General features: G+C 41.9%; 18 protein-coding genes, 1 long non-coding RNA gene and 10 other non-coding genes across 41 annotated transcripts; 11 read left to right on the forward strand and 18 right to left on the reverse strand.

Moving 5' to 3' along the window:
* Nucleotides 1-1,047: 1,047 nt before the first annotated feature.
* Nucleotides 1,048-18,488, forward strand: rad18 (RAD18 E3 ubiquitin protein ligase). Of its 6 annotated transcripts, none has more exons than XM_061292129.1 (15): nt 1,048-1,201; nt 1,544-1,622; nt 1,824-1,885; nt 2,363-2,433; nt 5,736-6,082; nt 7,011-7,110; nt 7,321-7,508; nt 7,674-7,744; nt 7,854-7,914; nt 9,286-9,411; nt 9,740-9,866; nt 10,464-10,505; nt 16,912-16,941; nt 17,353-17,457; nt 17,526-18,488. In XM_061292129.1, the coding sequence occupies exons 1-14, from the start codon at nt 1,151-1,153 to the stop codon at nt 17,432-17,434; spliced, it is 1,437 nt and encodes a 478-aa protein (XP_061148113.1). In that variant the 5' UTR covers nt 1,048-1,150; the 3' UTR covers nt 17,435-17,457; nt 17,526-18,488. The 6 variants fall into 6 exon arrangements, with proteins under 6 accessions (XP_061148113.1, XP_061148116.1, XP_061148112.1 ...); XM_061292132.1 differs by having other exon boundaries at nt 17,385-17,457; XM_061292128.1 differs by having other exon boundaries at nt 16,912-16,936; nt 17,385-17,457.
* Nucleotides 18,489-25,532: 7,044 nt separating this feature from the next.
* Nucleotides 25,533-32,466, forward strand: oxtra (oxytocin receptor a). Its single transcript, XM_061291544.1, has 2 exons — nt 25,533-26,816; nt 31,304-32,466. The coding sequence occupies exons 1-2, from the start codon at nt 25,910-25,912 to the stop codon at nt 31,555-31,557; spliced, it is 1,161 nt and encodes a 386-aa protein (XP_061147528.1). The 5' UTR covers nt 25,533-25,909; the 3' UTR covers nt 31,558-32,466.
* A 1,085-nt stretch (nt 32,467-33,551) lies between these two features.
* On the reverse strand, nt 33,552-36,228 carry cav3 (caveolin 3). The gene is made up of 2 exons (XM_061291545.1): nt 35,981-36,228; nt 33,552-34,945 (listed from the first exon to the last, which is right to left on the reverse strand). Exons 1-2 carry the CDS (start codon nt 36,095-36,097, stop codon nt 34,604-34,606), a joined length of 459 nt encoding a protein of 152 aa, XP_061147529.1. The 5' UTR covers nt 36,098-36,228; the 3' UTR covers nt 33,552-34,603.
* A 5,212-nt stretch (nt 36,229-41,440) lies between these two features.
* gpr61l (G protein-coupled receptor 61-like) lies at nt 41,441-43,037 on the reverse strand. Its single transcript, XM_061291976.1, has one exon. The coding sequence runs from the start codon at nt 43,035-43,037 to the stop codon at nt 41,760-41,762; it is 1,278 nt and encodes a 425-aa protein (XP_061147960.1). The 3' UTR covers nt 41,441-41,759.
* Nucleotides 43,038-44,384: 1,347 nt separating this feature from the next.
* Nucleotides 44,385-48,589, reverse strand: parp3 (poly (ADP-ribose) polymerase family, member 3). Its single transcript, XM_061291730.1, has 10 exons — nt 48,350-48,589; nt 47,936-48,128; nt 47,730-47,855; nt 47,144-47,323; nt 46,917-47,055; nt 46,540-46,763; nt 46,216-46,455; nt 45,966-46,143; nt 45,741-45,884; nt 44,385-45,581 (listed from the first exon to the last, which is right to left on the reverse strand). Exons 2-10 carry the CDS (start codon nt 48,119-48,121, stop codon nt 45,412-45,414), a joined length of 1,587 nt encoding a protein of 528 aa, XP_061147714.1. The 5' UTR covers nt 48,122-48,128; nt 48,350-48,589; the 3' UTR covers nt 44,385-45,411.
* A 780-nt stretch (nt 48,590-49,369) lies between these two features.
* On the reverse strand, nt 49,370-62,280 carry grm2a (glutamate receptor, metabotropic 2a). The gene is made up of 5 exons (XM_061291547.1): nt 61,559-62,280; nt 53,656-54,493; nt 52,204-53,261; nt 49,754-49,931; nt 49,370-49,650 (listed from the first exon to the last, which is right to left on the reverse strand). Exons 1-5 carry the CDS (start codon nt 62,084-62,086, stop codon nt 49,577-49,579), a joined length of 2,676 nt encoding a protein of 891 aa, XP_061147531.1. The 5' UTR covers nt 62,087-62,280; the 3' UTR covers nt 49,370-49,576.
* On the reverse strand, nt 54,685-54,767 carry trnal-uaa (transfer RNA leucine (anticodon UAA)). The gene has a single exon. It is a non-coding gene; the product is annotated as a tRNA-Leu (tRNA).
* Nucleotides 62,281-70,839: 8,559 nt separating the features above from the next.
* Nucleotides 70,840-98,383, reverse strand: tex264a (testis expressed 264, ER-phagy receptor a). Its single transcript, XM_061291803.1, has 4 exons — nt 97,879-98,383; nt 88,622-88,843; nt 74,023-74,194; nt 70,840-72,118 (listed from the first exon to the last, which is right to left on the reverse strand). Exons 1-4 carry the CDS (start codon nt 98,134-98,136, stop codon nt 71,724-71,726), a joined length of 1,047 nt encoding a protein of 348 aa, XP_061147787.1. The 5' UTR covers nt 98,137-98,383; the 3' UTR covers nt 70,840-71,723.
* Nucleotides 98,384-98,987: 604 nt separating this feature from the next.
* Nucleotides 98,988-109,012, reverse strand: fancd2 (FA complementation group D2). Of its 3 annotated transcripts, none has more exons than XM_061290719.1 (43): nt 108,656-109,012; nt 107,927-108,061; nt 107,771-107,838; nt 107,530-107,636; nt 107,381-107,441; nt 107,251-107,303; nt 107,080-107,158; nt 106,837-106,961; nt 106,686-106,773; nt 106,430-106,534; nt 106,208-106,308; nt 106,028-106,139; nt 105,914-105,949; nt 105,688-105,774; nt 105,423-105,557; nt 105,211-105,342; nt 105,027-105,131; nt 104,810-104,919; nt 104,665-104,719; nt 104,443-104,562; nt 104,266-104,339; nt 104,049-104,192; nt 103,880-103,977; nt 103,692-103,807; nt 103,387-103,495; nt 103,214-103,312; nt 103,016-103,101; nt 102,624-102,782; nt 102,429-102,545; nt 102,219-102,347; nt 102,041-102,159; nt 101,859-101,969; nt 101,437-101,567; nt 101,253-101,352; nt 101,025-101,147; nt 100,862-100,955; nt 100,619-100,690; nt 100,469-100,507; nt 100,322-100,396; nt 100,121-100,195; nt 99,904-100,050; nt 99,743-99,829; nt 98,988-99,365 (listed from the first exon to the last, which is right to left on the reverse strand). In XM_061290719.1, the coding sequence occupies exons 1-43, from the start codon at nt 108,720-108,722 to the stop codon at nt 99,276-99,278; spliced, it is 4,275 nt and encodes a 1,424-aa protein (XP_061146703.1). In that variant the 5' UTR covers nt 108,723-109,012; the 3' UTR covers nt 98,988-99,275. The 3 variants fall into 3 exon arrangements, with proteins under 3 accessions (XP_061146703.1, XP_061146702.1, XP_061146705.1); XM_061290718.1 differs by having other exon boundaries at nt 103,880-103,989; XM_061290721.1 differs by having other exon boundaries at nt 98,989-99,365; nt 103,880-103,974.
* A 544-nt stretch (nt 109,013-109,556) lies between these two features.
* Nucleotides 109,557-111,225, forward strand: gpx1b (glutathione peroxidase 1b). Its single transcript, XM_061290724.1, has 2 exons — nt 109,557-109,855; nt 110,661-111,225. The coding sequence occupies exons 1-2, from the start codon at nt 109,640-109,642 to the stop codon at nt 111,009-111,011; spliced, it is 567 nt and encodes a 188-aa protein (XP_061146708.1). The 5' UTR covers nt 109,557-109,639; the 3' UTR covers nt 111,012-111,225.
* Nucleotides 111,226-111,823: 598 nt separating this feature from the next.
* On the reverse strand, nt 111,824-120,177 carry usp4 (ubiquitin specific peptidase 4 (proto-oncogene)). Of its 2 annotated transcripts, none has more exons than XM_061290723.1 (22): nt 119,997-120,177; nt 118,674-118,801; nt 118,469-118,599; nt 118,210-118,336; nt 117,982-118,127; nt 117,443-117,486; nt 117,198-117,344; nt 116,852-116,969; nt 116,594-116,767; nt 116,368-116,526; nt 116,036-116,260; nt 115,873-115,956; nt 115,706-115,800; nt 115,445-115,627; nt 115,142-115,365; nt 114,778-114,999; nt 114,636-114,706; nt 114,450-114,565; nt 114,201-114,350; nt 113,720-113,823; nt 113,226-113,314; nt 111,824-113,083 (listed from the first exon to the last, which is right to left on the reverse strand). In XM_061290723.1, the coding sequence occupies exons 1-22, from the start codon at nt 120,128-120,130 to the stop codon at nt 112,973-112,975; spliced, it is 2,982 nt and encodes a 993-aa protein (XP_061146707.1). In that variant the 5' UTR covers nt 120,131-120,177; the 3' UTR covers nt 111,824-112,972. The 2 variants fall into 2 exon arrangements, with proteins under 2 accessions (XP_061146707.1, XP_061146706.1); XM_061290722.1 differs by having other exon boundaries at nt 117,425-117,486.
* Nucleotides 120,178-120,863: 686 nt separating this feature from the next.
* Nucleotides 120,864-123,658, reverse strand: emc3 (ER membrane protein complex subunit 3). Of its 2 annotated transcripts, none has more exons than XM_061291030.1 (9): nt 123,459-123,658; nt 123,118-123,277; nt 122,973-123,030; nt 122,778-122,871; nt 122,308-122,412; nt 122,115-122,196; nt 121,955-122,034; nt 121,804-121,886; nt 120,864-121,620 (listed from the first exon to the last, which is right to left on the reverse strand). In XM_061291030.1, the coding sequence occupies exons 2-9, from the start codon at nt 123,270-123,272 to the stop codon at nt 121,492-121,494; spliced, it is 786 nt and encodes a 261-aa protein (XP_061147014.1). In that variant the 5' UTR covers nt 123,273-123,277; nt 123,459-123,658; the 3' UTR covers nt 120,864-121,491. The 2 variants fall into 2 exon arrangements, with proteins under 2 accessions (XP_061147014.1, XP_061147013.1); XM_061291029.1 differs by having other exon boundaries at nt 123,118-123,280.
* Nucleotides 123,655-130,655, forward strand: LOC133162089 (RNA-binding protein 5-like). Of its 3 annotated transcripts, none has more exons than XM_061291027.1 (25): nt 123,655-123,783; nt 124,124-124,174; nt 124,287-124,449; nt 124,528-124,671; nt 124,775-124,844; nt 125,302-125,375; nt 126,244-126,327; nt 126,410-126,470; nt 126,630-126,689; nt 126,764-126,924; nt 127,022-127,119; nt 127,231-127,318; nt 127,444-127,494; nt 127,604-127,676; nt 127,751-127,839; nt 127,913-128,012; nt 128,087-128,178; nt 128,306-128,485; nt 128,555-128,698; nt 128,778-128,852; nt 128,934-129,113; nt 129,328-129,402; nt 129,639-129,730; nt 129,879-130,008; nt 130,133-130,655. In XM_061291027.1, the coding sequence occupies exons 2-25, from the start codon at nt 124,158-124,160 to the stop codon at nt 130,256-130,258; spliced, it is 2,427 nt and encodes an 808-aa protein (XP_061147011.1). In that variant the 5' UTR covers nt 123,655-123,783; nt 124,124-124,157; the 3' UTR covers nt 130,259-130,655. The 3 variants fall into 3 exon arrangements, with proteins under 3 accessions (XP_061147011.1, XP_061147012.1, XP_061147010.1); XM_061291028.1 differs by having other exon boundaries at nt 123,660-123,783; nt 124,525-124,671; nt 128,781-128,852; XM_061291026.1 differs by having other exon boundaries at nt 123,661-123,783; nt 124,525-124,671.
* Nucleotides 130,656-133,186: 2,531 nt separating this feature from the next.
* LOC133162817 (sodium-coupled neutral amino acid transporter 3-like) lies at nt 133,187-150,763 on the forward strand. Its single transcript, XM_061292267.1, has 16 exons — nt 133,187-133,419; nt 139,162-139,375; nt 140,109-140,202; nt 140,287-140,402; nt 141,774-141,847; nt 141,961-142,053; nt 142,161-142,242; nt 143,557-143,639; nt 145,537-145,595; nt 145,911-146,054; nt 146,454-146,533; nt 146,773-146,873; nt 147,493-147,617; nt 147,792-147,936; nt 148,000-148,103; nt 148,316-150,763. The coding sequence occupies exons 2-16, from the start codon at nt 139,239-139,241 to the stop codon at nt 148,418-148,420; spliced, it is 1,542 nt and encodes a 513-aa protein (XP_061148251.1). The 5' UTR covers nt 133,187-133,419; nt 139,162-139,238; the 3' UTR covers nt 148,421-150,763.
* Nucleotides 141,195-141,266, reverse strand: trnae-uuc (transfer RNA glutamic acid (anticodon UUC)). The gene has a single exon. It is a non-coding gene; the product is annotated as a tRNA-Glu (tRNA).
* On the reverse strand, nt 143,739-143,810 carry trnae-uuc (transfer RNA glutamic acid (anticodon UUC)). The gene has a single exon. It is a non-coding gene; the product is annotated as a tRNA-Glu (tRNA).
* Nucleotides 144,054-144,125, reverse strand: trnae-uuc (transfer RNA glutamic acid (anticodon UUC)). Its single transcript has one exon. It is a non-coding gene; the product is annotated as a tRNA-Glu (tRNA).
* On the reverse strand, nt 144,209-144,280 carry trnae-uuc (transfer RNA glutamic acid (anticodon UUC)). The gene has a single exon. It is a non-coding gene; the product is annotated as a tRNA-Glu (tRNA).
* On the reverse strand, nt 144,364-144,435 carry trnae-uuc (transfer RNA glutamic acid (anticodon UUC)). Its single transcript has one exon. It is a non-coding gene; the product is annotated as a tRNA-Glu (tRNA).
* Nucleotides 144,519-144,590, reverse strand: trnae-uuc (transfer RNA glutamic acid (anticodon UUC)). Its single transcript has one exon. It is a non-coding gene; the product is annotated as a tRNA-Glu (tRNA).
* trnae-uuc (transfer RNA glutamic acid (anticodon UUC)) lies at nt 144,674-144,745 on the reverse strand. Its single transcript has one exon. It is a non-coding gene; the product is annotated as a tRNA-Glu (tRNA).
* Nucleotides 144,829-144,900, reverse strand: trnae-uuc (transfer RNA glutamic acid (anticodon UUC)). Its single transcript has one exon. It is a non-coding gene; the product is annotated as a tRNA-Glu (tRNA).
* Nucleotides 150,764-151,576: 813 nt separating the features above from the next.
* On the forward strand, nt 151,577-179,200 carry LOC133162252 (guanine nucleotide-binding protein G(i) subunit alpha-2-like). Its single transcript, XM_061291328.1, has 9 exons — nt 151,577-152,275; nt 172,725-172,767; nt 174,851-174,992; nt 176,270-176,430; nt 177,190-177,318; nt 177,935-178,064; nt 178,186-178,339; nt 178,411-178,607; nt 178,685-179,200. Exons 1-8 carry the CDS (start codon nt 152,158-152,160, stop codon nt 178,599-178,601), a joined length of 1,068 nt encoding a protein of 355 aa, XP_061147312.1. The 5' UTR covers nt 151,577-152,157; the 3' UTR covers nt 178,602-178,607; nt 178,685-179,200.
* Nucleotides 179,201-181,865: 2,665 nt separating this feature from the next.
* Nucleotides 181,866-183,938, forward strand: LOC133162727 (PAK4-inhibitor inka2-like). The gene is made up of 2 exons (XM_061292124.1): nt 181,866-182,054; nt 182,752-183,938. Exons 1-2 carry the CDS (start codon nt 182,052-182,054, stop codon nt 183,730-183,732), a joined length of 984 nt encoding a protein of 327 aa, XP_061148108.1. The 5' UTR covers nt 181,866-182,051; the 3' UTR covers nt 183,733-183,938.
* A 7,205-nt stretch (nt 183,939-191,143) lies between these two features.
* Nucleotides 191,144-194,725, reverse strand: LOC133162279 (uncharacterized). The gene is made up of 2 exons (XR_009716199.1): nt 193,025-194,725; nt 191,144-192,628 (listed from the first exon to the last, which is right to left on the reverse strand). It is a non-coding gene; the product is annotated as an uncharacterized LOC133162279 (long non-coding RNA).
* Nucleotides 194,726-202,757: 8,032 nt separating this feature from the next.
* Nucleotides 202,758-237,776, forward strand: col7a1 (collagen, type VII, alpha 1). The gene is made up of 114 exons (XM_061291534.1): nt 202,758-203,078; nt 205,511-205,583; nt 205,675-205,855; nt 205,940-206,096; nt 206,162-206,255; nt 206,331-206,489; nt 206,595-206,752; nt 206,961-207,090; nt 207,202-207,321; nt 208,108-208,263; nt 208,336-208,455; nt 208,539-208,688; nt 209,304-209,420; nt 209,527-209,673; nt 209,742-209,867; nt 209,940-210,086; nt 210,185-210,307; nt 210,395-210,664; nt 210,747-210,890; nt 211,004-211,135; nt 211,209-211,355; nt 211,429-211,554; nt 211,638-211,787; nt 211,907-212,043; nt 212,145-212,271; nt 212,369-212,512; nt 212,616-212,788; nt 212,855-212,896; nt 213,080-213,106; nt 213,188-213,232; nt 213,399-213,518; nt 213,585-213,656; nt 213,731-213,766; nt 213,836-213,889; nt 213,969-214,040; nt 214,131-214,244; nt 214,800-214,826; nt 214,927-214,980; nt 215,071-215,142; nt 215,341-215,400; nt 215,564-215,599; nt 215,680-215,724; nt 216,120-216,155; nt 216,653-216,697; nt 216,800-216,835; nt 216,970-217,005; nt 217,080-217,112; nt 217,194-217,265; nt 217,332-217,388; nt 217,569-217,604; nt 217,688-217,768; nt 217,884-217,919; nt 218,091-218,135; nt 218,228-218,299; nt 218,407-218,451; nt 218,531-218,566; nt 218,699-218,740; nt 219,423-219,503; nt 219,666-219,701; nt 219,810-219,845; nt 219,992-220,072; nt 220,169-220,204; nt 220,585-220,656; nt 220,737-220,781; nt 221,085-221,120; nt 221,278-221,313; nt 221,506-221,610; nt 221,921-221,986; nt 222,945-222,980; nt 223,053-223,088; nt 223,168-223,215; nt 223,303-223,338; nt 223,922-224,038; nt 224,112-224,321; nt 224,403-224,438; nt 224,534-224,578; nt 224,653-224,769; nt 224,865-224,936; nt 225,011-225,055; nt 225,235-225,270; nt 226,357-226,392; nt 226,572-226,616; nt 226,751-226,783; nt 226,885-226,947; nt 227,072-227,107; nt 227,834-227,914; nt 228,078-228,146; nt 231,269-231,304; nt 231,421-231,480; nt 231,566-231,610; nt 231,673-231,708; nt 231,907-231,942; nt 232,014-232,073; nt 232,154-232,279; nt 232,353-232,424; nt 232,506-232,541; nt 232,627-232,686; nt 232,757-232,801; nt 233,492-233,527; nt 233,675-233,710; nt 233,954-234,010; nt 234,082-234,153; nt 234,246-234,317; nt 234,444-234,479; nt 234,576-234,656; nt 235,705-235,758; nt 236,015-236,068; nt 236,136-236,198; nt 236,261-236,323; nt 236,405-236,521; nt 237,051-237,128; nt 237,498-237,551; nt 237,644-237,692; nt 237,757-237,776. Exons 1-114 carry the CDS (start codon nt 202,992-202,994, stop codon nt 237,774-237,776), a joined length of 8,760 nt encoding a protein of 2,919 aa, XP_061147518.1. The 5' UTR covers nt 202,758-202,991.
* A 115-nt stretch (nt 237,777-237,891) lies between these two features.
* Nucleotides 237,892-240,571, forward strand: LOC133161966 (WAP, Kazal, immunoglobulin, Kunitz and NTR domain-containing protein 1-like). The gene is made up of 6 exons (XM_061290728.1): nt 237,892-237,900; nt 238,853-238,930; nt 239,139-239,264; nt 239,682-239,834; nt 240,011-240,193; nt 240,271-240,571. Exons 2-6 carry the CDS (start codon nt 238,891-238,893, stop codon nt 240,297-240,299), a joined length of 531 nt encoding a protein of 176 aa, XP_061146712.1. The 5' UTR covers nt 237,892-237,900; nt 238,853-238,890; the 3' UTR covers nt 240,300-240,571.
* Nucleotides 240,572-250,023: 9,452 nt separating this feature from the next.
* LOC133162798 (G-protein coupled receptor 22) lies at nt 250,024-263,941 on the forward strand. 2 transcript variants are annotated; one of them, XM_061292236.1, is made up of 2 exons: nt 250,024-250,402; nt 261,781-263,941. In XM_061292236.1, the coding sequence occupies exon 2, from the start codon at nt 261,870-261,872 to the stop codon at nt 263,550-263,552; it is 1,683 nt and encodes a 560-aa protein (XP_061148220.1). In that variant the 5' UTR covers nt 250,024-250,402; nt 261,781-261,869; the 3' UTR covers nt 263,553-263,941. The 2 variants fall into 2 exon arrangements, with proteins under 2 accessions (XP_061148220.1, XP_061148221.1); XM_061292237.1 differs by lacking the exon at nt 250,024-250,402 and adding an exon at nt 258,992-259,446.
* A 2,992-nt stretch (nt 263,942-266,933) lies between these two features.
* On the forward strand, nt 266,934-267,006 carry trnaf-gaa (transfer RNA phenylalanine (anticodon GAA)). The gene has a single exon. It is a non-coding gene; the product is annotated as a tRNA-Phe (tRNA).
* The last annotated feature ends 15,024 nt before the right edge of the window (nt 267,007-282,030 follow it).

A 282,030-nucleotide genomic window follows, 5' to 3' on the forward strand; every position in this document is an offset into this window, starting at 1 on the left:
CAAAGGGGAAATTGGCTGATTCTTCAGATGAATTGAAAACTAATGTTTCCCTTCATGATTTGACAAAATATTTGAAACTGATTTGACTGTGCATATTTCACATTATTTCAATTTTGATTGAAGTTCAATGCAATATCCCAACTCATTTTCCATTGATCTAATCCAATGTCTTTGCAAGGCTGGCAATTCATTTGGGACCTCATTGCAACTTGCCTCGACATCCTTTTATGTCTTCTGTACAAAATCAATTTTATTTTTGGAGCTGAAGTTGTCCAAGGGGATCTTTTTTGCCTTTTATTTCCCACAATTATGGTAAAATAGCTTTCACTTGTCCGCCGCCTTTTCTAAACTTTGAGCTACTCAAAACAACACTCGTCAATTTATTTACTGACGACACAGCATCAGGAGCCACCGGGGGTTTAGTACAGATTCAGTAAATTGCTCCAGGAGACTTCAACAATGACACAGTAGTTAACAAGAAAGAGTGTGTTTGTTTTGTTTCTTTGGTGCAGCTGTAAAGACTCAAGAACCACTTCTATTTATCCAATGGCTGCAGAAACGTGATCAATACCACAAGAAATAACCCACAGACAACATAAAAACACTTTCAAGCACAAATTACTTTAATAATAATAATAATAATAATAATAATAATAATAATTAATAATAATAATATTTTTCCAGGTGTTGACTCAATCACAGCTGGACTGTTCTGTTTGTCTCATTTATTAATTGTTAATTGTAACTTAAGAATTGTTGAATTTAAAAGTCACGTGTCCACCGAGCTCAAATGTTTACCCAACCCTGACTTTATAAATATAGTTTTTACGCAAATAATTAAGTGCTGTTTTGATTCACAATTTGATTTGATCTAACACAGTCGTTACAATTTGCAACGCACTGCATGCTCATACCTTGATCTATTGATTCAAAAAATTATTATAAAAAGCTATCTTTGTGAATCGAACTCGTTCCACACCACTGCATAGAATCACAATAATATTTCGACACAGAGTCCCGGTTCAGACACGTTGACCGAGCGGAAGTGGTCAAATGACGTAGTCGGATTTTCGATTTCGAGCGGGTCAAGTTGTTGCAAAACCGATCAAAAGTCCGAGATACGGTGCAGCGGTAGTTTGATTGATGCGATATGGCCTTTCAAACGGAAAATAATCTCCCACCGTGTGTGGTGGCTTTAAAAGTAAGTTTGAGCTGCTGTCAGTACTTTGCGCGCGCGTGTGTGTTTGTTTTGCTAGCTTGTTGGCTAAATTGTGAGTTGATCACAGGAGCTAACGAGGTACCCAAAGATTATTTGACATAAGGTGCACAAGATATGTGCTGCCAAGCTTTTCTGGCGTTGCGTTCGTCATCTCCAATTAAGTAACAAACACAACAATTGCGATCCAGTCTGTTTATCCCTCCATACAACTAATTATAATTATGATCCGAACCATGTTTTCGTGCCAAGTCATATTTTTACATGTTATAACAGACGAGTAACTAATATCTGACATGTTTTTGTTATGTTTCCCCCTTTTGACAGAACGTTGACGCCCTATTGCGATGTCCTATTTGTTTTGATTTTCTCAGCACTTCAATGATGACCAAATGCTCTCACAATTGTAAGTACGGCAGTTGTATTTTGTAAATGAATTGTTTTGGTCACCTTAAGAATTTAAGCGGTGAACTTTTTTTCAATGCGAGTTTGAAACATTCATAACTTTCTGAGTCTTTAACAAAACTGCAATCCTTAGATGGCTTGCTAGACAGAAACAGACAGTGTATGAGAAGGATTATAATGATCATTGTGTTTCATTTCACAGTTTGCTCCTTGTGCATCCGTAAATTCTTTTCTTATAAGCTTCACTGTCCAGTTTGCAATACGGTAAGTTTGAAGCATTTTTCAGGAATCTCATTAACCAATATGAACTGTAATTCCTCCTTTAGAAAAGAAAAAATAACCAAGTCAAGAAAACGTGATCCAATGTTGAAAAATTTTCCAATTATTATCTATTATCTGTTCTGTGTTGTCCAACCCCCCAATTTTGAAAGTACAGTAGAACCTTCAAAGTGTTTCAGCACCAATTTTTAATATCTCCATGAAAAATATGCCTTAAAAAATATTTTCAAACCACTTCACATAATCTTTGAGCTCAATGAAATTATTTGTTTACCTTAGACTTTTTTGTGCCACAATTATAACGTGGCCTTGGCTGATATAAACTTTCTTAGGCTGATTCAGATATAGGACAGAATAAAATTGTAACATTGCATAAGTTCAATTCGTTCCTTGACTGGGCTTGTAACACAATTTATTCGTATCTGTCTTCTGTTATTTAACGTTTACTTCCTCTTCTACTAGCAAGCAACGGAACAAGATCTACGAAACAACCGTTTACTGGATGAATTGGTTGTAAACTTTCAAGCTGCAAGGTAAGCAAACTTGAGATCCAACAAAATTTGCTGGCGTTATGCCGATGTGATGACGCTTAAACTAGAAGTCAGTCTGCCTCTACAGCAAAAAAAAAAAAAAAAAGTGATGATGCAGTGGAGGGCAATTCATTTTACAAATGGATGGTGTAAGAAACTGGAAAGGTTGTTAAGGTCCTCTGAGGTCTGCTGTGTGAAGTTCAACATCTGAAACCTCTTATTTGTGATGCCATTTATGGCCACACTCTATCCTTTGCTAAATTAAATTTAGTCTTCTCATTAAGTAACAATATATTTGCAGCTCTTGTCATGTGCTATTTGTGTTAGAGGACTGAACAGACCTCATAATTTACCCCAATTACCGTCGCAATCAATGTACGAAATCGGATGACAAAGTTTTGCTGTTAGTTTGTAATTCATTAAAAAAAAAAAAAAACAGGCACATAATATTGTGCCACTAATTTGTCCGTATTAAAACATTAACCAGCCACATGTTGTGTCGCCAGAATGATCGATTGTCTCTGTGGTGACAATATTATTAACGTCATAATTTAATGAGGTTGTTATTGCCAGTCGCATTTGCTGTTCTTCTTTTCTAAAGTGGCATCTTTTTCTTCAACTGAATCTTTATTTGCAACATTAATCCAGTTGTGACATAAACTACCCTATCTCCTGACTCCTGGCTTCCACATCATTAGTAATTTGCATTTGAGAAGGTGTAAGAAAAACAAACAGGCATTCCAGTCCTGGAATTCATTTCAAAAGAAAGGATTTAAGGTATATTCACTGGGGATTTTGTTTTCATTAGCTGAGGTTACGTAAGATTGTATGTTGTTGTTGTATATGCTGTGTAGCTTTGCGGCTCATGTTTGCTTTAAGGCCCCAATGTCAGCAGCCTGCTGCTCTCAAGGAAATTGACGAGTATTTTTAAAGGAAGCGTTGACCCTGACCACATGGTTTGCTTCACTTTCTCCGTCTGCCTGACCTATCTTTCTTTTGAATACTCAAGCTTGAATGCCCAAATTTAAAGTTTGATTTCAATATTCTGTGGTGAAAAGCAAAAACTTACTTTGATTTAGGAAGCAGTTTGGTCTGTTGTCACAGATATGTTTTAAAGAAGCTGTCTGAACGATTATTCGATTATCAAAAATAATCATCATTAATTTTAGGATGAATCACTTAATGGCGTTGTACCTCTAAAGTCAATTAATAAAAACGTTTCCTACGGTTGAGGCTGAGGGATTAAAATTAAAAATAATTAATTGAAATTAGAATTATTTTTTTCTTAAACAAATGCTCTTTTGACTACCTGAATTTTGAATTTTTTTAGGCGTGTGAGTAGGACTGATTGGTACCCCTCGTACTATGAGCTCATTGTGTATCCAGCCAAAAAAACACTTTTATGACATCCACATTGTCAGCATCTGTTCTGACAATGAATCTCTTTCATTAGTGGGCATCATTCTGAGCAAACAAGTTAATAAACAAAACAAACTGCCTGAGCTTGCTTCGCGACGTTGCATTTTTAATTTTATTTTGTTACCGCAAAACCATTGTTCTCCCATCAATCACCTCGGAGTTATCAAGACCGCAACAAAGGTCTCACTTCAGAATGTTGACACCGAATGAGCTCGTGACGCAAGTGGTCTTTTAATTTCCTGTCAGCTTTAGTGCCTGAAAATGTGTTTCTGTCAAGAGCGAAAGGTGACCATCTCTATATGAGGTGATTCTCTCCACATGAAATTACTTTCAAATACACATGTGGTATTTATGCATCGTATTCTGGCAGCACGGTGGAATGCGGTCTTGCCATTTTTTGCATGTTCTTCTCGTGCTTGTGTAGGTTTTCGTAAACATGCGTATCAGATAAACGGAAGCCTCAAGTTAATATGTTTTGCACTTTAGGGCTACCAAGTAGTTGAAATCTTATTTACTACAGTGTCAGTATTGCACTGAAGTGTTTCTTTACTTTGTCCCAAATTGATGAATGATCCCCATCTACTTCCTGCCACTGACTAATGAACTGTTGATAGAATCTGCTGCAAATCTGGTTATCTTCATACGACTGGATATTTAAAGTGAGTCGAGACCGATTGCACTTTTGCAGAACTCCCCCATCTCTCAGATAAATGTGACACGTAGATAGGTCTCACTCCATTGAAGACAATGCAGCGGAACCAAAAAAAGATGTGCTCATTTCCAAATTGAAACTCATATGATGTTATACAAACATTTGTTTGACTTTTAAGAAAACTTCTGAATATCTGTGTCCATTGTACTTTGTTCCACATGAAGAATTACCGTATTTTCCGCCCTATAAGGCGCACCTAAAAACCTACATTTATATCAAAAGTTGACAGTGCGCCTTATAGTCCGGTGCGCCTTATATATGGATCAAGTGATGAATTTGTTGATCCATACTGGTTGTACACAGTGCTCTGCCAAAATGTTTTAGTACGTTTTAGTACGACTAGTAAATTACAAGGTCGCATCGCTTCCCAACATTACGGTAACTGTAGTCAGGGGGCGTCACCGAAGAGCTGTTGTACCCGCGAGGCTATTTCATTTCAAAATAGGCTGCTCCTTTAATCTTTCGAGTAAATCTACGGATCGATATGAAAGGGAAACATAGGTAAGTAGTACCAATGCGTTAGATCGAACTTCGTTTGAGAAACGCGATTGTTTACAGAGGGCTCGTTGGTTATTGGCTAGTGGGTGCATACCGCAACCCTAGTCAACCTCAGTTTGTTGCAGTAAAGCTTCTATTTTATGCGCCTTATAGTCCGGTGCGCCTTACATATGGACAAAGTTTTAAAATGGGCCGTTCATTGAAGGTGCGCCTTATACCCCGGTACGCCTAATAGGGCGCAAAATACGGTACATAATGTCCACTTAGTGAGTTTCTCCAATGTCTTGTTTGGAGTTTGGAGGTGCGTACGTACATGTATACGTCCGATGCGTGTCAGTCAAGACTAATGGGCACAATGAGTTCAAATATAAAGTTTTAAATATAGCAAACGGAGCGTTGCACACCTCATTGGTTCCATTTTATTGCCATGTAATGGCCCTGCTGCCATGTGTTTTTCTCTCAAGTGTCGCCTTTTTCATGGTCCGTTGAAAAGGAACATTAAAGTTGGCCTCGACTCGTTGACTTGAAAGGTTGAGCAGGATATTTGATGTTTATGTAATCCTATATTGTTGTGCTTTAGTCAGAAGATCAGAGCTTTCACAAAACTATCTTTTTATTTTCTCCTGTCTCTTTTCCTTGTTGTAATTCCATACACGCGCTTTCTTCCTTTTTCCAGACAGCAATTGTCACAAAGTTATTTTGACTCTGCACCAATATCCCGGAAGTACCCCGCATCAGTCAAATGCAAATCACCCACGGACAAAGGCCAGAAGTCCAACAGTTCTGTTGTGAGTCACTTTTTCCAGAAGAGACCCAGAAAGACTCCTGTCAAAGTTGTCCAGACTGGACGGACGGGCTGTGCGGACGACGCCGACCTTTGCTCAACCAATGTAAAGGAAGAACCCGTTGATGTGAAGGAAGGCGCACAGCAGGAGGACACAAAATTGTACGACAACAACACAAAGGAAGAGATAGCGCATTCATCCTCATCACCACCAACAGATGTGAAGCCCGTAATGAAAGGTAAAGCTTATCTCCGGCACACAAGGTTGCCCATTCTGATATTGTTAGTTATGTAACGCCGGTAATGTGGTTATTATGCGCAAGACATTAGTAGTGTAGCGGTTCACATAGCTGCCATGAGTTCAAGCCTTGAAACCGCCACTGCTGTGAACCTGAACAGGGCAGATAATAGGAACTCTTGGCACACTTCGAGATTTTTTTTGGGCCCGAAGAAGTGGACAATATGCAAAGTCACCTTCCAAATTTGGCAATGCAAGATGTGCACTTAGAAAGGGAAATTGGCTTTGATGGTATTATCATCATCAAAGCCACTTTCCCTTTCAATGTTATTAAACTACTGTATTCAAAATTTTGTTTTTATAGTAAATTGTATCATCCATTCATCCATCCATCCATTTTCTGAACCGCTTAGTCCCCACGGGGGTCGCGGGCGTGCTGGAGCCTATCCCAGCCGTCATCGGGCAGTAGGCGGGGGACACCCTGAACCGCTTGCCAGCCAATCGCAGGGCACACAGAGACAAACAACCATTTGCACTCACACTCCTACCTAGGGACAATTTGGAGTCTTCAATCGGCCTACCAAACATGTTTTGGGGATGTGGGAGGAAACCGGAGTGCCCGGAGAAAACCCACGCGGGCCCGGGGAGAACATGCAAACTCCACACAGGGGTGGAATCGAACCCGCACCCTTCTAACTGTGAGGCGGGCGTGCTACCCAGTGCCCCACCGAGCTGCCCTAAATTGTATCATATTTATTTTATTCATATTATATATTTTTTGTGTATAGAGAAGTTATTATTTGTGAAATTGAAAACATGGAGTATTTACTTTTCAGATACTGTGCAAATGACAAATGTTCTACTTCACTTTTAATTTTCTTTTTTGGCTGGAATTTATGTCGAGTCCAATTAATGTTTTCTTCTTTTAGTGGAGTGCCCTGTGTGCTCTGTAAGTGTGTCCCAGCCGTTCATCAACAAACATCTGGACATGTGTCTCGGAAGCGGAGAGAAGAAGGAAAGCTTAAGGAAGTAATTCAAACTATAAAACATCATCAAAGTATTTGCTTCCAATACTTTATAAATACCAAAAACATGATTTCATTGGTATTATTTCTATCAGACTATATCTGTCAAATTAAATAGCTCACAGTGAGGAATGATGATATCGTAAATATAATTATATTGTGACACGCATGCAGCCGATTATGCTAAAAAATTTCCAATGTTTGTCTGTCTCAGCTCGCTTGGCAAGACGAAGCGCCCGATGGCAAAGCTGGTGTACAACCTGCTTAGCATGCAAGAGTTGAAGCGGAGGCTCAAGGAATGCCACCAATCCGTCAAAGGCTCCCGAGATCAGCTGATCAAAAGGCACAAGGAGTTTGTGCAGATTTACAATGCGCAGTGTGACTCGCTCAACCCTAAATCAGGTGAAGCACAGAACGCCTTCAAAGTTTAGGAACGCCAATCTCACGTGTGACTCCGGTTCTATTCTGGAAAAGATTAAGGGATTCTGAGAAGCGTAGCTGGATTTGCTTTAAAGTACGCTTGACGTGAGCATCATTAAGTATATTAAACATATCATTTCTCAACAGTTGAAGAAATAGTTAAAGAGGTGGAAGCCACGGAGAGAATCAAAGAGCAGCTACGTGATAAGGCCAAACCTGTGAGTTCATTGGTTAAAATGTCTTTCCTGTGAAATCTGTTTTGGACTCATTTCATTTTTGTCATGATGTAATGCTTTGAAATTTTAACTGATGATTTCGAATGTACAGATTATGGTTATCTCAAAGAAACACTCTGAGGAGGAAATTGAGGAAGTTCACTCAACATATAGTAAGTGATTTTCTTGTTTTTCAGTCATTGTTGTCAGTTCTGATGTCTGATAAATTGCATCTATTTCAACTGCATGTGTGATTACTACAGCACGCAAAACAGCTTTTGCACTGCACAAGGAATCAAAACAAAATTCAAAGCCCGCTAAATTGCCCGACGCCAAAGTTCAACAGACTGCTCATTACTGTAATTAATGGGATACAAAATTGCAAGGTGTGTATGGCCAAATAAAACATCATAAATACTAGTATTTGTGATGAAAGAAATGATCAAATAAATTGGGTTTCTGTTAAATCAAATGAATCAAGTACATTTTGGCTCTGTTTCAAATAAATAAATAAAAATACAAGAAATGGATGGATGTATAAAACATTGACCTTTGCAAAACTGAACATTAGGATTGCTGTCTGATTTAAAAAAAATAAAATAAAAAAATCCACACAGAAAGAAATGATTGGGAAAGATATATACCGTACTGGGCCATATAAAGCCTTTCCAATATATTTTACAGCATTAAAGGCTTACTACAAAAAAAAAAACTGATACAAAAAATACTTTGATGGGCGGCACTTTACATGGAAATCAATACGAGTCGTAGGCCATGAAACGGGTCAGGAAGATGTCTTCGATTGCAATAAAATGCAAAATTAGCAGTAGATCTTCATGCCTCTTGTGAGCTGAGGAACAGCTTCTCCTTTGAAGCTCTCTGCAAAGAACGCTCATTTTGCCGTCAGACGAGGAGGAAAAAAATTGCAGGCGTTATCTCAATAGCTAAAGAAAAAAAAATCTTTGATGATACACCTCGCACCCAATCCTGCCTTGTAACTTCACACTACCAGCCCAAAGTCAATCAAACTCAAATAAAACCTGACCTGGGTCCATTTTTTTTACCTTTGTCAAACACGGATCGCACCATCGGAGAATGTTTTCCGGCTAACCGTCATGTTGACAAGAACCTTGAACGAAAAAATCCTTTGAAAATAATTGAAAAATGAACATGACTCACACAAGGATGCTTCTAATAATAGCTACACTGGCGTGATAACCCCTTGATTCATCACAGGAGGATGTGGGTGAGTCACAGCCAGCATAACAGATAGGAAACTCTGCAAAGCGCTCGTGCGAGCTTGCAGCCTTTTGTCAAAACATGCCACTTATCATTTACAGAATCAACAGCTGCTTATTCAACAATATCATCGGCTCTGGAAAGTGCAGCGAGTGACAAAACAATCTGTGATGCATTGCCGTTGTAAACCACAGCCATAATAATCAATATTTTGCTACCAATGACATGATTGACCCCCGCGGCTTAGCAAGTGAACCCGACCACGCAAGTCCAAATGGCTTTCTCGTGCTTCATTATCTTCACAGGGAAGCAGCACAGCAGAGACTTCTCTCAGCTCGTTGCTCAGGTTCGTGGTCGCCTGGATACAACCAGGCAGACTCGGATAAAGGAGGCGGCGGGAGGCGAGGATGGGGAGCAATCCCCTTCGGCAGGTATGAGGAGCCTTAAGGTATTCTTACATTACAAAGGTTTTAAAGCTCCAGATAAAGGTCTCCATGAGTATTTGAAGGGGTTGGAACTTTCCCTTCAGTGACACATTGGCCATGTAATTGAGTTGGAAAGTGTGAGAAATGCCACTATGTTCACTTTTATAATTTGACCAAAGTTAGTCACGATTTCTTTTTCTCATGCTAATTTACAGTGGTGAAAACTTTTTCTTTAGATTTTATAACACGCCTAATACTATCTCAAGAAATTGATGACAAACATTATATATGAAGTCAGATACTGTGATTAAAAAAAATCATTTGTATTCTTCAGCTGAAGCTGCAAAATCAAGGGATTCCTTGGATATCAAAAATGAGGAGAAAGAGGAAGAAATGGAGCTTTTTCCCAGAGACATTTTTCTTTCAAACAGCTCCACATACAGTGATGTGTCAGTGAGCAGGTGAGCCTTCCATGAGGTTACATTTGACCCCAACAAAAAAAAAACTCCCCTTAAAGCCTGAATTTTAAACTTGTGATCCACCTGAGGACATCGCTGGCTGTCCGCTCTATGAGAGATGTGTGGGATGGCTGGCAGAATGCTTGGCAGATTTTTCTACACCCAAGTGCGAAACCACAAATTGACTACAAAATGTGTCTGCTCTCCTTTGCGGGTGCGGATGTGTGCTGTAAGTCATAAGAGCTGGCGGGGGATTTGATAGAAGTCTTTCAAATGCAAGTCATGGTCGGAAAATAATATTTGCGCACAACTTGCATTTCCTCATCTTCTCTTGATGTTTCTTGAAATGCAGGGAGCAGAAAATGCGCCAAATCACTTCATCACAGCAGCGGAGAAGCGTTTCACGCCGTGTGTAGATAGTATGACGTTTACATTTTTTATAAGTTTGAGTGTGAAAGTCTGACACCGATTTAGATTCAGTGCAGTACAATCCAGAAACTTTATGAAAGCCTTGTGTTGCCACAGTAACTCCACATTATCAGTAAAATTAACTGTTTTTCTCATTCTTCCATTCTCCCCCCCCCCCCCCCCTACCTTCAGTTCACTTTCAGACATCTGTGCACCAGAACCTTCCATAAACGAGTAAGTCTTTTCCACTCTAAAAGAAATAAATCAAATCTAGTTGTCATTGTTTTGGTTTTTCTTCATGATACTTAAATTTATTCTGAGTTATGACATCAAGCATCCATCAAACATTTGCTAAAAAAAAAAAAAAACACATTGCACACTGCTACTAAATACACCACAAACTAATCCAAAATATTTAGGTATGATTTCAGTATTTTACATTTTCCTTGAAAACAAATGTTTTCCAATGATATCCGTTGACATGCATGCATATGTCCAGGCTAAACTCAGCTACCCCATAATATGCAAAAATCATTATGAATAACTAAAATTGAGATTTTCTTTTAACAATTGTGTTGTATTTACTGAATGTAAGATTGTACCAAAGTTGGATTTTAATTTAGTTCCTGAGGAAATGTGCATGTAAAATTCACACGTTCTCACAGTTGGTTAGGCTTCAAGCTTCTGTTTTTGAGCTAAACATTCAGAATAATAAATCCAGACAAAGTGGAGACTTGCAAATTGGGTGTGGAGGAGGCATGTCAACTCCACAGAAGGAAGCCGGAAAGAAAAGGACTTAATCTCCGCATTTCAGATTGTCGTGGTTGGCGCTCAAGCATTGCATATCGGCCCGTTGCCCGTCCGCTAACCCACTCCGTCATCTTTCCAGCTTCCACTCGCCACGTGGACTTGTGACCCAAATTCCAGTGCTGGAATGCTATTTTTCCTGTCAATAAAGTCAGGGTAGAGACATGGGACACCTTGTCATAGGCTGTGAGCTGATCTCAATCTTTACCCCTCCATTGTGAGCTTTAAGAGGTTCCACATGTGGCCTTTGCAACTCATTGGCGGTTGTCTCACAGACGTGTTACCTGGGCGACTTGCTCCCGATGTGTTGTCAGGCGGTCCGCTAATGCTGCTGGAAACTTTGACCATGAAAATTGTTTTACCTTATATCGGCAAATACTTTAGTGGCATCCACTGTGTCTCAATTAATTGCATTATCCGCAAACAATTAGACTCCTCCCCCTTTTTTGTGGCACGGTTCAGTACACCATACCATGATTTTGTTGATTGTTTTTCCCCCACCGTTGGATATTTTCCCGTAAGCACAAACGTCTTGAAATCCTTATTGAGAGGTTTAGAAAGGTGTTTTGAATTTCTCCAATACTCCAGTATGTCCTATTTTTGATCAGCACGATGACATGAGTCCAATTGAGTTGAATTGACCTCATTTAAGAAAAAAAAAATAATCAAGATGACATTTCACCACATGCGTGAAAAAAAATAATCGAGAAATTATTTCTGTAGGTCAAATTTGTAATTTTCCCTCCCTGTCGCCGAAAGGATGGGAATTATTGGAAGACATATGTGTGTGAAGGAATCAGTAATCGTCATTCACTTAGCTGGCATACATTTCTTATCTCTGCAGGGCGGTTTTAAACCACACGAGGAACCAGTTCAATTGTAATGAATTTGCTGTTGACGAAATTGGATGGCTGTTAGTAGAGATAGATGGCAATAATTTTCGGTCGCCCCAACAGCATTTTAATCAAGCACAGATTCACTTGGATTGAATAGGTGCAGAGTTTCTGCTTAATTTAAGCCGTTTCATGTCAGTGGGTTTGTAAAGTCTCGGTTAATTAATAGTCGACTACATTTATCGCTAATCTTATTTAATCTTTCTATTCAAAGAAATATAAGCTTATAGATTTGAACCATAGAAATGATAAAGAATGGGTGATCACTTTGCTGTCATTGGAGTTTCATCTCATATCTTGTCAGCGTTATCAAGCGGCAGAACAGAAGTTTTGTTGAAAGTTTTTTTTTTCCCATTGTCACAATTACTGCTGTAATAAACATTTTTAAATAGTACTGCATAAAAACAGCAATAAGAATTAAATAGGCTGTAGAGAATTAAACAGATTGTGCATCATGATTAATTCATTGCGGGTCTTTCTATTGTGAGCAACTTAGCCACTGGGCGTCAGCATATTATAGTTCTAAACTTACTTTGCATAACTATTGTGAGTGACTTGGTGAGCTCGCTCTATTTTTTTTCATGCAGAGAACAAATATGTTATATTGTTTGTTTGCATGTGTTGCTCCACCTTTTGTGTTAAAATAGCTGTTGCTATTTGGTAGCTTTTCCCTTCATGTGTTGCCGTTAGACTTTAAGTCAGTGTTTTAAATTATGTTTAGTTGGACCGTAAACATCCACTGTAATGCTTATTATATACACCGGCCTGTTATATTGCACATAACGTAGTGAATGCCAACGTTTAAATGTTTATTGCAGAGTTGTGTAATTAAAGGCTCTTTTTTGTTTACCTCAAAACAGTTAAGCTGCTCGGGGTAGCTTATGGTCCAATAAAACTGTCGTCTTCAGGATATGTCTTTTAGAAGAGATGTTGCATATTTCCCAATACCCTATTTGAAATTGACCAAATGTTCTTCTGAACAGTGTCACAAAGTTGACGTCTGTCAAAAAGCGGACGTCTCGCTCCCGGGAAAACATGGATGCTTCATCGACCGCTTTGGAGAAACGGCGCCGTAAAACGTGACCAGGGATTTATCCAAGATAGGGAAGTAAAGGGTGAACAGACCAAACTTGATGCATTATCAAGAGCATGTTTGGTTGACGCTTTTTTAACTTTGGGATTTGTGTGGTTACATTTGTTACCTTGCAATCCACTGTACATATGTCTAAGTGGCCCTCTGTTACTGTCTCTACGATGGATTTTAGTCCAAATGTAAATAAAATGTAAATAAAGGAACTGTTATTGATCCAATTTCACTTTAGTGAGCAATTTTATTTTGAAACTGTAGTAGAAATAAATACATAGATGGAGTCTTATGAGCGTTCACTCGCTCAATTTTGATTTTATCCTCTGATGGAAAAAATGACCGAGGTCACTGTAATTCAATCAATCCAATACTGATGGGAAGCCGGGGTCAAAGCAAGTGTGTCCCCACTTGCGGAGGGGATGTGGTGTTTATGTAGATGTGAATGAGGGACGGGACGAGAGAACCTAATCTTGATTGAAACCAGAGTTTGCCTGGAGCCTGGACAAAAAAGCATCGCTCCAGACTCTTATCGCTCCCATCGGGCCGAGCACAGACAAGCCGACGGACAAAAGCCCGACTCGTATCTACGCTGCTCATTACACCTCCTCTGATCTTGTCTCCTTTGACTTCTCCTGAGCCGAATGGCTGTTTACCTTACTTAGCACGGGTTGTACTCCCGCTTGGAACAGCACTCGGGGTCTTGAAGAGCTCCCGATTGTGATGTTTCAAAGAGACGCGGCATCAAGACCTAACAAGAATTTCATCCACGTAATGGTCTCAACCTGCAGCCGTGGATAGAAGCCAGCGTGGCCATTGTGTGGCCCGGCTGAAGGATCATAAACCTCATAACTATGTGAGAATTATATGTCGCGTCTCTCTCAAATACCCTGCACAGTTGTGATGGCCATTTTTTTTTTAACTCCTCACCCTGCCCTCCTTTAGATGCCTCATAACAAAGAAGTAAATTCATAATCACGGTCCAGCCTCATTGTCTTTAGCGACGCTGAATCCACCTTGCCGACAGCGATCATCACGTCAGGTCAAGTGGTATTAACTTAATCCTGTCACAAGACAAGAAAATGTCTTCTTGCGTAAAAGTAATTAAAGCGCAGAACGTGATGAAGATTAATTGTTTGATGACCAAAACGCGTACAATCGAGTATGTGGTATTACCGGATGCTTGACAAGATATTCAAGATCTTATTAAATTCTGATTAAAAGTCTTGTTTTACTTGACTATATAATCCCGCTACCCTTTGACATGAAAAGTAATGATTGCCTACGACGTCGAATAAGAAAAGCTTGACTTGTGTGTTGATATGTAATTTAAAGATCAAGTGACACAAATGCACTAGCTATCATGCAAAATATGAATAGGCTAAAAGGAAGTACATTTTATTTCTTTTGATGTGCCAAACACTGATTGCCTGACTTCAGCAGACAGTGTTGACAATAATAATAATCATCAGAGGATGGGTTATATAAATCCAAATGATCTGCTTACATTCCTGCCTCCTGACACATTTTGTTTGACATTATTTTGGAAGGAGCCACTTGAGCTCAATTTTAGCATGCTGACTTTGGCCTGGTCATTGTTGACCAGTTTGACTTCTCTCAGCGGTTTTGAGGAGTTTGCAAAAAAAAAAAAAAAGCTTGTTTTTATTACAACAAAATGATATTAATATGCACTTATTCAACACTACAGCCATGCTTGAGTGACATGTGGTTTGGGTCCTGAGTTTACAGAAAATTGATTATATTCAAGATTTTTCTGCATTTAGAACCTCACCTACTCTGAATACATTTTGCACACTTTTTATTTATTCTGTATATTTAAGTTAACCATCTCAAAGTGATGACATCAATTTGTAATGTTGATCTGAACGAGGCTAACTTTTCTTCAATGTATCGGTTTCTTTGTGTGTCTGGACATATGAAGGGATTGACAATAAAGTGACTTTGAACTTTGAACTTCATAAACCTTAAGATCTTTTGTAGGGGGATCTTACTATTGAGTATTGAAAAATGTAATTACAGTATAGCCTTGGGAGAAGAAGGAATTCTTTGAATTGAACTGCAAGTCATGTTTCTTAATGGCTTCTTTTACTTTGTGCTTTAACATTCCCGTGAGGACTAGACGGAGCACACAAATCTCTGCGATCAATAGAGAGTGTACACACGTAACATAATAGCCGTGGGGACGCTTTTTTTTTTGTAGACAGCCATGCTGTTTCTTTTAGGTCAACAAAATACATAGCAAAAACTTCCACATAAGCCTGTGGTGTATCACCAGCAGGATTATCAGTGCTTGTTATCGAGGTTCTTTACTTATGGCCCCCATGGAGAGTAGAATGACATTCTCATGAGATGAAGTGAAATGTAAACCTTGTTAAGAGTTATTTTTTTATCACTGGAACAAGATTGTTTCTTAATATAATCGTTTGTCATTTTGAACTGAGGACTGCAATAGAAGCTCATTTAAACCAACCCATAAAAAAAAAAATCCTCCTTCTAAACTGTAAATTCAAATTAACTCGCAATTCAAATGGTCAAAATGGACGACCAGTGGGGTCGCACAAGATATATATATTATTTCTTTAACTGACAACACTGCAAATGACCAAAAATCCAGAGAATCTGCTTCGTATTTCATTCACAGGCTTGCATATTCCATGCTGCAATTTCTCCCACATTTTGCATCGCCCCGCTTTAAATAATGCTTATTCTGATTACTACAATAAAAATCAATTCCCTTCTTGAGATTGCGGCCCAACAAAGGGCAACGCAAATTCAATCAAATATTCTCTGGGCTAGCATTGTCTGATTCCTCCCGTTGTCGACCGCTTCTGGCCCAATCATTTATCATCATTTTAATTAGGAGAAGTAAATGCTACCAGCTTATTTTCCTAACTATTCAAAGAGAAGGCCCATTTGTGTCCAATTAGTTGGTTATTAAAGGTAACACTGCTTGGTCCAGTTCCCGCAGAACCATAGAAGGTAGCAAAGTGGCTCTGCCTTTGTCTTACATTTGTTAAATGGAACGTTGTCCTCATGGAAAAAACGCTGGAGGGTGAACTGCTTTTGTGAAACTTTTTTTTTTGTTTTTACGGTAAATTGTCACGTTTGCCTTATAGGGAATGAAAATGTTTGTTTGATCTGTTAAAGTTGCTGTAGAACAGCATCATTGCTGCTCTAACATCTTTGCAAACTTTTCTCATCCCTTCCTCTTGGGACTCCAAGCAAGTGGAAAGATTTGAAAAAGAATTTGGAATTGGATAGTTGCACTTTTTATTAGTGTAGCATCGAGCTTCCGGAACATTTTCTGGCATTTCTTCAATTGTGCAGCAAGCAACTCTTACATTCTATTTGAGTGTTGCGCCTGCGGGTGGATTGATTCAGAATTCAAGGGAAAGCACTTTTTTTTTTTTTTTTTTTATTGCAAGTGAGAACATTTTCCTAGGACCCCCTTCCTAAGCCTCAAGATGTCACTTTAAGGGGTCAGAGGAATTATTGTCAATATTTTACTTTCATGCAAATGAACATACCAATTAAGTCATAATGCGTACTTGTTAATCAAATCTTGCATTTATTTCTCAACATTTTCATGTAATACAAAGAGCAAAACGATCCTATTGTGAAGCCGGATCATTGTAAGTTGAATTATTATGACGTATTTTGTTTTGTTTGTCTGCTTTTCAACATCTCAGTGAATGGCCCCGCAAAAAAATAATATGATATCATCTATTAATGTTGTAGAAAAGAAACAAATGATGTCTTATTTATAAGCCGAGAGTATTTATTCTGATGCAGACTTGTCCTAATTTATTATTTGTCATTTCTTGTGTTTCACAAGGTTGAATGAAGAGGCAGATGAAAGAGTAAGGTAACAATTTTCCACGATGGTTTATATGCCAGAATATTATTTTTAACAAGAGTGGATGAAGAGATTCAATGTTGCAGTTTCACTTTCAGAGCTGCACTTATCTTTAATCGCTGTTTTTGGGGGGAACTGTAGTAGCTCAGTCTGTGAGGACTTGGCTCGAAGAACTTGGCTTGGAAATTGAATGATTGCATGTTAAATGGGGGTTTGGGATTTTTTTTTAAAAAAAAGGAAACTGACTTTTTTGTCATATTTGTTTAAATTGTCATTGAGGTTTGACATGATAAATGTGATCGGTGGAAAAAAATTAGTCGTCTAATGGCGGAAGAGCTCAGAATTTTTGATTGTGTTCATCAAAGGAGGTGGAGGCCTTCATTCTAACGTATGTTGTCTTTTTTGTCTTCCAAAATCCAGCCCCATGATTGCTGTCTCTGATTGGGTTACAGAAAATCCAGACACGGAGGCCGATGAGTCCCGAGCAGCTCGTTGGCCTTAGAAGGAAATACAGCCATCCTTGCAGTGAGTGTAATTAAATTTGCTGTCTTCTTACCTGCCAATGTGTCAATAAATGAACATTTCCTTGTCAGTCTTTCATGACTCTGCAGGGTGCGGAATGGATCCATCACTTTGTTGCCAAGCAACCATCTTGCAGAACATTAACTTTAATTCTGCACGATGGACTGAAAAATGCTCATAATGGCTGTGAGCTGTTTTTCCCGTCTTACACAATCTAAGTGAATGGCAGCATGGATATTTCTGCATCACCGGGTTTGTTATTATTTTTTTTTATACTGATTTGATTTTATAACTCTTACATCGACGCCTCAGTCGTGTATTTTGAATGATGGGTCTCGAGCATGAAGGATCGCGTAGGGCAGCGTTTTCTGCGACAAACGAACGATTACGTAACCCGCAAAATGATTGGAATGGAAAAAACATCAACAGTGCCGTAATGCAATCCAAAACATTTTTATGGGGCCACAGAGATTTCTTGAATTGAAAGTGCTCTTTGGAGATGGCACTCAGCATCTTGTCAAATATATTCTCGTCTCCGAGCCCCTTACTGGGTCCTGCCACTTAATCCTCTTCAAGAACATCACGTGCTTTCAGTGTCCTTTATTATTTACTGTTTATTTACTCAACGGACTGAAGAGCAACAATTAGGTTTGAGCATTGAAAATATGTAAGGATAATTCATTTCTTAAAAAAAAAAAAAAAAAAAAAAAGCTTCTCTCAAAGCACCATTGAGGCCATCAGTAAAATAACCACGAGTGTGCGCAGAAAATAGTGGGCCATGAAGATGAACCAAACCTTGACTTCCTGTTCTGTGACATGATTCAATTTTTCAGGCGTTGAGTCTGGATACTGAGAAACGTGGTCTGAATAGGAAGCGGCCTGCTTACCCTCTCCTGTCCAAGTAACTATTGTGTAAAACCAATATTGTGGGTTGAAAATTTAGTGAATTTATATTGTACTTCTTTCTTTTTGTTTGTAATTCCAGAGAAATTGTCAAATTATAAGATGAACAAATTATAAAGAATATAAAAGCCCTTTGCAGTTTATTTGTAACATAACATAGCTTAAAAAAATATATCACGGAGGGGTGCGAAACAAAAACAAAAAAAATTAAAAATCCAGGAAGTTCTTTATAAAATGCTGATAATTCCTTTGGTGGAAATGTGAAAAAGAATTCCTGAAAAAAAAAAAACAGAAAATCCCCTAAAGTCTATTATCTGCTATACTACCTGGGGGGGTCCAATGCCACTTTCCAAATATAGAAACCACTCTGGTATATGTTTAGTGATACAAAGTGCTGCGGCATAAAATGTGCATTGTATCACATCGATCGTCTTAGCCCCTCCTGCAGGGAAAAAGTGTCGCCATGATTTCGGAAGGAGGTATGAGTATGATGCAATGCAATTGTTTGCCAATGTACACTGGTCATTCATTATTTTTCCATTTCATTTTTTTAGAGTGCAGTGTTAGCCCTTTCCTTCTCGATGCTAAGCCTTTTTGAGCTTCAGTAATGGAAATGCTCAAAAATCAGTCTTGTTCATCCATCAATGACAAGTCAGCAGGAGCATCTTGACCTTACTGTCTTGGGGAAAAGAAATGAATGACAAATTTCTTTGGCTTGATCAGGATGAGGGAATTAATGTGGTTTTTCGGCATTTTACCTTTTTTGTTTTAATAATCAGACAGTATTGTTTTTATTTTGATTTACGTATATTTAACAAAACAAGTTCCAGTACTGTTTTCTGTTTTCCTCCAAAACATTTGAAAATTACTCTGGGCAAATGCATTAGCATGAAATTAAACGTATAGTAAACGCAAAGGAGAAATGAACCTTATGCATTATCTTTAAGATAAGGAGGTTTTATATTAATTGAGAATAAATTTGTGGGTGCCCACTGAGCATTTTTACTATCTGCTCAGTTGCATACTACCAAGACAGTTATCTTCTTTTGAGTGCCCATTCTTCCGAAACTTTGTCAAAAACAAAATAGAAGTGACTCATCATTGCAGCACATTCAATCCATGATGCAATTTTCGGACCGGGCCTACAAAGACTAATGAAATGCAGTAAATGGACACGTTTGCTTCTTGGCAGAAGTAATTATTTCCCGTCACTTTACCCCGAGACCATCGATCAATCATTTATTTATTCCGAGGGTATAATACTAAGGATGATTTGAACTATAGTAAAAGTCTTCAAGTACTTTGAAATGTTTTTCACAATAACTGTGACCCCAGTTCACTCCATATTACTCCACTGGTGGAATATGCGTGCCAGACTTACCTCCTAGATAAAGTCTACACACCCCTGTTCAAATACTCGTACATTATTGTGGTATCTTACTCTATGGAACTCACAGGAGAGCTGCAGGTAGGCCTTCAATGTCACAGTGAGGGTTGGAATACATTTGCATGTAATAGCTGGTTGTGAAATTGTCCCCCCGGCTGTAACTCAGCCAGCTGTTGGAGGGAAGTCGTAAGTTTGCGTGATGGCTGCCTTCCGTTTGGCTCGCCTGTGCTTTCGCAGCTTCTGTGCTTTGTGTAGCTGCAGAAAGATAGCAATGCGTGGCGATTATTACAAATTATTCACTTTTATAGAATCTGCGCTTTGCAATTTTGTCCCAAATATTCTGTCAATGCGCAATTCCTTATCAGTGTTGAAGGGGAAGAATGTTTATGTGACGTATTACTCGACTTGTATTTCATTTCTAAGAAAACAGTCAGCAAATCCTTATCTGTAAAATGTAGAGAAAATATGTGTACCAGCATTTTAGTATGTTATCAGGCAGTGTACAGTATTTCACTTTCACAAAGGACCATGTGGGAAAAAATCCGCAAACGCACTTCTTGGCCTTTATTCATTCTATTGAAAGATTTAGAAAAATGTAATTATGTCAAGTTGTTATTGACAACTTCTGTCCAAATGTTTTTATTAATTTCCTCATGACTCTGCTGCTTTACAATTTACGTCATCAAATGAATTTATTATTTTAACACAATACTTGCAAGTGATGCAGTAGAATAAAATGTTGGTGTTGTTTGGACTTTGTTAGAAAGTTTCCATTGATCCAGAATCTGAATAATCCTCAATCGTTCCTTTTAATAGGCTGACAGAACTCACTAATTAACTTAGTTTCACTTTTTAAGAGGATTATGTTTAAATTGGACCGAGGATTTTTGGCCACTCATTCGATTCTCTTTTGTGAGTGGTCTGGTGGGCGCGTCGAAGTTTACACTTGGCTGTGTCATCACAAAGGGGCTGAAAGTACTTAGGAATCAATTTACAATCTCGTTGATTGCACAGTTTCGGTACTCCATGCCACAATCTCGAGCTCATGCCGCATGACATAATCACCTGTTGAGGATCCTTTCAAAAAGCAAATCTAACCAGCCAAATGTGTTGGCACATTCCCCAGACGTGACCTGAGATGTCTGCTTTGCACTTAGTCTGTTGGACTTCTCCGTGGCGCATACTCCTTATTATCCTGGAACACTTGATTTAATTGTTCTGATGTCGTTATGATTGAAATGGACTGAGCCAGGCAGGCTTGCAAGAAGGTTGAGTGTTCTCTCGAGTTTATTTCAGGTTTCTAGTCGCAAATGTTTCTAATGATATTTGTGTGCACGAGAGGGACATTATCAGCGCCATAAAGGTAACACAAAACGGTGCTGAGTTCCGCAGCACGCTCACAGGTACAAAAGGTGCAATGACCAGCGGTTAACTGGACTATAGGAAGTTAATGGAGCGAGAGCGGCACACTAGCCGGCTCTGAGAGGGTGCTGATTATCCTCAAGTGCAGGACTCAACCCTCGGTACCGCTTTCACTTACCTTCTTTCTCTCTGCCTTCCTGGTCCTTTTATTCGACCTATCATAGCAACACAGTTTACCTTTTTGTACAAATTCGAATCTGCTATGCATTTAATGTTAGTTTTGCGCCATGGGCGTTGTGGGTTTTTTAAAAAACAGCATATCATATTTGTATTAACTGCATATATTAAAAATTGCTTTTGTTCAGATCCTGAATCTAACCGAATCACATAATAATATTAGATAGACCTCTCATTATGTCAAAGTGACATTTTACAACCACAATAATAATCCAAATTGTCAAATAGCTCTCTGAAAGGGTCAGTCAAAGTGAACATTACTTGAAAAGAATAATTTTATCGCCAAGGTGTCGCTTGAGCATATTTCATGTTTAGTTTCATGCTGTTGCTAGGCAGTAAAGTTTATTAGCGTCACATCCATGACCGCTGTTTGCTTAGTGTTAAGTGCATGTCAAATGCAACAACAGCGTGTGTGTCAGTGCACAGCACGCTACTTTAAATGCCACCGAGCGCTGAAATGTAAGTAAACTTGATTTGTGAGCTGAGCTGGTTTTACTATCGAGGGACACTCGGAAAGTCAACTCCAAGGTGACTTCTTGCTTTTCGGAACGCGCTCTGAATAATGGCAAATGGGGACGCTTGATGTATTGTTCCTGGGCTCCGATGTCCTTGATAAAAAAAGCAAATTTGAAATGTCAATAGTGGAGGGCTCAGCCACGTCACTGCATCATCTTCAGTTGCAAGGGTCATGGCTTGAGCGGCACGATGCCAAAGTGGGAAGTACATCCGCTTCACACTTGTGAAGTTGAGAGTTTGAATCTGGCTTGTGCATGGGTTTCATATCAGGATAAGCAGTATATACAATACATTAACTAATACATGGGCCAATTTTGACAAAACTTGGCTGTGACTGCAGTGTTTTAGCACAGCCCAAGGGCAAAACCATCCCATTTTATGGTGGATATATTTAAAATGCCAAGCTTGAACTTTTCTGTACGTAAACAACAGATGAGTCACTGACAAGAGTATTTATCAATTTAGCTTTTTACTCATTTTAATTATCGTTTATATGGCATACTTTTTACTCCTGGCTACTTTTTTCAATTAAGCATAGTTACCATGGGAAGCAAAAGCATGATTGAAAACATAAATTAATGAAAGTCGTACAATACAAATGTAGACAATTATGAGACTGTTGCAATACAAAGAAAACAATGAACTTCACATATTTTATTTTTTATTTAAATATATTTAAATACCAACATTGCAAGCCTTTTTTTTTTTTTAACATAGCCAACACTTTATGCTAATGTTCATACATTTGTATTAATTTTCATGGTAGCTTCATGTATCATAGCAATAATGCAAACAGAAAGTGGATTGTAGTTTACTGGTCATAAATGTTGATAAGCACAATATTGTCTTCTTGTCACCCAGATGAGATTGTGGAAAATTCCAGTTTGTGCGTCACTTCAAATTGTAATACGGGGACTCACCACCACTGTGAACCAAAAGTGTGACCACACCGTTTCCCATTTCTGATATCTCCTTGGAGATAATTATGCTCCATTTTGAATTAATCAATACATTCAACAATATGTAATAAGCTAAGTTTATGTTTAGAAAGTTACACGGGCCCTTGAGCATTTATTGAATATCTATATCAACTCTATGGGGATGTTACGCTTCTGTGATTAAAGACCATATAAATTAATTTGACTCGACATGTGACGCTACATTCAAATATTGCTAACAGCTTCAGAACACATACTCTGGCTGTCCTCACTTGTAAGATAATTCTTCTAGTCGCCCTGCTAGTGTGCTGAATAATTTTAATATTGAGTGCTAAGAGCAGCCTTGGAACTTAAGATGATATCGAGGATATCAACTGAATGCTCAAGCGTCTTCCCCGTAAGGCACGGAATCGAAAATGCAGTATGTCACATTGATTTTTTTTCTCTCTAAATGTGGTCAAAGCCACAAATAGTAAAATACCTTGAAGCACTACTGAGAGTCTTTTCCTGTTATCCCGTCGGAATCTGATGCTTCAGATCCTGAACAGAAAACCGAAATAGTTCTCCCAGAAATGAGGCCTACAGAAGATTTCAGTGGAAAATGAGATATTGCCCAAGTGCTGCCTCGTACCTCAAAGAGTGGGTGAGGTATGTCTCGAGCCGGTGCGATGTGCGCCTTCAATTCTTGTTTACACTCTTGGGAACTTCTTAAAGTGCGTTGCTACGATGTGGAAAATGCCCCCTCCCCAACTGAGTGATGTTTGCATGTATAATGCGTCACCCACTGAGATGCAATTGACAGCAGTGCCTTGCATCCTGCTGCGTATTGATTTACTTTGTTCGTGCAGCTCATGACGTTGGATCACAGAGGAAAATGGCGAGCTGAGAACTTGGTGTACTCTGTAATTATATATAATAATAATAATTAAAACTGTCAACTCAAAGCCTTCCAAAATAAGTGGGAACTCCTGAGCCACCAGAATCGGGACAGGGGAGGATGGATTTATCTCGAGTTTTTTTTTTTTTTTTTTAAATGAACAAAAAAATAAAAAGTGCAGCGATAGTGCAATCAGTTTTGTGTGGCTATAATGAGTTTTGTGAAGATGGTCAAAATCTAATTCCGTTTATTTATATTTGGAATAATTTGCTCCATAGTTTAAACCATCATAAAAACTTTATTTATTGTGTAGGCAATGTTTCAATGGACATTTCAGCATTTGTGTTTGGCAGAGAAAACCAGAGATAACCTTTGTCTCTGATTGATTGTTTTTCCTCAGGAGCGCCGGTTACTTAAAATCAAATTACATGTACAAGATGGGACCGGAGAGGGATGATTTTATTTTTTCATGTCTGTTGGTGAAAGTGGACCTGTCAACATTTCAATCTTTGTCACAATATCTATTTCTAGGACATTCTCATGACACATCATAAATATCGGTGAGCATCTTCTTCCTCAACCCTTTGGCTGTAATTTGTCTTGCATTTCCCTCTTTTTCTCTGATGGTTCATTCTTGCCCCAAAGAAGATGGACATCCATCATGTCACCTTTATTTTCTCCACGGCAAGCAAAAACCTTTTGTAAGCCCCTCTACTCAAGAGTTCTCGTCTCATGCCTTCTCACACTTTGCATAAACTGCTGCTTTTTCTGAACTCAACTTGAATAACTGCAGTGTTAGATGCATTGTTAAAAAGATTGAGACTTTGGCATTCAAATGATTTAAATAATGTGCATTCTTAGCCACATTAGTATGAATTATTGAAATTTATAACACCCACAATGTAATATTCCGTCATAGTGTCATTAAGAAAGGTGCACGACGGCGAGAGTGGGTCCTTGAGATGGGCTTCAGGCTACGCTCATCTAGCATCTCTCCAAATGAGACCTTGATCCCCACAGAGCCCACCACTATTTATTTCCGCATCACCTTAAAATATTGAAAATTTTATTTTATCCCCAAGATATTTTGACCTCCAACCATGTTGCCAAAAAATACAAGTTGGCAAAAAATTGGGTAGACTGACAGCTCCGATCTAGAAAAAGCGAAAAGATTTAATCATTTATCAAGATACCCCTGTATTTGCATTCAATCTGAAAATATGTTAATTACCTTTCGACTACACTTCATCCTTCACAGACACTGACTTGTTGGCTTTTTCCATGTGGCTGACCAGAAGAATGTACTTCAAGAAGTCAGTATATATTTTCCTCACAAATTCCTAATTTTTTTTCCCTTGCCCTTTTGCTTTGCTGGTATAGCACTAAATCATAATCACTCTTCAATTTACCGCTCTCAATTTGCAGTTAGTCCACAGTTTTCCAGACTCAAAGCCACAATGAGGAGGCGAGCTGTTGGGGTCTGAAAATGCATGTTGCTGGAAAAGATGCGTACAAGTTACACTTTGGTGATTTCTCTAGCAAATTGGGCTGTTTTATAGCAAAACAATTTCAACAAATTAACCTCATTTCCAGGGCGTGTTCAATTTATATACCCAGCAGTTTAGAAAATTATCTTAATTGGAAAATGCAATTTGGGGGAAAAAAAAAAACAGCCCTGTTGTTACTGTAGTGCTCTTAATAGATATCCTCAGGTAACTCCTCAGAAAGTTGCATTTGATAACAGCACGAATTATATATTCTTTTTTTTTTTTTCCTTGAGTGGGCGTAACTTTGAAAGAACGTGCAACTGGTGCGCGGCGTCCCCTAGTGGCTGTGATGTAGCAGCCTGTTGGTGGGACGGGTAGTTGGCTCAAACACAAGAGCCAGCACACATATGCTGTGGTGCTGTTCTTGTGCGGCTCATTGCCAGTCTTAGCGGCGATGATGCCGCAGCTCTTTTGTTTTGCACTACTTTTATCCACTTTTCTCCTCACTCTCTCCGTTATTTTTGCCTGAGAATGACGCTGAGAATTTGCTTGTGATGTTTTCACTCTAAATAACGAGTGACTTGTTCTTTTTTTTTTTTTTTTTAAATATTATTTTGGTATATGGTTTGGCTTAGGGTTATTTGGAAGCGGATTTGAACGCCGATTTTGGGACCGATGGGTCTAAATTGCAGTAACGAACGCAGTATGTTTGGAGGATCCTAATTGTGGTGACGCACGGACTGCGCCAATGGAGAGCTTTTTGAACCAAAGTGACTTGTGGCCGGTGAACAACTCATGGTCCTCCGAGCCGAACCAGACGAACCCCTTGAAAAGGAACGAGGAGGTGGCCAAGGTGGAAGTGACCGTCCTCGCCCTGATTCTCTTCCTGGCGCTCACCGGCAACCTGTGCGTCCTGGCGGCCATTCGCAGCGCCAAGCACAGCCAGTCGCGCATGTACTACTTCATGAAGCACTTGAGCATCGCCGATCTAGTGGTGGCCGTATTCCAGGTCCTGCCCCAACTCATCTGGAAAATCACCTTCCGCTTCTACGCCCCGGATCTGCTGTGCAGGCTGGTCAAGTACCTGCAGGTGGTGGGCATGTTCGCCTCCACCTACATGCTGGTGCTCATGTCCGTGGACAGATGCCTGGCTATCTGCCAGCCTCTGCGCTCCCTGCACAGGAGGAAGGACCGCTTTTACGTGGTGTTCTCCTGGAGCCTCAGCATGCTCCTCAGCCTGCCGCAAATGTTCATCTTCTCCCTCAGGGAGGTGGGAGCGACCGGTTCCGGGGTCTATGACTGCTGGGGCGACTTCATCATCCCGTGGGGGGCCAAGGCGTACATCACGTGGATCAGCTTGACCATCTACATCATCCCGGTGGGAATCCTGAGCGTGTGCTATGGTCTGATCAGTTTCAAAATATGGCAGAACTTTAAGATGAAGACCAGGCGGGAGCAATGCATCAGCCTGACACCCAAGAGCCGCAATGGTACCAACGCGTTGGCGCGCGTGAGCAGCGTCAAACTCATTTCCAAGGCCAAGATGACCACCGTCAAGATGACGTTTGTCATCGTGCTGGCGTACATCGTGTGCTGGACTCCCTTCTTCTCCGTGCAGATGTGGTCTGCGTGGGATCCTGCAGCCCCACGTGAGGGTGAGCGCAAAGCCTTTCATTATCTTTCGCTCCAATCTGCGCGTAAAAGCAACCGCAGTGTTGCCTAACCTTTGATGAACCCAAGGCGCATATTTTACATTCGGGACACTATCAAACAAAATGTCACATGGCAATTAAATTTGATATAATTTAATATCTCGGTCTGGGTGGTGACAGAAATCTCATGCGCGCGCACGTCACCAAACAAAACAGGACGAGGGCTGGCTGCTGAAATAATAAGGCGGTCTCATTTGACTCACAAATTGATATGACTCACAAATGTACTTCTACGTGGACCCTCTGCCCCCAAAAAGATGAGCACGAAGCTATTATGCTGTGTGAAAAGCTACAGGTGGCAGGTTAAATGAAACTTCTGCTATGGCGTGAAAGCACATTCGTGTGATTGGTCTGCATGTCTTCTTCATATGTCGCAGAAATTGCTTGATGAACAAAGACACATTATTCATAATTACATTACGTTTCCAGACCAGTTTAGTGAAATTGGATCTTTCTCTTCTCCTAAATACTTTTAACACATCTCATTTCTTTCTATTCAACGTTTGGCACTAAAGACACTTTAAACAAGAAAAATAGCACAACATTGACTAAGATTTATACAGGCTCATTGTAATTCGACTGCATGTCATGAGTGTGGTGATTGACTATCATTTATTCTCACATGCATTTCATTTGAATATCACCGAATGAATATCAATGAAGGTAAGGAACAACAAAAACTTGCTACTTCGCTAGGAACACTTGCCTGATTTGATCAGATCCAACTCTCGGTCACAAGGTACACAAAGGCAAGCTTGGAAGACTTTTATCTTTCTATCTGTCTGGCTGTCACGGCACACATTTGAATACATTTGTTTTATTTTCCAATATGTCTTCCTCTTAGAATGCACAAGGCACCCGACCGACTCCCATGAGTCCTGCGTCGCCTATTCGTGCTGCACAGTGTCAGACGGCTAATCATTAATCAAATTAGTGTGGGCGACCGCACGCACGCCCACAAGCTTCATCTCTGCCCTCTGGCGCCACATCGGAGCGCCTCGTTGACATTTAACAGCAATAAACTGCAAAGCATGATCATCACTGTACAAGTCATGGCTGGGATGGACGAGGTCGGGCCACACCCGACGAACCAGCCACATCATTTTCTTCATCCCTTGTATTTTATCTACAAGTGAGCAGACATTCATGAATTGGCAACTTTGAGGCTGTTAGCAATAGGCACTTAGGTTAAAAATAACCACCTAATGAGATCCAGTATAGTTGAATCGGAAAATCGGACCTTTGCATTGTAATTGAAGTGACTTCAGTATACACTTTACTTTTACGCTTCTGAAACCTCTTGCCGGGCAACAATTTTGTGACGCCGTTCCAATGTCAACGGATGATGCTCCAAAGAAATAATTGCATAGCTTAAACTGTCAAATGTTACTCATGTGTGTGCAAATAATGCCTGGAATGAAACAGTACAAATGAAGCTTGTGGGGACATGTAGGACCCCCCCTGCATGTTTGATATTGTGGCTTTCAGTTATGGTGTGGAAGTGAAAGGTGTCAAAGTGAGAGCTTTTCAAAAATCATTTAGGCATCCCGTGTGGCTGAGCAACACAACATGTTCAATTGTATTTTTTGGCCTGGGTGTTTTGTTTTCATCTAACCACCAAGAGGGGATATTTTTCTTCCTGGTAATGCTATTTCCTAAAGCCACATAAGAAAAACAGTCAAAAAAGGAGCTTGAATAATCGAGTTTGACCGAAACAAAAGGGTCAGGAAGTATCATGGCGAGGGGGAAGTAAACAAACTTTGATGGAGAAAACATTTCTTTTCTTTTGTATATGTCTCGCTTCTGGGTGAAAGCTTCCAAGTGACAGAGTGAGTGCCACCCTTTGACTCTCTCTTTGCTTCAGACCAAAATAGCCACTTTAGTAAAATGTGCTGCTTTTTTTTTTACTTCTGTCTGCATGCTTGCAGGAAGGAGGTTGATGTCCACGTGAATAACCCTCAGTAAGACCACAATTGTCTGATCCACGTGCCGGTGTTTGCGTACCATAGATAGGCCCGAGTGCCTGCTGCTTGTGTGCAGATCACGATCCATTTAGACTGACATTAATGTCAACTCAGACAGACAGTAGACGGCAACGAACAAACCCTATTCATTGAATCAATGCCATTCCGATATGACATTTTTATTATTTCTTATGTAACATCCACATTTCTTGAGATGGTACATTTTAGATTTTCTTACGATAGAAATGTTCAAAATCAAAATGATTAATTTTAATATTTCATAAAATCCACAATTCATTTGAATGCACTACTGCACATAAAAGTTAAATAAAAAAAATTTAGACCCCGTCCAAAAAAAAAAAAAACAGTTTAAAATTAAATGTAAATTAATTGAAGTTAAAAGTTAAATACAACTGAATTGTACAAGCAGTGACTCTTACCGTTCATGGTTTTGTTACCACACTTTGGAAATCATTGCAGTAATGATACAAATGAATATTTAAATTCGTGAGACGCTCATATTAATCAATCCTATTTTCTCTTCACAATGTTTTTTATCAACTCTGAAATTGCATCCGATAGCAAATAACACGGTGCACTTCATGATCCTTTTCGGTAATATTTCGAGAAGTGACATTTGAGTCACATTGTGCAATATCCCCCTTTCACCGATCCAATCGTTAAGTGCTAAAATGGAAGGGGAAAATGGCCTCTCACCGTCATGCAGAGACTGGTACATAGCTTCATTTATTCTTTGGCTCGGCTTCAACCCGAGAATGCATCAGCATTACGAATTTGCCAAAATGATCAGTGGGCAATAATTGTCACTACGAAACCTTCCCATTAGCTGACACCTGTGATTTCACATTTAGCCTACGTGGTTGGCTTTGATTGCGACAGAAGAGCGTTGGAAGGTGAACGCCGGCCGACTCAGACTGACAATCTGCAACATATTGGTGCTGAAAAACAGAAATCTCCCCCGCTGAGCCTGCTGACTCACGCTAGCTTTGCTATTGATTTGCATTCAACACTTGGTGCCTAGAAAGCCCAAGGAGTTTTAGACGCGCTAAAGGTCGACTATTTTTAATACACTTTCTTTCTTTGAAATGTATCGAGGATGTCACCCCAGAAAACAGCAAATATTTCAGAGAAGCCACTTTTGCGTGGAGGGATATTGCTATCAGCCTGACTTTCTCAAAGATTCACTTCGATACATTCTCATTCCTGGCAATTAATCACACCCCGTGAAATCAGTTAACAAGAGTGTAATAAAATATATATATTCTCTCACCCTTCAGAGGTGAAATCAACACTCTGTATTAAGAATGAGGTTGAAAGAAGTAATATTAATCAATTTTTACTATAGATGGAATAGATTAATGTCGTCATTTTTATATACTCTGTCTGCATGTGTTGCTGCACCATTTGTGCCCAAATGTCTATTGTTGAAACAGTGAGTGGCAAAAAGCTACTACCAGTATTGTACTTCACTTTATTAAGTTGGCCGCTGCCATCTAGCTGTGTGGAGTGGCTGTCACAATAAAAGTGCCCAAGTGTGGCAACTTTCGAGACCTCACAGCAAGTATAATTTATGCATCTGTAGGTCGGTCAGTCAGTCTAGATTTTTTCTCCTACCAATTCCAACCTAATCTAGTTCTTACTTTCCATGACCTTATACTTTTTTTTTTCTCGGTGGAGGAGGGCTGTAGACAAGTTCCTCAACACATGATCAGTCGCGCAGGTGACAAGACAATTACAGAGATCTTGAATACATTTGTAAAATGTCACATGTGAGAGAACAGAATTGAGGTTTATATGTCATCCATCATGGCGCCACGTACAAACTGTGATGTATGCTATGTTGTCAAAGATTTGGTATGGTTTTTAGGAATCCTCCCCACTTTTTGTTCTGTCTTTGTCTAATTCAAGGCCATAGCTATTATTGGAGGTGTATGGACATTCACAATTGATTGCCTGTGAGTGAACACGGGGGATTTAATCCCGCTTGACACTGCACTACAGGATAATCTCTCAGGGTCACCTTTCTAACCTTCAGATAATTAGACAAATGAGTCCTATAATGTTCAGGGATCATTATGTCATTTTTAGTCGACGAGTGGCGGTACATGGCTAAATGGCCGCCCACTGATATCAGAAAAAAATAGATGGCTTATTCCGGGTAATTCATTTTCTACAATTGTAATTGTTTTAATCATCATACAGGTTTGGATTTATATGTTTTTGGGAAGACATTTTTTTTTATTTTTGCCCATGAAGGAAACTCCAATGTGAGCTTGCGGGAAATGTTTGTCTTAGTAGTTTGCACTAGAGAACGCTTAGTAGTCTAGACAGCTTGGCTATTGATGTGATGACTTACTTGACCTCACAGTATGTAGAATATATGTGCCTGTCAGTTGGTGGATGTTTTTCCTTCTATCTGACGGTTCTCGTGACCTTTGCTTACAGTGATGCCCTTCATCATCTCCATGCTGCTGGCCAGCCTCAACAGTTGCTGCAACCCGTGGATCTACATGTGTTTCGCGGGGCACCTCTTCCATGACCTGCGGCAGAACTTTCTCTGCTGCCCGGCGCGCTACCTCAAGTCGTCGCGGTGTCGTTGCGAGCGCGACTTGGACTGCAGTCACAAGAGCATCTCGTCCACCTTGGTCATTAAGAGTACGGGCAGCCAGAAGAGCATCACGCAGACATCCAGCACGTGAGCACTCAGCCGGGCAAGTAAACAAAAGATTATTTTCGCTCATGAAAGAGAAATGTGAATTATTTTAATCACAGTACAGCCATTTATGCTGTGAATAGAAAATAAATATAATGTTTGAGTGCAATGAATATCTTCAGGATATAGGCCAAGCAATCAACATTTGTTTGCTTATTGTTATGTTTTGTACAGTGTACACATATACCAGCCATAATATTAGGTACACCTGCACAATCTACGCAATAGTATTTGAGTTGTTTTACAAATTTTGAAACGCTATCTTTTGATTGACACTGTCAGAGAACAAGTGGCGGAGCTACAGGGAGATCACAAGGGGCACTGACTCCCCCCTCCAAAATATGCTTCGACACCACTGGTACCAGACCAGATAATTTACTTGTAGGTGTTTTTTATTTTTGCTTTCGTTTCCCACATTTTCACCCACCCCTTGAAGCAAATATAAAATAAATCTTTATCAGCATTTTCCGAAGAATCACTCAAAATGATCCAACCCCCCTCCAGATTCATAAAATCAAAATTGACAAATTACTGCTTGCAATGGTGTGTAATTTTAATAGTTGTTTTGTTGTCAGTTGATAAATGTTTGAAGGCATTTCAAAAAGATATTGCAACAGCGGTGCACACCGTGGAATTCTTTAATAATTATTGAAGTTTTGTATGAATCTAATATTGTGCACATGTGTAAACTACATACTTGGCGGGCAGACAATGTAAAAGAAAGTGCAGCTGAGAGCATGAAACGTGTGTTTATGTGAGTAATCATGTGCCATGTTGTTCACTTTGTTGCATCTGCAGTTGATTGCATAAGTGTCAAATATTTATACACTGTAATGTGAGGTGTGAAAACTGTCATTTAAAAATTCTTAAAAGAGAATAAAGTGCAAAAAGAGGAGACTGTAATATTATGTCTTAGGGATGTGCAACAGGACTTTATTCACTCTTGAGTAATCACTGATAAAGAAGTGCTTCTGTTAGCACTTTATTTACCAATTGCGAACATTCTTGATCAATTAACCGCATTCTTTCTGCATTCATTCACTGCTCATTGATTATTGCCACCGTTCAGTAGGAGTGACCTGAATGAAAAGAAACAAAGCACTGCCCGAGATTCCCAGGTAGGGTAGTTCTCTTACTGGTCTCATTAAATATTGACCCATTGTATATTTATTATATACTCATTATAAATCTCAGGCAATTGCCACCAAGCTTTGCCTGTAGTCTACACATTACTTCTGTCCACTCAAGTCTTGTCTACAACTAATGTTATATACAGTAATAGTGGTTATATTTAGTTTTTGAGAGGCCTTAAAAAGTCTCTGCTTTCCTTGGAAAAAAAAAACACTGTATGCTTAAAACACTTAATAAGTTGACCAAGGTAAAAAAATATATATATACATATATTGGTGCTTTTGTTGGTTGTACTACAGTACACAAACAGTATTAGTGAAGCAAAGAATGATGAAGGAAATTATTTAACATCTGCTACTTAGTTTTAGATAATCTTAACTCTGTTTCTACAAAGTGGCATTTTTTTTTGTGTTCTTGTCAACATTTGACTAAAATATGATTTACAATCTGAAATAATTCATAATTTCCCAAGCATAAACATTGGGTCATTATTGCTCACGGTCTGCCGGACTTCTATTTATCTTTGTTGTAAGGAGGGGGAAATCTCATTTATGGATTATTAATCATACTAATAGACTTTCATTTCCATAATACAATTTTATGCTGAACAAGAAGTTAACTAAAATGCATCAACTAAAATTAAGTGACTGCGGACGCATATTAAGCCTTCATATTAACACTATGATTTACAACCACTATGCCATGCAGGATGCATTCAAGATCATCAGGTGTGCAGGATATTTTTGCATTTCTTTTAATTGGTAAAAAAAAAAAAAAAAGATGTGAAAGATGCACAACAGCAGCCTCTTGTGGGGGGCTCTGATTAATTAACAAGGCAACCCACTCACATTTACATGTCGTTTGTGTTTAATCATTAAAGGGGTGGTGAGTTTGACAAATTCATTTTCAAGAAATATGACGGACTATCCATTTGATTTAATTTCCACTTAATGATGCAATCGACCAAGTTTAATCACAGTTTGCTGAAGTCAACAAAGGTTAACACATGACATCGTAAAAGACGTTTTTCCATCCAGAAAACGTGTCACGCTTGCATGCACGTAGGTCGACAGTGAGCGCAACAACCATGAGCACTTCACTCCATCTCATATGAATTATTGACGTTGTGGAAGGAGGCGGGGGGAACATGGCCCCCTTCCCGCGCCCTCCCAATCAACAATAAGGCCTTCCAGAGTGGCAGAGCTGCCACAGAAGCATGTTGCCTCCTGCAGCTGTCGCTGGGCTTCTGTGGCGAAGGCACACTGGGCATCCAGTTAAAAAGACTTGTGTGTGTGCGTGTGTGTGTGTGTCACCGGCCTGCAGAGATGCACTTTGAAATAATAACGCATTCCACAAAAAATTGCCGTCCACTTAGAAGCGTTTTACTTAAAAAGAAAGCTGACTGTCTCTGACAAAATTTTCATTGAACAACAGCCGTACTGAAAATCTTCCATGATGAAAAAGCTAAGTTTTATATTTTGGGCAAATTTTTTATCATAAGATTTTCTTTAAAGTCAATAACTCAAAAACAACATATTCCATTTCCTGCTAATAACTGTACTTTGTTGTGTGTTTTTTATAAAATCCTACAAAAGAATCTCTTTACAACACCCAGAGTACAGCAAAGGTGCCAAAGTGGTTAAATGTTTCTGATAATAACTGTCATTTTATGTGCAAAATATTTTTTTAAATCTCATGATAATAGATCTCTCCATAAAAAGGGGGCGGGGCAAATTTATACATTTTCTACTAATAATGCTACCTTTTTTTTGTACAAAATCCTACTAACAGACCTCTCTGGGATGAGAGAATGGTAGACAAAATATAGTCGCCAACGTGGTGTAGAAAAAGATAGCAGGCCTCGTCTGATCGCACTTTTCCCAGCAGCGTCGTGTGAGTTTTTAGACCTCCTTGCGCAGTGCCACGCGTACGCTGCCAAAGATCTTGCCCAGGGCTTCGAACAAAGGATCGCAGAAGGTCTGAATGCACAGCAAGTAAATGCGGCTGACGCACTGCGACTCAATCAGGCAGCTCTTGATGCAGGGCATCACAGCCCAGATGTGGCAGAAGGAGATTAAGGCAAACAGGAAGCCCCAGATGAGAGCCACGGGGATGCCGAAGATGGCGGACAGAATGCGGTAGCACCAGTACTTGGACACGGTGAAGGTGGTGTAGCTGAGCTTCCAGACGCCGTCCAGGCTGTGTGTGCCATCTGGCTCCGCGATGACGTCCTCGAACTCCACCTGATGACATTAAGGTCAGCAAATTGGTCCTGAAATGTTCATGAACTGAGATCACATGTGATTATATGTGTATGTAAAAGGTTGAATGAGTGACCTATGATGTAGCAAACAAACTTAGTGTGGCTTTGACTTGTTTCTGTAACCTCACTAGGAAGATAGTACGATATCATTGCGCTTTCTAATTGTTGCTGCTGTTTTGGTTAGCAATTCAGTTGTCAACTGTGTCCATGAACAGAGGTAATTATAATTGCCAAGTGGGTCGTGTTAGTGTGGACAGTAGTACAGTATGACATGTGCGGGCAAGGTTACGCTGCAATCTGCCAGTTGAGCTCTTGGAAAATCTGTCTGCATTCCAAGCTGAGACTCCAACAGAATGTTAATGAACTTTTCAGACAGGCAGGCGGGCAGCAGACGCCCCACACATCGATAAACATTTTGTCTTTGTCTTACAAACCAATGGCCAGGTTCCGCTCGAGCTGATTGTTCAAAGAAAACCGTCTGGGCTCATCCTCGGAACAAATTGCTGAATTGGTTTACATTTTGTCAAGGGCTGAAGGTGTTTTGAAGAAGAAGGGATTGCCTAAACCCTCCAGAACAATGTTGTTATAAAATTGTCCCATGCAGAAATGTGTGTGTGTGTGTGCGTGTGTACTTATTCATAAAATATGCATGCAATTATATTTATACTGTGCATCAACCTTGCAGACTTCCCATTCAGTTAGCAATAAAACAAAATCTAATCTCATGGTAAAAGTAAATAAGTGATCCCCGCTAACAATCAGAGAATAAACAGCTGTCGAATCTAAATAAAACATGATAGCTCGGGATATCAGTTACACGCAGACTCCACCATTCCCAAAATGAACACGACTTTCTGAACAAGCAACAGGAATAGTTCCTGATCTATTTAAGGAATTATGATCAAGTGCAGCAACCTGTATTTGCTAGCTACACATTTTTACGTCCATGCACGTTCTGCTAAATATTTTTCATCATCCTTCCACTGAAAGGGAGGGGTCGTCGCATGGCACAAACCTTCACCACGTCCTCATTGATCTGCTTCGGGTCACGGTTGATAAGATCGATCTCCTTGGTGTTGCTGTCCTTCACGATCTTTTCATCGTTGGCGTTGTACTGGTACTGGTCCGCCATATTCGGGGCTGCAGGTCCTGGATGATGAAGAGGAGTGAAAAGGCGCACTGCAGGCACGGAGTGAACCCCTGCATGGACTGTGCTGACGATCCCGTTGACATGCCAGTGGACAGCTGCTGCACGCCCTGGTAAATTTGGAGGCCTGACCTCCCACCGTACACACACACACACGCACACAATGTACCATGGTGAAGTTATGCCTTAAAGGAGAGCCCACGCTTGTGTCACATTTCACATGGGCTTGCGGGAGGCCGACTGGGCAGAGTTTGCACTGTGGCACCAACTTCCATCACACTTACATACAAGCAAACAATCCTGCATGTGGAATGTTGTGTTTTGTGGCTTAATTACATTTAACTGCAGAGAAGACAAAAAAATAATCACAGTGTCATTGAAACGTTAAAGATGTTTCAAGATGTATTCAACGGCTTGTTAAATTGATTCGGATTTGCGGTGCGGATCAGGAAGCTTGTCGTGTCTTTTTCCAGTCTAATTATTAAGAGCTACACTCAGCAGCCACTTCACTGGGTACGTGTGCATGACCTAATGAATTCCAACGCTAGCTTGAAAGAAAAGAAATTCATTACAAAGCTAAAAAAAAAATATTGTTGCTCAGTTTGCTTCATCAAGGTATTAATTGAACACAATATTTCTTACTGTGTAGAATGCAGACCCATTAGAGTGAAAATGTCAGGCTGGAGTGTTCCACATTAATGGCGGCCTCTTTGTGAGCCCCATCAGTGTGGTGCAAATAGCCAGGATGGCCATTTTAGTCTTAATTGTCCTCCTACCATCATGCAGTTGTTGCTATCAGTCAGTGCTTTCTAGAATAGAATCTTGTATTCAAACAAGCAATAGCTGTCATGTTTCCAAAAAAAGAATAGGAAACCCTCATGGGAACTTGGGAAAGAAGGCAGCTAACAGATTGTTGATTATTGGATCTTATGTTGAAGCAAATGGCATTGGGTACGCATTAGCATTTGGCGCTCTGGTTCCCAGGCGGCATCAATGGGCTAGGGAAAGGGGATCAGAGTGCGTGGATCCATCCGACTTGATTAGACGGGCACCATTCCTGCTGTGGCAAGCCAACAAGCCAGGAGGGAGATGGACACAAATAGATCAGCAGAGAGAGAAGGTGGGTCCGCCTCGCCCCCTCAGAGTCCAAGCGAGGCCACCTGATCCTAATACACGTCACGCAGCCAGCCCGCACCTAAATTTAGACCACGTTTACTGTGATGGGGCGGGGAGATGCCAGTAATGGGTCACGTGTTTAGTTATCAAATTGTCAAATCATGCAATTTAGCATGTTTGATGCTTTGTACTTGGACGTCATACATACATCAGCATGCACGGATTTATCAGTATGTTAAATCAGGTGACATCTTCTCTCGGCTAACATGTTGTTTTGAAAGACAGTGGCAGTGTATTTGATTTATAAACATATGGAAATTACAGATGGAGCGAGTTCCGTTTGGAATTTCACCGAAGGTACATCGGGGTGTGAAATGAGCAGTCGTGCCCTCACCGTGGCAACAGTAACATGCTTCCCCCTGCCAACAAGACATCATTGTCATTATTAGCTCATTATTAACAAGCACATTCAAATGACTGTAACACACAACCTAATGCAGCAGTTCACCTAATGCCATTCGCTAATTAGTCTTTGAAGAACCTTTTACGACCTTTTACTGGGAGTGGGCCATTATGGCTCACCTATGCGATAATTAGCCAGCAAATGGATGATTGAAGACAATAATCAGTGCATTTTCCCAGCTAATGATAATTCTTGATAAAGGGGCGGTTGTAACCGCAGTCATTTTTTTTTCTCTTGAAATGCAACCTTTTTGTAACACACACGCACATGCACGATCCAATGATCAAGTAGAAGAGCTGTGACCTTCGTAAAGATAATAAGGCTCACTTTTGATGGACAGAGGTATTCGCTCTTCCACAAAAGGAAGTCAGAGTCAGACGCACTTGGGAATTGTTGCAAACACAATACTGTAAGGTTAACGAGGCCTGGATGTCGATACATATCCGCTTTACCCTTGAAGCCCTGCTCCGTGTTCAATATGAATAACATACAATATTAATATTAATAAAGAGAAATTTCACCAGCTGCAGTATTTGATTTCCAATTGTGGAATCGCCAGCCATTGAGGATTCACACATGCATAATTTAGTCCACTTGGGGGCAGCAGTGTGCACTAGATCTAACAAGTGAATAGACTAGAATGGAATTTCTGGAGAAATTGTGTGTGAAGGCTAAGAAGCTAAATAAAAACTTGGGGAATGTTAGGGGAGGTCAGTAGCCATAAGCTGACTAGTTTAAAGGTGGAACAGTTTAAATCTCTCTAAATGTGGGAATTAAAGGAGGGAAACTAAAAGAGTCCAAATTCTTGTGGGTTTTGTCATGGAGAAAATTTGGAATTTTGGGTAAGGGAGAATTCTTGGAATAAGATAAACAGCCACTAGGGTTTCCAACTAGAAAAAGTAAAGATTTTTTCAAACAATAAGAGATCATAGATGAACTTTTCTTCAGTTGTTGTGCTTTTATTAAATCACTTGGTTGTCTACTAATAAGGTCTAATGGATGGATGGATGAAATCCTGTCATTTTTTTCACTGCAAATAAATGGGAGGCTTCCAACCTGCACAAAGGGCCCCTTGCGCTAAGAGCTGCTCGCAGTCTTCCCGGCAGTATGGACATCCTCTCGAAGCAGCCTGTGGTGCTCAGCTCCGTCATCAGAGCAAGACAGGAAATAGTTCGTATGTGAATGAGCAAGATTTGAGCAGCAAGCCCAAGAGCAATAATCCAGTACCTTCCCCACAATCACTTTTGCTGCAGGTGGCACAGAGGCCCTTAGCTGCGGTGTGGATTCCGATCTTTTCCAACTCAACTGCGTCTTTGCCCCTGACTGAAGCCTTGACGTCAAAATCCTTTTAACCATCTTTTGTTTTCTTCTCATCAGAGTGTTCCTGTAAAAGAGGCGAGGATGCTGCATCCTAAATGAATAGGAGGCCAGACATTGGTTGCTTGCTCAAAAGTCAGATGAGTGATGATGACGTGAGGTTAGCCTCCAAATTGGAACAATGTTGCTGTTAAATTCACAAATTCAGCATGCATTTGATTTCAGTCAATTATCCTAATTACCTAATGCAAAAAAAATTACATAAATGTGAAGCTCTTGGTTCAGAAGAATCACATTGTATTTGACATTATTTGCTGCGAACATAATTCATTCTGTCTTCCTTTTATGAAAGGCTAATACAAACACTGGTGGCCATAAAATAGCACTTTGTTGACACTCTAAGAGCATTATCAACGTCCTGTAATGATTTCCATTATATATTAACCATAGCTCGCTCACTGTACACATTGACACGCTGATTCTTTCCTGCCTATACTTAGCACATGTTGATGAAGACTTTCAGAACATATAGGCTGGATCCTGTCATGCGTGCAGACTAGTGTTGGTTTGTGAGTGAACGATTCGTTCAAAGGAACGAATTTTGTTTTTCAGTGAACAAAAGTGAACGAATCACTTCCTAAAGTAATTTGTTCTTTTTTCAGTTCATATGACTTCAACCAGTAGGTAATGCGCATTGAAGCTGGTGCCACCTCGCCGTAAAACAAAACAAAGAAGAAAATGATGTAACTTCCCGTTCACGAACGAGTCGTGAACTGCATTTCCCAAATCACAAATAAGAAAGTGTAGTGAACGATTCGGTGAACAATTCTTTTGAACAAATATTTTGAGTGAACCGATTCTAAAGATTCTATTCATGTAAAACTGGACTGCACATCACTACTACAAAAGAGTGCAGACCACTGGAGACCTATAGGTTGAAATAGCCAACTGGTTAATGGCACAGGCTGCTGCTTGGTAAAACCTGGTTCGATCCCAGGGAGAGCATATATCTTATTGAGCTTTTAGTATTGGAACCTTGCTCTGTATGCGTATGCATATGCAAACAAATGCAAGTATTTATGTGTAAATACATAAGGTGGCCCCATCGCCAAGTTAAAAAGTGCCACACCCGGCCGCACCCCCACATTCTGATTGGCTGGTTAATCTGTGACGTCACTTGGACACTCCATTAGGCACACCGCCATTTTCAAGTGTACCTAATAACAGGCCACTTTATCAGGGAAATATCACGGTCAAAGGTCACAGGTGTCAAGCTCTATTCCTCGGGGCCACGTTCCAATATGTTTTCCAAGTTACCCTCGTTAAGCGCACCTGCGTGAAAAGTTTTAGCTCCTTTCACGTTCTGCAGGAGCTAAAACTTTTCACGCAGGTGCACTTAACGAGGGAATCACACAGACACTCCATTAGGTACACTGCCATTTTCAAGTCTACCTAATAACAGGCCACTTTATCAGGGAAATATCACGGTCAAAGGTCACAGGTGTCAAGCTCTAGTCCTCGGGGCCACGTTCCAATATGTTTTCCAAGTTACCCTCGTTAAGCGCACCTGCGTGAAAAGTTTTAGCTCCTTTCACGTTCTGCAGGAGCTAAAACTTTTCACGCAGGTGCACTTAACGAGGGAATCACACAGACACTCCATTAGGTACATCGCCATTTTCAAGTCTACCTAATAACAGGCCACTTTATTAGGGAAATATCATGGTCAAAAGTCACAGGTGTCAAGCTCTATTCCTCGGGGCCACGTTCCAATATGTTTCTAATATGTCCATTGGTTTGCTCCGCCAACTTGGGGGCGGGGCCACTTTATGTATTTACACATAAAAAACTTTCATTTGTTTTCATATGCATACAAAGCAAGGTTCCAATTCTAAAAGCACATATAGGTACATGCTCCCACCTGAACTCGAACCAGGTCTTTACCGAGCAAGACCCCGGGGGGGATGATTCGTTGAACGAGTCGTTTGAACGAATCTTTTGAGTGAACTGATTCATTTCACTTAAAAGAATTGGAATGCACATCACTCGTGCAGACCCAGAAAGAGTAGAGCCCAACAAGGATCTATAGCATATATCCAACCGAAAGGTCCTTGTTGCCACGTGAGTCATCGGCTCACTCAATTGCCATGACGACCGAGGGGGATGACATTCAGCGTCTATCAGCATATCTGTTGCACACAGGAACTTGGAGGTATTGTCCCTCAGATTCACAAGAGCTGCTCACATTGCGGAGATGGCTTTGTTTGCACTGTGCGAATTTATTGAAGTTACAACATTACCTGGCAACATTAACACACAAAGGACAATATAAGCAAGTTGTTTTCCATTACGATCAATTCTTAGGACTAACCCTAAGAACAATAGTTGAACTTCACAAACATCTTGCAGTTCCATCCAGCAGATGGCGTTTGAGTGGAAATGTGAATAAATAATGTCATAAACCCTGTAGTAGTTTTTGGGGTGTAATGCAATTTTGTCTTTGGGTGCTGGTATATTTGTGCTTTCTTTTCTGTGTGGGGAAGTGTGCAGTGGAAAAGCAGGCCAAGTGGTAAATGCTCCACTAATCTTTTCGATAATAAAACAAAAAAAGTTCCATCACAATCATGAAATAGTGTTGTTATAGCAAAAGCACCCTAGCCAAATGTGAAAGACCACCCTGGATGTTGTACTGTACTCCAATTAAACAACAAAAAGAAGCCTTGAGAATAATAGAAAAAATGTTCCACTGACATCCTAAGTGTGATCTTCTGGTATTTGTCCTGGGATCTTAACACTGTTGTCCAGAGTGCTTCTGGGACTGGAGCGGGTTTCAGCTGTGCTGCTGGTTCTCTGGATGAACTGGAGGAAGTTCTCCTGCAGGGAGCCCTCGTGGCTGCTAACGGCAAAATCCACCGGCTGGGTCAGGCAGCAGCGGCGAAGCTTGACCAGCTCCTCTCTGATCTGCCTGTTGAGCAAACCGTAGAAGAACGGGTTGACTGCAAATGAAGAAAAGGCTAGCCAGTTGACTGCTTCTTCCAAGTCTCCTGGGCTGCGCATGGATCCGGTCAGAGACATTTGCAGGTGGAAGATGAAGTAAGGCAGCCAGCAGATCAAGAACTGGCCCACGATGAACACTAAGGTGATGGCCGCCTTGCCCCCGCTGAAGGCCCTTTCCGGGGAAAGTCTCTGGGGCCGAGAGCGGTTGGTGTCGATCATGGTGGTCTGGCTGCCGATGGAGTCGGACCGATTCTTATCCCGGTTTGGGCTGGCCCACGTTGAAACAGCGGGCACTTGTTGCTGGGCAGCTGAACGAGCGACCCTGTACACGGCGCAGTACACGGAGAAGATGATCACCGAAGGAACCAGGAAACAGAGAACACTGTAGAGCACGGCAAAAGTTCCTCTAAGGCGACTGTGGCTCGCATGGAGAGAGCAGTGAGCCGCAGCGATGGAGCTTTGGTTCCCGTATGCCGGCCATCCAAACAGAGTCAACAAAGCCAGGACAACCGACTTGATCCAGATAAAAAACATGACACCGATGGCTAAATTGATGGTCATCTTAACTTCATATCGCATCGGGTGCACGATGTAGAAGTAGCGTTCAACGCTGATAGCCGTGATAGTGAGAATGGATAAACAGATGAGAAATACATTGAGGAAAAGGTAAACCCGACACTCCAGAACGGTGAACACCACCGTTCCGAAAAAGGGAGAGCTGGATATGATCCCCAGGGGCATGAGGAGGATGGCGCACAGTAGGTCCACAGCGCAAAGGTGGCACACAAAAGCGAACCTCTTCAAGTGTGGGGCGCGGGCAATAGCCACCATCACGCCAATGTTGGCCAACAAAGCGATAAGGTTCAGCGTCACCATGCAGAACAAGCCAAAAAGATCTTTGAGCTGCGACTGGGAGCTCGTGACCACGCCCACGTCGGAAGGAACTGTTGGATGTTGCTCCCATGGGACAGTTGAGAAATTTGGATTGGGCTGATTTGAGACAGACGAAATCATAGGAATAAACTTCTCCGCCATTATTCTTCCATAACTTGATACGTTTCTGTCGGAGATGTCTTTACGGCTGGATGTCCTGAGATCAAGAGACAGAGTTAGTAATTAAAGCACTTAGCAGACTTCATTGGCCAAAGGAAGCTAGAACCTGCTGTGGTAAAAGTCATACATGAGACCAAATGGGTTTGAGTTATGAGTTTGGATGTATTTCTGAAATCGCCAAGTGTCGAGCCAGATTGCTAACCTCCAGTCCTGCAGGGGGTAGTAACGCATTTTACCCAGTGGATACCAACCATCACTGCTTTTTTCCCACCAAAACTGGTTATGTTAGGCCACTGTCTAAATAAAACCAAAAAGTGGAAATTTCTTTGGAAACTTAAATTGATATCTTTATCCTACCCTACAACGTAAACTGTCAAATATTGTGGTTGTGTTTTGCGGCAGTATATCCATAGATACTATTCAGCACAAGGATAACAATCCGTGTCCACGCAGTCATAATAAATAATAAAAGTAATTTAAGACAACCACTTAACAAGTAAAAATTGAACAAGTAAAGGAATATGCCCTGATCCATTCTGTCACAAAGTGCTATTGACATTTTTCAGAACAATAAATCCTCATTAGGTTCCCCCATAAACAGTTTTCTAAAGCGAGGAATCAAAAATACATTGTTTGGCATTATAAAGCTAGACCATGAAAGGTATGACATAACCTTAAAAGTTCAAGCAGAATTTATCATTTTGAAAAGTACTCACCCATCGTCTGTGTTCTTCACTTCATAAATAGCTCAATCAGACTCCTGAGTAGCTAGATTGAAACTCCACATGGCTCCAATGGAAAAATTAAGCTCTATCATTCCTTGTGATGACAAAAATGGGTCTGCACCCCAGATGAGGGTTCATCTTGTCCTAATGCAACAGGTTGAGTTCTCAAAGACAGCCTCTTGAGGTCATAAGTGCGTATCTCCAAGCATACAGCAGCAGAACACGCGACCTTATTATGACTGTCACGTCATCATCTTCTATTTGAGGTGAATCTCGTCCTTCTTCTCTGCCCTGCTCCTGTAGGGCTGCCATTCATGACTCGTGCTGTGTATGGCACCGACTGTCACACATTGTATTGTTTGTGCGTGTGTGTGTGTGTGTGTGTGTGTGTGTGTGTGTGTGTGTGTGTGTGTGTGTGCCCTCCTCCTCCTCTCAAACCTACACACACACTCCACTGTCCCTAGTCAAGTCCTTTTTTTCCAGGGTCCTACTTCCCACCAAATTAAGGCTAGACTTCCAACAGATGTTAAAAACGACTTCCTGATTTTGCAAATGCATCGAACACAATTAATATCCAGGAGTTGAGGAATACAAACTCAACAAGTTTGTTCGAGGGACATCAATTTATTGGTTCTATCATATAGTGCAAATGACATCACAGCGTGTCGGTCATTCTACGAGCACCGCGTGATGCTGCTGGAACCTCTGAAGTAGAACACAATCTGTTCGGGAACACTGGTTGACAAAACAATGTTTCCCATGGGAAATTTATAATCATGTGAATTTATTAAATCCAGCCTTGAACTGCTGCCATTATAAAACTTTAAGAACTTAACCATATAATGCTTTAATAAGCATTTTAACTTCTTTTTTTTTATTGGTCTGATACCAGTGTAGAGAAAGTGGCAAAGCATCGAAAATTAAAACAGTTTAAGTCAAAATGACGATGAAATCAGATGAGACAAATAAACGCGTAATGGGCAGCAAAAATGTTTCACAAGCTTTTCAAGTCAGTCATATTTTTGGCTACATGATAGCGTCATTAGCATCTAGCCAAAATCCCTTGGGATTATTGTACGGACATTAGCATAACATTCAGTTTGAACTCCAAATTAAATGAATTTTGGGGAATATAACTTTGTAGATTCCATAACCAAGGCAAGAAATCCACCCAAAATATTCCAACTTCCATATTGCTTTGCTTTACAGAAGCACTTAGTGGGCATTTTCTTAGCAGTGCATGGACAGTGCTTTAACATTGCAGTTTATACCATGTTTTCCTCTAAATATTGAACAATATAATGACAGAAGAATCCAAACATTCTAGTGTATAGAATTGAACGCATTTTCAAGATTCCATGACATGCATTCGCAAAGGCTTCACAACCAGATTGCACATATCAAGTGATGCATTAGAAAGCAGAAGCAAGCTTCTTCAAGGAGACTACCAAGACTCCGGCCATAACATTAGGTACACCTTCAAAATTCATTAAGGGATGCAAAAAGAGCGGCAATGCAGATTGAGATTTTTTAAATTGAGTGAACCAAAGTTCGATTTTTCCCATTCTTAACTGGATGAATGGACTGTAGAACTTGTGAGTAAAGGCGGGCATAAGGTGGTCCCGTCTTCCTTACATATTGAGCTCAAGCAAGAAGCGCAGGCGACACTGACTCTCTTTGTAGATGAGATATTCACTGTTGCTGAAGCAGCTGTCAGAGTACTGAGACTGCTTGATAGGCTTACCCTGTGGGACGGCCACTTTCTTGCCCTCAAGGGTGATGAAGGTGTCTTTAGAGGGATCTGAAAACACACATCGTTTCAGAGCAACGCTTGATTTTTTGTGTTTTTTAGTCAAAATGACTTTTCCTCAGGGATGCTCCAAGACTGTAGTAATTAGTACATTTTTGTAAAATCTTTCAAAGTATCGAGATTCATTAACTCGTGTTGTCACTCAAATACCTGGTTCCACATTGCCACGCGCAACGACAGAATCGTATCCGTTAGGAGCCTTTTTCAATGACGAGTCGTCTTGAGTGATGGTATGCTCTCTCCCGAGGGCCACTTCACTCAAAAACATCACGCCGGTGTTTTTGGACGTGCGCACTAGAAATGAGAACGAGAAGCAATTTTTGTTGTGGTTACCGTGATTTCAGATATGACGGGTAAGCATTTATACGTCCTCACCATAAGATGCCGACTTGCTGTTTTCAGATGCAAAATAGATACCACGACCAACGCGGCCCCCCGAATGCGGCATTATCCTCAGGCCGCTCTTCAGTATCGCAGCCACTACCGCGATGTTCGTGCCATGCCACAGCAGACGGCGGTTCTCCAGTGCATCATTCTCCTGAAATCGCTCCCCCTGCAAGATGCAACAATTTAATTGCAGCTTCGGGTCTTAGTATGAAGGACCAAAGTAAAGCCCAGATCCTACCTCGCTCTGTCTGTCAACTTCCCATACATTGACAATTTTGGGCTTATGATAGCCCTGTGTTTGCTTCAGGTATGTTTGGATTATCTTGAATGTTTCTGTGCTTTTATCCATCAGAGAAAGCTTGCTCTTGAGGGACTCGTAGTCCTGGTCCAGCGGGTCGGGAACCACTTCGATCATCTCTTCCTGTGCCTTCTCCGTCTCTGTTTTCAGGGTCTGGGCGAGCTCGATATCAGCCAGCACCTAGTTGAGAAGATCGTAATTTATGAGGAAAATTATCTGAAGGAGAGCCATTGAACAATTGATAAATAACGAAAGAAAAACGACCATCAGCATCTCTTTCTTCTTTTCCACAATGTCGTTGTTGTCGATGATTGGTGGTCTGTTGCGACCAAAGTTATGCGGGATCGCTGTGAAGAACTTGGAGGAAAGTTCTTCAAGCTTCGGCCTTCTGCTCTTTTGAGTCAAGGCTGCTTCAATTTCTTCCAGCACCTCGAAGCCCTTTGCGATCTGCAGCTTACTGAGCTTACCTAATGGCATCTTCTTGATATCTATTTTAACACACAAATTCATCACATTGAGATCAGGTGGGAGGTAAAGTCAGATCTTCAAGTTTGTAACAAAGGTCAGTCATAGCAGCTCAGGTATGCATGGACTTTAGAAAAGGACGAGTGGTCAAGCCTGTCCGTCCATGTCGCACCCACCTAAGTTCATACATTCCATTGCCTCTTTGAACATGTCATTGCTGAAAATGAGCTTGATGAGCGCCTGTGTTGCTTCATCCAGGGTGCAAGGTAGCACATTTTTAGTGACTTTGACAGTATTTCCATCCACACTGTCCACCTAACAAATGGGACAAACAGTTTTAAGGTTGCTAGTCATAATGTTTGCTTGTTTATAGTCAGCCTAACTTGCATGTAAATAACATTACCTTGACTTCAGCATCCTGCTCTCCATCCACCTCAATCAAGGTGTACTTCCCAGAGTGACACACAAAATTCTCACGATCATTCCAGGTGTTCTTTGTCTTGTCCTTAAACTTTTTTTCAAAGTCCTTTATGGCACCTTCAATATCTGAAAACATGTGCAGTTTGGATTGTCCCTTCTCGCCCTGAATTCGGACGAAAAGGAATCTGATGTTATCACTTTATAGATCAAAATTAATACACAGCCAAAAATATAAAGGGAAGCAAAACAACCATAAAAAAAAAGTGATTATTAAATCGTGGGAACTTCGGATCTATGAGATCTTAAGAAATTACTTGGCTACAAGTTAAACAGACAAATACCAATAATAGTGGCTGTAGTATCTTGGGAGCTAAGGAAAGTAGCTAAATAATAAAAAGTCACAACACTTCAGAAACAGGTTGCATCTCTTGCTTGTACTAAGTGAGTGCATGAAAAGCACTTTCAAAATAAAAGCACCTAATATTTGACTTATTGCTTTACACTGTGGGCGGGTCAGATGTCAACAAGCCCAATATTTTGCCCAAGTGTGATCCAGCAGCACAACTTACCACTCTGCCCCATCTGTTCCACACATGGTACTTGTTGGCTGCTTTAATGATTTGAATGACATAGAACTTATTATTGTTGTGTCCAATATTCGTCTGATTGAGCATGCAGTCAAAGTCTTGGTGCACCTGGAGGGAAACATTACAGCATTTGTTATTCCATTGTGTTTGCATCTGACAACTGACTGGGCCTTGACGTGCTTTGCTACCTCTCCACTCCCTGACAGTGAGCAGTGTTCGTCCACCTTCCTCCTGCCTTTGATTTGTGGCCCTGCGGCCAGAAGGGCTTCTTTAGCGGAGGTGAAGGCATCCTTCGGCTTCGGTGCCTCGGGTTCTGCCTTCACCTTCTTGCCACCCGCTTTGGTAGCAGCAGCTGATCGTCTCTTTGGTGCCATGGTGATGCTGTTTGGACAAACACAGCTGCTTTTTTTTTGCTAAAGTAGCCGCCATGTCTGGGTATGTTCAGACATGGCCTTCTAATACTACAACAACAACAACAACGTTTGTGTGACGTGCAACCAGTGATGCGAGTGCTCTCTTTCTTTAATCGAGTCATTAAGGTGTGCAGAATTAACAATGTTCAAGGATGAATCTGCGTCGCCATAAAGACGTCCGGAACTCACCTTTTAACTTCGAATGGAGTCGAACGGGAATGAAGATGGATTGTTACACATTAAAAAAACAAACACTTTACAGTCACTGCACAGTCTTGAAGGTCTGAAACACTTTCCAGCCACTGCACAGTCTTGAAGGTCTGACTTAAGCGTTTAAGGGAAGTTTTCCTGGTGTCAGTGTGCCGGGAGGAGGCGGAACGGGATTGTCAAGCTTCCTTCCTCCATGCTGCCGTCACAAACGCAGTCAGCTGTGAGACAGCAACTAAGCAAACATGTTGGCCTGCACCGCCACCTAGCGGGAATGTTGGGAAATGTTCTACGTTCAAAATTATTTAAACACGATGTGAAATAAAAAAAAAAAAAAATGTTTTTAGTCATATAAATCTTTATTACACGATTCGAACTCGATACAAATATGGACCTAATGTCTTGCTACTTTTTTATTTGCTCGCATATTTGTATTTTTCAGTGACTTAACTTTCCTCATCCAAAAGACATACAATGACAGCAATATTTTAATTGCGGCTTTTAATTTTTTAAATAAATAAATAAATAAATAAATAAATAAATAAATAAATAAATCTGACCAACCCCGAAGTTAGACGATGAGCATGTTAAAACAATTTGAACACAAGATGGCAGTGTTAAACTACTACTGCTCTTGTTAAACCAGAATTGAATAATGCTGCTGTTTTAAAATGCCAGTCGAGATGATATTGTGTGTTTATATTGAGAGAAAGGGGCTGTTGAGTGTGCACAAATTAAATTATGCATATTGTCATAGCATTCTTTGATGGCAATCAAATCTATTACGTTTGGCTATTACATTAAGTTCTCCTAAGAAAACACAAACAATGTTCATGATTTATCCAAATAGACTACAAGGGAAATCTCATATTAATTTTAAAAAAACACGTTTTATTTACATAAATTACAAGAAAGCACAAACTGTTCACCAAAATCTACATGAAAAACATCCTGTATATAATACATTTAACGGATTCACGATCATTGTTGCAGTAAAAACGAGGGCAATACTCTATGTAACCTTTATTGGCATTAATTCACTCAGTAATTTATTTGAATCGAAAAACAGAAGAAAAATAATTGGGACATTGTACTCACAGCACTTTGAGGACAACAAAGTCAGGACAATGGTCCTCTTTAATATCTGAGACACCTGTTTGAGGACAAGTAGTTATCTAATGGTTTACATCGCTTGGCAGAAGATGATCTTCACAAGGAAGACGTCGTGGAGTCCACCACCTCTCGCCCATTACACACCGTTGGAACAACGTTGGAAACCGATGCTGCAAAACAAAGACACAGAAGCACAGATTAATACAGACACGTATTTCCCTAATTGATTAATTCAAACTTTATTGATCCCCGGCCATCAATTGTGCCACACACCTTGAGAGAAACTGGAGCCGGGGCCAGTGGTGACGCTGAAGCGGGTGGTGGCCACCCTGAGAGTGCTGACATTCTTCTGCGGCTGGAATAGGATGATGTGGACTTTGGGGGCAAAGAGGCAGCCTAGGACAACCGACCCGCTCAGACTGACAGAGATGCACATCGTAGTGGTCTGCACCTGTAAACACACGGTCAAATTCACTTATTAGAATACCATTGACACTACCATAAAAATATACAATTGTGGTCATTATTTTGACACTCTGATTTGAGTGATTTGAATTAGGTACAATTTATGCAAAATATACTGACACCCGTGGAATATTTGGGCATTAATGTTATTTACTTATAAAGATATGTACACAAGAGACTGCAAAGGCGAAATGGTCCCTGCTTAGATCAGAATCTATTTGGAATATTCCCGCATTGGAACGACTTTTGGGTGACTAATTCACAAATGTTGCGTAGGAAGAGGACAGCAACGTTCTGTTGGAGACGCCTCCTGCTGGAGGATAAAAATATGTAAAACGCGTCTATGCCAGTTTCACACATTTGAAAGTATGATTTTTATGTCACAAAAGCAGCACTGCTGGGCTCAGTATAAATCATGTATTCGTCTCTTTTCAGTGATTTTTTTGTGATGTGGTTATTGAAAAGCTTTTGAGATGAACCAGCAAGCCAGTCTACAAAGCCGGTATGGACTTTGAATTTTATAGTTGATTTGGCTTTCTAAGTGTGAAGGTCAAAACAAATCACTATGTCCATTGTACATTGTCTCCATTTGTCATTGGTAAACTTTGATTTGTATTTTTTTTCTTTTATTCTTCTTGTGCAATTTCCTCATACTGCTTTTGGGCAAACAAGAGCTGCAGGATTTCTTCCTGCGGTTGACCCCGTTTGAAGCTCCATTTCCGAGTGCAAGATTCTGTAACGTGTTAGGAGTTATACTTCTGTCCTTCCTGTCAGCCCTCGGTGTGATCACGGAGGCGCCGTCTGTGACTGTGAGTGTTTAATCAGTTGTGTTTGCTGCCAAGATGAGATGACCAGGCCTGGCATAAGAGGGGAGACCTTTCTCCCTCGGGGGCGTGGAGAGCAGCTTCAATATTTTATATGATAATCAGATGAGCTATTCATGGCTCAGTGGATTGTATTTAATTTATGTTAACATTTCATGACAGACCACAGTCAAATGTTTCCCCTCGCTGGAGATTTGCATCAGGGTTATTTGAGAAGCGGTATTAAACTCAGGAAACACTAGTAATGTTTGAATACAGCTGACTCTATGCTTCACTTATTATTTATTGGTCAAATTGGTGTCTGATGAGCTCACTCTGGATGCAAGTACCGCACGCTGCCTGCAGGGGCGGAGCATCTCACAGTGGTCCCAGGACGGAGGGCACAGCTGGGGCGCAGCATTCTTGTCTTTCACACTCCATTCCACACAGCAATGTGCAGGGACACAGTGGGACATCCAGTTCCCTTTCTACCCTCGCAGTCCTGCCTGTCTTTCTCTTTGTTTCTGCAGAGGCTGTTGTGTCAAGGGAGTCTACATCTCCCCCCTTGCCTCCCCGATGTCGCAATGTGTTCCGATCCCAGGGGCAAATAGTCTGACAACTTTGCTCACTGATTCTTCTGACAGTCTATCAATTTGGTTTATATGGTGCGTGCTATCTTAAGTACAGTTTGGTTTGGAATATTATATGAATTCCAGGATTAGCCACTAGGGACGCTGCGATATTTCACGTAAGAGTAATTACTTAACAAGTAACATTTTGACGGAAAACTGATATAAAATGGTTTATACACCTCTGAATAAAAATAATAATAATTATGAATTAGTCCAAAACGTTTTACGCTATTAAGGTGATAAACCTTAATTTAAAAAAAATAAAACTTTAAGAAAGGGGATAGTACAATATAAACAGCTGGCAGTGTCGCTGCATAAATGTTCACACCCTCTTGTAACTGGGGAATTGCGTGTGTTAATAATCAACCACTCACATCTAAATTTAGGTTTAATGGGAGTCAGCACACAGTTGCCTCTATTTAAAGCACCTCTGATAACCCCAGGTACAATTCTAATGTGTTAGTACTAGTAGGCTTTTCCCTGCCCCTTTCCCCCCCCACTTGCTTTCAAGCAAAAGCCTAAAGGCATTGTGCAAAGATTAACTTGTATTGAAACTGTTCCCAATCCTCTCCATCTATTCTGAGGCTCTCTGCTGATCGCGACTTTAGCCTTAAGATTGGATGGGGGGAAAAAAAACGACGGAAAGCCTATTAGATCAGCGGCGTTAATCGGAGAAAATTCCAACGGTGGCAGGTATGTGTTAAGTCTCATTTCACATGAGTTCAAATCCGATTGATGAATTCCGAACATCACCAGAGCCCAGGGTGTGTACACTTTTGCAACCACATGATCTCAAGACATGGACATTATTGTCGTAACTTACCCTGAAGTCACTGGCGGTGACGTAGAAAATGGGCTGAAACGCCAGCCAGATGATGCAGGTTGTATACATGGTGAAGCCAATGAACTTGGCTTCGTTGAAGTTTTCGGGGCACTTGCGGGTCTTGAAGGCGTAAACCGTGCAGAGGATGATGAGGATGCAGTTGTAGGTGAGCGACATGAGCATGCTGGAGTCTTTGCTGTTACACTTGAGGGTGACGACGTTCCTCTTCTCCGGACTCACTTCCTTTCTTACCCCCGGAGCTTCCACGAGCAGCCAGACTATCACCACCACCAATTGGCAGGAGATCAAACCTCCGCAGATGGCCACCTGTGAGGCCGGGCTGATAAATCGCGGCCGCTGGGCCCCGCCTTTAACCCCGTTGAAGATCCGAGCGATGCGATTGGTCTTGGTCAGGAGGGCTGAGTAGCACACGGCAAAGGAGGTTCCCAAGCCCAGGCGGCGTAGCGTGCAAACCGCCGTGGAAGGTTTGGCGATGTAAATGAAAGTCATTGTATAGCACATCAGCACTCCCATCAGGAGAATGTAGGAGAGCTCACGTCCACTGGCTTTCACCACGGGTGTCTCGTTGTGTTTGAGGAAGAGGCCAATGACGAATAGCGTGCTCATCATGCCCAGACAGGAAATGCTGACGGGCCCAATGGCCCAGGCATCTTCCCAGCGGATGTACTCCTCGGGTAGGTCGTAGCAACCTGTCAGATTAGCCAGAGGCCACTGTCCGAAACTGCAGTCGGCGCACGTGAACTCATCCTGCAAGTATTGGTAAGACTGACACGGGATGCAGATCCAGCAGCACACGTCTCCGGGCTGCATACTCTTCACCTCGTTCTTCCTGCAAGGATCGCTACACTGCGAGGTGGGGGCGCCAGCCCAGGGGATGAGGCTGGTGTTGAGGATCAGGGCCTGAGCCCAGTAGCCCACCTTGCGATAGCTATAGCGTCCGCCCACCTTGTGATAGTGGAAGATGTTGTAGCGGCCGAAGCTGTCTCCGAAGGAGTCAAAGCGGACAAAATTCTCGGTATCTGGCGGACGGAATGGTGCTGTTGGAAATAAATGGAGAGAATGTTAAAATACAGATAAGACATCATAAAAAGCACTGGACAATGTCAACAACATGCGGCCTTTCCCACAATTTATTTAGTCATTGTTTGTTCATTCGTCGGTTCAGTTGTTGGTTCAGTCGTTCGTTCGTTAGTTACTTCGTTCGTTCATTTGTCTGTTTGTTGTTTAGTCGTTTCTTTTGTTCGTTCATTTGTCCGTTCGTTTATTCATTCATTGTTTCTTTTGTTCGTTCTTTCGTTCGCTTGTTCATTTGGTCATGCTTCCTTTCAGTTTTCACTCCACTGTAAATGCAGAAAATTCAATATTCTTGCATTAGAATGGATGAAGAGATGAAAACCCACATGGCTCTTGGTCAATGAAGACTTCACTCACCCTCAAACTTGGTCTTGAGGATATAGTCCCTGTAAAACTTCCTGCCATTGCCAGGCTTAAGAGCATCGCAGACCTTGGTGGAGTTCGGGCACAAGGCCTGCCTCATGTTGTGCAACGCGGTGGCCATCGCATAAACTGCATTCACCACAAACATAATTTTGGATTCGGGTTGAAATGGAGCCTCTCGCAGCGAGTGCTTCCCACAGCTTAAATCATGAAGGCTGCACTGGAATTGGTTCTCCCAGAACTCTCTGAACCAAGGATTCCTGGTGTTGTTGTACGGATGGAGAGCCGTGAAGTAGTCATTAAACTGCGGGATCTGATAGGAGGCCAGCTCGATGGTGAACGCGCCGTCCGCAACGGCTTCGCTGCCCCTCACCACACTCTCCTGTGCCCCCCATCCATCGCTGGCCACCCAGGTGAAGGTGACGTTCATGCGGTTGGCCGCCACCAGGAGCTCACGGGCGTCTTCGCTGCGCGTAAACATAATGACCACCTTGGCGTTGGACTTCTGCTGCAGGGAGCGGATCACGTTCTCGTAGCTCCAGCGGCTCATGGAACGGCTCACCTTGGCCGAAGTGGCGATGCAGATGTGGTGGGCTCGAGCCTCCTGTTGAAAGGCGTCGATACCAGTCTCGCCGTAATCGCCTTCCGAGGCCACGGTCGATACGTACGTCCAGTTAAAGTAACGGAGGATTTCGGCTATCGCCTTAGCCTGGAAGAAATCTGGGGGCACGGTACGGGCGAAGTAGTCGTAGCGAGTCTTGTCGCTGAGTTTGGCACTGGTGGAGGCATAACTGATCTGAGGGATCTGAAAGAGGCGTAGCAAGTTGGCCACCTGGGGAAAAAAAAGCATAATAACATGAATATACTGCTATAAACAGGTTTGCTAGGTGAAATTAAGACAAGATGCACACATGCTGGGATATTGAGAACAAAGTTGCACTCTGACGGAATTCTAATTTGGCATGAGACTTCATTTCCAAAGATTGGGCCCTAACAGAAGGCCTATTGTTGCTGAAAAAAACCTACCAGGAGTGGGGTTCGAACCCACGCGGACAATTGTCCATTGGATCTTAAGTCCAACGCCTTAACCACTCGGCCATCCTGGTGATGAAAGCCATGCTCCCTGTTAGTTGTCCCAAACAAATTATCGAAGGGAACAGCCAGCCGGATAACTGTGAGTCTTGTGTCCACTATTTCTTGACAGCATCTTCTAATTGTCAACCAAAGTGAGTGACGATGGAGGCCACATTGAACAGAATTTGCTGTATAACTGCAAACCCTGTCAGAAAGTTCCCGCTAGACTTTGGAAAGAAGACGTAAGTCGGCGGAGAGGATGACAGTGGAAAGGTTTGAGAGTGAAGCAGAATGAAACAATCATGAAAGTTTGATTATTCTGACTTCAAGGTTTTGTCAGGGCTGCGACAACTTGGACAGTGTGCAAAAGAAGTGACAGACTAGTTTTTGCTCCAGGCAATTCTGAACGCCCAAGGGCAGCTACGCTCATTTAAAGGAAAAGAAAATCTGGTTGGGATTCAAGTAGTGGCTCATTTTCACTCGTATAGTAAAAGCAATCAGCTCAAATACCGTAATGGCGTGTGTGAAACTCCTTGCACATAAAAAATTATTATCCATCCAAACACATTATAAAACACAATATATTTTGTGATGCACATTAAAGTTCAAACTATAACTAACAGGAACCAACAAATAGAAGTCTCCATTGCACAAGCAGACATTCTTGAGTATGTCTCAGATGCATTAGATGGCTCAAGACATTTATGCAAGAGATGAGAGATGAATATCAAATGAGTCAATCTTGCCAAAATTTCCAGGCCTCAACATTTGTTGGGAGGTTCAGCACACACACAAAAAGGAGATGAACTCCCGGAGTCCGGTTTCCATCATTATCATAAGCAATTTAGGACTATTTCGGTCTCATCCGAGACATTTCAACTGAAATGAAAATATAGATTGCCGCAACGCACGAGTGCACATTTCGCATCAGTTCAAAGGTGAGGAAGCCAGGCCAGATGAAGAATGCATATGGCTTAATAATGACGTTTCCGTGGAAAATTGTATTTTTCTTCAAACAGCCTTGCCAGCATTTCTAAACATGTGGCAAAGCAGCTGGCAGTGGTGCACCTGTTCTCTGCAAACTCTTATCTGGAGTGGCACCCCCTTACCCTACACACACACACACAAACACACACACACACGCAAGTCATGAAAAATTGCATAGGAATCCTTTTCTAATGACCGTAGTGACCAAGTTGCTTTTTAGGTTGACTTAATAGATAATTTAAAGCCTCTTCATTTTTCCTCTAGGATGTTTCACTACATGCTGACTGAACTGTAGGAGACTTTACATGAATTAATAACTCTTCAGAATTTGCTGTGATGGACTTTTTTTCCTTTTTACTTCCTGTGTAATGTGTGGATACATTCTGGCTTTTATGGTTTGTTAGCACAAAGACAGTCGAAAGAAAGGCTGGGAGGGCACCTGCAGGGAAGTTTTAGTTGGATTTAAATCCACTTTAAGATGAGATGGTTAACATAAGTGACTTTGAATTATTGGTTGCACATTTACTTTTTGCTTTGTTTTTTTTTATTGTTTTTTTTTTTCTGTCATTGTTTTAGTTTGTTTTGTCTTAGTCTGTATTTAAATGTTTGAGCCCCCACGTAGCTTGATGAATCTCCAATTGAAAAAGAGGAAGGAAGGAAGTAAGGAAGTAAGGAAGTAAGGAAGTAAGGAAGTAAGGAAGTAAGGAAGGAAGGAAGGAAGGAAGGAAGGAAGGAAGGAAGTAAGGAAGTAAGGAAGTAAGGAAGGAAGGAAGGAAGTAAGTAAGTAAGTAAGTAAGTAAGTAAGTAAGTAAGTAAGTAAGTAAGGAAGGAAGGAAGGAAGGAAGGAAGGAAGGAAGGAAGGAAGGAAGGAAGGAAGGAAGGAAGGAAGGAAGGAAGGAAGGAAGGAAGGAAGGAAGGAAGGAAGGAAGGAAGGAAGGAAGGAAGGAAGGAAGGAAGGAAGGAAGGAAGGAAGGAAGGAAGGAAGGAAGGAAGGAAGGAAGGAAGGAAGGAAGGAAGGAAGGAAGGAAGGAAGGAAGGAAGGAAGGAAGGAAGGAAGGAAGGAAGGAAGGAAGGAAGGAAGGAAGGATATAAACTATGCTATGACTTTCTTTTCGGGGCTTTGTGATATAAAAGAAGCAGAATACTGATAAAAACCAGCTCAGTGGCCTAGTGGTAGAGTGTCCGCCCTGAGACTGGAAGGTTGTGGGTTCAAACCCCGGCCGGGTCATACCAAAGACTATAAAAATGGGACCCATTGCCTCCCTGCTTGGCACTCAGCATTAAGGGTTGGAATTGGGGGGTTAGATCACCAAATGATTCCCGAGCGCGGCACCGCTGCTGCTCACTGCTCCCCTCTCCCCCAGGGGATGGATCAAATCCACACAGGGATGGGTTAAATGCAGAGGACAAGTTTCACCACACCTAGATGTGTGTGTGACGATCATTGGGGAAAAAAAAAGGACTTTACTTTAAAAATCTCCTGTAGGGATGTGATGATCTTTTCAACATGAAAAAGCCATCGGCTCCTCCCAGGAGACCCAAGCCAAAGACGTAAGTAAGACATTTATATGACCCAAGTGGTGCGTTCTGACACACAAATTCCAATGAAGGAGAACACGTCAGTCGTCATTGGTTGTTTATTTTGTTTTTTTGCAGTTGCCTGGTAACTTGTTAGCGCCACCGAATGAGGATGTTTTTGATCAACCGCAGCCCCTTCATTCTGCCAGATGAAGAGCATCTCATCTACCGCAGTCGTCTTTCACAGCCCACATTGAATGGAGCAGCCTTTCATACTTCAACATCCATTGAGCGCTACCATTCATTTACAAGGTCAGCTACTTGGATCTGACGCATGCAAAGCTCGCCGCATTGTTAAACCAAAGTCCGACGCAGGTTCTGCCTGTACCAAACCGACATCTGAAGGTTTTGATTGGCAAATGACATATCGGGAAATATTTAATGATCATATATAACGCAAGTGCACAAATAGAGACCTCTCCCAAGCCACTGAATAATCCAATCATATTTGAATTATTTATAATTTCACAAGCACATTCTTTACTTTTATCCATGAATAATTCATTTTCACTGGGCGGCTTTAGTGATACGTTTGATCACTGTTGTTCTTTCTTGGCCTGAAATTGGCATGTTTGGCTGATGAGATCGGTATTCAGGTCTATCGGCACACGGAGGCGACTCTATAAAAACGGCTGGTGCTGCATGAATGAAAAGACAATGCTAGGCTCATAAATGTAGTTGATTATCCTGCGCCTATATTTGGGCTGAAAATGTCAAGAAGTGTCTCAGTGTCAATAATCAAACAAGCTACAATGGAAATAAATAACACAATTATGAACTTAGCTGTTGTTGTGTCTGAACAACTTTTTTTTTTAACTTGAGTTTAACTGACCTTTACCAGCGGGACAAATAATGAATATATAGCTATTTGGTATTCCAGACGTGTGCTTCTAATTTGCCCTGGTGATTATAATTGTTTTTTTTCTTTTTGCCCTGAGGCACGCGTTTGCGGCCTCTACTAGTGAGTCATAGTTACCATTGCAGCTCACTATGAGGGTGAAGAAAAAAATAAATGGTGGATTTGCTCCAGCGTATGGAAATCAAAAGGCAGGCTTGAGGCTAATGTTCCTGGACTGAACTATGGAATACATCTGATTAGCTCACGCCTTCAGGACGAAAATCCCTAAATGAGGAAAATGCTGATGAAATACTGACAGTATGTCGGACATCTTGATAGATGAAAGCCTTTTTTTTTTTTTTTTTAAATGTAATATCGGTATGCAAACAACCGGCTGAATATTTTGCGCTTCACACCTGCTTTTTAAATGGAGGCGAGGTTTTCATTGGAGAGTCATTTAAGGATCCCAGATGGCTTCACAGAGTTCTTTAAAAAAATAACCATGCTTTGATTGTCAAATGGCTTGACGCCACGTGATGACGGGTGACTCTTCCTCCATCTCATTGCCTCCATGTCTGGCCATCACAAGTGTTTCTGGATTCTCACAATGTCTCAATATCTTCCACGCGCATCTCTGCCAAAGTACCAGACAGCCCGGCTGCAACCACAGATGGAGAAGACAGCAACTTCCCGGCGAGAATATCGCACAACTCAGGCTCCACACGCAACTCCGTCTGTAGCGAGGCCTCCAGCCAGCGCCGCCTCCGGAGCTGCGATTGTCACACCGGTGGCATTGTGAAAGATTTAGAAAGCACTTGCTACCTGTCAGTTCAGATTGCTCCCACCATGTGTCACCATGGTGATCAGGCTCTTTTTAAATGATAGTTAAATTGCAGTAGAGCTGCCTGATCCTTACACGCTAATTGACTCAATAAAACTGCAGCAAAATCTTCCCTCACTATCATCAAACATGTACAAATAAAATTCTGAGCGTCAAAATATGACTACAATGCGGCCCGCGACAAAAACGAGTTTGACACAGGACGGGGAATGATACAGATCCAACAATTGGTGGGCACAAATACCCCCAATATACCCCAGGCGCTGACATTACGCCACATTTGGCACTGCCTGCAGCGTACATTTGGCGCTGTACCCAGACACCTCAACAGGTAGAGTGGTATAAAAAATGGATGGATACTTTCTGGCTGCCACTTCTCAAAATATTTGTTGTTTCTCATACAGGCAGGCTACCTGTGCTCTTGCCAGTTCTATTGCATGTAAAACCAAAAAAACTTGCTTGAGGTTTTTTTACGAATCTAATGAAGTTACCCGGCCAGTGAAGAAAAAAAAATAAACTCATCGTGACTGAGTGAAAATAAAGAGGGCCATCCACGGCGAAAAGGGGAACAGTATCCCGCGGTGCTATCCTGATCATTAGGAAGATTCACCGGGAAGGTCAGGCAGACCTGAGGCTCATAATAGTACATCCATAAATTACAACAAGACAAGGGCATTCTCTAAGGACCCCCAGATACAGGGTCTCGCTAAAATTACACCTCGTTCATCAGATCCAAACTGTCGTTTACATCAGGAATCCATTTTTGGTGCTCTGGATTCTCTTCCTACATCATTTCCCAGGAGGCTTCCTATCTGTACAACGTATCATCGTGCTCCTATGTAGGTTTTCCGTATTTCTTTTGTGAGTCAAAATATTTGTTTTACAACTGTGGAAAAAAAAAAAGAAGCTTTTGTCAAAGAATAGCTCCAAGAAGTTTACGTGGCTATATGAGGAAACAATTGATGGCTGACGTACTGATGGAGCTTCACAGTGATAAATATGGCGCGGTTATATAGTGGCTCTGACATGTTCTCCTGGCCTCTGTTGTCAAAAAAAATAAAACTAACCGCAGTTTCTCAACCTTTGACCACTGAAGTTCAGTCATCCATGAGCCCAAGGGAAGAGTTCAACATTTGAATTAAAAAAAAAAAAAGCCTGGCTGGACGAGATGTTTCGTTTGAACAAATAAATGCCTCATCCTAAAAAGACGCCTTCCACATTTCCACCAAATGGATTTGGATTATTTAGTTATGATTTACTATGCCACACCCTCCATGAATTCATTAGCCTTTCCACTCTGTACTCTAGGTCAGCATATCAAATGAGCTCTCTCGTATAAAATCGTAGTAGCAGAAGCGTATGCGTCTCACCATTAAATTCTACTGAGAAAAAAAAAGAACCCCACAGCATTTTTTATTTAACATGGCTTTTGTTTTTCCTCACATATTGCAGCGCAAGAGGCTGGTTTGGCTACTATGGGGAACAATTTAAATATAGCATATTTGATCAAATCTAGCGAGCTATTGCTAGCTATAAAATGTGTTTATTTAGCTAGAATACATTTTGCAACATTGAGGAAACAAAGGGGGACGATTCAGCCTCTCATTGCAATTTTTCAAGCCAAGTGAAGCCTACATGATCAGTTGAGGCAGAAGACGTGGGCCTCCTCTGCTTGAAGTTCACGCTAGATCTGTGCATATTTACCCAAGCGAGCTTCTACGTGACATGCCGTCCCTTCTCACAATGAGCCGAGATCACAAACATATTAGAGCGCCCAAGATTGGAGACCCAATTAGCAGAGCTTTCATCGCATCAGCCCGAGAGAGCCGAGCGGGGCGCCGCCGCCGCCGCCTCCGAGAGTAAATCTGCCGTCACTAGTCATCCTGTCAGCCAAATCTGCGCACAACATCTGCAGCATGCCAGCCTCTGACAGCGCTTCAGCTCAAGTGTGAATTACCAGGAAAGAAAATGGCATGCTCCAAATCAGATCAGGTAAACAGATCCTCCCTGTGAAACGGATGGACATTACCAACCAGTGTAACATCTCGCTAGGTGTAATCACAGATGCTACTTTAGTGCAAATAGGCACTCTTAGGAACATCCATCATGGTCTCTTTTCTTACTATCGCTACAGAGCTACTCGGTACGCTTCACTGATCACAATCTGAATCATCTTTATAGGCCAAGTATGTAAAAACACAAGGAACTCGTCTCTGGTTTTGTGAGCCGCACCAACAATCATCAACAACAAAAACAAGATTTAGGACGGATACTTAAAGATGCGAAATCAGCCATCGCAATTCATCTCAGGCTTGATGAATCACGTTGCACGTGCTAAATGACTCGATTTGCATAGACTACACACAATTAACTCTGCAGTCATTTAGTGCTTTTGGCAAGGAAGATGCAATCCTGGTTGTGCCTGGGTAATCAATTTCTACATCTGTTTGGGAGTGCAAATAAGCTTGTAGTGAATCTCGCCTTGTAAAAGTATGGAGTTCAAATATTTTGACTGGCAAATGCATTCGAATGTACTTCATTCATTCCTAGAATTTCATTAACCCTAAACACACACATACCTGAATGGAAACATCGCTGTACGATCCTCCTATAACTCCGGAGATGGCCAACGGGACTTCATCATGGATGGCGTAGGATCCGTCGGGGCACGTGTACTCACTGTCGTCCACTTTGGTGAGTGAAGCCCTGACAAACTCCAGCGACTGCTCCAGAGCGTACGTGTCCTTGGAGCACGTGTCCAATATATGAGCTCCTAAATGAATCCCTGGCAAGATGCGCTCGTCCCTGTTGATTTCATCAAGAGCGAGCAGCATGGCTTCCAGTCGCTGGATTCCTCGCTGAGCGTTGATCTTCCCGCAGTCCTCGGCGGCCTCACCTTTCTGGTGCACGGGGAAGAGACCGCCGATCATCAGATCTCCTTCCAGCGTGATCTCTTTTTTGGAGTCTGTGTTGTAACCAACCACAGGCAAACCCTTAGAAGCCCGGGCCAACAGAGTCACACATATGACCAAGGGGACCATGTGGGACAGCCAGAGGGGTCGGGGCACAGGGCGCACCCCCAACACTGGGGAGCTACCCAGAGACATATCCCTGGTCAGAGCAAAGTGCTGACTCTGCTTTTCTTTTTGGGCGGGGGTCAGCGTTTGATCTGCTTTGGATGTGGCAGCCTCTGAAGAAGAACACAGCGAGGCACAACGGCACCAGATCTCACAGCAGCACCAGTGTTTTTATTCTGACTGAGGCCATTGAAAGCATCGGTGGGATCCACTTGCTCAGTCTCCTCCTCTGTGCTTTTTGAGATTACAGCCTGGAGATCAAACGGAGAGAAAGTCACTCACAGTCTCAGATGCAACACAACAATTTCTTTGTCTTATTGTGGCTGTGGGGACCCCATGAACCATTGCGTGAGCAAGGTTAGCGATAGGGTCGGAAGAGAGGAAAGATTAAGGCAGTAGATGAAAGTAAATTATTATATTGAATCTTTTTATACTAAGCACTGGCTTGTGTGCCAGGCCAGATTTTTCTGAGATTTTGTTTTCCACATTTCCCATCACCTATAGGAAACATATAGTAAATGTTTATCAGTGTTGTTGTTTTTTTTTAAAAGAAAACGATTTTGTTTAACTTTGTAAACTTCACAAGATATCAAGGGTTGCTTATCAAGCAACAAACTGTTATTGATATTGTCCGAAACGTTTTATGTCCAACATTCCATCAGAAAAAAACATACTGCCTTGGTGAAGACATTAATGAGCACTAAGAATTCTTAACAACCCATAAAGATGCCCCTCTGGTCCATTTAGGACTCCATGGTAACACTCAAACAAATTCTAATCTTTCCTTAATCCCCAATGCAAAAATAAATGTCAATGCGCAACAAGTATCTGATTAGCTTAGTCGCTTTTTAGCAACCATTACCAAAACCAGAGTAGTGAATTCTGGCTGAGTACATCTCCTCAAACTAAACATTTTTTTATGTGCTATTTCAAGCTTTCGTGCATCAGTGTTATAGAGTCCCAGAGGCTTAATCAAGTAAGAGGTTGATTGTGGGTAAAGTTTTTTATCGGAGTAAATCATTGAGCCAAAAGGATTTGTATCATATCCAGTCTCAACAAATCAACTTGACAAGACGAGCAAATAATTAACTGCATTGAAGTCATCAAGGTTGCTAAAAATGCGAATGAATCATTGCAAAACACAGAAAGCTTGTACATTAAAACAAAATAAAAACTCTCAGTAGGAGTTAAGACTGCAGACAAGATTCTTTTGGGGTTTCCTCTGTTTTTCCTGTCTTCCTCCATCCCTCTCCTCCCTCTGCTCGTTGTTTCCATGGAAACTTGCCGGTAGTTGGAGAGGGTGAAGCGCAAAGTGGAAGGCAGACCAAGACAAGTTGGTGTGTCTGGCCATGCATGGTGCTCGGTCCTCTGGGGGAACTGGTGAGCGAGCGTGCGGCGTGTCAACTGCCCCTACTCGCCCCTCGTCTCGGCTTCACGTCTGCTGTCATTAAAGGAAAAACTATCGGGATCACATATGCTGTTGTGTTTGCTTTTGTTATCTGTACATGGATTTGGAGAGATATTCTTCCTGTCACCGGGTCTCCTCCACATGGTTGGTTGGTTACGATATCATAAAACAAAAAAGCCACGCAAGGCGACAGCATGTCAATGTCAAATGCTGGTTAGGACTGCATTCGTGATTTCATACTGTCTAAACTTGGGTTGAGCGGAACAAACAAACAACACCGGCGGGGAAGCACAGACCAGAAGAATACTTTTTGCCCGGCAGCCCACATGCAACTTTTAATGAAAAATGAGAGGTGGCATGTTGCATTAGACACAAAGTGTGGATGTCAGATGTTTCATTTGCTCTCTCAGCAGCTTGTCAACAAGTGGAGCGGTTGACGGCGTAAATGGGTCAAGTCACTTCGACTTCCCTCGAATACAAAAGCACTAGCAGACGGGAGCGCCGGCGTTGTTACACAAGAAGACTTTTTCATGTTGCAGAATGCGCACTGCAGCTCGCCATAGTACAAAGCTTTGCCTCATTAGACGCACAGGCGGGCAAACTAAAACTTGGGAGATTGTTGACAAAAAACGTTTCCTTTTTTTTTTTTTTTTTACACACTGTATGTAACAAGACAACAAAGGTAATGTTGTGAGGCGCTACAAAGCCTCAAAAAACAATGGTGGCAAACAGATTTGTGGCTGTCACATTTGCAGCCTCCTTCCCAAATGTCAGCCCCAGGAGGCCTCCGAGCTCACCAGTGGATTCTCTCCCACGTCTGTGCTCTCTTAATATTTTTCTCTTTAGTGTTCTTTCAAAGAACAGAGAGAGAGAGAGAGAGATAGATAGAGAGAGAGCGAGAGAGAGAGAGAGAGAGAGAGAGAGAGAGAGAGAGAGAGAGAGAGAGAGAGAGAGAGAGAGACTATATCTATATAATGTGACTACATTTGTAATTTCACATGTAGCTGTGGCTAAAAAGCGAAGCGTGGAGAGTCTCTGTTGTCGTTGAAATGCCTGACCGTAGGCAATGATTATTAAGAGTCTCTCTCATTTCCTCTTGCCTCTTTTCTTATACACAATTCCAGTTGCCTGCCCAAAAGCAGCTACAATTTTTGATGCTAGCTGAACTACACTGTTTTCCGGCGTCACTGAATGAAATAAAACAATAGCCTTGTTACAACGCCGAAAAAAAAATCACAGGCAACTTTCGCGGGTATCATACTTTGCCTTTTTGAATGAATTTTTCCAAAATTTCGACTAAGCTCCACTCAGTTACTGACACATAGCCAATCGTTCATTGTTACTTTTACAAGCTTATGAGTTCAATAAAACATAAGATGCCGGTTGCACATATACATTTAAGACGTAATATCCAACCAAGGATTATTGCCTGCTTTTTTTTTTCCCTCCCCTTTTCTCCTCCTGTGTGACCGTCTTTACTTTCTTCAGCAGATGGCCTTTTTTAATTCAGGTGCATAAATCCCAGCAGCCTCTTCCACACTTAGAGCCAGACTGTGTGAAGGAATGGCAAAAGTGTGTGTGTGTTGGGGGGGCGGCGAAAGAAAAAGAGTAGAGAAACAAAGCAACAGAAGCAGCATGTGGGCGGAAAAAAGGAGATGAAGAATATTGAGGTATGGGTTTGAGAAAGACGTCATTCAGATTTGATTCTTATTTCGGAATAGTCATATTAACAAGGTCAGTTGTAGCATAATGTAAAGCTTTATCACATGCGGAAAGAGGAAAGAATCGGACCTCCCAAAAATCACATTGTACGCATGCAGAAAGAAAGACTTGTCTTGAGTGGGCGGGTGGGTTAGTGGAGCTTGTTAGTAGGAAAGGCAGATGAACGACTTGCCGCTGTTGCCGACATCACACTCAAATATAAAATGTCACACGGAAGACATGAAGCTGAAAGACTGTCAGAATTGAAATGTTTGCATGTGGACTCAAACTGGGTCAACCAATTCACACCCAATGATGCTCTCATTATGCAAACTGTATATATAATTTTTCCTTGACATACGATTAAACCTCTAGTTCCCATGAAAAGATACTACATGAATTCAAGTTGTTTATTATCACAGGCTGAATACAAAATAAGAGCACTTGAGGATTTGTCACCCGTAAAACGTACATATATACATATATTTATATACATAATATGTATATGTAATATGTATTACATATATATTCTATCGATTGTGATACGGCTGCTAAAACGTTTAGAAATTATTGAAAAGATGTATTATTTAAAATGTAATATATGTAATGTATTAAAACTCAAGGCCACATTATGCTTCAAGTTGTTGCAAGTACAGTGGCCCTAGTGGGTCGAAAAGTGAAAAGCTGTCAAATAAAAAGCAAAACCAACTGATTGTGACACTTTTCAAGAAATATATTAACATAAACTATTTGCCGCATAAATCACCTTGGAGGTGTCAAGTTTATTCCGTGCCGCCTGCTGCCACTGATCATCAAAACTAGAAAGCGCCTCCCGAAAAATAACACGTCTGACCTTTCGTAATAAGGCCAAAGATACAATTAGCGACGAGGACCTTCAAGTTGAAACTGTGTCATCACACATCTCCACCTGGTTGCCATGGTTGCCAAAGTATTCCAGGACAATTTAACCAATCCCTCACTGCTGCCCCTCCCCCAGCCTTACCCACCTGGAAAAAAGGGGGAATCCCTTGCATGCGCCCTTTTCCTCCTCCCACGAGCCCCACTTCACCTTCCTCATCAAACATTCATCCTCTGGCTGCGTCTCACACAAATCGTTACTGCAGAAAGTGGCACAAACTGTGTGATGGATGGACGGCACTTTTGTTTCTGAGAGACGCACACTTTTTTATTGTCTTTTGCCTTTTTGTTGTTTTGCATAATTCATCATCCCTCTGCTACCTAGAAATGATGTTCCAGGGAGTTACTGTAAAGTATTTTTATTTCTTTGTGATATCATTTGGAATTCCAGCAATAAGTTTTTTTTTTCTATTGGAGTATCAAGATTTTGTTACGCTGTCAATGTTACAGTGCTTTATGATTACGTTTTATTACCATTTTCATTGAAGACATTTTGAAATGGTTAAGCAGAGCCATAAAAGTAAAGCTTGACAGTTCAGTCTCGGTGTTGTATTGTGCAAATATGGTCACTGTAGATTTGCTAAAATAGAAAATCTAATATGTGTCTTGCAGTGAAGTTTAAAATCGACTATGAGTGATTCTCAAGGTAGGTGGTGTGTGGGCTCCCTCTATTGGTACAGCATCATGGAACTAAAAGTTCTTTCATTTAAAATGTGCAGTGCTAGTTCAGTTGTATTTAACTTTTAACTACAATACATTTTGACTCAATATTTCATCGCTGTTTTCAAGTAGCAATTTGATTTAATTTGTACGTAATACATTTTGAATTATTATCATCTTGAATTTTTGAATCATTTCAATTATTTTGCTATTTTAGTTGCGCTTCCTTCATTTTGTATTCCATCGGTATTTCAATGAGGTGGTATGCATGGTGTAAAACTTTTGATCTGCTTAATATCATAATTGTTAAATTTGACAGTTGTGAGCACAAGGGAAGGAATTAGATGAAAACTTTGCACGCACATAATGAGACGTAGTCATTCAGTGTCAGCACACGCATTACTTTGAATCCGACAGACTAGGAGGTCATTCATCGGATTATTTTGGCGCCTTTCCATCTCACTACACATCTCACCTAAATGTTTGTTCACTCTTTTCTTTTCAGGCATCATGTACTCACTGACACTAATTTCCACTTCATTTATTTTTACAGAATGCACATAAGAGCACGAACAAGCTTGGATATTAATGTGAGGATCTGTCATTGACGACGGCAGATGTTACGTGGGCATCAGGTGCACAATGGAGCAATAAACACACACGTGCACTCAAGTGGAGCTCGCTGACTACTAGAACAACACATCATTGTATGAAAAAACACACATAAATGAACAAAATCAGCCCAAATAGAAGCTGCTTTCAAGGCAACTCGGCATGTCGCAACTAAAGGGACTCCAAATAAACAGTATGAGGGATATTTCTTTCCAAGTGAGTGATCCTTCAAGCCAAACTCAAATGTAACAGGTGACAAGGAGTGAGGTGTTTTAACATTATGATAGCCGGGAGCGCACGCTCTTCTTCACATATTTAAATAATTCACCATTATCACCATCTTCATGAATCTTGTCATCACTCTACACATCCTTTGGGGTTTTATTTCTTTATGAATCAGAAAATATATATTATTTGCTTAGCAGTGGCATTTTCTTGATGTAGACTTTAAACCTGATAATCATTTTTGATATGTGTTCCGTTTTATTAAGTGGGGAGATGATGATTGATTTTATTAGTATTAACTACTCAGCTGTGAGCAGCAAGAAATATCGTTTATTAGTTTGTCTTTTCCCATTGCAACAAAATAAATGTCCTATAAGTCAACACAAAAAAAATATTTTTGTAAAGATCTTAACTAAAAGCATAATTAGATTATGCGTTTATTGTGTGTGGTTGAATGCACCCGCAAATAATCTCCGCAGTCCTAAATATGTATTGTGTGCGTCATGAGAGGGTGTGAAGAAGCTTCACCAAGAAACCGAACTTGGACTAAGCAAAGAGAAAGATAACATTGGCATGCATCCATAGAGACTTCTTACCTGTGCGGGCTTCCTCAGCTTCCAGCGGGCTGGACGTGCAGCGCAGATCCGGCGCACATCGTCCGGAGCGCTCTCGAACGTGCGGAGCGAATGAAAAGGTGGAAAGAAGGAAGGCGGGCTAAATTGAGAGAAAGAGGCGCGTCTGGCTGCGCCGCTGTCCGTGGTGCTGCACACGAGAGCCGCCCAAGCTCCTGCAGACTCCTCCGAAGTCACATTTCACCCTCGACCCGCAGCGCAATCGACGCCTACTTCATTGATCTGACAGTGACGGGAGGGGGGGAAGCCTTTTAAATAATAACGCGCGAGTTGGGAATTGACTTTTATTTTTTTTTAATATTGCGCAAATTGGAAAATTCTACCTGTTACTCCACGAGGTGCTGAAATGATCACTTAGACAAAAGCGAGCCCGATTGCAGAGTCCACCCAGCAAGGTTGATGCAGTGGAGAAGTCATCATTCTAGGAGCAAATAGGTTTTGGTGTAACATTTAAAGCTCAGAGCAACCACGATGTGTTTGCATCGAGATGTTGACTTGCAAAGCAGAAAATCTTAAGGAGTCGCACTCTATTTGTGCAGGCGAGATAGAAAAGACGGTCTCTTTGGAGACTGCACATTTTTAATTTGGTCTCCACAAACACGTTGTGACACGTCACGGGAGAGTGTGAGGTCAGTCCCAGATGGCCCAGATGGCCCCGGTGCGCGCAGGGGTCGCACGTCCTGCCAAAAAAACAAACGTCGCAAGAAGTGGCTTCACATAAGCAGTCTGAAAAGCACACGCCGGCTTCCTTCACTTTCTCCAGCAGAGATCTAATGAGATTAATATTTAACATCGCAGGGAGGCAATCATCTTCGTGCCCTGGAAGCTCGAAGACAACCCAGTGAGTTTCACTATTAATTAAATCACTTGTTGGCCCACTATGTCATCAGCGCCTCTCCCAGACTGACTTTCATGTTTAGCCTCAGGCCAGACTGGACTCAAGTGTGGAGGACATGCAGTGAGGAGGACACGCATGAGGACACTTTGTGTGGAAAATACAGAAAGGGGACATGTGATGAAGTGATTCATGAGGACATATAGTGAGGACATATTGTCTAGCGGACGGGAACACATTTAAAGAGACAATCTGGAGCTGAAGGGTATCATGAAGGGTGCAAAGCATGTGTGGATTACATATTGAAAAAGTACATTGGTGCCTTGAGATATACGTGTACTGACTTACAAGCCTTTCAAGTATTTCAGCTGATCATTTTTTATTTATTTTGACACATCAGAGTTTCGTGAAATAAAATCCTGGGACGGATTGATGACATGTCCATTCATTTCAATGAGGAAAGATGATTCAAGAGTCTTTTAACACATCTCATGGCAACAATGTAGATTGCAGCAAATGCAAAAGCGTGAACGTGTAAAGAGGTAGAAAGGACATATAGCTATACTATAGTAACATGCAAGTCGAACATACCTTGTGGAAGTAATGTGTTGTCCAAACTGTAAGAACATGTGACCACTGGCGAAGCTAGGATTTTTTCTTTTGGGGGGGGGGGGTTAAGAATATCAGAGGAATTGTCTGCAAAACAGTTTTTTATACAATATTTCTTGGGTTAATCAGACCATAACACAGTGAAAATAATATATTGTGGACATGCAGCAGATGATATTGATGGGAGTCTGTCCTCCACACCTCATTGGTCAGAAGCAACCACGGCCGCTCGGTCATATAAACATCGCAGAGTTAGTTAAAAAAGCTCTCGTAGCTAACATTTATCCGCATGAAACTACAGCAGAACCACCGGTGACATGTTTTATTTCAAGTGACTTTCTCACCTAAGCCGGAAATAATTATCACCCAGACTAGACTGCACTTGCGAGGAAGCAGCTGTAAAATATTTATTTCCCTCCAGTCTTCTTAGTTAGTTTAAAATGTTGATTTCAAAAAGAGAGAAAAAGAGAGGGAGGGTGCAAGAGAGAAGTATTTGAAGTGTAGGTCATGCTGTTCATTAAGCAGTACAAGAAGGCAGATGTCAAATAAATAAGCAGCTACACTGCGGCCGTGATGTATCGTCACCCAAATGTCAAAGCCGTCGTTCAAATTCTGACCGGGTCAATGCGGTGACTGAATTTAAAGTTTGGGATATTTGTTGGACTCCTATTACAAGAAGCATTGAAGGAGCATGGGCAAATTTACTTGCGATTGTCGTACCAGTGATGGTTATACAGGGGTGTCAAACTCTTTTTTTTTTTTGCAGGCCGGATAAATAAGAAAATAGAAATAACTCGTTTTCAAATCAGACGAGTAAAAACTGGTGAAATATTTAGAAAAAAAAGATATTAAAAGTGAAGACAATTTGCAATTCTAGTAATGACACGAATTTGTTTTCGCGGGCCACATAAAATGATGTGGCCCCGGGCCTTGGGTTTGACACCCGTGTTATACGTACAGTCACGCCCCCCTCCATCCCCGTCCATTTCCCCGTTCATCAAGTTGTTGAATTGCAGTCTTACCTAAAAAGATTAAGTGTTTTTTCGTGAGCCTAATAAATTATGAGCTCATCAGCAGCCGCCGCAGCTTCATCCGAGCCCGACCACCGCCCACAAGACAAAAAAAAGCAATTGTCTTCAACACATGTGGCTTCGTCTGATAAAGCAATACGTGTGACTTCCTATAAGGCATTTTTGATGCTTTATTATTACAGGCGCGCGCACACGCACGCGGACACGCTACTGTACATCATTTCCATGAGATCGTTTTAACAAATGAATACTGATGACCAAATGAGCTACTTTTTATCAGACTTTTCATTAAGTACACCTGCACAATTTAATGCGGTGATTTTTTTTTACATTGAGACAAATTCTACCTGTATGAGACGAATGGGGATCATTTTAGACTGAGTCAATTTACCTCAATGTTCATTTTTGTGGTTTGCTGGGATACTTCACAGTCGTGGCACGTGGTGGTAGTAGTACTCCACCACTGCCAGCTGGTGGCACTGTATCCCCCCCCCCTTTTTCAATAATGCTCGTAGGTCAAATTTAAAACGAATGTGTACAAATACACAAGTTGTCAGACATAAATGCATTGAATAAAAATGGAACTAATGGGTTTGCATTAACATAGAATTACACAGCATTATACAATCGAACCTCGGTTGACGAAAACAAATTTAAGTCATGAACTGAGGTTTGACTGTGCCTCGTCTTTTTGTAGCATACTGCTAACCAAAACCACAATAAGAAAATACTGTCAAATCGATGCTTCCCTAACGGAGCCAATCAGAAGTCAACACTGCCTTTGAAAACAAATCATTTCGAATACAATAAGTTTCCACAGGTATTTCTCCAGTGAGACCTTCAGGTATATGGCACGTGACCGCATGGTTTAAATATGAAGATGTATTGTTTTCGTGATTAAGAGTTAATAAAATGAACGAAAAATTGCCGTGAATGGGTTTAGCTCCAGCGACATGGTAACATGGTGACCAGCAACAAGAACAACAACGAGACGCTCTCTCGTGTGCCGCCGTTAAATGGCCAACATCGCTTCTCGTTACTCCTTGCCGTCATCCCCTAAAGGCTCCTTGCCGTGATCCCCTAAAGGCTCCATCTTCTCCGCCTTCTCCTCCTGTAAAGGTTCACCAGATTTTTTATCGCCACCTGCAGGGGCCTCCTCCTCTTCCACCTCCTCCTCGTCCTCCTCCTCCTTTCCCGCCTGCTCCTCCTGATCCATGTCGAGCTCCTCGAACGACGAGCCGCTGGCCAGTGATCCGTCCGAGCCTCGCTCGCTGCCGTCTCTGTGCTTGACGTCTCCTTGCACGTCCACCACGTCCCTCAGCGGGAGGGAAGAGGCCAAGGAGGCGGCGGTGGACGCGGCCAGCGACGTCTCTCGGCTGTCCCAAGGAACGCCGCCGCTTCCTGAGCTGGTGTCGCTGTGAGAGTCGGCACCTGAGGCGATGCGGGAGGAAGGCAGGAGTGACTAATTGATTAAGGAAAGTGGTGACTATGCATTAGAAGTGTGGTGGTCAAGATCCAACCATTATTTTCTTTTTTTTTTGCCCCATTTAATAAAAAGCAGTGATTCAAGGCAGTGTCCCACTATAAATTCCACTGATCAGCAAATTCTAATCAGAGATGTCTGATGGAAAAAAACAATGTTATTTTTTCTCCCCATCTAATTTAAATGGTGTGTTTCTCATCACTTGGCCTGGAAAGAATCACATCTGCCGGAGTCAACAGATCAGAAGCAGGTGGAGTTCTGAAAGCATTACTGGCTGATCATGTGACTAGGAACGTCCATCAGCACCGCAAGCGTGCTTACTTGTTCAGCATTGCATGCGGTGTTGTCATAGTGAGGCAAGCCAGGCAAGTCCAATGCCTAAATGGCAATATGCTACAGAGGATTATGACGGCCATCTTTTGACCAGCTGCTCCCCTCCGGGCACTCACCTCCACCATCCCCTGTGCACATATCGCTATATACGGGCTTGTGGAATTTTATTTTTATCAGCATCTAATACCATAGCCAATTTCAAAATGGTAACTCCTCTAATAATTAGACTAGCAAATGACAACAAACAACAGAACAATAAACATCTGGCAATTAATAAATCAAACTCCACTCACACTCCAGATGGCTGTCACGAACACGGCACATGGTCCCCCCCCAAAAAAAACAAGTCATGTCCAGACTGGGTCCCATCACAATGTAATTATCACATGGAGTGTTCTATATGAGAAGTTCATTGGTGTTATTCATCGAGGAGATGCGAAATGTTCTGTTGATTAGCTGGCATGTCCCAACAGCAGGCGATACAAGCGGATGTTCTTCGCTGAGGTGTGAATGGGATTTATGATGAATGCAGATGATCTTTACACATGGGATCACATCCACGCTCCAAGGACATTTATGGAGAAATCATGGCTCTGTTTAAAGATAATTGGCTGGACGGCCCTTCCGAGATGGTGCTTGGACATGCGGGCTGGATGACCCTCAAGCGGTTGTAAAAACACAACGACGGATGAAAGCCAAGTGGACCTCTCAAAGTCTTTTTGGTGAGATTTTCCTAATTCCGTTGCTAAATTGGCCCCATTGGGATTATAATAGCTCAGAACCAAGGTCTTGAAGATCATCTATTTTTAAAAACGGTAGTAATGTGAAAAGTATATGGCTCTCAAAATGAGATGGAAAGTTAAAGAGTAGGCGGCGGCCATTTTGCCACTTGAGGTCGACTGAAAATGACATCACAGTTGCCAACCAATCACAACTCAGCGTCAGAAAACTGGTGAATACTGCTGAAGTATATTTTAATGTGGTTATTTCCGCTATATTTACTGGGTAGCTATGCGCCTTGGAAAACTTTCAAACTTTCTAATTTCAAACTTTTTAATTTGTTCAAAAGATCTTGTGACCTAACGCATGCAGAATGTAAACCTGCCATCATCCGCGTAGTCATCCAGAAAGGCGAATTATTTCCGGAATTCACAAGGCCAGAGTGCAGCTCAGTCCATCAGTCCTTCATTTAGTCATTTGTACTTGTTGACAGTTCATCCAGGCGTGGACGCGTGATGGTCGCTAATATCACATTGCGCTCCATCACCCGTACACGGCGTGACAGAACAATTACAAGCTCTCATTTATCTCCATGTCCTCCGTGATCACGGTGTCAAAACGCTTTTTATGTGTCGCCGCAACGTGACGCCAGCTGTCGTCACCGCCGGAACACACTTGAACCGCAGTCACCAGTAATCGGATGTACGAGCTCTCAAGAAAATAAATGAACACTTCTCTCGGAATGCGCGATGACGAATATTGGACACTTGACTGTGTCTTCCATTGTGTAAAATATTACCTGTAATGTCAGTTCCTCTGTCTTCCTCAGAGTCTTCCTCTTTCACATCAGCTTTGGCCTCATCCCTCATCTCGGGAACAAAGAAATCCGTCTGCCGGGACAGTGGCATCATATAATTGGTGACGAGCGAGCAACAAATTTCAATGCACGGGAAGGCCGACAGCTTCCTCTCCTGGAAAACAAATAGAAAAGAAGGAAAAGTGAGACATTAGATGCTAAGGTGTTAAACTGCGGAAAAGATAGTGAGAAGGGCCTCACACCTCAAATACATGCCACACATCTGGCATAACATTTGACTGAATGCATTTGACAGATAAAGTGGATTTGCTGACATTTGTAACATTATGTCCTCGACACAGTCACCTGAATATATGTCCTCCTCCCATGTGAGTGCATTAAAGTTGTATGTACGAACCATATCTATGTCTCTCCATCTTTACTCTCCAATGGTACGTATGGGATGTTTAGAAATATCAGACCATATTTTATCCATACAGTACATTAGACCTGCACATTTCATCTTGGTGGTGAGAAGTCAGCGTGACATAATGTTTTGCTGCCCGGTTTGCAGAACGGCGGCGGAATGGTTTCGTAGGAAAGGTGTCCAAAATGACAAGCCTGGCAGAACTACAAACTCTATTATTCAATGCTGGCTTTTGCTCGCCAAGCTAGCAAGAGCACACTCACAGGAATTTACATGCTAAATCTAATTTTTCGCTATTTTTTGGGGGGGCCGGGGGTCACAGTTCTGAATATTAAAATTAATGTAATGTTGGCTAAAAAGGCACACAATGTAGTTTGCATACTGATTTGATTTTCATCGTTAAACTAAACGTTAAATGTGAGCATAGCAACCATGATGCTAGCAATACTATTATTGCTATTATTTATTATTAAGGATCAATATTCATTCATTTGTATCCGACCGTAACGGGCTTGAATCCCATTTACAATTCCTTTAGTAAATTTTTGTAATGCGCTATCATAGAATTGCGAAAAGCAACACAAATGCATCAACATGTGCAACATTTACTGTGCTCTCCTCAGAGCAGTTTCCAAAAGCACTCCGACTCATCTCTCTTGTGGGTTGTGCCTGCACTCTGGCCCACATGCATCACATTGATTACGCCCTTTGGATGGTGCAAAATAACACTGTTTATGTTCACACTGGCCTGCCCCTTACTGCGTGAACGTTGTCTCTTTCTACCCAAAATGTTCCGAGGTGCAGCGTTGCCATGGCTAAGCGGGAGAAAAATAGAGGCTGACCTATTCAGGGTGGGCAGCGAGAGAGGCACGGCGGATGCTTGAGCCACAGTCCCACGCCGCACTGAGGTCAGTGTGATTTGGGTTGACTGATTGGTTTTAATCTAATCCCCTCAAGAAAAGAAAACCGCAGGAGCTGGAATGAATCACCTGGCTTCCCTCCCCCCCCCCACACACACGCACACAATAGCCCTGGGGCTCACTATATGCAAATGAGATCCCATCTCCTTGAACTTGCCTCGATAATGATAAGATAAAAAAAATAAAATAAAAAAAGGAATAAATCAAGACCTGAATGAATATATGGTCCGGACACACTAACGGGAGAAACAGGGAAGCCGTGCACCAATGTTAAGGTGCATCTCAGTAACATTCATCTTCTCAAACGGGTTCATTATGATCATTTCCTCACATTGTTAAGTCGTCGACCTTATATCGGTGACAAGCTGCGGGTTCTCCTTCTTATCAGTGACAACGGCAAATCATCTCAGCAGCAGCCTACAAGCCTCTGTGACTCTTCTCCACCTCCTATTGTCTTTGGGAGGAAGTAAACGCGGCAGGTGGTTCTGCACTTCTGTGGTCTCCACAGCGGGGCCTCACATATAAAGTGGAAATGGCAACTCCTAATTTTACTCCCAGTACGCTTAGGAACTGCTCTACTTTGACATTTTATTTACATAATTATTTTGTGAAATAATTTCAGCTAAAGTGACTTCAGTCCATGTCACTAAATCCACATTGGAGCACAAATGTTTTACACTAAGATGGAGCTGCTAGAAGAAAAATCCAGCAGAAACGCAAACAGCATGAAGCCATAATTAGAATGTTGTAGAAATATTGAGTTGTGTTTTTATATAGCAACAACGCTGTGTGCTTCACAGCAAGTGGGATCCTTGCCATAGTATTTGGAGGAAAATATTGCAGGTTGACAATTTGGATATGATTGCGCTGAACTATGTAGGCAAACCTGAGTTTCAGAAAAACATCGAGGTGGAGATTTCAAAGCTCCGGTTGATTGAATTGTGTGATTGTAGATTGAGGGGGAGAAAAAAAAACACCATTATGACTATCAGTGCTGTGATTGTCGTTTAGTGGCGAGGGCTTTTTTTTTTTTAGTTAAACTAGCTTTGGAAAATATATGCAATCATTCAGTGGAATATCAATTGTCAAGTTAAAGGTGTAAATAAAAAAATAAAAAATAAAAAAAGCCCTTTGCTTTTTAAGTCTCCTTTTCTGTCCAGTGAGGTTTATAAGTTAACACAACATTCTTCTCACAATAGCAACCTTATTTTATGCAGCGGAATAACAAAGGGTGAATAGAACCATGCCTCATTTGCGTGCATCCATATTTCACTGACCAGTAATCTATATTTCTTCTCGCCGGGGAGCGATGAGATAGATTAACTGTCCGCCTGCAATCAAAGCCTACCGCGTGAATGTTTTAATTATACGACAAGCGAGATCTTCCGTTTCTAGTCTCCGCCCGCATGCGGCGGACTGTCTGATTGGGTGTCATCTACTTTCCGACAGCCTGTCATTAAGTCAACATGCATCCACTTAACCCACCCGCGTCTCCATATGGGAACTGCTGGCATTGTTAACTGTTCCTCCTGCAGGACAATGAGACATAAGAAAGTCAGTCTCAATGCAGATACACAGCAAAAAACAACAACCAAAAAAAAAAAAAAAAAACACTTATTTGGTATTCTATCAATTGTTTAATTGTTTGAAGACTTCTGAAGGAGAGTAAATCGAGATTTGCATTGAGCTGTCAGCATTGAGGTTTTTATTTTTAGAATGGATTATTCTAGCAATTATTTCATCGATTAATTGATAATCAGATAAAGTTTTATTCTCTAACTGTGCATAGTGCTGTGCGTGTTTCTACAGCATGATGGTGTGATTTGTTGCTGGTCCAAATAGTTAATTGTTGTTCCCTGTTCTACTTTAAGCACTTGACTGAGTGTTTAATGAACCAAGCAAGCCACTTGAAAGACAGGTTTACCCAGTAATTAGGGCTTTACAAATCCTATTGGCACCTCGTGCAAAAAAAAAAACAACAACATGAAGCTGACGGATAGCGGCCATCAAAAAGCTCGTATCGATGTAATGAGGAGATAAACAAATGAATGGGCGGAGAAGCGTGTGTGAGAGAATTTAATGGACGGAAAAGCGTGTAGTCTCATTTCAGTCCTGTCAAAAGTGAGCTCAACTCTGGAGCCTCTTTTGTGCAGTTGACCCAATGACCCTCATATCCCACTGAATCAATAAAAGTATTATGGCTGATGCCTCTCAGGAACTGTAACTGTTAGAATCAAATAACTGTTGGTGTTCTCAGGTGATATAGAATGCATGAAAAGTGTGTGTAGTGATGCAGTCAAAGTGCACTCTTGTCCTTAATGACTCAAGAGTAGATGTGCGTGATGGAGGATATGTAGAGCGACAAAGAAAAAAAAACACACACACTGGGGAGGTCTTAGAGGCAGTAACCCCGCCTCCAAAAAATACACCAATGAGAACAAAAAGAAAAAGAGGTGCTGCTATTATGACAACCCCGGATCGCTATGACGACAACCGAAATAGATTTTTAATCACAGACAGAATAGAAACAGCACACCTTGGCCTCAAACGGGGTGGGGGAGGTTGTCGTCTTGCGGACAACTTCCGACTAGCATGTGACGTGCAGCAAGATGGAGACGCTGTAGGCCTCTTTAATCACGAAGGTTACGTATGGAACACTCCAATCGTTTGTCCTGTAAATTGGTGAGTCAGAGGTGTAAAAGTAGAGATGAGATTTGGCCGCCTGTTCCTTTCAGACAGAACTCGATGAAGCAGGACAAATAGCTGATATAGTTCCTTGCACTGGGCTTATCAGATGTGTGGCCATTTGAGAATGACACCAACAATTGACTTCAACAGCGTGAGACTTTTGGCTTTTACTTTTCTGCACTACGCTGACACAAATTTCTAGGTTGACTTCAACCTTCAATCTCGCATTGTTATTGTATGCAAACCAGCCAAATAGGGGCTTAGATGATCACTGTGTGAAGTTGTTTTCTGCTCACACACAGCAAACACGCAAACGGCTATTTTTAGCTCTCTTCCCCGCAAAGATGAAAATTATGACTCAAGCTGGCGGTGACAATTGGTGACGGCCCCGCTGAGTCCGACCAACCCCGTAGCCCTACCTGAGTCTGTTTACTCCCAGCATGCCATGATGGCCATTGACTCCCCTCTGCTGGCAGCCCATAACCTCCTTCCTTTCCCCCCAATTTCATATATGTGCAAAGAGACAAAACACTGCTGCACACACACACCTCTGCAGAGGTGTCCAATTCCAACTCTCCCTTGTGGTCACACACTTCCACGGGACATAGTATTTTCATTCCATGTGCTATAGAGCTTTTTTTTTTTTTTTAGATCCGTTCTCTGGCAGCCTAGGCTAAGTCCATCCCCTTTGTTGAGAGAAAAAAAATGGCTTTAGGTGGGAATAACAGTTGGCTGAGAATTGCTTTGCTATAAGAGTGAACAATAGGCATTTCACAGCCTCTCCATGCACCCATGCAATCAATACATGCACACTTATTAGCTACTGTGCAAGTGTATTGTCTGTGTCAGCAATGGCCGCAGCCCTCAGAGGTCCTCTACCATCGATCCAGCAAGCTGGCAGCAGGTGAGGGTCCTGAAGAGCTTCGCATGGGAGCGTTTTGACATGCAGAAATGGAACTATTAGCATGGAAAGTGACATACATCAAATTGATATGTTGTGGTGATCCTTGACTCGCCTGCTACTCTGCCTCCGCTATATGAAGGATCATTTGCGACCACTGGGAGATGCCATCAAATGTCGGCAGGTGCCAATTGTAATGAAGAGATTTAGTGGATAACCAGCCCGTTATGGAAGATTCAAAAGCTATTAGTCACAGGTCTTCATTATTCAAAACTGATCAGCATCTTATAAATTACATACACACCAATAAATTCAATAGAGGTGCTTTGAGATATGAGTTTGTTTGTTCCAGTGCCATGCACAAATCATAATACGAGTATCGCAAATCGTGTGTCCCAATTGAAATGAATGGAAATGCCCTTAATCCGTTCCAGCCTGCCTCTCTTAGAAATGAAAAGTAGCACTCAATAATATTACATGTTATAAAAGCTGCCTACATGTGTTGTTTCACCACTTGTCTTCAAATGTAGATATATATTTTTTAACTCTAACCCCAAAAATAAATAAAAGTGGAAAACTCGCATTTTTCTTCCACATGATTTTGAAAAATGAAGGTTATTGCATTACACAGACTCTTGGGCAAATGCTCCTTTAAAACTAAAGAAAAGAGAAGCTTGACAGCAGCAGCAAAAAAAAAAAAATGTCTTGAGTGTGCGCCCGTCCCCTTCTCCCGGCCTTGCTCACCTCCGCCTCGTTATCCCGGGTAACCTCACGCCTTTAACCGCCTAACTCATGCCAGTTCATTGTACCTTGCTGCTGACTCAGCGCATCAGCCAACTGAACCACGATTTAAAGTACAAGAGTAGTAAGATTGATTGAAAAAAAGAGTTCATTTAGTATAAACGAACTAATATGGAATTAATGCATTAAATCGTTGCCTGGATTGGAAACACGGACCCTTGCATTGCAGGCCACGGCTCCTTGCCTGGTTCCCTTTTAAGGAAGAAGAAGAAAAAAAAGCATGCCTTTATTTTCCGTGTAAAGCTTCCATAAATATATACGACCATAATTCCATCCTTTGGTCTTTCAAAGTCTCTTAGGGGAAAAAAACAACAACAAAAAAACGTTTGCCCCTAGGTTGTTAAATGGATTTGTAACACAAACATAAATATCTTCGCATGATGATTCACATGCTGAGCGAATCTAAGCTGCGGAAAGAAAAAAAAAAAAAATCTCTTGAGCTTTTGAAAATAAACATGTTTTGTATTTTTACATTTGATCTATTTTTAATTTACTAAATCACTATCAGGGCAAAACCTTTCAAAATTGGATTAGGACTAATTGCCAATTTGAGCTATCCTGTAAAGTCAACTGACACTCACTGAATGACAATCACATTATTCCAAATCATTTTAGTAGCTTCATTTCACCAAAAAACACCTGGCATGACTTGTATTTGAGAACATTTACAATATACAATGCCCTCATTTGAATGCTGTCACTTCCAGATGAGCAGACAGTTCAGCAGGTCATCGGCAATGGAAAATACCCAGCCCATGCAAACATTCCATCTGAGGAAAAAAATGTTAATTTGTCCCTCATTTGCCACATGAAAACCGGCGCAACTATTTATCTTCATTTTCAGCCCAATATGACAAAGTTCCCCAGACATGAAGATATGGAGAAAAAATCAGCTGCCAACGAGTCTCGGGGGGGGAAAGAGGCTTCATACTCCTCATAGCTGATCTTTCGCTGGTGAGAAGAAGCCCGCGAATGAAAGCCAAGCAGATTGCCGCCTGTTCAAAGACGGTAAGTGTACCTCCTCACTGCCTGATTAAAAGTCAAGTTGCAGCGACGAGCCGCATCGCATGCCCGTGCATACCTGCGCATATGCGAGCCTTACAAAGTGACGGGCTCTTCTGAAAGCCAAATTTCAACTCCTCCAGTAAAGGTGCAGAGGAAAAAAAATATTTACAGTGCTTTGGCGTCAATTAGTAAACGTGTGCGTGAGTACCACAAACATTCAAAAACTAATTCAAGCAATGGTACATTCTTTTATCAGAAGCTTCATTAGATACAATGCAAGGGCTCTTTAGAAAAGAGAAGAAAAAAAAGCCTTTACAGAGATAAGATATGTAAGAGCAGAGATTTCCACTAAAGCAGATCAACATTACCTGATAATGGAACAGAAAATGGTGAAATCCTTAAGCCAAGTTTAATGGCCAATTGTTCATTTGTTCTACTGTGAATAGAGCCACAAAAATACTGTAACATTTGTACGGTTCCGCTCTAATCCTCTCCCTAATGTGCTTTACAAAGCACTAAAGGGGAATGGAATCTGTATTTTCATTACAAAATGTGTGACAGTTAAAAGAAATACAATAAATCACAACATATACTTAGACATACAAAAAAAATATGAGTGGGGCAATGTAGTTCACCTATTAGCAGCGTCCAACCAAAAGACCACTGACGGATCTAGAAGGGGGGCCGCGAGGGCGCTGGCCCCTCCACTCCCTCCCGTTATATGCATTCCCAGGTGCTAGGCGAGACTTTTGGGTATTTTCAGGTATTTTTTCCCCCCCCACACATTTTTCTACATACCCAGTAAGGAGCATATAATAAAATTTTAACAGTGTTTTCCTTAGAATTTGGGTGTTTGTAAAAACAAAACAAAAAACGTGCATCTTTTATCGTATAATAATAATAAAGCATACTGAGTCCACCTCGTTCAACAATCTACTGAAGGAACACAACTGCGCTGTTTCATCCAATGGATTGAGTCCATTACGGCAGAGCAGGAAAAAAAAACGAGTATTGGTCCACATGGCAACATGAACTTCCCGCTCCTCTTCATTGCACTCGGATGCATCCCATCACGTCCTCTCCGCCACAGCGCTCATGTTTGTGGGATTCTCACAGTGGGCCTTGCGTCCCCCTTGCTGCTCTGAGCGACGGCTTCCTGAATGGCTTTAATTTACGCAACAGCTCCGCTTGCTGTCTCTAGTCCGCTTCACAGCGCAAAGACAACCATTTGTCATTTATGAGGAGGCTGTGTCGTTTTCCTCAACAAAATTGTTGGTGTCTTTCTCATTTTCGGAGACAAATCTCCCCCCTTTTGATCCCTCTGGTCCATGTTTAGTCTGATAAACACAATGTCGCCACTGACTTGACTACTTGTCTCTCAACATTTGTAGCTCCCCCACCAAAATATTTTCCAAATACCAATGAAGACGTCATAAATAGTTTGTATGCGCGCATGCAGCAGCCGTTAGTCACGCTTGTGTGAGCCCATGTCGCTTGAGATTGTTAAGAATTAAGCAAACCTAAGAGGAGGATGGAGGGCAGTGGGGGCGTCAGAACATAAAGAACCATATCACATTATTCCTCCCACTGGTATATCATCAAATGCAGCTTCATGGCTGAGGGCCACCTTGAGAAAAAAGACTGACAATGCAAACTATAAGGCACGGAATGTTGAAGAAAACTATGACTCGAAATGAATGGAATCCCAACTATCTTGGACTCTATAAGTAGTTTGACATCATGAAAGAACGGTTTTAAAATATTTTAAATTACGGCTATGAACTCACCGTCATGGGTTGTCCCCAAGATTTGAATTGTCTCCTCAGGTAAAAGGCATTTTATTCTTACATCTTAAATTTAATGGTGCAAGATCCTGGAAGAAGTGCAAGCTGCTGCACCATCTCAAAAGGACCTATAGAAGCATCAATGTGAGGCAGCCATGGGAGTCAGTCTTAGACATGCTAATGTGACATTTGGCTTCTGGAGTGCTTGTGACGAGGCGAGGTGGAAAAGGACACAGGGCAGACCGGATGCGTTTATCATCACGGTATTCACTTTATCCTTCATTTTACTTAGCGGACATTTTCAATGTAAGTAAGTAAGAGGCTGTAGAGTTCAACTCCACAATCTATCTCATTCAACAATTCCAAAATGATGACCACGCCTTGAGTAGGTTTAGTGTGACCCGAAGGATTTTTTTTGCTCAACCTGCAATCAAGCTATAAGAATAAAAAATGGACAAGTTCACCGCGGTGGCCGGTGTTTGTGAATGGATCTGTCATTCTCTAACTTTTATTAATCACCCTTTCTAAACACAATCCCCAACTTCCTCCACCGACGGCCGCATTAATCCCAATCTGCAGTGTTTGCCGTAATGCACACGGCATTAGCGACGGCGTGATCAAATTAAGATACAGCATGTTTCAGCCACCCCTGCAATCAAAGGCACTTTGCGACGGAGACGACTATACGCTTACAATCAATTTGCCAGGCTAATCTAATGGAGTAGCTCACACGCATTTCGCTGCCTTGTTTTATCTCTTATACGGGGATAACGTGACAAATAAGATCAGTGGCAACACTGACTGGCCTACACATATCTCGGAAGCCCGTTCATGTGTGAACGTTCCTTGGCATCCAAAAATGCATTTGCAACAAGCATGAGCGGAATGTGCAAAGACATGACACTTGAGTCCCGCAATCTTTTTTCATCAACACCCATTATCTCGCCGCCGTGACTTTAGCGGCTTTGCGAGCAGGTGAGGACGTGAGACTTGCGTCACGGCGAGGCAGACGCGGAGCTCACACAGGCACCAAATTCACAATAATTTTTGACACATCCACCTCCTATCCTTCTGGATATTGAAAAAATCTTTATTTCTGGAAAAATGCAGTGAGGTCCTGATCATGGAATGGATTTGTTTGTTTGTTTTTATATTAAATTAAATTACATTTTCAATTTTAATAGTTTTTTATTATTATATTATTTTGTTGTATTTATTTTATTATTATTAATTTAATTAAATATTATTCATTTTAATCATTTTAACTATTTTAACAGTGGAGTATTTGAACAGCACAATGTATTTATCACCAAATCCACCATACACAGTACATTTAATTAATACTGGCAACATCCCATTTTAAAGCAATTATTACATTTGATAAGAAGGAGTAGAATAGTGTTTTTACTTTATATCGAGTTCCTGCTTTGATCCTTCATTTGTGCAAATATTTATCCATGTGGATCTCCGACATGGATCCCGCTGGGAGACAATAAAGAGAATCAATATTTGCGCCCATGCGCCATTTCTCCTGGCAGTACAGCTCAGCACGAGCCACTGATGGCTCATCACTTTTAATGAGGGCTGTGGCCTTAACACATAGATTGTTCCCACAGCAGCTCCCGCATGCCGCTGTCATGACAAGCACTCGGAGCACACGTCTAAAGGGGGACAAGCCCCCCCCAAAAAATATGGCATCTGTGCACAAAGCAAAGTGTTGTTTTTAAAACATCACCAACTGTATTTCAAATCATTCATTTGCTTTTGTCTGGGGACTGTCAAAGGTGCCACAATTTGGGGAAGTACACACAATCTGACACTGCTTGTATAGTTTTTTGTTTGTTTTTGGAGCTCCAAACATTCTTGCCATGCAGACGACCGCAGTTGGAGCAGAAGCTCAACAAGAAATTCTTCCATAGACATGAATTAGTTTCAGACTACAGTGTGTGTATGAATAAAATGATTATCTTTGAGTCATTGTTTGAGATACAAGCCATTACTAATTTTGAGGTACAAGCGTGGGTCACGGAACAAATTAAAGTTGCGTCTGTGTATTAGTAGCCCAGAGATGATTAAGCACAATTTTGTCATCAATATTTGACTGCAGTCTATCATTGTCAAAAATAGGAAGTAAACAGAGTTCTGATTGGACAACCTCCCAAAGTCTGCAGATGAACAGATATTTTCTGTATTATGCATCCATGAATCATCTGCTAGTTAATCATCTCTAGCTAAAGGATGCCATTTTCTCTGTGTTATTTGATGTCTTTATGACAGCAATGAACTGAAGTATTACTCCAAAATAGCAGACATATAATCATAATCAGCACTATATCACTACATTGCCCCCCACCCCCCCCACCCCCATCAGTTTAAAACTAGTGACCACGTGTAGCATGTGTAAAAAAAGATAAATGCTACATAGTGAGAGCAATAAATCTGCATAATTTACAGGGCAGCCATAAAAGTGGGAAGCATAGAGAGCATACGGCTGACAGGCGGCCATAAACAAGACCCCATCATGACGCTTACGTTGCTATGCTCAAGTATTATTAAGTTACAGGCACATCCTTCACACTCGAATTTTTTTTTTTCTTCAAAAATGATTATTTTCATTCTATGCAGGATTAGTAGTTATGCGTTATCAAGGTTTGTCAAAGAAATTCTGCATTCATCTCACTTGTGTTAAGGCCCAGTAAGGCGCACAGTGCCGCTACATTACATAATATCTCATATGCGCGTCGGATGGTAAACAAACTCGCAAAGCCAAAAGCCTCCAGCGTTACACTGGTAATCAAATCTGGGGGTGCTGCAGCTACATTCAAAATATATGACGGGAAGATTTCAGCCGGTAATGCATTTCGACACGCCTGCTTCTCATCATGGGGTCCATGGCGTGGACAACACTGGCATCAGGTTTATATTTCCTCACCAGCGCTGGCAAGAAGTGTGAACTTTTCATTTTGGGCTAGCTGGAGAAGACAAATTTGGATTGGATTGACGTGCGCTGAGAGACAACATGAGCCTTGATCTGGAGGTCAAGGTTACGTGCGAGACGGAGATCAAGGTTTTCAAATTGAAACCGATTCCACATATAATCATATGCAAAATGTAGAATGAATGACTTGATGGGTCTATAGATTTCCTATTTGCATATCAATGGGCTTGACAGGCAAGAAAAATATTAAGGCTATTATAGAGAGGGAGGACTAAATATTTTCATTTTAAAGAGAGGGAGAGCACCTAAGCAAATATCTTTAAAAGACACACGATGCAACCATCAAAAACACTTACACTTGCAATCAATCAGGGCCGACCAGTAGACTGCTCATAAAGAATCCTGAGATAAGTTGATGTTCTTCAGGAGAGTGAGAAGACGAAAACTACTTGCATCTACAAGCTGAAGGTGTCCATGTTATGACGCTAAGTGACTTCTCAGTGTGATGCAATGTGCTTCTACATTACTGCAAACCACAATAATAGCAGAGTTATTGTTGTTTTGGTTTCGGCTCTCATTAGGATGAAATCTCAATTTTTCTAAACTCCATTTTTTTTGCTGTATGCAAATGAGTGTATTTCCTCACAAATTTGTGGATTTGTGAGCCGACTGCTTAGCAAAACGCGCCATTCGCAGCAGCATCTTAACATTCTGCCCGCCGAGAGAAAAAGTCGGTGCATCAAGAGTTCTCTGTTTGCTAGCTTTTGTGCAAATGAGAATATTAAGATAGCCAATGACTGTGCAGTAGCAATAAAAATACCAAAAAAGATGACTGACGGCATGAAGAAAGATGCTGTAGAGTTCACAAAAAGACCATTTGGGATATGAATTAACACTTTATTCCTAATTTGTCGCATTATGGCCTTTGGAAATATAGTCGCAAAAATGTGGGTCCTTTTAGTGCGGAGTGAAACAGGATGGAAACATACGTGTAAATCCGGCCCACACCGTGCTATCATGTAAAACACTCAAGCCTGTGTTTTTCTCGGGCTTAGAATGCAAGAATTCATTTCCAAGCTCGGAGGAGATGATGGAAAATGTGAGAAAAAGTGTCATCTGCATCACAGCGGTCTAAATATAGACTCATCCACCCACATCCTGGTGGTTCCTCCGCAGCCAAGAAGATAAGAAGCCAACAACAAGGTATGTACTCGCTGTAAACTAATTATTTTTGAGGTCTTGAGTCGCCACTCGAGTGTGGGATTTTCATCATGGAAATGATTAGAGAAAGACCCTCAAGAATCAGGGAAGGGATGTTGGTAATAATAAGAACATAACGGTGGAAACAACATTCTGCGGAATGGAGGTATTAATAATAAAGGAGTTGGAGGTTGCTCTCACTACATGCTGTATCGCAAATTACTCACACACATGGGTGTGCTCCTCAAAAAAGACAAATACGCCTACTGACTCTCATATCACCCTGTGCGCTTATGACAGAAGCAGGGTGTGGTTTGGAAGAGATGGGGGGGCGCCCTACCTGTGAGACATTAAAGATGGAAAAGGGCTGAAGAGAATCAAAGCAGGCGCTATTTGGAACTTCGCACATTCAAACTTATTAAAACACACTTTTTCAACACATTGTACTGCCGAGATGTTTGAAATAAACGAAAAGAAACAATTCTCACTGCTATAACTATGCTAAACTTTCCCATTGTTACAACACCAAATGCTGTCAAGAGAAAAAAGCGCTTTGAATATTACTTTGGAGACCTTGCAGAGCACTCTGTACAGAACGGCAAACAAACCAAAGATGGATTAAATTCCAACCATTTGTACTTTGCCGACTTCAGAAAAGCAGAAGATCACATGAAGTGTTAAGTTGACGCACAGTGTGACAAATAGAGCCAGAGTTAGTCGACGTATACAAAACGACGTTACGGGCGTCTCCCTCCTTTTCCATTCCCTCGCATGCTGCTAACCCTACTCAATTAATCATAAATTTCCAGCGCATTCGTATAAGCCCCCGACAGACCGAGCCGGCATAAAATCTGCATCATTATGCATGAGGCTCGCTGGAGCTGCTATATGTGTAGAGCACCGACCGGCCAGTCCAAAAGTCAAGTTCTGTGAGTGACCTGTCAACAGCACTTGGGTCATATGATGGACGGTGACACGCTCTTGTGTCGAGTAGATGAATATGAAGATGTTGAAAACAGACCTCAGCTACCTTGCAAACACTATATGGGAGCTGGTTATGTAACAAGAATTATTACTTGTGGCAAAATGGCCGCCTCCTGAGACAGATAAAAACGGGTGGATTTTGCTGCTTAATTATTATTTCACAAATGCAATACTAAACAAAATGTCAGGCTTAGGCAAGTGGGGATGGGTAGACCATGAAGGTCATAAGGTCAGTGCCATATCTTTGGGAGTCCACTCCGATTGGAGAAATTTGGTGGAAGTTGACAAAAATGGTCCATGACAAGTAAAGCTGTAAAACTGATCTGGCAAAATCAATCGGAAATGTGATGGAGAGTACAGTTTTTCCACTTACCAAGTTGATGCCTCCGGGAAGGTCAACAGAAAAAAAAAAAAAAAAGCAAATGGTGGTGCAACAGTTTTTTCTGAAAATTGAGTAACGGTAAACTAAGTAGCTGGTGAATATTAATAAAATGAAATAAAATAAAATAAAGTCACGAGAATTATATTAATAGGAATATTTGTAGAACCTCTGCTTTTGAATAACAACATAGCTTAAAAAAATGTCATTTTCAGGTTTGTCTGCTACATTATCAAAATAAAAACTTGTGTGGATTATCTCTAAATTCTATAAATATCGAAGTGCCTCGGCCTTCTGACCTCTCAATTAGAGTAAAATCAGAAAATGATAGCTCAATTGCAAGATGTGAAGCTTGGCGCTCCGCCAGCCTGCAATCACGTACTCGTTGGTGTGTGCGCAGAAGTGTGGGTGTGAGTGGAATGGCCTCAAGGCAGCTGAAAGCAACCAGCTGGTAACCGCCAAAGAGACGCGTGGCAGAGGCTCGAACGCAAACACAAAGACACCGTTCCTTTTTTGGTTGAACCCCCCCCCACGCTATTTCTATTTTGATTATGTTTTAGAATTTGATAAAGTACCTCAATGTAGGCCTTGAGCCTCGGGTAGACCCTGAAAGGTGCCAGGATGTAAGAGAGCGAGGTGGTGCTGGGGAAGCTGGTGGTCACGGCATGGCTCACTTCTGGCACAGAAAACATCTTGAAGCCAAACTTCTCATAAAGCTTCTGCAGGTCTTCATCTGGCTTCTCTTCCCCTTCAGACAGAATGCTGCCTATGATGTAGCGGCACATCTCTGCCGGCCTCTGAAAGACAGAAAAGGTCAAATGTGAGGTTTAATTATGATTAAAATGAGTAGGTAAGGTTTTTCTTGCGCTGACAAATTTTGAAGATCAATTGAATTTAAATAAGCGTGAACTGATTTGACCATTGACATTCACAAAAAACGGCAAGAAGATGATTTGCCTGGTGCGGGGGCTTCAACCAACTCATGTCAGACATCCTTTATATTTTGGCTAAGTCAGACCGAAATTGTCTTGACTCTAAAACTAGATGAAATGAAGACTGGCAGTCTAATGTAGCGTCAGCAAAAAGCTGTGGAGGTAAATATAGAAAGCCTTGACATTAACTGGTGGAGATGTTGTATGTTCACATAGGACCAGATAGCTGGCAACTGTGGAGAACATCTTCCCCACAGACAACCAAGTGTACACGTCTGAAGTGATGCAAAAAAAAAAGACAAAACCATCAAAGGCACAACTTTGGACAAGACATGCTAACAAATAATGTAATCCCGGGTTCTTATAAAACGGGGACGTTGGCTTCCTTTTTCTTTTACCTTCTCTACTTCAATTGTGTCTCACTCGCAGGGTCGTCTCGACACCTCTGCATACAGATGCGACAGCGACTGAATGACAATTACAAAGCCACTTGTCAGTCACATGAAGATGTGACAGCACATCACCCACTCGCATCTGCTTCAGTTTTGCAGATTATATATCTAAATACATATGTAATAGATTTTATTATATATAATATATAGTTTTGTCAACAATGTACTCAAGGAAAAAAATAGTATAATCCAACAAAATACACAGTTTCATTACTTATGATATGGTAGAACTTCATAAGTAAATTTTCCCTGAAGCTATACGATGCATAATTTAACCCCAAAAAATGTTCTACTAAAAGGAAAATCACAAAATCAATCCAAAGGCGTAGAGCATATTCTTTGATCACTCAAAAAGCAACTCTCCAACTAACATGTTGAGGAAACTCATGAAAAAAAAAACTTAACATGTAAGCAGTAAATAAGAAGCTTTCGAGCAGCACCGAGCCGCGGTATCATGGATTTAAGATCAACATCACACTGATGGAGACGTGACTGCTATAAATTGAACCTTAAAGTTCGCAAGATCGTTTCTCCGGCAACAGAATGAAGAGATGAGAGGCGATGGCTGCTATAAACAGTGTGAATTTGAGATATCAAAACCGTTGACAATATCAAAAAGAAAATAAATTGCTCTTTCCCTGTGTCAAATTTGTGTTTATTTATTTATATCTATTTTTTTTTTAATGCTTCCTTGCAAAAAAAAAAAAAGCTCTCCAAATAAAGTCATGGATTCTCAAAATTGCTCAGCAAAATATCTATTGTAGATGTCTGAGCCTATCCTTTTGCACATATTCAAAACAGCAATGTGTTTCTTGAAGACCTGCATGCTCTTTACTTGCAGCTCAATGACAGCACCCATCTGTGGAAAGCTGACGCTGGGAGGGAAGGGGAGGGAGGTCACAGATGGGAGCCACCATCACTCATCCACAAGTGTCTCGCATCTCCACATAATTATCACATCAGAAAACGCTGCTCTTATCTATCTCTCATTTCACACCTTGCGGGATGTGCTGCACTTTGAACGCATACCAATCCAATACACTGAATTATCCTCCAGAATGCCTGTGAATGGCCGCAATGGTAACAAGAGATACTCTTGGTTTCGTCTTGGCCGTTACCTGGCAGACAGCCACGGCGATGTGTTCAACAGCTTTCTTCGGCTGCTTCCGACGGTCAATTATTCATTCGAGAAAGAGAGGCAGGACAGCGCGCCTCTGTCAATATCCGTGTCCTGCATTGTCAGACTATATTACGACAGCCATGACGCGTCTATTGTAAAAGATAAAGCGGCGCTAGTGTTGACGTCAAAAAGGATGTCAATCTAAAGTAACTTTTAAAATGACTAAAACGTTGAGGGCGAACATTTGCACACTGATCATTTAATTCAATCAAAATGAGCAATGAATATTTTACAAAAGCTAAAACAAAGAAACGATTCCATCACAAACACAGAAACTAATTAAAATTTGTTTTTGTTAATTAGTGTGTGTTAATTAGGAGCAGCTCGTACATTTTGGATTTCAAAAGAGAACAAGCTGATTCTTCTGTTAATTCCAAGCTCGTTTGTTTTCACTTTGTCGTCATTCAACATTCCCGAGCGAGTGCGACTTGGTCGTCATGAGCCTCTTTCCTTTGTCACATCAAATGGATCAGGCTATCAACAAACCTTCAGCGTTCTCTTTCAAAAGCAGACATCCGCTTCGAACAGTACATGACAATAATGGAAGCGGCCTCACGCTGAGGGCACAATAGCTGTCCTCCTACTTTTTTTTCCTTTTGGCACAATGCTGCCATTTCTCATGTGCTGTTCTGAATAAGAGCGTTTGCCAAAGCCGTAGCTTGCTAATGATATCATATTGGACTTCCCGTTGTCATTCTCGTCCTACACAATTTGCACAAACAAAGTGGCTGGCAATTTCAGAAACAAAGGGCAATTAGGAAAACGGTTCCTGAGAGCAACCCCGTTTGAACAAAATTAACTTGACTGTAATTAACACACTTGTTGGAGGAAGGTAAGAGGTCTCAGAGTTGATATGTCATCGGGATGATTTAGTTGGCATCTGATTAATGTGATGTTTGTGTTAGCATCGGCTCCACAGCCAGCAAATTTGCCGCTTGAACGGGTTGCTAATGTACATTTAAAAAATCCATTTGTTTCTAGGAGGTTGTTTGGTCGTAATTGGTTGTGATAGAGAATTCATTTTACCCTCAAGAAACGATGAAATTTGTTGGAGAATAATTAACCCATTCCAGACCTCACCAAACGCATCTTTAATGTCTTAGGCAATAGGCAATTCTTACAATTACATTCCCCACCCCGTGATGCAAAAACTAATTTAGATGACAGCATCGGCTAGCATTTATTTCCGAGAATTGCAAACAGAAGACACATACAGCTAACCTTCGTGGAACGTTTGAGCCACTTGGTTCTAAAGGTGGCTTCTCCTCACAATTGGTGCCATTCTCATCTCTACCCCGATACCTTTAAGCATTGTCTCTGAGGGTCTGTTGGGAGAAAAGGTAATTTCAAAAGCAATTCTTATCCTGAGGCTACAAGGGTTATTTTTGATGGATGAGGGCTTTCAAACAATAAAAAGCTACAGCTGAGCGAGGTAATTCTTTATTAGCAGGCACATAATGAGGATTTACGCTCTTCATCTAGCCCGCTCTTGGCCCTGTATCGCTTCCCTCCCGGCTATCAGCGCTTGGTGCGGTTTCTTTCGAATGCTGGACCCAGCTGCAATTGGTCTAGATGTTCAAACCATGTCAAAGCAAAAATATAAAAACTTTATGTAAATCTGTGTTGCCCTTCGCTCACATTGGGCTCAGAGTACCGCAGGGTTCAATACTTAGACCTCTGCTGTTTTAGAAGTGTATCTGACGCAGTGGCTGGTCAATTTAAATCGATTATGCAAAACAATCAAATAACAAAAGGTAGTCTATGTTCCTAATTAAAAAACAGAATACTGATATGACATTAATAACGGCATAGTTTATTAATCCCCTTCACCAAAACAATAAATCATTTTAGCTATCATCTGGAGCCATCATTTGACATTTGAGCAATGTGTTAATGAGTTTTTGCACTCTTATGGCCTCTCGCGAAGCTATATAGTAAAAAAAAAAAAAAAAAAAAAAGATGCAACATCTCCATCTACTATTTTATTTTTTACAGCAGCTGCCTCTTGGTCTGGTTTTGCTTTTAGTACACAGTACAAAATGTCACTTGTGACCTCCTCACTTCCCGCTTGTTAATGACAAATCTTTACAAGATCTTGCTGAGGTGACCTCACACAGTCACCTAAGCAATCTCATTCTGTTCACTTGTTCCGATCGTGACTTCACACCTATTTCTGGAATACTAAGGCAGGTAAGTGTGGGTGAGCACAATCGGAGAGGTTGACACTGAGAGCAAGGAGCACAGTAAGATTACAGGCTTATAAATGCCTCGACAACAGCCGTCTCTTGACTCGGTGTGTCGGAGAGATAACCTGTCTTCGCCGATTGGATGTCAACCCTCCCCACTCTATTCCACATAAGGATGAGATGAGGAAGAACCGGGATAGAAATGGAGACTAATAGGGCTGTGCAGCATGGGCGCAGCAGGTATGCTGGGATGGACTTTTTGCCGTCAACTTAATGGATGAGGCATAGCAGGGGAGCAAGTGAGCTCCACTCCGCATGTGAATGAAGCACCATTATTGACAATCTTTAAATGATCGTTTTTTATTAATTGATAATTTTTTCAAAGTACATATGAGAACATGTCACGGTTATTTATCGCAGGACGCAACTATAGTATGACATGTTTCACAATTAAACCTCAACACCGCTTCAAATTAAATTGCGCCCTCTAGTGGACACTCTATATACCTTCATTGCTTCAAGAGTGAACACAACTTCAATTTGATCAATTGAATTGTTATTTTATCCAATTTACATCCACAGCAATTATGAAGCATGGCCCTTATTTTTTGTCTGTTAATCCATCCATCCATAAACAAGTACAGATCGGACCGCTTTAGGTGATACTTAAACGTAGCTGGTAATTACGCGCAGCATCCAGGGATGCTCTGGCATGTATAATTACTGGCAATGGCAATGGGCCGGCTGGAGGCGGGACGCGGTTTTCCTTGGCTGCAGTTACGGAGCTGGTCGTCCAGCTGGCCGCAGCGTGGCCCTCCCCTTCAGCCAGATGTCGCAGAGCGAGGAGATGCTTTTCTCTAATAGGAGAGCTGAACAAATTCCTCCTTCATCTGCATTTGCCAAGCGCTTCGCTTACTAATGTCTAGCTTCTTTTTCGTGATTAATACCGGGCCGTTTCAACCATTTTTCTGCGCACCGACGCGAAAAAACAATCGAGCCACAGAACTGATGATGTGGAAGATTTAAAGACATTTTTCAACACCTTGTTTCTCTGAGTAATAGCAGCAAGTGCGCTAATGTGTTAGTCTACAGCAACAAAACGGATGAATGGAGCATCCGTGAGCACACACAACATGATGGAAGGAGTAGGGGGGGGGGGGGGGGGGGGAAACGGTCACCCAGCATGTTTAGGTCTGGATGCCTGTGTGCTCATTTTGCAGTGGCTCTCGTCCATAAACATGAAACGGGCAGTGTTGAATCACATTAACTCCAAAAGCCGCGGAAGCGCACCGCAGAGTGTCAACATATTTATTTCTCATTTTATGTCCGCATTTAAAAGTAGTCGCCCCTTTCGATGAACCCCTCACCTTTCATGTTGTTTCTTTCGACACAGACATACAAGCGGCGGTAAAATACTAATAAATTTGACGGGGAATGCAGCGGCGCCAGAAATTCATTCATTGATGAATTGGAGCACTGTGAAGGCTTTCAAGGTGAGTCAAACTGAATCCAATTTATACACCTCTTGCCAGCCAGCGCCGCGGCCACACCTCAAATCATCCCTCAGTGCCACTCCCACACAAGTCTACGTGCATAAAAAATCCCCCTTCCCCCCCTCTCTGCTCGCCTCAAGAAGCCTCAGCGGCAATGGAAAAAACGGACGTTACGCACAGTATGCTACAATTTGGGTGGATATAATGAGAAGAGTGTGTCAGTAAACCACATTCGGGAACGTGTCTGTCTACATGTGTTGCCGCGCAAATGGTGCGTGTCCACATATCCATTGTTAAAGGGTCATAAAATAGAAGGCAAAGTAACGTGGTTTTAAATGCACAATTGGAATTCTCTGCCCAATTGCTACCTGTTGTGAAGTGAATTGACTTGAGCCCACTACTACCATAAAGCACTTGTATTTTTCCTAGTTAGTCAAAGCACGCACACATAAAAAAGCAACCCCACTATGATAAGCAATTTTATGGAAGGCTTCAATTGCTCAAGGGTTTTTTCAACAAACAAATTGGATGTTGATCAGCACCCCAGAACGGATTAGGTTGCTTATCTATAAGTTGCTCATACTCTGCTAAATTATTGCTCGCACCAACAGCCCCTGCTCGCTATCCTTGATGAATCTCGCAGACAGCAGCCCGCCTACGGGGTGGTTGCTCTTTTATGGCCCGCTGCTAGAGAAGAGCTTGTTTACCTCGTCGGGAAATGTGTTACAGCGGCAACGGAGGGAGAAAGCTTTACCCTCAGGATACGCCATCGTAAAGATAACCTCAAATGTGGCTGATCTCTCTGTTTGTTTGGTGCACCTGCAGGCCGGCGAATGACTCCTGGGCGGCACCCGGGCTAAACTACTGAATCCCTTAGGCTTGTGTTTGCAATTACAAGCACATATGCAAATAGCCACAAGTGCGGATACGCGCCACAAATCATCCAAGTCGTCATGCTTGTCAAAATAACATTTGGAGTCTGGGAAACTACTGAAAGTCAATATGAAAGTTACTTTGCGGAATTCTGGGACCACTGCAGGTTTTTCTTCTTTTATTGACAGGGCCGACCAATTATTTTGTCCACGCACCAAGAACAACTCAAAGTAATTTTAACACCTATGGGCAATTTTAAATCGGAAATGTATGTTTTTGAAATGTTGGAGGAAGCCAGAGTTCAAGCACAAAGAAAACATGCAAACGCCACATAAGATGTCCAAAGCCAAGATCCAAACCTCAGAATTGTGAGACAGACATGCTAACCCATTACATTTTATTTCTGTTGTTGTCGATTTTTTTTAATGATCATAATGGTTATGATCAGAAATTGAGCTCAACACATTGCTGCAATTGGGGGACATAGTCCTTCTACACAACTGAAAGCCTGGAATAATACTGCCATCTAGTGGTCAGACGTATGCTTACACGGACATAGCTGGGAAAATAAAACGCTCAGTTAATTAATATTTAATTCCACTCATTTACATAATTGTAATCTAGGTTTTTCAGCCATTTGTTTTTTGTTTCAGGAACTTTTTAAATATATACACATATATCCCAAAAAATCAAATGTTTACCAAAATAAGGAAAGTTACAGAATGATGGCATTTTTTTGTGTGCTGTCTAACTTGGTGGTTTTAATCGGACTTCAGCCTTCCTGTAGAAAACCAGTCCGTCGTATACGCCCGACATCAGCTGACTGTAGGAATTTAACCCACTGTATCCACGTCTACCGTGTGGAAAATTCCCAGTTTTGAAAATCACAAGTTTTCACAAATAAATACTTAAAATACTCCATCAGGAAACCCTGAATAGTCATCTGCTGCAAGTCATGGAAATTTGTTATGGGAATAAAGCAGGGAAAGAAAAAAAACACCTATTATCATAAAGTAAACTTTGTTTTCTCTTGTGTGCAGTGAGTAAATAGACTTTGTAAAAAGGTCGACAAAGTCCCGTAGAAGAAAGCCAACATGGGAAAATAGCCATAGCGAGGTTTCTGCTGACTATGTAACATTATGACCCAAATTAGTGTCACAAGTTTAAAAAAAAAAAAGATTATTTAACACAAGACGAACACCGCAGGACTGTGCTTTGTTTGTAAAATTATGTCAGACTGCAGTTTTGGTTGTTGTTGTTTTTTTCTTAAATTAAGCAGATCACAAAATACTGTTGCTGTGGCGGCGCATATAATCACTTAAGAGCATCCTTGTGATCCCCCTCTAGTCTATCCAATAATAGTGAGCGGAGCAGAAACATTCTAAATAAGTAAAGAAGTCATCGCTTAGCTTCTGACCACAGCTTTGCTTCAAGTTTTCCTCTCATATTCAACCTTTCCACTGACACAGACGACATATTTGGCTATAATTTTAAGTACACAACTTCAATTGCAGTGAAGTTCTTGTTTTTATGATTTCAAAAATGAGTAATTCAGCTATTTTAAGATTCAGGAATAGAAATAAAGTTGAATTCCTTGCATACCCACTCACACACAAATCCACTTTTGAATGTAGTATTTGGATTAAATTAGAATATGATGTCACTGGGCGAGCATGACCACAGTTTGGATTTGGACGAGTGAAATGTGCCTTTCCTGCATGTCAGTGGAAAAACTCTTGTTTGCATCTTTGCAACTTTGGAGTCAAGTGAGGCAGCCCACAGCCAGCATGTTAGGGTGGAAAATATCAACAGTGCAACGTGGCATTTAACAGCTGACCGGTTTCATCATCCAGGCTGCTTTTCTCAAAAGACTGCCTTGATGTGTCATCCCTTAAGGGCAGCCTTTTCTTTTATAAGAGTTATCATAAAACCATCTAGCAAGTGATAAAACCATAAAACTTTAGCTAATTGCAAACAATCGCAAACTTATTGAGGTAAACAGACTATGAAATAGGCAGCAACTTTGAATATAGGGGTGCTTGTTTACGATATCTTGACATAGGGGATTTTTGTTACAAACTAGTTTGGGCAGAAGTGTAAGAATACAGAACACACGCTTAGTTAAAAGCCTGTAATTATGACATTTGGAGTTTATAAACAACATTCAATTACTTGCTTTGGGCTACAATATGTCATCATACAGCACAAGAAGGTACTTTTAATGACTGGCATACATACTGTTTTTAACTTTTAATATATATATATATATATATATATATATATATATATATATATATATCAACGTACAACTTAGAAGTGATTATCGTTCAAATATTTTCGACTCAAAGTGGCCTTGTGATTGCATTTTGCACAGTACATTTGCATGGATTCCATTCTGGACGGATGGTAATGTATCAAAAAGTTAGGTTTTCTGTTTCTAATTGTACTTTGATCTTGTATGCATACTTTAATGCATTTGACTGTCATGATTTGGACTCTGCCTTCGACCTTTCAATAATAGGTTGACATTTTCTGGTTGAATCAAAGTTTTGATTTGATGATCACATAATTCGATTATTCGATTAAACGCACAGGATTTTGAGCGAGTTGGGGGCGTGGTACAATGATCATTTTAGCCATGAAACTAGCCTGTTGACAGTGATCTTGTTCCGAAACAAAGCACTGTGGTGTTTTATCATCACATACGCACACACACCTGCTCGGGGTCATCGTAGAAGATACCGATGGTCTTCTGCTTGGGTCCGATGCTGCAGGTCTCCGTGAAGGCTGCCCCGCAGTCTTTGTATGCTCCCTCTTTGAATTTATAAGCAAAGGTGACGTTTTTAATTGGAGGTGGTCCCGTCTTCACGTCCACGTCCGCCAGGAGACCCGAGTAGATCAGGTAGGACCCCACGGTAACCAGCAAGCATAGCAGCAGGACGGCGATGAGGAGCAGCAGAAGAAACTCAGACATGTTTTGGGTAAAGCGGCACCGCCGACTGCAGATTGTTTGACTGGGGAAATCTGTCAAGCCTCAAATGTCCTCTTCCGGTTTTGACGCGGCGACTGTGACTCAACAGGCTCATATGACAGCTACAAGGGCGAGCATGGAGAATCGGTGTTACTTTTTACAGCTTGTTGGAAAACGCGTCCACGTCTAGGGACTCGGTTAGACACTTTGTTTACGGTGGTTTCCCCGAACAGTTGGATAAGCTTCCTGGATAGACCACCCACCTTAACTTAAAGGGGAACGCATCTTTTTCTTCTAAAGGACAATGTTAATATTAATCAAAAGCGAACATAGTTTTTAAGTTAATATTAAAAACAAAAAACAAGCTATGGTTAGTTTGTCTTCTGATATACTGTATTTGTTAAGTAATATGTATACATATATTTACCACAAGCTACCCCGTGATTGTGTAGTGGTTCAGTCCAACGCCGACTGACAGTAATGCTCAGGAGGAAACTGACATCTGCATCTAACTTCTCCACTCTTTTGAGTTACGTTCTTGTGCCTTTTCGATGATGAGAGTCTGTTTCAACTAATGTCAGCTCCAAACGTATAGTTTTTTTTTTTTTTAAAGATGCATTAATTTCCACAGAGGGAAACTATGGAATCTTATTGATTACGTTTCAAACGATCAAAGTTTTATTCACGTGTTGTCGCGTGACGCATCTTAAACGACATACCCCCCCCCCCCCCCCCCCTGCAGGATGTCAAAATACTGCTTTTATATGCTGGTGCCTTTTACCAGTGCCTATTGTATGCTTGGTGCAAGAAAATTTGCACTCAAAAATATATCTTCTGCACATTGAGCTTGTGCCAGCAATTTGTGGTATTTAAAAGAAACAAAGATCTCAGCGTTAACTGTACTATTATGTATTAGTATTCAGAAACATCACAAGTATAAATTTATGTGGAGATAAAGATTTATGTGTCGATAAGGTTGCAATGAATTACAAAAACAATAATTAACATTACACTTATAAAACATTTTAGAACACGACAAATTTGTGAACAGTACCATGAATAATTTTGACTATAAACTGTCACCCAAGACTCCCACATGCAGATGTGTTTTGGAAAATATGCTGAATAAATTTGTGAAGGTTTTAGTTTGTTTCAGAGTCATCTGATTGATTCTGATCGTCACTGTCTTCTCTGTTCCTCTTGTTTTGCTTCTCAGCGTCGCTGGCCTGCTCCTAAGGGGAAACACACAACTGACATTCAGAACTCCTTTGCATAACGATGTGTTTATGTAAATCGTTATAAACGTCAGATAACATGTTCTGGGGACTGACAAAACACCATACACTTACTGGAGAACTGCATAATAAATAACCAATTTATCTTATCAGGCACAGAAGGCTCTTTAACTTCAAACAGGCTGCTTTGGCAAGACTTTTGTCAGTTTTCACTCCTGCCAAAGCTACATGCCGCTTACTCAGCATCCTTGTGTTTGTGTAACGCCCTCATTTTAAAGTGCTCCAATCAACAAATTGTAAAAATGCACTTAAACACAAAATGTGTCAAGCATATGATGAATCTAGCCATTTCTCTGTCAAAAATGGCTTAATACCTCTTCCTCAGATTGGCCCTGCGGATCCACTACTTCTTCCTCTTCCTCTTCACTTTCTTCTGTCCTTTGAGAAAGAATCTCTTCACCCTGCAGCATACAGGTGCACATTATCATATGCACATATTCCATCCGTCCACCAAGTCGGATGATATTAATTAAACCTTAAGGTTGCGATTTTTCAGGTTGCCCATCCAAAAAGCCTCCTGACAGTTGTTGAGGGTGAGCATGGCCTTCACTCTGTAGACAAACACCTCGAGACTTTTCTTCAAGGCCGGGACGTGGCTGGTCAAACTTGTGTCCTGATTAATCTAAATGATCTGAATTAGGTTAGCAAATTCACATTCCTTGGGTTAGGGTAATGTTAATAGTATACGGTACCTTGGAGTGTCCGCAAATATAATGAAGCTGTCGAGTGCTGAGCTGGAAGGTCTTTAACAGATTCTGCACATCCTCCTAAAGAAGAAGACAACACCAGACTTTGTCACTGCACTGCCAACACTTCAGTTCACACTTCTTTTTTTCATGATCTACTTTATCATGGAGCTCCATTTGCCCCTGACAGAGACATCTCATACGCACCTTGTGCCTTTTGAAACTGTAGTCGAGCAGCGGCATCCCCAACTTCAGGAACGAATCCAAAAAAAGACGTCCGTACTAGAAAGAAAACAAGGTTCATTCATTCAAAGTCTTCCTTTGAATTCAACTCAGCAATAGGCTCAAACTGACCTTAAGGCACACATTCAGGACAGGCCTCAAGCCAAACACCTACGTGACACGAATAGAAGCCAAAAGGTGAATTTATAAAAGATAACGTAAAATGAAAATAATCTTCTAGAGCCAGCCAGAAGGCAAATATGATGATGACAGATGACACACCTTTACTTGGCTGACCAGGATGTGGAAGTTCCGGACTGCCAGGGTCCATGTCAGCAGCTTTTCACTCTGCGCCTGAAGAGGGCATGGATAGGTGGGTTTGATGATCTTTAAGTAAAAGTTAGTTAGTACCCATCATACAGTTACTAGCCACTTGATTAAGTACACAAAATATTAGCTGCTATAGAAAGTGGCTGGTGACTGTAGACGGGCATGTTTTGTTTAGTGCGACATCTAGTGGCAAACCTCGCTACTGTCACAGATTTTCCCAGATGGAATCTTGCGGACCGATTTTTCCAGCTCTACCATCAAAACTTTATAGAAGACCACAAATGTCTGCCTGTGGGAAGAGAGTTGAAAATGCAACCTCAGATTGATCACAGACGTATGACGACGACAATTTATTTACTTGCTGAGCGTTGGCCAGGAGTCAGAGCTCTCGTCTTTTGACGCGTTTCTCATCTGAGAAAAGCCTTCATTCGCTATTTCCTCCACCGCTTTCAGAACATCATCCACGTGATCCATGTAGATGCTGCGGATAGAACATTTTAAATTTGAACTGACTGTGATTTTAACTTGTAATAACACATAAATGCAGGTCAGCCTAATGTGAGGTGTTTCTGATAAATTGACATGCCTGAGGAGAGCGAGAAGTGCTTCATTGAACTTGGCCCCTCGTTGCTTTTCACCACTGACCGTCACCCACGACTGGCACAGGAAGCCTCGTGCAAGGGAAGCTTAAGTAGACAAAACAAAACAATCGTCATATAAGATTGATTGTAAAGAAGGAGATGTAATCGCTAGAAAGTTGTCAAACTAACCAGTCTGCTCCCTGTAAACAATGACGTTGCCTCCTTTCTCAGAAACAGTGGACAGCAGCTGAGAGAGGCACAGAGCTGAACTGAGATTCGGAATGCTGCTGCGGAACTTCAGCAGGTATTCAAAGCTGTGTCTGAGAAGAGAGAGGCAAAGTTTCAAGGTATGTATACAATGTTTGTAAATGTGTTTTGGGAAAGAGTCTTCTCAGTGCAACAGCTGAGATAAGGGTGTGTCAACAGATTTACAAATGTAGACGTTTTAATAAAAGCACTTGAATTATTTTGTTTCCGTCAAGTGTTGCTGGTGTGTCACTCTTAGAACAAATATTCTGAGGAAAATTCAAATAGTGATCTTTTTTCTTTCCCCCATAAATTGGAAGACGTGGTACCAACAACAACAGTTATTTTTCAGCCTTTTGACTCACTTAACAAGCAGCTCCAGGTTCAGCTCAGCTCCTCCATCTTTAAGTCGTCCCGCCAAAACTCCTAAAGCTTTCTTCAGCAAGTTTCGCTGACCTGGCTGGCTGAATCCAGACCTGCACCCAAACAAACGGATTGGTTTAAAGCACAAAAAAAAGACTCATGCCCAGTTTGCTCCCTTGCTCACCAGCGAAAGATAGTGTTGAACACTTGCAGGAGAAGCTGGCAGCAAGAAGATATTAACTGGTGCTCCTGAGCGTCTGTGGCGGGCCCGTCCACAAGTCCGTCGTTGTCGGAGAGCAACGTCTAAAGACACAAGTGAAATAAGGACGGCCCCCTTTGAGTCCCACTCTCTTCTTTTCTACCTGGAAATGGTTGTGACAGTTCTCCAAGTGAGAGCAGAGGGCAGGCAGCATCTGGACACAGAAGGAAGCTACATCCTTGGGGCTCATCTGTTGCAGGTGAGAGAAGCCTATGCTCTTGTCGGCCCTCACCTGTCCCAATCGAGCAAGAACAACTTTAGTTAAGTGAGTAAAAAAAATAACAAAGCTATGAATGGCTCAAAAGTTGCGCACCTTGAGGAAAGGCAGTCTTTTGGCCGGGACAGCCGTCAGACGAAACTCTACTTTTCGAAGCATATCTTCCAGCAGGAAAAACAGCTCTGCCGGACCCAAAAGAACCCCCTGGTGCTCCTAATGGAGATTCAAAACACACAGGGAGTGAGTGGTATGTGGATATTTATTTGAATTTTTGGAAAGGTTTTATCTCACCTTGTTGCCGAACTCAGAATCCAGCATTGAGCGGGTCCGCAAGCCGCACTGCAACACACTGAGAATCTCCATGTCGAGCTCCCTGAAAAATTGCCTGTACGAAGCCAGGTTGACTCCTTGTCGGGCCTCCTTCTCTTTTTCCTTCTCCTCCTCTGGCTCCTTTTAGAAAACATACAGGCTTGTTACTTACATGTCAAGTGTACAAAAGAAAATCACAAATGGTTTTACTGGTAGTGCGTCAAGTTTAAATTTGACAAGTTTTCATTTTGCTTACTGTGACCATCTAAACCAAAGTAGACATTTACTCAATTCAAATTTGGAAGATTTTTGTGATGTTACACTTTCTGAAGCTGCAACAGGACTCAAAAACACAATTTGAGTTCATTGTCCACCTGCTGCGTTTCATCTTCTTCTATCTTGTCCTCCACTGGAGAGCTACTGCCAGAAGCATTCTTCCCGGGCGCCTTCCTCTTCTTTCCTGAGGCATTTGGAAAGCATATTTCAAAAAGACATATTATCCTCTCTGTGCCTGTTCACTCCTCAGATCATTTGTTTTGTTTTTTTTATAGCTCCAGTTCTATTTTGCTTACCTTTCTTTGCCTTGTTCAAAGGAGCAGCAGTGTTGGGTACAATTATCTCTGTGCTCTCTCCATCAAAGTTAGCAACAGGTGGAACGTAGCCAGGAGTAACTATAACAAAGAGCGTCATTGTAAAGCTCACTGAGGCAGGTAATGAGAGTCGACAGTGTGCACGTGATGCCCACCGGCTAAAGCTCGCTCCAGCAGGGTGTGAAGATAAGTGATGTTCTGCAGGCGGGTCATCACTTTCATCTTCATCTCTTTATCTTTGATCTTACAGAAGGCATTTACCACCTGCAGTTACGGTGGCATTGGTTATCCATTGGTTTAAAGAAGTTCATTTAAAGTCCTTGTAAAGTTGAAAAATGAGAGAAATCTTCTAAATATATAAAACGAGGCTTCAAAATGGTGTCGTGTTTGAGTTGGGAAAATGGATCCTGTGGTGGTTGAAATCCCGTCTCCACTTTCGCAATAAGTCATGTGCAGTTACCTCTCTGAACCAGTTGATGGTGTGAAATAGCAGAGTGCAGACAAACTCCTTCTCCACTTTGGACAGGCTGTCAATTTTTTCGACAACATCCATGTCTGTTAAGATGACAGGGCAGCCTGGAATCCCACAAGCACACACACAGTTAGTTATTCACAGTTATTTTATCACTCATGCAATTATTTTCTCACCCAGTAAGGCATCGATCTCCTCCAAGTCTCCTTGGTTCTGCTTCTCCTCACAAAAGCGCAGCAGGCGGAAAAATGGGGACAAGCAGAGAGCACTCCTGCTGACAAGAGAACTAAATTAAGGCTGCCATTTAAATCTGCAATCCAGAAAGATGACGATAAAGTAACCGACTTTTTGTCCTTCTTGTCTCGACGATGCCGCTCCGCCTTTCCATGCATGTCTTTAGCCAGCAGAGGCATCAAGTTGATGGCGATGCCTCCTTGACTTTCATCCTCGTCTAGGTTGTACATGATGCGGGCTGGGAAGGGGAAGGACCTGCGACCATTACCAGATAGTATTAACCTCAGAATGGCAGATTATCAAAACCACAGATGAGCCAATCACTGACCCTGATATTTCTGGACCCAGATCCACCACAAAGTCATCCTGGAAGACGTCTAAGACTCTGTTGCAGATCTTTTCCTGCGTATGAAGAAAAAACACATAATCAATCATACTGAATAAGGAAATGCAACCTGCAAAAAAATAAATAAAAAAATCAACGCTTGTAAGAATTTCTATTTACCTGCACTTGTGGGTCCAGAGTGGATGTTTGAATCAAATTGGCCAGCTCGTCACAGTACAAAGCTGTCGCCTCAGGTGAAGTCTCACTACTGGACTGCACCAACTCAAACAGAGCTGACGACTGCAACCAGATAAGAAAGCCATACAGTTTGTCCAACAATCTTATAACTGGAATGAACCACTATCAGAACAAATATGAAATCAATCAAGTCTTTACGTGTACCTGTCTGAATCTCTCTGGCGGTAACGAGATGTTCTGACTAGCTTTGACGCTAGGTCTGTAGTTGTGCAAAGAGTATGATGAAGAAATTAAATTGACAGCGGGGATAAAAACCTGACACAATAACCTGAGAGGGAAAAGCTCTTACACGCATGCCCCCATGCTGCCTATAATCATCACGCCACCAATGATCCCGATGCGCTTGTACTTGGGCGCGGTGCTGGAGAGTTGTTTGCGGATCACAATGTGCATGTCGTCCTAAAGGGAGGGACTCGATGTTAAATGCACGTCAAGAGAACATTACAAATAGAGCTGAACAATTTGATTACAGACAACTCATTCCAAATATCCTGAATTGAACACACCTGAATGTGTGAGCTTTGCTGTGGTCCAAATGCCAGCTTGCTCAGCAGATAGAAAAGTCTGCGAATTTGCTGAGGTGTGAGATTGTCCAGGTAGTCCAGAATTCCCTGCGGAAAATATGAACGTAACAAATGTGTTAATGCTGTGTTTTTAGCGCCACGACAGATAAAACCACCTTTGCCTGACCTTGACAAAAACGGCATATGGTCCCATTTCTGTCGGGTTTTCAGTAATCAGACCGCAGAGCAGCTCCAGGGCCATGTCCACCTCGCTGCCAACACCACTGCAGACGTGGGTCACCAGCGAGCCCACAACCTCCTTCGACAGAACACGAGGCATATTTTAGATTGTGATAAAGATGACACACGTGTGTATTCAAACAAGAACGGTGTGCCAACCTGCTGACAGTACGTATCGAAAGCGGCGAAGGAATGCCGATACATGAGCCCAGCAAACTGGACCGCGCAGGGGACTGGCGAGCGCAGCAAATTCTGAGCCAGGGCAAGGATGGAGGTAAAGTATCCCCGCAGGACCTAAACCGGAATGAAACAAACGTCAAATAATGATAACTAAGTCCAGCTGAGTGTCACTGAATGCAATTGCCTGTTTGTTATCCTTAAAAGTCTTCTGCAGCAGCGACTCGGAGATCAGGCCAGTCCTCACTTTCATCCTCAGCACGTTCTCGGCGCCCCGGCGACTCTGGTTGGCGTTAGTGGAGTGCAGGATGAACAGGACCAGAAGATCTATCACCTAATGTGGATCATTTGATGATCATTTTCTGACACACAGGAAAGTTGTCTACATTCAAACTATGGCTAACTGTGTTAAACGTAATTCTTACAGTAAAAGAGTCAAGATATTTCTATCTACATGACATTTTGACATTCACCTTGTGGTCCTCAATTTCTTCCACAGACTGGATTGCCTGAAGAAAAACAAGATGTTGTGCAATGGTTGTTTTTGCAGCAATCAACCCAAAAGAAGGAACCTAACGGCCGTGCACCTTGAGCCAGGCCTCAGATATGCTCTTCTGGAAGCGCACTGCTGATTTAATGGTCTCCACGATCAGGGTAACGCTATCCTGGTTGCCGGTGGTTGCTGTAGCCGAGTTGGACCTAATCCACACAGAAGACATCAGAATTTGGCAGGATCATATATTTATGTATAATGTGTCGAGTCATACGCCGTTGCTCCTTTGCTCTTTAGGCGGCTCTGGGATGCTTGCAGTACAGAAGGGAGAACACACTGCTCCAGTTCAAGCTTCTTGCGGAGCCCACACACCACCTATCAACAAACAAATATTATGTCATAATAATTGCACAAATGTCACATGAGTACCAATCATGGGCCATTTTGACACTTTATGTAACACGCATTGGGGTTGACTTGATTCAAGTGCTCTGACCTCCAATGCATCAGACGCTTGAGCGGAATGCAAAACAAATTTGACCACCACTGGCAGGTCTTCCAGTTGCACTGCCGCGATGGTAGTCATAACAGCTTCTCGAACCTGAGGCAACATGATACGAGGACATCATAATTTTGGGGCAGTTTCATGCAAAACTGAATATTCGCTCTTTCATTTTACAAAACGGATCAAACATTAGCAAGATATCGTAAACGTTCCACAACAACATCAAAAAAGCCTGACTTGTTGGTACCTCAGTCAGTAATGAAGAGCTGATGTTCAGGCTTGAGAGCGCATCTAAGATAGCCACGGTCAACTGAGTGTTCTCCTTCAGTAAAGAACTGCAAAGAAGGTGTACATTTTTAGCAACATCATAATTCTAGCTGGTATTCCACAGCACATACTTCAGCTCCCTGGCTATGTCATTGTGCTGCGAGTCCTCCAATATCTCCGGCAGGCTGGTGATGATGTCACACTGGACGTCCACTGGTGCCACTGCCAGCAGCTCCATTAGCTTGGCTGCCAGCTCCTACATTTCCAGCCACATTGAAAAAGCTTAGGTACACAATCAGCATTCAGAATCTCCGGATGACTTATTAGAACATTCAGAGGGGAAACAATTTAGCATATCATTAAAGAATGTCTACCTTGCTTTCCACCACTTTGTCAAGCCACTTGAACTGGTTAATGATAGTGCGTGGAATACTGAGTCCGGCTTCATCAGCACTACAAGACAGAAAAAAGGTGCCGTCACAATTACAAGTAATGTACTTAAAGCAAAATAATTTACTAACATGGAAATTAACATGCGGTCTGACCTGTTGAGCATATATTCAGGTAGTTTCTCAAGCAACGTGTTAATAATAAGCGTCTATATCAAGGAGAGGAGCAGACATCAGTGATGCATTTACAAAGTACTTTTTAAGTTGTCCTTTGGGCTAGTTGTACCTGAAGCATCTCAATGCCAAGCAGCATACGCAACAGGCTTTCCTGGAAGGAGCTGACACAGCTGCAACACAGGAACGTATGTGTGTCTTACAAACATCTCCAGAGAGGCAGAACCTTGCTGCTACATGTTGAATGTGATTGAAAGTCACCTGGGATCATCATCGGGCAGTCTTGGAACACAAGGGAGGAGGCAGTTCCTAAACCTGTCTATGTCGTCAATGTGAGACTCCAGTCCACTGATGAATTCGTGTAGAATCTGCAGGACATGGCAAGTGGTCTTTATTGGAATGACAGATTTTGTAATGTTTTTCAATAAAACTGAGTTGTCAAACTATACAATGACTTTTTTTTTAAATTTATTCATTTCAGATATGTGCATCGTATACTCACACCAGGGTACCTGGGACTCTTCTGCAACTTCTGTTTTATCCTTTTTTGAAACACCACCTGGTCAACAGCTGGGAAGGGAGATAGAGGCACACACAAAGAGTCTTGGGTTCCGATTTAACAAAGTGCTTTGAAATTTTGGGCGTTTTTGATACTTACCAATCTCGTTTGAGTCGCTGCCGTGAGTCAATGTGACACCCGCTTCTCGAATAAACGTACTAAATACACTTTCATCTGTCTCTTCTGCAGCAGACACCTTAGACTGGCGACCAAGGGTGCGGCTCTTCTTTGGCTCTGTGTGCAAATAACACAAATTCGACATGGGATCTAGACATAAGATCTGGTATGTATGCCTCACAGTTCTGTGGTTGGGGTTTAAATTTGGACTCTGGCCATGCTCAAGTGTTTTTTTTTCTCGTCAAACTCATTTTTTTTGTGGGCCGCATTGGAGTCATAGTTTCTTTTGGAGGGCCATTATGACTGTCAACCCAAATAAATGTATGAGCACCTCATATTATATACAGTATAAGCTACAAAACAAACTGACAAATAATTTGTTTTCAAATCAGACTAGTAAAAACTGGTCAGATATTTAAAAGAACAGATATTTTTAAAAGTGAAGACAATTTGCAATTCTAGTAATGACACGAATTTGATGCACAATTTGTCTTCGCGGGCCACATAAAATAAAGTGGCGGGCCGTATCACCTACGTACTAGAAAAAAAAATATTTTTATTTATTTTTTTGTACCCATGTATAATGCGCACCCCAGATTTTAGGACAATAAATTAGTTAAATTTTGCGCATTATACATGGAAAAAAACGGTATACATTTTCTGACCACTTTTATTTTTCTTATACGTGCCTGGCAAAGTGTATTAACTTACTAGTTGATGAAGCGTCTTGTTTCTTTTCATTACCCACAGACGAGTTTGGTCTTTTCATCTTCTTCATCTTGTAGACAGAGACACAAATTTTGCTACATGCAATTCAGCGCTGTGCGACAAACTAGGCTAACAACACAACAACATAACACAACAGATGTCCTAGTGATAACGTTAACTTGTCGTGTCAACAGCAGTGCTGTATCATACTGCTTTCGTTTCGAACGTTCTAATAAAATTCCGATTTGGAGATTATAGAAAATATAATCTTGTCTACCACGAAGATGCCCTCCACAGATGAATTTTACAGCCCGGTAGACTACATGCAAAACATAATTCGCGCCTATTAGCAATACGTCACTGTCGCGCTCGGGGACCGTCTACAATTCCATGGAGGACGGGAGAATAGAAAAGCAGCAAAACGTTTAATTTTCTGCTAATGAGACAAATGTCGCAAATTATGGCCTCGTTTAATCCTTATCGCTCTTGTTCAGCAATACTTTTTTTCTTCCTCTGTTAAACCACATTTCATGTATATTCTTAATAGTATTAATTTATAGATAGTTTCTGGTTCAAGTAAGACGCTTGATTTACATATTGTGTGATTTTAGCTGGGCGGTGTCCTGATTTTGTAACTGTTTATTGCATACGTGCAATAAATGTGCAAACAACGCCGAAACGGGATAAAAAAATATATTAAAAAAATATACAGAAAAAATAAATATAATTTTTGTATCTATTAAAAGTATTGTGGGGGGTTAGGTTTACAGTAGACTTCAATATTGATGCAACTTACGTGTTTACACAATAAAGGGACATCTGCATTTATTTAACGTCTTGTCGTGGTTAGGTGGTGAACTATCTCGAAAGAGGATAAAAGCTCTTTGGCACAACTCAAGGTTTCCTGGAGACCTTCGGAAAGTGGGTGCGTCAGTCCGTTGTTGAACGCAGAGACTTGAGGCAGACGCGATATCCTCCAACTCCGCAATGGCAAAGCAATTTTACGAGCTGACGTCCAAGCTGCTAACGGGGGAAACTTTTAATTTCTCCTCGCTCAGGGGCAAAGTGGTCCTCATTGAGAATGTCGCGTCTCTCTGAGGGACCACCACCAGGGATTACACCCAGATGAACGAGCTCCACGAGCGATATGCCAGCAAGGGCCTCGTTATCCTGGGTGTACCCTGCAACCAATTTGGCCACCAAGTAAGCAAGAACAAACTTTTATGCAACGTTACGATCGTTTCCATTGTCCTCTTGGTATTAAGTATATTTTGCCCTGAATTGAGTTGCTATAAGAAACGCATCTAAACATGCAGAGCGCTTTTCTAGATGCTAGATTTTTGGTATTGTGCAACTTTCCGTTTGAATAACCGGGTTATGTTTGTTGTTCTTTCAACTGTAAATGTGCAGAATTTCTGGTTTGGCAATTGTGCTGAACAATAATGAAATAAGATGTTAGCACATTATCAGTGACACCCAGGTGAGATTTTTTAAATAAAACAAATTTATCTTTGCTCATTTTAATTAGCATGCATGTCTGCTCACGAGTGAACCTTTTACGTGTCAGTAAACAAAATACAGTCCAAAATAATAGTTTCTGATTTACTATATATATATATATATATTATTTATTTATTTATTTATTTATTTATTTATTAGGGTTCGGGGTCTTGAGGTTCGACTCTGAGTTTGAGTTGGAATGAGGAAATGACCCAACCGTTTACAATACGTAGTTAATGCTTAAACTGCCATGACCAGAGACTGCTGGGAGGCCATTGATAGATTGTTTGACAATCTGTTTCTAGTCAACCAGGAAGAAGCACAGCCCCCTCTTCTCAGAATGTAACCAAACTGGATTTTTGTTTGTAGTTGCAAATTTGGATTGGTGATGGTACTTGGAAGAGCATTTAGTTGTTCTGGCATGCCACTATAATCCCAGTGTCATTTTGATCTATTCCTACCATTCATGGCATTATTGCTGTCTTAACATGCTTTTTTTATTGCACAGGAGAACTGCAAGAATGTCGAAATCCTCTCATCGTTGAAGTACATCCGACCCGGAAACGGCTTCGAGCCCAAGTTCCAGCTCCTGGAGAAGGTGGATGTGAACGGGAAGGACGCCCACCCACTGTTTACGTTGCTGCGGGAGACGCTCCCGTTCCCCAGCGACGACCCCACCTCCCTGATGACCGACCCCAAGTATATCATCTGGAGCCCCGTATGCAGGAACGACGTGTCCTGGAACTTTGAGAAGTTCCTCATCGGATCGGATGGCGTGCCCTTCAAGCGCTACAGCCGTAAGTTCCTCACGATCGACATCGAGGGGGACATCAAGAAGCTCTTGAGCCAAGCAAACTAACAAAAGCTCCTCAGCCTGTCAGGACCAACTGTGCTCACTTGTTGACATGTACGCTGTTTTCTGTTTTGTTTTTTTACTCGATGAAGGTGACCTCTGAAACCAGTTGTGAGGAGCTTACCTGATGTACTGTAAAGAAACGGAACATGTCAGCTACATTCAATACATGGAAAGCACAGTTGTGGTTCAAAAGAACAAATAAATGTTTCTTCCATCACGACCATGTCTGACTCCTTTTTGTTGAGATTGAGATTAGCCTGTCCAATCATTTACACTTCCTTTACAGTCCATTTTGCTACATCTACAATTGCAGAATACGCCTTGGCGCAATATTTCACAAGCACCACCCACAATGAATAAAATCAGTATTACACAAGCTGAGTTCAAAGGTCTAATTTGCACAAAAAGTAAAAATCTTTATATGTTCTATGCACCCCTATGAGTGTAAACACAGCATTCTATATAATATTGATTAGTTTGGTAATTGAGCTGCAAAATCGACCTGTTTTTATCCATCTTAAGGAGGAGGTGGCCCTTTTGCCACTTGCTGTCAACTAAAAATGACACCACAGTTACTCGGCACAGTTAACGACCAATCGCGGCTCATCTTTTTACTGATATAGGTCATGTGACATTTGCAAGGTGAGCAGTAGGTTAACTGATCCCTGAGCTATAGTAGAGTCACCTGAGTCTTTAAACTATGCCATGACTTTTACTTGCTGGATCTGGATTGATAATCTCTGCCCGAGATAGATTAAAAAAAAAAAAAAAAAAAGTGGATGTCGCTTACGTCATACTCCACCAAACAAAGCATGTTATCGTTGAGGCATCCAGTCTTTATTGTAGTTTGACTTCAAATATTTTCCATTTAAAAACAAATCCTGTTATCAGCATGATAAATATGAGGACAATATGTTTACACCTATTTATAATAGTGTGACTATTTACATTTCATCAGTTCGATTGGATTCTTTTGAATTTAGCGACCCAAGACGAAAATCCACTGACTGGGGTTTTTTTTGCTGCTGAATTAAGATTTCATCTATGACATATCAGTGGCATATAGAATAACAGAAGTAATTTTTTGCCTGGTACAACATGACAGCCACCATTCATTTAACGGCTACTACGAAAACCTTCTAAATGCCTTCGAATCAGCAGAACATTCCCATATCCACTAACTGTGCTTAGTGGGATTTTTTTTATTATAGACTAGTAGAATATATCAGTAATCTATTCAGTCTAGGACAGCGTACTAAAATCATTGACTGGATGCTGCTCGCCCTGCCTCCATCTGATATTACAGATCGACCAGGAGGATCAATCTTTTTGAATAAAGCTCTACTTTATGTCTCCAATGCGCTTGTAACATATCAAACAATGTAGCCATTTCAATAGTGGTGCATTCATGTACATGATTTATCACAAGCAGTTTGCAAAAAAAAAAAAAAAGTGGAATTGTATGACAGATAACCCTGAATTCCCAGGGTCAACACCAGAAGCGGGTAGCTGTTGTATTCACAAAGATGTCAAAGTGCTTCTTTCTCAGTCAGCTAGCAGCAAACTAAAGGCTGCTTTTTGCAGTTTATTAGAATTAAATGAAGTTGTGTATGGGAGGAGCAAGTTGCTCTTTTTAGGGTCAGAAACAGCATACCCTAAGTAATGTCCAGGAAAAAGTGGAGTTGATGCCTCACAGCATACTCATCCAAACTTTCATACACAACTCAGAACACTTTGGTTGAAACGAGCTTTGCATTTGGCTTTTAAAAAAAAAAAAAAAATCCGTACTGCTTTGTGGAGGGCCGCAAGCATTCGGTTATCCAGAGTGAACATTTTTCGCCTCTTAACTAACTGGCTTTGTCATTCTCTCAAGACTTAAATCAAAGATTATCGCTATGGTGGGGATATTATTGATAGTCTGTCACTTCAGCAGCGTTTGCGTGTCTGTTTGGCCATCATGTGGTTCAATTTAAATCCATGTGGTCGTCTGCGGCGTCAGGGGCTCCTCCCAGCGAGGCGGAGGGCTGACCTTCCTCTTCCCTGCGCTGATAGAACAGCACGTAGGCCGCTTTAGTCTGCGGGGGGTGGGGTGGGGGGGGGGGGGGGCGACAAGTGTCAGGTTACAAAAACTGGGACATTTGACACTGAGGCTGGAGAGCGTCAGATGATTATAATGCTGCATTGTACTCTGAGGAAAACGCAGGAATTCAAGCTCACCACAATCTGGTCCTCTTCCGAGGACGACACACTGCTGTCGTCAAAGTGATACCACTTTCCGTCCACTTTATTCTTGCCGTACGCCGTGTCTGTCAGACAGAGGGGAATGTTAGCTGACGGTAAAGAAGCACTCTTTTCATTAGCAAACCACACACGGCCTTAACAAACCGCAGGAAACGCATCAGATGACTTGGCGCAGGATTGAGCTGGAGCATATCACGTCCACACAAGGAAAGCTACAAATCCATTTGACTTGAAATACACACGTTACAAAACCTCCTTTGCTTCAATTATCATTGTTGCTGTCGTGCCTTTTCTAAAAATGACTTTCTTGAACCTTCTGATTAGCTCAAATGAATTTGCTCTTGGGGACTTTATTTTTCTCAGTTGAATGGGCTATCATTTTCGCCCACTTGGTGGGGAAAACAGCATTTTAAAAATGTTTCTCAACTCGTGCAAGTTCATGTAATGTAAGATAGATTGACACGACTTACAGTGGCCTCCTCCCATTCCTCCGTAATGATTGGACACAGCGACGAGGTCATATGTGTGAGGCCCAGCCTTGGGGTCACATAAAAACTCGGACATGTTCAGATCTCTGTTTGAGAAAAAAAAAAAGACAACATATTTTTCTCAGTAACACTAAACAAACAGACACTAAATCTAACTGTATGTTAAACTTTAGAAACAGACTGAATGTTTTCTGTACAAAATTCTTCCTCTACGAGGTCACAAGAGGAAATAGAGTGCACTACAATTGTTGATCCAACTTTTTTTTTTTTTTACCATTGTGACTCATGACTTAAACGTTGCTTCAGCAGAAACCACCATTGTTCTTTCTTGTATTTCTGAAAAGTGCAACAACTACTTCCTTATTCAGATTGCAACGACCATTTTCAGAGCCACCTAGTGGCATGACAAATAACTGCAGTCCACCCTCAGCGACATCCACATTGACATAAACCAGATGCATACCTGATGGGAAAATCCACTACTGTGTCCAGTTTGTCCCTCCAGCATCTGTTGTAAGAGAAGCGCTTCAGATGAACGACAAGGATACGAGGCAATGACCAGAGGTCAAACTTTTTTGTGGCTCGTTGGTGTTTCTTGCAGGTGGGACAATACCTGGAAAAAGAAATGAGCGGAAAAGTACAATGTCAGAGGGAGGAAGCTAAGAGTATAAATAAAAATAAAAAAAACCACTATTTTACAGTGTAACTATACCATGGATCATGAGCGCCGAGTGTCTCCATGGTCGTGAAGAGCTCGATGCACTCTCTCAGAGCCACGGTGGCTTTCTTTTTGGGGGGCTGGAGCATGCTGTCATGCTTCTCATATGCCTGAGGAACAAAACCTATTGAGACAGGAGTACAATTAACAAATTCTAAAGGGAAAAAAGAAAACACAAACCTCTGCTTCCTGATCATCATAACACATCTTCCTGTATTCCGGGTCCCAGTCGATAGCCACAGTGGAATGTGCTGCGTGGATACAGTCACGTCAGGACAAGCGCAAAGTACGAGTACAATTATATATAAAAGAAAAAACTGACGATTAAGTTTGAGGACATTCCCGTCACAAGGCAGAGGGCTGATGTTGGCCGTTCCATAAGAGTTGACCACGCTGAAGGTGAAGAGCTTGGCCGGTAGCGAGCCCGTCTTGGCTTTGTCCTCTTTTGTGCCGTTTTCCAAATCGGATGCCTCCTCTTCCTCCTCCTCGGACTGGCCGTTCTGCGGCTCTGGACTCACCTGGTGGTCCATGGCCTCCTCCTCCCCTGAGAACATTTAAAAAGAAAAAAGGTTCTACCTTTTACGGGTGACATAATAACCAATTATACAATCAATCACAGATCAAAAACCCCATTTAGATTGTCGATGATAGCCAGAAACGAGACAGAAGCCAAGTTGGCCACCTACCATCATAGCCGTTGGTTTCGCTGCAAGTTCCGGAGTGGTTGGTGCCGTTACTGGAGCTGGCGCTGCAGGTGGCCCCGTCCGACAATGGGCTGCCGCAGCCACCCAAGCTGGCATTGGTACTGGATGATGTGGAACATTCAGGAACTTGACTGCAGCTGGCGGAGGCGGCTGAAGCCGAGGCTCTGCTTTCAGTCCCGCCGCTCGTTGGGAGTTTTACATAGCGCCTGCAAAAGGAGATAAAACAGATCAGCTGAGTAACAAGCACAACCGAGCCTCCTTTTCTTTTTATCAGCCGTTTCTCACCCAATCCTCTGCAGGATCTTCTCATAAAGAACGTCTGCTATGAGGTTTTGCCGGGGCACGGTGATGACTAAAGGCTGGCCAAACAGCATATTGCTGGAGGAGCTTCCGGCGTGTTTCGAATGTCGTTCCCTGAAATAGACCGGTAGGTTCATCGTCTCGCCGTCCTCCTCCTGCACCTCATACCTGGGTCACACAAACACACACGTTAACAAGTAGACAAGTACAAGCCAAAACAATTGTTTGCTCAAGAGTGATACTTACACAAAGATGTCGTCTTTGTCCATGATGTGATTGAGGCCGTCGTCCCTTCTGTAAATTTTATGGAACCTATGATTATAAACATCAGCCACCACCATCTAAAAGAAAAGACGCAACGTTAGCGGACAGAGCTTCCATTTGAGCCTGAAAATAAAAGTGTAACGTCTAACATTTTCTGGAGGAATTCCGCAAAGTCTGGACAACGCGCTGCACAACTCCGTCACCGTCCCCAGTTTGTGAACCACAACTCGATACTGTGACGAGACAAGAAAGCACGCTCAGGAAAAATGTATGGACGTGGTCCGACAATCAAAGTTCTGTTGGATAGCTCACCAGGGTGGGTCTGGACTGCGGGTCGGATCGCACAAAAACGACCTCCATGGTTCGGTCGATCTTCATGGGCAGCGGCAGGGTGAGGTAGCAGAAGGGGTCGAAGGTCACAGACACCTTGGAGCACTCCGGACACACCAGAGTGGACTTGAAAAGGCCGTGTAAGATGTCGACGATGATCGAGTCGTTGCGTAAGCGATGGTTTTTCCAGGCTTCCGTTGCAACTATCTGGGAATGTTCAAAAAATAAAAAAGGACCATTTTACATTGACACTTTTCACACTCAGTTTATTTTTATTTATTAACAAGACACACTGCCGGTTTTCTTATCTGTACCTCATCGGGACGGCCCTCGGCATCCCTTTGGGCAAGGTAAGGCTTCTTCTTCACACGGTTCAGATCTTCGTGGAGCCCGTCAAGCAAGAAGGCTAGCAGCTCTTGGGAGTCCTGCTGCTGATAGCCCGAAAACTGGGGAGCAAAGCGCCCCACTTGGGTCTGCAAATAAAAACGCAGGGGTCAGATCTTAAGTCAGGCGACATAAAGGTCATGTGAGAGGGCGTACTTTGAAGGTACGCGGGGCCACAGAGCTGCTCCGGCTGAGCCACATTTGCTTCACTAGATCAGCGTAGGCCTCTGCGATCTCACCACGCATTCCCAGCGGATTGCCTCGGTTAATCTCGGCCTCGTATTGGTCGTTGAGGAAATATTCGGTGAGCGGGGACACGTTGCTCAGGCACTGTGGGAACAAAACCAAACAATAAATACATGGGTGGATTAGGTGAACAAGACGTACAACTAACCTAATGCAGGCGAGTTTTACCTGGAGAGCAGAGTTCATGAAGCACGTGTTTCCTAGATTACTGAGACCACATAGGCCAGACTGGGACTGGGACTCTCTATAGTTGTAAGAGGAGCTGTAAGAATTATAAGACCCCAGACTGTTGGAAGAAAAGTTACAAATACCGTCAAGAACAACGCTTCAGGCAAATGCAACACATTCAAATTACAGAACAACTGTTTTTATTGCTGACACCCGCTGCCTCGATATGTCGCCATAGCAAAACTTTTTATTTATTTTTTTGCGGGGCTGTTGTTTGGACTCTTACGCTTAAGTGAGGCAGAGTGACTTTGAAAGAATGAGTGTTAAGTTAGATATAGAATCATGCCTGCTGCCGGTCGTGGCGCTGTTGTTAAGCGAGTAGCCGGCACCGCAACTGCTGTTTCCATTGATGACGGCGGGGGAGATACTGGCCGACGAGCTGGAGGAGAGTTTGGGCGAGGTGGTGAAAGTCCTCGATGGGGTTGTGCTGGATCTGGTGAAGAAGAAACAGAAAAATGCAGTCATTTTAAGGAGCGAAGAATCCGATTTATAAATATACAAGTATGATTTTACTTGGGATGAGACGCTTGCCTGGGCCACGTTCCATCTTCATTCCTGCGCTCAATGACAAGCACCTTGTAGGAGACAAAGAAGATGCATTGACAAACAAGATCGTATAAAAACAATCTACTCCTCTCAAGTGGTCTCCACCTCAAACTTTCAGCAGGTGCTTGCACAGAAACAAAAACACCAATGATTGTATTTTTTTTCCCTTTAAAAACATGGAGCTAAGAGCCATCCTTGCACTTAGAAGCCACCTCATCCATTTTTCATATCGTCTTGTCACCTTCCATTTATTTCACAATATTCCACTTTGTCTTTGTAGTGTGGCCTTTGCGCTTTGCTAACCTTCCAAAAAGACAACAAAATGAAATTATATAAAGTTGCTATTTATGACTTCCATCCAGAAGGCATTGAAGAATAAATTGAGATGAATTGCAGCGTTTGTGTCGTGCATCACTCATTGTGCTTCAACAAGTCTATTGGGCTCTTTAAGGGTGACGCAATCCTTTCACATCCATCTCCCATCCCCTGACAACCGTTTTGCCTGGATGAAGAGTTGAAATTACCTGCCCCTGGAAGAGGCCAGCGTCCTGTACAGTGCTGTCAGGCTTGCTCAGTTGCTCATAGGTGTTGCTCATATATTTGTTCCAGAGCCTGGTTTCCTTCTCCTGTGGAATATTGAACAGTGTCCTCATCTCTTTCTCTATGGTATCTGTAAAAATAAAAAATAAATGGTGAAATGGTGCCACCTTCAGGTCATTCCTAGTTAAATGAAGCGTCTGTGTCTCTCTCACCAATGGTGTCAGCTTTACTGAAGTGGCGTGTAACCACAACATCCATGTTATCATTCTCACATAAGTTCAACTCCAGCAGGTAGACCTCCACCTTGCAGTGTTTGACAAACATTCCATGTTCAACTACCTAGTGGGGGAGTAGAAACCATACTTGTGCTGAATACCACTGCAACTTCAGTTACGTAAAAGCAGAAGTAACAACTGAATTATTACGTTAGCAAGGTGGTCAAACTGAAAACAAAAGTAAAAACGGAATTACCTTCCTGACAATGGGTCGTTGGACACCCAGGCAGCTGTACCAGCTGACAAGCTTATTCCATGCCTCAGTGGGCACAAGGACATAGTCCAGTTCATCTATAAGGTGGTCTTTCAGGATCTGTTTGTCCTGGTCTTTAGGAGGGGACAAACAACAATGTGAGAGTGGCAACATCTCTAAAGGCTGTGATCAAAAATGTGTGTTTTACCTGAAAACAAGCCAGAGTTGTCAATGGGTCCTGGATAGAGGGTACGCTCTCCAACATTGTACATCTCCCAGTTGTCGAAACCCACATATTTCTTCCACTGTTTGAACCAACGGCTGTCAACAAGATACCTGTGGGGAATATACAGCTGCATTGAAGACATGCTAGCACAGATCTCATTTTGAATATCAAGTAAGGACTCGATGGAGCTGATTGATGAGAAAATATAAGGCTTGAATATTATGCAACAGCTTGTCGAGACATATCTAGAGCTGGAGAGCTTCCCTATTCTCAAGCTTTCTCTTTACGTTAGAAAATTACCTGTGGGAAATCACATGAAAAGATGTCAATAGTGATTTAAAAAAATATATATGTATATTTCTCCCTCTCTAAATTCTTTGTACTTTGTACTCAGGTTATAAGTGGCCTTTCGGACCATTTTAGCATACTGGGTTTTTGGGGAAATGTCACATTGTTACTAGTAGCTCAGTGTTACATTCTACCATGTTTAAGTCACGTTTGTGTCCTGTTTTTTTAAACATTTGATTAAAATGGAACACATTTTTACTGATAATTGCAAGACTTAGCTCCATTATCAACTATCAAGTACAGATAAAAAAAAAGTACTTGACTCATAGGCAGTTGGAGGGTATATCTTATTAAAGCCCTAACTAGTTAATGTACAACCACGTGAGCTGAAATGACTTACATAAACTAAGATAACGCAGCCAATTATTGGCTCATTTGAATCCCTGATCGGGACAACGTATAGGGTGGGGCAGTTTTCGGGTTTGCCCTACACATGACAACACGGCATGACAGTGCTGTATAGTCCTGTCAGGGAGCTCAGCTAATACGGTTCTGAGTCTTGCCGGCCGGCCAACCAGAGAACCGACTGGTGGTTGAACCCTAAATCCGGAAACCAGGGCCCGTACTAACAGCTAGTGATCCACTGCACTACTACTACTACAAAACACGTTGAATCCGAAACCGAAACATTTTGAACAGATTACCTTATCAGCCATCGTATCGTGGTGCTTAGCTATTAGCTTATAGCTGTTAAGAATCCTGTGTGGCTTAACGCGCGGCAACGATTTCAGAAATTATAAATGAGTGCCATGCAACTAAAGAGATTAAACGTCAAATGTTAATTGTGACAATCGTGGCGGTTTTTGTTTTATTTTTAATAGTAACAAGTAAGCGGTGTTAGCTTCCTTTTTGTAGCATGTTAGCATTTCCGGTTCGGATCGTAGCTAATGGCTAACATTGGCAAGATAGCGCTAGCTTATCAGAAGCGACCAGAGTCGGCCGCTCGTTTCTTCTCACCATTCGTCGCCTTTTCTGAGCGTGGTCTTTAGCAGCGAACCGATAGTTTGTTTTTGGCTTTCCGTGGATGCGATTGGCACCTCCGAATCAGAGTCCGCCGAGCCGCCCGAGTCGGGTCCGCCTCCCTCGGCCATCGTGTAGGCAGGCGAGTGAGCCGGTTGAAAGACGAGAAGAAGCTCTTCTGGGAGCGGGGCGTTCTTCCTCTACGGTGGCTGAGAGGCACACGCGGGCTTACGCTGCATTCCAGCCCGGCGTAGCTGCTGTGTCCGTTGTCTTTTCGACCGCACTGTGAAAGCATGTTGCTCCCACGTAACGCTTTTAACATCAATCATCTTTTAGGATAAAGACCGTGCCTACGCAAATGTTATTTTACAATGCCAAATCAAAGAACTTGAGAACCCCCAACAAGAATGTAATGAACTTCACAGTACTGTAAATAACATAACTCAAGTACATACTGAGTAACTGGCGAGTAACCAGAATTCAGAGCATAAATGTCCAATAGACCAAATTATAATTTAAATTATTAAATTATAAATTATTATATTATAAATTATAAATATAATTATATATTATAATTGAGCCACAAGAAAAAAATCCTGTCTTTCTTTACATTTATGAAACAGCACTGAAGGGCTACCAGGGAAAGAACACTGCAACATATTTCCCAAATTCAAAGTGGAGTTCTTGCATGCTGATCGGTTGGTGAAAGTCATGTGAAGTCTCTCCAACAAGTTTCCAAAATAGATTCCGTCCCCAATAAGTACCTGTAGATGCAGTAGCAAGCAGAATGGTGCTCAATGTTGCAAAAGGTTATTCAGTAATGCTTTGTTAACAACCACCTCTTATTGCAACAAATGAAACCAGTTATTTAGTCAAAATGGGTTTTACTGTACAAAACAAACACAGGAGGGTTAAAATAAAAGAAAAACAATTGACACCAAAACAACACACCCTAAAAAAAAATCCATCTGACACATACTGGCTCTTGCGCCAATTAGTAGTCAGTTCTTACAGTCTAAAAAAGGAGTGGTTTCATTGTTAAATTAAACACCATTCCGATATTAAAGTTCTATTTTGCACCTGATGGCGCAGATGAAAATAGTAACAAGCTACACATGAAATACAATGAAATATTACGTTTTTCACATTATTTTACCTATCAGGTTTCACTATAACATACACTACTCATCAAAAGATAGGCATGTGTTCCGAAAACCCACAATAAATTCTACAAGTGAAGTCAACTTTTCTTTCTCTCGACTTTTGAATGAACATGTCCAGAGAGCTGGATATGCCTAACCTCTGTGAGTAGTGTAATTTGCAAGCTAATTATAATACAAAAACATGACTTGTTTTCTCCCAGACATTTTCAGCCACTAGTTAGTACAACTTGAAGAAAAAGGACCCCAACAAAAAGGAATGTAAACATTGCATAACAGGGAGGGATTTGCTCAATCTCAGTATTTGTCAGTAATCCCTGCATTTCAGATCCTCAGAAAATACCAGTGGGCAGCTCCTTGCTAAACATGCCGTCAAAGTCCAGCTCCATACTCATAAGATCCTCCTCCACATTTTCCAGTGCCCACTGATGGTCTGTCAATTCCAGGGCCTCCCACTCCGCCTGGAATAAAAGACAAATATCCCATGAAAGCAACACCAAAGCCCACCTAGTGTTTGATCTGATGTCATGCGTGACACCAGTTTGCCTCACATCAGTTCTAAAGATTTATGTCGAGATCATTACCTCATATTTATTTTCAATTGGATAACACCTTGTTTTCTTGGCGCTGCAAAAGCAACTTACCTTGAAAGCTTTATTTGTGTCTGCAGGCATGGCCATGGCAGCCCCGCTCATCTGCTCCTGCATTATCCTTGACTGGTCTGCACCTGGGAGGAAAGTTCAAAAATTCATTACACACCAAGAATTTTGTTCAACACTTAAGTAGATACTTTACCATTATCCTGGCCAAGGATTAATGAGTACATGCTTCGCAGTCCAAAGACATTCAGGAAATACCACGATGCTGAGCTCACCCTAATTATCGAAAAAACACACACATGCACAATAAATGACGATGCCCAGAAAATAAACTGTGGCTATCTGATCAACCTTACCAGGAAGCATCTAGTGAGAGCAGCTCTATTCCTTGCTGCAGCATGGGCTTGAAGCGCAGCGTTAGAGGGAAGGGGACCTTAGCTGTGTGAATGAAGGACAGAGACCCCCCCACTGTAAACAACATCTCGTTGGGAAGTAAGCACACACTCATTTGTGAGAATGTCAAACAATGTCCAATTTAAAAATCCTTACTGGTTACAAATCCCGAAAAGGTCCAGTTGATCCAGCCTCCGATCAGGATCATGGGAAGCACGTTGGTAACGTTTCCTTTCATCATGTCTGTTAGCATGCTGGGATCTGCCAGATTGAATAAGAAGCAGGACAACACAATCAACTATATACGCAAATTAGTTTTACCAAGATGATTCAAGATTCAAGACTTTTTATTCGCCATGTTTGAGCATGCCAAACAAGGAATTTGACTTTGGTAAATCACAGCCTCTGTTCAACATTTAGGTGACTAACAACACTCAGGACATGTAAAAATGGCAAATATTCTCAAACATGCCGATCTTAAACTCCCAAGAGGACAAGGGAAAACTTAAAACTCCAGCTAAGGGAAATGAGAAACCTTGAGAAGAGACCACAGATGATGTTAACATAAGTAGCATGAAAGCATAATGGCTACTGACAAGCAAAGTGTTTGGTTTTTTTTGACTTACCAGTCATTGGCGAGGGCGGAACAACCTTTCTTTTTGTTTTCTTGAAGAATCCATCTTCTTGATTATTGAAGTAGAACTTTCTCATTAAGAAGGACTAAGAAAAGGGTGGGAAAAATGATATCATAGGACACTACCATTAAAATACAAATCGTACCCCCCCTCCAAATATTTGCCTAACCTAAGCAAAATACATACCTGTTTGGGAATGTATTTTCCATTTTCTCTGAGGATTCTGCTCCGAATGAGGACCTGGCTGGAATGAACATGAACATCACATACTATTTGTCTGGTATTGTATTGCAATAAACAGCAAATGTTTGCCACCCTCAAAATGTCTTACCTGTCTGACACCTGCTCCAAAGTCAACTTCTTGTCACTTTGAAGAAGAATGGACACATAATGACGGATGACCCCCACGAGGAAGGTGATGAAGACAATGGGCAAAACCACCCACAGTCGGATGTTGGAGTCCAGCAGGAGCTCTGGCTCAGCCATTCAGCCTGCTAACGGCCAGCAAAGAGAAAGTGGACGTCATTTATCCATTAAAGGGATCACACGAATCAATTGCGGTTCTCCTTAGTTATTAATCACGTGCCGGTGATGACTGGTGCATTTAGATAATAACCTGCCAAGGAAATGACATATGATGCTAACGTGTGCTAACATTAGCCAGCCGCCTACCTTTTATTCCGTTTTGGTGAGCGGACACGATTGCTTTACTGAAGCGGCGCAAAGCACGATTGACGTTTTTCCAGGAATTCAGAACCTCTGAAGCAGTCGAATTAGTGGTTTAAAAACATGTCATAGCTTTGATAGACGCTATATGCCATTGCGTTGTGTTAGAAGCTAAAATAATTCAAAGCTGCAGTGTATCCTCCTGATCTGTAGATGGCGGTAGCGAGCGCGTAGTCTGCCTTTTTGTGAAGTAGAAGAGATTTTTGCCTTCATCCCGAAAGTAAAATTGAAGAACGCTCACCGTGCAGTCAAAAAGGTTCATAAGTCGATGGTACGTGAGGGTTTCTTTTATATGTATTTATTATGTTTAATCAAGCTTATAGCGCTATTTCTTTAACGGTGTTATGTTTAAGAACGCAGGACTGTCGATGTCCGGCTAGTAACGCGCTAGCATGCTCTATCAGAAATGTTTCACAATGCTAACGCTGCGTTGCTTCAAATCTTTGGAGCGTTTCTTCTGTATTGATTAATTTTTTGAATTATAATTAAACAAAGATAATAATGTTTTAGCATAGCAGGTGGTCCTCAATGATAACCGACATTACAACGTGTTGTGGTTATGAACAGATGATGAAAACCAACATTTTTGAATGTATTTCTTCTCCGCACAGTTTATTGGTCAAACAATTTCCCGTCAAATAGAGAATGGGAGCTGATAAAAGGTAAATTACTTTATTTCCTATAATAGTACCGCAATATGCATTATACTTTATGAATAGTCTTTGCAGAATTGCAACAGTGGCAAGACTCTCCGTTGCTCTGGTTTTATTTCAGGCCCAGTCGGGGAGAACGCAGCGGAAGGTATGGCTCAGATGATCCGCGAGATGATTCAAATTACCGTGACAGGCATAGTCGTGATGCTGAAAGGGATCATAAGCGCCAGGGGGCAGATGACAGAGCCAAAGATTGTTTTGACGACTGTAGAGACAATCGTGAGGTGAGCGAAGCATAATTATAGACACTTGTGTGATTTCCTTTTCCTGCCTCTACATGATGTTTATTTTTGCCGCAGAAGGGTCGAAAACGCCACAACAGTGACAGATCAGATGATGAATACGACGGAAACTATGCAGACCAAGATTATAGAGAAGAGGAGGAAGAAGAGGAGAACAAGACGATTATGCTCAGGGGGCTCCCTCTTAATGTCACCGAGAAAGATGTATGTTCAAGTCTCACTTATGCTATTGAATGGAAACGCTGGCTTGCTACTGCAAAGCGTAACGAACAACCGTTTGTCTTGGCTATTTGCTGCCATGTTGCAGATCCGCTCAGCCCTGGAGAAGCTGCCGGGTCCGCAACCGGTGGATGTCCGCTTGATGAAGAAACGGACTGGTAGGTGATGTGTGTGCTCGTTAGAGTGTCCCACATTCTTGTCTTGCACGCTTCCTTTTGATTCTCTCTTTGAATTGTCTGTGCTGATGTAACCAAGTATGAAGTTATAGACATATACACGTGCCATGGAACCTCCAAAGTCGAATTTCTCGAAAGTGAGTTCTGACCAAACTTAAGAATTCAACCGTAATCGTGTGCAATGTCAAAATCCCACATATATGTTTTGCCAATTCTTATTGTGATACCAACACAGAAGTGTACCATTGATGGTAAAGTATAATTATTACCATGAACCTGGAAATGGAACTTAGGGTAACTGTTTCATGTAAAGAAATGACCATAGCACCCCCCAACCCCAATCTCAACCTTGAATTGGACACACCCATTGTGAGTTGACCATTGCACCATAGCCTTCTCACTAACACACCTCCCGTCTATATGTGAATGCTGTCTCTAGGTATAAGCCGAGGTTTCGCCTTCGTGGACTTTTATCACTTGCAAGATTCTACCAAGTGGATGGAGACCAATCAGGTTGCCTCAACAATCACCAAGTTTAGACTGACTCTTGGCGATTAGTGCCCCGATACCATGATGACGATACCATTTCATGACGCTCGTACCAGAAGATGTTCGCGAATATCACGCGCTTTCTCGCAACCTTTTCATCCAAAATGATTCAAATCCTCAGTTTATTGTTTTTCAATTTAGTGTACACAGTTCTTATGCTATTGGGAATTATTCACTATTATGCTCTGCACATATTTGTCAAAGAAAAGCACATATTCTGCTCCAGCTCAGTCTCGTCTGGTGAGAGAAGAGCGAGCTGGTAGCACTCCGGCCCCAAACACAAGCTGTTAAGAGAAAAAAAAAAATCGCACACACACTTTTCTCTCGCCTCTCCCGTCTCTCTCTATAGCCCCTTTTACACAGTCGTTTTTCTCGCTGCTTACTAGAACAGTGCTGACACAAAATGGGAGGGCAAAGCTGAGTGAAAAATGTTCTGCCTTGAGTGAAGGAGGTGTGAAGGTGTTAACACCTGACACTTCTCCTGCCCCTGTTGTGGTGAAAATATTGAGAGTCGCCAGCGCTGACATTTAATTATCTGATTATGGAATGCCGTGTTGCTGTATGAAAGCACCCCAAGTTAATAACCCACTTCACTGAGGGTGGAGTTTTCTGTTACGTCTCGGATATTTTGCGGGGTTTCTGTGTAAAGGAGGCTAATGTCTGCTCCCTTCCTCCCGGTGGCACTCTGCTTAAACAGCGAGCGTTAGGCCAGCCGCTCTTTCCTCTCCCCACCGCGCTCACTCGCGTGGAGAGTCGGAGGCAGGTGCCTCACCTGCTTCCACGGCGTCAACACGCGGAAATCGGAAATAACACACATCTCTTCACTCCGCAGTACAAGCTGGTGATTCACGAGAGAAACATCGCGGTGAACTACAGCAACAGGAAGCAAAGGTTTGACAACTGGCTTTGCAGCACTGTGAGTGTCTTTTAAAGCACACTTTAATTCCCGGTTGTCATTTATGGAAAATGGGTTAAATGGTGACTTTGTCTCGCCGCAGTGCGGTCTTTACAATTTCCGGAAGAGACTGAAGTGTTTCCGGTGCGGTGCAACTAAAGCTGGTAAGTTGAGAGTACACCCAAGTAAATTCATTTTCTTCTAAAGTCATAATTTGACTCGGCATCAAACCGTCTCCGCTTGAATAACCAGCAGAATTTGATTCCAGCATATTAAATTACCATGCCGTGTTTGTGATTACTGACTGTCATTCATCCACGTAGAAGATGCAGTTACTGGTTTGAACGCAGAGTCGCGGAATCCTTGGGAATACAGTGGAGACAGTGAGTGACATTTTTCCTTACATGTCATCTATTCACCTCCTGCATGATTTCCTGACTGCTTATTCTGTTCACAGCAATAATTCTGAGGAACCTCCCCCCTGCGTGCACTATTGATGAGATTTTGAAGGCTTTGGCTCCCTTCGCCAACTTGTCTTCGTCCAACATCCGCTTAATCAAAGACAAGCAGACGGGACTTAATCGAGGCTTCAGCTTTGTTCAGCTCTCCTCTCCCTTGGTGCGTTAGCTTAGTCATTATGTTACAGACCAAAACAGTCGGCACCAAGCTGAATGCTTTAGCAGGTTAGCACCATTTTTTTCCCCCCTTCACATAGGAAGCTTCGCAGCTGCTCACCATTCTCCAGAGCCTCCAACCACCTTTGAAGATAGATGGTAAAATAATTGCTGTGGATTACGCCAAGAGTGCAAAGAAGTGAGGGAACACACACACACTATTTGATGATGCGTACAAAGTGCATATTAATAAACTAGAAAATTGTAGGAAAGTTCTTTTTGTTTGACATGATCATCTTTCCTTTATCAGAGAGTCAGCGCAGGCAGATACCATCCGAAACAGCGCACTTTCAGTTGCCAGCACAGCCATAGCTGCAGCCCAATGGTCAGCCAGCCAGGTACTCCAGCTCGAAACAAACACTGATGTTTTGCCTATGACTTTAGAAATCCATGCGTCAATTCTACGTTGTCTGATCTGATTATGTTGTGCTTTTTTTCTTCTTTTTTTTTCCCCCAACTTAAGTTAAAACAAGGTTCAAGTACCACCACCGACGAGAACTATGCACAACCACAGGTATTTAGCCCACAACTAAATTGAAACCTTTTAAAGACCGACAAACAGTTTGATCAAAACAGTTTATCATTTTAAACTCATTTGACATTTCTCTCAATTGCTTATATAGGGACAGAATTTTCAAGTATGGCAGCAGCAAGCTCAAGGTTTGCCTCCTGTCACTGGTGATGGAATACTGGGAGGTAATCATAGTATATATATTTATTCTCTATAAAAAGATGTCATTGCTAAGTGCACCTTTGCCATTTGTCTTTAGCTGCTCCAGGGATAAAGAATATGCTCCCTGCAGGTGTAATCTTGCCTCAAGTTTTCCAACCCGTCATTATCAACCAGGCTGCCCTCCATGTAAGACAAGTACCAATTAGTTATTTACATTCTGCTCTCATCTGCTTAACACTCGTGCTCTCGGTCACATCAGTTGGCAGGGCAGCTCGATGCAACCCAACTGGCTTCGGGTTTTGGTGCCCCGTCATTGGTCCCGGCAGCAGCCAACATTGCCGTCCGCAACCCTGGAACCGGTAAGATAAAAAGGAAAAAGTCGTCAGTTTGGGTTTCGCTTGCATAAATACGTCTTTTTATGTCTCGCTTGCAGCCGCCCCAGACACGTCCACATACCAGTATGACGAGTCGTCTGGTTACTACTACGATCCAATCACTGGCCTCTACTACGACCCCAACAGTCAGGTGTGCACACAGTGTCATCTAGGACGATAGATCTTAATACATTCAAGCTTCTAAGACTACATAACTATATTTTCGGATTGGCGCAGGGAGGAAAATAAATTAGTCATATTATGCTTCTGTGCATTAGTACTACTACAACCCTGAAACGCAGCAATACGTCTACTGGGACAACGAGAAACAGGCCTACGTTCCTGCGCCGCCTGCGTCGGACGCAACGAGCACCACCGCTTCCTCTTCAGTTAGCAGCACCAGCAACAAGGAGCCCAAAGAGAAGAAAGAAAAGCCCAAAAGCAAGTCGGCACAGCAGGTATAGACTTCACGTGACATATTTCCCCTTTGGGATCAATCAAATAATTCTTGAATTGTCCAATTCCAGATCGCTAAGGACATGGAGCGTTGGGCAAAGACGTTAAATAAGCAAAAGGAAAGTTTTAAAACCAATGTTCAAGGTGTGGGCACGCAAAGGGATGAAGAGAAGAAAGACGCCGCTGATGCTTGTTTCACCATTTTTGAGAAGAAGGTAGTAGCATCCCAAAAGCCACATGTCAAATCAGAATTATTATTCCAAATAGATCTTAACGGTACTTTCTTCCTCTCAGCAGACAGGAGCTTTTGAGATGCCGCCCCTTCTGACTCAACAGGTCAAGCTGACAGAGCAGGAGCCGCCAGCTAAGGTTTGCTTGCTCCTCTGCTCCCTTTGACCCACTTGTTGCACAAAGAGTTGAACTTTTGTCCATTTTTCTCCCTCACTGCAGATCGCTCCAGTCGTCGCTAACGACAAGGTCAGCGAACCCGACGAGGGTGACTCGGATTCCAAAGCAGAGGACAGCGGCAAAATAACCGATTGGGCCAAGTTGGTTTGCCTCCTGTGTCGCCGGCAGTTCCCCACAAAAGAGGCTCTGCTGCGGCACCAGCAACTCTCTGACCTTCATAAGGTGAGGACGGAGGAGCAGCGGGTGATCCACAAGTTGTCATGAATATTCCGAGCGTCGCCATCTGTTCCACGCGCAGCGCTGCGGCACCAGATGGAAAATTAACGTTAGATGTATAATGACAATGTCATCATGAGATTCATAAGACAATACAGCGTAGGTTTGATGCAATGTAAATATATTTTTAAGTTAATATCTTTAATGTCTTTTATTTTAGCAAAACCTGGAAATCCACAGACGGTCCCTGCTCTCTGAAGCCGAGCTGGAGGACCTGGAGAGGAAAGAGGCTGAGGTATTTTTTTTTTCTTTAATCATTACTAATATTAAGTATTTATGATGCACTGAAATTCCATATTCAAACCATTTGTTGAAAACAAAAAATATTCTCATGCAAATCTCGTGTACAGATGTGTACAGCTCATACCCCAAAAAAATTCAAATGGATCCTAACGAAGTGCTTCAATTCTACAAGGTGTAAGTTGCATTTTAGTAAGTGATCAGCGAATAAACTTCTGTTGTCAATGTCAGCTGAAATACAGAGACCGGGCTGCAGAAAGGAGAGAGAAGTACGGCGTTCCGGATCCTCCTAAGAAAGTCTTCAAGCGGGCCGCCCCAACCGTGTAAGTAATATTGCAACCAGGAAAATTACAACTTGTCTAGTGTATGTAAAAACAGAAAATGGAAGGATGGACATTTAAGTTGCAAAAAATAAATAAATAAATAAATGATGAATTTTAGATGCTCTTTGTTACGCAAATTGTCCAACAGACACTACGAGCAGCCCACCAAGGATGGCCTGACGAGCGACAACATCGGAAACAAGATGCTCCAGGCGATGGGCTGGCAGGAAGGCAAAGGCTTGGGGCGCCACCAGCAAGGCATCACTGTTCCTATCTCAGTGAGTGTTTTCTGCACAGATGTTCTCCGCATCTTCCCTTTCCCTCACAAAGCAATTAGCGCGCTTACCTGAGGGGCGTGTGCGCCGCGTCTCCTCGAATGATCGTCTTTGTGTCTGCTCGTAGGCTTCCTTAAGGACCAAGGGCACCGGCTTGGGAATTAAAGGAAGCAGCTTGGAAGTGCCGCCGTCGGGCAACTACAAGGATGCCGTCCGCAAAGCCATGTTTGCGCGCTTCACTGACATGGACTGACAAATACAACCTCAACCCCAACTTATTTTTCGGAAATTAATTCTTATCGGTTTACGTTCAAGGTTGCTCCAGCTGTGAGGCGGACTGTGCCCTGGATTGTTCAGATGGACGGTCATTCACACACTGTCGTGCACATCCATCATCGCTGAGCAGTAATCGATTATTGGTGACAATGTACAGCGAAATTCTCATTCTGTTTGTGAATGGCATTTTATACTTATATGATTTAGTCTTTCCACATGACCATTTTAGTTGCACAAACATGTACAGTACATGGGTTTGTAAAGGAAACTGTAAGATGCCTTAGCAATATGATGATTAAAAAAAAAAAGAGATCTTTTTGCTCACTATCATATTCTATTTTTGATTAATACTCCAGTACAAACTGAGCCTTCACCTAATTGTATGTCTCAAAAGCGAGTCTTGTGAACGCCTGCTCAGTTTTTTAGCATGGCACCACAGTTCTCAGCTTAGCCGAATCTATGCCAGTTGACTAAGCCCCTTTTGCGTAATACAGTCCAGCGTTTACACTTGTCATGCGCACGGGATACTTATTAATGTACATCATGTCCCAAATGGAAGAAGTAGATCAAAAATAAAAGGGGAGGACTAGTTGAACTGAGATGTTGATAATTGGTCCAGCTCGTTATCAACACTTATTCAAGGAAACCGCTATAACTATAGATAACCGTACTATCACTCAAAGCGATACTGTAACTAATCTCGGGGTAATATTTGACCAAACTCTCTCCTTTCAAAAGCACATTAAGAATATAACCAGAATTGCGTTTTTTCACCTTCGTAATATTGCAAAGATTCGTCCGATCCTCTCGACCGGTGATGCGGAAACTATTATACATGCGTTCGTCACGTCGCGCCTGGACTACTGTAATGTACTATTTTCGGGTCTTCCTAAGTCCCGCATCAAAAGTCTACAGTTAGTACAAAATGCCGCTGCAAGGCTGCTCTCTCGGACAAGAAAATTTGATCACATTACCCCAATACTAGCCAACTTACATTGGCTTCCGGTCCATTTAAGATGTGACTTCAAGGTTCTTCTATTAACCTATAAATCGCTGCATGGCTTAGCGCCTTCATATCTCGTCGACCTAGTTGTTCCTTATGTTCCGTCTCGTAACCTTCGTTCGCAAAACGCTACCCTTTTAGCGACACCGAGGGCTAAGAAAATGTCTGCAGGCTCTAGAGCATTTTCTATTCGGGCTCCAGAGCTTTGGAATGCCCTACCAATGGATATTAGGACTGCTACCTCAGTAGAAACATTTAAGACACGTTTAAAGACACATTTCTATGACATGGCCTTTAACTAACCTGTAGTGGCCGATTCGGCTGGAGTTTGTTTTCTCTCCCTCTACACCCCCTCCCTCCCCCCTCCCCGGCCGGGGAGGTGGTTAGGTGGTACCCATGCTGACAGCGGCTATCTGGATTCTCGTGGCCAATTCAGGATAGGGGAACTGCAGCTCAACCTCCTCGAAGAGCACTGCCAGGACAATTGAGGGCTCCTTTCGGCAGCCCTCTGCTGTGACATGGACATCCACTTTTTATTTAATTGATTTTCATGTTGTATCATTTGTGCCCTCTCTGCATCCATTTCAACCTGGTGATCCTGAAAGGGGGATCCTTCCATCTGTGGTCCCTTCTCAAGGTTTCTCATTTTCCCCCTGCTAGGGGTTTTTAAGTTTTTCCTTGCCCTTTTGGGAGCTTAAGATCAGGGGATGCTTTGAGAATAATTGTCAATTTCTGTCTATGTGAAGCCCTTTGAGACTGCTTGTGATTTAGGGCTATACAAATAAACTTGACTTGACTTGACTTGACTTGACATTTCATTGCAGAGACAAGTTAGTACTTGGATTAAAGTAAAAAAATCCTTGTTGTTTTACAGACAAAAGGATAAATTCTCATTTGTAATATTTTTCTATGATGGTTAATTGAGCAGTATAAATGACTGCATTGCTGCATCTTTGAATCATTACAATTGTAAAAATGTATATCATAAAATGCTTGTATATAAAATAATCTTTGTCTTTGTTGTAAATCATGTTTACTTATATAACTCACAAATGTTGGTTGCTAGTTGAATAAAAATTGTTTCTCATAATATTACAAAGACCTGAATGAAACCATTAGGTCCTACAGGGGTCAAATGACCCAATTCAATATTTTTGACTTCACAGTTGAGGGAAAACCCAACAAGATGATTCATGCTCCTACCTACGGCATATAGACATTCATGGAACGCCATCTTTGCCGTGTCTGGGGAAAATTACATAACCACAGCGTGGCGCTTCACTTGTTGCCCTGGACCATGGTGACAAATGGCTTGTCTCTACCACATGATGAATGCGCAGAACATAAATTCACGTGGGTCTTCAAATTATGTGCATGTCTTCCTTAGTGAGCTGAGAGAGGATAAGGGGGGGGAAATCATCCCCTTCGAGCAACGTGTGCAGATGACCTAGAAATTGAGTCCACTCATAGGATGTGTGCATATGACATCCATCCGCCGTATACGCTCTTGATTGCGTATCAAGTGACGTAAAGACATTGCAATTGGACAGGTTCGTCCGGCAGGTCCACGTGAGTTATATTTTTGGACGCTGCTGGAGGAGAGGTGTAAAATACTAAGGAAAAAAAAAAAGATATATGCATATGACGTACACGCGCTCATTCACGGCTCCATCATCTCACTGCGCATGCCCGAGCAAACAGGCGGTAAATCCACCGCGATAAATTCCCAAACACAATTTATCATCACGGTATGTATGTTTTTTTAATGCTTTGACCTTTCCGCCAACACATCATTAATCAAACAGTATGTCATTCGCCTAACGATTAGAAGAGGAAATAACACGCAGGTGGGGGTGGAGGAGCGGGGGTCGCTCCATCAACATTCCCAACAATCATCTTTGATTGGAGTCGACGCCGTGCGTGCGATAGGCGGACCTAAAAAAAACAACCTCTTCACGTCCCACCTCGGAGGAGATTAACAGCCACAATAGATCTAAAAGGGAGGCAAAACGCATGACATTCTCGCAGAGGGGGACGGTGACGGACTGAGCTGAAAGCAGGCAAGAAGACACCCGAATGAGCGCTCCATCTCGCGCGGAGCTATTCCAGAGTTGGACAGCACTTTGACTTCTCCGGTAAGGCTGTCGATGAATGTATTCGAAAGGAAAACGTCCACGTGACATTGGAAGAATGCATATTTTCTTTAAAAAAAATCTGAATGTACAGTAGTAATGTTTAGGTCATGACGACACATTTTCAAAGGCATTTTCTTGATTTCTTGTTTCAGCAAAATTAGCCTGAAGGGTGACTCCATCAAGAACGATTGTAATTACGATTGTATTATTGTAGTTTTATTCAGCCTTGATTAAAGCAAGATTTTACTTGGAGAAAAATCTTGTCACACGACAAAACATAAACGTCCCTAAAAATATAGTTGCCCCTTGAGATACAAATGACAAGGAAAAATTTGACCCGAGTGACTCAACTCAACAATCAAAAAATAGTCTCAGACTATTTAATTCCACTCCCAGTTGATATTTACCGTCACACTAATTAAAAATAGATGATTACATATTTGATCTTTAAAACCTGCACAGATTATGCAATTTGAGGCTTTAAAACAGACAATTTGAATTTATCTGTATATCCCCCTTTACCAAGAAAGCTCTTTTGTGCCTAATAGTGAAGTAGACGTGTATTTATTTTTACTGCAAGGTCATAGAATCTTATACAGTGGTTGACATCACTTTTGTGGGTGGCTTGGTGCACCTGCAGCAGACAAAGTCCTCCACTCGTGTATGATGAGTCAGATGAAGGGCTTGAGGGCAACAGGTGGCTACTGGAGGTGACAAGCTGAGCCAGAGCTCACGACTGGTCCATTTTCAGGAATGCAGTATTTCCCATCAGCTGGTATCAAGCGTGCCATCATTTGGACCTAACCGGTGAACAAAATTTTGTGTCGTTTTGCTAAATAGTTTTCACATTTATTAGACTTAGCGTCATCAAACACGCATAACCATTCTGTCCAGCAAATAACAGTAGAGTGACTCCTCATCAGTCTTTGTGACTTCCATGTGGCAATCAGCAGTGTAACACTGTGCCAAGTTGTACTTCCAGCTGGATGAATCCATTTGCCCCCACCATGCGCCCTTTCTTCTGCTCGCATCTCGTGCAATGACGGAGGAAAGATGCCAACTGAGGGTGGCACTTTGTTTTTGGGGGCACATGACTGAGCGGGGAAAGCTATGGTATTATACAACAGTTGGCAGGTTTCAAGCTTTCTTATTGTTCCGACCGCTTTCCTCTGCTGTTGTGTCACTGGTCCCCTTTGTATTTGCCGACTGGACATGCCGCCTTTGTCTCCACAGAGCAAAACGAACCTCACTCGGATGACAATCTGGGGTGGTCGGGAGAACAAAGTCTTTTTGTTGTTTGGTGGCTCTTAGGAGAAGTAGAAGTCATGTATTCTACGGCATTGTTTTTCAACCTTTATTGATCCGAGGCACATGTTTTATATTTGAGCAAGCTCAAGGCATACCGCCAAAAGTACACCTGCTGAAAACAATATTTTGTGGCTTTTGTGTTGTTTTTGTTCTGTTGTTATTTTGCTACGCTCAGAATTTAATCTGATGACAATTCACAGTGGAAGAAGCTATAGCTAATTAAGATATCTTTTTATTGTTTGTACATTTTTAGTAATAATCATAAATTGAGAATAAACAGAAAACAATAATATCTTATCAAAGATTCAGAAAATTCTGCCTAAATGATTAAAAAAAAAACATTCCAATTGGACCAGAAAATCGGATGTCAGTACTCGGGATTTGAATCTCTGGTTTAGTTACCCTCAAAGCAACCTCTGAGCTAAACCTCCACATGGCGTGTTGCTGAGCATCATCAACAAATAGGCACAGACAATAAATAACAAGGCTACAATTTTCATCAGCACATGTAGCAGCACTTCAACGCTGCTTTGTGACATGTTTTTGGGTTAGAGGCGAGAGCGAGGTTATTCACTCCTCTGGAGCTATTTTTAAACACAAACAAGGATGTATGGAACAGCCTGAGCGGGTTCATCCTAACATCCCTCGAGATGCTTCCGAATCCCATCATCCAGACCAGCTTTTTGATTTGCAATAATAAATTCCCCTGATAGATCTATTAGCTGCCCATCAGTAAAATGGTGACCATTTTATAATCTCTTAATCTTCTGAAAATCTCTTTCTGATCATAAACGGGAAGGGCGGGTGAGGAATTTGCATTAGAAATTTAAGTGAGTCATATTTGTAGTATTTCCTCCCCCATCTTTTGAATTTACAAATCATTGACCGTCGATGATGCATTTTACTGAATTCAATTTTCCAATAATCCACCGAGACCCAATTAAGTAAAATTAAATAAAATCTGGTGAGAACGTCATCAAGTTGAACCCATTTGTGACTTACAGTACCAAGTTGCACATTTGATCTCTCTCTGAGGAGAAAAACAAACGCGCGCATGCATATGAATGACGGAGGATGAATCAGTGCACAGTCAGCCTGTTCAGGTATCACTTTAGGAATAACAATCAACAAAACTGCTCCGGAGCTGACGTCTCCCAGGACAAAGGCTTGCGTCAGAGCAGGCCAAATCAAGGCTCAAATTGAGGTGCTGATTTGGAGGAGGTCTCAAATAAACCTAGCCTTTTTTACTACTCAAACGAAAACCACCACAATGCGACATTTGATAAAACAACTGAATTATTACTACTTTTATGCCTTCCAGTTCATGTTTTTAGGAAGGTTGTTCAACGGTTATATTCTGGGTCTCCTAGTGCGGCAAAATCCGACAGTTGACAAAGATTTAGCGTCATGCTGTCAGTCTGTGTTCTGCAGAGCTCTATGACGCATTAGGAAAAGAAAAACACCAGAGAGATAGAAAAAGTGCCCGAGCGAGAGAAGGAAGGAATTAATTATCTTGGTAACAAATTTCTGCAGATGTGCACATTTTTAAATTTCAAATTTGCTGCAGGAGTGATTTGAATCGTGTACACGCAGTAGAACTGCAAAGAAGTGACTTCTCTCATATTCTTTAGTATATTTTTATGATTAGGATATTACCATAATTTTCGGACTATAAGTCACGTTTTTTTTCATAGTTTGGGTGGGGGAGCGACTTATATACATATATATATATTTTTTTTCGCTTTTTTGGGCATTTTATGGCTGGTGCGACTTATACTCCGGTGCGACTTATAGTCCGAAAATTACGGTGTATCTCGGGAACCAATTTATGAGGTTTTCCATTCTACTGATTTTGTTGTTGTTGTTTTTACTTGCAGACTTAAGATATAAGCGCTGTATGGTGACAACTAACTTCAAAGTAAGCAGAAGTTTGTCAGGTGGCATGAAAAATATTTCAAGTTACAGTGCCACTAAAAGTATGAGCGATTCTTACCCATATAGCTCTGTATGCCTTTATTATACTGCCCCTAGTGGCCAAGTCGGTGACACCTGTTGAGACAACACAATGAGTTGAATTGAGGCATTAAATTGTAATGCAAGAACGATTTAATTCTTTACATTCAATTGAATGATGTCATGACAAGCGCAGTCATGGAACAAAATTCTTGAAGGCACCACTGTGTTCAGTGTGCCTTTATTTTCCTCGGTCAAAAGCTATAGGGTGGCGTCATTACGTAGCTCTAATTATATTGACTCTAACCATGTTCCATCAAGCAATACATTTTGGTTCAGTACACCACACCCTAATGTGTTTAGTGTTTCCACCACAGGTATCCACACGGGATGCTGATAGCTGCATGAGCTCCTTAAATAGCATGACATCATAGCACCAGGACAGAGACCGGCTATTTCAACAAAAAAAATGAAGGCCTGCTCTGAATTTGAACCCTTCCAATAATTATAATAAAAATCTCTAGCTCTTAATAATTAATGCAATAACTACAGTTTTGTTTTGCTTTTGTTATTGGGTCACATGATTCACTACTTACTCTGCATGCCACTCATTCCAACGGAGTAGTCAGGTTTTGTTTAGTAAGTGATAGAATTGCAAAGCTTTGATTGCAGGAGCGATGACTCTCACCAATCAGCTCTGCTGTTTGAAGCCGTGCTGCTTGAAGCCATTGAGGTGGCACTCCTGTCACCGGACAGCCTATCGTCCATTGTCTTGGAATGGCTTCCCCTTACTCTCCTTGAGATTTGTGCACCCTGTGAGTGGCAGCTCCGTTCTGTGCAGCGATTTGTCCAATGTGAGAGAGAGGCCATCGCTGCCGTCAGCACTTCTACCACAGCTGCACACGAATAAAAGACTGTGGCACTTTATGAATCCAAGGTGGCATCTTTTCAATTCGAGTTTTTTTTTGTTTTTGTCATCCTCTCAAGTGGTCCAACAAACTACAGCCAAGGGGGCCCCGGCAGTATAATGATGCCCTGGCACAATAGTACCACTGTTACCCAACCTGTTCCCAGGAAACGGCACAACATGCGCCATTGTGCACTGTGCTTTGCTTGCCCGACCACGTTGCCCGGGCTTAGGCGCAGACACGGAGAGGCCCGGCCAAGCTCACGGCAACGTGCTCACCGAGACGCGGGAATGACGGATGACGTCTAGGTGTATTCACCTCTCGCTGTGCTTGACGTGCTAATATTACAAAAAGCTACATTAGAGGGAAGGCTGCTGGAGCGGAAGAAACCCCGGAGGGGGGCTAGCAAAGACCGCTGAGTGGTTGCCAGGAATGGTGCGACAGAAAACCCTTCTACATTGTTGCTATGTCGAACGCTCCTCAATAAACAAGGGGACCGAGGGAGACATGTCAGACGGCTGAAACCGGTTGGTAGCTGGTCCGAGCTGGTTTCCCTCTCTTTATCTGCGTGGCATTTGTGTGTGTGTGTGTGGCACCCAGCATGATCTCCCCTCAAGCCTTCAGAGGTGCTTTTGCAACACAGCAAAAAGGACCTTTCAGTACCAGCCAGCTGGAGGGGTGGCGGGGAGGGGGGCTTTTGGTCAGCACCGTCCAGGAGAACCATGTCACGGGCGCCTTTCTGAGCCAGCAGGTCATCTAAGAAAGCACTGCATGACTCCCAGGAAATAGCCAAGTGTGTCACACTTAAATTCAAGTCCCTCCTTCCGCTGAGCCTCCACCTGTCAGTTGATATGTCAATTATGCTTGGGATTTGTCAGAACATCTACTCAATACCTCACCCACAATTTTTTTCAGATATTGGGTCACACTGAGCTGTGCTGCTTTGTAATCTTTTTTTCCATCAAACCTTCATTTCTGGCTACCTGAGTCATCTCATATTGTATCCATGGTTTTTGTTGACCCCCAATGAAATTAGAAATCATTCGACTCCATTTGACAAATTGCTTTTAAAACTGAGTATAGTAATCGTTTTCTATTAACTCTGCCCTGTTGGACATTTCCATTGGCAGAAGAGACAAACGGTTTTTGATAATAATTTGTCGGGGAATCTAATTGTGTGCATGAATGTCATGTTAATATTTAATTGTGCAGTTACCCTGTAGAAGTCACAAAGACTGCAGCTTAGGAGGAAAAAAAAAATCGGCTTAATTTCTGTCAGCCATAGCGTGATAACGTGATACGGTGTGATAAAGCCACAGAGCTTGCATTCTTCTTGTAATCTGATTTATAATTGATGTACTTTTATTTAGACCACAAGGTTGTTGTTCTTTTTAAGTTAGAAGCTCTAATTGAAATAGCTTGTGTAAGAAAACAGTTTCTTTGCTACTTTTACCATAATCCAAGATTATAAAACATATATGCATAACAAATCTGACGCGGTTTGATTTCACAATTATCATAGATTATATTTTTAATTTGAGGATTAATAATGTTCATCTTTTCCCATCCGCAGATCTCTAGTCAAAAGGAAGCAGCATATTCCACTAGCAGGAGGCCACACCTTGCGTAACCAAAGGCAGCAAAGAAGCCATGAGTGAAGATAAGCCTGCAGAGAGCGCGGAGACGGCCCCCGCTGAGATGAATGCCATTCCTAATGGGAAAGGTCACGATGCGGTCGATGAGACCACCGCATCGCCGGCTACCTCACCTGTGGACGATGGCCCAACGTGAGTATATAAACACTGAAATTAGCGACGGAAGACTTTAAATGAATATTTGCCCGATTTGTAGAATCAAACATTCGTCACTGTCGAGATAATGTGGGCTCACTGGTAGTGATGTCATCATCCCAACAGGCTAGTTACTATAGTAACTGTCCCATAACTGCAGGGTTTAGGGCACGATCCTCCAAACAGTGAATGTAACGTAAGTGGCTTCAAGTAAGACAGCGACTTCCTCCCAATTGAAAAACAGTTAGCGCTGTATAATTGCCTGAGCTAAAAGCTCAATTATATCGTCCCTGTTGTCTGGCAGTCATTTTCCAGCATGTAATGGCTGTCCCTCCTTTGCTCATAAACAATCCTGTCATCATATCGTTATTGTATTATGAACCGGTATCATCTTCTAATTGCGCACTCGTTGGCTGATGGATGTCCTCTCAACAATGCTTATAGGGAAACAGTGCCCACCCAGAATGTTACTGTACTGCAGAGGCAGTATCAATTGTGGTGGACCTACGTTTGATAAATTAATTGTATTGTTTGACAAATATATATTTTGTTCTGTTTTCATGATGAGCCCTTTGAGACTTGCTTGTGATTTAGGGCTATATAAATCAACTTGACTTGACTTGACTTGACTTGATGAGTGATTCTAATTAGGACATGTGATATTAACTGAACAACCAGTTTTTCTTCATCTAACATCTCATGGTTTGTATTTTTTTCTTCTCCACTGAAGCCCAAACAGAACTGAGAATACAGAAGCCAATCAGGCAGAAGGACCAGAGATCGCGTCAGCCGGCGACAAAAGCAAAACAACGCGATTTACTGATGTAAGGTCATGTGACTCTCAATGTGAAATGTATAAGACATGCTCTGGAGTAGTAACCTAGTCTTCATTTCTATTTTGGTGATAGTTTGAGGGGAAAACATCATTCGGGATGTCCGTCTTCAACTTGGGCAATGCAATCATGGGCAGCGGAATCCTCGGACTGGCTTACGCAATGGCCAACACAGGAGTCGTTCTCTTTTTGTAAGTTTATTATGTAATACATTTTGTGATGTTTTCCAAGGCAGTCATATCTTGAGGATTTTACCCTCGTGTTACACAAAGCTTCTTATATTGAGCTGACTTGTGTGGTCTCAAGTTTTTAATTTTTTGAACTGGCTGAACCCAGTGTGTTTTTTTTACTTTTGGCCTGTGGTTCACATTTTATGCTGACTTTTACGCTGCTGGCATGGGCTTGAATTCTTGGGCATTGCCCCATTCACATGAATAACAACGATGGATATTAAGAAATTTATGCTTTATTGTGACTATAGTTGACTACATAGTTCAGGTCATTTAGAAAATACAGCCTTAACTGGGAACCGTTCAGCTTGTATTCTAATGAGTCAACTAACCAAACAAACAAACATTGACTGCTTCCAAGGTTTCAGCGCATCAGTAGCTCAGGCCAAGCTCGGAATGCAGTGTGGTGGAAAGCTGTGAGCAGGGGCAACAGTGACCCGAGTGTGTCACTTTGTATGATTGTCAGCAGATCTGTCCTCCCACTGCCACTCCACTGACTAAACTCCTCCACCTCAAAGCGGCCCGGCATTCTTCCACATTGACCCACGCTGAAATAACAAACTGTTAATTGTCTGAGCGTCATTGCGAGTTTGCTTAAGGAAGAATTTGGGTGGTGAAGATCCGTCCGTCTTCTGCCACTAATGCTGTTGCTGGTTATGGAGCATATCCTAGCTGAATCTATTAGAAAGAGAGACTACTATAGGTAGAATGCAATTCACACAATCATTTTACTAGGTAGTGGATTAAAAGATCTTCCCATATCGGGAGTTGAACCCGGGCCACCTGGGTGAAAACCAGGGATCCTAACCGCTAGACCATATGGGACTCATACTAGTTCATATGGAAAATCTCATGCGATTTCTATAAATATAAAGTGCTCGGATCAGCAAAGAACCAGGCCGGGCTTGGATACATGAAAAAAAAAAGATGTGCCACTTTTTACTTTTAGGCTCACTGTTCCACATTTTGAAACTGGTTCAAGATACATTAGTGAAGAAGCGTCGGATGGAGATTATTGTTGACTCTGGATTCTCCCTCAATCCGTCAATCAAAGAGTCCATCTGCTGTGTGGTTGCTTAGTGCGTCAGAGGGTAAAGGGCAGCACACTTGATCAGCTGCAGCAACAATCTAAGATAGAGGCGATCCACGGGGACTCGCCAGCGTGTTTCTACAGCACAGCTGTAGAAATAACCTACACTACATGCTTACTAAGTGCAGTGCGAAGTAAAGAAATAAATGTATGCCTCGCAAGTTCTATTTTGGTTTGGTTAAAGAATGAAAAGCTATTTTTGCTGGCAATCATTCATTCATGCTGTGTGGTTTTTTTTTCAGGGTTCTCCTAACGGCAGTGGCCGTCCTTTCATCATATTCCATTCATTTACTGCTCAAGTCTTCTGGTATTGTCGGTATGTAACTTTCAGATTTCTTCTTTAATCATATTCCACAAACGCAATATTAATCAAAATATGATGCCACAGAGAATATATTGATTTTTATTTTATTTTTACTTCACTTTAAGGTATTCGTGCTTATGAGCAGCTTGGCTACAGAGCTTTCGGCACCCCGGGGAAGATGGCAGCAGGTATCGCCATCACGCTCCAAAACATTGGAGGTGAGCATGCGCGACTCAAATTTGTCTTTTCCTAGTGCAAAATGCAAAACTCTCTTTTACGAATAAATCCTCTTCATTTGAAATCTTGTTTTTTTTCCCTTTCACAGCAATGTCCAGTTATCTTTACATTGTCAAGTATGAGTTTCCTCTGGTCATTCAAGCCTTCCTTAAGGTGGATAAGCCAGCAGGGTGAGTCATCGATCCATGACATCAAATCGTTAATTCCCATTTTTAGTCACAAGGATAAACAGCACCTACAGCGACCTGCATATATCAGGTGGGAAGCAATAAATTCTCATTTCTTTTCATTTACACCTGCCACTGATGTGGTACACTTCGACGCATGTGCACAAAAATCCCACAGTCACTATGGCAGCATTTTGGATAACAACAGCATCATTTTCTGGTTGAACTTGCAATGACAGAAAATACCTAATGGCGCCAGTGCGGTGACTTACTGTGTCGGGTTAACATCCGGAGTCTTCTCACTGTCATGCCAGTAGAACATGCGGCGCAGCTGGCGTGTGAACAGCTGTGATAGTACCCCCGAAGGAGAAGAGCAGCATGGCAGAACCGGGAAAGTCTCACAAAAACACGATGACTCTCCGCGAGTGCAAATGTAAAACCATAGGATATCCCTTGCTATATGCAGGTGGCCGCGAGGACAAACAATGCTCACTTCCTTGGGAGTTGGGGTGTGATGTTACCCCTTCACCCCTTCACTCTTACCCCACTTTCACTCAGACCCCTTAACTCGTTCACTGCCATTGACGTCAATAGACGTCAAAGCTCTAGTTTATCCAGAACTGGAGTGAAAAGACAAGATTTCTCAGAAGACATCCCTGTGGGTTAATTGACGTTTTGGAAATTGGTGGAACTGATTTTCTACCCCAAAATTTGGATTGTCCTTTGTAAGCCGAATGAATAAGTTCTGGACAGTTCTAGTTAAAACCTCTTACGAACAATGTTTGTCTATTTTCTCCAGACCAATCAACATTGTGTGTGTCTACGCGTAGCTGGTAAACTGCTCGGCATGTTGATTGGCAGATGTTTTTTTTTTTATACATCTGTCCCTTTATACAAGGCGGAAGGGTTGTGTGTGTGTTTGTGTGGTAATCAGGGAAAGATTGAATCTCTGGACCAGATGGCCAGAGGGCATGATGACAACAGGCTAGATGAGCCTCTACATTTTTTTTTTACATTGTGTGTGAGTGCTAGACGGGCTACAAAGAGGGGGTGCGCATCCATGCAATTTCCCCACTTGATACGAGAGACAAAGTGAATCACCCTGACTAAAAATAGCTTTGTTTTGGCAGTAGCGTGGCAAATTGTGTCACGGTCATGCTTTGCAAAAACTTCTCCCCTTGAGTCAAAATCCTGTTTTATACAGTCACACGTAATAATGTTTATCTGTATTAAGAATTCAGTTAGTCCCACCTTAATTATTGTCATAATTTTTCCATGTGTTTGCAACCAACCGTTTGTTTTCCTGCCTCCCTGCAGTGAATGGTACTTGAACGGCAACTACCTTGTGATCATTGTATCCATCGCTGTGATTTTGCCACTGGCGCTTATGAAGCAACTTGGTGAGTAAATGAATTGCTAATACGTTGTTAGGTAACCTAAACTTTATTAGTATAAACTAACAAGGTGAGATGTGTAAATTCCGAGGTCGCAGTAAAACATTCCCATACCGGGAGTTGAACCCGGGCCACCTGGGTGAAAACCAGGGATCCTAACCGCTAGACCATATGGGACACATACTTTGTTAGGTAACCTAAACTTCATTAGTATATACTAATAAGGTGAGATGTGTAAATTTCGAGATCGCAGTAAAAGATTCCCATATCGGGAGTTGAACCCGGGCCACCTGGGTGTAAACCAGGGATCCTAACTGCTAGACCATAAGGGGTAACATACATTGTTTGGTAACCTAAACTTTATTAGTATATATATACTAATACGGTGAGAGATGTAAACTCCGAGGTCGCAGTAAAATATTCCCATACCGGGAGTTGAACCCGGGCCACCTGGGTGAAAACCAGGGATCCTAACCGCTAGACCATATGGGACACATACATTGTCAGGTAACCTAAACTTTATTAGTATATACCAATGAGGTGAGATGTGTAAATTCCGAGGTCGCAGTAAAACATTCCCATACCGGGAGTTGAACCCGGGCCACCTGAGTGAAAACCAGAGATCCTAACCGCTAGACCATATGGGACACGTACATTGTCAGGTAACCTAAACTTTATTAGTATATACTAATGAGGTGAGATGTGTAAATTCCGAGGTCGCAGTAAAACATTCCCATACCGGGAGTTGAACCCGGGCCACCTGGGTGAAAACCAGGGATCCTAACCTCTAGACCATATGGGACACATACATTGTTAGGTAACCTAAACTTTATTAGTATATACTAATAAGGTGAGATGTGTAAATTCCAAGGTCGCAGTAAAACATTCCCATACCGGGAGTTGAACCCGGGCCACCTGGGTGAAAACCAGGGATCCTAACCGCTAGACCATATGGGACACATACATTGTCAGCTAACCTAAACTTTATTAGTATATACCAATGAGGTGAGATGTGTAAATTCCGAGGTCGCAGTAAAACATTCCCATACCGGGAGTTGAACCCGGGCCACCTGGGTGAAAACCAGGGATCCTAACCGCTAGACCATATGGGACACATACATTGTCAGGTAACCTAAACTTTATTAGTATATACTAATGAGGTGAGATGTGTAAATTCCGAGGTCGCAGTAAAACATTCCCATACCGGGAGTTGAACCCGGGCCACCTGGGTGAAAACCAGGGATCCTAACCGCTAGACCATATGGGACACATAAATCTTAACATTTGGGTTAGACAAGTGCTACTATTTATACATACATTAGTGCAATGCTTCCTGAAAACAGTCAGGCACACACTTCACAACACTGATCTGCCTTGGCCAATTTTACATCATCCAACTGCGGATGTCTTGTGACAGTTCCATATCATTTCGATCCTCTGCATGGACTAGTGAGTCTATTTCAGCTTCCACAATGTCAAAGACTGTGTGACTCTCTTGCGCCAAATTTAAACTGAATGAAATAAGCCGCTTCCATTCGGAAAACAAATTGACTGTGTTCACTCCCAGTATGGCGCAAACGCCCCTTTCTATGAAAATACCAAAGTACCACTTTATTCATGTATTCATGTATGTACAAAGTGTCTGACTATAATGGAGTGCAAAGTGGTGCAGTTAGTCAATAATGAGCTCCTACTACCATGAAATCATTAGAGAATCTAATATTAGTGTCTCTCCACTGTCAGGCGGCGAGGGAACATATATTTATTTTCAGTGGAACTTCTCAAGTCTACATTCAATGACACTAGTCAGAAACTGTACAAATTTTGTGGTGCTCAACTTTGATGGTGGTGTCACTAAATTTTTTATATATAGTAAGGCTAACAAATTGTTTTTTTCCCCCAGGCTATTTGGGATACACCAGTGGCTTCTCCTTGAGCTGCATGGTGTTCTTCCTCATCGCGGTACGTCGAGTCGGGCATTTCGTGTCTTAAGGATAAACATCAACATAGTCATAATGGATATGCTGATAGACTGATCAGCTTGTAATAAGCTTGGCACTTTCATCTCACCACCAGCTTTTGTATTCTCTTTGCGTGCTGCTGTTCCAGGCTATGCTGATTGTCTGACTTTTACTGACCTACTTTTGGCTGTGCGAGCTGTAATCCATGCATTGCTCTCTCGTTCGCTCCCCTCCTCTTCCTTTTGGGCCACATGCTATGCTCAATATGCTAACTGCATCTTTAGCGTTCATGCAAGTGTGTTTTGCACCTCCGCAGGTTATTTACAAGAAGTTCAACATCCCCTGCCCATTTGCGGACTTTACCATCAACGGCACTGCCGGCGGCCTCCTGAACATCACAGATCCCGGTGGAGCGGACGACCCTGCTTGCATTCCCAAAATGGCCAACCTCAATTCCCAAGTAAGGTTCAGGCTTTTGTTATCTCCAGCATGCCGCCTGTGACAGATCACAGTCCAAGCATGGTCACGCTTGGCTTAAAGCACTCTGTCACGCCCTATCTGAGGCATTTATCAAGCTGGTCATGATGGACAGAGATTCAAATATAATTGTTTGCAAACAGTTTGCACATTGTTAGCAAACAGTTAGCAAATTGCTAGCAAAGCAGGTTAGCCAAAGCACAGCCCCGGTGCTTAGAAGCTGCCATTCAAGGCATTGTAACTCAGGGGAGTTAATCACGGAAAACAATTAGCTCTGTCAAGTGTTTTGCCCAGTAACGGCCATTAAAGCACAAAACCGGTGATTAAGACGTCCGAGATGGCGCCGCTGTATCTATGGTGACCTTCTGGGGTTCATTTTCAGACTGCCTACACCATCCCCATCCTGGCGTTTGCCTTTGTGTGCCACCCTGAGGTGCTGCCCATCTACACAGAGCTACGCAAGTATGTGCTTATGATGGGAAAAAAAGCTCCAGCTTCCTTTTTTGGGAAAATAATCCACTGCCTGGCAAACAAGAGCGCTGCAATGTCAACTTTGTGTTTGGCTGATCCCCTCACACTTTTTTTAAAATGTTTTGGCACTTTGTGAATGGCCGAGCATGTTGTTCATGTCGGTAAAACTAACACGCTATTGTTGTGTCTTTGTGTATTTGCGTGATATCACATATACGTTTGTATTTCAGCCCCAACAAGAAAAAGATGCAGCATGTGGCCAACATGTCCATTGCAGTCATGTACGTCATGTATTTCCTGGCTGCTCTCTTTGGATACTTGACCTTCTATGGTGAGGAATGTTACCTCCTCCCACTGCAGAATATTCACTCCACTTTGCTATATTCAACCATTTGGATGATTAATTTCTACTCTGGTGCCTTCAAATAAATTGTTGCACATAGATGGTAGTCTGGGTTAACGTCAATGTTGTATGACTGGAACATTGTCATAAATCAGTGCTGCAGAGGCAAAAAAAATAAAAATACTGTCGTGTAGTAAAACTAAGGACATCATTGCCCTCTAGTGGACATACTTAAGATAATGCCTGTCAGTATTTTTTATATGCTCATGACACATGCCACAGCAAGTATTTGCCTTATCAAGAGTCTTCTAATATTTGCAGCATTAATTTAGCTATTTTAGGGAGTCGAGGAAAATGTGTTTATTAATTTTATTTGCATTTGCTAATTGAGTAAGTAATACAATATATCAGTAATCAATTTAGCATACATTTAACATTTTTTTATCAAATTAAATAAATACGACAATATTAAAATGAGCATGAATTGGCGTCTAATTTTGCATCTCATGCATACACAATATTTTTTGTCTCAACCAAATGTTTGCCTACCTCTAAATTTTTAGTAATTTTGAAGATGTTTATGTTCTGTTCATTTTTTATCTTGCAGGTGAAGTAGAAGCCGAGCTGCTTCACACCTACAGTCGCATTGACCCGTATGACACGCTGATTTTGTGTGTGCGCGTCGCTGTGCTCATTGCCGTCACACTCACAGTGCCCATCGTGCTCTTTCCCGTAAGTAAAAAAAATATTGTGAAAACCATAATTGGGGTGTACTTGCGTATAAATGCCACAAGAGGGCAGCAAATCACTTAAGCATGCCATGAAGCACCACCCAGTACGGTTGGTTAGTGGTGGTTTGCTGTAGCAGCAAGTTTGTTAACCATCTGTTGTGCCTCCCGACATCAGGTACGAAGGGCCATCCAGCAGATGATGTTCCCAAACAAGACCTTCAACTGGCCACGCCACATCGCCATAGCATTCACTCTGCTCACGTTCATTAACCTGCTGGTCATCTTTGCCCCAAACATCTTGGGCATCTTTGGGATCATAGGTCTGAACACCATAGTGCCAAACTTCAAATCCATGCATAGAATAACTTTTTGTGTGTTTCCAGGTGCCACATCTGCCCCTTGTCTTATTTTCATCTTTCCTGCTGTCTTCTACATTCGTATTGTTCCCAAAGAGGAGGAGCCACTGCGCTCAACTCCCAAAATCCTGGTGAGGAATGAACTATAGTTACACAAATAATGTTACAGTTGCGATCATAAATTTACACTACATATCCTGGCAGAAGATTGAGGTCCTGCTCGAAAGTGTTGACTTGACCTCGTGCTTTGGATCAATTGTTTTCATTCCTCTTGCTCGGTCTCACTATAATATGAAGTATGTTCAAAGTTTAAAATAATAATCATTTTCTGTCTCTCATACAGGCAGCCTGCTTTGCTGGGATCGGCTTCCTGTTCATGATAATGAGTCTGAGTTTTATCATTATTGACTGGACTTCGGGCAGCAGCAAAGCCAGCACGGGCCACTAAACGGCCTTCAGCCTCGTCCAGGAATTTAACTTTCCTTTTGGTTGAGTGAGTTTATGTCTTGCTATTCTTCATGGTTTTGGCTCTTCCATAGAGAATTTGGGAGGAATGACACTGTCTCTGCACAAAACAAACTTTGTACTGTACATCCTGCCACACAACACTAGCCGGAAAAAAACGGAATCCTATTTTTTTTTAAGGTTGAGAGGGTGTGCCTTGTCAGGTGAGATGTATATAAGATGGATAAGCAACAATGTAGGCAGCAGATTTCTTTCCACATTCATTTGTCACTGCGCTGACTATGAGCCTGTGGCACATCATGCTATCGTGATCTGATTCCCAGCCTTGCTGAGATGACAATATACACATTCCTTCAAACCTCCAAACTGTACCGAATGGAAGAAATGCTTCTACAATATATTTGCAACCTTCAGCTTCCGTCCAAGCTGTTGTGTGGCACACACAAAGCACATTTCCAACAACATTCCTTCCTCTCGCAAACTGTTTTCAGTTGTGTAAAAAAACACGTTTGCTTCTTCTGGATACAAATTTAGCTCCTCGCCGTTCTAAAATGAATACTACTTAAGTGGTGCCTTGAGATACAAGTTTAATTTGTCTTCTTCCCAAATGAAATGAATTAAAATGCCACATATGCCGGCCTGCCCCCGCTCGAGTTTTTAATAAGCAACGTACATGTTGTAGTGAATCTCAATTTTATCTGCAGTAATATTAATTTACTTTTGCCACGGTTTGGTTTTAATGTATCTATTGCAACACCAATAATATTCATCAGCTCGTCTATGGTGTTTTACTTTTTTTTAGCTTTAAGCTAAGAAAACTTTATTAAGGCAAAGCTAAATGATTGTTTTGAGTTCACAACTTGGATCACTCTTATCTCAAGGCATCACCGTTTTGTGTTTTTGTACATTGAAGACCTCATGAAAGTTACCTCTCAGTGTTCCTATTCCTTGATGACTTTAAAAACAATGCGCATTGTTTCACGTAGACAACAGGGTCCATCTAAGCAGTGACTAGCAACAGTTGTGTCTTCACTAAAGTGGAAGTCAAGGGGGGGAAAATTCTAAGCAATATCAAAAACTATTTTTGTTTAACGTATTGGTGGAATTAGAATTGATCGTTTTCAGCCATTTTCACAATATATTGCCCTCTGCTGGCAATTAGAATTAACATCAAAATGCTATTGGGCACAAGATGCGAAAGTCACATGACCAAAACCTGGAAAACACCTGAGCCATGACTTCCACTTTAATATCTTCCTCCTATCTTGGAAATGACAAAGATGCTATTCTGTTGACAGTGTTGCTGTTTTGCATCAGCACTTTCTTCAACTAAAAGCACAACATCTCGTAGCCGTTCATAAGGACTTGGTTTGATGTGTGTGGGCGTGTCCCTTTTGTATAACACAATATATGCTGTATTAATCAACCTAATGTAAATTCCATAAAAGTAGCAAAGGGTCAATGGATGTTACTTGAATTAACATGAACTTTTCTAATGTTCCTCTACTGTCCAATTTAGTAAGGTGAAGGCAACTTAGTTGGCTGTATCATTGCAAGTTTATCATATTTATAACATCACAACTGTGGTGACTACATGCAGTGGTGTCAAATCTATATTCACAAGTATCTATGGAATCTAATCCAGTGCAAATGTGTTTATGACGTCAGCTGTGGTAACTTCTGCCGCTCGAAATCATTCGTGATCTTGTCAACCTTGTACGTATTTTAACATTTTTTTACACATTGTCAAATTTGTCCGTGCTGTGTTACACAGCAAATATTGTCCTTCTCCCTTTTGTTAGTTACTGTGTGTCTGCTTATGAGGTTTTTGTTTGTTTGTGTGCAGAGTGATTCATTTGGGGTCAGCCACTGTTTCCTCGTGAAAAATATTCAATATTTTTGGTTATCCATGCACAACAGAAAATGCTACAAAAAATATCAATATTAACTGTGATTATCTGTGTTGGTGCCTGATGAAAAAAAGCCCTCTTTGAAACCTTTGTCAGTTCGGAGTGACCCACTTTGTGATGTCTTAATTCAAAGTATTAATAACATTGACATTGGCCAGCATTTATAAATAAATGTAAATACATGTAGACCCTTTATATTCGATATGCATATCTAGTTTGTATACTGTAAATAGCAGTAAAAACTTTGGTCCAATACAAAAATATATAATAATTTTCAAAGTGCTTTTAAACCTCCTGTCCTTCAATTGGTGTCTATTTTCTTGAACGTCCATATATGAATATGTCGCTGGCAGTATCGTACTGTAAACAATGTTGCAATAAAGATAATGAACGTCCCGATATGCGTCTATGATGATGATTTCCGATGATGATGTTACTTATTTGTGTCACGTTCAGGACATCGTAAATGTGGAATACAAATATGGAATTGAAAAAAAATACAGTTTGGAAGTTTATATCATTGTTGACATGTTTAACTTAGAAACCTTCATTGGTACCACTCATGCATCTAAAAGATATAATTAAGGTTAGATTGAGAATTATAGCAACCCCTTTTCTTACACTTTATGTATCATTTATTGCATTGTGACATTGTGTACATTTTTCTTTTCTTTGAATGAAAATAAAGCTAGAATTATAGAAGAATTTCGGGTGCACATTACCCCAAACAGATTAATGCTTTAATAAAAGAGAGGAAATTTTAAACGGTAATTTTAATATTGAATTATTATAAATATATATATATATATATTCTCATCAACGAATGACCTGGCCCAAAATCATCCCTTGAGCGCAAAAAGAAACCAAACTTGTGTTGTAGTAATTTGATGGCGGAGTGGCGTTCGACTACATTTCCCATAAAGCAGCTCTCTCTCGCTCTCTCGGTTGCTCTCTCTCTCTTTTTTTAGGGGTGGGGCGAAGGTAATGATGGGCGTTTCAGTTTTCATACTTTTGGTTGTTAAATTTGTTACCAAAAAGCTATAACAATGTAAAATATGAATGGATTTGGCTTTTGTAATTTCCTCTGCATAGTGCTACCAAAATGTTAAAAAAAAGATCTTCAAATGATCTAATATGAAAGTGCATGGAACTGTCGCCCCGCCCCCCTTTGCTCGGCTCCCAATCAGGAGCCGGCTCTTCTCGTTTCATATCAAAAAGGCGTTTCGTTTACGATTGACACATTACTAGTCGTACGGTGACTGCAGGCTGACGCCGTTTTTGCCTGTGGTGTGGAGGGGAACTTGACCGCGGCCCCGGGTGTGGCTTCTAATGTGACAAATCTCCGTCGCGTAGAAAGAATGCATGATGTTGCGAAGACAGTAGGACAAAGATTTCTCTGGGAAAAAAAATCAACAACCCTCCACTGTGAGCGTTCTTGCAGACTCTTTGATTGATCGCTTTTTGGAATACTTTTTTTTCCCTTTCTACGGAACTTCCGGAGCGTCTTTTCGTGAGTTTATCATGCACTGAAGGACGTGTTGAATTTGTTCAAACAAAACACAGTAGCCTGCCTTCTGGAAAACTGAAGTTTTTAGGGCTATTTTTTCCGAAAATAAAATAGACACTCATGCTGTTTTTGTGACCGGGCAAGTCGCTCGATTTGACGGCGGAAGGGGTTCGGTGATCCGCCCCTCACCAAAAAGGGAATTTTTTATTTTGTCCTCCCAAAGAAAGGCTTTGCGCCTCGTATTTTTCCCCCCAGGTGATTTTTCCCACAAAAGCAGCAGTCCTGAAGCGAGCACTCGGAACCATGGGCTGCACTGTGAGCCAGGAGGATAAAGCCGCGGCCGAAAAGTCCAAAATGATCGACAAGAGCCTGCGAGAAGATGGAGAGAAGGCGGCCAGAGAAGTGAAACTGCTTCTGCTGGGTGAGTCCACGCTCTGCCCCCGCCCCCTCCCCTCAAAGCACAAAACAAAAAGTTGAATGCCAATGAATGCTAATACCCGAATTTACTACTTTCATTCAGACCCTTAAACGTCTCACTAGTGGACAGCAGCTCTTTTTGTGTGCTTAACAATAGAATGACCTCTGACACTTGCACTCTATGGCCAGGCAATTGGCATTGCATGCACCCTGTGTGGCCTTGCACCATCTCAGTGGCTTGCAAAGGAACCGGTTGAGAAATTGGTCAAAGTTTGGAGTCTAAACACTCTCCAGACATGTTGGCTGCAAACCTGTTTCTTCCTCTTCTGTTTGGACAGATTAGTAAAAAGTTTGTTGGGTCAGAGACATGACAAGGTCTACCTGATAATAAGTTAGCTGCTGTTTGATCAGAGGGTGAACAGCCCCAACTTTTCCCAGAAATATCCAGACGAGAGCATGCTCACCTCGAGTCAAAACAAGTCAGCGGGAGAGTGGAGTCATTCCAATTCTTGCGGAATTCTTTTTTTGGGTCCAAGTAAGGGATTGTGAATGCCTCATTTCCATGCAGTCACATTGTGGTCAATCACTCTAATGTGTGTCTTTTACTTCTCTCTGAGATCAAGTAGCAGTTTTCTGCTAAGAACAGAAGCACAAGAACATTACTTTGCAGACTTTGTGTGAAATGAACAGATTCCCATTGGAAGTATTTCGGTTCCTGGCATGTCCCAATGGAGCGTATAGTGTTTATAGAATTTCACTTTTATGCCGGTTGGAAAAAAATTGACGTTGAGACAGGAATTGACAGTCAGCAACCCCGCGGGTGAGTGAGGACAGTAAAGAATGTCGGATTGTAAAGTCGAAGCTAACATTAGCGTCTTGCCACTTTGACTATGTTCTCATCATTGGTCTTTGAAGTTAGTACATGTAGTACAAAGTGTACATTTGAACAATGTGACTAGCAACAGTTTCCACACTTCCTTCTGGCACCAAGTATTGAAATCGGAGTTTGCCCTGCTCCTTTCAATTCCTGTTTGATTATCAATGCTCCACTGCGATATTTTAATATTTGTTTATCCTTTTGGTAGTCAACCACCATGCCGACTTGCATCCAATGTGTCGTTTCCTCCTCACTGTTGCAATTTTAGCAGCTTTGTGATCACAGCTTCCTTAAGTCGATTTGTCATCTCAGCGCCCAGACAGAACATTACAAAGCAAAGTGCGGAATAGAAAGGCCACGTTTTTCCTCTCGTGCGCTGTTTGAAGACACGGCTAGTTGTTAAGTCGTGCCCCCGGGTTAGAAGACTAATGATACACTCGGCTCTGTATTGCAGGTTTCATATCAGTAATTACTATCCAGCGGCGTGTGTGCGAGGACTTGACGAGGATTATTACACTGGAGCGCTTAATCCGAGCTCTGTTCATGAATTTTTACATAATGATGCTTGGTTTGCAGAAAAAGAAAAATTGGTCAATGACTTGTGGAGCTCACGTTACCGCTTACATTCCTGCACTTGGCAGTCATATATCGTGATGTCGCCCTTTAAGGGTGCTCGTCAGACCTCCCACTATTCTTTCCTGCCTCCGTTTAGCATCTGTGGCAGCAGCTGAAAAAACTCTCACTTCTTCCTTTGGCCACATCTCATGACTGGGACTGGGTCGTTGAGCCAGACGCTGATGTTGGACTTTTAAGAAATGTTGATCTTAATCGTTTTGTTCGTCCGTCCGTATAATGGATCGTTCCTCCTCTTTGAATTCATTTCGTTTTGGATCCGAATGATGTCTTCGTGTCATGAATAATGTCATTCACTACCATTGACGACTATAGACGTCAAACTAATATTTTAACTGGGAATGAGTTAATGTTCGGCCAATGTTCTGAATAGATGTTTCAAAATGGCACGTGTGCTTCAAGGCCCCTGGTTTGACAAAGTCATATAAAAAAAAAAAAAGCATTTCCTTCATTTTCAAAGAATACATTTTTAGCTTTCTAGGCAAAGATCATTGTGAGGATATGCGGTTTGGATGGGTAATAATGTTGCCGTGCCGTTGTTGAAATGTTTACAGGTTCCACAAACCAGTTGTTGTATAAACAAAACTTACAAATCAGTTCCAAGATTGTCGTGTAGTGCGCCTCTTGTGGCTGGAAATAATATTAAAATGTTGCCTTTTAAGGGGGCGTGCATTCACATCTGAAGGTCGGGGTTATAAAAAAGACTTGATATTTTTGTTTTTCCATCACTCTCCCACTCTGGATGTAATAATACTGGCTGGCATATGTCTTGTGAATTCCACCAGAGTTAATAGTAGTTCTTCATTGTTCATTTACAGTCATAACCACAAAGAAACTGAACAACTTGCGTCTGCATTTGTTTTGGCACAACAGAGTAGACAGAAAAGAAAAAAAAACCTGCCATGTGGGCATTTTTCTCAAATGTCAAGACTGTAAATGATGAGCTGAATTCAAAAGACCTTGTGACTGCTTATTTTGCTCACAGGAGTCTTATTATTGTGGTTGTGGTGTACTTTTAAAGTATCTTTAAAGCCTTCTTTGCACGTTGAAATGTTAGACTAAAGCTTGTCGCTTTAAATTTGAACTCCACCATGATGCGTCACCATGTTGAGTTGCGTGCAAACAAACGTATGTGCTGTCTTGTAATTTCACCAGAAAGGCTTTGATTGTTGTTTCCAGGTAAATACATTTGTTGATGTTACATGGACAATTCCAAATAATCAAATCCGCATTAATAGGTAGCGATCACTCACTCGCTCCCTCCCTCACTGCTTGCCAGGCCCTTGATTGATATCTAATCTCCTCCCCACTCAGTAATGGACTCACTAGGATTTTCCCATGATCATCTTCTTTTGGCTCATTATCCATTTCCCTTTTTTGCATAAATACAAAGTTTCTTGGCACAATGTTGCATTGTGAAAACACCAGCATGCAATCAGAGTGTTTCTGCATAATGCATTGTACACACACACAGACAGACTTGACTTGCAATGTTATGCAATTATTTTGGCATGCATGCGGCCTGTAGCACAAGTCAAAAGACACTAAAAATAAATTCCATGTTTTAAAGATTTATGTAGCCGTAGTGCAGAGGATGCCAACCTCACTTCGGTTTTCTGGATGACATGCGGCTAGTTGTGTTCTTTCAGAGACTGGAGACAACGGCCATTGACTTTATTCTCCACGGAGTCAGTGTCTACAATATTGACTGAGCCTACGTACTAATTAGCTGCTAGCAAGCGTCATGGAGAGTCGCTGAGAGTGACCATAGTCAGCCCCAAAATAAGTTTTTATTTTTTAAATAACTCTCAATTACTGAGCAAAGCTTCTTACAATGTCAGTGAAAGGAGCGGCAACATGGCCGTTCAAAGAAACTCATGGATTGTGCCAGTTGGCTCCGCCACCAGTGGCTCACTCTCTGTTATGCTGCCACGCCGCTTTTGTGACGCTTAAATGACTCATGGGAGGTGGGAAAACACATTTGCTCATTATCAATCTGAACAAAAATAGGCTCTAGATAAATAAAAGGGGACCGGTATCATGAACGTGCAATAATTGCTTTGTGGTTATTAGTGATACTTCCACTAAGGCAGTGACTCATTTTTATTTGCTAGGTGGTTTCACCTTCAGGCACGATTAATCGATTCCACATATTATCCATGATTATCCTGACATCAATTTTTGCTTTTGTTACCACTTGAACCACATATGTGTCTAATTTGGTGATGTGTTTTAAATTCTAGGGGCAGATGGCTTTGAATTCATTCATTTTTTTTTGTGTTGTTGTTTTTTCAATTTAAAAAAAAAAAAACATCTGCAAAATCCCTCTCACTTCCCGTTTCCTGTTCCTTTACCTCAGGACCCATTATGCCATCACACTGACTGATCTCACGTTCGGTCTGACTGAACTGAATATCCTTCCTTTGTTTTGAAACAATTGAAATATGAGTCAGATTTAACAAACAGGCTGCAAGAGGCCACCACTAAATGGATGCATGGATTAGTAGTTACTTACGTCAGCAGTCTCAGTATTTACCAGGCTAGTTCAAAGTCTGACATTGCATATGTAATAAAAAAAAAAAAAATGTTGCTAACTCAAATATCATCTAATTGCCATATCAGCTATTTCGAGAGACATTTCAGCCAATTAGGGCATTGGCCGATTTTCTCAAATCAACTGATGCTTCATGTTTTCATCCTTGTTTACTCAACAAAGTGTGCCAAAATTAACTGTGTGACGCACAAGATAGCAGATCAGCCGCTGTTAATGTGCCAGGCTTGGCTAGAGCAAGCACGACAGACGTAAAAAGCGGCGGTCGTATCATATCATCTTTTATATATTCATAAAATGTTGCAACAGTATGACAGACTCTAAAGCCTTATTTGGTGTGCGTGCCCTTTACATCTGAAAATAAGTGAAGGAAGAGGAAGTGGATACTTAAGCACATACGTTTGCGGATGGACTGTATGCATGCAAACGGAAAAAGGAACTGTTGCAAGAAGGAGAAGCTACTTAATCTCCCACCAAGTGAAATATTTTTTCGTACTCGAGGAGTGGCCTGTTCTGTAAATTCAAGCTTTTTTTGCAATGAAATTCAAAATGTTATTGGCTTCTCCCTACTACAAGAATCGATTTAAAAAGATATCTATCTGCGGCAGCCCGGGTTTTCCTATTAATAACTATCATCGTATCTGATTGTCACTCTGGATTGCGGACGAGGCCTCTGGATGAAGTCAAGCATAACCCGTATTTTTAAAGTACTCTGCATTCTTGAGGGTCCAGTGCTTTCTCTCCCATATAATTGATCAACGGAAATACCTCAGTCTCCATGACTACGTAAGACTAGACAGGGGAGGGGGGGGGGAGTCATTATTTCTCCCCATTTGGATGACCTGATGCTTGCAACCGATCTGTACGTACTTTCCCTCTTGTCGTCCCTATTTTGCCCCAGGGCCAGATAAACTATTTTGGTTTCCGCTCGGGACGTGACGAACGTTCATGCAGTCCTCCCTGCTGCAAGGCTGTTTATCTTAACAGAGCTCTGCAAAAAACACAATTCACACATCAAGTTCGTGTCCTGTGTCGCAAGTCCCCTCTTCCCTCCTCCGAATCATGCTTGCATGTTCAAGTTCCTTTGGGAAGTTTAGAATTGGGGCCTTTTCTTTGTGTGATCATATCACTAAAACCCGTACTGTAAGTAAACCATTATCCCGACTCACCCCTCCCACAGTCCATTTCCTCCTCCATGCCGTTATAAGAAATGAGCTCAGTTCGCTTCCCCCGCCCCCCCATTCCCATCCTCATCACTTTATCCTGTCATTTTCTGAGTCGGAAGGCCCGGCACTCCTGGACCCCCCCTTGGGGCCTGCACGCTCACACGCAGCTGAGACAGTACCCCAAAATGGTCTCGGCTGAGGGTGGTTCTTTCAAAGCCAGACACTCATGACAAAGGGTTGTTGTTTATTGTCAACACCCTTTTAGCCTGATTTTACTGACATTAGTTGTTTCTTTATAGCGATGCTTGAGGAACATGCACACAGGAGAACAAAGAAGCATTGTGTACCTAACATGATGTCATTATTGTGTGCTTAGAATCCAGTCTAATTCCTTATGCTTTTTTTTTCTTCACAATTTTGAAGAAACAACAAAAAATAATGAAATAGTTGGCGCTCTAGAGAGAAAAGTCATTCTGAATTGTGGCCACCATCATAACAAGTGGCGTGGCTAACATAACCAAAGCAGCAGGGGCCAGCCCATGTGCGGGTGTAGAATGCTGAGAATAGGTTTGGATGTCACACAGGGTGAACTTGGTGAAGTATGTTTTTTTTTTTTTTCAGGGGCGGGGGGCTTTAGGGTGGTTATGTTGTGACAGCTGCACCTGGCAAGACCAATTGAACGGTCAATTTGCTGCAGTAGAATTGTCTCGCTTCATTTCTTTACTATTGACAAGTTGACAGCATCAAATTCGTCAATATATTTATAAGCCTCATCTGACTTGTGATTTAACACCAACTAAAGTATACCAGTCACCCTGCTAAGAAATTCATGGAAACACAGAATTCCACAAATAATCTTTGTGATACGCGATAGTTGTATGTAATGGCCGCAAGTGAGGCTTTTGTGGTAATAACAGAATGGAAGCCATTTGCTATTTTTGAGCGAGGTGTGGCAAATTGATGTCACATTTTTTGCCACACTTTAGTTCGTGGTGCTGCTTTGGAGGCTGCCACGAACAAAAAAAAATGCTTTCAAACTGTTGTTTGGTTATTACACTTGGTGGAATTGTGTGTTGTTGTTTTTTTTGCTTGTCATTTTTGAGACATTGTGCAAAAACTGCCCATTCTCGAATTATTTTAATGAGGAAGCTGAGGCAAACCTGTGCAGTAATCATGCCGTCTAATTGTTATCTTGGCAAGAATTGGAGCAAAAACAAAGTGACTTCATATACAGTCTATGAACACACAATTGCATTTGTCATTTCTGATGATTGAGGCGTGACATCATTTCATTTTTGCAACTCATCTGCCACATCCTTTGTTAAGGAGGCTGCATGTAAAAAAGAAGTGGGCGCAAATCTTTTGTTTGACTGGCGGTGGAAACCGACACACCCTTCCTGTTCTACCCAGAAAAGTTTATTTAAAAAAAATAATGGCACAAAAATCCCACTAATTGTCAAGCAGGTTTTGTTGTCAGCTGGTTTACTAAAAAAAAAATTAGGAGTCAAGTTCAATGTGACTGGTAGAGGTGGAAGGTTTTGTTTAGTTGTTTGCCAAAAGCTATCTGGTCAAGGTACTTGTTTTGGTTGGTCAAAGGTTCTGGAAAGAATGTGACCGGCGTGAGGGCGCCAGTGTCAACGATGTTGCAACCACAGCGTGCATGATGTCACTCGCGTTTCCTGAAAGCTGAGTTTGAAAGCAAACAAACGAGCTGCAGTTTTCCAATAAGCAACGAAAGTTCAGCCGGTGGCAAGATAGAATTATTCATTCAAAATTTTTAGTCTCATCCAGTCGTCTTGAGTTTCTCTGAACTTTCCAGCACCAACTTTTAATTGGCGCACAGCACTTGAATTGGAATATTGGAAAATCAAATCTCTGATCTATAATGTACTAAGGTACATTTGTTTTTTCCTTTACCTTTTTCTCTGTCACTCTTTCTCTCAAACATGGCAGCTATAATCAACATGAGCCAAGTTTCATTTGCCATCATCTTACATAACAAATCGTGGAGTCAGAACACCTTTGGAGTAATTGACTTTGATTATCCTTTAATATTCTGGGCTGATTTAGCCCTTCAACTTGAATGGCGCTTAAAGAGTGGCTTATGGCGAGTTTTGTTCAAAGCCGGAGCTTAACCTCTGGATTGGACCATACTGCCAGAGCCTCATAAAAGCACACCGGGGGGGGTTCTCGTCACGGCTCACTTGAGAAATCAGCATTCTACAGCCACTCGCTTGCTATACCTGGTGGACATGTCAAGAATCTGAATGACTTGGATGTCGACTTATACGTGGGGGGGAAGCTCGTGTGGTCATTGAATAGTTTGTTCATTAATCTAGTAACTCTATTTTAAATACCATTTTTTTTCCATGTATAATGCGCCCCCATGTATAATACGCACCCTAAAAATGTCATGTCGATGCACCCAAATTTTGACTCCTACTTACCGTTTTTTTCCGTGTATAGTGCGCAATATTTTACTAATTTATTGTCCTAAAATCTGGGGTGCGTATTATACATGGGTACAAAATTTTTTTTTTTTAATTTATTTTTTTTTTTTTTTTTTTAAAGAAAGTCATGGTACAACAAAACCACTAACAGGACTGACCGACAAAGTCGTGGAACAAAAAGACAGGGTGACATTACCAAAGACAGGAACAGAATGACAGTAACACATGCAATGATCCAACGGTGAGCGAGGGGCAGACAGGACTTAAATACAAAACACGTTACATCGATTGAGGTGACACAGGAAGAGCGGGGTGACACGAACAGAAACTATGGCAACCTAGACACATAGCAAAACTGGGGACGAGACATGACAAATCTCCCCCGAAATAAAACTCACCTTTCTTCTTGTTTGTTGTCAATCGCGCATCGCATTCAGCCATCCTGCCCAACACACTTAGTAAAATTCATAATTGACGACACATCGTTTGATGCGATGGTGCAATCCTTGATGGTGTGTTATTGTCAAATATTGTTTGTTTTTTAATCTCCATCGCGGACCGGACGTCATACGGAGGCCGCCATTACAGATGCGCAGAACGGTTGCGCAAGACACGTCAGCTATATAAAGAGCGAGAGTTCAGTTCTCCACCTATTAGTTTCAATTCACAGTTTAATTAGCAGTTTCAATCAGCAAATAACAAAATGCGTATTACAGGTAATATTTTATTTCACAACACTTTGCCTTGTTCCTTTCGTCTCTGCTGTTCACTTCAAACACGCTCCATACGACCGCAATGCTCTTGTATCAGACGCTCGCTTGATCACCTGCTAGTTTGCCGTCTGTCACAATGTACCCTACACAAATCCGAAACATTTGTTGCGGCTCCGATTCACGACGAGGGGCAAGTTTTGGTTTCCAAGGGTGTTTTTATTCCTCTTCAACGTCTCTCCCATACAGAGCCGCCTCTTTCCCGTGTGCGGACGGAGCGCGGTGGTGCGTTTAGGGGTAGTCGGAGAAATCAACGCCAACAAAAAAAATGACATCCAGCCTAGTTAAGACCATACCAAAGACTATAAAAATGGGACCCATTGCCGTGTGACGATCTTTGGGACTTAAAAAAAAAAAAAAAAAAAAAAAAAAAAAAAATTTTAAAATTCATAAAAATTGGGTGCGTATTATACATGGGTACAAGCTTTTTTCCAGCATCAGCATGCCATTTTTAGGGGTGCGTACTATACATGGGGGCGCACTATACACGGAAAAAAACGGTAATTATTTCAGAAAAAAGATCATCTTTGGGAACAACCGGATGTTATTCCGGTCAGTCAGTATAGCAAACTCAATAGCGAAGAAATGTTTCGGATTTGTGTAGGGTACATTGTGACAGCAAACGAGCAGGTGATCGAGCAAGCGTCTGATACGAGAGCATTGTGTTCGTATGGAGCGTGTTTGAAGTGAACACCAGAGAAGAAAGCGCATCTGTAATGGCGGCCTCCGTATGATATCCGGATTTAAAAAAATAATAATAATTTAACCATGTATAATGCGCACCCCAGATTTTAGGACAATAAATTAGTTAAATTTTGCGCATTATACATGGTTAAAAACGGTATTCATATCACACGTGGAAAGGTCTGGGTGAATGTTATCATCGTTGCATTTCGATCATTTAAAAGAGGTTAGGCAATCTGGAAAATGTCTTCTGATTGAATATGTACTAGCTGTCCTTATTCACTCACTCGTCCATATGCAAAAAACATTTCTGTTTTCATTCATGAATTTTCCTGAGTGGAAGTGAAAAGGAAAAAAAATAGGAGTGCACTTCATTTTTTCTCTATTGCTTCATGATAAGTATCAGTTCCATTGGTCCACTTTCCAAATGATTCAAATGACTGATTTATTTATGTCAAATCTTCTCGTGTGAGGTCAGACAAAAAAAGATCTAAGATTAAAAATGTTTTTGCACCATGCCTTAGGTTCTAAAATGCATTGGAGCCTCTCTGTGCTGACTCAAGAGATTTCAACTCTGGACCTCTATGCAACTCTTGCCCAACAACAATCAATTCCATTTGACCAAATACTTAATCAATTATGTCCATCTCTAGAAAGCGGTATCTTTTTCTCTTACGATCCACACCAATTTGACGTACTCGATTTAGGTCTTTATGCGTATGAGGAGTGTTGTGTGCAAGCTTGGACAAAACTAGTGTGAAGAGAAAAGATGGACAGAAAGGGACAAGGGAAAGAAGGCCTGGGTGAGCATACTGAAAGAAAGGGGTGAGGTGTTGGCGAAAAGGGGGGGGGGGGTTTGCTGTATACACCAACGGAGGCGAAGCAGGTCTGGATACAGCCGAGTCGCTGGCAGCCACACAGCACTGAGGGCTTTATTGTGATTTGTAATTATGTGGTTTTCTGTGGGGCCTCAGCTTGCTGCGCTCCCACACTGAGGCCCTTTTTAGTTGGGGCATACTGAGTAAGAGAACAGAGAGAGGGCGGCGCCGGGGTCAACGTTAAATATTTCAGTTAAACCGCAAGAAGCGGGCATGACGGGAAGTAGCCGTGCTGGTCTTGTTGGATAATTCTAACTTTGCTTTTCTGGCGAGTCGGTGTTTCTCATTGTTGGAGCCTCCGACGTAATGAATCTATTGAAGCTGTGGCACCGATGTGGAGCCGCCATTCGAAAGGGTGCATGTGTGAAGAATACTAATGTAGGGAACAGGAAGGGCGGGGCTGAGACCGTGCGGTGTGTTTCCTGTGAGGCAGGAAGTGAACCGGGTCACTTTACAGAAGCAGTAGGAATTATTGCTCTGAGCTGCTGGGGCCGCCCGCTGCCAGATTCCAAAATAAACAGCTCAGTGGACCCTGACTTTCTTTCCCCTTCTGATTTTATAACATTCTTCTGATTAGACTATTGGATTAATTTACAGGATGTTCTATGATTTTTCAGTCTTTCCCTGCTCATGTTTTTCGCCAGAAGGTCATTTCACAGATGGAAAGAGCCGCAAGTGGGGGAGGGCGACAACCTTTAGTTCAGCATCAAACTGTGACCTTTACACTGCATAACATAAAAAAACATTAGTACGTAATGTAGATGACACTGTCCCTATCGATTTATTCTATTGATTATTCCATCGATCCATGGTAATAATAGTAATGTCATGTATATTAAAAAAAAATCTTATTTTGTTATTGTTTGTTACTAATAAAAACAAGTAAATGAAATTTAAGCAATATCACATACATGTCACATTGCTGGATGGAGAAAATATTTTGTTCACATCTACACAGTTTTAAATATACTGTCAATCTGAATGAAACAAGCCATTGTTCATGTTGTTAAACATACATAACTTACATACTACATAACGTACAGTCGTAAAAAAGTTGTACATGACGGCAATGCTTTTCCTCTCACCTCTTCAAGGTCTGAGAGTACTTCACAGTCCCTGACAATGGTAAGCGGCACATTTCAGATCAAGACTTCAAACTGTCTCAGCTGGGTTCACTGTGCCCCAGTTTTTGCCTCCAAGCGGTCCTTATTAACATAGATTGGAAGTAGGAAAATTGACCTAATATTAGCTCCGCTGCCTCAGTGCGAAGAAAAAGACCCATGCGTACCACCTGACACAATCTTCAAATTCTCTCACTTAAAAATCTTTATGAAGCAGATTTTGTCCTCCCCTAGAAATGTTAAGGCTAAATTCGCACAAAACTTTTCAATATTGGCAAAACCGCAGGCGCCTATACACTACATATGGGAAGTAAAATGAAAAAGAACTCATGGATTTAAGAGACGGACGCTTCTGAGGTGCCCTTGAGCTAGACACTTGATCCCGTTTAGTGCTCCGCCAACGCTTCTGAGCGATCAATCGATCGGAGCGTGGCTGCACAGGCTCTTCACGCTCAGTGGATCTCGCCTGGACAAACAAGAGACAAATAGTCAACAGTCTGCATGCGCTCGGCAATAAGAGCTTATCTTTGCTTTCGGTCAGCAAATGGATGAAAGCCGTCTCTAAGGAAATGACAGTTTGGGCCACTCGGCTTTATAACAGCTAATGTGTCATCTTTGCCCTCATGTTTGATAGCCGTATTCTCCATTATAGTCGTGACAGCTTTGGTTAACGGTGACATTCAGGCCCTGATAGTTCAGGCTTTCAGATTTGCAGTCTCTATAGTGATTATCGCTGGTGCTGAGTATGTTTGGAAAGCAAACCGGGCTTGTTTTGACATCGGATTCCACTGAAAGGAGGTGGATGAATAGGAAGGTTTTAGATCTGGTAAACGTGTAAAGGATATAAGTTAGCAACGAGGCTCGCACCTTATGACATGTTTTGCCCTGCTGACTGGAAATGTCCTGATCCAGTATCGGTGTCAGCTCCCGATCCGGTTCTTTTGTGAGTATTGAACAGAATTGGATTCAGTCACAGGATTCTGTTCCATGTGTTTTGGTTTATGGCTAAAATCATAACGCCAATATGTCTGCTATGCTGAATCACTTTTCACGACAACAAAACAATTTTATTTAATTTTTTTAATCAACCAGTATTGCCAGGGCTTAAAATGCAACAAATGAAACTATTTGTTTTTGTTATGACCTGACTCACAGTGTAGGTTTGTTCAATGTTTGCATGGGTTTGGGATGTTTTCAGTTAGCCTCAGTTGATTGCTCACTCCTGACCATCGCTGTGGTCAGCTGCAGAGAGCAGCCCTGAAAGGAAGCGGAATAAACAAAGGAAGAAGCAAGACAAACAAAGCTGCAACAGGCCTCTCCGCTAGCTCCACTAGTTTGCCTGCCACAAAGACTTCTCTGTGAGTGTGCTAATGCTCTGTATTCCTGCAGGGTACGTACCGAGACACACACACCCACACCCCCGAGCATGGTTGCGAGGTTTGAGACTGCCACTAAGGAAATAAAGCAAACCCGCCTCGAATGTTTTTTGGCCGCTATTTGATCCCAAAACCTGCTTACCATCCAAATCGTTAAGATGTTACCTGAAACACACATTAGGGAATAAGTTAATGGCTAGGTTGGATGACAAAAACATCATTTTATGATCATTTAACTTTTTCATATAATGACATTTAACAAGCCAGCCCCCCCCCCCCTCCCCTGCTTTTATTTTTTAAATCGTGTAGTTTAATGACCAATTAAAACAAGTCGCTCAGTTGGCCACAATTAGACAACACACATTTTGTTTTGAAAACCGCCTTGGCTACAAAATTGAAAAGCAAACTTCCCTGCTGTTTACGCTTGTCTTTCCGGGTGTCATGCAGTAGTTTTGTTGGACTCGAGTTCACAGTTCATGGCCTCGCCGACCTCACGAGTCAGTTCAACTCAAGGTTATTGGACGGCTATCGATGTCGTGAGGCTCGCTCCTCGGGGAACCATCTGTTTTGTTAAGCGATGCACATTGAACTGCCACTTCTAAGGCTTTTCATAAGACAGAAAACAGCATGCAAGAAAAGCTTTTTTTTTTTTTCATTTATAGCAGCTGGATTACTGACCACCATGTTGTTTACGCTTGTCATATCTATTTTTATGTGACTGGTCTTTCTTGTCTTGTACACGTGGCTGCCCCAACTTCCCCACCAAAAAAAAATAAAAAAATTCTTTTGACTTCCCATGAATATTATAAACCCGTCTTTGTATCCATTTACCCAAAAGCAAACTACAACCACAGCTGCAATGACTCGTCTGCAATTTTTAATCACAAAGCAAACCATGTGTGTTGACTCAAAGTTATCTTCAAATTCACTATCGGATATAACAAATTTAATGTGACACTGTCAAGATGTTCACAACATTAGTAATTAAAGGAACGAATTTGCTGGATGTGCTCACTTTGTTCAAGACGAATCAAGTTTCTTGGTTGAGGGATTTTAATAATGATTAATTGTGAGGCTGTAATTCAATGTACTTTCACATTTTGTATTGCCTCCCACTGGCAACAGTTTTACAACAAGTTTAAACTGCCGTTTCCTCACAACTGTGTGTTCTATAAATGTGAACTCCTTTCTGGGTGCAAGTTTTACCTTGTAAGCACTGTCTCAACTGTTGAGACACCCCCAATTGTACTCCTCCCCCCTTTTTTTTTTTGTTCCATTTCCTGTGCCTTTTTTTTCCTCCCTCATAGCTTATACGTTGAAGTTGCTATAGTTACAAAGAGGAAGACTTAACTTTGGTTTCCTGTGGTTAAGTGTGGCTGCTTTTGTAATTCTTTGTGACTTGCTCACTTCAGTTTGTTTCCCACATGTTGCCGTTCATTCAGTTTCATGAGTCATAATCGACAATACAACTTGGCTAATTTGACGTACACCATTTTTTATTTTCGTTTATCTTGCTATATAGTAGGTTATATCTTAAGGCCTCGAAATTACATTTGAAAGGTTTCGTATGATATTCAATTCAAAGTCAGAGATCTTTGAAGAGAAAAATGCTGAATGATGTTTGCTGTGTCCTTGCGCTGGTCTATTAGACTTTTTAATGTCTGCAAACTTCAAGGCCAGAACATCGTCTGATTTTTCGGCCCGTCATCACAAGCAACCTTGCTCACCTCGGCCCCTCTTTGATCGATGGCATTTCGGTTTTAGTAATTATACCACACGGGAGTGGCAGGCTGGTGACTGCCAGAAAGTACATGATGCGTAGACTTTAAACATTAATTCCGATTAATTTCACTTTGTTGAGGAATTGGTTCTGTTTTTTCTGTTGTTTTTTTAAATAAAAAACGAGTGATATTATTGCAACTTAAATCACTTAGTTGAGAAACTCCTTCTCGGTCGTGCCTGTATGTTCTTATCATAGTGCCCCCTTGTGGCCAAGCAGCACACACCGAAATAAAATGAATATCGACTAATTGCCTTATTCATTTCAGTAGGTCAAGACGATTCTGGTCATGTAATGAATTGTACTGTTTGATCGATTCTTGGTTACTTTTGAGCGGTTGAAGCACTGACCAGCCTTAATTAAAATATTAATAAACTTGACAGTTATTGCTTTTGCCATTAAGTAAAAATTTGCACCACGATTCCTCCCCAGCCCGTTGCTTATTTTCCGATGGCACTATTCATTATTCATCATACAATTGCCCGATCCTTTAAGCCCGAATATGTCAGTGTGCACGTTGAAGTACAATTGTGGGGTGGGGGTAATATTGCGCCAAATGGCTGTATAGCATATATAATGCATCAGCAATACATTTGCAGTCTTTCATATTTCATGATGCAGCAAGGATTCATCATTGTATGTCGACTCAGCACAACATACAAGTCGCCTCATCGGCTGGATCATACATCGTTGCTTATTTCATGACAATAGAACGTCTGCCACATAATTAAACAACCTGTTGCTCATTTTCACCTTCATCCCAGAAGAGTTTTTTTTCACATTAAAAATGACCTCATAGCCATAAAAAAAGAATCATGTTCTCAGTGTGTTACTGATGGCCATCCAGACTGATCATCTTTTATTCCCCACACACATCTGATTTTTTGGGATATATTTCCTATTCATTTTGGATAACACCAATGTAATCCCTTGTGCGTGCATATCCTCAATTTGCAATTACCTTTGAGTATTCATATCCAAGTGAGCCTGTCTAGCAAGACGTGCACAATCATGTCAGAGTAACACAAATACAACCCTGACCCCGCCAGATGCTTGCAAGCCCAAGGCCTGATTCAAATTAGAACACGGAAGGTGTTCAAATAAAGCAAGGTCAAAACAACAAACATGCAGATAAAGGCTTCCAGAAAATCAATCGATATGGTATTTATTGATATTATTGATACTAATCATTTTGACATATTACATTCAAAACAATTTACCGTAATTTCTGGACTATAAGTCGCCCCGGAGTATAAGTGGCACCAGCCATAAAATGCCCCAAAAAACATATATAAGTCGCATTTTGGGGGCCAATTTATTCGACAAAATCCAACACCAAGAACAGACATGAACGAGCAACAACAGGCTAAACGATACGGTATGCTAACGTTACAAACACAAACGAGGAGCTGAGAACGGGCCTGGCGTAACATTCAGTTATTTAAAAAAAACTATTACATAAATAACGCGTTTATAAAACCACCTGTGTCACTCCAATTCATTAAATCCATCGATCAAATTTCTCGTCCTTTATGTCATCCTGGTGACAGAGGACATGTCCAGAGGATATGGCGCTTTAAAGTGTTAATTACATTATTTGATTTTTTTTCTCTATTTTTCATGTTTTGAATATGTTCAAGATAAAGATATCAAAGCATGTGAAGTGATCAACTATACTAAAAATAATAAGTGGTCAACTATACTTGTAAGTAAGTGATGTGTTAATGATCAAGTAAAAACTTGTGAAAAAAAAACATATATAAGTCGCTCCTGAGTATAAGTCGCCCCCCCACCCAAAAAAAACGTGACTTATAGTCCGAAAATTACGGTACCAATGATTGGGAACGTCTGAGATGGCTGCAGACCTTCAGCAGCCTTCGGTTTGACGCTCCTTCATTCAATATGAATTTGCACCATCTGGCGAGCCCCGTTGTCACTCCTGTTTACAGCGCCGTCAAAGAACATTCCGAATTTAGAATGGAGAAGCACCTTGAATCAAAGCCGAATATCAAAGTTATCAGTGGTTTGGCTCCTCCTTCTGTGTTTGGAACTTTTCTCCTTCGCTGGCGTCCAAGGCCGAGGCTCGGGTCATTGATTTGGCCGCTTGACTGAGTGACCTCGCTCAAGTGTCCCATCAGGTTCTCCAAAGGCCATACCTTTCTCGCTCTCCTTCACCTTTCAGCCTCCTCATCGCCTTTACTGTCTCCAAGATTTATAGCTTGCTACCTCACTCGTCACGACATGCCGTCACCGTCTTCTCTCGGGACTAAAAAGCTGCACGTGACCATTTTCTTGACCTTTATGTTTGTCGGTGAGACAACAATGCTTCACTTAGCATTTTATTTCAACTCTGCTTTCGATTGCTAATTCAAGCTAGTTTTTGCAGGTGAGTACGAAGTAACTTTTTTTGTACTTGTCGATAATTTTAAAATTGAATATTAGTCATCTTAATGACTGGAGTGGAACATTTTCGACAAACTAGAGTCTCAGCTTGTTTAATTATTATCGACAACAGAGCATTCACATGCAGTCAACGTAGCAAAAAAAGCTCAATTAGGATTTAAGAATCTTGAAAAGTCAACACAATCATTTATTTTAATGATCTACTGTAAATGCTGCCAAAATTGCGCATTTCAATTCTTCCAACCAATGCCGCCATTTTCATCATCATTATTGTAGCTAGCTTGTGCGTGTGAGCCACAAAGCTGTTAGCATTTTAAGCCCACTATTTTCAAACACGGTTACTATTCCGAACATAACCGCACATACAATTTGCCTTTCCTGTTCGTCTTTGGTGGCAGTCTGCCCACAACTGAGTGTTCTTATTTTTCAATGGTTTCTGGTGAATTCTGACAACGAAGAAATGTCATCACTGGAAAGCATCAAACTTAATGCCTTCATCAATCTTGTCTTTGTTTTGTCATTCAGACTCGATCTGATCTCGCCTCTTTGGCAGCAGTTGTCAGTGAGCTGTCCAGACTTGCTCTTTGCCCCAGGCATCGGAGCCATCTGTTGACTGAATTTCTTTGTCCCCTATCTATCAAAACCACAGTTATGTTGCGTATACGCTCATAACTCTTACGTGCCAGCTGCGTCTATTTCCTTCTTAATAGGATATCACGAGGAAGTGGTGCTCGAGTCTTTGGAAGGTCTCCGATGTAAAGTCTATGTAGCTCATTAGTACGCCATTGATACTCTGATGGGTGAAGTTTGGGAAAATGAACTTCATTGACATACAGAATTAAAAATTATGGAGATGAATGAAGCTTATTAGCTCCACGAGAAGCAGTGTTGGAAAGTGACAAAGCGAGTCTTAGGCATATTTTCATTACCGATGCAGGAAAAAGGGCTGAAAAGGTACAGAGGTCAGAGGCTGCTTTACAAGATGCTGACCAACTTAGTTGCTCGTGCGCATGATGATGTCTTCTCTTATCAGGCTGTTCGGTGTTCATTTAAGGGCACGTCGACTCTTGCAACTTTCACGATGTGTACATGCTGAGCCATCGCTGTCTTAAGATGAAAGCCGAAAAGGGTTCAGAGCAGGAAAAATTCATATTCACAGTTTTGCATGTACTTAATCATTTCCTGTATCTAATTCACTCCATCTTTTTTGTGTACTTCTCGGTCATGACACCTTAGGTATTTCTCCGTAGCCAATGAATAATCTTGCAAAGTGTGAGTAACCAGTAGGAGCCATTGCGGAGTCTGGGATGATGAAGCATCAACAGCGGGGCCCGTGTTCTCTGCTCGCAGGGGCCCAACACTGCCGCCTTTGTGTCCGGGCTCCGCCGGGATTGCTCAAAACAACCTGCGCGCGTTTTTTTGTGGCCGGTCGCAGGATGCTGATGAAATTAGCGGTCAGTGCAGAAAGATAAAAGAATAAAACGATTATTTCAAGATAATGAGGAAAGGCCTTGGCACAGAAGAGTTGAACGGTGACCTCGTTTCTTTCCCTCTTTCTCCTAACCGACTTTCACTAGAAAGCATGCAAGCATGCCAGCGTTTGTCAATGAGTTACTGTGTGCTACTTGTTTTGGTTTTTTATTTACAGGGGAAGCATATCTGTTTTCACAGTTTGTATCAGATAATTATATCTCCTCAAGTTCATCAACGAGGCATTTGTTTTGGTGAAAATGTATTCCCAGAAGAAGAAAAAAATATATAGGCCCTGACACCAATTTCACTAATCAACATGAAATTGAATAGACAGGATGATGATAATATATAAAAACAATGCTTAGAAAGTAGCTGTCTAAATCTTAACGTTGCCTACTTTCGTTTTTTGGAAATGCACAGTATAAAAAGGTCATTTTATTTAAATAAAATAAATCCAAACTGGAAAGATGTCCTGCTGTCAGACTCCCCATCACATATTTTTGGCACGAAACCCCAAGCATCTGCTAATGTCCCCGTTCATCTCACATTAGAGACTCCTGATTTTGTTACCAGGTCCCATCTCTCATAATAAATATCTCTCCTTGAGTTTTGCCTCCATTAATAGCCGAGTCGGGTCCTTCAAGAGGCCGACAAATTGTGTTAGCAAAGCACGCACGCATGAGCAATTGTTTGAAGCCTTTTACTTCCAGCTCATGTGAATGAAATATTTAAACCATATACATCAAAACACTGGATTTGAACTTTCCTCAATGAAAGCAAAATAAAGTACATTTGACACCATTTCAACTGTAGGGGAAATGTAACACTCAATACTTTTGGACTCCTTGAATTGTTAAGCAGCCAACAGTTATTTTTCAGTATTTGTGTGTTTCTTGATATGCATGCTTGTGCATGTGTGCACATTTATGAGAGTCCTTTCCTATTAGTCCCTCAACAATATAAACAAATACAAGCGGAATTGTGGATGGTCGCGCATGAATGAGGTAGCTCATTTCCTGTGTGCACAATAACACAAGATGCTCTGTTTTGTGTCCATCTGCCGTCAGACTGAATAATAAACTTTCTTTTTCCATTCGCCCATTTAGCACTCATTTTTATCGTTAATTGACACTTGGAATGAAAAGATGCTGCTAGTCGCATGGAACGTTTCTTTCGCCTCTTGTCCATCCTGCTTATCAATATGGCCGTCTGTTCAGCAAATGGATGAGTGCGTCATTTAGATTGTCATCTGATTCTTTGTGTACAGTTGGTGGCCGCAGCATCAGCTACGCCTGTTAATAATGGTTCTAATTAGCTTGATAAGAATTTTATTATGACATTCTGGATAACAGAGGTGCAGTTTGATTGTCACTGCCACAGAGGACTTATTTAACAAAGGATGTGGTTGTCTTCATGGTAATAAAAATTGCTAGTTTTTAAAAGTGAACACAATTTGCAATTTTGGTATTGACACTTGAAGGCAGTGTTGTCTTTGCCGGCCAAATAAAATGATGTGGCGGGCTGTATCTGGCCCCCGGGCCTTGGGTTTGACACCTATGACCACTGCAAACAACAACCTCAATAGTAAACCCTTTCTGGGCAATGAGCATTGATTAATATCTCAACTGCTCTTCTACTGGATCTCGGGGTTCTGTGACTTAATCCCATGCGACGTCCATGCATTTCTAAGCAGGCAGCATGTTGTGGTCCGATAGAAGAGTCTGATCTCCGATTCCATATGTAAGTCAGAGCTGACAGCTGTATGTGCAAAGCGTCCTGGCCCATTCCTACCCAGAAGCTCCCCTGTGGATGTCTGACTTGTAAGGTACATTGAGGGACTTTACCCTGGGCTAGTGCACTGACAGGCACACCCACGCACGCACGCACGCACGCGCGTGTGTGTGTGCTGGATTCCTTGTGGCAGATGAGCTCCCTCTGGTCGCCCTGGGCTGTCAGAGTAAACATAGCAGAGGGCAAGAAAAGCCTTTTTCAGTCCAAGGCATTGCCATTAAAATAAAAAATGATACGTGATTTGGCTGGAATGAAAAGAGGATTGTCGCTGCTGTATGTCGGAACTTAAAACGGGCCCAAATTGCGTTTTGAATTCATAGCTAGCTGGAACTGTGATGGGTATCCAGTGAGCAGGATGTTGTGAGAGCAGGGAGGTAGAAGGAGGGTAGACGTTCCAGATGGGAGACGGACGGACGGACGGCCTCTCGGGTGGACTGTTTACATTTCACGTCTAACAGGAGCGTATTTTTAATCTTTGCCTGTTTTTGTTCTCTTTGCAGGTGCTGGGGAGTCTGGAAAGAGCACCATTGTGAAGCAGATGAAGTGAGAGACTTGATTTCTTTGCTCTTGTTTTTCCTTCCTCTAAGTCTGACAAGTAATTGCATTGTTTGAATCAAGTCGGAGATACTTGAGATACTGTACGTTTTTTTTTTAAGCCTAGCTGATACAACAATGTAAAATATAAAGACTGAGAAGCTTGTCATTATCTTTATCTGAGTTTTTGATTGCTTTAATTCAACGTTTACATCGTTCCCACAGGCCCCCCCCCCCCAAGTGAAACATCCTAGCTCCGCCAGTGAGACAAAAGGCCATTTCCAATGTCCACTTCTTAACCATTTGTCTGTCCCATTTGATCAACACCAGAAGAACTTTATTCACATTTCCCCCCCTTCTTGACTAAATAAGTTAATATCCCAGAAGTGTGATTGGTTTAAAGTTAAACTGTGATTATTGTTTATATCTTCGGAGACTCGTATGCCGCTTCTGTTTATCTACCATACCCCTTAACGATTTAGAAAAATAATCAAATTGGGATTTAATAAGTTTTTTTTTTTTTTAAGCTCCTTTTCCACAAGTCATAAACATCAAATTTATTATACGAAAATATTTTGGTCTTTCGGATTATGCTAACATAAAAGCCGATGAACCATGAATTAATGAGTTCATTTATTGATTTTAATTAGAGTTGTTCAACACGTGTACAAGTACAGACATTTTGTCTGACTCCTCCTCCCCAGAGGCTCATACCAAGGAATGTTCCCGCTATGATAATTGCATTCTTTAGTTCTCATAAATTAAATACTTTGTAGTTGGGCAGTCATTTTAACCTTGCAGAAACATTAAAAAATCATTGTCGAACATAAATACAAAAAAAAAAAACAATCAAAACTGCTGACTACTTTCATTTATCCTGTAATTGATTCAGCAGGCGTACTTTGTTTCTAATAGAAAACATTATAGGAGCCAATTGTGAAGATAAACTGAACAAATTGAACCGCATCTTGGCTTGCTGTGAGAAAGTGTAAATCCAACCAATTTATAAAGAAATGCTCCAACGTCTACTGACAAGGACGACAGATCAATTTTTACTATTTATGTTTTGGACAGAGCGCACTATTTTCTATTGGTTTTGCCCTATTTCTTCAATCAATAATAAAAACATTTTTCTGCAGCTCTACAAGGATAAACGGTAATATATTCCGACGATGGCAGGAAAGCTAAATTGTAATACTCCCGTGCGCGACCACGTGATAGTTGAATATTTTGTGCGCTGGGGTTTTAAATGTGTCACAATCAAGCCAATCAAAGCGACACTTTTCAAAGTATTGTTTGCTTGAAGAGGGAACACTGGGGGGGCTTTCAATCTTCTCCGTGGGCTCGCTTGCATTTTAATGAGGTTTCATTTAGTTGGGTGCATGGCTTGCTATTGAGCATTCTGGCTGCACTACTGGATGACGACAAACCAGAGTGGATGCTTATTTTCTTGTGAGCCTCTGCACCTTTTCTTTCTGTCAGTCTCCTCGCTCGCTCGTGCGAGGAACGTAGCTCATGTTTATTTCAGGCCTGCTGGTCAAGGCACCTCTATCATATCATAATGTTATTTATTTAATTTGATTTAATTAGTTTAACAATTCTTCCTTGTTGTGTTTTTTTTTTTGCATAATTCTGCAAATATTTACATGTTCATTTGTAAACATGAATCATTTTGAGATAGCTTTACATTCCATGAGGAGGTTTTGTTGATTTGTTCACTCCATCAAGTCCAATTTTGTGTTTGTTAGTCCGTCATGGGCCTTTTGCTTGAGTTTGTTCTGTAGCGTGATACGAATCTGCCACCTTTAAATGCCCGATCGAATTACTTAAAGCCTCGTCGCAATTGATCCGTACAAATTCAGTCGATTGTGTTACATGGATTGTTGAATAATCGAGTCTTCAGGCAGTTGAAGCAAAATGGCTTGGCTTTAACCAGCCGATGAGATGTTGATTCAGTCTCACAACATGCCACTTTGCCACAACATTGTTACTTTTGATCATGTAAAATATGTGATGATTCTGTAATGTTCTCACCATTAAATAAAAATACTTTTGTGGTTTCTAACCTCTTTTTGTTGGTGTTGTATCCCAGGATTATCCACGAGGATGGCTACTCAGAAGAGGAGTGTAAGCAGTATAGAGCAGTTGTGTACAGCAACACCATCCAGTCCATCATGGCCATCATCAAAGCCATGTCCAACCTCAAGATTGACTACGAGGAAGCTGGAAGGGCGGTAGGGGACAATTCTTATTTGTCTTGTGTCAGTTGGCTATCTGAGTGAAGCTGACCTGATGCGTTATAAGAATGAAGCGTAAAATACATCTTCAGGGAACCTGCTGGTGTGCAATGTAACTTATCTTCACCGCCTGGAAATATAATCTTTTCTAATCACCATCAAAGCTGCTCTCTTGCCTTCATCTTTAACACCCATATCGTGCCCCGAGGATTTTGCGCTGCGGAATTTACACACCAGCGATTCTCTCTCAAGGGAAACGTGACAGTCCCCACCAGGAAGTCAAGTGTGAGATGTCGATTTTTTTCTTTTTTTTTTACACTGCGTGTTCTGCCCCCGCACGTGTGCCTGTGCCGCTTCGAGAAATTGTAAAGAACGAGCTTTCAACAGGCGACCACCCTGGGATGCGATGAAAAGATGTGAACAATATAAGAAAAAAAAGAACATATATTGAACCTGCTGTGTGAAACACACAAACACACAAACACACAATTTAGCATTTTCATAGAAAAGAAAGACTCCTTTCATTTATTCAACCTTGTCAACATAATTGACCAGAACTGACATTTGCTGACAGATGCATTGCATACATTCTTTGAAGAAATAACTGTTTTGGCTGATTTGAAAAATGTTCCGTCTTCTTGTTTAATTGTATTGTAGCGTCTCACAAACAATGTTGCTAGTTGACAGTTGTCAACGCTCAAGGAAATAACTGGATGCAATTCTTAATGTACGTCAAATGTACAACTCTAATAGTCTATTATTTGTAAAATATTAAGTAAAAAAATAAGCGGCCCTCATATTCATCACAAATTCACTATTTCTGAATGAAATTCAAATTTTTGTTTTGGGACTTTTGCAAATAGTCTAATATAGGAAGTTAGTGGCTTCGTGCTTATCAGTACTTCTCTTTTGTGGTTTGTTCAATACAGTCAGTTTTTTTTTTTTTCTTCAAATTGGCATGTTTTCGCATCAACCAGATGTACCCTGATTAATTTCAGACTCTAATCAATAAACTATTTTTAGTTCAGTGTTTCTTTTCAGTCTGGTCTGCAGCCGGGTGTGTGAGAATTGCTACCTGTTCAAGCTTATTTTAAATTCATGAGCAAGCAAATTAAATCTGATTGAGGTAGCAGTAGTGACCCCCCGCTAAATTTTTATTCTTGATTTGAAAAGCTGCATTGGTCTTGATTGCTTCATTAAGGTTAATCTAGCTTCTCTTCATCCCAGAGAATGTCATCCTGCAATGATATGTTGTGTTTGTTTTGTGTTGTCAGGACGACGCCCGCCAACTGTTTGCCCTGTCTGCAGCCGCCGAGGAGCAAGGCATCTTGCCGGACGACCTGTCAAACGTCATCCAGCGACTTTGGGCCGACGGCGGAGTCCAGAGCTGCTTCACAAGAGCCCGAGAGTATCAGCTCAATGACTCTGCTTCCTAGTGAGTGACCATTCCATCCAGTCAGCAGAGTGCGCCCTGGACTGGTCGCCAGCCAATCACAGGGCAAATATAGTCAAATAACCAGATAGGAACATTTTGCCTCATCAAACATGTTTGAAGCTACCATACGACCCAAACATATGATATCAGTTGTTGGAGGTAATTTTATTTTTATTTACACTTATTTTATCAATTGATTCATTCAAAATAAAAATGATAGTGGTTGTAAGTAAACTCTAAACACTAATTCTGATACATTTAATTTGGTCTTTAATTTGATTAAATTCTTGTTTTTTTAATTAAATTATTTACACATAACATTTTAAAAAGTACAGAATTTATTTATTTATTTATTTATTTATTTATTTATTTATTTATTTATTTATTTATTTATTTATTTATTTATTTATTTAAATGACTGACCTGGCCCATCTGTCTGCTCTGAAAATCAAATGAGGCCCTTGAGCACAAATGTTCACCCATCCAAGCCTTAAATCGAGATTTCACCCAGTGTAATCGCTCCAGGTAAATATAGACTCCTGCTATTGGATCATTAATTTAAACCGGACTGTTTGGTTGTCAGTGTGCTGGTGATGTTGTTGCCCAGCCAGTTTGAGCTACTTTCTATTTTTCTCACGCTTGTGTGAGGGGGCTGGGGGAAGTACGTGAGGCTTTGAATTGAAGGAACCTTTCCATCCATTCCAGTGCACACCACACGATGAATATTAACAGTTTTTCTGCTTTCCTTCCCCCACCCAGCTATTTGAACGATTTGGAGAGGATAGCCAAGCCTGATTACATCCCCACCCAGCAAGATGTGCTGCGAACCCGAGTCAAGACCACAGGCATTGTGGAAACACACTTCACCTTTAAAGACCTGCACTTCAAGTACGACTCTTCCCACCACACCATACACTTGGCCAGGCTACTTATCAATAGGTCACACACCCATGCATGGCTTCTTAAAAAGCTGTGCGTAATAATTAAACCTCATAATTGTGTCTGGTTGTCTTATTTTGGAGTGAGAACATAAAACAGCTGCAACTTGTGTTTCTATTGGCTGAGGCCCTTTGAGTTCCCGTGCACACACAAAGCGGCAACTATGAACCCTTCTAAAGTGTGTCAGTATTATAATGAGCTGTGCTTACTCAGCCGGGAGCTTGTCTTTAACAAACCAAAGCGCGCTCGTGAAAAGTGCTTACCTTGATCGCCGCATCATCAAACAGCCTCGCTGGTGTCCTCACTCCGCCTTCAGCAGCTGGAAACGCTGCACATGAGCACCCTGAATGCACGCAGCATCATGAATAAGTCAAATGAGTTGAAAAATATACCGGCACAGCCTTGTGTTGTTCTCAAAGCAGCTGCTCACAAAGAGGAAGTGTTGACAAGTCTGCAGGAGGAGAACATGGAAGCCGTATGATGTGGCTCCTGCACGCTTGCCATCTTGGTTCCCCCCCCCCAAAAAAACACTTAAAGGTTAGATGTGCGTGTTGTGTTTTTCCAGGATGTTTGATGTTGGAGGCCAGCGCTCTGAAAGGAAGAAATGGATCCACTGCTTCGAGGGCGTCACGGCCATCATCTTCTGTGTGGCCATGAGCGCTTACGACCTGGTCCTGGCTGAAGATGAAGAAATGGTGAGTTCGCAACATGGCAGCGGTGCACCTGATCTAATTCCAATCTTGTGATGGTGGTTATGTTGTTAGGTTTTCAATGATTGTTCCTTTCAAAAATGTCTTTCAACTTTGTCCCATCCAGAACCGCATGCACGAGAGCATGAAGCTGTTTGATTCCATCTGCAACAACAAGTGGTTCACGGAGACCTCCATCATCCTCTTTCTCAACAAGAAGGACCTGTTTCAGGAGAAGATCACCCAGAGCCCCCTGACCATCTGCTTCCCCGAGTACACCGGTATGGAAACTCAAGTATGGTGTTTCTAATATTTTGGTGCTGAGCGTCAATCTGGTCGTTGCCCCATTCAGGCCCCAATAAGTACGAGGAGGCGCAGACGTACATCCAGACTAAATTTGAGGACCTGAACAAGAAGAAGGACACCAAGGAGATCTATCCCCACTTTACGTGCGCCACCGACACCAAGAACGTGCAGTTCGTGTTTGACGCCGTCACCGACGTCATCATCAAGAACAACCTGAAGGACTGCGGCCTCTTCTGAGCGCAGGTGAGCGTCAGGAGCAAGAACCGTCCGTGTGCCGAGTCAGCATATTCACGGCACTCGTTGTTTGTGTTTCTTCGCAGAGGAGCTCTCGTAGAACTGAACGTCCATCTTGAACGACTGCACTGGCCGGCCACCATCTCGCTTTTCCTCCTGCAAGAGACTGCCAAGCCCAGCAGCCTTGCAGCGTGTCCACTCGATGTCTTGCGGCTATGACCACGAAATCAGCATTTATTCGTAATTTCTATTTTTTGTCAACTTCTTTAATGTTTTATATATAGATATATAGATATATATATATCTATATGTATATATATAAAACAAATTGCTTTCATTTTCCTTATAGCGAGTCCCATTATTCAGTTTTTAATCACATCAATCTTATTTTTAAAGAGAAGAAGCACACACCTGGACTCCAGATATGATTTATATCGGAATTGTTTTGTTTGTTGTTGTTGTTGTTGATAACGTTTACATAGGTTCATCATCATTCATAGCTTGTATTGTTCTGCATGACTCAACATGATGGCTGTTAACTCTTATTAGTTATCTGCACAAATGATCTAACATTCCTACAGAATAAAAAGTATTAAAAGGCAGATGAGACGGCGACGTTCTTGCTCAAATTTAAAAGTATGTAGCGAAATAACTTTGTGTCACTTTTTATACTGTAGTAGCCGCTTTGTTTGTGGGTGTGACTTGACTTTTGTTTACAACTCCTTTCCCCCCCCCCTTCCCCATTCTCTCCCATTATTCTTCCTTGAATATATAGTGATTAATGAGAGACAAAAATCTAATTCCAGAAAAAGGTTTTTTTCTTTAGTAAACGTGCTTCAAAGTCATTATATGAATTAATTCGAATAAAGTAGAGATCACTTGACCCTCGCCCATTAGATTCATGGTTGCTTATGTAACAGGTATCCTACGAACCACCTGTTGTGGATTTATTCTCTTGTCACATCAGTCATCTTTGGCTTGACACTGAGCACCAATAAATTTTGCACATCCGCAAATGCGCGGAGGTTGACAGGGCGGCGCGAGGAATGAAATGTTTGTTTGCAGCTCGAGGTGAGTTCATACAGTTTTCACCCAAAATCCTCTAGCTGTAGTTAGATTAATTAAGCACCTAATTATTCATCTCATAGAACCAACTACCAGTGCTGGAACGTGTCGATCTACCTCCGCGATAACTTGAAAAGCTGACTTCGTGAGTCGTAATTTAGAATTTATCATTAGCTGCTTTTTTTTTTTTAAGTAGTCCGTTTGCAGAGTTGCCATTTTTCTTAAGTTTGTAGTACTGAAGAAATGCATTCGAACGTGCTGATTGTTCAGTACCTGCTGCTATTTGTACGCTATTGAATTGTAGTAAATTGATTAAATGTAATGCTTTTAAATTATTATAACTCTAGTACTTAAACATAGCACTTCGTAGTTTTATATTGTATAATATTCATGATGCATATGAACTGTAATACAATCAGCAATTGTTCACTTATCTGACATATACGTAGAAATCGCTAATTTATTATGGCAGCATGACCGTCCAGCAAAAATAGTTATTTCAGGTTAATTTGAATTTAAAACTTATTTGTAAATATTCACCCCGCTCTTCAAATTGAGGTTTTTGTGAAGTGAAAAAATAGACCAACATAAATCATTTACGATCTTAACCACCATTGGAGACATTACACAGGTTTACCTGGAGCGACATCTTGTGGACTAAAGTACTTGACCTATTTTTGTCATTGCCTCGACACAACCTATCGGTACAAAGGGAAAAAAATCGAGGGATCCCACCTTTAATTTTTATAACATTTAGGCATATTACTAGATTGTCATCTTAAAAAATGATTACAAATTGAAGTGGTTAAAGAGTACTGTTGCATCTGCATGGAGGCAGTCATTGCAATGTAAATATAGGATCGGTGACTAATTGAACGAGTGCAATTTGCAGGTAAATGCAACACAAAGTGACTTGCTAAGAATGTGATGATGATCAATTTAGTGATGGTCAACGGTGATGCAGATGTGTTCGGGCGTATCACCCTTATCTTCTGCTTCATGCTAATGCTGCACTTGAACGGCAGCCACTGTGGCCCAAGTGCTCCCATCACATCACCATAAAGGGTCAAGCGATGACTAGAGAGTGAACGACAGTTTGGGATCAACAGACCATTAATGTGCAGATTGAGGCATTTGTTACTACATACTTGAATGACAATGAACCATCACCACTGCAACACGGGCTTTATTTAGGAGGCATTTGGACAAAATAAGCAGGGCGGGCCAGGTCGGGATTAAATATTACAATCTAATGGAAAACATAAAAAAAGGTCTGCATTTACACTTGGGTACAAGTGTTTAGTTGCCTTTAGTCACCGCCATAATGAACTTGAAATATTAAATGCTTTTCCACTAGGTGGCAGTAGGTACAATTAACTGGTGTATCGTCCTGCTGCCATTTATACATACAATACTGACACAGATTTTCTAACATAAAACATGTGTCTTTTGTTCAATTAAATTTGAGAGTTTTTGGATTGGAGATTAGTTTACTTCACAACTGGAAGGCTCTGGGTTCAAATTCCTGAGTCCAATTTACATATCGACCCTGTGCTTGCGTGTGGTTCTAATGGTAATCCGCAAACATTCCATTTTACAGGCTCATTGAAGGTTTGAAATGGTCCGTAGGTGTGACTGAGTGTGAATGGTTGTTCATCTAGATGTGCCCAACTGTGATTATCCACCCTTTGTCTGAATTCAGACCATCCGAGACCCAAATGGGCACAAGTGTGTTTAAAAATACAAAATTCTGATTTGTCGTTTTGACATATGATACACCTCCACATGATATATAATATATAATATGAACTTTTTGGACGGTGAAGTATTTTATTTAGGTACACCTACATAACTGAATAAAATATAACAATTTTGTCATCAACAAAATCATAACTATTTTTTATTTTAAAAAAACTGTCGGATTTGTATACTGTGATCATTGGCATCATCAGTCGAAAGGAGCAAATTAAAATGTTGCTCTGCTACAAATCTTTTGTAAAACTGTAGTAAATTATTTCCTCCCATGATTTGATTAGTCATTACTTGCTAAATCAGATTGTTTACTCTGATGGGGCTACGCAAATGAGCTTTGTGCGCACAGTTCACTGATTGGCCACTTTGCGAGCGAGCTTCGCCGATTGGCTGTTCGGACTTTGTCTCTGATTGGCTGCTCGCCCCACCAGGCGCAACGACCCAAAACAAGACGCAAGGTTTCACGCACATCAGTACAGCTGCACTCGGCCGAGCAACTGGAGACGACATCGGCATTCGGGACTCTGCTTTTCACTACTAGATGGGCAAAAAATTGTTCTACTTAAACTCCAGCGGAAGGTGCTCTTGATTTAAATTGCAGCCTCGTTTGCGTTCCCCTGAGGCGGAGGAAACGATATGGTAAGTTTTCCTCCACACTTTATATCAAACCTTTGATAACACTGCAAAGCAAAAGTGATGCTATCAGCAATGTACATATAATGGAACAAAAGTTTTCATTTTAATTTTATTTTATAGCTCGTTTTCCTGACAAATACTCTACCACACTTTTTGGCATCCCCAGTCAGCCTCCACTGTCCCGCGCGTACGCACGCACGCACGCACGCACGCAGCATCACATGATACCTCACACATTTGAAGCGTGAGGCCACAACATTCCAGCCAATCAGAAACGTATCCCAAGGAGAAAACTGTGGTATTAAATTGCCCTAGTTTGTCACAGGCGACTTTCTTAAAGAGACAAACTCCCATTTTTGGAGCTAAATTAAGATCCACGAGAGTGGCGTTTGATATGCTGCAGATGTTTTCACTTTGGAGAAATGCACACTGGTTAGAAACGAGTGCACGTGTCTGGATTTCCCCTCGTATCATTCCAGATTCAAACTCAAAGAACGGACTTTGGCTTTGCCTTGAATCACAGACCTTCACAATAGACATGAGCAATTATATGCAGAAGTGTCACACTCAGATGTTGACATGTTCCAGACCCCTTCAGTAGGTCCAATTAGGCATAAACTAGAGTCTAGTTCTCAGTGTCTTAAAAAAAGAAAAGTATTACCTTGTGACCAGTCTAAACATGATATTTGTCACTCTTTAGCTGTGCCTCCGAGAGTCCGGCGAGTGTTTGAGGGAGCACATGAACTACATGATGAGATCCCTCCAAGACCTGAAGCATCTGAGGAGGACGTGTCCCGTGGCTTGCAGACACGCTCGGCCTCCCAGCAACACCCAGCTCCCCATCTTTGCCGTCGGCAACCCGTCCGCAGTGCCGCTGTCTTGCCGACCCAGAGATCAGCGTGCCCGTCTCAGAATATCCAGCGCCAGCACGGCCAGCACCTACGACTCAGCCTGCTGCCTGGCCGCCCCTCTGGAGGAAGAGGAGGATGACTACGAGGACGACGGCCGCAGTAGTCGTCTGGGCTTCAACTCACCCAGTAGCCACAAGAGTTTGGACTTTGACTCCGGGTACTCTGAGGCGTCGTGGCAAGACGAAGGGGTGGTCCTCAGGAGGACGAGGAACGTACGCGTGTCATCCTCGGCCTGCCTCCGCACCAACAGAGCGGTAGGCGGGCGCGTTAGGCCCAAATCGACGTCAGACGCTTGTCTGGAGAGGTGGACGTCCTTCGAGGCGGGCGACCCGGAGGACTGGGCCAACGCTTTGCTGACCAGAGGACGCAGCCGCCAACCTCTGGTTTTGGGAGACAACAGCTTTGCGGACCTCGTACAGAACTGGATGGACCTACCCGATTGTCCCGATCCCCTCGAGCTCAAACCAAAACCCAGACGCAGATTGGGACGAAGCCTTTTGGGCAACATGCGGAGGAAACTCGTCGGCTTGTCAAAGTCCGTGGAGGAGAGAGTGAGGTTGAGGTCCGCGGATTCTCATCTCAGCAGATCAGCCAACGCCCCCAAGCGTCTCTCGTGTCCCGTCGTGTCATCTGAGGCAAAGGTCCCCTTTTTCCACCAGTCCTATTCAGCCATTCACGAGCTGGACACAGACTTTTACCACTTTGCCGCTCTCATGAAGTCGGGGAGCAGGCAGCCAATCATATGCAAGGACATCATTGGCTACATCTGACACACACAGTCACTTTATTTTTTTTATTTGTTGTCATGTTTCTCACATTTATTTACTTAACTTGAACAAGTGAAGTCCTATTTAAATGCTCTGTGCTCATATGTATGTACATTGAAGTGACTCCTATGTGAAGGATTGTATGTGCAAGAGGAGTTGAAGGAACAACCTGTACTGCTACACTGCAAATAAAATTAAAAAAAACACAAGCATCAAACGTGCAGATTTCTTATTCCATTGCTACCATCATATTTTTGCAGTAAAAAAAATTAAATTACCACATTGTCATTTAAGTTGGGAAAAACCTCCTACTTCTGTTTTTAATCAACAAAATCATTGAGTGCAACTTTCAGCTCAACAGACAATGGGACTATTAAAAAAAGTTCTCCAGGCTGACTGAGGTCATCTCCCTTGTGTGTATGCAGCGAGAGGTGAAAGGCGAAGAGAGGCATGCATCAGGCTAGATGTCACTCGGCCTCATTTAACTCGCTCTTTATTTGACTCGGCGGCTTTGCGTTGTACATGGACTAATGGAACGGCGCGTGTGTGATTAGAGACGAGGCGCTGAGACAAAGCGTCGAGATAAGCTAATCACGTTGCCGTGTTATTAGTCCAGGGGAGAGAAAAAGCGGCAGACAAGATGGAGATAAGAGAAGATTATTCCCATGCTATTTAGCTCACACATCATGTCATCATTTCATCACATTGTCTCATCGTGGAAAAACGGAGATTTATCTCAATCGTCTCAAATGTCAGAAAAAATGTTTGTTTTTTTTTTTCTTCCAAAATTCAATTCTACAGAGTCAAATCTGTTAATTGAAAGGCTTTGCGGGTATTTGTTGTTCATTGATTCCACTGCCCTCAATCTCATCACAGCAGTTGTAATCATCTCTTAAGCATGTTTGCTCAAACTCTCATCACATCTGCCAGCATGCCAAAGTCATTTTCAGGATTATCTCACTCCCTATTTGGCATTAACACATCCAGTTTAGAATCACTCATTAACTCTTCATCTGAAGAGGAATCATGTGATGCGTTAGCTAAGAAATTATACAAGACTTGTTCCAAGCAAACATTAATGACGCCAACACTTTGGTATTCAGAACTGTTATAGAAGCAGATTGTTGAGGAAAAAGTTTTGACGTGTGAGTGTGGAGCATTGAATTCATAAGTAGGAGAGAAAAGGCTGATTTTGAAGATTTTGTGCTTGTTATTCTCAAGAAATTACGCTAAAGCTATTTCCATGCCCGCGGGAACACAGTATGATGCACGTACATAAACATATATGACCCCCCATTAGCGGAGCAGCTAGCAGAAGTTGAGACAGGAAGTGAACTGCGGGGGTTGTTATGCCTGCTGCCGACGTGAAGATGAATGTTTTTTTTTGATGGTGTGTGTTTTTCTGTTAGCTTTAATGCCAGGAATTGGAGGCAAAACAAATTGATGGCCTAAAGTATATCCACCTCCTGTTAAGATTGAAATGAAACTTACCAAGTATTTCTTGTGATCATTCATTTGATTGTGTTTTATGGGTCTTGTGAGTGCTTGAGATCTAAACAAAGCAGCTGCTCCCAAGTTTGAAGTGAAGTTCATGGTTCATGGGAAGGATAACAGCAGCCATGACGTGCCAGAAACATCTCAGGACAGTTTTTTTTTTTTTTTGCTTTGGTTCTCATGGTCAAATAGAGCCTTCGGGGTCACAACGCACTTCCTCTTTAGGTTTGTCAGTGTAAACATTTTGGAGTTAATGAAAGGATACAAGAAGTTGATGCTGAGTATTGAGGAAATTAGAAATGTTCATTACTGTGATTTGCAGCGGTGGTTGACGATAGTTTAGCTTTCTGAAATTGTGTGAAAAAGCATCACTGATGCTTTCCAAACTGAAGTCTCACCTGCAGTCATGTAAAATGACTGTTATGAGCTATTGTTTTGCAAAATAGAACAAATTCAAATTACAATCTACTCTATGCATCTGTATTCTCAGCCGAGTCATATCAGTTGCAGATCTCAAAACATGAGAAAACATCCATCTGTGGAATGTGGTGCTAATATTTGTCATATGTGAGCACAATACACTCGCATGCGGGTCACTGTGTGTCTCGGGCCTGTGCACAGCCTCATCCGTGACTCGTCTCCGTCCCTCTGTTGGCTAACAGTGAAGAAAAAACACAAGGGGGGGGGAAAAAAAAACAATTGCCCTCAGGCTATTTTCCCTCTAGTTTCCTGCATAAACTTTCCCATAAAACTGCAATGCTCATTCCACTGTCTAAAAATAAGATGTGTCTCTGCAGGTATTGTATTCAAGGCCTGTGCTTTATCATTACAAGACCCCAGCTAGCTGAAGAAAAAAAAAAAAAAAGGCAAGGCAGAGTTTGTTTACAACAAACACCACAAAGAGAATTTGCCAAACAAACTAAGGCGCCAAAACCTCATATGAGACAAAATGCATTCCTTCATGCCTCTGTTGTCAGAGGACACGAGCGTAAAGTGACCAAATTGGCCTCGTGTGTGTGTTAACACAAGCACACACTAGCAGCATGGCTAAGTCAAACACACACTCTTTAGCAAAGACAAATATTCTCTACCTCATGCACATAAACATTGCCACCTAGTTTACATTGACTCAAAATAGACACAAGCGGTCACAATCCATAAAGTGGCAACTTTCTCCCAAGTGTCCTCATAAAAAGTTTCTCTCCACTACACGCCATCACTCACAAAGACAACCTTCACTGCACGTCCAAGCTGTGTAAGCTTTTCCCCTGTGCAAATACTGCACTCAGAGGATGCATCACACACGCCGACAGTGTGGGAGAGAGCAAGAGAGAGGGAGTCTGGCTCCTGCGCCACGGATAAACTAGAGCCAAGGCCGAACAAGCACGAAAGAGAAGGATAGAGTTTGACCTAGAGCGCACCTCATTGCAAAACCTGTTTTCTTTTTCATTAAATAAATAAATAAATAAATAAATAAATAAATAAATAAATAGTAAATGTTGGTGAATTACAGTTGTTTCTCTTTACTCCAGTCCTATAGGTGTCAGTAATGAGCAAAGGCTGCCTTGTCCTGATCGACAGCGTTTCAGTGTCACTATGCTGCATTTAAAGGAAGATGACCCAATTTGAATTTACATTCAAATGCAGCCCACTTGTCCCGTTAATGTAAAAATGTATATACATTTAAGAAATGTTTCACCTCTCTATAAATTCTGTTCCGTTTCTTTGGCGGCAAACTGTATTTGTGGCTGAAAAAAATTCCGAGGTGAAAAACCAAAAATGTATTTGTTAGAGAAGGCTACTTCAAGGTTCTTGGAGAATGATGTAATATGTATAAATAAATAGGGACTCTCCTCTACTGCATTCTACTCAAGTTGCTCGAGATAAGGCTTATTTCCTGGATCTACATCCTAAAATGTAAGGGCTTCTTCCCTGGCCACACTCCTCCACGAATATCCAAGGAAATCCATTATGAGTAATTCCGGAGTTACACTGGTGATAAAATGAGTTGCGAGAAGAAGTCGGGGATGTGTGCGTGTGTGTACTGCTTAACGTTGTGTGGACAGATAGGACTTGATAGTGTTTCCATTCTGGAGCGGGGAGGAAAGCACAACGTGACTCAACAAGCACAATTAAATAAAAAGTCAAAGTAAACGAAAGTTTGTTTAAGTGGAAGGCTACTTAATGATTTTAGGGTGAATGTTAAGATGGGCAAATAATAATTAAGGGACCCTATATGTATTTAGTATGTTGTAGGTTTGTAATCAACAAGGCCTTAGCTCTGACGCTTCAATCCAACATCCCAAATTGTAATAACCGAAAATTTGTACTTCCCCTCTCAAATCTTTTTCCGTCTGACTGCATTTCCAATAAAAATCCCTCACCCTATAAATAACCACAGTTGGAGAAGCTCATACTCCCTTGTTACACAGAAAAATTACTCGGGCATAAAAAGCGCATACAGATTATTCATCCTGTGTGGGCAAGCAGACAAACAAGATAGGTTTAAAGAAATCGAAACGGAAACCAGATAAGAAATTTCTGGGTTACCCTCTTGATAAAAATATATTTACAAAATGTTACAGTCAGTGTGAGCTGTGTGGAAAACCCAGAAGACTCAATTCCTGCAAAGGGAGGAATTGCCATCGTGACTCAGAAGATTTAAAAGTGGGAAAATAAATTTGCATTATTATTTTTAGGTAATCCGAGTATCAATGTAAAAAGATGGACACTGAAGTAAACTGTAGTTCCCAGCATGACAAATAGAAGCAATGCTAGGAAAACATCTGCCGTGGATGAGATGATGCAATCGGACGGATATTGGCCACACATGCGAGTGACCAAGCGGGAATTTAAGGACGTAAGAGCGACTCAAGTCACACAGCAAAGCTTGTGAGCCCGCACAGTCGCTCATTCTGTCAGGCAGGAAGCTGAGGTCAGCGAGGTGACCTTGATAAGCCCACTTCCTGTGAGGCTCCTCGGCATGATGTCCCCCACACGAGATCTCGGGGACAATGGCGTCCTTCTCCTCTGGAAGATGCCCTCAAAGATCTCCGTCTCTTGCGTCCTCGCATCCTCACTTCCTGTTCCCATCCCCCGTCTCTTCTTCACTCTGAACCATTTGCATCTCAACTGGGTCAGCCCCCCCCACAGAGACACTATTGGTTTGTCTTCTTCATGCGACGTTCTCACGCTGCGTGTGTCTATGGATCATTTGGAAGCATGTTTGACCGACTCTTGTCTTGATGAATACCAGAGCCTGCCGGCTGAGTGTAAATACAAAAAAATGCCTAGAAAAAAGAGATTTAGGGTCACACACATTATAATCTATCTAATGATAGCCCACAAACTGTGTGTGTGTGTGCCCTCGCTTCTTCAAAACGACAGAATGAACAAAGTGTGGTGTGATTTTAAAGAATTAACCTCACTGTTAACCTTGTTTGAAGCATCTTGGATCAGTTTCACCAACGTGGCCCCAATCCAGACATTAAAAGCAGATGTTCATGAGTCATAGTGATTAAGCTTCTTCTGGACTGCTTCCACCATTGTGTGGCAATACATTAATAACTTCAAACAGAGCTAACGTGTTGGCAAATTCCAATTGTTTAAACATTCTTTTTATGTCATATGACCAACAGTGAAAGATGGAAAAACTGCTCCACAGAGCTAAAAATAAATAAAATTAAAATAAAATAAAAAAAAGTGAAATGAAATGAAATAAAATAAAATCAAGAAATGGCAAAATGTTACTGCCATTACTAAAACAGCTATAAATGTAAATTGAATAAAACGCTCAATAATATTGTGAATAACCAAGGCAACTGTGAAAGGACCATCACTTCCACAAATGAATGCATTTTATTTCTAAATTAAATCAGTATCCCAAACTTTCCAACTTTAAAAATATATTCCCTCTCCTAATGCTGATTGATGCTGCCTGACTACCAGCAGCAAGCAAAGCCTCCACTGCAGCATGTGACTTTAGTGAAGGTAAAAGTTTCTGTCTGGTAGCGAGGTGCAAGCTGCTCATGGTCCTCTGTGTCAACAAATCCCCGTGGAGGTGGGCTAGCTAGCTAGCAAGCACCAGATGGTCTTCTCCACAGCACCTGGACGACTATTGATTTTAAACACAGCTGTCGGTTCTAAATGCTCCATGCATGAGCGGCTGACCAGCGCTGATTGGGTCAAATATTAAATCTTGAGTGTCGAACCCGACCTCAGCATTTTTTTTAACACGCTGAAAACAGTGTGCACTTTGTCTCGACTAATACTTTTAGTACCTCTAGTACTACCAGACGTCCTTTTGACTTTTTGGGACCTACAATAAAATGTCTGGCTTGGAGTTTAAGGCCATCCAGGATTTCATTACCTCTATCGTTGGCTTGTGTTTACAAGTCTGGGCGACATGTCAGTCATGAGTTGGTCATGTGTGGACTTTTTATATTTATTGTGCATATGCATGGACAATTTTATATTATTACAAAGATTTATGGATATTCCACTGTAGTGTTACATGCCGTCTGTATCTGCTGTGATTTTTCCAAAAAGTGGACACTGTCCATCTCCAATTGGTCTTGTGCTTAGCTATTGGGGTCAGAAGTAAATGGAAAGAAACACAAAGTGACTTTTGTCTGCTGATTGGTCTCATCTGACTAAAGAAACTGATCTGACACGTTAACGGTGCCTGTCACATGAGGAAGGATGGCTAGAGTGAAGTATTTACCTTTTCGGTGCGGTTACTGTCACCGTTACCGTATTTTCTGGCCTATAAGGCGCACCGGACTATAAGGCGCACCTTCAATGAACGGCCCATTTTAAAACTTTATCCTCATATAAGGCGCACCGGACTATAAGGCGCACCATTAATGCATTAATCCAGATCAAATCATTCTCCATTTTATCTTTTTTATTTCAACTTCAGACGGAACAAATTACTTTATAATCATAAAATAATGATCCATAGTCTTTTTGATTCATGATTCATAGTCTTCAGCGGGCCACTTATGATTGATTTCATGACACAATGCTTTGGGCCAGTTTAAATTTAGGAATTTGGTCCATATATAAGGCGCACCGGACTATAAGGCGCACTGTTGGTTTTTGAGAAAATTTTTGGTTTTTAGGTGCGCCTTATAGGGCGGAAAATACGGTACTTACAATCATTGGTCAAACTTTTAGCGCTGTCATCATCGAACGCGGAAACAAAAAAAGACACCAAAGCAGCCATTTTTATGACATTTTATGTTCTGGATGTAAACGACTGATGTTGACCTACTTTTGTAGCCATATTGTGAACACAACTTTTACATGTTACATCACAAGCTCCCCATGTTGTGTAATGACTTCATTGTGGAGTTCTGTCACCTCGTTACACCCTCGTGACTAGTCAGCACCCAAACACAACGGTGTCATTACGTATCCAAATGATACGCTCCAAGTTACCGCATTAGGTACACTACAAAAGATTCTGCCAAATTATTATTGTGGGGGTGATTTTATTTTCCTCTCAAACACAGGATAGAGAAATCCTAACATGCAAAAGTTGTGTATACATGATCATTATTGAGATTTAACTTTCACCTCATTCAAACTAAATAGAAATGAAAGCACTCAAACCATACTTGAGGTTTACACATCTATATATAAATGATTTACAGTGTGTGTTGATGCTTCTACTAGTGGGAACAGCGCAAAGATACAAACAGGAAAACCTCAAGTGAAGCCAATGTGGTGGACAGAGGCCACATCAATGAGGGATGAAAAGTATCGAAAAGATAACTGGTCATTCCGAGCTAACCGTGATGACGCACTGTGCTATGCTAAATATGATTACGTGCGCAGTTTTGTTGAATTATTGCTGTAGCTTGGCAATGAGAGAGGACTAACATGAATGTAATTAAGTGACAGGATTTTTTTGGGGGGATTGTCCAGTTGTGCTTGATTTCAGGCAGGATTATCTTGTTGAATAAAAACGTGAGCAATAGGCAGATATTACGTGGGGGTGCCAGGAATGACTCCGTTTGCAACATTAAAGGCGTATTTCATCTTTTTATCTTGAACTTCTGGGATGTTTGACTTTAGACTATTGACAATACAGCTCTACTGGAAGCCCCAAGATAAAGCAATACTTTTTGGTTTCGATAATATTGTTAGCAACTCTTTGTGTTTCTGTTGAATTTGTGGTCACTTTTTCCTTAAATCTCAAATTTCCATTCTGAGGAAAAAAAGTTACACTCACATTCCAGATATGAAATAGTGACGTCATTATGGTTTATCATAGGAGTTTCCAAAGTATTTATGTCCTTTTCCCCTCAAGCCAAGTCATAAAAATGTTTCCTGCAAACAAAGAGGGCAAAATTCCACTGAGGAGAAGATTGTCGTTTTCGTTGCTTTCCAAATCTGATTGGTAACAGAAACTTGCCAACCGTAACAGAGCACAGGCCATCACATCTACCCCCCCGAAATTCTTCATCTTGGTTGTGCAGGAGCTCCATCTGGCCGTAGCAGACGCCACACTCTACGCCTGTATTTCCTCTAGGGACCATCAAACCTAAAGTCGCATGGAAGAAAAGCTTGCCAGACCTTAAAATAACTCCAAACAGCCTCTGCATTCTCGCATCTGACAGCTAAATTACATACTATATGAACTATGTCATTGTCCTCAAATGGTGGTACATATATAGATGATATATTTGAGATTTAAAATGATTGCCCACTTGGAAATTGCTGACAGTGCATTCCCACAAAAAGAATCTAAACATTCAATACATTTATAGATGATCGTTTATCCACTAATCTAGGAAGAAAAAATAAAATAAAAGAATGCCTCAGCCAAGTAAAGAGAAGGAGCTAGATAGGCTGTGACGGAAAGATGAGTTTTCTTGCATGACATGTCCAACGAATCATGAAAAAAAAAAAATCCATTTTGCCTGACAAGTGAACTGTTGGACTATACATTTTTCAATGTGTTTTATTGTCAATTGTGAGTTTCTAAGTCTTTGGGGTGCATTCCATCATATCCAAAAAAGGGGAATGAAGATGTGTTTTCACCAGAGACCTGACATCACTCACCTCATATCTCAGTTTGTAATGTACCGTATCCTGTGTGATGATAGGCTTGTTCAAATTAAAAACAGGCGTCTTCTAGGTGCACTGCTTTATGACCAGCTCATCAGTCTGTCGTGGACTTTGTATGCATGGCTGCCACATTGCACTTGGTTAGGGCCAAACATCTGGTTTGGGGTGATACTCTTTGGTCTTTAATGGTTTCTGCAAGAGGCTACATCAATGGCTGAGATGATAAATCGGAAGAAGGAGAGAACCAGTAAAACAGTCAGAGGGGTATCCGTGAGCCGAGGGACAGGAAGCGTGGCTCCTCTTGACCCTTTGGGCAAATCTAGATAGCCTTGTAAAAAAAAAATACATAGATTTTTACTTATTTCAAGATGACAACATTGTGAAAAATAAAATTCTAAAGCATCACATGTGTCATATTTGCTAAACCTCTACTGACATGGCCAAGTATGACCGTGTCCTGTTTATGGTGCTCGGGCCATTAAACAAAGCAGCCTTGTTAACAACCAGTGACAGAATTAGTTTTACAACAGCCCAGCACAATGAGTAGCCAACATTTGTACATGAAACTTCTTTTTTGTGCTGAGCAGATGTCACGGTAGCTGGCGGAAGATCAATAAGGGTCACTCGTGACAGACCGTTCCTCTATGTGGCTGGACAATGTGCTGCTGATCATTTCAGAGAAGAGTGTGACAATATTGAGAGTCAAAAACAAAGGGGCTCTCACAAAGACAAAGGGGGGATCCATTACTGCTAAAAGGCGCCTGCAGCCAGTGACCTCGTCTGCCTCCGGTGATGTCCTCTCTGAGGGGTTCACCCACCGTCCACCACCCCTGCGGGAAATGTAACGCTGCAGCCAAACAAAACGAGCAATTTGAGGCTATATAAGGAGAAAGGCAGTAAGGCAATGGGAGCTGTTGACTTTAAAGAGCGCAGTTAATTTTGACTAGTCCTCCCTATGGGAAGACGTTTACAGCAACTTGTCCAAACAACTGCGAGGGAGACGCGGAATGGCTTCACTTTCTCGGCAAGGGCCATATATGGACCATGGTGACTTATCAGCTGTGGCTTATCAGAACATTTTTCTGGTCATTTTTTATTGTGGTGAATGACTTGTGAGACACTTTATACAAGCACTTAATTTGTTACACTGTGGCTGGCAAAAGCTTCAGGTAGTTTCCTGATTGGCTAATAGAATAACGTTTTTTAATTTTTATTTTACGATTGCCTGCCCTGACCATTTTATGAGCAAATCTGAAAGAAAAAAGAATTGAGTTAACACACCCCATAGTACAAGCTAATCACAAAGTATTAGAGGGCTCATAAAACTACATCTGCTTATTCTGTTTAAGACACTTTGAAAATTGCATGAAGACAAGTCTTTTTCAAACAGTTGCTGGAGGAAATGCTTCTCCTCTGACTTAAATCGAATCTGGCCTCAACTTAATTAGAAGTGTTTGCTTCCTCCACCCCAAACTCCTAATGAACCATAAGCATTCTTTGTAAAACCCACTTTGGCACCATCATCTGGGAAACAAGCTAGCCTCAATTCTAATTTTCTTGAGTGAATCTCACATGTTCTCCAGCTCATCTGAACAGTGTCCTGTTTCAGCATTTCCGTGTTTCCTCACACCACATGGTGTGCCGTGAGGTAATCACCTTCACACTGATAATTGGCAGCAGATTGCAAAAAAAAAAAAAGAAGCCTGCTCGACCTCTCACATTGCAAAAAAAAAAAAAAAGCCTGCTCCACTTCTCACTAATTCATTAGAGAATAGTCCAGCCCAGGCCGATTCAATGGCATTTACTAAATCAATGCAAATTAAAATGCTACAGTCACTCGGAGAATGACGACCTCTGCCAAAGATGTAACATTTCTCCCAAATTGGATCTTAATAGGTAAAAAGAGCATAACTCAAGGGATCGACAATGCACGATAAAAGCCAGTCTGATTGAATCTATTCATCAAAAAAACGCAATGGATGCGACCCAGCTGCAACTTGCAAACACCTCATTACAAGTGTTAGCTAAAAGGTGCTAGAATTCTCCGTGCAGCAGTCTCACCTCCCAAGTGCCAACATCGGTTGCATAATTAGATCAACTCGATGCACTATCAGCATGATGGAAAGAAAGATGGCTTGGTGGAATAAAGACAAGGAACGAAAATAGGAAGTGCGGTAAAAAGTTACACACATCCAAAGCAGTAAATGGAAATTTGTCATAAAGCATTTCCGACCCTAAAAATTCAGCCTGTGCATGCCACACTGCCAATTTGACAATCCGGCGTGTCCTATTCCTCTCCCATTTTAATCAGCGAGCCTTTGCCAAGAAAAACCATCCAACGTCAACCCAAACTAAAGCACCAGAGGAGGTTTCGATGCTCATACATAGACTTGGGGAAGCTCCAGGAACGTAGAGAGGACGTTCTCTCCCTACTTAAGGTCACAGCGCACGCACTGAAACTGTCCAGAAATGTTCTTTGGCAGCGTCCTTCTCCTTGGAGTGAAATATGATTCCAAAACAACACACGACATACATGGAAAACGTTTCTTTTCATAGTCTTTGGCACAGTTTCTGTCTGTCCTCAGTGGCTTGTTGCACGTGTAGCAACATGAGGACATCACGAGGAGTGTGTTTAATTAAAACATAGCCCAGTAGGAAAAACAGATGATGTTTTGATTAATTGAAATGCTAGGGAAGGCGGATGTTGTGCGCACCCGCATCTGCCTGCAGGAACAGCTCATGCCAGGTTGCTAGGATACCTCCACCTGGAAGGTAAGATGAGGCCCACCAACACATTAGGACAAGAAGGGGGAGATGAGGAATGCTCCATTTTGAAATCATCCCCCAATCTATTGAGTTGCAGATGATTTCAAAGCAGACCCTGCACATGGAATTGATGCAGACAGATGTCTAATATCAAATTAGATGGCTTCATTTCCATGCGCTGCTTGCAGTGTGGGGGGTCCCGGCTGGCCCTGGCACACTTCCTCTGACCTGAAGGTTATCACCATGGTAATCCCGGCTTTACAGCCCCTGTGAGGGATGGTCGAGGCTACCGGCTGATGTACCTGCAGCTGCTCTGCATGCCGGCGAGAGTTGTATTGCTTCAAGCCACTTACGTTTCCCTAATGGCAAAACTGATTAGAAATTCAACGAGAACTCACAGATGAAGTTGAGGCATGCACGTTCTGCCCTCAGGTCTTAGCAATACAAATAAGGAAGTCCTAAAGAATGCATCCTTGTTCCTGCATGCGCAGATGCCCGACATATGTCTTTCTGCAAGTTGCGCTCGGCGCAAAATCTGTTTGGGTTGAGTCCAGGGTCACCCGGGCTTTCTCCTGACACTTTTATACACTCAACAGATGAGCGTCTGCTTGTACGGTGACACGTAGACGATAACTTCCTCCCCTTGAGTGTTTAAAAGCGAGCGTGAGTGTGTGTCGCATGGCGTATTTACGTTTGGGCCCCAGCTAGTCGATCTCACCGAGACTCTGCTCGTTTTTTTTTCTCGCTGTATACCAACGTGGCTGGTAGACCTCCTCCGCCCAGGCATGTTGACATTTGTAAAGCCAAACAGTGAAACATGAACCCCTGAGTGAGGAGGAGGAAAAGGAGGAGAGAAAATATGGACTTGTAAAAGTGCACAAATAATGAAGGAAACAGCATTTAACTCGAGAAGGGGGGAGGCGGGGGTTCTGCTGTCTCCCTAAAGGCCTTCATCTGTTTGTACGTGCGGGCCGCTCTCACTCGGACTTTGGCTTCAATCACGCGTTGCAGGAAATCTGTTTCCAATATGCGTGTTTCCTGCAAAAGCAGGAAACGACCCTCGGCTCAAAGCCAGCATGCGAGGTATCACCGTGTAGCTACTGCACCTCCCTTTTTGTCTCTGCTCAGAACCCAAAACTAAACTCATCAACTTGGTTTGCAGATTGAATTAGAGGTTGCCAAAGTTGTGGAATGTCATTTTAGTTTGTCAAGTCACTTCATAGTTAGCAGATTCAATCAGATGAATCAATTAACTTGTTGATTTACTGTACAGTTGACCATGACAATTGGGACCCATAAATAGCCAAAATGCGTAATTTATGAGACACCCATTGAATTACATGCGGGGGGGGATAACTATTAAAGCCTAAAAATTCTCCCTAAAATATAATTTGATGCATGGTAGAAAAATATTTTAAAATACAGGAAAAAAAATCAGTATGCTGAGGAACAAAACTATCGTATAATTTAACTTTTGAAATCACAGTAAATGCACACAAGTCAGTACATGTTGACGCGTGCGGTACGATCCAAATACTAGCAGGAAAGCGAGGAAGGGAACATTATCCAAATGTGACCTCAGTACTCGCCCTGCCTGATCCGCTGCTGATCCAAAGCAACATTGCCGAATCCCGGTTGTGATCTAAAAAGCAGCAGCTGTAACACAATATTTCCCAGGGGGAGGTACTTTCCTCATACCCACCGCATACCACAACATACTCAGCCGGAGGATGTGACAGGCTGCACTTTAAATCAGTTCCTCCGATACTCACACTCTCTAATTTGCTTCACTTGGCAGGATTTGCCTTCCGAAGTTGAGGTCGGATAATTTGACCATTTTATATTTGAAACAAGATTGGACAACATATTGATGGCTTTCCCAGTGCAAACATCATGACAGTTTTTGCAAACAATGGTGACATTTTCCTAACAATGCCCACTTTTATGACATACAGCACTTTGCAAGGCTGTTAACCTTTTGATTTAGGGCCCCCCAAGGGCCCGCCTGACCCGCCTTCATCTGGCACCCACTGTGTTACTAATGAAAGGTGTGTTGTTCTCTCTTCTTTTAGTCTTGATGAGTAAATATAGCCCACTTTGGACAAAAGGTGCTCACAGGCCACTTTATTAGGTACAACTGCATAGCAAGCTAGATAATCATGCTCGGTTTAATGCTTCTAACTTGTGCTAAGCTTTTATTTGTACAGTGAATACCTTGAACCCGCCGTCATCATTCATTCATTTGCGGTCGGTTGTCCTTCGCGGCTGTCTATCAAATATGTTTATATGCCGCCCTGCAAGGTTCCATTTCCATGTTGACTTATTTCAAACCGAGAGATCAAGGTTTCGCGGGGTGATTTTTAAAGGCGTGTTATATTGCCAGGGTGTAAAGCCAAAGTCTTGTTGGGAGTGTAATGGCCCTGTTAAGACCGCTTCTTTCCTTCTTGGCTCATTAGGCCCGTGGAGATCAACGAGCCGTGCAGACGCTGGGAGCCCCAGTGGTCACTGCTGTGAGGTGCTGCGTGGAATAACTTGACGCGCAGTGGAAGGTCAGAGTGGACACGTTTGATCGCTCGCCGTGAGCACTGATTTACATTCGGCTACTGTCATTGCCATAAAACGTGCTGCGAGTGGAGCAAATTCAACATTCAACATGTGGAAAAATGAGCACTCGGGAGACTTGCGACCGCACACTTTTTCCAGAGTGTGTGCGTGTGTGTGTGTAATCGTCTCGATCATTCCTATTCATACAGCTCATGGGTCCATCTGTATGCTGTTCTGAACACATGTATAGCTAAGGCAGTTTGGAGTAACAAAATACAGCAACAGATGAGGAGCTTTTAGAAGAACCGATCATTTGACAGATTCAGGTAGAAAGAAGAGAAACCTTGCGCAATGATTGAAATCCTTTTAGACATTTGGAAACTCATTTTTTCTTATGGAAAGCCATATGATCATGATTTCCATAGCTTTAATATTGCTCTTATTAAAATCCATGAACTGCTCAGATTTATTCTCTGGCCTTGGTGAGGAGCGTGTTGATTGACAGCTAATGAAAGCCAGGTGAGTATCAATCATGCGAGCTGGCCTCGACGCGAGGTCATCGGGGCTCGGCCAAAGAGGTCGCCCCCCCACCTCAGGGGAGCCGAGGAGGGCAGACGGGGCTGAAAGTCCGGGAGTCGGTTTTCAATTAAGTGGCAGCTCCAAGTGTCAGAACAATTGGCTGATCTTCCCTCACATGAAACGCCTCATCCATCTTTTCTTATGAAGCACACGCGAATCAAAGAAGTCTCATCAGACACGACGGCTCACCCTCACTTTTTCACATCTATCACTTTTTTTTTTTTATATCAGATTTCATCTTCCATGGGTGAACCAAACTGCAGGTTTTTTGCATTTCAGGCAATTTTGTTTGTGAGCATCAATTAGTCTGTGAGCTATATGAAGAATTATTGATTTGATTTGAATTGAACTGACACGCCTGAAGAAGAAACGTATGGTGCTTGCGTATTAATCTTCAAAGTCTTGATCATTCCGTGTTGACCTCAGAGTCGAACCCAGAGACCCAAACACCAGATTTGGCTCCGGGGATGTTGGGTGAGTGAGACTGGAAGCACTGTTGAGAAATGAAGCAGTTTGTCAGATGTGCCGTGTGGCGGATAGCCCCGCGGACCTCTAAGGATGCGAGGAGGCAGTGGGATGGAGGAGTGAGACGTGCATGAAAAGTTGAGGCACTGTTTCCTGTGTGTACTGCACTTCCTGTGTCTTAAGCGCCAGGGCCTGTTTCCTGTGTGTGATGGGTGCCAGGCCCCTGCAGCTCCACGCATAGACATCAATGTGAAGAACAGATCAGGCAGATGCTACAAACATCAGGACATTTTTACTGGCTTTTATATACACATTTGTATCCCCCCCACTCCCATCCTCAATAGCCCTCCAATCTATCCGTCCGTCCATCCATCCATCCATCCATAAATTTGGCACGATTGCTTTTTTGTAGCAAAACGTCAGTGTGTGTGTGTGTGAGGGTCAGGGCAGGAGTGTGACAGGGTGACAAAAAGTCACTCGAGAAAACAGAGTGTGTTTGCCAAGTAAGCAGAGCGACTTTAGACAAACAAGAGCAGATGGAAGGCCACGGAGGTAGGAAGAAATACGCTGAACAAGACCGAGGTTGTGTATGCAACTCAGACAAGTACGGACACGCACACTGAAACTGTAACACATCAAAAGACTCCACCTGGAATTCCCAAACTGAGAAGTATCATGCACAAAACTGGTTGTGCTTTGTAATCTAACAGATCACAGCCGCAGGGCATCACTCCAAAAACACAAGTACATTATTCTTGACGCACTGTCGCACTGACACTTTCCTCGTATATGAATTTCAAACGGCATTCTATACTCTGCTAACACAGTAATCCCACTACATCAACTAAATGCACCCCAATTATTCAGAAAATCTGCATTCCCATCCCATTCAAATTCAGTCCTGGTCATCTATCACTGTGCATCTTCTCTCCAGGTAGCTCACCAGACAGACAAGAACTTCCATTGAAGGAAATGTCCATCATGTCCAATCTATGTAAGCAGTGCATACAGCCCATCCAACATGGAGGGCTGCTGTGTAATTATGTCCTCAAAAGACTAGGCTGGAGTCCATTCACTGCATCCTTGAAGACAGAGCAGCGCTGTCATCGCTGATGAGGAAAGTCTTTCAGTATTTGTTGCATTTCTTTCTGTGGAGCTTATTTATAAGCATGTTGAAAGAAAGACTAATCAATGGCTGTGTGTTTGTCTATTCATCTGCTCTTCCTCTTCACCGATAAAAGCGCAGCGGCTGCTTGATTATCAGTTGTGTGTTTAGGCACTGTAAACATGCGACATAATGATGCGTTAATAACCCGGACTGGGAGAATGGGGGGCAAAGCATTAGGCTCCATTTATTCGTCGTGTCACTCACAGGTCTGAGCATGGGGGTGACCCTGAAGGGTGAAAAGTGAAAACACAGTCAATGTATGCAGGTGTGGTTCAACAGTGAATGGAGAACTCTTGATGCTGAGTAACTGAAACTCCACCAAATATTGATCACCTAATAAGTCAATACTAATCTTTGTAAGAAGAATGAATCTGTGTATTGTTCGAACGAGCATTTATTTATTTATTTATTTATTTATTTATTTATTTATTTATTTATTTATTTATTTATTTATTTATTTATTTATTTATTTATTTATTCATTTATTCATTTATTCATTTATTCATTTATTCATTCATTCATTCATTCATTCATTTATTTATTTATTTATTTATTTATTTATTTATTTATTTATTTATTTATTTATTTATTTATTTATTTATTTATTTATTTAGTCTGTCTTAGTCTTCAAATGTTTTCAGGTTTAAGGGGTCAAGAATTCAAATTCAGTGGTATCATTGTCGTGTGTCTCCCTCTGCTGGTGAAGCTTTATATCTCACAAGCATGGTCCAACGCCGTTAACAACTCCTGTTTCGGTATTTTATCATTCTTTCTTTTGTGTTTGATTGTAGCTTTTCAAAGTGTGGATGGTTGATGACTTTATTTGTCACTTTTCAAAAGCCAGTTTTCATGCATATACTGCAGGGCAGCTAATTTACGCAGGTACATTTTATTGAAAAAAATAAATAAAAATAACATGCTCCAGGACCTACCAATAGCAATTTACCAATTATGTGCAGCCACGCCCTCTGTCAATCATTTTGCTCTTGAAAGCCTTTCGAGCCACTTGTTCCTGAGACTTTTTGTGAGGGCTGCAAAGGTAAGTATTAACCTGCATGGCCAAAATTCCAAATATGGCAAATGCGTGACATTTCTTTTCTACATCTGCAAGCAATGTTGACAACACTATACAAAGACATTCTGTCTTTCCTAAATATTTCACTCCTATTTACATTCTTTGATCAGTGTTGACACTTTACCAGCATTGCTATTAGTGGGGAAAAGAACGTCCCTCCCCCAAGTGATGAATGATGAATCACGCCCGACGCACAGAGCCGTATGTTCATCTTTAGTGTGTTCAGACACGCTAGTGCAAGCGCATTGTTTTGAGAAGCTCTCTATTAATGTCAGATGCTGCCTTCTCATTGTTTCCATTGCAGGTCAAAACGGGCGCACTGCAAACATTCACTTCAAACAGGTTTAAGTGCGGCAATAAATCATCATTTGTGATATACTTATGGACAATAAAACCTTTGTATGTATACATTGCCAAAATGGAATGTCATGGCTGTCGAGGTTTATGTTTGTATTTTCAAGCTGACGTGTTCGGACAGCAAGTTGGGATGAATGAATGAGATTGTGAAGTCTGCAGGTAGAATTAGTTTGTGAACAAGAGTGTCTACACTGGACTGATACCAATTGAATGACTACCTTATAATGGCAATTTTTTTAATTTTGAAATTTGATAAAAATATCTCAGGCAATTTTAGTTTGAAGTGACACAATAAAAACTGCGGAACTATAATGGCAGAACAATAACAACGCATTTTTTTAAATAAATTACCTGGCCAGATAAGTGAGAATTATGTTGGAATCTCACTTTCAAGGTAGAAAAGTTCAAACTAGATAATGACAGAGTAGAAGTTGACTGTCACTAGGGACAAAAGGTTAAAAAGTCAAATTGCTGGATGTGGCAACCTTTTAGTTTTCACAACTCATCATGGCCTATCTTTTACTTTGTCAGATGATCATCATTAACTTGACTGTTAAAGGCTTCTTTTCTCCCCAGCTACTGTCATGGAGGAAAGCAACTGCGCGCCTGCTGTTACTCATCAGGACAGACGCTATTTACAGAACAACATAAAAAGCCTGACCCGAGCTGCAGAAAAAAAAAACTTGATTCGAAAAACATCACTAGGGAGGAAGCATCTAAGGTCGCTCTGGATAACAACGGGAACCCTAACCCAAAATCCATTCACACAACAATGTGTTTATCAAGTGGAAAAGAAAATGACTAGAAGCCCACCACATGGTGACGCATAGCAGCACCTTAATGAGTACACCATGTTCTTCACCTCCAGCAGACTAATAGAATGCATTGAAGTTGCTAAACCGCGGCTCGGAGATGGAATGTTGTGTGCAAACTGAAGATGGAAGCAGATCCACCCATTGCGCTTTACTATCCCGACGCAGGCTCATAAAGACTCGTCTGGAGAACATGAGGGCCACAAGATGGCTTTTATAAGAGCGCCCATCTGCCGAACACTGATTTCTCCAGGCCCCTCTCAGTCTGCCTGTTTACGCCCTTGGAGAACTATAACCACACACTTTTATTGAATCTATTTGGGAAAGGTACTGATTTATGTTGACGATCATTTTGTAGGCTATCATTTGTGGTGCCGATTTTGAAATTACAGGTGGGCATCGGTGATGACTGCTTTATGCAAGTTTTGTGTAATTAGGTCAAATTCTGATCAAGTGTGGGTCAGGTAGAGCTAACAAATTCACTGTTAGGATATTGATTGAAGTTTGAGGAAATGGCAATTCACCTTAATTGGTTTTCCTGTTAATTGGAGTCATTGTACTCCTGAAGCTGTATTCTTTTTATCCGAGTGCAGGTTTGAATCCACAATCAGTTTTGATCTACATCGGTGAGTATCTTAACCAATCCTGACGGAGGCAGGAAGTCATTTTGATCCACTTTCATGTATTCCAGCAGCTCCGGCACATGCGGCAGGGTGGGACAAAGGGCAAAAAAAAAGAAGGAGGCTGACTCCAGATAGGAGAAAAATCAGCAGTCCCCTTTAGGCATCCGAACAAGTCTCAACTGTTCTTCCGCCGCCCCTGATGTTGGTGCTTGTGTTGAGGCTGTACCAAGCAAAGCTGTCCCAGTAACCGAGAAAAAAAAAACTAAAAAACTTTTGCAGTCTTGACGCTCTCCTCCAGTTGTATGAAAGCTGTGGCGCACCGCAGACACGGAGCGTCGGCGGGATATGCTACAGGTGGAGAGGCGGGGAGCAGCAGTCGAGAACCTCAGGTGAGGTGTCACAAGGTTCATTTTAATATTGATTTAAGGACAAGATCAAATGCATGATATATGAACTGCTTAGGATCTTATCAAATGTTGCCTTTTTAATTCTGTTTTGCATGCACAATGCAAGCATTAACTTTTGATCATCATATAGAACTATTTCATCTTGGTTTATTGCTTTTTTTATCAATTGAATAAGATTGTGGCTATTTTGTTTTAAAAGCATACAGCTGGCTTAAAAATTGGATCCAGGTTGATTTGAATTAATTTTGTTGTTTTTCAAAAAATAAAATAAAAAATTATCTAACCCAAATTGAGTTGTTTTTTAAACGGGCATTTTTAAGGTTGTATTGTGCCCGCATCATGTGGCTCCCAGATGCTTCACAATCAACATCAATGACTTTAAAGCATTTTTAAAGCCTGAATAAAATCTACAAACATTCATTAGAAAACTCCGTCTCATCATGCACAGGAAAAGAAGGAATTTCCAAATGTAACACAGCTGAACTCATTTAGTCAGTCCTTTGCACACCATCATGAGTCGGCCGGGGGAAAATGAATATCATCCCCTCTTGCTTCCTCCTCCGCTTTTTGTGTTCGGATGCTTTGTGTTCGCCATCTGACAGTATTCTCATCTTTGTTGTGGCCTGGCACATGCCAGACAGAAATTCCCCCATCCACACATGTCTGGGGTGTCTAGAAAAAATAAAAGTGGGGTGATGACATTTTTCCTGCTCCTCCCTGTCTCACCTTCACTCACCTCTTCTTACTCATCATCTTTTCCTTCTCGACATTGTTGTGGACTCAATTGCCTTAATGTGTCATTATCGCCCTGAGGGACCATTTTTGAGGACATTCTGGACGTTAGAACATTTGAAAGGGTGTGTCGTTCAAATAAAATCCAGTCCGTCTTTGACTTGATTCATTCCTGTTAGCGGAAAAAAGAAGGACAACACATGTAGACTTGTTTTAGTCCATCTGGCTTTTTGTTCAATCGTGTTGTGCAACAGTTTTTGGTAATCGGAGACGACATGCGAGCAGATTTGAGATTGCGGAGGATGTTTAGCTTGGATTGGGAGCTGAGTAATTTATGAGGCATGTGATCTCTTCATTAGGGTGTTTTGTTTTGCTACCATTAAAAGTTCATTTGAGAATTTCTAGGGGTTAAGAAAAAAAAGTTTTATTATTTTATGGGGCTACAGCAGTAAATTTAGTTATTCAAGTTTGCTAGCCTGGAATTTTGAGTTCACTCCAAATATACAATCAAAGCAAAAGCCAATTGTAAAATAAGTGATTTATGAAATTGTTATGATATGTTGTGATGCTTTCTGTGGCACGTTGGCTGAGTGACAACATCTGCCATCGTTCACACGCTATATCAGAGGGAAATTGCCATTCTGGTTCCTGTGATAGTTCCTACTTGCCCCTAAATCACCACTTCGTGATCTTTAATCTTCTGGAAATCGCTGGCGGGGTCCTTCATAAACTTTACAATGTGACTTCACCTCTTTGGTGGTGCTCTTGGATAAAGGTAGATTCGAGGATTTTATATCCGCACGCTTTGTTTTGTTCTCAGGTGGTCTGACGTGGGTTTGGTCATCCTTTCAGAGATTCCAGGTGTGGGCTAGCGAGGAATGTTTTCAATCGAGACTTGCGGCAGCTTTAAATAGGCCGTCATAAAAGACAGTTGGGAGATGAAGCGCTTTATAGTGACAGGAGAAGGGGGAAAAAAATTATTCGGGTGTGGGCTTTCAACATCTCACTTGTTTTTGTATAATTACAACTGTTGTATGTTTACGTCTTCTTGCTCTCACTTGAACGTTAAATTCCATTTTAAACAGTAAATTAGATCACAGACTTGCATTATTATGCGGGTGATTGACAATTTAATATTCTAAGATATGGATTAATTGAAGATGTAATATAATAAACTGCTTTCTTGCTGCCAAAATGTTGCCATTCTATCCAAATTGAAAGCTGCTGTGCTCACTTATTGCCTTGACGTCCCAAGACAATGTGGGAAAAATTTTTTTTGCATTCTTTGTGTCATTAAACCTGTCACAATGAATGAACTACAGTTTTCTTTCAAGGGGGCCAGTTCTGACGCAGTCACTCTGATGTGGGTCAGGCAGGGTGGCCCCCATAATGGAAATGACCCAATTCCACATTTTTGCCATTCCTTTCTCAATTTACACAACCAGCCTCTGCTGTTTTTATTTCCATAGTTGCTGTATTTTTATGGCTTTTTTTTTTCTTTACTGTAGCTGCTATAGATTCTAAAAGGAAGCTAACATATATCAGGAACAGAATTGTTTTGCTCCCAAGGGTAAAAGTTTGTCCGACTATAAAGAACTATTGCTGTTTTGTTTTTATTTATTTTTTATTTATTTATCTGATTTTATATTTGCAAAATAATGCTTGCTCTGTGTCCTCCCCAGGTTGTAAAGATGAGGTGCTGGATTCTCACCGTGTGGCTGCTGCTGTCTTTCACAGCGCACACCGAAGCTCAGGGTGAAATTCTGTTATTTGAATGAACTCTAAATCCTCCATTGATTATTTTCATAACGTTTTCATCAACGAACCCTATTATGCTGTTTTACAGGCAGGTGTGATAACGTGCGAGCAGCAGACATTGTTTTTCTGGTGGATGGATCTTCCAGTATCGGGAAAGTTAACTTCTTGCAGGTGAAGGGCTTCATAACCGGAATCATCAAACCCTTTGCAAGCGCTGTCGGCCAGGCAGGAATTCGCTTTGGAGCCGTACAGTACAGTGACACCTCCAGGTAAGTCGTTACACTGCGAAAAAGGCAACATTCTGATCAAGTAGCACGCTGGTCATATTTGAATTGATCTTTTTGTAAATCCAGGGTTGAGTTCACCTTGACGTCATACCTTAACGGAACCGAGCTCATCAAGGCTGTGCAGAATATGAACTACAAAGGTGGAAATACACGCACCGGTGATGGTCTGAAGTTTTTGGCGGCTAATTTCTTCAACCCCACGTACAGCCGGGATGCCCCAAAGGTGCGAGAGGTGGTTAATCGGTGGAAATGATTCAGCCCCCTTCTGAAGTTTCTTTATTTTGTTAGATCGTTATCTTGATCACGGATGGGAGGTCGCAGGACAGTGTTCTGGAACCAGCGCAGAAGCTACGCAGTCAGGGGGTGCACATCTTTGCAGTCGGTAGGTGACGTCTCAGGTGCAGTTTGATCTCCATTTCAAGACCGTCTGTGACGTCTTTCTGCTTCTTTTGGTTAGGCGTCAAGAGTGCAGACAGCAAGGAACTAGCTGAGATTTCCTCCAAGCCCAGCAGTGATTTCACCTCCTTTGTTGGAGAATTCAAACTGCTCAACACTCTTCTTCCGATTGTCAGCCCCAGAGTGTGCTCCAAAGCAGGCGGAGTTTATGCGAGCGATGGTACATACAGTCAACAAATTACCATGTTTCTCAATACTGAGAACCACGGCTTGATTGCTGTTCAGGACTGCTCCATTAAAAAAAAAAAATCTCTTCTTTTCTTAGAAGCCTATTCCAGTGCAGGCAACATTCAGTTCACAGGCGTGACCTCTGATTCACTCCGGTTCCGCTGGAATTCAGCAGGTGGGCCCTTGAGGGGCTATGTGGTCCAGTATGTGCCCCTCTCTGGTCAGGGTCAACCTATCACAGCAGAACTGCGGCAGGTGAGTTTGGGATGGATGCATTTATTTTGGCCACGTATGCTTTGCTATGACTCAGAATGAACTAGCTGATTATAGTTTGTCTCTATGGGGAACGCTCACATCTAGGCTAAGTATCAACATGCCTTGTCTGTATTATGCAGATGTTGTAATTTAGCAGTCTGAAATTCCCTTTGCTCTTTGTTTGTTAAAACACCATCACCTCCTGCAGGAGACGCTGACGGCTAGTCAGAGAAGCTTTACCGCACGAGCTCTAAGGCCGGAAACGGACTATCTTGTGAGTGTCATCGCTCAATACCCCAACAGTGTTGGAGAATCGGTTTCTGCTAATCAACAAACAAGTAAGTAATAAAAAAATAATAATAATCTTAACTTATTTTTTATAGTATTTTTTTACTTTCGATGCATGTAAACATATTCTAATATGCAACATGAATGTCTTTTTCTTGCAGGGGCCTTGCCTGGGATTTCGGGTCTTCGTTTGATCCAAGCTGGGTTTTTCAGTCTCTCCCTGGGTTGGGATCAACCTTCATCTCCTGTCCAGGGATACCAACTTACCTACGGACCGCGAGGTCAGGCACGCACCTGGCGAATATTTCTCTATTCTCTTTGCATATTGGATATAACCGCGGCTTCCCCGCTTCATTAACTTGCCTTGATAGTCATTAGAATATTGATATATATTGATTTATCAAAGGCCTGCCAAAGCAGGATGAAATATTGACGTGGAGATGAGCAGAAAAAGAAGCAACGGTACTTAATGATTTGCTGGTGGCAGGCTTGGAAAAAAGTTAATTGAGCAACTTGCTGCCTCGAGGCAGTAGCTGTCAGCTTCACTTTTATTGCCGAAACATGACCCAAAATATCAAGCAGATATTTATCACTCTTTACAGAGTGTAAATAAAGCACATTGGCTTGTCAGTTATTTTCTCAGAAATTCCTGGGCGTGTCGTAATTCATATCGCAAGTCGATGTCTAGGCTGTGGATGCCGTAATTCACGAGGGTGGGGCGAGGCCCCTCAGGCCTGATAGCAAGTGTTTCGAGAAGTGAACATGTGGCAGGAGTGCCAGTTTCACGTGGAGCTCCTCAACTTGAGTTACTCTGCTACTGTTTCACAAATGTGCTGTGTGGTCTTCAAGAGAAACAGACAAGCAACGGCAATATATAAAATAGACTACCACCATTACAACTTGAAGAATGTCAATTCAGTGTTCATGATTAAAAACAGAAGATCAGCTGCTGTATATAAATTGTAATCTACTCGTGACTACTTTATATATAGTAAACAACATATGCTATGTGTGTTTGTAATTAGACCCTAACTTGTTAATTCATTTTTTTTGTCTTGCAAGAGTAGGTCAACCATCTGGCCAGCAATTGGTGGAATCTCTGTCTTCAGACTCCACATCTGTCACCCTGGAGTCACTTCAACCTGACACGGAGTATGTCATCAGTCTCTACCCGCTGTTCCCCCGCAATTCGGCATCTCCAGCTACCCTCAATGCCCGCACATGTGAGCACCCTCCATGAGTGACATGCAATTACCTTGTATTGGATCTGCTCATCAAAATGTTGAATGTGGCAGTACGCCTGGAGGCAGTTCGGCAGTTAACGGTGGAAACGGAGTCGGAGAGCAGCGTTCGGGCGCTGTGGAGAGGCGTCGGCGGCGCGGCGGCCTACCGTCTCCTGTGGGGAGCGGTAGCAGGTCAGTAGCATCCACGACATCAACGATAGATACCCTTGAAATGCTCGGACTCTTACTTGGATGTTTTTGCACTTTCACAAAAGGTGGAGATCTTGAAACGGCGGAAATTGCAGGAGACAGCGAGACATACACGATATCGCAACTTCAGAAGGACACGGAGTACATTCTCACTGTGGTTCCACTCTATCAGGGAAATGTTGAGGGGCCTGGAGAAACAGCCAGATTCAAGATAGGTAAGTTGAAGAATATAGATATCAGATATTCTGTCCAATGACATGTTGGATGAGTCAAGAAAGCAAAAGGGGACAGACAGCATTGATAGGAGATTTCCTCATTGTTTGTTGGCTCGTTTAATTCTGTTTAGGAAACAGTTGTACACCTACTACACATGCACAACATCTGCTTCTTGTGACTAATGTTCATATGGTTCCTGTTAATTTTGTCTGAAGGCGCAGTCACTGATTGTCCTTGCTCCTGATTTCAATGATGGGAATTGTTACTAATTTCCCAGTTTGTGTGGGGCGTTTGAAAGCATTCATTGCCTTGCTGCTTTTGCAGAGCAAACAAAAGTTGTGCAGGAATGAAGATGGTAATAATAAAATGTGCTTTTTAAGATCTTGCTCTTCGACTTGAAGAGCTAAATAAAGCAATAAGTTCCAGCCTTGATCTTTTAGTGCCGCACAGACGAGTGGGCGATCCTTGAAGATTTATCCTTTGACATAAAATAATCCAATGTCATGATTTAATTATAACTTTAATGTGCTTCACACTGTCTGTGTTGTAAAGAATTTTGGATTAACTGCTGCGGCGGACTGATTTGAATCTTTACATGATTTTTTTTTTTCCAGAGCGCCAGCTGCAGCAGGTCCTCAATGCAGCTATCACCAGTCCGTCCTCCATTCGCCTCACATGGAGAATCATTCCGTCCTCGCAAGGCTACCGACTGGAGTGGCGGGCGGGCGCAGGTAATTTGTCACACAATCATCATAACCATTCATTTGGGCTTTTCATATTTTAATTTAGATCCAATCCAGATGTATAATCAATTCCAAAATGTTCTTTTGTGTCCAGTTGGCCGCGCCCAGACCTTGTCCTTACCTAGGAGCACCAGCAAATACGAGCTGACCGGCCTTCAGCCCAACACGGAATACCTCATCACCTTGTACACGCTGTTTGAGGGTCGCGAGGAGGCCACGCCCGTCGCCACCACATTCAGAGGTCCATCATCTCACTTATTGAGCTCTGAATGAAGATTTTAAGATCTATGTTGTTCTTAATAATTACAGAAGTGCAACCAGTGGGGAGGGTGTCCAACCTGAGGGTGCTGGAGTCTTTGGGCAGTACCGTTCGAATTGGCTGGACTGGTGTGGTTGGGGCCACACAGTACCGCATCATTATCCAAAGTCCTGAGGGTAAATTCATTTGAATTGGAATAAAATTATGGATGATACATTTTAAAACTTGACTGTTTCTTATCACGCTAGTGGGAGTACAAAATACTCAGATTATCCCCGGGAACCAGACGACTCTTGACCTCCGAGACCTGATTGTGGGCGTGTCTTATGATGTCAGTGTCACACCGCTGGTGGGCGACAACACAGGCGAGCCGGCCAGCGTCTTTGTCAGACTAGGTGGGTCATGTTTACGTAGATGTTTCTTCCTTTTACATTCAGGCAACTAAACTTAGTGGTTCCTTCAACTTTTTTTTCTGGTGGGCATTTCATTCCAGAGCAAGACATTGGCAGAGTGGCAAACCTCAGAGTGGTGCACGCCAACAGTCGGAGACTTCGAATTGCTTGGACAGGTGTTAATGGAGCAACGGGTTACAGGATTACATGGAGACAAGGCAGGAGTAAGTGATGAGTCAAATCATGGATTAGATAGAAAATAAATCCCTCAATAAATTTTATTTGTTTGACTTTCTCGTTTTGCACGTCAGGTGGAGAGCAGTCCCGTGACGTGGGTGCCGATAGCTCGGTCTACACCATCGAGGGTCTGCAACCCGATGAGGCGCTAGTTTTTGGCGTGGGGGTCGTAGTCAACGACCGCGTCGGGGAGGCGGTCACGCTGTCGTCCCGGACCAACCCGCACAGCGGGACGGTTTATGGTCTTCGCGTCGTCGATGTCACGCCTCAGAGGATACGCTTAGAATGGTCACCCGCCGTGAGGGCGACTGGTTATAAGATCAGATGGCGCAATGATGTTGATGGTAAGCGACGATTTGTAAAAAAAACATGTAGCATTCCAAAAACATGCAAAAATATGTTTGTTTTTGTTGTGACTTGACGCAGGAGTGGAAACAACTCAAAACGTGGCAGCTGATGTTTCTTCCTTTACCATCGACCGACTCCAGCCGGACACGTCTTACAGCGTGTTTGTTTCTGCACTAAGTGGCTCTCGAGAGGGAAGTCCGGGTTTCCTCAGTGTGAGAACAGGTGCTGAACTGAATTTAAATTTACAGGATGTTGCTGAAAAAATGACAAGATAGCCTAAATGAATATTTTTGTGAAAAATATTTGAAATTTTGAAAAACCGTGTGGCGCCACAGAACCAAATCAGCCTTCTGATGGCACGGTGACGTCGGTCCAAGTCCAGGAGAACCCAGGAGAGGTTGTTAGAGTGTCTTGGATTGGAGTCCAAGGAGCAACGGCCTATCGGGTGTCTTGGAGAAGAACAGATGGTTGGTCGTACGCTGAGTTCGCCATTTCGTTTTGGAAAAAAACCTGAGCCTGATGAACTTTCTTTTCCTGTAGGTGGCGATGAGACGAGTCAGCTAGTAGGCAGGGATGTGTCCTTTGTGGATTTAGACCGTCTGGATCCCGGAGCCCAGTACCTGGTGAAGGTCATGGCTTTATTTCAGAACCGTGAAGGACCGCCGGTTTCTGTCCGAGTCACCACACGTAAGTTCTGTTTCAAGCGTAGCCGCTGGAGTTTCTTCTTGGTTGCTAATGTGTTGAATTTATGTCCCTGAAGCTGGTGATCCTTCCCTTCCGGGAACACCTTTAAGAGTAGCAGAGGTCACGCAGGATTCTGTGCGGCTGAACTGGCAGCCATTACCCGGTGTCCGAGGATATGTTCTAAGCTGGAGAAAGGAAAATGGTAAAACATGGTTGTTTGGTATCGCTTCTTCAACACACTTGTGCAGTCCACTGAGTGGAAATTAACTTCTTTTTTTTTTTTAGAGCGGGATCCAGGCTTATCTGTCACACTGCCTGCTTCATCCAGCTCTTACCAAGTGACTGGGCTTCGTCTTGGCCACCAGTACCGCTTCAGCATAAAACCCACTTTTGAAAATGGATTCGGAAGGGAGAGCGTCGCCACTGAACGCACTGGTAAGCCTTCAACATGTTTTTTTTTTTTTTTTAATATAAAGTACTTCATGAGGCTTTGGAAGTCCACACGGACAATGTGTCAGTTTTAAGAGTATTGAAATAAAAATGTCCGTCCACAGTGTGTCTCGGAGGACGCCTGGATGTGGTCTTCGTCGTGCCGGCATCTTCTGATCGAATTAACCTTGTCGGACCTCTGCGTGCTCTTCTCACAAGTGTAGTGGGTTCGTTCAACACTATTGGAGTGCGTGACTCGCAGGTACAAAACCGAATTTCTAAACACGTTGGGTGAGTCTTCTGGGGTCTTTATTTGCCCACCATGAACTGCTCATAAGCACATTTTGTTTTGTATTATGTCAGGTGGGGGCTGTTGCGTACGGTTTTAGACCCAGAGTCTGGTTTCAACTCAATCGTCACAGCAGATCCGACACGCTGCTCCAAGAAATTCAGTCTGTACCTTTGGGTGAAAGTCCTGGAAACAACATTGGTGAGTTTTTCCGACTTAGAAAAAAAATATATATATAATAATCTGCAATTGTTTTTTTAATGTTGGTCACTTGGATGTGGTTTACTTCCCTCCGCAGGCCAGGCAGTGAATTTTGCCACCCAGTATCTTCTCACCACCTCTGCTGGCAGGAGGCCAAGGGTCCCTGGGGTTGTTGTCATCATTGCCGACAAAAAATCCGGGGATGACCTCACGCTTGCAGCTTCCAGCCTTCGAGCGACAGGTGAGAATCGAATTCCTCAAGCGATCTGTTATATTAAGTTCTATAATGTTTGACAATGTAAACATGAGCTTCCATTCATTAAGATCATATCCCTGCTCTCCAGGTGTGACCGTGTTGGCGGTGGGTGTAGATCAAGCAGATACGGAAGAATTGCGGCGGGCAGTGACAGACGGCAGCACCCAGAACGTTGTGTATGTGCGCGATGCCTCCCAGTTGGACGCCGCCTCGCATAGCGATCTGGCAGACTTGCTTTGTGGTATTGCCAGAGGATCAGGGGTAGGATTTTCTATTATTCCATCTCAGCTGTGTATATTTCATCTCACCTGGTGTTTTTGTATTTAGGGAAGCCCAGGTCCAGAACAATGTACCGTTCAGTGTCCACGGGTGAGTGATCTTGAGGTTGACATTTTTTTTTTTCCTTGTCATTACAACGATAAGCTTGGATTACTTTTATTAAGCACTCAGCAAATAGGGCATTGTTGAACTTGCAGGCACACCCGTCCGATTTTTATTCCTTCTCTTTGCTCTTCATGATCAAACTAGTCCTGTTTTTTCTTCTTTTTATAGGGAGAGAGGGGAGATCGTGGAGAAAAGGTGCAGTTTCTCTTTTCTTGCATACAGATTTTTATTTTTATTTTTTTCTATCAATTTATGCATTGCTGTTGTATTTCTCAGGGTGAGAGAGGCAGGGATGGTGTCGACGGACGCAAAGGAGAACCTGTAAGTTAAACACCAACATTAAATATTACATGACATTCAGTTGTGTTTTCCCGCCGCACAAAAAGCTGTGCAAGCCAAAATATTAGAAACACCTCATTGTATGATCATGCATGAGCATTAGCTTAAGTCAGAACCTTTTCAATCAAACTGCGCGAATGTGAAATAGGGTCGAGATGGTTTTCCCGGACGAGATGGTCCGAGGGGTCCTGAAGGCCCTCAGGGTCTACCAGGGCCTTCAATTCCTATTGACCCTTCCATGAGGCTAAAAGGGGACAAGGGGGAAAGAGTGAGTAAATCTCAAACCTCATCAATATCATGCCTGTCTCTTGATCTAACCAGCAAATATTTTTAGGGTTTTCCCGGTGCTGATGGAAACCCAGGTTTACCAGGGCGCCCGGGTACCCCGGGAAATACTGGACTTCCTGTAAGCAGAACAAAAACTATTCATTGAGCACATGATGTTCTAGGAAAGCACTAATGATTTGACATGTTATGTAGGGTTCACAGGGGCTCCCTGGCGTCAGAGGAAACCAAGTAAGACATCCTAAACTCAAAGCCACCTTCTCCTGCATCCTTCTAATATGATATTTTATGTCACTTTAGGGTGAACCCGGCGTGGCAGGTTCACAAGGACCAAAGGGAGAGAGAGGCGAAAGGGTGAGATGAGCTATGATCTGTGCTAGTCAACTACAAGAGCTGGTGTGAATCGTTTCCTGGTATCTTACCAACACTTCAGGGGGAGCCGGGATCCACATCGGGAGGTGGTTTTCCAGGAAGGAAGGGAGAACCAGGCATCTCTGGAATACCTGTAAGAAGAAATCACACTTCATATGGAATGTTTTACGGTCTTACGGTTAAAAGTACATTTTACAAATTAATTTTTATACTGTCAACGTAGGGGACTCCGGGTCGGCCGGGCAGCGATGGTGCCAAAGGTACCTCAGGACTACCGGGTATACCAGGACAGGATGGCCGCCCAGGGCTACCAGGAACACCAGGAACCTCCATCAAGGTTAATATATGCTTTCACTGCGCACAATTTATAATATGTCTAAAAAACTGCATCACTCAATCACTATTTTGCTAATTGTATTTAAATACATGATGTTCCAAAACATTCAGCATATTTGTCATACTTCAGATGAATGATTGAGAGTTTTAATGAGCCCGCTGTGCATAAAGTTCAAAACAAAAGGTTGACATGTTGTTATTTTACAAAAGCACACATGGTGGTAGCATTGAGTCACAATGCAGAGTTTAGTGGTACTGCTGATTGAGGTTAGTTCAGATACAGAATGGCATCAAATTTGTTGACCCTTTTTTTCTCTCCATTTTCTGTATGAGCATTCAATAGCCAGAATTATTTCATATGCCATTGATTGGGTTCTGACTCATTCACACCAGCATTTCTGATTCTTTTTCATGTTGGACTTGGCAAAATTGCACTTGTGTTATCGCCTCTATTTTGAATGTTGGTCATGCAAATGAAGCAAAATCTACCTGATAACCTTTGCAAGTTCACTCCGGCAATAATGTTGAGCTTTCTTCTCTCTCTCTTCCTCTGCAGGGAGACAAGGGCAGCCCTGGAGAGAGGGTGAGTCACCCCATTGCCATCTTGTCTCCTGCTTACAGAAATATCCAGAGGAACCTGCATGCATAATGAGGCTCACAACTCTTTATCTATGTGCTGCTAGGGACCTCCGGGATTTGGCAACGGGGTGGCCATTCCAGGCGAGAAGGGCTCCCCTGTAAGCATAGTCAATCAATGTTCTGATATGAAGTCTGCGTCCATGTGAGGGTTGGTACTTTGCATCCACTAATTGCCTTTTTATAATCAGGGTTCTCCAGGACCCCCAGGACCGCTAGGTCCTAGAGGGCTGACCGGATCACAGGGGGCCAAAGGAGATAAGGCAGGTTGATTTGCTATATAGGTCACTGAGGTGCATGTTTCGATACAAGTAAGCATTTTTAAATGTATTGCCTGTAACTCATCTCAATGCTAAAAAATGGATTGATATAATTTATATCAATTTGAATATACATTTTCTTCTTCTCCGGCAAATACTCTTCATCAATTCATCATGTGTTTGCTCTTTCTTGTTTTACAGGGTGACAGCGTTGTTGGGCTGCCAGGACAACCTGGCAGGCAGGGCGATCCTGGTGACAGGGTGGGTCAGCCTAACAAACATCGTTGTTGTCATGTGGAGACGTCGAGGTTTTATAATCTCAGAGGAAGAAGACTTGAGGAGTTTCAGTTGAACTTAATCTTTGGACGCATGTGGGTGAACACCCTTTGCCTGTACACATTAAGAGTCTTGTTATGTCCTTCAGGGTCCTCGTGGGCCCCCAGGAGAAATTGGCAGTAAGGTACGATAAAGGTATGAAAAATGAGATGCGCTGGAACATTTAATTAGAAAAACGACCTCTATCACACTGTGGTTCTGTAGGGTGACCGAGGTCAGCCGGGTGAGCCTGGATCGCAGGGAGACCGGGTAAGTACTGCTTTATATTATACAAGACACATTTGCATATCAAAAAAAACAACAACTGTGAAAAGAAGTTGATTATATACACACATACACACAGCGGGTGTTTGTATTACACAATGTGTGGACATTCACCACAAAGGATACAAAAAAATGAAATGTACTGATTAATATTGACGGCCAGACTATGGAGCATATAATTGTTTCTTCTTTTTCATCATGCAAAGGTCTATCTGTGTGAAATGATATTCATAGCTGGCCAAACTCAGAGAAGTGCTTTGTGTGACAGGCAATTTATGCTGAAAATATGGTTGCATGCAAGTGAAATGATGTTTTTTATGCTACTTGGTGGCACAATATTAGAGCGTCTTGTACCAACTGTGCATTGGTTTCCTTTGCAGGGAGAAAGAGGACTTGCTGGTGAAACGGGAGAGAGAGTAAGCTTCATGTTTGTACAGTATTTTACTCGATAGTTTCCAAGTAGAAGTGTCCCAATTCATCAATTCATTGAAAAAAAATCTATTATAAAGTTAATTGTATTTTGATAATCGAGTAATTGTTTAGTGCTCTTTTTTCAAACTAAAAAATGTCAACATTTTCTGATTTCAGGGTGTCAACTGTAATGATTCTCTAATTTCTCTAGTCTTTTATGAAAGTTTTTTTTTGTATTCTATCAAAACAAGACATTTGCAAATATCTGCTTTGACTTTGCAAAAAAATTACCATTGATACTTCCTGGGTGATATTGCAGTTACTATTACAGTTGTTTAGTTGCCTTTTAATCTCTAAATACAACCAAAATAAAATTGGTTAATAAACAGTAATCAGAGAAAAAAAGCCTTTTCAGTACACGATTAATCGATGGAATAATTGATAGAATAATCGATTCTAAAAATGTTCAAGCGCTGATTTTCTTTTCCTATTGTCTTCATAGGGCGAGACAGGAAAGGCAGGATCTCCAGGACCACCAGGACTGAGGGTGAATAAGCGGTCGTCATATACTACCTGCCATCGCCCTTTTTGTTTCATAACAGGACTTTTAGTGGGAGTCTCATGTCTAAGTCTTTCCACTATTCCTCAGGGTTCCCCAGGGCCCAGTGGAGCGGCGGGCGAAAAGGTGAGTCTGATTCAATTAAGAGTAATCATATGAGAATGGGCAGGTCAGCTCCAACGTGATTCTACTGCACAATGGCTCATAATGGCATGCAGTGAGTATCTCGGCAAAGGATTAAAGAACTTGTGTGTTCTCAGGGAAGTGAAGGTGCACGAGGTGAACCAGGGCGAAGTGTAAGTTCTCCGACAAATGACTCCAATAATTCATCGTTTGAAAAATCCTTGACTTTGTATTAAAATCCTCCCAGGTTCAAGGTCCCATAGGGAGGAAAGGGGAACAGGTGAGTTATATCACATCACCTCACTCAGTCATCTATTTGACCATTATTGCCTGACACCTCTTCTTTGCTCCTCCCACCCAGGGAGAGTCTGGTTTTCCCGGTTCTGACGGGCCCAAAGGAGCAAAGGGAGATCCTGGACTGAGAGGAGAGAAAGTTAGTAACCATGCAATGTCTGTAGCACTCAAGGAAGTTTCCAAATGATATCTCCTTTGTTCTCAGGGATCTCCCGGGTCAGGCTTAGGCTCGATTGGACCTAAAGGAGATCGAGGAGAGCCAGTGAGTGAAAGCCGGCTGTCAGTGGCAACATTACACTCGAGAGTTCTGTTTTATCTACTAGCTTTTCGGCCTGCATCGCCATTACAGTGCCACAGAAAAAGTCCCGACAATATCTTCTATTATTCATCCCTCGTGCCACAAACTAGAAATGCATAATACATGTGTTCTCTCGCTCCTCAGGGAACGCCAGGTATCAGCGGTAGGCCGGGTGATAAAGTGAGAAACCGATTGGACTTTTCCCCCTTTATTTGTAGTTACATATCTCATTGCCAAATTTAAAACTTAAAACTGGCCCTCAGGGAAACTCGGGTGAGCCAGGAGAGAGAGGAGAAGACGGTCGGCCTGGAATTCCAGGGAAGCTCGGTCCTCCTGGGAAACAGGTGACGATAATATGGATGAGTCAGCGTGATAGGCTTCTTTCTCAAGACAATCCGACTATGCCAAAGAGAATTGCAATGAAAATGCAAGTCAGTCTTATTCAGACTTGTTTTACAGGGAGAACCAGGAGAGAAGGGAGATGAAGGCACCCCTGTAAGTCTGATCTCGGATTCTCTCATTATTTTAAAAAAGTTTAAATCTGCCATTTTCTCTATATGGTTTTATCTGTTTTCCCTCAATGAACACCCCATTTGATTCTAATTCGGGAATCCTGATTATTTAAAAAAGCTCCATTCTCAGCACGTTATTGTATTTTTCCCTCAGGGGGAGTCGGGACTTCCCGGCAAGCCCGGAGAACGTGGAGTGAGGGTATGACAAATTTCTTTGACAATTAGACTTAAATATTTGGAATTTCACTTTACTGCATTAATGGATTTTGATTTGTATGGTTTGGACCTTAGGGACTCTCTGGTCAGCCAGGGCGGCCTGGAGAGAAGGGAGATGCAGGAGAGCCAGGGGAACAAGGGCGAAATGTGAGGCCCGCATTTGTGCATCTATATGCAGACAGCTATTCAATACGCCTTGCCATAAGTCCAAGGTAAGCTATTTAAGATCTTTATTGATCTGTACTTGTTTACAGGGCAACCCTGGACTCTTGGGGCCCAGAGGAGAAAGAGGAGCACAGGTTCGTATTTATAAAGTTTTACGTCATACTGACTCAAGTAGTTGAATGAAGATGCAGATTTTTTATGATGTTCCCTTAGGGAATTCAAGGACCTCCAGGGCCACCAGGGAAATTGGTATGTCACATTCCATAAGTGTGTTCATCAATACAAACATCAGTCATATTTTTCAAAACCAATTGCAATTGCTTTTTATCACTGGGCCCATATTCAGCATATTGTGATAACGTATATGTTTTTCCGCAACAGGTTGACATCCAGGGCCAGTTGAGAGGAGAGCAAGGGGCAAAGGTCTGTATGAAAAGATTTCAACATTCAATCATTTTTTCAAAAAGTCAGTAAAGAAAAATAAAATAAACATCACCTTTTAGTGACTATAAAATTCAGTTCAAACAGACGTACACTCCAGTCCAGCAAGGCAGCGTTACCATGGTAACACTGTAACGACTTACAGTAAATGGTATCGATCCATGTCACAAGTTATGGGTTGTTGTTAGTGCTGGCACATAAAGTGTATTTTTGCTTGATTATTTTTTTTTTTTAAGTGGGGGGGGGATTGTAAGTTGTCTTTTGCTATGAATGGTTGTCTACATAGGGCCTGTAATGGACCCTGCCTCTTGCCCACACAAACCTGGCTCCAGCTCACTCTGAGCAGAATAAGTGAAAGAAAATGGAAGGATGGATGATTTAAAAAAAAACACTGATTTGGACGTACCACAGGGTCTTCACTTAGCCAAGTTGACAGCTGCCATCCTTAACGTCAAACTGCTCCATTTGTCATGCCAGAGCACCACTTTGAAGCATTCTTAAAATACACTCTGGTGCTAAGTGGGGGAAACTAGCCGCATCATTTTCAGCTTGACTCTCGGAATCTTTCATCTGCTGCCAGCTGTTTGCGCAGATGTAAAAAAATGGAGTCTGAATTGTCTCAAATCATTCCCATGTATATAACTTTCATTCTTGTGTTTCTCAGGGAGACAAAGGAAACCCAGGAGCCAACGGAAGTAACGGTCAGAAAGGTGACGCTGGAACTCCTGGTTCCGTCGGCCCGAGAGTGAGTCTACCGCCTACTTGCGGGTTTTGAAATGCTTCCATGAGCTCCTGATAAGCGTCGGTGTATGCATCACTATGCGCACCGAGCCCTTTCCCTGTTGATTTGCTATGCATGGATGGTCAACCTGTGTGACTTGTTGTTTCTTCCGTTCTCTCTCCAAAGGGTCCTGAGGGACAACGTGGGCCTGCAGGCTCCAGAGTGAGTTTGCTCTCTGTCACTTCAACTCTTCTTATAACTGGATCTGTGCATAAATATAGTCTTGTGTTGTCTTTTACTTATGTCCACCACCAATATTTTTTTTTTCAGGGTGACGCTGGAGAAAGAGGAACACCTGGAGAGAAGGTTTGAAATATGGCAATTGTCTAAAACTAGCTCATTTTTGACCAAATTTTATCAAATTAATATTTCCTCCAGTTCAGAAACCTTTATTTGCAAATACAATCCCTAAATACAACTGAACTGTTTCAGCTCTAATTTTATCTTCTCAGGGCGACAGGGGAGCCTCCGGGTTGGACGGTCGTCCTGGTGTGGATGGGAAACCAGGTGTTGCCGGACCACCGGGTCAGAGGGTACTGGAGCTCCGAACTCAAGCAACATGCTGTATGTTGAACATTATCCATGGTAGAACATGTCCACCGCTAATACGTTTTGTCTGCTATTTGCAGGGTGATCCTGGAAAATCGGGCGATCCTGGAAGAGATGTGAGTTGCAAAATCTTCCGATCATTTCACATTTTTGACCCTGTTCTTCACGTGTGCGTCCTACGGAGGGCACTGTGTAAATGTTACCAGATATCTGGTTCACTTTAAAAAGAAACAATATCTGCTTCTCATTTTTCTTTTGAGAAACTGTCACATTGAAATCTTCATAATTATATACAAGTACATAATGACTCATCATTAGAATAAATTGATTCTGTGATGGGGCTTGCAATAGCTCAAGCATACCATTAATTCAACCTGAATCCAGTACCTGATGGGATCCAAATAAGATTACCATTTACATTTTGAAGACTATTACACATTCAAGTAATTTGTATCAAAAGTGTTCTCAATTGATAAAATGTTGAAATTGCTTCCAGGGTTTAGCGGGACTTCGAGGTGAGCAGGGTCCCCAAGGGCCTGTGGGTCCTCCAGGCACTTCCGGGACACCCGTGAGTACACGTCAGCACATACGTAATATGAGATTATTTTGTTTATTTGTGTACACATGCTGTTTTGTTTGTTTTTTCAGGGCAAAGCAGGAGAAGATGGTAAACCTGGGATTCCTGGGAAAACGGTAATACATTTTATTCCGACTTGGAAACGTGTGTGTGGTTTCAGTTATGTTCAATATCAATAATCAGAAATTGGTATCAGATGAGTATCAATGCACTTGTCTTATTAGTTGATAATAGTGTCCATGTGCTCTGGATGTCTGCTGGTCAGAAACAGTGCAGGCTTTTATTTCAGGCTTGACTGCATAATGGCTGTCCTGAATGAGTCTGTAAATTGGTGCCACTGAATTATCGGAGTGCTCCTACTGGCCATTATTCAGTTTCCTCTTGTAGAGTCGCTAATGTGGTTTGTTTTGATTACGCAGGGCGAGGATGGCTTGCCCGGAGAGGATGGCCGAAAGGTTGGTGTTCCATTCTATGAGCATTTCACACTGACTGCTGCTTTTTATTATTATTGATTTTTTTTTCTTCTTCTTACCTGACTAGTATAATAGTAAAAACAAAAGCACAGTGGACTTGTGTGTGTTGGTGGCTGACACTTGTTTCTTCAATCTTCAGGGTGATAGAGGAGACGCTGGAGCTGCCGGTCGAGATGTCAGTTTTGTCAAATCTCAGTTCCATCATCATTCTTCTCAAGTGTCTCCGCTGTCACTTTGGTTTTATGTTTTGTCCTCTCTGTGCCACTACACCTTCATCATACCACTCCCTTTATTGATTTCGCGTTTCATTGTGTACCCACTTTGGCTCATGTGAGGGCTTTTGATGTGTAATCATTTTTTTTTCCAGGGCCGTGATGGGCAAAAGGGAGATCGAGGTCTCACTGGCCCTTCAGGCCCCCCTGGTCTCATGGGACCTGCTGGACTGCCTGGTAGCATAGGTCCACCAGGACAGGTGAGACAAACAAAATATTTTTACAAATATTTAGGGTGACGCCAGTCATGCTTAGCATCAAAAAGTCAATGCAGAGAGTCAAACAAATTTAATGTCTAATAATTTCTTAATGGATGAATGGAATTTATTCATTTGTGTATTTATTTAGCTCTGACTTGCAAGGAAAAATCTATGATGTGAACTCAAATCTGCTCACTTTACAAAAACTCTATTTTAATTTGATAATAGCATCTCACAGTATTTGCACACAAGTACATTTCCAGTTCGCAATGTATTTACTAATTGATACACTGCACATCTCTGTAATCAGGTAGTGTACGTCAAAGGTTTTGAAGCAACACCAATCCAAGGCCCCCAAGGACCCCCGGGAACCCCTGTGAGTTGAAACGAAATTGCATTTCCACATTGTTAATTACACTCTTAAAATGTCTATTGCAGATTAACACACACGGCAGTGTGCTGTGCTGTGCTAGAATAATGTGTACCTCAGAGGGCTACTGGGCAGACAGTCATTATGTGCTAAACAATTGTTCTCTGTAGTCTTAATCTTTTGTTGTCTCCAGACATGCAGGTTTGTACATGAGCATTTCTCTCCTCTATATTCAGCTCTCGTGTGGCCGCGTTATCCCCCATCCGCATCGCCCTCCCACATGTAGCCGCAGTGATGTGTATTTTATCTAATCTATTGCCGTATGCGCCCGCTTCCTTCCCACAGTCTTATCTACTCGTGTTCTTTTGCCTCCACATTGGAGACAGCCGAGGGATTTCTATTATGCTGTCCCATTCTCAGGAAACACCTCCAGGGAACCTTGTGAAAAAATGCAAAGCTGTTCATTTTTTTTTTTTTTTCCAAGGGCAAATCGTTTAGATTTGGTGATCAATAGTCACATTGCTTCTCTATTTTTATTTTTTTTTTCCCTGAATGCGATAAGCGCAGGAACACCTGGAGGGGATTTAATGATATCTGGCCACAAATGTCCACTTGCGCTAATTAAATGTAGTGGTCAAAGACCACAAAGAACACTTTGACCTTATAAAACCTCTTTTGGATGTATTTCAAGAATTCATACCCTTATTAGAAGAGAATTTCACCTAAACAGTAAAGTGTTGTCATTTTAAAACAATGAAGTAATATCGTTTTTTTTATCGGCAAAGTCAAAGATCAAGTGATATATATATTTTTTTTTGCATAATAGTTGCAATATCCGTGTAGAAGTACGAGGTGCACAATGATTAGATTTAAAATGAAATATCCTTCAAAATCACCACACTGATATGAATCTCAATTGCACTCATAAAAATCCAACATTTGTCATTCCGTTCCCGTCCCTTAGGGTGTCCCGGGAATACCCGGAGCTGCTGGCGCTCGAGTAAGTTGTCCTAATTTGCCTTGAATCAGTGAACACATGAGTCTTCTTTTGATGTGAACTTTCTTGTCCCAGGGTGAAAGAGGTCCTTCTGGTTTTAAAGGTGACATTGTGAGTTCCGCTTACACTGAACATGCAATGTTTGTGAATTTGCTTCCTGTATTGACGCTCGGGTGGTTTGTCTTTTTAGGGGGACCCGGGTGAGGACGGAGCTCCTGGCAAACCTGGAACTGCAGTGGTAACACATTTGAATTTCAATTAGTCTGCAGTATGGTTTTTTTTTTTTGTGGGGGGGTAAATGTTTCTGTTTTTTTGCAACTACCAGGATGTACAGAAGGCACTGGCCATCCTTGGACTTCAGGTATGTGAAGTAATTCTATCCATCCGTCCTCTATTTTTAATCTAATGTTATTTTTAGGCAGCCGACAAAATATAATTGATTTATGGGTGAAAATAGATTAGCTTTACGACGTGACATCTGTTTTGCAATGCTTTGATTGTGTGTGTAAAATCTCTTCAATCGCATTAACTTGAGTTTTAATGGTCAATCAGAAAATGAAAAATGGGATTCGTAGCGATTAGACTAAGCTTGTTGCCTTGGACCAAAATTGTTAACTGATGAGCATCATAATTCAAACGCCATCCCTTTGATTAAAGATAACCTCGACTGCTCTGATTCTTAACAACGCATGAAATCGTTTTTTTGTGAGCAAAATCTTTCCGAGCTTTTCCCACTGATATTCTCCTCCAAATGTGCTTTTAAACCACTCCGCCACCTTAAATAGTTTCTGAACTCAACAGCTGAAAAAGTTGCACAAAGGAGACTGATTACAAGCAATTTTCAAGATGCTGAGATGGAATGGAATAGGCCGGTTGAAATCCTTTCACAGTTCGGCACCTTTGGCAGACACTCTTCATGGCCTTTTGTTCTGCTGTCGATACAGGTGTCTGACCTGAAGGCGGTTGTGGACAGTAAGGACAACACTCCACTGGCGAAGGCACAAAGAGGTGAAAAAGGAGACAGGGGTGAGACAGGTCAGAGGGGAACATCTGGTGCAGATGTAAGTACAACTTGGATAATGATAAAGAACCAAGTGGGATTGTATCAAATGTTTTTTACTCATCTGACAACAGGGGGCACGTGGCTTTCCGGGGGACAGAGGCCCAAAAGGGGAACAAGGAGAGAGAGGGCCGCTGGGAGCACCAGGGCCCCCGGGGAGAGCCATTGTAGAGCAAGGGCCGGTGGGACTTCCGGGGCCAGCTGGAGAGCCAGGAAAGCCGGGAATTCCAGGCGTTCCGGGGCGGGCTGGAGAACTTGGAGAGGGCGGGAGACCAGGGGACAAGGTAAGGAAGGACATTAGGCGCAAGGACTTTTGTATTGGATGAAAGATGATTCTTATACTGTTTTGCACGTCTGTGTTTCAGGGTGAAAGAGGAGAGAAAGGAGATAAAGGAGAAACTGTAAGTGGAGAGAGTAGGACATGATAAAGATTTTTTTTCCCAAACTTCCCCTTTAAGATGTCTCCATTAGGATGACAATGTTTTTTCCTCATCAGGGTAAACTGGGATTTACAGGCCTGCCTGGTCCACCTGGTCAAAAGGTGAATTCATTCTTGATGCACTTTGACCCTTGATATTCAGCACGTATTAAACACATTTGTTTTTTTCCCAACAGGGTGCATCTGCTGACTCGGTACTAATTGGTACACCTGGCACCAGAGGTCCTCAGGGAGTCGCTGGACCGAAAGGAGACCCCGGTGCTCCTGGGCAACAGGGAGCCAAAGGTGACCGGGTAAGATTTACGCGCAGTAGAATTAAATTCCTCGTCAGGCTGTGCCACATTTCATCTCGACGTGTTTCTAAATGCTGAGTCATCGCGACTTGCAGGGCTTTGAAGGACCTCGCGGTGATAAAGGAGGTAGAGGCGAGTCTGGAGAGAAAGGAAATAATGGCTTACAGGTGAGCTGCCATTTTTGTGCCATTGTAAGAATAAAAATAGGTTTCTAGGAGTAATTTGGGTGTTTTTATTTCAGGGAATATCAGGAGAACCTGGTAAACCCGGTCAGGATGGGAAACCGGTAAGTACAGTAGAATTGGAGCAGTTGAAATTACTTTGTGTTTTGTTTTGGATTTTCTTTATGCACCAAAACCAATTTGATAGCAATCGAGTGATGACTACAAATTCTATTATGTATGTCAAGCTGTGAAAAATCACTTCTTCACAATCTTTGATTTCTTTCCCTCTATGTCGGAACAGGGTCCAGCCGGGCTGGCTGGTCCTCGAGGAGTACCGGTGAGTACAAGTCTTAGCATCTTGACACTAGCTACTAAAATGAAGTCAAGTATTATGGATTATAATATTATAATATACTATATAAAAGTAAAAACTATTACAAAATAAACTAAATAAAGTATTGAAAAAAAACTAATAACTGAATTGAAAAAACAAAATCAAGGCAATATCAGAATGTTGATATTCAAAATAATTTTGCTTCTATGGATTTTTAGCCAGTCAGGACTCGCATTCAATTTTCATCAACATCTGTCACTGAGTTTCTTTTTTTCTTTTTTAATTCCTCACTCTCTATACCACTTTTACCACTTGCACGATTGGGCGCAAATGAGTTGCAAGATTTTCCATTTATGAAATGTGACTTTGCAACCTCCTCGGGCAATCTCGACATGCTTATTATTGAGCCGTGCACATCGTGTTCCTCTCCGACAGATTTCACCACTTTAATCTTTCTATTTGTATTGGAAGTAGCTCCAAAAGTGACAGGCTCTTCTTGAAATATTAATGACGACCACCCTGGTCCCCAAGGCATTGCTGTCAAACGCACTTATTTTCAGCTTTGAATTGTTTTGCATGTATTTTTTTTTTTTTTTTTCAATATGCAAAATACCACATTTGATTTGATGAGATGACACGGAAATCGGCCCACATGAAGACTTACTAAACCTATCTCCAGGATTTACCACGTCTTTACGGGTTTGGGGGATGTTGCTTCAATTTGGATGCAGTCCAAATACGTGTTGCTGTCACTTGGCTCTGCTACTTGTGCATGCTGAGCTTGCTCTTGGCTTTTCCCCTATTGCAGCTCTGCAAAGCTTATCTATGAGTGCTTGCTTGTTTGTTTGTTGACATTGCTCATCCTCTATGCTGACCCAACTGTTGTAAGTCACGTGACTTTTACATTATTACTCACAAAATGTTTTGTTTTTTTCTGTTAATGGAAATGTATTACATGTTTTACCAATGTCACCTTGAGGTTCTTTTAACATTAGAGATGTTTTCTGATTTTAATTACATATTTCACCGAGTCAGTTATTGTTCAGTATTTTATTATTATTATTATTTATACTTGTATTTCACTCTTAGGGAAATCCAGGGGAGCCAGGCATCAGGGGCTTAAGTGTAAGAACACACACGCACGCCCAAATGTTTCTTCAGTTCTACATTTTAAGTGTACAGATTTAAAATATTTTCACCCAAAAAATCCTTTTGACTTAAAGGAGTAACCAATTCAACAAACAGGAAGAATAGTGCAACTTTTGACAGTCTTTTAATGTGTTTACACTTTATGTTTCTATCAGGGCTCCATTGGTCCAAATGGACTTCCTGGTCCACCAGGTGTGAAGGTAAAATCATAAGTTTTCTTTTTTTTTTTTTTTTATCTCTCAAATGCAATACCGTATAGGAAATGATGTTTGTGCTCTAAAATGATATTTCCTACTGAGTGCAGTCATAAAATGATGTGAAATGTGTTTCACAGGGTAATCAAGGAGAACCAGGGCTTGGTGTTCAGGTAAGGCACCGTTTTGTTTCATTGGGGGATTTTTTTTCAATATTCCAAAAGCTTCCATACAACAATTCAGAGTTCTAGTGAATTTATCAGCATCTTTGCAGGGTCCTCCCGGTGCTCAAGGCAGCACAGGATTGCCAGGAAATCCGGGTCCTCCAGGAGCCGTGGTAAGTGTTTCCTATCAGCAACTCTGTCACTCCAAGCACAATGTTCTCGTTTCCTCATGAAATTCACTATAGGTCTCAGTGTTGGTGTGTTTTGTCATATTGCTGTATTTATTTCCTCCTGCAGGGTCCACAGGGGCCTTCAGGCTTGTCAGGGCAGGTGGTAAGTATGCAGCGTTGAGCATGCTGCTACTGCATTGTGGTATTTAGTGATGAAATAATGGCCACTTGTTTTTTTTTTTAAGCTTGGAAGTAATTAGACATGAAAACCAGTAATAGTCTTCCAGTTTGTTTGGTTTAATTCCCCAGCTAATCTTATAGTGTGAATTATGTTGCTAATATATGTCTCAATTTTTTTTTAATAAGTACTACTTGTTATTTATAATGTGTGACTGCTAAAATATTGTTTTTTAATTAGGGCATGGATTGCACAGCTAAATACAATAAATAAATAAATGGACTTTGGCATGCAAACTGAAATCAAAGTAGATTTTTTAGTGTCTGAGCCTCGCTTCAGAGCACAGCTATGTTTCCCTAAGGCACATCTAAAGGAATCTAGGATATGATTAAAGTCAGATATGACCACTCCCACAGTGGTGCAGCCTACCCTTTTGCTGATGGACCAACATTGGCATCGAGTTACGTATGCCTTCCGCCATGAAATTAGACCCCCAAGTCTCAATTAAAAAAAAAAAATTCAAGGTCGGTCCCTGTATTGTAGATGAAGTCAGAATTATTATTTGATTCAATATTATATTTTTGGGTCCAGAGAGCCTTTACTACATAATATAAGGAGTCTCATTAGTGCTGTAGTACCAAACAAACAATGACAGCTGTACAAATGATGCTGAGAGTCATCAAGTAAAAATAAACATTTGGTTCCTCATAGGGTGAAGCAGGAAAGCCTGGGGTACCTGGAAGAGATGGAGTGTCTGGGAAAGATGGATTACCAGGATTGCCAGGGAAGCAGGTTTGTGTGTGTGTGTGTGTGTGTGTGTGTGTGTGTGTGTGTGTGTGTGTGTGTGTGTGTGTGTGTGTGTGTGTGTGTGTGTGTGTGTGTGCGCGGTCACTGCATTCATGTGTCTTGTGTCATTTATGGAGTTTTGCCTCTCCTAACTATTTCTAATCCCCAGGGCATTGTTGGCCCTCCAGGTCAGCCGGGTTTCAAGGGAGAGCAGGGAGACAGTGGTCCTCCAGGGAAGGTAAGAATACATTGCAATAGTTTGTGCCCTACCAGGTTATATTGGGCAAGATCCAAGCGGCATGATGATTTAGTGCCCGAAGTCATAAAACAGCATCTCTGCGGTGCTATTATTAGGATCCTGCAGTGATCGTTTTGATTTGATGCACAACACTTCGTGGTCTTCCTTCGGGGGGGCCATTGGCCTGGCTGCTGCTGTTTGTCCAAATGATGATGATCATGTTGAGTCAACACTGTAAAGGTTCCTGAGCTGGCTCGGAGCTCAACTGTTCGCTCTACTAGGCAGTGCACAAAGTAGTAAACCTTGCAATTACGTTTTCCGGTCATCTGCATTTGGAGCACAGAGTCTCATTCAGCATAGTGCCTATTGATGTGCATGGCAATTTGACTTAACAAGGACAGACAAAAGTTTTAATTTGTGTGAAGTTTGATTATGCGTAATATTATTTCTACTTACTGTAATATTAAATGTCTGTACATCCGCTTATTTGAAATGGTTTTTGAAACTCCTCAAAGACCATCTGTGTGCTAAAAGGGTGCAAAGGCTATGCAAAAATATCCCTATTATTATTATTATTACTTAATCAGGATTTGGTGGCAGTAGATATCTTGTTTCTAGTCAGCATTACTGTTTGCTGCACCTTTGGCCAGTTTATGACTCGGTACTGCTTAGTGAGCCAAAGTCACATGTTGCTAAAATGAAATTACACCCGAGAACTGTGACCACAATTCCATTAGTGTCTCGGTGATGTGTTACCGCTATAAAGTGAAGTAGGCTGCGCATTTCTCCCACTCACGACCGAGTACCGTGCGCTCCATACTTGTCGGGGCCTCCTGCCGCCCTCCAACAGGGCAACAGTTACCAATTGGAAATAAACCTTTTGAATTAACACTAGCTGTAACACATACCAAAATATCTGCGTACCTCTCAGCAGGCTGTCTTGTTTGCGTATGCAAAAGTAAACCGTTTAATTGTTCAAAACAATTCCCCCTAGTTTACTGTACTGTGCATTCAGCTCTGCACTTTTGTTTGGTTTTCATTTACTTGCTGCATCCAAAAAACAAACCGATGAGCCGTGATTGTGCAATTCAGTCTTTCGTGCCTTCACGGACAATTTGCCCTGCCGCTAATAAGAATTTCGAGATGGAATGTTGGACAGTGTCATAAGTTGTCTTGCATTGTGTTGCCAAAACCCAAATCTTAGCGTGGTTTACAATCAAACAACCTCGGAATGTCTTTTTCCAGGCAGATAACACGTAAATCTCTCTCCTGCTTTTGTCATATGTACGACTCTTCGGTATTCAGTTAACCCGCAAAGCACATTACACAGCACCTTCACTCATCCATGATTCTTCGCACTGTTACGCCTTTGAAATTGAAAGCTGACTCTGGAGAACGGTGGCCTTGCTCTGCTTTTGACACTCCGCATTGAAATGGCCGCAGACATCTTTTGGGAAATTGACTTGGGCCTGTTCTAATTCTGTCATTAAATCTCAAAATTAAACTAAGCCAGAGTTAAAGTGCCGATCAAGGTCACAAATATTGATATACAATAAATCATACACATCTGCTGCATTCTCCATCCTTGGATTAGACTCCAAATGAATCAATATGAAATATGCCAGTGTCAATTATCGCTTAACCTGATCTTTCTTTAGAAAGGAGGAAATGTGTTAGCGGCATGCATCTGGTTGTAAAAATGACTCATACTAAATTACTACGTCGTCATCATTTTCTCAAAAGCTGCAGCGATTGATTCCCCTCTGCGTGAGCCACAAGCCATCAAAACTTCAAAGCCTGCAGCATTGACACACACACATACACACACACACATACACGAGCCAAGTTGAGAGCACACTCAGATTTTGTGATGCATGCAGTGGCACATAATTGATGTTGATTCACAAGTGCAAGGTTGTCTGAGGCCTTCAATATGAAATTGCTTGGTTGCTTTCTAAAAAGTTTCTCGTTAGCTCCCATTTCCACGTCTGAGAACAATACAGATGAGTCGGGAGTGCAATTGGGATTCTATTATCACCTTTCGACACCCCTTTTTTTGTCCGTAATGTAAAGTACCAAAAGGGAGGAGCTTAACAGACTGCACTTTTCCGAGATGTTAAATGAAGATGCGGGTTAGGCTGATAATTTTCCTGAGATGAGCATGCAATTGACGCATTCAGCAATAAAAACAAAGTAGCCACTTAATTTGCTTTAGTGGTCCACATAGAATGACGCGATGGGTTGGACCTGGCCCCCGAGCCTTGAGTTTGACATCTGTGCCCAACCTGTAATGCTAGACACCCACCAGCCACAATTTAACAAACAAAAGCTCATCATTATACTCCGAGGTATACAATATTGGTTAACTAGTTTCAGACACATAGAACTACAATCACAAAAATAAACATTGTTAAATGAATCTTGACAATCTCAATAAGTCTCTTCTATTAGATGTCATTAGCTCCAGGCGGATCTTATTAACTGCTCGCTGATGAAATGTGTAAAGGTTGCGATTTGTCATGCTGTACTTTATATTCTAGTTTAACGCAGTATCAGGCTTGCCCCCCTTGTTTGTGCTGCTGACGTGACCTGTGACGAGCGTGTTGAGTGGCCTCCTCACAGATGAGCGCCTCGGGCTCAGCACCTTGGACAGAGTCACCGCGATGCTGTCAGGCAGTTCAACAGTTTGATAAATTACCTGCGACACCCATTTCACTAGCGTGTACTTCCATTTTGTTCCCCTAACCAATATTTGGAGAACATACAACTGGTAGGATTGTGATCCTGCCCTTGAGTGTTGCCGTCTATGTTTTTTCCGCAAAAAGCTTGACTATACTAGCAGGCGAACTTGAAATAATAACACGTTGATTCGTGCAAGTGAACCATCTAAGCCTGCCAACAATGAACAAGTAAAATTGAATAATTATGTTAACGCACACACTCAAGTAGCTGCAACGATTGCCACCTCTGGAGTGGAACAAGAAGAAAGTAATTTTCAAATAATCTCCCACAGCTATATTGAAAGAAAAAGCTTTTTATTCTTTGAAGAAAAAAAAGCAGCACCACACTGTGCTTTACAGGTAATTATGATCACATTATTCCGCTTTTGTTCTCTCTACCAGGCAGTAGCAGGACCCCCTGGAGTCAAAGGAGAGAAGGTAAGTTCATTTCCACATTCTTTCAACCTAACTAGATTTAAGCTTCAAATTGTCCATTGATTTGAAAAACATCCGATAAAAAGATTACCTAACTAAAAGGCTTTCTTGCAATTCAGGGCGTTCCAGGAACAACACTACCAGGAACTCCAGGAGAGCAAGGACTCCCTGGTGAAAAGGTGAGTGTGGGCACCTCGTCCTTGCCAAGGATTGAGGGTTCTGTGGGCGTATGTCCTTTTTCTAAATTGGTCATTTGTCTTTCAGGGTGGCCGGGGAGAACGAGGTCTTGCTGGCATCAGAGGCGAACGGGTGAGTGGCATCACGTGCACTGTAGATGATGAGTGACGTTGCTCATATGTTGTCATTATTAGGGTGAGGTTGGGGAAGCAGGACAGCCAGGAGAAAATGTGAGTATCTCTTCTCATTGTCCACATTTTTTTTATTATTATTTCTAATTCAAATAACCTGGATTTCTTATATTTTTAGTATTTAAAATGAGCACAACATTGTCCTTTGAATGTGGCTAACATTACACTGTTTTTATTTCTTATTATTTTTTCTTGTTGTTGCTACTCGTATCCATTTTTTCTTTTCTTGTCCGTTAGGGGGAACGAGGTCCTCCTGGGCCGAAAGGAGATAAGGTCTGTTTTTTATTTTGTTCCTCAAATGTCCCTATCATCTGACTGGAAGCAGTGACACATTTTTGCTACAGGGAGAAAGAGGCGTAGGAATGTCAGGTCCTGCAGGTATCGTTGGACCGCAGGGGTTAAAGGTGAGTAAACACATGTGACATATGGGCGCTATATGCTCCAGTCTTTCGGTTTAAGAAGCAACCTGCCTTTTGACGATAAGGGAGATTCAGGTCTTCCCGGTGCAGCTGGTCCTCCAGGACTGCAGGGCAAGTCTGGGGATATTGGGCCTCCCGGTCTAAGAGGAGAACATGGTGACCCAGGACCACCTGGACCACCAGGAGAGAGGGTGAATATTTATTTTTTTTCACCTTTTTGAATGTCTTTGGTGTTGCTGTAAAATAGCTTGTTGTCATTTTTAGGGTCTTCAAGGATTTGTGGGCCGGCTGGGAAATACCGGACCTCCTGGTCCTATTGGACCTCCTGGGCAAGCTGTGAGTTCAGCTCCTCTTTCAATATAACTTTAAAAAAAAAAAAAAAAAAAAAGCTCAGTCTTTTAAAAATGTGTTTTGCAGGGTTCTCCTGGTGTCGACGGGACCAAAGGAGACAAAGTACAAAGATCCAACACACGATTGTAACTAAAAAAAAAAAGGCAGTTGAGATGTATACAAACGTGCACATTGTTTATTTGACCAGGGAGAAACTGGACTTGGTGTGACGGGTCCAAGAGGAGAGAGAGGAGAGCCAGGAACAAGAGTAAGATCTCTGCAATCTGTCACACACTCATACACAGTGATGTGGTTTCATATTTTTGGTCATATTTTAGGGGGAAGAAGGACGCCCGGGTTTGGATGGAGAGAGGGGCTTAACGGTGAGTTCATCAATTGTTTCTATTGTTGGCAATTTCTTCCATAACTTCAGTCATTGTTGAAATTTAAAATACAATGAAACCTGTAAGGTTGAATTCAATGTGTTTCAAAAATTTAATCGAGCCATTCCATTGCCAAATTGTCACTCACCATCCACCATAAAAAGTGGATGATTGAAAGTAACATTTGAAGTTGTCATATAAATGTTAATTGTAAAATGTACAAACAATAAATTGTTTGCCTGAATTTTGATGACTATCGTCAAAGGAGAGAGATAAGTGCTCTCTCGGTGAGTCACTTGATGTCAAACCAAATGCTGCCCACTTTGGAGCGACCACTTTATGAGTTTAAATAAAAAAAAAAAATTATTCAAACGTACTCTTCCATAATTTGATATAAACTTCTAATGCAGACCGCTAGTATCGGTACCGGTTCGGTTTTGCCGATACTAGCAGGAAAGGAAATCGATGGTATTGAGCAACACAATAAACGCTCTCTCACTGCAAAGGAAAAAGAAAAAAAAAAGCTATTGTATATTTTACAATCAACGAGCCGTCTTTCCAGATTCATCTCAGCTTTTATAAACTGCAGCACAGCCTTAATGATGCTTTTCATTGCCAAGCTCAGAATAATTGTGTGTGTGTGTGTGTGTGGCGACCCCCCCCCCCCCCCCCCCCCCCGCCATCCATCAGGGTCCACCAGGGGTACGCGGTGCTCGGGGAGAGAAGGTGAATACTAATGACACTCGATCCTTTTCCCATTTGTTCATGTCATTATGCGAGCATCATCCCACGAGCATTCTTCTCATGTGAATTAAATTCCATTGACGTGCCAGGATGAAATGTTTTGCTCTTGTTGTTGTTGTTATTTTTCAGGGAGACGATGGCCTGCAAGGGAACAAAGGAGAGAAGGTGTGTGCATGTTAATGTCTAATAAGCGCCACTGCAGTATTTTGCCCTGTTGCGCTCCCGCAGTGATTCATATGCATAAAGCCAAACAAACACGTTGGGGGAAAAAAAAAAGTGAGGATGTAAGACACCCTGTGACGAAGATAAAAAAAAAGTTCAGGAAGAGTTTAGGAATATCTTCAATGCTGATGTCATGGGGGTTCACTTGCAAATATTTTATTTCCAAAATGATTTCCTCAATTTTAGGGGGACACCATGCTGATTGGGGGACCTCCTGGAGCAAAAGGCAGCGGAGGAGAACAAGTCAGTACCAGTACCAAAAGGCTTTCAGATTGTTCAATTCAACTCTTGACAAAACCGTCCTTCTATTTTAGGGCGACCGTGGGCCCAAAGGTGGGCAAGGAGAAAAAGGAGCAAAGGGTCAAGAGGGACCACCGGGAGAGCCGGTGAGCTTGCCAATTAGTACCTGCAAGAAAATTCTAATCATAAAGTGTTGATTGAAAAGGAACCAAACTTTTTTTTGCCATCTTATTTTCAGGGTTTGAGGGGAGAGGCTGGTGAAAAAGGATCCAATGGATTCCCCGGTGCTCGCGGTCCTGGCGGACAGAAGGCAAGCTACGGCGCTCCGCACAGATGATCATTATAATTAACCTGCATTGGAAAGACAGACAGTTCTTGATGCAGATCATCATCATCTCTCTGCTCTAATTATTCTAATTGTCACTTTTCTCCGCAGGGAGAAGCAGGACCGGCCGGCGTGCCCGGTGAAGCGGTGTGTTTCCTTATATCCAAATATATTTCCAATTGTGCATTTGAAAATGTTTGACAATAGATGAATGTTTGGTTGTGTTTCTTCTTCTTCTTCCAGGGTTTGCCTGGAAAAGACGGTCTGCTCGGACGCAAGGGCGACAAAGGAGAGATTGGCATCGTCGGATTGAGAGGAATTAAGGTAGATTAGCTGATTTTTGACTCGTGTGGTATTGAGCATGGAATGTATTTCATGGGTGGATGATGCGACTCGCAACTGCATAACAGCATGAAATTGATCAAGCTGAAGATAATATAAAATCTATCGACTGTAACAGAATAATGAGTTAGCATAGAACGTGTTCAGGTCAACAATGGGGTAAGGAATAACTCATTAAATCTTGTTTGGAAAAACATTTTTAGATGCATCAGTATGTTAGCAGTAAACCAGAGGCTCTGAACACAAAAGGAGGGTTCACAAAGTCCCCGCACAAATGTGCTTCTGCCATGCCGAGAGTCTAGTGGGCCTAGTTTGCGCCTTAAGATGCATAAAAGGAATCATTGTGATTGACTGTGAACACTCCCACAGCAGCGCAGACATCCCTCTCGCAAGTATGTGCTTGTCTGAGAAATTACGTTGCTGCTGTGCAGAGATACTTTACGCACTGCACAAAAGTTTTGCCTGTCACAAAAATAGAGCCCTGTAAGATACGTTTGAATAACAAAATAATAATAATATATATATAATATACAATAATAATAATAATATTCAGTTCAAGAAACGTCTTAAAACCCAGTTTGGATTATTTTCAGAAGAATACAAGCAGCTCAACAAATGCACTCAATTCTAGCTTTAGTTATGTAATTTTCAAAACATCCATATCGTAAAATAGTGTATTATCTGTACATTAAAGTCTAATTTTCTAGAATAACTGTGTGTCATTGTCAGGGTAGTCGCTGTAAATTGTCTGTACCTCACCGTCTGCTCTACTCATTTGCCACTTTTATGTGTAAGTGGCCCCTCAATAACCATTATCATGTACAATTGTCATGTCCATTTGCTTTGTGAGACTTGCTAATGCTACAGAGGCTGATGCATGTGTGTGTGTGCGCGCGTTTGTGAAAGCAGACTGGGTGACCATTGAAAGGACTGATGGCCCATGGATGGACGGCTTGGGTGTATTTTTATCCTCTGTTACTTAAAAGCCTCTCCATGTGTCTCGTTATGATGAAGTTGTTTGCGTTTCCAGGGCGACCGAGGATCTAAGGGGCTTTGTGGAGGTGATGGACCTAAAGGAGAGAAGGTGAAGTATGAGGAGAAGAATAAGGGAAAACCGAAACTACGTTCCCTGTCTGTTCTTTATACATTAAATAGGTCAAACCTATTCTCACTTACTAAATAAATATAAGTGGAAAATTCTGAATTGGAAAACATTACAAGGTGGGTTGATATTAACAGAATGGAAACATATTTTGTAAATTTTAAAATATTACAAACAATTTACCTGGCTAATAAAAGAGATTTAGATTTGATGTAATGATCAAAATTTGTGTCATTAGGGGGATAATGGCTTCCATGGGCGACCTGGCCTTCCAGGACGAAAAGGCGATCAGGTATGGCAACTAGAAAAGCAGCTATTTGCTTCTGATGGTGCCACCCAAAATGTGTTTTTGTTTTCAGGGGGATATGGGCTCCTCGGGACCCCCGGGCATCCCAGGAAAAGAAGGAATAGTCGGCCCCAAGGTGCGTTTACTCATCTGATAAAAGTGTTTTCATCAATCCAAAGCCCGCAATTGTCTTTGTAGGGCGACCGTGGCTTCGACGGGGTCGAAGGCGCCAAAGGAACTCAGGGCGACAAAGGTGAAAGGGTGAGGGAGAACGTCCACCACCTAAAAGTTTTGTCTGCTAATACCGGGACGTATATAATGAAGTGCGCCTTTCAAATGCAGGGGCCGTCCGGCATCCCTGGCCCCCCGGGGCCCAGAGGAGCGGACGGGGCACCTGGACTGACAGGCCCACAGGGAACGGCTGGTGCTAAAGGCCCTGAAGGACTCCAAGGACAGAAGGTGATAAGTCACAATTTGATGATCTAGACAACCCGGATAGAACGTCAACAATGGGATGGAAAGAAAATAGTTACGAAAGTCGAATGTTTTGCTTGTGCTTTGTCGCGGCTCCCTGAGTGTTTTCTCTCATGTCGTGATTGACGGTTCGATAAGCCCTGACTTTGACCCTCTTGTCTCCGTCATCATCGAAGTCATAAATAAAAAAGCTCTCCACGGGGAGAGCAATATCTCTCTTATGATTGCACGTGCTTTCACAGTGAGATGCAAGGTTTTCTTTTTTTAGTTCCTCCTGAAAGCACGACGTTGGACTTCACCCTGGAAAGAGATTTTGTTCGACAGAGTGCTTTTAGAGTTTTCATAATTTATTACTAGTTTGTGTCTTGCGCCGAGCACAATGAGGATGTTTGAAGGCGTTATGTGAATTTCATGTATTTATGGATGGCACGGCTACAGCTTCTGGATGATGAGTCATCTATCTTCATGGCGGCTTGACTTGTAGCAATTTTTTTTCTTCTGTTTTCTGTATTAGGGAGAAAGAGGACCTGTTGGTCCGGCCATGGTGGGTCCACGTGGTGTTCCCGGGATCCCAGGGGAACGCGGAGTAGTGGTTTGTCCTTTTTTTTTTCCCATTTATTGTTTCCTTTAATTATGACTTTGAAATGTAAAGTGGAAGCCAAAGCGAGTGGATAATTGAATCAGCAACTACTTTAGATGCACGTCACAGAAATGACCCATCTATTTCCTCTGTGAGCTTCTCAGCTTCAGATTTGATGTGTGTCTGCTGAATTTGTGCGCCTCTAATCCTGTTTATAGCCAATTACAGGATATTAGATCAGTTCTATTTCAAATTCGGAAGCGGCGTGATCCTGAATTAACCTTTCACTTTGACTTTGCATTTAGTCGAGTGTCTAATGAATGATTGCGCTGCAGGCCGCTCTGTGGGTTGTGCATGTTCTAATACCTGTCCATGTTGTAGGGGGAAATGGGCCCAGATGGAACCAAGGGAGAACGAGGAGAGCCAGGCATGACGGTCAGTACTCGAGCCCACGGCGATAGCACAATCCGGTTGTGACACTTTGTTTTTCAATGTTTAATTATTTTCCCGTCTTATTTGCAATTCAGGAGACTGAGGTCAGAGAGTACGTACGCACGGAAATGAGTCAGCACTGTGGTAAGTCTTGGCTGCTCCTTGCATTGCTAATTCATAGGTGTGCTGTCCCTGAAATGAACTTGAGCAAAGATGGCCACAACATAACCGTCGGTGTCACTACTCTTCTGAACTGACTATTTTTTCTTTTTATTTTATTTTTTTATTTTTATTTTTTTGCTCTCCTCCGGTTCTTCGTCCTGTCCATCTGTCGACCGCGCAGCGTGTGGAGGTGAGTGAGTCGTCGGACGGCGGCACGAGAGGAAGGGGGGGACGCACATGTTGTGATTCAGCATGACTCATAATCCACATACAGTGCACGTGTCCAAAGTGATTAAAAAACATCTCCATGTTATTGCAACTCAATGATTGATGCGGAAACACCTTCAGTTTGATATTTAAACTTAATGATAATATTTGAAGGGTTAGAACAGAAATGGGCTGCAGTTTCTCATTTTATTTTTAGAACTCATTGCCCCGCCCCCTGAAAAAAACAAACCCAATTTCCTTGATGATGATCCAATTTTAGATAACCATGATCAACATTATGTTGCCATTTTACATAAATCCCCAAACTTCAATCACTATGTTGACACAATTATCTCATTGATTGCTTTTGTAATGAAGCTTTGTGGACATGCTGTCTATGAAGTAGTTTTAATCACCCTCAATCAAAGCGTTTGTTATTATCTAATTTTGCCTCATTTTGATTTGGTGTAAATTTAAAAATGACCTCATTATTGATTAGTGTATAACATTGTGTATAAAATTCAGACACTGTGTATAATTAGCAAAATCCATTTCAAGGAGAAAGAGAGAGAGAGAGACGCATGGCTCAAAATAAACCCGGTAGTTAATCAATATGCATTGCAACTTTGAATGAGACCAAATCAATCATTTCAGCCATGATTTATTTATTGCCTCTCACTCACACAGCGCTTAATAATGTGCATCCAAGCAGCTTGCACCATGCATTGTAAAGCCATTGCATGTCGTGAATGACCCTTGTGTCGCTTTCATGTGTCACAACGGCGGGATGACTTTGGTGGGGGCTGATTGGGTTCATATTTTGAGTTTCTCAACTTTTCTTTGTGCCCTCCTGGTGGAAACGCTTACCCGTTCCTTCTCTCCACTCTTGTCTGTCTTCCTTCGGTGGAACCTTTTGTCCTCTGCGTCCTGGGTAGCTTTCTCGGCGTCAGATCCTGTCGCTCGCTCCCAGCCCATGGCAACGGAGCAACTCGCGGCCCGGAAAGCTGTGGAGGGTGAGTCCGTCCGTCCGTCCGTCACCTGGCTTGTTGGCCTCTGTCTTTCTATCTCTGCGTGTGCCTGCACTCCCTGTTGGACTCAATCATTGCTGATCTTTTCTTATGAAGAAACCACAAGATTCCCTTTGTGGATGAATCCGTTGTGAATGTTAGGGAATATTTATTCGCAGGCGTGCACTGATAGATTCACTTTCTGACATTTCAGGCCGTGAGCTGCGCGTGGTGATGAACACCAACGACCCCGACTACGAGCACATCTACTCTATCGACAACTATGACGACCCTTTAGATGAGCTGCTGTATTTCCCTCCTGCTGACAATCACACTGACGGTATGAGACGTGGCCTGGAGCACTTTATTTCAGTCATGGGGTGGGGGGAAGGGGCGGGGGGCAAATTGTTCTGGAGCAAGCAGACTTCAATGAGAAAATGGTCGTCGTCTCGCATTCAACTGTCAGTCTGGATGACACGCGATGATAAAAAAGAAAAATTCAGATTGTTCTTTTTTAGTCATTTAAGACATAGTTTTTTCTATACATTTGTTTTCTATGACAAATTAAAAAATCACATAATAATCAGTGGCAGTGTTAATGGACTTAAATGATTATAAATAAATGAATACATTTCTGTTTGATTTGCTGAGCATGTTTTCAGCTGTGCCACAAGCAGCTTATGTTTCATGATGCGTTCAGGGGCCTCTCTGAAAAACACAGCATGTTGATCCCTGTTGCAACCTCGTGTTTCCGCAGATGAACCCAACAAACACAAAACGGTCAAAGTTGAAGCCCCTAAAACTGCACCCAATGTCGTGAGAGTTGGTGGAGAAAGAGGAGGCAAAGTTCCAGCTCTGAAACCACCCAAGGCCAGAAAAGTCAGGTCCACCAAAAGAGCCCAAGGCGAAGGTAGGGAAAGGTCGTAACCTCTTTAGGGGAATCAACTTTTTGGGCAGGAATGACATCAGTTGATTTCAATTTATTCTGTGTATTTATTATGTGTCTTTATACAATACAGTGTACAATCGACCTTATTTTGATCGCAATTTTTCCACTTTTTCCATCTTCGTAAACGTGCACTGCAGCTCCAGGAGAAGCGTGCCTGGTACCCATGGAGGAGGGCAACTGCAGTCGCTTCACGTTGCGCTGGTACTTTAACAGCCACGTCCGAGCATGCAGGCCCTTCATCTACAGCGGTTGCGGGGGAAACGACAACCGATTTGTTCACTTGGAGGAGTGTGAGGAGGTGTGCCTTGGAAAGGCTCAAGGTAGGCACACACTAACACACACGTGGGTGCGCATTGTTGTTGTGCGAAGGCTAGTAAAGGTTTCGACTGTACTTCAGGGTCTCCCTTGCTGCAAACATCTCGGTGATGGTGATCAAGTCCTTCTCAACACAGGAGCATCATCCTTTCTATAGCTTTGAAATCATTCTATTGTTATATATATCAATGGTAAATATTTTTTTATTTATTATTTCAACATCAAAACACACTTGATCAATTTGCTTTATCCTTATAAAATAAAATAAGGCAGAAAAGGCAACTACTATATTGGTCTTTATTATTTAAATACTATAAATGCAATGTAACAATGATAACACCTCAATGTCATCTGCGGCTACACAAATAAATCATTTCAATGTGTGTGTGTGTGTGTGACCAATCGGGATGTTCCATTTTCATCAGCATATTTCATTAATGAGAAGATTTTCTGCTTGTTGGCTACGACTGCTCGTGCCTTGGCTCTTTCATGCCATCTTGCCCTCGCTTGATTTCCCCTGATGGGAGCATTCAGTGACTCCACATCCACTTGAGCATGCACACTTGTTCACCTGGCATGTTGACATTTGACTCCGGGGCGGTAAGTTCATTTCAGAGAATCCAAATGTTTGGTTGCAAAAACAATGCAGGGTGACTTTTAATGGCTGTCAATTGGAGAAGTACTATTGCCACAACAGAAATAAAAGTTTGACATTACGTTAGGTGCTATTTCATGTTTTCATAAGTTCGGTATGAGTCCGAGCTGTTTTCATGTTAATCGGTCAAATTTATAACATTCTCAAGTGTCTTTGAACTTTTTTGTTCTGGCGTGGCAGCAATATGCTTTCTATAGTAAGAATATTTTTGTAATATTTATTTTTTCCCTTTGTACGCCATAATCACATGGTGCTTACACACACACACACACACACACACACACACTCCAAGATCTGTGTTGCACCAGCATTACTGTCGACAAATGCACGTTTACCGCTGTGCATTCAGCTTGTCTTCAGCGATTACTATGCAAAATACACCAAAGAAATATTTCCACCATTATGTCTTTCTACACAGCAAAACAACTTGATTTGTGACATTTCAAGCAACAATGTTTTGTGTCATATAAATAAATGTTCCATAAATGTTTAGCTTGTTGTTTTGGAGGGGAAAAAAAATAGCAGCCGTCACTTATGTCAGGAGAGTGTAAGCCAGTTGTAAATCACAAGTGGGTCGTGTGAACAGAGCAATTTTGAGTGGTGCAGCAGCTGTAATAACCTTCATCCGTTTCATAATCTGGCTTTCATGTTTGGGGAAGTCAAGGTTATCACGAGCGGAGTAAAATCCAACCAGAATTGGCTGTACTGTGATCTAGTACCATTGAAGTGATTGCTCCCGCTTCATTTCTGATCCCATTGACGTTATTGTAATTTCTAATAAAAGCCAAAGAGGCTTAATACGGAGATTTTGGTCCTCTGCATAGAATATAGAAATCACTTTCAGCACTCTTCCTATTTACACTTTTCCACAAAGGCAGCAAAACTACTCGCACTATGCTTTGGAAGTGAGTTTGAATGTTTTGAGCTGTTTTAAAATGGATTTTATTAATTTACTTATACATGTTATGTATTTAAACCCGCCAAACAGCCTAAGGAAAGGCCCTGTCAGTTTAATTGAAATGGGAATTTGCCTTAGGCAATGAATTAAACGCAGACAGTTCAGCAATAACCTGTAGGGAGATAAATATAACAGTACTCGGTCATATCCGTGGAGAATGACGAGTATTAGTGCTGTATTGATGAGGTCTGAGGGGAGTTAAAAGATCATTACGAATCCATTTTGAGTTCTCGCTAATAATATGATGTCCTTTTTTTCACCTTTGTTATGATGACATGGCCATAAACAAGCTTTTCAATGGTCGCCACGGTTCTTCACTAAAAATAATGTGCAACATGACAACTGTTATGTCCATAAAAGAGAGTTTTGTAGATCTTCACGGTTATTAGATCTGGTCTGTGAGTAGAAGGCGTGAACGAGAGTAGCCGGTTGCGAGAGAGAACTTCCATCGTGTTTGTGTAAGATTTGCTCCATTTTTCTTCCCTGGTGACCTTGACTGTTTAATGCCTCAAGGTGACTGTTTGGCAGAAGCTTTGTAAGTAGAAGCTCACCAAGAGGCCAGCCAAAGTCTCTCTCGCTCTTTTTGCCTCCTCAGATTTTCCCTCCCACTCGCTACCCACTTGCCTCCACAAGTACAAAGGCTGTTGCTATAGCGATGAAATGTGCTCTGTTTCACTTTTAGCCTCTCGCTTCTATTAGCATACGATCCGCCTCAATTCTATCTTCCTTTCCATCCCGCTCATCAAGTCACTTTTGCTTTGTGCGTGTCATGTCGAGGCTCGTATGCATGCGCTCACGGCTCCATCTCGTATGAAGGTGTTTATCATAAAGCTGTCGCCAGCACGTTCCACCATGTTATGTTTGATCCTCCATACAGCAGTTGTGTGTCTTTTACTTGTGCGCCAAGCTCAGCATTTATATCTATTGATCTGTGAAGACACGCTAACCTCTGGCGCTTCTGGAGGAACTATCAGCAGGCTCTGCGTTATTTGTTTCTGTAATGCAATTAGAGCGTACACATGTTCGAGTTGTACTACAAAACTATTACAAGGTGCTCAAGAAAAAGAAAAACCTCCAACACGGATAAACAAGCCCATTTTGGATGAGTGCAAGAAGTCATGGAAAAATCTGGATGAGATTTTTTCTTCTGTTACAAGTCACAAATTTTATGCTTTGAGATAAAAATATGTATTTGCTAATTAAAATGCGTACAGGTTGGCAGCTCTGCGTTAACATCTCTCCAGCAATCAATTCCAATTTGTATGCTTAGTTTGCATTGATCCTCCCTGCAGTGCTAAATTCCGCTGCTAAATTGAGGTGTCACGTTCAGGAATAGTGGCGGAATAAACGCATAAGTGTAAAACTAGTACCAGGTGAAAAATGAACAAGTTGACCAAATTTGAACATGGGAGGTTTTGACCTCCCTTTGTACATGTGTTTAAAAAAGCAAAGCATGGAGAGTCTCTGTCACCAAAATGTCAATCAATCATTGGCAACATTTTGTGAAAATAAAATTCACAAAACTCTCTCCCTTGTTCCCTGGACATTTCTAAATATGAATTTTATTCCAACATGCAAATAAGCTCTTCCTGGCTAACTTCCATATTCTATTCATTTTGCTGTGTTGCTGGGTACATTTATTTTGGCTGCTTTTTCTTCACTAGACAGTAATTGCCTCCCAGGGACTCCAATACATTGAGTGTAAAAGTTTTCCATTTCTTAAATTTTGCATTAGTATGAGTTTTTATTTATGCCTATACTAGCGTTGGCACTCTCCTCCCTCACTTATTCTCTCACCCTGCCCGTGTACTCACTTGACCTCATCTGTCCATCTCCCCCTTCAAAATAGCCAAGTAGCTGATGTGTTGTTTGCTTTGTTGTGTGTGTGTGTTTTTCCCCCCTCCCTAGAATGAGTCCGTTTTATGAGCATATTATCTTCATTATGGCTCTGATGAGCTGGCTGTCACAATGGCTCACCATTATTAAAATGTTCTCATGGGATATTTTAGATGCAAGATTAGCATGTGTCATTTTTCATCTGCCTTCTTAAACTGCATTTCCATTCTGAGATGTTTTTCTTATTTTGGAACCTGCGCATTCCCATTAGCGCTCCTTCCATCTTCCCCCCTCTCTGCCGCCTATATTAAAATCTCTAATCTGTAATTTAGCAGCTGGCTAGGAAACAGAGATTGCTAGAAATAAATCGTTCTTGGAAAGAGCGGAAGCTGGAACGTCGGGCTTGTTGGGAACAGATGCAAGACCTTGATGTCTGCTGCAGTTTGACCCTTCTGAAAACTTGTCGTATCACAACCACTTGTTGCATCTCGTGTGAAACCATTAGCATAAAAATACGTCATGAATGATTGCAACAACCTCATCTTCTCACACTTGCTTCATCATGCCTCTTCCTTATTGACATGAACCCTTTGGAGATTGGTCACATGATTTCTTCTTTCCAAGTCAGAATCTCTCATGCCATCATTGCCATCAACGGGGGAATTGAAATCCATCACATATTGAGAAAAAAAAAAAGAAATTAAGCCAATGTGACATGCAGAAGTGCTCTCAGAGTGACGATTAATGAGTTGTGACCAAGGTTATCTTGGATGTATTACTCGGGGTTCCGCCGCCTAAGGGCTTCAATTCATTCCACATATCACGCCTCGACAAGCCTCACCTCAAATGTGTGCCCCATCAGCATCAAACGACACCCTGGCGCTAGTCTAGTGAAAGAAAACGCTGACACCCATCCACTAATGTTTTGGCGAGGTGATGACCACGAGCTGTTGGAAAGTTTCCATGCAGGTCGGAGAGCGAGGAGGCAGCAGATGCCGCTATGCCAGTTGCGTATGGCTGAGTGGGCAAGGGAAAGTGCTGACGGGTTGAATGCTTGGAGGAAGGAGGTGAACCAGAGGGACAGCAGAGAACGCAAGACAAGGGTCAGGAAGAACAGGCCGGGAACGGAAACAGGCAGCATTGAAGTGACAGGTCAGTGAACGTCTCATCTTCGATCCATCACGCACTTCCTTAGAGCTTGGTGAACGTAGCCATAAATGTCTGTCCGTCTATCCGCTGCAGACATGTCTGTTCAGTCCCATGTATATAATTTAAACATTTCCATTTGCGTGACCTATGACCAACCAGTACAACTAAAAATCAAACTGTGATAATGTAGTGCCAACTCAGAACAAACCCAAAAGTTCAGATGTTCTCGCAAGTGTTTCTTGACTTCTTAAAAGTAATTAATATTTTGCTTTCTAACAGAAGCTTCAAGGTTTTGTGCTAACACTGACTACAGTTTGAACCCGTCCAAACTAACGCCCCAGTTCCAGCAGAAGACAAAGAGCCCGAAAGCATGATGTCATCACCAGCATGCTTCACTGGAGGCAAGACGCTCAGTGTAAAAATGGATGTAGCATCATTTTCATGCCAGCAGAAGTCTTGTCGAGTGTGTTGGTGGCAAGCCAGTCTGGGCGTGCCAGGGCAGAAACGAGCCTCGCCCCCGACGGAGCAATAGACCGAATTTGGTAGAACAGCATTTCTGCCTCGCCTCAGCACATCTGCAAACAGAAATTAGACTAGATTTCAGACTCACTCAAACTAAGTCTAACTTGAGGCGCAGGTGGTCTAACATGATTTTGGAGTATTTAATCGAGACATCTTTGTTCATAATGAATTGGACTATTGTGCAAATCAATTCCCGAATTCTAATATTTGTAAAGCAGGAGCCAGTTAACTTTCCAAGGTTGCATACACACCAGCAGGACAATTACAGTTCCCGGTCACCCCTGAACAGACGCTAAAGGTGCATGGTGGGTCTCAGCGGGTCATACGGACAAAGTCCATATTGAAGTGCCTTCCCGGGTGCACTAATGAGAGGGTGAAGCAAGCTGCCAACCTTTTTAGAATCCCTTTCAGTGAGGTGCTTTAGTCACATGTCTCTGGTTGCCCTTCTTGAGGCTGGCAAAAGGTAAATGTGAGCTCATTTATGATGCAGCGTTTTAATTGGCTAGAAGGCATTTAATCAGAGCGTCTTGTCTTTTGTGTCTCCTGCTTGTACCTTCTCCCTCTTAATCCATTTGGCTCCAGGCATTACTGGCCATCAAATTTACCCACAATCCTCTCTGCCTGCCCTCTGTCCCTGGCTTAGCTTCTTTCAAACATCAGCCCAAGGTCATTTCGTGAGGCCACAATGCTCTCTTTCTCACCACCATCACGATGTTTGTTATGTACAGAGCTGGTTCTAGATTATTTATTGGCGATCTGAGTCCACTCCCCTCTCGTCGTACTCGCTCTCAAGTCTGCGGGATCAATCTCTCCTCTTACGGTCAAGTGCTTCCCAGTTTGAGCAGAAACTGTCCCTGAGTCAGTGGCTGACACGGGGAGGCATTGTGACATTTTCATTTGCACTTTCTCTCTTTAATAGGATACTCCAGCTAGAAGTCCTTCGTTGCCGTGACTGTAATAAGGTCAGCTATGAGGGTGCGTAGACAGCACGCTGCTTTCAAGGGCATTCATAAATAATGCTGGGTATAAATAAGTGCCAAAGCATCCCCAATACAGAGATAGATGCCTTGAAATAGGAGTGACGTATAAGTTTTTTCAAAATTTGAGCAGTGGTCAAGTTTTATAGCCCTTTAAGTAATGAATATTTGAACACAAATGGTGGAGCAACCTATATATATATATATATATATATATATATATTTTTTTTTTTTTTTTTTTTTGTAGTGTGATGCCTCTTTTTTTTATTGTTTTGAACTTCCTATTATTGTATTTTATCTTGACTGGTTTTGATGATTCATAGAGGTTGCGCAGCATCTTGAATTAAATAGTGTCTGACCTTTCATGTTCCTTTTTACCAAGCAGCTATGGCCCCTGGAGATGTATAGTGATGACATCCGAGCAATCTGATTGCACGCTTAGTAAGTGCTTTCGCGCAATACCAGGGTTCGGTTGCCACATGAATGCTTTTCCAACATCTTCTTTGACTTCCAGCATTTAGTCGTGATTCTGAGTTTCGACATTCATGATGCCAGTGAAGCAAAACTGAGCAATATTATACTTAAATTTGTGATACAGCCTACATACTGGCGCTTTGATTGTGCAATACTGCGACTCCAGTAATGCTGGTAAATTCCAAACGTTTGCTGCGCCATCGTTGTCTACTGTACATGCTGCGTACAGTATAGCATGCATTTGAGCAATGTGCAGGCTGTGGTGTGATCTAATCTCAGCTTTGAGCGTGCTGCGAGGTTGAAGCCGCAGGGCTTGACTGTGGTCCAGGTTGACCAGAGGCTCCGCGGGGATCTCTGATGCTGCCACAAACACACGAGCATACGATCCAAAGCGGCATGGGCAAATCCGCAACCCCGAATGCATTAGAAGTTCAATGAATGCTTCATCTCTACATTGATTTGAAAACCTGACCAGGAACACCGCAGGGAGCAAAATGCCGTCATGCTTCAGCGCTTGCTATTTACTGTCATGAAAATGGAGATAACTTCCAAGTAAATCTTCAAATATCAGGATGGAAAAAAAAAATTACCTTTGTGTATCAAAGGACCAAACAGCATGGGTATTTTTGGGGCTTTATCGTTCTGGACTTTAAAGAGCTACATAGGAAGATGTTTGTCGACTGAGGAGAAACGAGAGATAGACGATTCTCCAGAGATGTTATAGTCCAGATGAAATCAAAAGTTAGGCTGCTTCTTGCTCTGAAGCTTCGTGCGTGGCATGTCATGTTGTTTCCTAATGCAGGAAATATGAAATGTAAAATATGGATCACACAAATGTAAAACCCAATAAATGTTTGCAATGTTGTTTTTTTAATAAGGAAAATAGCACTCTATTGTACTTTATAGAAACGCATACTAATAACGTCATTAAATATAATGTAAAGAATTAAGCAGCTTGTGCATTATAATTTATTGTGCTCGCTTTGGACACCTGGAGTCAGTAAAAATCCGACATGCTAATATATACTAAGACGATCGCAACCAAGCAGAGCAAGAGGAGGATAAAGAATATATGCCTATATGTATTGTTTCATATTGCTTGTCTACATGTGTTTCTCCATTGTTTGTATTCAAACATCCAAAGAGCCTCAAGAGATAATTTACATTACCTCACCTGCAGTGTTTTGCATTATTTGTTAGCATCAACAAGCTAAGTGGATTTTCCTAAGGCAAAACAATGTGGTTGTTTTAAGTGTACATTGTGTAATACCATTCATTAGTTTGAGAGTAAACTTCATTTGCGAGTGGCATTAAACAGCTTGAAGCCTCTTATTTTTTTAATTGTTTTCTATCTACTCTATATAGAAATGTTGGAAGTATCCAATCAGAAAGTTAGAGCTTCAAAATGTCGATTCGCTTAAATAGTGACGTGCTAAACTCTATATGTGTTCATGTCAGTGCAAGTGTTGTCATTTGGTTTCTTCTAACGTATGTGTGCGTTGGGGAGGTGTGTGTGTGTGTGTGTGTGTGTGTGTGTGTGTGTGTGTGTGTATGTGTATGTGTCGGAGTGGCACAAGCATACGGGATGTGGGTGTTTGGCACATGCTCCTAATTGCTGGCCAGCCATGTCACTGTTTTCACAAGAGATTCTGAACGGTAGCAAGCGCACATCTGTGTTTGCTGAAAAATGAAGAAAAATGAATAAATAACCCTGCCATGGTCCTGTTTGGTAAATTTGATGTGAAGGGTGGGCTCCAGAAAAAGCCTGGTGAGGTGTGACTGTGCACGCCTAACACCTTTTAGCTGAGAGATTTATGTCATACTGTGCGATCATACTTGGGCCAAACATGGAAATTAGGACCAGCAAGGAACCATATTTAGAAACATAAGCAGCTATGTCTTTAACGCCGACCTTGTATGCCTCCTTGGCTCAAACCCCATAATTAAACATTCCCGATAAGATTGAAAAGGGCGGCAAGCTGAACGAATAGCTTGCAAATCCACCTTCCAGAAAATAATCAGAATAAAAAAAAAAACTAATTAGCAAAAAGAGAAAAAACTGCATCAATTAGCAGAACGCGACGCCGCAAGTGTGTGTAGAAATATCCATGAAAATTCAAACACTATGGGCTCCATTCCCATACCAGCGAGGAGCAGTCTAAAATACCCACAACGTGGGCGAGACTAAGTTTCGATATTTTTGCAGGCACATGCCGCTTGGTGCAATTAAAAATGGGCATTTGCGCCGTTGTGGGCGTGAACACAGCCGACATGATTCACAGCCAAATCAAAATGGCTCCTTTCGTGTCCTTTAAAAGCAACACACGAGAGGCACACAAAGCAACCAAAATATTTTTGTAACACAGATTACATTATTAGATTATTATTTGTGTTTGATTAAAAATAATAATAATAACACTAGAGCAGGACATTGAGAAAAATATTTTCACACTACTGTGACACCTTATAAAATGTGCAAGGTGCATCTACTGCATTAAACTCTCCTATTTGTCACTGATCCAATTTTGCACACACCCATGCATATTTAATGGCCGTATAATAATCATGCTGTGTTCATTATTGGCCGATGATAAAAAAAAAAAAAAAAAAAAAACTCCATTCCAGCAGGCTTTTCTCCTCAAGATGTGTCGAGCAGTGCACCGCTGACATCTGCTCATGGACGCCGCCCTATGCAGGTGTTCTCACCTTACATTTAACCCCATCCCCGTCCTCACCCCTTTCCTCACATTGGGTTTTTGTCTCCTGCCGGTCCTCTAACAAGTGTGTGCATGTCAGCAGCAGGGGACGCGGACCTCATATTTATGGCATGACCAAGGTCACCGTTTAAACAGACTGTGACCTTGCTCATAGCTCATTGTGACAAAGTGGTAGCCCACGACAGAGGAGGAGGATTCCATTGGCACCCGCTATATAGTGATGTGGAATCCTACATCCCTCTCAAAAAAAAAAATATGGCTTCCCTACACGTTGAGGTGCTCGGCATCCGTTTGCATCTCTTTTTGTGGACGTGCGTGTGTATGTGTGAAAGGAAATGCGGGGGGGTGCACGTAATTGGGAAATCTGCTTGAATTGAGAGTGTTCACCCTTGAGGAATCTCAGGTCGTCCTTGTGAAAAGCGTCTCTGCCTCTCTCCCTGTCTCGTGCGCAAACTCCTGTCCCTCATCCCTGTACTCCCGCATCCGTGACTCCTCCCCCTTCCAACAAACACCCTCCATCCTCCCTCCCTCCCTCCCTCCTACCCTCCCTCCATCCTTTTGCAGATCAGCGTATCAGAGAGACTGCTTGAGAGCAGATGCGTTCGGCCGGTCCGTTTGTGGGATGCGGTGGAAAGTGCGCTGCGGCGCAGTGGAGAAGTGGAGTGCAGAGTGTGGAATTTAAACGCTGAGACGGCGAGGCGATACCTGTGTGCTGCCGCGGTGGAAGTTCCCCACCACCATCAACCATCTTCAAACCACCACCTCCTGCCTATGTAACATTTATGACAAAAGGGGAGCGAAATATTCTGCTCACGTTTTGGGGCTGTCCGCCGGCTGTCCTGGGGAGCACCGGAGTGGAACCCGGTCCAGAAGCGGAGACGGGCCCCTGCAGTAGGATGTAAACCAAGTTCCCACTCTTCATACTGGTGAGTTGACTTCTTAGCTGCATGAATCTATGAAAAATTGAACAAAAGAATTGAAGGAAAATACATGATGGATTTTTTTTTCTTCATATTTTCTCCACAAATCCAGAAGGAATATCTTGAACAGTGTCTAACAAATGAAAAATAGGGACAATGGAATAACTAACCCGATTGTTTGTAGTAGAATAGTCCTCAATGTAAACATGCACTTTGTAATTTGAAGTGTGTGAGTGCATTATTTTGTGATGCTGGTGGTGGTTGTTGTTGACGGGCTCCATGCAGTCACATGGACGGGCCACGCTTAACGCGATACTCATTTTGGGGGTCGCATGCATCACTTCCCCAACTAATGTCTGCAACTGTATTGTCTCGCACAAATTGCTTTTAAATGGCGTTAATCACCCGGGACAATCCTGCACCTTGGCATGCGTCATCTCCATGTTCCTCTACAGGTCTTCTAATTGGCACATATGAATTGGAAATGTGACATGATTTGAAAAAGCATGCCACCAGTGTGTCACATATGTGCTGATGAGATTTTGTGAAATTGGCTCATGTGTGCACGGTGACAGCAGCGTGGTGCAAAAGTAGCATCTCATCTCATTAGGATGACGCCGATGCTCAAGGTCCCAATTAGCCGTATGCATAGCAGGTGTCACGCGATCGCTGAGCACCAGACCGCCGAGCCTCTGTTCAACTTTACATTCATCGCTTTTTGTTTGCATTTTCTCTATCGAGACGCCATCCTAAACCCATTTTTTGTGTTTTTTGCTGAGTGGAATGGATGTCGTGGGATGTGGGTCAGGAGATCTGGGTTTGAATCTCGGTGTGAACTTCATATGGTCTTCTGTAGGCTACTCTGCGTCCTTCCACGTTTCAAAAATGACACTCATCTATCAACATGTGATTGACTAGCGACCGTTCCAGGAGATACTTCTTGTCTCACTCAGTCAGCTGGGATACGCTCCAATTACCTGCAACTCTAATGAGAATAAATGGGATAGAAAATGGTTGGGGGGGAATTTGCAGCAGTGTAAAAGTACACTGATGTCGCTTTCGATTGCTTTGTCCGTCTCCTGGAGCTCAATTAGGTAATTAAAATAAAACTATATTATAAACAGAACAATATTAAACACTGTTTAATATCTATCAACAAGGTAATTTAAAATGAGGGGAGAGTTTAATAAACAAACACTTTTTGTCATATTTGTTAAACTGGCTTTTGTGATTAGCCAATTAGTCATTATTTTGATTTGCAAGCAACCACCACGTCGGAGATGAAACAACCTTTGGAGGTATGCCTGCTCTGGAATCTTAAGGGCTGACTTATGCTATGTGTGCATGCCCCTGAGTGCACAAGAAATGGCTGACAGCCCATCAGTTACATTTTCTTCCTCTCATTGGTTGTTTCTTGTAAATAAAATGGAAAATTGGAGGCACAAGATGGGGCCAGTGAGGGCTGATGACCCCCCCCCCCCCCCCCGTTCATTTTACTCATTATTCACATTAATCATTATAACAATTATGTCAAAAAATGTTTTTTGAAAGTCGCCAACTCCCATTTAATGTAGGTGCCATTTTATTTTATTGTTATTTCAGTAATAAAATGTTCATTTAATCATTGGCAAGTCCTATTTAAATGCTTCTCTCTCAATTTCTCTTTTTGGTTCATTAATATGCAACCTCAGCTCCTGAGATCGCTCAGCCCAAATGGAACTTTTTAGTAATCAGAATGATTCAAATATGCAATGATTGCAAATGTCAACTAAAGCCCATCTTTACTTCAGCTGCATGTTTGTATACTTTCTCACTCTGAAATGATTCAAAAGTATTTCCCATTTGCTCTCCGCTGATGTATTTGCATTGCATGTGGGTCATTGAGAGTTTGTGTTGTATGCATGTATTTATAGAGATGCTTTGATGCTGCTTATGAGAGGAATATTCCACCAGCAGTCACTCTGCAACCAGACGCCGCAGCGCCGCCGAGGCCGGCTGTCGTATTCACTTGCTCGCCGATGAGCAAAGTGATACGATGTGTGTCCACTTGTGGGCTTTTTCTACCTTTCACGTATGCCGTTGCTGAGTAGATGGCCAGACTCTCGCTGAGCCGATTAAAGAGGCGTCCCTCGTGTGCAAGATTTATGTAAGCGCTGCTCCATTGTCATACAAAGGAGTCCTCAAAATGCTTCTTGCTTGCATTGGATTCAATTTAGATTTTATTTGACTAGCAAAGGCAATTGCACAGTATTTGATCTAATTGACTGGGATTTTAATTATTCAGATGAGGTGCAGTTTTTGGGTAAGGTGTTTTTGCCTTAAATTGGAGGCTGCAAAAAATATTTATATACACGATCAGAATTTTTGGTGCAAAAACAAAGAAAATCCCAAAAAGCTCACGTAGCCTTTGTTTTTGCAATGTCAAATTGACAACGCTTTATCACCTGTTTAGTAAACAGCACGGCTCGCTGAAGAGCGCCTGTGTGTGCAAATGAGAAGGTGAAAGAGATCTTAGCGCAGTGGGACAAAAAATCAGGTGGATGGTGTATAAAAAAATAAATAAAAAGAACAGATACCCAATATATAGAAGAGGCAGAGCGATAAATCACAGCAGCACAGTGTTGTGAGCTGGCTGAAATTGACTATCAAGAGCTGGGAAAGTATGCTTGTCTGGACTACAGGGCATGTGTGAACACTTTACGGACTGAGCATGAGCCATCTGCTGCACACAATGTGGCTTGCATGTGTATGTCAGAAATTCACCTAAGTGCTTTATTTGGACTTTTAACACTTTCTTAAGCCATAAACTGATTGCAATGTTTTATCAAAGTGCGATATACTTAAAAATAAAAAGTTAGAGTTAGCGTCAAAATGTTTTCATAAGATGTGTTGACACTTGATTTTACCATAATTATATTTTTCTTTTTCCGAGCTGGTAGTGACAATTTTCTAAAATCAGGAGTGATTTTCACCCAAACTGTGCATCTAAAATTGCTGCCATTACGTGATGGAACGATTTAAGCACACAATGGCTGACTTTGTGTGTGCTGCTCATTGTTATTCCTTTTCCTTGCTTCAAACAATACTGTTGTTTGTCATCATGACCTTTGTTTTTCTAACACTGATGGAACAGAAAGATCTTGGCCAAAGTCAGCTGTGATAAGCTGTAGCTAACCCGTGACACTAATGACAACCAGCGCTATAGAAATAGTTGGACGGACAATCTTGTATTGTCAGTCGTCTGCTCAACCCATTGCTCTTGTGTTCCAAGGTTGTTGATACTTGAATCATGAAAACAAAATGGCTACGATTGGTTCTGAGGGAGGTGGGGTTGGAAGAGAAGCCATAAAATTTGAAGGACACTTCTGGCATCTTTAAAAAAATATTCACCACGTTCCTTTTTGATGGATAATAATCTTATCTTTTCATTTATAAGTTGAACCCGTGTTGCGTTTTCCCTGAGGTTCGACCTCCATCTGTCATGAAGGAACACCTGCAGGATGTGCTCACCTCTTGCCCAGCAATGTCCTGTCTGCAGTAGATAAATGGCAATAATTGAGTGCTAATTACTTTGTTGAACGAAACAGCTTAATCATGTTAACCTACCTCCACTTCTTTGTTGTCACGTCTTTTCTTATCGTGATGGTTCCTACTTGTTCTTCTCTTCCTTCCTGCATATATTTAGTAGCGTTACATAACATAGTGCCTAAATATAACAGCACCAAAAATCAATTTTAGGTGCATAAATAGCGAGTGCTTCTGCTATTGGATGTTGTTGGAGGCAATTATGGACCACAACTATAAGAAGAAGCCTCGAAGAGTGAACATGTTGTAGCAAGTGTGAGAAAGAAAGTGGAAGGAGCCACATTATCCGAGAAGAGAAGATTCCCCCAATCGTGCACTGAGAGACTGTGTCCGCTTTTGCCAAGTCGGCAATCGACAAAATGGCAAGTTTGGTTTTCTTGAAAGATGAAACTGTAATACTCTTCCTCAGACATAGACAAAACCAAATTCAAGGTGGGAGGCATTTTCCAAGTGTCCACTCCACAGCAGCAATCTAATTCCTTATAAACATACTTTGCGTGCTTTGTTCTGTATATTGCATGAAAATGAAGAACCAATTTGGTGAGGGTGTGGATAACATAAGATATAGGAAGTTCTACCATGTGACTCACAACGGAGGAGCCATCCACCCACTGGAAACATAACGGCACCCAAGTCCATTTATAATCATAAATGAATCAGAAAGCCGTCTGCTATCTGATAAACAGATAATAAAAGTTTACTTTTCAACATATTATCCACAAATAACAATATGATAAATATAACCTGTACATCTCAAATGTTCTCTTTTCCTGCTTTCCAGGAAAAGCCTAATTGATTTATTAAGCTTCAGCCTTCTGCTAGAAAGCAAAAAAACAAACATAGAAAGCCAACCGGAAGTTCTGAAATTTATTTTGGGTTAATCAGAGGCACTTTAATGAGCGCTGGCTCTCATTAACAAATTTGGAAAAGATCAGGTCAGGTTATATTTTTAAAACGAGAGGAAGTGAAATGAAAGGACTGAAATATTGAGGTTGCACAAGTGCGCACACCCTCTTATAGTAACTGGAATGTGGCTGTGTTCAGAATCAACCAGACATCAACAGGGGTGTGTGAACTTTTTCATATCTACAATAGCTAATAGAAGCGACGTCCATAACGGAAATGTTCGCACGTAGCCACCTGGTCGAGTGCGACTTGAAGGCCGCCGCCGTCGCACAAAAGCTTATTGAGGCCTTAGAAAAGAACAGCAAAGAGGCTTGTTATCACACAAATAGCTCGAGAACCGCGCCAAAGTGACAGATGACCTCGCACAAAGACTTCTCTATTTAGTCACAACAACACAGCGCAACAGTTGCATTGTGCATTCCCACTGCGTCCGCGTGTAAAATGGCGCTGTAATGGAACACTCAAGTGAGCAGAAGGTATGTAGGCGTCCTTGCCAGCACGCTACACGTATAATACAAGCTCCCCCTTGATCATGATCTTATTGTCTAAGTGTCATCATCATCATGGCCGTCATTGACTGTGGGATGCGAGCGCTGACTGCGATCTCGGCATCTTTGCCACTTTATCTTGATTTCCTCCAGTTTTAAAGAAGTGTGATTGCGCGGCGGCTTTGATTAGAGCTTATTGATGGGCGGCACGTGTAATGGCAAAATTGCAGGCTAGGGACGTCATCGCCGCATATAATGTGCCGAGCTGCGCCGCTAATGAATGGCGGGAATAAATGAAATCCATCGAACAAGCTGTCAAGTGGTAATGATGTCTTGCACCCTGCGGACCGGCTGCCTAGGGACTGAAATCTTTTCGTTACGTACAGCTCACTGTATGGATTATCGGATGTGATAATTAACCGGACTTCTATTGCTTTTTTATTGATGTTCTGGTAGATCAGTTTCAGAATATAACATGTCAGGACGTCCTTGTTTTTCTTCGGCCAAAATGGCATGCGCTGATATTTTTTGCTATATTGTGTAACATGTAAAAGTTGCATTGGTTGTGTTCAGTATAGTAATTGGTTTAGTGAAAAAAACTTTGGGCCACTTGCTGAGCTGAATGGGGATGAATTTACTGTGACTACATTATGCTGCCATCCATAAAGTTTCATTGCTCCAAATTGGTTCATGGAAACTCTATTTGCTCAGTGCCATAGGGGATGAAATATGAAATTTATTTTGTAGTCGACTATAACGTGATGAAAGTCGGGAGTTATTAGTTCTTGTTGTCACACAGTTGTTGCCCACACGTTATTGGTATAACATTTTGACAACAAAGATGAAGTTTCGTTTGCCTCTTTTAGCCAAAGCTAGCAAGGCTAAACGCTATTCTCATCCACCACTAGTTTCTTTTTGTACTTTCCGATTCACACCAATGTATAAAAACTGTCGCTATATTGGCCAGACATTTCAGAGCTCAACTGAAGCTTTAATTCTTGAAGTAGCAAAGTCAACTCATTGTTGAACCCCTAATAGGTCGTGTTTTGTTTTTGCTCAAGCTTGCATGCAGATGGTGATTGTAGAATTTAAAGGTTAGTGTAACTTATTCACTTTCAAGGACTTCCTCTTTGAGATTTGAATATTCAAGCTCTTTCTGTTGTCACGGATGAGCAAAAAAACACTTGTATCTGTCCCTTAGTCATAACATTATGTGAGCGAGGTCACTGGCAACTTTCCCGACTGAATAGTAAGAAAACATGATGGCGTGCAACAAGCAGAAACGCAGACATGTGTAAGTCGAAGAGGGATGGAATGAGGGGCGAGGTGGCCCGACTGGGACATTTCCAAAAGGAGATGGATGGAGGTGGCAAGCAGGGAGCAAACATCCCCCGCCAGCGATCACACCACGCCGCATCCATCTGCGCAACCCCCCACGACCTTTCATCCATCATCCATTCTTTGCACCTCACCTCCAATTTTTATCTAAACTTCCGTTAGCTACTCCTCCCAAGTCATTCGGCCGTTTTGTATGTCGTGCACTTCGTACAGCCATCCGTCACATGCCTCATCCGCAGTGAGCGTGCTGGCGGGGAGCATGTGCAAGGAGCCGTGTGGGTGTCTGTGGGTGTGCCGTGTGGGTGGCGGTGAGAAACTGCTTTGCACGAGTACAATTTGAAAATTTGACACTCGGAGCATGCTGTTGCTGTTACATAGTGTAAGCATTGTTTTATGAACCATTTCAATAAGTTATATTGCAGGAAAATGGCACATTTGTTTTTATTCTAATATGACAAAAAAAAACAGGCAACTTTAATTTTTGGGAACAGGAGGGGCAGTGCCCCACCATATCCAACAGAGGGTGCTGTTTTTCCTTTTAAATGTGTACTGGAAGGTCCATCGGTCTTGTTGTACAATATTTTGAGATTATAAACATTAATTGACTAGTTTGTGAAGTGGTGTAGGAATATGTCATTGAGAAGGCAAGAATAGTTCTGCTCTACTTACTATTTTTGATTTGGATTGTTTTCCAATCATGGCTGAGAGGTTTTTACGAGACTTTACATCTGCTACCATGGAAACGGACCCAACAGTGAATTGATTCACTTATGGAATTAATGTGTCTAACTTTTCCCATAATACCCATTCAATGTTATTTTTCTTGTAATGTGAGCTATCTTGACACTTTCTGTTCCTGTGAACACTTTATCCAGGGGCACAATGTCATCAGCCCCATGTGTCATGGAAACAGTAGACTGGGTCTTTTCGGCATATGGGAATGTTTTGTATTGATCTATGGAAGCAATTATGATGGAGCCAACATCCTTGCCAGCGGCTATGGATGCAATATATTACTTCAATGCCTCAGTCTTTCTTGTTGCTTTTCTTTTTTTTTAATTCCACCTGGCTTCAACTTACCACACAAAAATCTGAAATGAACAGAATCAATTGTTTTGTGCATTGCTGCATTTACTGGCACAGTGCATTGGTTCTTTTATTATTGACGATGGTTTTTGATGGTCTAAAAAAAAAGTTAGTATAGCGAGTCTTGCACGCTGTAAGAAATTGAGCCACAGCATTGTAGCTATAGCAATCGTGGCGTTGAGGGCCTGCCACAGATGCTCCTGGCCACCTGCTGGTTACGTGCCGTTTGCGCTTCGAGAAGACTCGAGTGAGATAATGAAAGCATCGATGAATTGTTTCACTGCAGACATCCGGAGCGCTATCATCCTGTTCCTTCCTTGGTTAGCGCTTCCCTTTCCCATCTTACCTAAATGTCAACTTCTGGTGTCGCGCAGAATCAAAGCATTCTCCTCGCCTCCCCATTTGTGTTGACATTTCACAGTGTAACAATGAAAGAAATCCATAATAGAAGAAGCAGATGACAAGTTTCTCAAGGCTCAGTAAACCGTTTTACACAGCGACAATGCCTTCCATCTTGGTGAGTGTGTAGTCGGTTGGCACGCTGAGGCTGTGACAATTATCCCCATCACTAGGCGGAACCGGGATTTTATATTGAATACAGAGTGTTTGGCGAGAGGTGAGTATGCACTTCGGAAGGGGACGTTCGAAATAATAGGAGCGGTGGCTTGACACCCCGGCACGCAGGCAGCATGAAGGAGAGGGTGCCTTCAAAAGTTTGTCAGGTTTTGCCAGCAGGTTCACTAGACTGGAAGTGCACTTTAAAAGCCCGAGTCAACAATTTCTATTATCGAGTACACAACAATAAAACATCCATCTATTTTCAATATCACTTGAGCTGTTTATAGTTATGGGAAATCTCAGGCCACCAGGAAAAAAAAATGATAGCGATTTTATTATCAGCCGCTCGTTGATTGCTTTGATGAATCTGTTTTAATTTTGAGCTTTCATCACACTTCGTACTCCTATGCTTGTGATTGAATAATTTGGCCCTCAGCAGGCATCAACAGAGCCTACTGCGGACCTTTTAACTTCAGTCTAAATAGAAACATCTAACACGCAGGCTCGGGGTCCCCTAGGACCAAGACTGAGAAGCACTTTGAAGAATTGCACGTACGCAATTCATTTAACCTAACGTTTCAGTGCAGTCATGTATCCAAGTACATATGTTGAATTTAGATGCACTTACAAGCCCTTCAAAAGAAAGAGGTTCTTTTATAACATCTTCAGATAATGCCCAAATATTTACTATATTATATTGCCTCGATTTCCCACGGCAGACATCGTGTAGCTCTTCTACTTCACTCCATTTTGTTTTTGTTCCCATCTGCCGTTGTCAACATGCATGGTTCCTTACTTTGTTCTCTGTGCCAAGAACAAAAACTGCTACATGTTGTGCAAAAGCAATTTAGTCCCTGGCAAGAAACAAGTCTCAGTCCAAAACAAAACAAGTAAACACGATATGGATGTGATTGGCTCGTGTCCGTACAGCACATGCGGCTTGGAGGTTTGCATGATGACAGCATGAGGTACAGTCAAGCCTTGACAACCATTAACATGCTGACACCAATAATCATCCTGCCAGCAGGGCCCAGGAAGCTACACATATTAGTGGTACACAGGATCAGTCGACAGATTGGATGTAACAAGGTAACCAAATTAAGAGCCTTCTTCTCTTTCGGGGGGGATTTCAAAATGATAGTCGACATGTATTCTTTCAAAGCAGTCTCATTTCTCATTCGGACGTGCCGTCTCGTACCGTATAATCTCCGTACGAGTGTTTGTCAAAGTGTGGTATTTGGCTCCCTCTGGTGGCACATGAAAGAATCTCTGAATTAAATGTGCAAATGGAGCAAATGTATTTAGCAGCTATTTTTCGTACTATTTGTTTACAAATGTTTATGTGTACATTCGCCTGACTATACTGAACGCAGCGTGAATTTGTGTTGGTCATTTTTTTAGGTGGTACGACGCTAGTATACTGGAATGTCATTGGCTGGCTCACATGTCAATCATCTCACATAGGAGCTTAAATAAAACAAGTTAACCTCTCTGGGAATTTCATTCCCAATGTTGATCAAAGTATAAATGATACAGACTTTGTACTGTATTTTCCCCATCGGCAGGTTAGATCGTCATCTACCTCCAATGAGGGTTTTGACATTTCCCCTCAAAGGCAGACAGTTTCTTTTGTCTGTGTCCCTTTGAGTCTCATTTCAGCTCATCACACACGATGTCCATTATCACAAAACTGGCATTGTCATTGTTGCACTTAGTCAGAGAATGACATCAATTACACTTGGCGAAAGCTTCTTTGCCTGCTCATTTCAACAGTTCTCTAGTAACCCCTTGTTAAGTGATAATAGCATCTAATGAGGACCTGATGGCGGCCTGACAACTGCAGAAACACGGTGCAAAATCTTCTTTTGTAAGAACATTGTGTCGTTTTTCATTTGGGATTAATTAACACTTTTGCTGCCTCTTTAAAGATCTGTGGCTTCTCAGTGATTTTTGAGCCCAGTTTTTTCTGGCGTGATGTGGTAGTGCACTCCTCATCTCAAACTTCTCATCTTCTCCTCTTGCAATATTGTGACCTGTGTCACTCTAAATTAACAACAATCACAAGTGTTAGTAGGTACCACTTCAAATGTGATCACAGGTGTCTGTGAGAGGACGATAGGGAGTGTGTTTGTACGCGCTCTTGCCCGAGCTCGTCAGATCGATGATGCTTCAAATCAATGCTCCAGCAACACGACGAACCCCGTGGAACCCATTAGTGGATTAAGATGAACCACCGTTCCATTCGGGACAAATTTCTGCTTCCCTCTTGACAAATGGGAGAGGAAGGTGTGAAATAAAACAAAGCGAAAAGGGCGCTCAAGAGGGTGAGAAGAGCAATTATGCCAGAGAAAAGGTCAACAGTGGGGCAAGGCTCAACGAGGCACCATCTTTACACAGAGGAACGTCAAATGTGGTCCAGGTTTCAAATTCGAGTGAGCTCAAGTTCATGCATTCACTTTGTAATTCATTCATTCTCGTTAAAAGGTTTCATTGTAGTTTAGAGACTGTATTAAAGGATTTTAAAATGCTGGATGTCCCTTTATGACAGTTGGCCTTTCCTACTGTATTATCTTCACAAGAGCATGCATACAGGCATGAATACTGTCACCTTTATGCAAAACAGTCTGTCTCTTCCAGTTGAAGCAAAGTGGGAGCAGAGCAAGATGGGATGTGAGGGAGGGATGAAGAGCTGCTCTTTTTCTGATAGGCTTGTTTATGTGCCACTGTCTGTGGATCATTGATCCATTCGTCTTCATTACGTCCCTCTGTGAGAACTATTAACTGCTGCCACCCTCAGTCGGGTGTCTGCGACGTTGACATTCAGCACACAGTCTCACGTCCATCCCGCTACCTTTACTAAGGAAGGTTGAAGCTGACAGTTTTATTCTGCTCGTTGGATTTTAAATGATCCTTTTACGGCGTATTGGCATACCCGCCGTTTAAATCAGCTTTCATTCTCATCAAGCTGTGTGCAATTTGCAAGCGAAAGATACCCGCTAGTGGGCTAGCTACCATTCCTGTGGGTTTGCGGACCACACGCACACGTTCTGACCCATTTAATATACATTGCATAATCATGCATCCGCCTATTCAGCTTGAACAGAATGTTATATTATATTCAGCGCACAATTGGAAGTATTTCTGGAAGAGATTTCAAACTTGTGTGTCTTTTGTAAATCTATTAGCTGTTCAATGATCCCCTGCTAATGCGCACAAATCAAGACTCTGCGGAATGTTTCCCAACCTTTAGTGAGCCAACGCTCATCGTTTGCATAAGACAGATTTCACGGCACATTATGATGATGTCGCCCCGATTTACTCACAAATGTGTTTAGGATCTGGCAACAGAAGTTTGACTTGAATAAAAAAATGGCATAATCCAACACCTCTTCTGTCTCTCCTCCCCGTTTGTTTTGTTCGCAGAAGACCACCCTGACACCCCATCTTCATCGATGGCGATGAATTGGCGTGGTAGCAGCTGTTGCTATGTGTAAAGGAGTGCCGCGGCACCAATGGAGACCGAAGGCTATCGTGACCTCCCGGAGACCAGCGATGGTCAGGGGGTAGGCCTCCTGGATGGACGGGGCGGGGGTGGAGTGGAGGAGAACTGGAGCGCCCCATATCCGCTTGGCTTCCAGGTGTCTTTGACCACAGTTCTGATACTGGAGCTGGTTCTGGGTTTCAGCAGCAACTTGACTGTACTCGTGCTTTACTGCGCCCAGTCCAACCTGGTGGATTCAGTCAGCAACTTGGTCACCGTCAACCTCCACGTTCTGGACATCCTGGTGTGCGTGTTGTGTGTGCCGCTGACGGTGGCCGTCATCCTGCTGCCGGCCAACGGAAGCGGCGTGGGCAGCTTGGCTACGTTGTGCTGCTTCCACGAAGCCTGCGTCACGTTCACCAGTGTGGCCACAGCCGTTAATGTGCTGGTGATCAGTTTGGACCGCTACGACATCTCTGTGCGTCCAGCCAGTCGGCTCCTGAACCCTCGCCGTGCCGGACTGCTCCTGGCGGCCGTGTGGTTCGTCTCTCTGGCCGTCTTCTTCCTGCCTTTCCTTGAGGGGGACTTCTTCTCTTCTCAGGACAATGAGGATGAGGAGGAAGGTGGCCCGAACAATGACTTTGAATCCATTACAGGACAGACGACACTTTTTTCTTCCCTTGCACCTTCGGTTTTACCCTCAACATACCCGTCCTCGGCCTCCCACCACCTTTCTCCGATATGGCAGAACAGAACACTGCTGTGCATCGGGGGGCAAGGCTACTACACGGGAATGGCCATGTATTACCACTTGTTGCTCCAAGTGCCCTGCTTCTTCATCGCTGTGGTGGTCATGCTGTTCACCTACTCCCGCATCCTCCAGGCGCTCAACATCCGAATAGGTTCCCACATGATGAGGAGTAACCGTACAAAGGACTCGACCTGCAGGATACGCTGCAGGAGGACCAAGAAAAAGGACCTCACCTTGCCAACAGAGGTAGTGTCCTCCAATCAGAACCAGAATCTCTCTCATCCTCCCCTTATTCCGTCTCCCACTCCGACGCCCACGTCCCCGCCGCCGCTCTCCTCCATGCCCCAGGGGATATCCGACAGCGGCGCAACGGTCACGACCGTCAGTACGGCTGCCACCACTCCCGTCGCCACCACACCTGCCACCCCTGCTTCTCCAACTCCTGCTTCAGGATCCATGCAGACCCACGCCACCTCCCCACTCCCGGCTTCCTCCGTGGGTGTCCAAGCTTCGGTTTCTGCGATCATTGCTTTGAGACGGGCCGTTCGTAGACACAGGGACCGTCGGGAGCGCCAACGTCGTGTCCTTAAAATGTCCCTAATCATTATATCCACCTTCTTGGGATGCTGGGCTCCGCTGTCCGCAGTCAACATTCTGATCCTGTGTATGGGCCCCAGCGACGGTTTAGTACGGATCCGTCTTTGCTTCTTGGCGATGGCTTACGGAACAACCATTTTCCATCCTCTGCTCTACGCTTTCACAAGGCAGAAGCTTCGCCGGGCCCTGAAAACACGAGTCAAGAAAAGGGTGGTGTCCCTTCTTCAGGTGGACCCAGCTCCCATCGGTGGGACGGTTATTCATAACTCCTGGGTGGAGGGGGGAGGCCAGAGGAAGAGTCGCAAGCCCCGAGTGGAGGCAAGCGACGGCACTGATCGATGCCTCACCGAGGCGGTGAGGGAATGAGGCTGGTTGTCCGATGCGTGTGTTTGGAATGCCATTTTCTGTTGATATCCTTGCATGTGTGTGAGAATTACATTCGTTTACAAAGGACAGATTCCACGACCTCTGGCAGATGAGGAGCCCAGAGTCATGGGGTCCAAACAAGAGCCACTTTTCTGCACTCCCGATGTAAGCTAGTTGAGCGCGTTGAACTGTCTCCATGGCAGCATAGGGAACACATAATGGTGAGACCACACCTGAAAATGTCCCACAATAGAGTTTTGGATGATTATTTAAAAACTGCTTTTCCAAGCATGTGCACAGACAGAATCACAACACGAACACATACACTGCACACTGTTCTGCGCTTAGTCATTAAAAAAAAAAAAAAGCACACAAACATCTATATCTATCTGCACATGAATTCTCAGTGAGAACAAAATTTGAAGTCAATCTTTTTTCTTTCCTCCCTCTTCTTTTCAAGCCTTAATTGGGTTCATGAAATATGCGTGTGGTGCTGAATGTCTTGTTTACAGAGGTAAGGGTAAGGCTTCACAAATGAGTGAAACGTTATGGTCAGTAAATGCAAAGAAGTTTACAATGTGAAATTACCAGCAAACTGGTACAAATAAAAAAAAAAAAAATAAATAAAGAGAAGATATTTAATTTGATTTACATTAGAGCAGAACAGAATTCATTTCAAAGGCATGACTTCTTTTTTTTTTAAACAGTTTTGAAAGCCGCATAGGAGATACGGTGGTCCCGGCGTTGTGTTTACGTGCGTGTACTGAAATGAGCTAAGCATTGACCCTCTTAAGATGTGAACAAAAAGAATGTGAACACATAACTGTTGGTTTTCTATTCACCATACAGCTAACACAACAGCGTTGACTTTAACTATGTGGATGGCTAATTATGTTTTAACTCTGTGTATATGACGGGCCACTGTATCACTTCAGCTTTTCAATGGATCTCAAAGGGCAATATTTTGTGAACAGTCCATTTGAAATATCTCTGTAGTCACAGCAGGTCATTTACTAGTTCCTGAACTGCTGACATAAGGGGAAATCATTTACTGTTCCATTTGAAACTCTCAATTTGGACTGAACTTTGAGGCAGATGGGCCTTTGCCATCTCCAGCACTGAGTCCTTGACTATTTACACTGTACCTGTGTTTCTCTATTTCCTCAGGGCTCAACATTTACGAATTTGCTGGACATGAAATAATAGAACCAGCCCTCAATTCCCTATTCTATTGTGTATGTTGCTGTAAGTAAAGATTTATGTCACTTCTTAGGTAGAGAACACATCAAAGTTTATATAAACTCCTCAAGGCTTGGAAACCACCTCAGGTTTTGGGCTATCTTCTCCATTATACTCTCACACCTTTTACACTAATGGTAAACCAAACAAAAGTCACTTGTTGTGTGTTCATGTACATTTTTCAGGGATGTAAATATTGAAGTGTCAGATTTGGGTTTTAGTAAGAGATTTTTTTTTTTTTTTTTTACCCAACTCCTTTTTTTTTTTTGTTAAGATCATCTGCCGGACAGAAAGAGAGCCATCGTGATGAAATCAGCTACTGTAAAGAGATACATGTAATTGTATTTGTGTTAATACTGTATGTGTGTAAACAGTATTGTATATTTATGACCCCGTGTATAGAGAAATGTTAGTATTGTATAAAAATTTATATTACTGTGTTATTGTATAGAACAGAATCTGTATTAAAATGTAATCTATGAGTTGATCCATCTCGGCTTTTTGTATTTTTGAATGAATTGTCGACAATGAATCTCTTTTTGCGGTATAAAATCTGCAAGATTTGACTCAGTCTATTCCAGGACACCGGTTAACAATCAGTTGACAATCAATGTCAATGTTTAAGATAAATGAAATGTTTTTTTGTTTTTTAACCAGAGGTTTTGTTGCTGTACATTTTCTTGGGAAATCAGCAGGGGGTCACTTGGATTCATCCTGGTGGGGGTGACTGCCATCCTTTCATTTTCCCCAGGACCTTAGCTGTCCTTCCCTGTCAGTATCTTTGCTCTCCGCATGTATTTGATCCCTAAATTTAGAATCTGTGTCCCAGATACTTGTGGTATTTAGTGATGATTGTCATAAACCTTCACTAGTCATTGAGCTTGTACAATTCAAATGCACTTCTTTGTGCTGACTTTTTTATCCCCCTTCCGCTGTACCAAAGCAAATCTCCCCGTGAGTCTGTTCATACCATCCATGCCCTTCTTCTCATCCCCAATTTCCTCTCGTGCTTCTCCTCCTGCTTCCCCGGTGCACCGTTCAGCATCGCTCTCATCTCTTATCTACATTTGGGCAGTGGGGAACAGCTGCAGTGTCTTGGAAGAAAGGAAAGTCACCTTGAAGGATGAGAGAGGAACCAAAAAAAACAGAGAGAGAGAGGAGAGAGAGAGGAGAGAGAGAGAGAGATGGCATCAGAACATTACATGACTAATAAAGGACAAGCGCTGCCTCACTGCAGATTAGCACAGTCTGCCATTGCACTCACTCCATTGTATTTAGTCTTACTGTAGCTGTTCAGTTCTACAAGCAAATGACTCACAATAATGATTAAGTTCCAAGTCCCCCACTGAATTGATATTTAGCTTTAAATTATGCCACATAGCAATAGTTTTTTTCAATTAATATAGTAGTCCATCTCCACCATATTGCTGTTTATTTGTGGTTTCACTGTATCGCTAATTTTAAAACCGTAAATTGTGGATTTTGCAATAAAAAAATTCTACTTCTACATTTTTATGGTATTGCAGACTAAGGATAGACACAACTGCCAGTGCAAGTTATCGAACAAACGAGTAAATGACATGCAATAAGCACATTCCTACACTAGCTGCAGGCCACAAGTGCCGCCCAGAGGTCCCCAAAATGCCCCGGGGGTCCTTCAGACTTTTTGTCCATCCAGCAATGATACGTTCATATAATTTAGGTAGGTGAAACTGGTCGTTCTGAGTGGTTGCATCAAGGACGCCCTAAAATACATACATTTTCACAAAAATAACACGCTTGCAAAAATGGGGGAGTTTTCAGCAATGCTGAGGCCCCTCAGTCGGCAATTCGGATGAAAGATAGCAATTTCCCGATGCATTTTCAGGACCTCGGAATAAGATGGGACCGGTTGACAAAAAGTCGTCATTGCAGTTGTATAGCAGCGTTATGGTCGCGTGTGCAGCTCTAGCGACCTCTGGTGTTCAAACATTAAAACAACATCACCTGACCTAGAAACTCAAGACGCAGCAAGCCATAAGTGGTAGAAAAATGCAAATTTTGACGTTCACCATGTTAAGATTGTCCTCGTTTAAGACGCAATTTCGCCCAAGTGACCAAAGATAAGGTATAATATTGCGTTGTTTCTCTTGAATGACGTGTGCCGAAATAGCTCAGTTGGGAGAGCGTTAGACTGAAGATCTAAAGGTCCCTGGTTCGATCCCGGGTTTCGGCATACGAGTGTGAAACCTTTTCTTTATTGCTTTGCCAAAAAGACATTAACTTGTGTAATATAAGTAACAATTATCATTGTAATATATATATATATATATATATATATTGACGTATATTAACGTCATGACTTGTTTACGTTGCAGTGTAGGTAAGTTGCACATAATACAATACAATGCCTTAATTGATACTAGGTTTATTATGCATCTTATTATGATTTTAAATAGTTTACTTGAGTAATTACTATCCTCACATGATGTGGGGTTTTTTTTATAGACGTGCGTCAAAGGGAAAATATAATTCGTGCCCAGAAGTTATCTCTAGGGGGCGACCTTGTTCAATAAACAATCTTTACTCTACGTCACTTCTTCACCTTTGACAGTATGGGTGCTCTCACTTCCTTCTGGAATGTCCGCCAAAAAAGAGGAACCCCAAACTTGACACATGAGTACTTTATTTCATATGTATGTGTTTGTGTATGTGTGTTGCCCCGACAATGAAACAAAAAAAAAGGAAATTTTATCAATGCACAAGCCATTTGTTCATATGTGGCAAGCAAATAATCACCTCACACTGCCAATTGGCAATCGTTTTCTTCACTGCCACAATGTTCCATTGCAGCATTTTTGGGAGTCAGCCAAATACCACTCTGCAAAATTTGGGGCCCATGCATTTGATGTTATTATGAGCACTTGTTCTTTTCTCATTTAAGCTTTGCCATGCAAAAGACATGTTGTCTTTGTTTTTCTGTCAGCTGTGTTTCCATAACTGCTGCTGAGTTATGACACAGGGGAAAAGAGAGGATGGATAAGCAGTTTGTTTTGTAGCGCACTCAAAACATTTGCACTTCCTGTATTTAGCCAGACCCTCCCAAGTCTACTTCCTGAATTCAAAAGCCAGTGTGGCCTAATGTAAACTTGAGATTGTACTGCTTGACCCGTGCTGTTTTTGAGACCTGCTCGCTTGCATATTTCCTCTCACCAACTCACTTCCTCATTGGCCCCTGTCATGTCGCGTGAGTCTTCGAACGTTGGCAGGAAAGAGGGCGAAGAGGAAGAGGCCGACCTTTCAGCTTTAGTTGGAGAGCTCATTTCTATGATGAGACAATCATGTGTCTCCTGTCTCAAATCAGATGTTTGAGGTACCAAGACTGATCTGTTTAACTTATTTTCAATTTTTTTTGTTCTTGGCTTTGAATTTTTGGAAAATAAATCTGACTTGCTCTCTATGTGGCCTCCAGCTACATTCCATTATGTAACAGAGCACAAAATGGGTGGGGGGTGTAATCGATATCAGCCCTCAGTGCAGTGATCAAGTATATGTGGTAGAGGGCAATTTTATGTATTCAAAGTGTATTTTTGAACTTGGGATGTATTTTTCTTATCGGCAAATCGATAAAAGGATCCACTCAACAAAGAAATGTGTAGGTTCAGTCTTTGGTAATGTTTGTCCAAAGTGATTACAGTATCTGGTAAATCAATAGCTTCTCTTCCAGGTTTGTAATGAGAACTCCACAAGGTCATCTCTATGTTTCTTGTATGACCACTTGCCGTGTCTCGCCTCACTCCAGTTGCTGATAGACCCTGGTGTAACGTGATCCAGAGCAGGACTAGGCCTTCTTTATTAGACTAAGAATGTCATTGACCGGCCCATCTCAATATAGCCTGGGAATTAAGCATGACTGAGTTCTGGCTGCCAAAGAGATTTGCGTGCTCCTTATGTACCTATGTTGGACCTGCTGTTCCGCCACATGACAAAAGTCCCTGTTGTTAAGAGTTGACATTCCAAAGCGTCAATGGGTTAACACCTGCGGACCTGCACGTCGTCTTTCTGCGGGTGACATGACTGAAGGTGTGTTACGTGCTAGCTTGGCAGGTGTGATGGCGAGAAAACGCCAGGCAATAACCTTCCCTCTGTGTTTGTATGTTTACAAGGTGAGGGCTCACAGCTACAAGCATTTATATTAGCAAAATGGAAGATGAATAATTATCTTCATATCTTTATGAAGTATTGAGATAGGGGTTTTGTTTTTATTCTTTCTTAAGAAGTAATTTGCTGTTTCCTCCAAGATACTGGTGCGATTCCCCTCTCGGGATCAATAAAGTACAATCTTATCTAAAACACTGCTAAATGACTCATTGATTAGGATTGTCTCAATACTATGAATAATATCAATATACTATTTTCACCTCCACAAGCACTAGCAAAACAATTGAGGTAAAGAAATGTCAACTTTTCAATTTCGGTTTTAAAAAATATTTATTTACAATAATTTTGTGCATTACATGGTACTTTTAAACCACAAAAAATACAAAATAATTGTGGTTTTTTTTGGGCCACTAATTGATTTTAACTCTTAATGTGTTAAATTGACGTTCCACTGTTCATTGATCGTGAGTGCAGCATCGATTTCTTGATTCCGCTTACAAGTAGCACACATGAAACATTATCTTGTCCCTGCGTCTAAGAACCTGAGGAGGTTGGCCAGGATAGATGACATCGTAAATAGTCACATGAAGTTGTATCACTCTCACGGGGCTATGTAATAAGTATCCTTAATGTACAATGTACACTATGTAGTGAGTGACTCCATGTTGATGTAAACACAACAGAGAGGCTTGTTTTCATTTTAATGAGGTAGGATTTCTCTCTAAAACAAATGGTGCTTTTCTTTTTTTTTTTTTTAGTTACAGAAGTACAGGAAATTTATGTAAGGCAAATGTTCCCCGTTCAGGACCTCAGCAGTGTCGTTGACCCTTTGCTTTGGCTTCCTTTGACCCTTTGAGGTGGTACAGGGGTTCCAGGTCAACAAAAGTGTGCTGACTCGCATGCTTGCCGCAAGAGATAAATGTCTGAGAACAATGTTCATGCACACCACACACACACACACACACACTTTCCGAACAAGAATTAAGTTTAGGCTGGCGATGACAAGCTCACTGACGGATGACTTAAGAGTTGAGGTGTCGTTGTCTGTAGGTGATGATGAGGCTACAAGTGGCGGTCATTCTAAAATTGATGGACTCACATCTGCCATGTACATACATCTTGACCTCTCTATTCCCATCTCTAAATTCAAAAACTCGAAATCGATTGAAGCTCTATAGACGATGTGAAGAAACACACTTCCTATCTGTAGCAGATGGCGCCCCTCTGTTTACTGCCACCTATAGGACAGGAGTGGAACATTATCCCTTTGTATGTCATTTTTGTTTTGTCTTGAGTCAACCAGCAGACAACTATGTTTATTTTAGGCCTTTCCTGTTTTCTATTATCTTGGTGTCCTTCTGGAAGGAAGCAGCAATGCAATTCCAGTGCCAAATTATTCTAATTACATCACCGCAATTGTATTAGCACAACCATCATATTGCTCTACGAACTGGGAACAAGAGAGAAAATCTGTGCTTTATTAGATTTATACCCTGCAGCTATGGCTTGCGTTTTCCATTGACTCCCCCCCCCCTTTTCTCTTGGCGAGGATAAGGGACTCTTGTTCACAATAAACTCGGCAAAACAACTGAAAACAAAACAATCATTGAGCAGAAATGCATTGCGTAAGCATCAACGCAGATTGCAAATGAGCATGCGCCTTCACAGAAGAGGATGGCAGAGGATTAGGAGAAGACCTTTAACATGTCCCCGGTGGCCCTTGAAGTATTCAACACAAGCTTTCACACCGATACGTACGGCACATTTCATATAGGTGACTCAGAGGAGGGTTGAGGCATGAAGGACATGGCTGTTGCCAACCTTAATCCCGGTGATATGGGATGAATGTAGCCCTTGGACCGTTACACTCGGCGCAACTGAAGTTTATTTATACATTGGGAAAGCCTTTCCCTTAAGTACCATAATGAGCAACATGTTTTGTGATCTGCTAGTGCACGCATGGGACGTTTGATGTTGTTTTTGTTGCTGGAAATGATAGTGGGTCATTTGTGGTGAGGAGTGATTGCCAACTCCTTCTGTCTGGGGACGCCCCCTTCTTAACTCTGGCTATATTTAAACTTGTTCTTATTAAAAGCAAATGTATCCTCTTAAGCGTTGGCTTGAGCTCTAATTATTTTTTATTCCCAAATCCTGCTAAAAGTCTCTGGAGGTTGCTTCTTCATTTTCAAATGACCCAAGAGAATGTTACGTCTGTTGAGATGATTCCATCCACCATCGTTGTTAAATGGTTCATCTCACGCTAACAGGGGTGGGACGTTCCAGTTCCAAGATCTTAGACTTTTATGGGGGGGGGGCATGACTTATCTTATAAAATTCTGAACCGCCTTATTCTCAATTTACAGCTCTGAATGCTCGCATTGTTTCATCTGCCAGTTCTCTTTTATCACGGCTTTTCACTTCACAGGCTTCCTCCCTATTCCCGATAACACAAACCAACTGGACATGTGCTGAAATGACTTTTCACAGAGTAAACCTCGCTCATTTACTGGCAAGGCCTCCGTCTGCCGCCTCAGCGTTCTCGGCAATTCTGTGTTCTCAGAGACAAGGTCCTGATGTCCTTTTCTGCTAGTTAGCCAGCCCAGCAGTGTTACACCCACAACCTGCTCTACTTTATCCCATCTCTACATTGTTCGCACTGTCCTCCTTTTGTCTGATCCCTTTCTTGATCTCTGGGATTTTCCACCACTTGTCATCGTGTCGGGGGGGGGTCAAAGTTACGCAACTCCAGGATTATTTCCATGGACAAATTGTGTCCGACAGGCTGAAACCACAGGACATAGGTGAGGTTCGAATGCATTCCCACACAGTCCAGTGAGAAGTGATCCCACGCTCCATTGTTTTAGCGCTAGCTTGAAAGATAGATATGTCTATTTGCTATTGGACGATAACGTTAGCACCTTCAGCCAGTTTTAAAGAAGATCCTTGCTTCTGAGTCATTGGCTACAACTTTGAACAACTTTAAGATTATTCAAACCTAACATAATCATCAAAATGGACAACAGATTAAATACCAGCCTTCATGTTTTGAAGTGCTTTACTTCTGGGTTTTGCACTTGTGTCTCTAGCTAGTGTACTGCAGTGTCGCGGCGCAGTGTCACTCCAGTTCTGACCATTTATGACCATATTATAGTGCTTAACCATGGTCCAAATACTGTAGTTGACTTTACAGCTGGGGTGGCTTCACTTCTCACTCACGCACTCTTCATCATCCCTTTGATTGACGAGTCCATGGGATTGTCCAGCTTTTATCCTGAGTTAAGTGGAAAGAGGCTGCAGCCCCCACCTGCCATGACCTTGAATAGAATAAGCCATCAATAAAAAGAATTCTTTGTCCTTTGTATAATATGGAGACATTGTCGAACTGTGCACTCAATTGCTCCGAAGCTGATTAGCAAATAAGCGTATGAGGTTCACCCTACTTTAACATTGCTCATAGTAGAAGCACAAATGAGTGGCACTGACTTGCTCCCCCCCTTTGGCCCAGATCCCAAGCCCCTCAGGATTCCCATTAAAGCCCCTCTGTCACGAAGGACTGCCGGCTCTAGTTTCTCTTGGCACCATAATGAGAGCCGGTGAGAGCAGCAAATGACGGGAGAAGATCAGCTAGTGATGAGTGACTAAGTTTTCTCACATTTACACAAACACATTTATTGCACAAGAAACACCCGCTCTAAGTTTATATGTAATGTAGTTACCTATAAAATCCTGTCGAAATGACTTGCCGTCACCCTGACGGTGTTTGGTTTACTCCCATCTGGTTGGGGTGTTGTGTTATCTTGGCTGTTATCACTATAGGCTTGAAATCATATATAAAAAGTTGAAACGATAGTATGTCACGTGTTTTTATGTTGCCAGGAGCAATGAATCACAAACAGATAACATTTACTCTTTTGTGCAGGCAGTGTTTTAAGTAGAATAAAATAAGTGCCAGTATTTCCCTCATTTGATTTTTACCAGGTAAATTAAGAGGTGGGTTTAGATTTTATGATCACAACTTTAAATGTAATATAAGGCAAGATACTTTCTGAGTTTATCGATGGACCAAGAAGGACTCGACACACTAAGCAGTTTGGCAGATAATGCTTCAAAAAAAGAGGCTTCATAATATACATAAAACAGAGAATTACACATTGTAAATAAAAAAAAAACAGCAACATAACTTTGCCTTAATGTCTGTTAGCTTAATGCTAAATCATATCAAAACATTTTAACCTCCAGCTAAATTGCAACCCTATTGACAATGAAGCATAATAGAAACTAGATGGATACAGTAAATGATCACCAAATCCAAGAAAGTTTTTCTAACAGGCTCTGGTTTGTGGGACAGTAGTCTCGCTTCCATCGCCATGACTCTGCAGGACCAAGATTTGGGCACACATTCCTGCTCTATAATCATCATTATGTCATTACTCTCATGTCATCGCCAGAAGATTGCAGTCCTGCTTGAGTCACATCCTCACCAAAATGACCTTAACTGCAACAGATGGCCACAGTTGTCACACTCACAGATTGTCATTAACACATTTCCACTCACCGCCTCCGTTTATTCCGCCACAAATGTTGCGGTGGATTAACATTCCTTCTACATAAGCAGTGTACAGTACTTCTCAACCTACAATGAACAAGCTTAAAACATCATGATAAGCCTATAAAAAAAAACATTTGAAAAATGAAACTCCTTACGGCAGTGCAACAAAAATGTGATTTTAATGACATTAATTGATCCTGCATGGACATGCTGAAAATGCAATGTCTGTTTATTAAAATGGAATAGCTGTACATAAATGTGGTTTGCTTGCATCTAGATTTTTTGACATCCACTACCTGTTTATGCGCTGGTACTTTTCCACTAGATGGAAGGAGAAATATGAGAGGCCATTCATAACTGTTTCTTTTCTAGTTTTTTTTTTCAACTTTCATCTTACCAAATTCACCCGTCCTTACCCGTCCTACTTCATCAGCATGAGCCCTAATACTGCAGCTTGGAAAATTCCACACTGCAGCAAAGAGACGGGTGGCAGAGAGAGAGGCAGCGAGCGAGAGAGAGCGAGAAAGAGGTGTGCGGGTAGGATGAGTGTGTGAGGGACAAGATGAGAATATTTGACGACGGTAATCGATGAATAGTGAATAGATTGGCATGACGAAAAGACAAAATTTGTATGGATGAATAAAACCATTTAAAGATGACGAACACAACGTTAATCCGAAGCTAAAGACTGCCCTTGAATATATTTGAACAGGTCACAGTCTCGCAATAAGTATAAGCACAAAAAGTAGGACGGCAAATTGCTGCAGGAACTTGTGCTTATAACACAATGGGCAGAAAAAGAGCTGCATTTTGAATATGCACAAAATGGGATGCAGGCAGACGGAGCTCGAGTGAGGGTGGGCACGCCTAATTCCTCCGAAACGTGCATCAATCATCACGTGCGCTGAGATTAAACAGAAAAGCACTGCAGTGCCCAAATACTGCTGTTCTCACGAGGCCTCATCATCATTGTGAATCATCACACAGTGGCCATGGGCTCAGGTACTGTCCACCTGCACCACTCAATACTGCACACTAAAAGCACTTGATATTGTTATGTGTAAAGGTACAGTGGGTATAAAAAGTCTACACACCCCTGTTCAAATGCTTATCATAGTCATTCAAGAGGGAGACAACAAACAACTGAAATAATGTGTTTGCATAAATGTGCACACCCTCAAATCATTTAGGAAAGGCTGTGCTCAGAATTAATAACATTGAGATTCAAACTAAATGGGAGTCAATACCTACCAGCAATTATAGTTCCTTTGAATAACCCCAAATAAATGTTAAATGTTCTAGTAGACGTTCCCTGAATAATTCCAGATAAAGATAAGCAACCTCAAAGCATCTCTACTAATCTAAGAGGGTGTGCACAGTTTTTCCTAAGGGTTTTTTTTTTTTGCTACCTCTCTGTAAAACATTTTTGTGTGTTATACTGCTTGGTTTTAAATTCCATACTCTATCTAAAGTCTTGCATTTGAGCAGGGGTGTGTAGACTTTTTATATCCACTGCATGTAAATGACCTATTTGCACCATGCATGGATAACAACAGACGTCATTACTACAGTCAATCAAAGGGCATTCTCCATAAACATCGATTCAAACAGGAAGCTGTACAAATGTGTTATTGAGCGGCAGCATGAAGGTTGCAACTGGCCAACACTCATCATCAACATTATGTTCAAGTCTAAATTAATTTTACATACTGTGATTTGTTGTTTTTTTTTTAAACATAATCACCAACATTGTTAAGGTTCTCCATTTTCCAATGTTGTGGAGTGTTTGTTGTTGCACTTTGCATTGCACTTTCATTTGTCTTTGTCTGACTTTGGGCTTTTATCTATTATTGGAAATCCTGCTGAACTTTCTAGTGAATTATTTACTCTCGGGTCACAGTGTGGAATGTCAACAGCCAAGCTCTTGTTACGCAGCGACTTTACATGCGTCAGTCTCTATACAATGCTAAAATGGGCATGTGTGCATTGTGTTCCTTTGCTTGACCTCAGAACTCTTATTGCCTCGAGTTCAACATGGAAGCTCAAATTCCTTTCTGTTTTGGGTATAAAAAAAAAGCAGCACATTGGTCAAACAATGTGGATTAGTGTGTACACTCAGTGACTCTGATCCTCCCCAAACTCGGCGAACTGTGGAACATGTAGTTCTGGATTCTTCATAAAGTACTTCCAAGAACTCTGCCTCAACCTTTTGGGAACAGTTTATAACTTCCAGCTATGTACCATAATTCTTAACTGTCAGCTGCACCACTGAAAAATTTTGTTATACAACAATACAGCCATCCATTTTATTTTTTAATTTTAACTATTATTATGCTAAAATTCCTTACACACGTGCTATTCTCTCAGTTCTAGCTGCCTTTTTTTGTTTTCATGTACCTTTCTCACCAGTCGTGACCTTTTTTCTATGTATAAAGATTGATTTTTTCCGCTATTAGATTAATGTAAGTTTCTCACCAGTCATGTGACCTTTCCCCTATATATAAACAGTTATTGAGTTTATTTGCTATTATGCAATATTTAGAAAACCTCAGCAATGTATGACGGACGCTCAATGTTTTTATCAGTGTAATTGTGTATTTTACTTCAGAACATTCTGTGCTCTGTCGTCGTCATATGTCTGTTATGTGCATGCATAATGTTACATAACTGCGTCAACGTATACCCCCCTCTTACCCGCCCCCACAAATATGCACGCACAAGACCACAATGACACGCTGAAAGCCGCAGAATTGAGAAACTCCAAAAGGCTGGACACAACAAATGCCAAGCCACGTGGAAGGAGGAGTTTGCATTTTAACAGCAGGCCATGTTTACTTTTTTTTTCTTTTCCCCCTGATAAGACAGAAAAGTAGCAGTGAACTTGACAGCCAGCCAACAGGCTTTACAGCATTCACGGCCATGACCTTTGTACATAAATAAAGATTATGTTTGCATTTTTTTTAGCTTGCTCCAGTCGATGCATTGTTTGTAACAAGTATTTAATAATTATTGTGTTAAAAATTGAAGAAAAAAAAAAAGGTGAAACAAGGTCCTGCACCATTGTAGAAGCCGAGTGTTTCCATATGACCTGTTAACTTCTTGGTTTGGATTGTAAATATCTTGCCTGTTTGTTTTGGGATCCTTAGCATGCATGTGTCGCAGTGAGTGTGTATATGTGTGTGTGTGTGGCTGTGCGAGAAAATCACAATATTATCGTTCTGCCTGCTGGCAATCTGAGGCTCCACGTGATGTCCTGTGCAGCACGTGCGAGCCAGAAGAAGGCTTGGTTTGTTGTTTTGTTCAATCCGAGTGCTTGTATCATATGTAAGTCCACGAGTGTATAAATGCGGTGTTTACATTTTGTCACACTGCAACCTATTTTTTTGTCAAGACTGTTTTAATGAGAATAACTTGATGGAGTTTATTTTGAGCCAGCAAATTAACAAGCGTCTCATATTTGAAAGAAAGAAAGAAACTAAAGTAGGTCATGAGGTTTGTTTTTCTTTTCTTGTTCTCATCTCCACCCACTAACCTTTCCAGACATACGGGATTTTTGCGCGTGTGTCATGCCAATATTGGACTGGACCCAACATTAGCTTTAAAGTGGCACAGCATGCAAACAACTCCATTCAAGTGGGGGCGGGTTGGATGCCGGAGGCTGTTTTTGTTTTTGACTGTCACAATGACAGTCTGTCATTGGGTAATTGTCCAGAGCACTGAATGTCCTTGCACATTTTCGATCTGCAAAAATATGTCAGTCTGTTTCTGGAATATCCAGTCATTGCAGAACTGACATTGTGGATTATGTTATGTTTGTGCTGCAAGATTTTTTGCATTTACATGCTTTTGCAAATGTGCAGGAAAAAAAGGGAGTGAAGTAACTGCTTGAATGTTATCACCGGGAAAGTATGAGCATAAGACTGCCCAATTATTGGACATCATCAAGTGCATTCCTGTAGGCGAGATTATGAGGAACAATAATTTAATTTCCACTAAACAGATTTAGTCATTTAGCAGATGAGTGGAACACGTGTTATCCAACATTGAATATGTTGTGTTGTCACGTGACAACAACAGTTCTTTCTGGTGCACGCTCAAATTTTGGCTGTGACGGGATGTTGATGTCGTTGATGGTGGGCCAGACAGGATGTGGGGCAGAGGCACGGGACGGGGCCACCACTGAACAAAGTAGAATGAAAAGATCACTTTAGACTTTTGACTGGACCGATTTATCACACAAAGAGCCATTTCAATCAAATGAAGGCAAGGATGCTGTTAAATTTCCCCAAATCTGTCTGCACCTTGTCGTTACTTTACACAGCAGTTTAAATATTGACTAAACCGTCCTACAGTGCTGTCATGGCTACATGATGTCCTCTGGAAACTGTTCCCATGGTGACACACCAGTGATGAACCTGCATTGATCCACAACGAGGAAAAAGTAAGCCATCAAACTGAGGGTGTCACTGTTTACAAGTCGTTACATGTCTTTTCACTCATGTGAGTGCTGCTCCACGCAAACTGTTTTGGCCTTTATGTGATTTATTTTTCACTTTCTTTCAACCATGCCTGCTGAAAATGCTTGCAGTATGACATGTGTTTACAAACACAACTCATAGGGGAGGTCCTCCTCCTTGAACCGAGGCAAAGTGGGTCATGGTTCTGTTGTTAGTTGACAGACGGGCTAAACTGCTAATAGCGTAGTTTGATCTCTCAACATTGCAGTAACCTGTTGACAAGACTCGGGCTGTGTTCATCTAGGCCTTTCGGAAGGGGCTTTTTTGGGTCATGAGGGGCGAGTTTATGTTGGCACGATGCCAAGGGCTATTTCATGCTCTCAGCTTTCACCGCACGTGATTTCTTGCGCTTATATTTAGTCGCCTATGTTGTTTGGTTTTGCACAGCTTCTGATTTTAAGAAGCTATAGCACGTCACTGATAGAATATTTTGAGCTAACGAGATGTGGCACGTGTTATGATGTGTCAATATCTGCAGTAGTTTGTGTTTCCATGCATCATCACTGTGCAGGTCATGATTTAGAGGGGAATGGGCTATGCCAAGCTTCCGGAATGCATGTGTGGAATGTGTCAGTGGACTTGAAGAATGTAATCTCAATGTGTGAGATTGCTCAGGTGATTTCCACCTCACCCAACTATATTTGCACGTGTAGGCCCTCCAATGCAAAAATGAAATGTGACGTCTATGTACTAAATTTAAAAGCACAAAGGAACTTTATTGTTGGAGTATTTACATTTGCTAGATTGCCCTTTGTGTTGTGAGTTATTTATTTACCTTGAAAACTAAAGATGGCTGGTTGACTAAATGTCATTGAGCACCGACAGGGCATTAGGATAGCCTAGTGTGAAATATTTTGATTAAATTTTTTCTTTAGATAAAAAGATAACGCATGGATAAGATACCAACCAATAAAAAGCCATGTTTCACACAAAGGCTAAATGTTGGCTACACTTTTCCGTTTCTCAGTAATACCCATTTCCTTGTTGTGAATTATGTTTTTATAACTTTGCTCACGTTTTATGATTGCCAAGAAATACTCTTCAAACAGATGAATCATATTCCGTCATAGACAAGTGGAATGATAAGAAATGCTGTGACGTTGGGTGCTGCAGCGCGTGGTTGTTAACAAGCTTGTCCTTGACGAGGGATTTTGTATTGCCGCACCTTTGACATTGGCTATTAACACTGCTAGCGCCTTATTTGACAAGCATATGGAGCAGGCCCCTTTCTCTAGCAAGCTATCACCCTGAGCCATGTTTCCCTTGCTCACGTGTTGGGGAAAGAAGGGGAGGACACGGAGATCCAATGGGATGAAAATGGGATGTCCACTAACTACAACAAAGCTGTGTGACTCCCCCAACCTTGAAATTCAATCCATGCTTTGCGTAACGACACATTTTGGCTTTTAAACTCTTCCCGTATGTTTACTGTTTCTTGGGAGCAATAGAGGACAGCAACAATAGCTTTGGTTGCGAAAAATGAAAACAAGTCCATTGTTTACCATTTCAATCGGAGATTTATTGCCTTAAAGAATTCACAGAAAACATCTCATTCATATGGGAGTGCCTTTAAATAGTAAACAAACAAACAAACATGTTGACATTCAAAACAGATTTTTAGGAGAAATGAGCAAACAAAATGAAATAATTAGCACCAGCAGTTTGCTATTTGTTTTCTTTGTCTTCCAAAAAATGCCATTGTATGAATGTAAATGTAGGCTACAAAAGTAAAAAGTGAAGATAAGAAATATGAAACCAAATGTATTAAGATGGCCGTATCACAGTCAGTTTCGTGGAAAAAGAAAGTGAAAGAAAATGTCCATAAAGAAAGGCTTCAAATTACCCTAAATTTTCAATTCCATCAACATGTTTGGAAGAGTATTGACAATGTTTAAAATACTTGTTCTCCTCAAGCCATGGCAATGTACTTTATAAAATTAGGTTACAATGAAGATGAGCATCCCGGAGTCTTCTTACGAGACCTACTGTGGTTGGAATTCTGCTGAAACGTACAGTGTGTTGGAAATTACATCACTCCCCTGAGTCATTGCTGGTCTGAGGACCCGGTGGTACTGCCCTCATCTATTGTCCATGCGCAGGGACCCATGACATGAAAGGAGCTAACAAAACACTGACGAAACAGTGAGGCCAGAGTGACGAGGCCAAAACGACGTCAATGGACATTTCTATGCGGGCAGGTTTCTCGTTACAGTTGAGGGAAAAGCATTTTCTTTGGCCTACAAGGTCCAGACATACTTGTGTGCAGCAAGGTGATAGCCTCTGACTTTTCAAGCACAGACTACTGCAAATATTTTCCCAGGAATAGCAAGAGAGAAAAGACTTGGTGTCCTGTTTAAGGGCTGATCATTTAATCCCTACTCTGTCTGGCTCTGGGATTCTTTCTTTCCATTTGTAATCCCAGTGCTGAACTGGAACATCAGAGATTAGTGTAATGAGACTGTAACCAGCGACACACTAGTCTGACCCATTAAGTTGACAATCACTCAAAAACTATTATTTATTCCAAAAAAACAAACAGATGCAAATTTCAGATTCATTTATAAGAGGAATGAGATCACTTGAGTTATCTACAATAAGAAATGCGTGTTATGTGGCACATTGATTCAAAATGTGTCACATGTGTGATACTAATGGGGACAGGATAGCAAGTGCAGGCGGAATTCCAAGCAAGAGCTTGCCCACGTGCTCGACATGTTTTGAAGGTTACATCACTTAAGCCCCTACACATTATGCTTGGTGGATACATATTAGAATGATAAACATCACCTATGTTATGACTAGCCACTGTTACACCTAGAACCAACCAACTTCCACGGGCACCTGACTTAATATGTCATCCACCCAACACACTGGTCAACAACTCCACCGCCCAGATGCAAAAATTGTTTTGCTTGGGTGAACGTGTCAGGCAAAGTTATTAATTAGCCCCAATGTCTAACTTGTTTTCATCGCAGACATAATCATTAGGGTTGCCATCAGGGAAAGTAGAAGTTATGAAATGCTAATGTAAACAGCTTATATTTGATGTCATTTTACAATATTCAGAATGCATTGGATTTTTATTATAGATGTTTCAAACAGAGGCCAAGGAAGATTGCAGCAAGTTTTGGGAGATCTGGCCCACCGGCCTTTTGTTTGACACCCTTGACCTATAGTTGATGTATTGAAAACTCCAGTTTGTGACCACACAGAGTACCTGATGAGCATGTCTGGAGTCAAACAGTCACAAAAGCTGCCACTACGTAAGTACTCTAACAAGGTTTACAGTTTGGACATACAATTCTCATGAGACGTCGGACTGCTACACTGTGTACATGATCAGCTTTTGAGGACAAGTGAGGGAGGGAGAGAGAGACTGCGTGTCATGTTTCCCACTGAGAGGCTTTAGTGCAAAGCAGTGGGCAACATCTGAAAGAGCTAATTTAATTACTAATAATTAATGTAATTAAATCTGGATGATTTTTTACAAGACTCTGTGCCCCAATATGTATTTTCAACACAATCATAAGCACTGGCTGACTTTAAACCTACATTCTTATATTTGTTCTATGAAATTCCACTTGTTAGTCTTCCTACCTCTGGTCCTCCAAGAAACTATGCATTTTTCTGTCCTCTGATAGGTTGGCGAGTCAAAGCAAAACTTATTACAATCAACTCCGACCACATCTGTAGCAATATGATTTATATTGTGTGCTTATTTTTTCACGTTTTTGGCATGTTATTGGATGAATAATAATTCTGAACTGCTCCACATGATGCGTGTCACAGCTGCAATTAGCTATCCTGCATTTTTTAAAGTATAAAATATTGATGATTTCTATAAATGTGACATGATTGTGCTCACTTGTCTTCAGTGCCAAACGCCCTGATTGTGATTGTGATGACATATAATGTAGCTGTTCTGTAATAAATTCATGCATACCTCTACATGTGCTTTTGGGGTTTGTTCACTATCGTTGACATTTTGAGACCAAGTGCAAACCTTATATGCAAGCTGCAGGTTGTCTCCTGG

The sequence above is a fragment of the Syngnathus typhle genome, linkage group LG11, assembly GCF_033458585.1.
Source record: "Syngnathus typhle isolate RoL2023-S1 ecotype Sweden linkage group LG11, RoL_Styp_1.0, whole genome shotgun sequence".
Classification (NCBI taxonomy): Eukaryota; Metazoa; Chordata; class Actinopteri; order Syngnathiformes; family Syngnathidae; genus Syngnathus; species Syngnathus typhle.

What these genes read in the sequence shown, in the direction of transcription:
- rad18 (XM_061292128.1), top strand. Translation starts at nt 1,151, where the DNA reads ATGGCCTTTCAAACGGAAAATAATCTCCCACCGTGTGTGGTGGCTTTA. An exon ending in GACCAAATGCTCTCACAATT is followed by an intron (nt 1,623 to 1,823) that starts GTAAGTACGGCA and finishes TTCATTTCACAG; the next exon opens with TTTGCTCCTTGTGCATCCGT. An exon ending in GAAATACAGCCATCCTTGCA is followed by an intron (nt 17,458 to 17,525) that starts GTGAGTGTAATT and finishes TTTCCTTGTCAG; the next exon opens with TCTTTCATGACTCTGCAGGG.
- oxtra (XM_061291544.1), top strand. Translation starts at nt 25,910, where the DNA reads ATGGAGAGCTTTTTGAACCAAAGTGACTTGTGGCCGGTGAACAACTCA. An exon ending in TCCTGCAGCCCCACGTGAGG is followed by an intron (nt 26,817 to 31,303) that starts GTGAGCGCAAAG and finishes CTTTGCTTACAG; the next exon opens with TGATGCCCTTCATCATCTCC.
- cav3 (XM_061291545.1), bottom strand. Translation starts at nt 36,097, where the DNA reads ATGGCGGACCAGTACCAGTACAACGCCAACGATGAAAAGATCGTGAAG. An exon ending in TCAATGAGGACGTGGTGAAG is followed by an intron (nt 34,946 to 35,980) that starts GTTTGTGCCATG and finishes TAATGTCATCAG; the next exon opens with GTGGAGTTCGAGGACGTCAT.
- gpr61l (XM_061291976.1), bottom strand. Translation starts at nt 43,037, where the DNA reads ATGGCGGAGAAGTTTATTCCTATGATTTCGTCTGTCTCAAATCAGCCC.
- parp3 (XM_061291730.1), bottom strand. Translation starts at nt 48,121, where the DNA reads ATGGCACCAAAGAGACGATCAGCTGCTGCTACCAAAGCGGGTGGCAAG. An exon ending in AATGGAATGTATGAACTTAG is followed by an intron (nt 46,764 to 46,916) that starts GTGGGTGCGACA and finishes GTGTTAAAATAG; the next exon opens with ATATCAAGAAGATGCCATTA. An exon ending in AGAAGAAAGAGATGCTGATG is followed by an intron (nt 46,456 to 46,539) that starts GTCGTTTTTCTT and finishes CTTCTCAACTAG; the next exon opens with GTGCTGGCTGATATCGAGCT.
- grm2a (XM_061291547.1), bottom strand. Translation starts at nt 62,086, where the DNA reads ATGTCTCTGGGTAGCTCCCCAGTGTTGGGGGTGCGCCCTGTGCCCCGA. An exon ending in ACAGCGATGTTTCCATTCAG is followed by an intron (nt 54,494 to 61,558) that starts GTATGTGTGTGT and finishes TTTTTTCCCCAG; the next exon opens with GTGGCCAACTTGCTACGCCT. An exon ending in TCACCGCCAGTGACTTCAGG is followed by an intron (nt 49,932 to 52,203) that starts GTAAGTTACGAC and finishes GTGTGTTTACAG; the next exon opens with GTGCAGACCACTACGATGTG.
- tex264a (XM_061291803.1), bottom strand. Translation starts at nt 98,136, where the DNA reads ATGTCTGAGTTTCTTCTGCTGCTCCTCATCGCCGTCCTGCTGCTATGC. An exon ending in TCTACGATGACCCCGAGCAG is followed by an intron (nt 88,844 to 97,878) that starts GTGTGTGTGCGT and finishes TCTGTCTTTCAG; the next exon opens with AGGCCGGCAGAGATGTGCCG. An exon ending in CAGAGGAACTGACATTACAG is followed by an intron (nt 72,119 to 74,022) that starts GTAATATTTTAC and finishes GCATCGCCTCAG; the next exon opens with GTGCCGACTCTCACAGCGAC.
- fancd2 (XM_061290718.1), bottom strand. Translation starts at nt 108,722, where the DNA reads ATGAAGAAGATGAAAAGACCAAACTCGTCTGTGGGTAATGAAAAGAAA. An exon ending in CCTGAATATATGCTCAACAG is followed by an intron (nt 107,159 to 107,250) that starts GTCAGACCGCAT and finishes TCTGTCTTGTAG; the next exon opens with TGCTGATGAAGCCGGACTCA. An exon ending in ACTGTCACAACCATTTCCAG is followed by an intron (nt 102,160 to 102,218) that starts GTAGAAAAGAAG and finishes TTGTGTCTTTAG; the next exon opens with ACGTTGCTCTCCGACAACGA.
- usp4 (XM_061290722.1), bottom strand. Translation starts at nt 120,130, where the DNA reads ATGGCCGAGGGAGGCGGACCCGACTCGGGCGGCTCGGCGGACTCTGAT. An exon ending in CGAAACCAACGGCTATGATG is followed by an intron (nt 115,000 to 115,141) that starts GTAGGTGGCCAA and finishes AAATGTTCTCAG; the next exon opens with GGGAGGAGGAGGCCATGGAC. An exon ending in GTAGTGGATTTTCCCATCAG is followed by an intron (nt 113,824 to 114,200) that starts GTATGCATCTGG and finishes TTTCTCAAACAG; the next exon opens with AGATCTGAACATGTCCGAGT.
- emc3 (XM_061291030.1), bottom strand. Translation starts at nt 123,272, where the DNA reads ATGGCTGAGCCAGAGCTCCTGCTGGACTCCAACATCCGACTGTGGGTG. An exon ending in GAAAATACATTCCCAAACAG is followed by an intron (nt 122,872 to 122,972) that starts GTATGTATTTTG and finishes CCCTTTTCTTAG; the next exon opens with TCCTTCTTAATGAGAAAGTT. An exon ending in ACACAAATAAAGCTTTCAAG is followed by an intron (nt 121,621 to 121,803) that starts GTAAGTTGCTTT and finishes CTTTTATTCCAG; the next exon opens with GCGGAGTGGGAGGCCCTGGA.
- LOC133162089 (XM_061291026.1), top strand. An exon ending in TCACCATTTTTGAGAAGAAG is followed by an intron (nt 128,699 to 128,777) that starts GTAGTAGCATCC and finishes TCTTCCTCTCAG; the next exon opens with CAGACAGGAGCTTTTGAGAT. An exon ending in TGGAGAGGAAAGAGGCTGAG is followed by an intron (nt 129,403 to 129,638) that starts GTATTTTTTTTT and finishes TGTCAATGTCAG; the next exon opens with CTGAAATACAGAGACCGGGC.
- LOC133162817 (XM_061292267.1), top strand. Translation starts at nt 139,239, where the DNA reads ATGAGTGAAGATAAGCCTGCAGAGAGCGCGGAGACGGCCCCCGCTGAG. An exon ending in CAAGTCTTCTGGTATTGTCG is followed by an intron (nt 141,848 to 141,960) that starts GTATGTAACTTT and finishes CTTCACTTTAAG; the next exon opens with GTATTCGTGCTTATGAGCAG. An exon ending in TGGCCAACCTCAATTCCCAA is followed by an intron (nt 146,055 to 146,453) that starts GTAAGGTTCAGG and finishes GTTCATTTTCAG; the next exon opens with ACTGCCTACACCATCCCCAT.
- LOC133162252 (XM_061291328.1), top strand. Translation starts at nt 152,158, where the DNA reads ATGGGCTGCACTGTGAGCCAGGAGGATAAAGCCGCGGCCGAAAAGTCC. An exon ending in ACCATTGTGAAGCAGATGAA is followed by an intron (nt 172,768 to 174,850) that starts GTGAGAGACTTG and finishes GTTGTATCCCAG; the next exon opens with GATTATCCACGAGGATGGCT. An exon ending in CTGCTTCCCCGAGTACACCG is followed by an intron (nt 178,340 to 178,410) that starts GTATGGAAACTC and finishes TGCCCCATTCAG; the next exon opens with GCCCCAATAAGTACGAGGAG.
- col7a1 (XM_061291534.1), top strand. Translation starts at nt 202,992, where the DNA reads ATGAAAGCTGTGGCGCACCGCAGACACGGAGCGTCGGCGGGATATGCT. An exon ending in GTCTTGGAGAAGAACAGATG is followed by an intron (nt 211,136 to 211,208) that starts GTTGGTCGTACG and finishes CTTTTCCTGTAG; the next exon opens with GTGGCGATGAGACGAGTCAG. An exon ending in AGGGCGACAAAGGTGAAAGG is followed by an intron (nt 236,324 to 236,404) that starts GTGAGGGAGAAC and finishes TTTCAAATGCAG; the next exon opens with GGGCCGTCCGGCATCCCTGG.
- LOC133161966 (XM_061290728.1), top strand. Translation starts at nt 238,891, where the DNA reads ATGGCAACGGAGCAACTCGCGGCCCGGAAAGCTGTGGAGG. An exon ending in TGCTGACAATCACACTGACG is followed by an intron (nt 239,265 to 239,681) that starts GTATGAGACGTG and finishes GTGTTTCCGCAG; the next exon opens with ATGAACCCAACAAACACAAA. An exon ending in CAAAAGAGCCCAAGGCGAAG is followed by an intron (nt 239,835 to 240,010) that starts GTAGGGAAAGGT and finishes CGTGCACTGCAG; the next exon opens with CTCCAGGAGAAGCGTGCCTG.
- LOC133162798 (XM_061292236.1), top strand. Translation starts at nt 261,870, where the DNA reads ATGGAGACCGAAGGCTATCGTGACCTCCCGGAGACCAGCGATGGTCAG.